The following is a 255,998-nucleotide window of genomic DNA, read 5'->3' as shown; positions in this document are numbered from 1 at the left end:
GAACGCACCCTGCCTTTCTTTCTGTTGCCGCTTCGCCGCAATGCGCCTGGACGCCCTTGCACCTGACACTCGTCACAGGAGGCGTCAAGATGCGAGATGTATGTCAGTGGCTCGTGAGCGCCCAAAAGTCTTGTCGCCTTGATGTCAAGGCTACAAACATTGAATTCCCTTTATATTGTGAGCTCACTTGGCAGGCCCAACGGGAAGTATGTACGCCGGACAGCAGATAACGGTATGGTTGGCACGTTGTGCTGCAGGGCCGTCTGCAGAACTATAGTATGCACGAGAAAAATTGTATGCAATGTGCGTTATTTCTTTCGTTATGTGCATACTAGTTGTGCAGACGACCGTGTGCATTCAGCAGTACGATGACGCCTGTTTCCTTATTTCTTTGTTTTTTGTTGTTTTTTTGCAGATGCCCCACCAACCGAATAATTGCGATTAAATCATTATTTAAAAAATTGGAGAGCTATAATTCCTCTGCACAAAGCACCTGCTGGAAAAAAAAAAAAAAAAAAAAAAACTCCAGGCCGGCGCGGAAAGCGCAGCACAGTCACAGCGAAAGCTGGAAGAGCGGAATATCTAGAGCCCGTTATCCACTCTCTTGATTTAAACGATGGAAACCTTCAAAACCACCTTGGACGCTGCCGCTTCTCAACGTTATCTATGAAATAGATGGAGAAAGCAGACATGGCGCCTCTAGTAGCCGCACAGATGGTACTTCATCATTTTCATATAACGCATAATGACAAAGCGAAGATATATACAGATGGATCATGCAGTGAAGAAGCGTCAGCCTGTGCGGTTCTTATACCCGAAATACAGGAAAAGAGAATGTACAAATTATCGCACAAATCTTCATCGACGACAGCAGAATTGGTGGCTATCTTTGAAGCAGTTAAGCTTATCTGCGAGAATTCTGAGCCACGAAAGTGGGTGATATGCACGGATAGCAAACCTGCCCTTCAGCTAATCAGAAATGCGAGATCACTTTACAAAAATGGTGAAATAGCACAGTGTATTGCAGAAACGGTGGAATATGCCTCAGCGCAGGGCAGGGGCGTAGGCAGAAAATTTTTTCGGGGGGGGCACCTCCTTGATCTGTAGTGGGGACGAGCAGGCAGATGTGGTCGAGTGTCATTTTCTGCTCTGTATGCTATGGCAAAAAAAAATTTCGGGGGGGGGGGGGGGGGGGGGGGGGGCACGGGCCCGGGTGTGCCCTAACGTGGCTACGCCCCTGGCGCAGGGTCACAACATCGTATTCCAATGGATACCCAGTCACATTGGAATAAAGGGAAATGAGGAGGCTGACAGCCTCGCGAAGAAAGCATTGAGCGAAGGACGGGATTGCGCAATCCCTGTGTCTGGGGCGGATATTCGACATTTTATAACGCAAGGAGCTAACCATTGTTCGATGGAGAAGTGGTTTGATAGCCCTAAATCAAAGGAATCAGTACTTTATGAAGTTGATCCACACAGAAAATTTTTCATAGCGACAGATCTCCCACGACACTTAGAGACTTTAATCCACAGACTTCGATTGGAAGTAGCCTACACAAACAGCTTCCTGCACAAGATACATCGATCCAACTCCCCGGAATGCCATTGTGGTCAAGCAGAAGAAAATGTTCGCCATATTCTTTTGGAGTGCGTTAAATACGCGAATGAAAGAGAAAATTAAAGAAAAAATTAGCAAGTTTGGACAGACGGCCCCTCACATTAAAGAAATTACTTGGACCATGGCCTGAGATGCATCTTCAGAAAAAGGCGAACATCTTCCTGACAGATTTTTTAGTGGAGACCGGACTGGATAAGCGCCTGTGATAGACAGCCAGGGATTGATTTATATGAAATGTGTTAGTGCATATACTGTTAGTAGAAAAGGAAGGTGTGCGGGTGAACAGTTTATGACAGTGTGAACTGCTGCAAGCAAACTGTGTATTGGCATGATATTTTTTTTTCGGATTGTTCATGTTTAGGTACCGTTCAGTATTATTCTTTTTTTCTTTTTCGCTGCATAACTTCGTGATATGGAGTAGCCGAGGCAATATGGACCTCAACCTCTCCACAGCAAAACAGTTAGAACAGAACAGAACAGAACAGAACAGAACTCTCTTGGGGCTACTAATACAAGTACACTAGAAAGGTGCCCACTACGCCATAAATCAGTTTTTGTGAAGTTTGGAAGCACCCACCACGACATTATTCGTCATTCTGCGGAGAAGCGATGTGCCATCTGTAAGCTATTATGTGCACTTTGTTGATGCGATGGTTGATGAGGATGAAGAATTATGGCTGAACCCTTTGTAATGGGTTGGAAGCTTTAAACGACCCACTAGTTACGTAATTCGCATTGTGTGACGCCCGGTCGTTATTTCACTGTCCCACCACGCTTTATAATATACATTAACGTGAGATTCGGTGAGAAAGAGAGAGAGAGAGGGAAAGAACTTTACTGAGACCCTGAGGAAATGGATCATGGGGGTCTTATGGGCTTCCTTGGCAAATAATAGGAATGCACTGGCGAGGAACCCACTACGCTATAAATCATCACAACTTTTTGAAGTAGGGAAGCAGCCACTATGCCATTTTCCGTCATTCTGCGGAGAACCGTGGTACCCGCTAAATACCTGTGAGGCATTATGTGCACTTTGTTGATGCTGTGGCTGATGATGATGAAGAATTAAGGCAGAGCCCCTTGTAATGGGTTGGAAGCATTCAACAACCCACTCGGTGCGTAATTCGCATTGTGTGACGCCTGGTTGTCACAAGCACGGGCATAGCTCTGGGGTAGAATACTGGGTTCCGCGCAGAGGACCCAGGTTCGAACCTCGTGCCATCGTGGATATGTTCTCTTTATTCGGTTTTTTTTTTCTTATTTCGCGCGATTGTGGTTATGGACACCGACGGCGGCGGCGGCGGACAACTCCGGCGCCAAAAACGGCCCTTGTGATGTCATAACAGCTTTCGCTGTAAAAAAAAACTCAACTTCAGAGCTTGTCAAATGGGTGAAGGGGGGGGCCGCCCCCCCCCCCCCCCCGCCGGGCGGCCCCCCTGACTTTCAGTCCTGCCTTTTGCAATTCGCCTCCATAGAAATGCGACCGCAGCGGCCAGGATATCGAACCCGCGACATTCGGGTCAGCAGCTCAGCACCGTAACCACTGTATACTACCGCGGCAGTAGCGTAGCCAGAAATGTTTTTCGGGGGGGGGGGGGGGAGGGAGGGTAGGGGGGGATTTAACCATGCTTTGTGTATGTTAGTGCGTGCTTTTGCAAGCCTGCAAGGTGAATAACTAAACAATTGTATCGGTATTGTTCTTACCACGATGGCATACCATTTACATTGAGTCGAAGTAGCAAACAGGCAAGTAATTATCAAAGCTAACTGTTTACTTGACAGTCAGACGATCAGACCTAACTGCGACACTGGCGTAAATCAAAGGAAGGAGGGGGGGGGGTGGCCCTTCTTGTAGTGAGGCTGGGGAGGGCACCCCTTGCAAGTGTCCCCCTCCACCTTCCCCCCCTTCCCCTCCCCTCCTTGAGATTTATCTTTCAAAGATCATATTTGAACTAATTGACAGTTTAGTATAGCGCACTTCCTGTAAAACGAACTCTTCAAATCTGAAGCGCCTCCAAAGTGAAGAAGCGAAGCACAATAGTGAACATTTTTAAAACAGCACAGAAAGGACACGGACAAAAGAAGATAGAAGGATGCACCACAGCGCTGAACTTGCAACTAAATATTATTTGAAAATACGAGCACACTTAAATATTGACAACGTGTCACCCATGTGACTACTTCACACATGACCTCAGAAGGCACTTTTCTGAATCCTAAAATCCAACAACACGCATTAAAAAATCCAATAACTTGTGCGCAGCAACATTTTCCTAGGAAGAATTGATAACCATATTCAAAGTATACAGTCTTAAAGGGCCCCTAAACGACCCAGAGGTCGAACTTTGGTTGAGGCGTTGCAGTTGCGCACGAGTCTACAACGAACACATAGCCGTGAATTTTTCGAAACGGTGCCCTAATAGAGGAGTTACACGCGTTTGATGATCCACAAGAGGGCCTCGCTCGTTTCGCTCTTTCCTACGCTAAGTCGGCTCGTCTCTCCTCCTGGTCGAGTGCTCCTCCTCACCAGGCGAAGGGGAAGAGCGCCGACAGCACGTACAGTCGCGCTCAAGATGACTTGCACTCCCTTGTTGCAAGGTCTCGCGTGGTCTCACGAGATCAAAGATTGCGCATGGCTTAAACGTCACCTGATTTCCAAAAACAAATGATATTTTCTGTAATGGGGATCACCCCCAAGCGCGAGAACGGCGTTTATTTCACGAAACAAGGGCAAGTTGAAGTCATGCGCAGTCTTTGAGTTCGTGAGGCCACGCGCTCCCGCGTCGCAAGTCATACTGAACGCGACTGTGCCTGCTAGCGGACAAGTAGATATTGTGGATGACGAGAAGACGAAAATGTTGACGTCACGGCGAACACTGAGGGGCTGAACACTGCCGAAAGGCCCGGAGAGGAGAAACGATTGTTTCTTGGAACTTGTGGGGCACCCGAGGCTAGCTCGTAGCGCTACCGCGTTTGGCTTTGTTGACCATCACGGCATTCTGAGTTCGATGCGCGCGTTTACTTGAAATGTTAAAAAGTTATCGTAGGTGGTTTAGGGACCCTTTAAAGGTTTGGCCTTTAAAGTAATTAGGTATGTTGATGATTTTCTTACTTTTGTTCAGCCCTCTAATATTCAACAAAACGTGGAAGACATCATTAAGGTTTTCAAGACTTGTGCATTAGGGTTAGGATTTACTCATTAGCTACCAGAAGACAACCAGTTGCAGTTCCTAGATATTCGTTTAGAGGTAAAGCGTGACCACATTTGATTGAAGTATATAGCCACCGGTCAGAGAAACCACTTCTTAACTTTCATTCAGGACACTAAAAAGTCATACAGAACGGCATTGCCTTGTTTACGTTCCGCGCTCTTTAAGTCCTGCGCTGTGCCGTGCCCACTTCTCGTCTTCGTCTGTGTTAATCGCGCTGTTAGCCACGATGAATCTGCGCAAACTCACCCAGTATTCCACCCTGCTTAACTCCTTGTCTGATAAGATGAGCTCCAGCTATTCTGATAAAATGGTGAGGCTAAGACATGCCAGTTTTCCGGATGACGTCATCCAATAAACGGTTCAGAATTTGATTAAGAGGGCACAAATTCTGCCGCCTCATCAAGTACAGCCCGTTAAGGAGCTGTGATTCCATATGTGCACAAAATATCGCGTGGTTTGAAGAATGTTGCAAATCGTTTCGGTGTCAAGGTCGTTTTTTCGACACCTTATAGGTTGCGCACAATTTGTGGCATGGTAGAGAAAGCTAAAACACGTGTCGCGGGTTGTCAAAGAAGGGTGTGAGATAAAGCATGTGTCCCCTTTCGGGCCGTGCAAAAAACAGCAGTTGTCTACCTACTGCCTTTTTCATGTGGCCTTGTGTATGTACGTAGGTTAGACGGGTCGATGCATTAATATTGGATTGCTAGAGCACAAAACTGTTCTTTGCAAGAAAATTCTCGCTCGCATGTGGCACAACACATTTCGCATTGTGTCTGCGTGCCTATATTTTATGAAACTGGGGTGCTATCAGTTCACCAGAATCAGACCACCGAAAAAATAAATGACTGAGGCATTTAAAATTAGAAAGAGGGGTGAGCGGTGAGCTCCCCTCCATTGCCTTGCATGATAGGGAATACTGTTTCTTGGAACGTTCAGGACCGCAGCAGTCTTCTTTGCGGCTGTTCACGTGGAAGTGATTCGAATTTTTTTATGCTTTTTGTTGGTTTTTTAGGATTCAGAATAGTGCTTTCTGACGTCATGTGGGAAGTGGTCACATGGGTGACAGTTGTCAGTATTTAGGTGTGCTTGTATTTTCAAATAAAATTTAGTTGCGAGTTCAGCGCTGTGGTGTGTCCTGCTATCTTCTTCTGTCCGTGTCGTTCTGGCGCTGTTTTCAAGTTGTTCAAGAACAGTGACCAACTATACCAGTTATCAATTCTTCTACAGGGTGTGCTCAGAGAAGAACGTCGATGCACGTCCGCGGATCCCCTTTAATTTCTCTGAAAAAAGTATATTTTGCTGCTCCAGTCCACAGAGCCACGAAACCATTTTTAGTTTTACGAAAAAAAATTTTGCCTTAGTCAAAAGAATTCGCAAGTCTCCACTCAGCAAAACCGCTTTTTGCGAATTGTGCGAAAATCGGATTTTGACGAGGTCCTACAAAATAACTATTGTAGCTGTGAGTCTCAAAATTTTTCTTGGCATACTACGAGTAACATATGTTTACCACATTTGTTACCTTGCGGTATTGCTGCCCGTATATTTTATGAAAAAAAAAACGCAAATACGGCACATTGCTAAAAAATGCTCTAGTTTCAGATTTTCTCGCTTCGCGTCTATAATACTCAGAATTTCCAAAATTTCTCAGACTGTTGCCACACATTAGTTTAACAATTGTGCTAAATATGATTGCCGAGAATGATGGTAAACGTAAACCAAAACTGCTTAAGTGAGGGCATGTCTCTAAAAGAGCAATATTTTGAAATGCAATTAAAAAAAAGCCAGCGTCGATTTTCTTTAAACTCCCCAGAATTAAAGCTCAGTGCGTGCTATAACTTAACCTGTAAAACATGTCGCATTATTTTTGTCAGATCGGAGTTACAAAGCCACCAAGCTGTTCACGCGCAACCACTTAAATGAGCGAGTATGTAGATATAGTTGCCATTGTGATGAATTTTAGGTCTTAAATATGTTCTCTCGTGTTCACGAAACATCAAATTGACAGAAAAAAAGACGAAGAGTTGCTTCAAAGTGCAAATTCGTACATATGCGTGTTTGTACTATCGTAGTATTGTTCCTGGCGAATGCAATTATGGGAAAAAGTTCTTCTAGATGCACACTCGAGTCGGGTTTTCGCATGCAACAGTTTCTTCAGCCCTAATGCACATAAAACGCGAGGCAGGCATTGAAGGAAGACTGGGTACGCGCAGAAACTGAGTGTCCTGGAGACGGCACCCACGATCTCCGCCCGATCTCCGCCTTTTTGCGCCTGGCGTAGAACGTCCGACAATGAAAGTTTCTCTTCACCGCCATCTTCAGAGGAGAAATTTCTGTTAAGTAAATGACTAAGTTTAGCTCCTCATCAGCATTTTGCTCAGGAACAAAATTTTTGACAGACACAGATGCATCTGTTAGGGGTGTGCGAATATTCGAAAACTTCGAATCGAACATTATACTACGCGATTCGATACTCGAATCGAATAGCACATATTCGAAATACCGAATATTTTTCGAATAGTCTTCGAACAATCAGCACCGACTGCACAACCTTAAAGCAACGAAAACTTGGAACAGCTAAAAGTCATTGTTCTTCTTTTAGTCACTAAATTACAAACATGCATGCAGTCCAAGCTTTTACGACACTTAATGATTGCCGGATGAAGGCGGTTTTTCTGAAAACTCTACTCTTACTTAGTTTTTGTTTTGTTGCAGCTGCTTAGCATTAATTAGTTGCTGTCTTCATCTTGTCATAACTGAAGGTGGGGACTACGGCTGCATTCAGCTTCATGAATAACAACGAACGAAAGTGTTGTGTTTGCGTAGATCGTTCTTGCAGATACAGCTTTCAACACTGACGTTTATATGCTCTTGGTGCCAAAATCCATGTTGTGACGACAGGTTTATCTGTTTCATTACATAATTAGCTGTATGCGTGGTCTTCGGTTCAATACTGTATAGATTGTATGTCTCAATTTTATTTAAAAGCTGGCGACAAAGTACCAACTTGATTACTGTAGACACTGATGTATTTCAACCAACAGTTACAAAATATTTCGAAGGCTCTGGCTCTGCTGTATACGAGCTTACCTAAGTTTTCACAATTTGGGTATTCTTTGGTGAAAGTTTGTGAATCTTTGTTTCAAGTAAAATGTGGAATTCTAGGATTGTTTTGAAAACGGTTGCCTTACTATTCGAAAAATATTCGAAAACTAATCGAAGTGTATTCGATTAGTATTCGTATTCAATTCGCTGTCATCACTATTCGATTCGTATTCGATTCGGTTCCGAAATTCCCTATTCGCACACCCCTAGCGTCTGTACGTTTTATGACGATCTGTTTGAAGAGGCTGAAGCAGTTTCCAAGACGGGGAGAGTTTATTCTGGCATAAACTCATGAACAAGGCGTTATCCAAATCTTTTATACTTCGAAAGTGCCGCTTATAGCCAATCTTTTTCTTAATTAACGAGTTTTTGTTAATCAGTGGCGACAGTGTCATTACAGCTGCAGCAAAGTGTTTCCGCCTCGACGTAGAGTCCGTGCGCGGAAACGACAAGAGCCTTACTGTCACAGAATTTTTATAAAAGATCTGTATTGTCTAAAAAAAAACACCCTGTATATTATTCTATGAATGTGCTTATTTGCTTATGTATTGCTGCTATAATACGTAAGCCATGTTACGTTCTCACTTTTTTTTTTACAGCGGTGCTGTTAGGCTTTTCGTTATGCCACGTGGCGTGACCTTAAAACTATCATCATCATGAACCGGCACGCGCTCTGTTCGTCATCATCTTCATATTCGTCGTCTTTTTTTTTATCTTCTGCTTCGCTCCCAGAACACGTGCGCCGGTTTGTCTGGCGCGGGATGCAATAACTCTGATAGACGAGAGAACGAGCACACACAGAGAGAGAAAGAGGTAGAAAGACAGTTTAAGAGAGAAATATGGATAAAGAAAGGGAAGAAAGAGAGGAAACGATAGAAGGCGAGAGAACGAGTACAAAGAGAGAAAAACAGAGAAATAGAGGGAGAGAGAGAGAGAAAAGAAAGAAAGAAAGAAAGAAAGAAAGAAAGAAAGAAAGAAAGAAAGAAAGAAAGAAAGAAAGAAAGAAAGAAAGAAAGAAAGAAAGAGAAAGAAATAGACAGCGAGAGAAAGAGATAGAAATAAATACAGACAAAAAAAGAGATAGAAAAAAAGAGAGAGCAAAAATAGCTATGTATAGCATAGTATGGCAAGGGGTGGGAATGGGAAGTGACGGTGAGGAGAAGGGAAAGGAGGAGGTGAGAGGGCAAATGATATATAGTATAGTCTTGTACAGTATAGCATAGCAAGGGGTGGGAAAGGGAAGTGAAGGTGAGGAGGGAAATGAGGAGTAGAGAGGGCAAAGGATAGTATAGTATTGTATAGTATATCATAGCAAGGGGTAGGAATGGGAAGTGAGGGTGAGGTGGGAAAGGAGGAGGGGAGGGTAAATTATAGTATAGTCTTGTATAGCATAGCATAGCAAAGGGTGGGAAAGGGAAGTGGTGGTGAGGAGGGAAGGAGGAGGGCAACACTACCAGCTCCGCTGCTTCCTCAGTCTTCGCCTCACTAGTGCGTAGCTGCCCCAATTTTTTTTTGCCATTATTAGACTGATATATTCATGTATGATAGCCCCTCCCCTCTGTAATATACTGTGTACAGTGAGGGTAAAATATAAAAAAAAACTCACAGGGTCCCTTATGCATTCCTTTAAGATGACTCGACGGCGAAAGCCATCTTTTTCTTCTAATTCGGTATAAGTAAAACCTCGGCGATACGAATCTCGCGGGGTTAAAAAAATATTCGTATCATCCGAAATCCGTATCACCAGAAAACATGGAAAATTAGTATGCGACAAAAGAAAGCTGGCAATGTTTTGATGTAGTGTTTCTCAGGGCCGCATCGACATCATGAACAGGTCTGAATGATTGCCAGTAAAGTTTCTAGACGTCAACTATTATACTTGTAGCCGTAAATATACGACGCGTGCGCGCGTGTGTAATTTATGAACCACGTGTCTTGCGACCCCTGACCGCTTGTAACCCCTTCCTAATCTAAAGTGCGCTTTTTTGCATGACATAAAACTACTGCGGCAAAGGTGACTTAAGAAGCGCTTTGCACGCGATAGATGAAGGCCAGAACATTTTAAAGTCGCTGTCATTTGTTCCTGTTATTTTCTTATAGTGGTAGTGTTGGGGTGCTTTTAAGGAGATTTACGGCAGTGCTCGCACCATTGGGAGGTTTGCTCAAAATTCGCGAGTCTCCCGTACAAATCGGAGATTTGGCAGGTGTGCGCGTACGTTGCGAGGCCAAGCTCCTTCGCCAAGATCGTCCGCTTCGTCTCTTGCTGTCTTCGTCCACCTTTCATGGGACTTCACGATGGACCCGCAGCCCAAGTTTCAGTCTTGTTTCATAGAAAGTATGAGTGCGAGGACATATGGCTTGCATCGACGTGGTAGGCACGCGTTAACACAGTACAAAGACGCTGCTGCATCGAGCACAGCAGCACGCGTCGACGCGTTGAGCAAAAAAGAAAAAAAAAGAAAATAAACACGACGTCAACGCCATTTGTAATCTAAACGCGAAGGCTCATAAATGTCTTCAAGATTCGCGCGCACAATCTCAGAGGCAACGAAGCACCGATGATGATCGCGGAGCGCGCATGCCCGCGCGTGACTGCCGCGTCTTTTACGACAGCGCGGGCAGCACCTCTTCGTACCTGTGCGCTAGCGTGCGTTCGTATCAAACGTCACGAGGTGAAAATCGGTTCGAAACAACCGTACTCCAATACAGTGCAGATTAATGGGCCTTGTCCGGAACCACAGAAAAATTCGTATCACCCCGAAATTCGTACGAGCCGTGATCGTATCACCGAGGTTTTACTATACTGATCCTCCCCCGCCCCCCTCCGAAAGCTTTCTGCACCTAACGTGGTTTCGCGCAGCCTACAGGATCGGAAGCATTGCAAGCTTTCTGCACCTCACCTAGTTTTGCACTCCATCCGTTATCGTACCACGCCGGACCAGGCGACGATGCTATGTGATGGCGACAAGGCTACCAATTATGGGCTTGTTGGTTCATCGTAGACTGGCTAGTAGCATAGCGCGGGAAGGCACAAGGACAAAGAAGAAGTACGAGACGAACACAAGCGCTAACTTTCAACAACGAAAATTTTATTTTCAGGATCGGTCATATATACACACATGAAATCACGCGACAGTAGTGAGATATTTTCGTTTACAACTGATGGCACATGAAAAAGGGCGTTCAATCTTATCCGTCATACCTGAGGACAGCAGTTTAAACATGTCAAACAACCTTAACTACAGGGCATGCGTAAATATGCTTCAAAAATGCCCTAAAAAAAAGTCGTGCCCTCACCCAATGAAGGCAAGTTTTCATCACGTCTGGAAGACGCCGGCTATCCTAAACATGTGCTAGTGTCAGTAGCGGAAAAGGTGCTAAAGCAGGAACGCTCGAACGGATGCCCCCCGACAAACGGGGAAGGTAACGGGCGTGAACTCAAGAGAACTGCTGTAATACCTTACATACATCAGTTATCTCACAGTTTGAAGCAAATAGGAGGCCGAGAAAACATAAACGTGGTCTTTTCAGCTCCGAACAAGTTGAGCACCCTATGTAGAGCTACTAATCCGGTAATGACTACCCGGTCGGTCTGTGATAAGAAACACAGGGACCAGTTTGTCCCATGCGCTGTTGGCGTTGTTTATCGCATTCCCCTCTCCTGCGGCAGTTGTTAGATAGGCCAGACCGGAAGATGCATTAACGACTGGTTGAGGGAACACCGAAACAAGGTGAAAGGTGTGTCAGGTGACGGTTTTTTAGCACCTCACTGCAAAACGTGTGCATGCCACCCGGTACTAGAGAATACTGCCATTCTTTCAATAAGTAAATCGGAGCCTGTAAGACTGATAATAGAGACAGATCGCATCCTTTCTGCCGGCGACCACTGTATCAGCAAGGTGTCACTGTCATTATCCACCAAAGAAATTGAATATTTACGCATGCCCGGTGGTTAAGGTTGGTTGCCATGTATAAACTGCTGTATGACGGATAAGATTGAACGCCCTTTTCCATGTGCTATCAGTTGTAAACGAAAATATCCCACTACTGTCGCGTGATTTCACGTGTGTATATATGACCGATCCTGAAAATAAAATTTTCGTTGTTGAAAGTTAGCGCTTGTGTTCGTCTCGTACTGCTTCTTTGTCCTTGTGTCTTCCCGCGCTATGCTACTAGCCAATTTATGTGATGGCGTCAACGTGTGACGTCACGATAGGTGACGTCATAGTGACATAGGCATTTCGCCTTAATAAAAAATAAAATAATTATGGTAGCTTCACAGTAGTGGTGCCAAGCCTGAAGGAAGAGCGCAGCTGGGTGGCCTTCCTTGTTTCTCTCTATTTTTTATTTCTTTCTTCTCTTTCTTTCTGTTTCTTGTATCACTTTTTGTATCTCTTTGTTTCTATTTCTTTCTTTCCTTTTTGCCCACTGTTTTTCTATTTCTTTTTTATGCCTGTTTCTATAGCTTTCTATATCTTCCTTTCTCTCTGTTTCTTTCTCTTTCTGTCTCGCTCTCTGTTCTATAGCTTTCGTTCTGTCTTTCTCTCTCTCTCTCTCTATTTTCTCTTACTTTCTCTCTCTCTCTCTCTTTCAAGTGTTTCACGCGCTGCACTTCGCCGAGCAGAGTTTTCGTTTAACACTCGCACCTACTGTACACGGTAGTGGGGCTTGCCCACTTCCTCTGGCGCGTACCCACTTGAGGATGCGAGCTGCTAGAGCTTCGCTGTGCCGAAGGCGAAGTCGGTAAGCGCTCCAGTCGCGCGGATGCGCGGCCGTCCGCCCAGTCCGCCCTCGGTGGGAGGAGCGGCGCAACCACAGCGCCGCCACTCCACGAGGGAGGAGGAGCGGCGAGATGCGCTTCTTCTCAGTCGGCCAGCAGTTGTGTGGAGGAAGCGGCGCACACGGAGGAATGGCTCCAGCGTCGATAGAAGGATTGTCCCAACGTCGTCGTCGCCGGCGCCGGCGCGCCGCGGGGACACCGTGAGCAGCATGCCGGTGTGCGGCCACCAGGGCCTGCTTGTGCTGTGCGCCTCGTTCGTGTGCTGCTGCTGCCTGCTGCTGCCGCCGTCAGCACAGGTGAGATGCGAAACTAAACACTCGGTCGACACGTGCGCGCTCTCAGCCAGCACGTGTTTTCGTCCCGACCCCCCGTGTGACGAGCCTAGCCGCGGTGCTGCGTTCGCGTTCGAAGACGATGTTACCAGTGTGGGCATTGGCATTTTAAGCGAAGCTTCTATGAGTACAGATCCGTATGGCGGCTTAGTTAGCGAAAATAGTTAGCGAAAAATCCCGCGCTGGCAAGTGTACAGAAATGCGGCCCCGTGTGTACACAAACTGGGTTGAGCTCTCGAAGGTGCGCCATTGTCTAATAAGTGATGCTCTGTCGATCGTAGCTTTGCCGGCGATCAGCCGTTTCCGTTATGGAAATCTGATCTTTCATCGAGGTCGCTTGTCATTTCACATTGTCACATTTCGTTGGCGCCTTTCACTGCTGCATTTCATTGTTTCACGCATGGCCGGCGTTGTTGCCTGCAGCAACAGAGCTCTAAGCACGTGGGTGAAGGTCCAATTCCCGGCACATGGAGGAAGGAAAAAGTTTAAAGTTAGCGGGGAGCATTGCGCAATGTGACTGAAAGAAAGAAAGAAAGAAAGAAAGAAAGAAAGAAAGAAAGAAAGAAAGAAAGAAAGAAAGAAAGAAAGAAAGAAAGAAAGAAAGAAAGAAAGAAAGAAAGAAAGAAAGAAAGAAAGAAAGAAAGAAAGAAAGAAAGAAAGAAAGAAAGAAAGAAATGGAAATAGTACGTCAGGCACGCACAGGCGAAGCTTCGCTTGTCCCCAATTTTCCGATAGGGGAAGTGCTAATTTTTCCAACAGCTGAGCTTAAGTGTATCTGTATACACAGGCACGCACACACACGCACCATTCACGGCGGCGTAAGGAATACTTCCCATGCATCGCGAAGTGTGGCGTTGCGCCACTGATGGTGATGTCGTGACAAAGGATAACCTAAAGATTACAGCAAAAATTAAATGGTGCCAGTTACCATTGTCAATGCGAATGGCATAAGGGCCACTCGAATACATTCTGTAGTCGGCAATGTGAAACGCGCCAAGAGCCTCAGCGCGTTGGCTTGCACGCGGAGCATTCTCAACGGCGCTATATTCCTCCTGACAAGGTATGCGCCTGAGTGTATGCCTTACCAGCTATGCCTATGGGCTAGAGCAGTGGTTATTAGCCATGTATGTTTCGGGGTCCCTTTGTCGATCGGTGGAAGTGATGAGGGACCCCTTTCTGTGAAAGAAAAAGGGCAGGCTGGGGTCATAAATCAACACAACATGCCGCGTGCTAAAGTGCCACGTCAATTCAATCTGAACAGCTCGTCAATAAATTTGTGCGGTCTGCAGCCACATTAAACCTGTTTCTAGCTATGTTCGCTTTTCAAATATCCAAGCCTAGAAAAAGTATGCTCGCGTGCATGTGTCGTAAAAAACGGCAACATAAGCTCATGAACAAGGGAAAACATAAATCAGTTCTGCCGCAACGCATGGTTGTTATGCGGTGAAGCCAATCAAAAATCAGAACGGGCCGTTGTCACAAGGCACAGTGCGCCTCCAAAAATTCCGTTATTTCTTGTTTTTGTTTTCGAGGATGGGTTTGTCGGACGCCCATTTGAGAACCACTGGGCTAGAGCATAGGGCGTCGGCACTGTAGGTGGATCGACGTGTTTTTGTAAGTGTAGTAGTTGTGTCCACATCGTGGGCTTACCAGGCACGCCCACTACACTGGCGTTTAAAGGGTAACTCATGGTGTGACGTAACGTCAGCACTCACGTGAGAGCACATACGTCAGTATTATCGAAACGAAGTGCACTTTATGGCACGATGATGTGAATATCATACGTAACTTTCGTTGGCGTATTCATCCGGGGTCGAGCGACGCATGAATATAGCTTGCTGAATCATAGGAATACAAATGTAATGTTTATTAGACTGCTATAAAAGCGTACCCCCACTGGAACCATAGACGTTAACGTGACATGACGCCTGCATCGTAGGAGTACATATGTAGCGCTTATTGCTTTGTTATAAAATTATATAGCCAGCACCACAACCACAATTGACATTACGCTTGCATAGGGGTTTTTTCCAAAGCAGTTTCAGACCTGGCGTGGCTCTGTGGTAGAATACCTGACTGCCACGCAGAATGCTCGGCTTCCATTCCTGCTGGGATCCTGATTTTTATTATTTGAATTCGTCGGGCCAACGCTGCAGGTGTCGCTTTTTACCAATGTCTGTTCACGCCGTTCTTTGGTAGATATAAACTATCAATCACCTGTGGCGCATACCCGTATACCACGGCCCGTGGTAAACGGGTATGTGCCATACCTCTCTGGACGAAAGGGTTTCACGACGTACGCGGCAGGATTTTCACGGTATTCATGTAATGACCAGACAGTCATATTCGTAAAGTCCTCTTACCCTCCCATGCTAATTTTGGTCTACACCAAGTTAAGGAGGCGATCACGAGAGCACCCAGACGTAGGCGGATAGATAGATAGATAGATAGATAGATAGATAGATAGATAGATAGATAGATAGATAGATAGATAGATAGATAGATAGATAGATAGATAGATAGATAGATAGATAGATAGATAGATAGATAGATAGATTAGATAGATAGATAGATAGATAGATAGATAGATAGATAGATAGATAGATAGATAGATAGATAGATAGATAGATAGATAGATAGATAGATAGATAGATAGATAGATAGATAGATAGATAGATAGATAGATAGATAGATAGATAGATAGATAGATAGATAGATAGATAGATAGATAGATAGATAGATAGATAGATAGATAGATAGATAGAAATGCTTCGCATTTAAGAAGTACTTGATCTGCGAGCGGCTCCTACGAGGCTTAATTTCAGAGGTGAAAGCAGGCAAGCGCTGCTTTCACTTGTCAGTAAGAAACTGCAGGAGTTTCGAAAAGCCTCCTTGGCCGTGACATCGAATCTTAATGGCATGTAGCACTTCAACGATGTAATTATAATAATTGTTGGGGTTTTACGTCCCAAAACCACGATGTGATCATGAGGGATGCCTCAGTGAAGGGCTCCGGAAATTTCGACCACCTGGATTTCTTTAACGTGCGCCTAAATCTAAGCACACGGGCCATTAGCATTTTGCTTACATCGAAATGCGGCCGCCGTGGCTGGGATTCGATCCACCGACCTTCGGGTCAGCAGTCGAGCACCATAACCACTAGACCACTGCGGTGGGTCACGTCCACTTTTGTCTCTTAATGAACAATTAGAATATCAGCTTCTGGTATTTGTTCTTTGATCCACTCTGCCCTCTCCCTATCTCCTAAAGTTACGCCTATCATTTTTTGTACCAACGCACGCTGCATAATTCTTAATTAACGTGCGCCCAAACCTGCGTACAATGTTTGTATTTCATGTTTTCAATTCGCCCTCATTTAATTTCATTTCTTTTCAGTAGCGTTCATGCACCCACACCCTCGTGTAACGCCCTAATCGGGACGTCTGATGTGCTGTTACAAATGAATAAATATAGCGAAAAAAAAAGACTTGTGCCCAGAAAAACAACCAACACTAACCATACAAGCGAGTAACAATCACAAGAAAACGATACCGTCGAGAACAGTCGTCTGCCGTCGGTGATCAGATTCACGGTAGCGGAACGCGTTATCGTTTATGCACGAATGATCGAAAATTGCAGAGTTATCGCTGGTGCTCGCGTTAGCTCCACAATAAACTTGACTGTTCGTGTCGTGCGTGCAATCTTGTCAGAATAGTCTAAAACCATCGAGAAGTTTCTCAAACATTGCAGCGCCGAGCGATGGTAACAGTGTTTCGTTGGTGAAATCCGATCTCTCTCTCTCTCTCTCTCTCTCTCTCTCTCTCTCTCACACACACACACACACACACACACACACACACACACGGTCCCTTCTGTATTCGCCTAAGACGACTCGAAGGCGAAAGCTATCTTTTTCTTCTCATTCGATGTACTGATCCTCCTCAGCCCCCCCCCCCCCCTCCGAAAGCTTTCTCTACTTAACGTGGTTTTGCACTGCCTCAAGGATCGGAGGCATTGCAAGCTTTCTGCATGTCACCTGGTTCCGCCCTGCCTCCATGATCGGCCCACCTTTTACCATGTGATGACGTCATGTTCTCATGATGACGTCATGTGAGAACATGACGTCATGATGACGTCGCGAATTTTAGCTATCTGTGACGTCATCGCGTGATTACGATTTTTCGCATCACCCGTGTTGACTCCGCCGACGGTCCATTTTCGCGTTTGATGAGGCATCTAGGGCCTTCGCCTTAATAAAGAACTAAACGCGCGTGGCAGTAGGCAAGTTATCGCGCTCAAAGTATTCCAATACGTTCGAGTATGGCGGCACTGAAGAAGCGAGGACTGACTCGGGACACCAGAGTCGTGAAGGAAAAGGCCTCGGCGCTTTTGTCGACTTGACTCATGCGCATACACCACTGCCGACGTGCCGCTAACATATCTCCACGCGGCGAGTCGCCAAAACAGTGCGACAGGCGCCACGCTCGTGTGGTAATGGGCACGGGCCGGAATTCGCGCCAGACGCGCGACATATAACTCCTGTCACTAACAGGCGTGTTCTCAACAGCTCATTAGCTTTCTTTTCATCTCCTTTGCGTTGTCCTGCATGCGGTGTAGAACGCGCTACACGAAAGGGCGTCGCGCCGTACGCGCCACCCGCAAAACTAATTACAGGCACGGTCTGCAAACAGTCCGCTGAAATATCACTTGCAGATTGCATTGCGACTTTGTTGTAGCGTACACGGTAAAGCTTTCTGTGGAACTAGCATATACAATAGGGCGTACCATGAAATATTAAGACGCATTACGCATGCCATGTTGTACAGCTACTATCACATTGCTTGCTTGCTTGCTTGCTTGCTTGCTTGCTTGCTTGCTTGCTTGCTTGCTTGCTTGCTTGCTTGTTCCTTGCATTTGGCTCACACCCACAACGGGGTATTGGCCAAGAAGCCGGTGGTTAAAGTAAATTGGAATATTAAGCAAAAATACAGAGCGTTGTCGAGGAAGACGTGGTTCTTGGGGTTGGCCCACTCTCGGCCATCTTGTATGCGCTTAGTCATAAGGTGAATCTAATGCTACTGCAAATACGGCTTAACAATCCATGCTTAAGGTCGTAGACTTTAACGTCCCTTCGGTCAATATTGGTCTTTAAATAGTTGCGTCAGCCTTCATATTCTGCTACCTAGTATCGCCCGATACCACTTGTATTCGAGCATGCCCCGTCTGTCGCACCACAATTCGCTACGCCCAGTTTTATTTGCCGTCGTCGTCGTCATCATCATCAACATCATGCGAACACGCAGCAAGCGTGCCGCAGGCGGCATCGCGACATGCTCGAAATGATTTAAACGCCTCGCAATGCAAAACGATGGCGCTCGCAGAGGGTGGCTTCACCCGACAATTACTCCCAATGTAAGGAAGAAAGCTTCGCCGAAATCTTCGTAGTGTGCATACGCGCTCTCTGTACAGCGTTATATATTTTTTCGTTCCTTTCCTATATCTCAACGGTAACGGATATACGATTCTCAAAAGTGTACCGCGATGATATGAACAGTAATAAAAGCGCAAGCTTGTTTAAGTTATATAGCAGGTGCAGTGAGATTAGTTATATATGTTAAAAGGAGCGGTGATCCGTGATGCTAACAATATATTATGTAGCAACTTGTTCTATTTGCTGCAGAATTCAAAACGAAATGAATTAAAACAGTAACCAGTTTTAGAAAAACACAACATTAACTTTGTGTGCACGATCAAGGTGGCGGGATATGAATGACGGAGGAGTTTTCCAACTTCTTGATTAAAAAGCTCAGATATCTTTGATTTTTCTTTTTTTTCTGTCAATAAAAGAAAATGAAATTACGTTAGGAAGTGCTTGCACGCGGTTTAAAAACATACAAAATTACTCTCACAACATTTCACCACCCCAGGCGAGATTTTTTCACCATATTTAAAAAAAGAACAACGTGGAGCGGGGCTTCTAGCACAAAACAATCTCTTCGCGTCCGCGTGTTTTCGCTCCAAACAAACTCAGATTTGGCAGCTAAACCGATATCTCATTTTATGGCATTCTACAAAGCATTCAACATTATAAAGACGGCGATTTCAATTTATGCACTTGAGTGGATACAGCCGCATAGAAGCTCGTTCTTTCCTTTTTTAAGCTTTCGCCCTCCTCGGAAACATTACTTTCAATGCGTTTTTTTTTTTTTCGAAATCAGAAAATGGCGACCCGCCGGCGGCTTGTTACCACGCGGCCATACAATATGTTCAAATTAATATCAGGCTTTCCTGCACGTCTCCTTTGGATCCATAAGTTCACTCTAAAAAGACAGGGCGTGCAAACACGGACACAAGAAAGAAGTCAGGACACCACAAACGCCATAAGTTCACATTCGACATGTCGCGAAATCGCGACAGCAGGGTAGAAGAGCTTAAGCAAGACCCAATCAGTATGTTTGCATACGAGTACGGACAGCGATTGCCGTTTACAAATAACGCGCAGCGTTTGAACCGTCGAACGCTACAATGGATATGGACGCTGCCCAGCAAAACTAAGGACACTTTTTACCACATGTAGTGTGCTGCCATCCCCAAACCGAAGTCACTGGCAGGGCCATTCGGGCGCTCGAAGCACTGGCGTGACAGCCGGGCTGAGCTCAGTGCAAGGGGGGCAAAAGAGCGGAACCCCCCTCACGGCGCTTTTCCCTTGGCGGCGCAAGGACGCACCGCATAGTTCTTCGAAGCGCGCAGATTACGTGGTTCGACGAGTTCCTCTTTCTTCTCCGGCGTTGGTGCGCGCAAGCGGGGCATAGCGCTGTGCGATTCGGCTGCGCACCTTTAATTGCGAGCTCTCATCTCCGGTAATTACGCTCTGCAGCACAGAATCCCTGTGCTCCCTCGTCGTATAATTACAGGTGCGCAGCGCACCGCCGACTGCAGCGGAGGTGTACACGTAAGGCAAACATTGAGCGCTGTTTATGGTCGGCCTGCGCTAATAACAGCGGTGAAAGTCGGCTGTCTTCGAGTACGTCTTTTTTTATACTGCTTTGCGAAGCCGATACCATGCGCCCGCAACCTGCTGATGCTAATGCGCGTACGAGTGCGCACTCATTTTGAGCAGCGCCAGACTTGGCCGCATCCATGGGAGGGCACTATCTTTATCCTCGCCGCTTACGCGCACGTGCGAGCGTAGAACTTCGACCGCTCGATAGAGTGTTCGTTGATGATCTGAATGGATTCGACTGCGTATACCGAGAAAGGTCGGGCGGCTGCGCAGTCTTCGCGCCGTGCCGAAACTGGTATACAATTAAACATCCATGTAACGAACATTAATACGGCGAAAACTCGATTTAACGAAGTGATGACCACGCCCCAATCATTACGCTAAATCGAAAAGTTCGTAAAATCGAGAAATGGATTTTTCGGTCAAGAAAGTTGCGAGAAGACGATTAGTGCCATCTCTCGCATAAACCATTAAATAACGAAAGCAACCATCGTGTTCCTGTGGAATCATTTAAAGGGAAAACAAACCACCACCGCCCCTTGAACCATTTGATATGGAAAGGCAGTACCGAGTGCTAAGTCCGTTGTTCGTTGCATGGGCGCGGCGTGCAGCGTCATCAAAATAAAACTAATGTGACTAGCACAATATAGCACATCCAAAGCACATATAGCGACGTCAATACGAAAAACGGCAGTCGCGCAACACACGGGGCTGACCGAATGGAATGCGCAGCGCATGAAATGTTGGATTAACATAACAATGCTTGCTTATGGGTGAGTTTGTTCACTACGTTAAAGATACAGCATAGCTCGAGGAATGGTACACACGCAAACGCTGTATTCCGAAGATAACGAGAGAATCGCTTGTTCCGACTTCCTCTCCCTGTCTTTGTTGCGAGCTGTTATGTCTTTAAGCATGGAATACACTCACCTGAACTGAGCAGTCCACATGCCAAAACCGCGTCCAATGAAACGTGAGTGTTTCTGAAAACTCAGTGCGTACAAAGCGAACTTAATTGGTACCCCTTCCGTCAACTGAAAGTTCATTTCAGTGGAGCTCATGTGTTTTATTCATACACATTTGAACTGTAATACGAGCGCATTCTCTATTTTTGGTTCTACAAGTGATAGCACATGATTTAGCGAATGTATATTCATGTCACATATGTGCATGCGAAATAACTCATTTATTTGTGTATGGGGTTTTCGAATTCTCTGTTATCAGTTTTGCTGGCACATGTCACGTATCGATCTCCTGAGCCCCGTAAAGCTCTCTCCCTGCCATGCTTTAGCCCAAGAATCCTGTCAGGATATGTTTCGGGAAACAAGGAGGACCGAAAAAAATGCGTTGTGGACGGCTCCATATTAATTTCGATCACTTGGAGTTCTTTAACGCGCACTTGAAGAACACGCGCATAGTAGAAGTGCGTTTTTTTTTTTTCCTGCTCCTTTTGAAATGCGGTCGCCGCATACCGGGCGTCGTGGCGGTGACGTGGTGACATGGCGGGCTCGATGCCCGCCACGTCATTAGCACAACACAGCCATTGAGGCACAGAGCCGGATGAAATCGACACCTTGCAAAATTGTAGCATGCTCATGCGCGAACAGATATATTCTCTGACTTACATACTAGTACAACGAACTATTTTTTTCTTCTATTCAACGCTTCCCTGCCCTTCATTTCTCCCTTTATCCTTGCACACCATAGGTCTTACATAATAGCTGTTGGGGTTTTACGTCCCAACACCACGACATGATTAAGAGAGACGTCGTAGTGGAGGACTTCGGAAATTTCAACCCTCTGGAGTTCTCTAACGTGCACATAAATCTAAGCACACGGGTTTCCAGCATTTTGCCTCCATCCAAATGCGGCCGTCGCGGCCGGGTTTCTATCCAGCGACCTTCGATTCAACAGACGAGCCCCATAACCACAAGACCACCGGGGCGGGTCACAGAGCTTTTCATGAGGCGTGACGTTCACCGAGTAATTTTAGATGCGAAGCAGCTTTTGCTCGGGGCTGTGTCCGGCGGCGGCGGTGGCGGCCGCGCTCCACTGCGCATGCGCCTACTCTCTCTCCCACTCTCCTCCTTTACGTAAGTGTTCGCTCGCCTTCTCTCCTCCCCTGCGCTGCAGCCGCGGCGCAGCCTCTCCTCCCACGTGATGCGGCCGCGCCGCAGCCAAATACAGCCTGTAATCCACTCTCTCCTCTCCCTCCCCCATTTCAGGTGTATATAAGCGCTTGCGCTCGGTCGGCTTCCGTGATTCTCGCCTCGCTCCCGTTCAGATGAGTTGTAACGTCAACGTCGGCGCCACTCGTTCACTCGGCGCTAACGGAAGCAACGCACAAACACAGTGTTAACACAAACACAAAATACAAAGCTCACACACTAACGGAAACGCCGAGTGAACGTAACAGAAACTTGGTGTGCGCCCCCAATGCCGCTTCGCATCCACTCATGGTCCCCTTGAGTGGGAGATGGTGTAATTTTTTGAAAACCCTTTGTGGTGCTCGCGCACCTTCTCTGGAATGTAGATGGGTGAACGCACTTTGAGTGGGAAAAGCATCCTGTGAACGAGAGTTTTCGTCAGGGAAATATTTTTTGCGGGAAAGCCAACCTACAGATTTTCGCAAAAGCGTCAATGCAAAGCGCAGCGAGAAAATTCCGGTAAGCCAATCGTTGAGCGGTCAAACACCGCACGACGGTCGTATAATCACATTTTCGCTTTGCGGAACACCAAGCTCGCGTTTTACTGTTTTAAAGATTGTCTGCTGATAATTTTCATCACTGCTGTATTTCACAGTATTGCGTTATTAATGAACATATCTCATAATCGTGTGATATGTTAATGCGTAGAAAACCATCTGTACAAACTCTATCGCGGTAATCTATGTGGTCACCCTGTATGTATGTATTGGACTCTGCCCTTAGACTTCGCTCATTGTTTATGCGCCTACATATCGTATATGTACATAGTACATCTCATTATCTTTATCCTTTCTTATTCTTTTATCCGTTCTAGCTTTTCTTGTTCTTTTTTTTCACATATAAAAAAGTCTATAAAAGCACCGCACGGTGGTCGCATATAATCACATTTTCTCGTTGCGGAACACCAAGCTCGCGTTTTACTGCTTTTTGAGAATGTTTACAAAAAGCACCACCGCTTGACGACGGTCGTATAATCACACTTCAAAACAACGCTATATGCATTCTCGCCTTCGTTAAAAGTACATGCCGTTCACAAACGCCGCATGCTTTGCAGCATGCCACGCGCACTCCGAAGCCGACCTCAGCCAAGCCAGCGCTCGCGGGGCGCGAAAATTAAATCGATTCCAAGATAGCCACGCTTTAGGGGGGGGGGGGGTGGCACCCCCACGTGTCCTCGCCCTTCACCCACCCTGGCTCGTATTCGCACCGGACGGAATTCGCGTGGCACACGACGAGAGACGTGTTCATCGGATTTTCCCGAAACGGCGTCGCGCGTTCTTGGCTGCCGCGTCAATCGATGTGTATGTCGAGCCGTGTTTTCCCTTAGTTTGTCTTCATTTCAGCTTTCGCGACTGGCTTATAAGAGACAAGCTGACACGAAATAGAATAAAAAATGAACGCTTGGCATCGTAGAGGAGGTAAAACAGTGCGTGTTTATCGGTATTGATAACATCGAGCGCGTCAATAAAGGAGGAGGAGGCCGACGAGTTCAAGCGAGCGAACGGGAAATGAAGCGTAAAAGAGAGACAAGTGTTTGCTTTGTGTTCGGAAAATGTCCGTATGCGAATGGCGCCACGCTCGTGTTAAAATAATAACGGCAATATGTTTTCGCAATGACAGGCATTTTTTTTTCTATTGAGCTATTCACTTAAACGCACTTCCGGGATAATTCTTCTTTATTATGCATTAACGTCCACGCGTCTGCATTTGCGCTTTTGTTGTAATGACTTTTTGTTTGTTTGTATTTTATGTATTGTATCTATACTTCAAGATTGCATTATTTGCCTCTGTCGTTCATTTACCTTTCTTTGTCCCTCTGCGGTGTGCAATTGTACGGTGATTGAATGAATGAATGAATGAATGAATGAATGAATGAATGAATGAACACGGACACCGACAAATATTGCAAGTGTGAGATCTACCGGACTAACGACACGCGCAATGGAACGTACGGGTGCAGCTTGTGCACGTCACCTAAGCAAGGCCGCCGCGGTGCCTAGTGGTTGCAGTGCTTGGCTGCTGAACCGAAGGCCGCAGGTTCAAACGCGGCGGTCGCATTTCGATGGCGGCGAAATGCTAATGGCCCGTGTACTGTGCGATGCTGGTGCACTTTAAAGAACACTAGATAGTCAACACTATCCGGAGCCCTCCACTATGGCGTCTCTCATAGCCTGAGTCGCTTTGGGACGTTAAACGCCACCAGAGGCGTAGCCAAGGGGGGGGGGGGGGTTCAAACCCCCCCCCCCCCCTTGGCAACGTACGCACACACGCACGCACGCACGCACGCACGCACGCACGCACGCACGCACGCACGCGCTATCTACATGCATGCTTGTACTTCCAGCGGCTATCACATTGGCATCGGGTATATAGCATTGCTGCACCCCTCTGTAAGTCCGATGAAAAACAGCGCGAAAACGGGACAGAGGGGAAGAAGGACACAACACAAGCGCTTGTGTTGAGCGTTTCTTCCCATCTGGCCCGTTTTTTCGCGTTGTTTTTCATCCCTCTGCAAGTCCTTCGTTTAGGACTGGGCGATGTTTATGGCACAAAAAGTTCTGTTGACAGTTGCAAGTTCTTCCTGACTGCCGGGAAAACCGAACTCACCAAGGCGGCGTCATGCAGGAGATCTGCAGAGCGGCCGTGCCTCGCAGGCGCACGACGGCAGCTAAGGTGTCGCAGCCACTCAGCTTTGCCCGGGCTTCGTTCTTTCTTTGCCTTCTTTTGACCATCACAGAAGAAGCAGCACGGTTCGCAGGAATGAGTCTATATACCTTTTGTTCCGCTCTCCCTGTGTACACGCACCGACAGACAGGATTCTGAAGTCCCGCCACTTCGTCTTTGAGCGTCAAATAAAGAAATTAAAGGGAAAATGAAGAAATAAAGTGAGGAAGTGAAGGGAAGGGGTTGCACGGAGCACCCCATTGGTGCTCCGTGCAACCCCCGCCACTACTTCACGTTGGAAGCTCGCGCGAGAAGAGCGACAGTGTGCAAGAAACGGTTCGAAAGTGCGCAAGAAAAAAAGTCCTTTTGTCGCTGCTGAGGAAAGGAGGCTCTGGCAGAAGCGGTGGAAGAAGAAGCGCACACTGCTGCGGTGAGGGTGAGGGCGAAGCCGTCCTCCTCTCTTTGATCGGAAATTTAACGAGAACAAGAGCTGCGCAATTTGCCTAAGCTAACAGCTTTGTCGCGTTCTTCTCGCCCGCTGAAAAAGAAAAGAAAAAAAAATCGCGAGCAGGGTGGAGAAAGGCAAACACGGCTCCGTTCTTCCCCTGAGCCTCGCGAGTGGCCGTCTTCCTCTTGCACGGCGCTCCATTCCGAGGAGGGAGGCCATGCGCCGAATATTGGCACCTCTATGGGCGACGTCAGTACGAGCTGGATGCTTCGACGTTCAGTAGTATGGTACATTCGGGTGGTTGTCTCAGAGCACTCCGGAGACTCTGAAAAACTGGTGTAAATGAGCAACTAAAAGCCATACTACTGAAATAAGCGGGCCAATTCATTATCAGGAGGGAGGCACATGACTCGCATATCTGCTTGTTCTCTTCGTAGAGCTTTAAAGCTACTGAATTCACCACTTTCAAACGCGGTCAGAGCGCTCTCAAACGAGCACCCGAATGTGTTATTAGAAAACGTTCGCACTAAACATGCGAAATTTCAGAAAATTCTTCCCGCCCGAAGGCTGTGGTGCTCTTAATTGTCGAATATAAGTTTATTTCTTAATTGTCGAATATAAGTTTATTCGCGTTACTGACTCGTAACTGCAGTTACGTACATTGCAGTACTTAGTGGAAAAGCGGCAGCTGAGCCGGTGTCGAGTCCGCGACCTCAAGCCTATCAGGAGGATGTAAAGCCTTAAGCAGTGAATCACGGGACATATCCATGACGAATACGGACACAGTCGTTGCCGTTTCCCGCCGCAACGTGACAGCGGATTACCTGACTGCGCGAATGAGCCCATTCCGAGCACGCGTTGCACCCAGCGCTTAAGGCCGCGCATGCGTTTCGAGCTCGCGACAGGACGGACCTCTGGTTCAAGCAACAAGCTTTTACAGGGCGGGTCTGTTGCACAGGTTCCGTACAGTGGAACTCGTGGAACGCTGACGGATGGTGCGTCGTGCTGCGCGTCGCAGTCCTAAACTTAGCGCCCTGACGCACCCCTCAGTCGACGACAGGGTGCGCGAATTCCCGGCGGCAAGCACAGCGAGCCCCTCAGAAGCGACAGAGCAGCTGCGGTCGTCAACGCGGCGACGTCCGGCAGTCTTGCGCGCATTGCGTGAAGCGCACCAGCGCAGGCAGCGGCAACCTCTCCATGCGTACTTCTGAGTGCAGTCCGCCACAATATATATATATATATATATATATATATATATATATATATATATATATATATATATATATATATATATATATATATATATATTCGTCATGGACTATGCTTAGACTCTGCGTGTTTTGCAATCGTTAGGGTCTTTTAGCAGGGCTGGTTTATTGTACGGTAAGTACGGAAATACCGTACCGTCGTCGGCGGCATGTAGCTACTTTAATTTGCGCAAGAGGTGTATTAGACACTATAATCATCTAATCATCTCATTATGTTATCGTACTCATGGGCAACTCGAACAGCTAAAACGTATTGGGATCTTGGTGCATTTAACATGGAACGGTACTACCGTCACTGCTAAAACACCCAATTGTGACCTGTGAGCCTATAATGTATCGAAACCAGGCAGATAATCAGAATTATATATTTAGTGAGAACAGCTTGCGTACCATACCGGTCATACATATTTTTCGTCGACTGATTACATAAGCAGTTCTGCGTACAACTCACTGAAAGTTATAAACCCCACAGCGCTGAAGTCTCCACTAGTTAAAATGCAGCTCGCAGAATCCCAAGAACTAAAGGGATAATTGAAAAGAAATAAATTTCCTAGTTAAAGCTTATGAATCATAGAAGGACATCTTAGCTTAACTCGACTATGAGGGCCGAAGCATACACCGAGAATGTCCAGAAGCGTAACAAGGGTTTTATATGAAGGGGGAGGGGGGTCGACACATTTGTGTGTACGTGCATCCGCGCCTTTGCATGTGTACAATTCTGTGTCGCGTGTCGCCTGCATGGCTGTGTCGCGATGCGCCAGTTGTGAAGATCTAGCAGAAAGATTCTTTTATAACGAGGCTGTATATGGCAGTGGTTCAGTGTATTTCTGCTAGGCGTAAAAAAAAGAAAACGTATGTGCCACACAAATTAGGCAAACTCCACCACTCACCGCCAGCACTCTAAAAATGAAGAAGACAACGCACGGGCGGTAGTGCAAGGTGATGTCGTGGTACACGTGAGGAGCACGTCGCGCGTATCCATTTCCGGTGGGGTCGGGCTTGCTCGGTGAGTCGAACAGAGAACTTTAAAGCGGCATAGGTTAAACTGAAAAGGGACTTTCTGGACAGACATTTCGGATTTGGTTGCAGGGTGTGTGATCGGCTGTGGTTCGAAGTTCTGTGTCACCTCTGTGTTGTGTACTAAACAGCTTCGCTGGTCATTCACCTTCACAGAGTGACTCACAGATTTTTCATGCGGCCAAACCAATCGTGCTCTCTTCCCGTGCGCAGGTTCCTCCCTCAAGCGGCGACCTCTCCTTCAAGCACCGGCTGTCGTCTTCGTGCAATTCCGTAAGCTCCCTGACCATGCCACATACTACTTCGGTCACCGAGCGCCGTAGAAAAGGTCGAAGAAGCGAACGCACGCCGGCGCCGCTGACTAGCAACTGAAGTTCTATGACCATTTGCCGAATAAAATTTCAGTTGCTCGTCAGCGCCGTGGCTTGTCGTGTATTCCCTTCTCTGTCGCTTCTTCCGTTGCTTACGACTTTCCGCGGTTAAATCGTATAAATTTCCTACCGGAATTACTAGAGAAATCCATCCCGAGAAAGCACGCATAGTGGAGGAAGATTTATAAATGGAAGCCTTCCACTCGTTCTAGTTCTGCAGCACGAAGGTATACACATGAAACCCATTCGTACTGTTTCGGGATTCGAACACAAAACCAACGCCATACTGGATAAGGAGTAGAGAAAGAGTTAAACTATGTTTTTGAACACGCTGCTTATGCCGGGGGGTGGGCAGCCTCCTCAGTCCAAGTAGCCGTGAGCTTGAGCTTGAGCCGTGAGCTTGAGCTTGAGCTTGGGCCTAGCCCTGCTCATTAGCTGTATCTGGTCTTCGGAACTTCGGCTTGTCAGTCGTGCCTCCCACTGTTCCTCTCTTGGTGGTTGGATGACGCTGGATAAGGAAGAAATTATTTTTCTGAGAAACCTGCCTGAGTTTGTACTGCAGCTTCGTCCTACAGAACGAATCTACGACAGTATTTTTTTCTGTTGAACAGTTACTAGAGGCAAATGTGGAGCTATAGTCTGTACGGGAACTATAGATACGACGGTTTAACCAGCACTGGAATTATTCACAGTATGCACACATACATACGCCAAAGCATATTTGCGACTTCCCGAAATCCGCTACTTTCAGCAACGTATTGCGTTTCAGGTGCAAGAAGAGCTGGCAAAGATCAGGTATTTCCACATGGGTCGCAGTTGCATTGATACGTTTAGGAACATATACGGGCTCTTAGAAACATCCGAAAAAAATTGCAATCAGTACCGCGCGCACGCTGGAACTTTCGAAGCCACAGGCACGAATATTAGACCTAGACGTGTACCAACGATCATTCTGTTCAAGTCACTTCTTTTAGTTCGGACGCTCTTTGAGCATGGTTTCCCGTAAAAGACGCATGTTCACTATGGAGGCGCACAGCAAGTTTGCGAAAAACTTTATCTGCACTGAAAGGCCCCGACATTGATGCGAGCCAATGGGAGACACGCGGGCGTGATAAGACAGAAAAAAATGGCACGGAAACGACGGGAAAATAACATTGACATAGACTATTTTTTTCTTGCCGTTCTCCTCCCCCCTCCTCCCCCCCCCTCCCCTATACACTTCATTATAGGCACGGACGCAACGCTGCTTTATCGGGGATGAACTGTTTTGTCACGGTGAGCTCTGCAGTCATATCCCACCTCCCCGATCTTATTATCATATAATAAGCAACAACGTTCGGGATTATCCAGACAGATGCTGCCCATTGCCTTCGGCTCCGCGTGAAGCGCTCAGCTTAGCAAGCGTGCGCGCACAGCGCGGGCCGAGGGATCCCGGACGGTGCCGTGCCCGAATACAGCTCGCCGGAGATTACGTCGAGGAAGGGTCGCCCTCGATATGCATATATAGGAACGCGCCGACCTTCCAGGAAGGTCCTAACTCAACAGAGGTCAGGTCGCGAAGAGTCTCCCCGCGTGTGATGGATGTGGGTTTGAGAACCGGAGCTTTTTTTTTAAAGGAATAAAAAAAAAGAGTATATCGTAAATGTACTCCGGCAGAGTGCTCATCCATGGCACCAAAACTTGGAGGCTATGGAACAAAAAAAGGCTGACTACCGGCTTTTCTGGCCCCTATGCAAAGCGACGCTTCGGCGATGGCTTGCGCTCGCTTTTCGTTTAACTGCTTGCTCCCTTTATGCTTCGTTCGTTCTTTCCTTTTTTCGGCAGTCGCGGGCTTTATCTCGACGTTTACCGTGGGGCTTAATTTCCGTTCCGTACGTCTACTCTCTCACTCTTTTTTTTTCTTTGCGCTTTGCTTTACAAAGCAACGAAGAGACGATAACGAAAAAAAAGAAGCAGCATCTCGTAGGGGCGGTCTGATGTCGAGATTCTGCGCAAAGAAAGGGTCACTAGCATCACTAGCAAAGCTCCTTTTCACGCCGCACGAACAAAACACACAGACACACGCACGCACACAAATACATAACAAACAAGCAAACAAAGACAAACGACAGAAGACTTGGGCGACATTGCAGAACCTCAGCCTAACTTTCAGCAAAGGGGCATTTTTCGAGGAGGTGCAATATGAACTTTAAGGTCCCCTAAACAACTTCTGAAGATACAAAGAACCAGCGCGTTATTCTCATCTGGCGTTTCCAGTATTTTCGGCACAATTCGTGATACCAGCTAGTTTGTTCACGTGACGTCACGAGGAAATAAGCTCCCGATTGGTCCATATACGAGGGATATCAGTTGTGAATTGTCTCTTACCCTGCTTTGCCATGCAGTCGCACGCCCGTCCTGCCTTGTCTCGCATGACTATCGTGCACGATCAACTGTCTTCACTGCGTTTTGCGCGTTTTCGACTAACCAAGCGGACATAACAGCGTGTAGCCGAAAAGCGCGAAATCCTGATAGGCTCATCACTTAGAGCTGACATTGTCCACGTGTTTTATGAAGAAATAAGGGGCGAGGAGGAGATAGCACCTGTATGAAGGGTAGTGAAGGCGGGAGAGAGACCAATCTCTCTCTCTCTCTTCTTTCTACTCGAAGTGGTTCAGGGAACCTTTAATACTCGACACGAATGGAAATGCTATGGCCCTCACAGCGTAGAAATAAGAGCGGAGCCACGCTCAGGTGGGTCGTATAATCGCCTTAATCGCTTGGTATTAGTCTACTCAAAACTGCTGCAGCATGGGCTAATTTTTATGCCCGCATACGGTTAGCAACACGATGCAAATAACCGAGCAAATAACCGAGCCACTTTCGAAGATGTAGTTGATTACATTTACTAATTGCAGCCCCAAGAAAGTAACTGACGAATTATTGAAAAGTAATCGATTGCTTCTACGTTACTTTCTTCACAACTTATATTTTACATTCTACAAATACAGCAAATTAAATGTCTCGTCTGCCTCTACTTCCATGCGTCCTCCGCATGCCGTTCGCATCTTATTCATTATCGCTGAAAATTGCGTCCACATTTTTTTTGGCGTTTTTCCGTCATATCTTCTTTAACGACATCAGCAGCGAAACTGAAAACTCGATCGATGCTCACGCTGGAGCGAAGGTAGGTGTTGTGACGCTTACGAATAGACCCTGCTTGTGGCGCATGCGAACAGACCTTGCGCGCAAGCCTGTCGTTACATTGCCGCAATATCCCACCTCTGGGACCGTTGCGAAGCAGCGCTACACATTTTCAAAGCACGGCTTGTAGAAGACGCTCCTCGTAGGACCAATAAAAAGGTGACATGGCGATCATTATAGAGGCATAACAACGCCGATTCAGTTAGCCGACGCCAACATAAACACTGAGCGCACTGGCTTGCCCGCCATAGCATGCGCAACCGTGAAGCTGAGAATAGCACACTAGAGGGAACTCTGGCGCTAGTGTCTATGGGAGCTGCAACACATGACGCTTCAGCCAGCATGGGAATGATGGGTAGTACATGAATTTACCTAAGCTTCGTTCTTTCGGCTCCGTGTGGCTCTGCGTGGCCGGCGGCCGCTTTGTCGCAAAAAGAAGTTCAGAAAAAGCTCAGCAGTCCCACCTCACCAGGTCACCATTTGCAATCAGCTAACGAGGTTCACAACTAACCATTCATTTGTCCGAAAGAAAAGTCATAGCACAACAATAAACAAAGCCACAAGTGCGTTCGAAGCCGCAAGCACGAAGAATAGGCAAATCCATGTACTACCAACATTCCCACGGCGGCTGAACGATCGCAGCGCCACAATTCTCTCTAGTGAATAATGTAGGATAATGGATTGCACGACCGCAACGTTTCCGTTATATTTTCCACCAAATCCAAGAGCTCAGAGCTGCGTCGCCTGTTCTGCTTTCTCTTGAATAAAGTGACGGATTGCATGTTGATTACTAAAAAATGCAGTCAATTTAGAGTAAGAAAAAAAATCGATTAAGAAAGGAAATCGATAAATTGCAACATTGCCAAAAGTGTAATTGATTAGATTTAATTACACGGTTTGTTATGTACACGCGTACGTGCAAGTCCGCACTGCAGTCACGTCATGCTCTCATGTGGTCGCCATATTATATTATTCAGCTTCATATCGTTTCTGTTCCGTTCCGATGGAAGCGTTGTATACTTTCTTGTGTTTATCGATTGTATAGACAGAACAGCGTCAACTGGGCCGGTCACAGAGCGCTCTTCCATGTTATCCTGCCCGCGGCAATTGCATTCCAGCGTGAAGGCCACAAAATAGACCCGCCACTGCCGGGTTGCGGGAGTCCTTTGATTTCCTGTCATCGTACACGCACACTCTCAGCATAATAAGCAGCGCAGTTGGGAGATATTGACATTCAAAACAATCCAGCCTGCGTGTATGGCATTCGCCTCACGGCCGAAGCAAACCTCACTGAAAAGCGTCAGCCTTGCGTTCCGCTTCAGCGACACGCAAACACACAAACACACACATTTTCTTTGCAAATGAGTATAGCCTGCGTTAACATTTCCTGAACATCGTAACTTATTTATTATTTATTTATTTGTCAAATACTGTCAGCCTTTCAAAGGCCATTACAGGGAGTGGGTCAAAAGGTACACATAGAAGTACAGTACACAATAAACCAAACAAGACGTTAATAATGACAACCAAAACAACAAACAATGCATAAACCTCGTAATCAGGCGAAGAAAAAATATACAAAAAAAATACCGCTATGCTATAGCGTACAAAAATATTCTTCTACCCTTTCCACAAAGCTGTCTACGCTATGCCAATAATGTCTTGGGGCAACGCGTTCCATATTTAAATGGAAGCCGGAAAGAATGAAAATTTGAGTGTGTCGCAGCGTGTGACGTATTGCCTGATGTGCTTATCATGGCACTTTCTACGGGAGTGACGATGCGGTGGTTTCAAGTGCTCGTGCTTAAAGGGGCCCTGCAACAATTTTCCAAGTAACAATCTAATGGCTTCATTTAAGGAGTGTATTGCCTCACGAATGGACCGCAGGAAAAAATTTTAAATGCGAATGCATTTCTTAGTCGGGCTATGTGAGGCATCCGGCGTTGTCCGCGCGCCGGCAGGTGTTATCTCTCCGCTCTCACTCCCTCTCCCATAGCAACAGCTGCGGGGGCGCGCGCTTATGCGGGGGCTCGCGCTTATCCTCGCCCCTAGCAACCGGAGCATGTGGTGCGAGAGAGTGTAGGAGAGGGTAGGTGCAGTGCTTCGCCACTCCTTCTCTCGCCGTTCGCTCTCTCTCCTCCCTGCGCCACCGCCTCAATGCAGTGCGTTTGAAACGTGTTTGTAGCGTTTGTGCTGCCTTGGCACAGCCTGAAAACAGCGCGTTCTAAACGCGTTTGTGCTGCATTGAAGGCGGTGGCAACATCCCTGAGGTGATTACGAACGCACGTAGGAGGCGTTCGTTGAAAGAGGCGCCCTAAGGGGAGACACTTGAGCGCGTCGATGTGTCCAGATTTACGGCATTAAAATTACTACGCCATGTACTCTCGGCGCAAGAAATGCATTCGCATTTCCTCACGATTCCCTTCGGGGAGGTGGGGGCATTTATTTTTTAGAGTCCGTCAAGTACAAGCGGAGTTACAAAGATTTGTCGCACGCTGTAATTGCTTTCTCACTCCTCTCGTCCTGACTATCAGGGAGGGATAGCACGGGGAAAAGAAGTTATGTCACGCGTGCGTCATGACCTCTGAGCACTTTTTCTTTTTTTCTTCGAAAGCGCGGCTTACTTTCAGTGTGATCGCGAGCGAGCGCGCGGGCACGTGGCGGCCTCCCGCGACGGCCGCAGTAACTATGCAGCTCACGATGCTCAAATCAGCCAATGGCGTGAAATTCGGGTACATGGCGCGGTCATTTGGGTATATGGTATCATTTGTAGAAAGAAGAGAGAACGATTTCTAGCTGACTTTGACAATTAAGTGCAAATTCCGGGCCGCGTGTTGCGCTGTAATGTTTGGCTCGCGTGTTCTCAAGAGCGTCGACTACCAAACGGCAGCGCTTTCTGACCATGTTGAAAAAGCGTTGCAGGACCCCTTAAAAAAAAAAAGGAAAAAAAGACACCAAGGAAAATGATCCTTCCGCTCCGGCTGTCAGTTGTGCTTTATGTAGTTCGACGGAAATGCGGGCGCTGGAGCGCTTGTCTCTAAGTACGTACATACTTCGCCGTTCTGCAACACCGCGGGCTGAAATCTGTCATCGCATGTATGCCGCAATATGGCATGCGTTATTGTTTTCGAATGATCTTGTGCAGCTGCTCCGTCCGCTGTAAGCTTACCAAGGATATTGCAGTGGCCAGGTGTCCACAGGAATAGTAATGCGTGATTATTTTCAACTCCTTTTGAAAGTTCCTTTGTAAGGGCCTTCGGAGTTTTGTCGGCCAAAGCCTTAGCTTTCTATTGATGCCTTATACGGATGACGATAAAGGCCTGCATCATCATGCCAGCGTATAAGAAAATGCAATAGAATTGAAAATGAAAGTGAATACTTCATGAATTTCACAGGTACAACTATATCAGCATTTCGCAAGAAAAAAGAACTGTGCCCATGCTATTCCGCCATATTGACAGATAAATTCTTTGAGAGCTCCAATTGGCTCGCAGTGCCTTCGAGTAGCATTTGGCCTTTAATAAGGCGTGTTATTTTCTGCAGCTTATAAGGAAGCGCGGCTCAGCGCCACCGAGAAAGGAGCAGTACAATAAAAGGATAGAGAGAGGAGTTTTGAACCAACGTGTGGAGCTGGCGGTCGCACTTTTGTGACCTCTGTCGACCAAGCCACGAAGTCCGCGACCACTCGTAACCGGTGCCACGGAGGATCCTCTTAGAGTGCTTGGGTTTAGTACAATATCAGATATGAAAGTCGGGCTAGGCGGTGCAATTTGCAGACTTGAGGTATATGATTAGCGCAAGTGAGACGTCAGACAAGACAATGGAACTTTATAAACGTGCGTATTTGGACTGGTTGGTTCATACTTGCTGGGGAGACAGCGCGAAAAACAGGACATAAGAAGAGCTGCAGTTTGCCCCCTTTCTTCTTATCTTCTGGTGTTCACGCTGTTCTCCCAGAAACAATGAAAGAAACATGGCACAGCAGGTTTAGTACAAAGTACGAATCATCTCCTCATCTTCCAGTCCTCTTTCGCTTTCCCCAGTGCAAAGTAGCCAACCGGGCTCATCCTGGTTCGCCTCCTTGCCTTTCCTCTATATCTGCCAGCATCCTCCCCCGCTCCCTTATTGTAATATCTGGGGTTTGACGTGCCAAAACCACGATAGGATTATGACGCACGCCGTGGTGGAGGACTCCTGATAATTTCGACCATCTGGTGTTCTTAACGTGCACTGACGTCGCAGATCACACGGGCCTCTAGAATTTAGCCTCCATCGAAATGCGACCACCGCGGCCGGGATCGAACACGTGACCTTCGGGTCAGCACCTGAGCACTGTAACCACTGTACCACCAAGGCGGACGCATCCGCCCTGTGCCTCTTCCTCTCTCTCTCTCTCTCTGACTGGCTCGAAACAGCGACCCGTCAAAATTGTGTCACTGTAAAAGCACCCCGTGTGAGCTCCGACACGTCGTTTACGGTTCTCGGACACAGGCTCTGACCGCCCAATTCATTCCTTCCAACAGACTGCGCGCAAGAGCGAGCGCGCACTCGCACAACACGGTCTTCGCGTATAACACACGACGAGAACCACGCGCCGGTTTTCTTCCTCTCCAGATCGAAATAGCGTCGCGGCCCACTTGAAAGGGGCCCGGGATGAAGCGCGTCAATAAACAACCTGCCGCGCCCGAGCCCCGCGAGAAATGCACCAGCAGGCCCGCTCGCCAATCTGGTTTGACTCGCGGCGCCGGTCGTTCGTGGTGCGCGTTAGATTGCCCCCGCTCGAAAGTTTGTGAAGTATGCGCCAAGACGATACCAAAACGTCACTCGTTTTTCAACTTTTGAGAGATAGTCCGCGTCTTACCACGTATCTGCTCTCCATCCATTCGATCATCGGTGTGCGAATTGGTCTTTAAGGCGAAAGCCTTAGATGACTCATCAAACGCGAAAATTGACCGTCGGAGTCCCGCGGCGTAGGAGTCAACATGAGTGAGGCAAAAAAATCATCTCTTGATGACGTCATCATGATGTAAAGTGATGGTGTCATCACATGACACTGTCACTTTATCAAAGGTGGGCCGATCACGGATGCAGTGGAAAACCAAGAGAGGTGCAGAACGCTTGCAATGCCTCCAATCCTGGAGGCAGTGTAAGACCACGTTAGGTGCCGAAAGCTTTCGGAGAGGGGGGGGGGGGTGAGGATCAGTACATCGATTGGGAACAAAAAGAGGACGGCTTTCACCTTCGAGCCGTCTTAGGCGAATGCATAAGGGACACTGAATTTTAGAAATCCCCACCGGCAAATTAACAGAGGTAGCAGCCGAAGTTTCCTTGGAGTGGTACTGGTTTATGCTGGTTAGCAGCAATTCATGGTAAGGTTATTTGCGCTCCGCTTAAGAACAAAGGACAGGAATAAACAGACTAAAGTGCAAAACACTCTTTACAGGAAATGGAGACAAGAGATTTCGAGACACAGTTATTTTCAAGGCTGTCGATCTTTCCGGCTTCTCTAACTTTGCGATTTAACCGACTTTTACTCGTGCCACCAATCCACAGTCTCCGCAATAACTGTTTCGAAACCTTCCATCGCCATTTGCTGTAAATATTTAATGTGTAAAGATGGGTAATGTTTGCAGTACGCGCACTTGTGGTGATCGCTGCTAAAAAGTGTTGCCTATAAATAGTTGGTTCTTCGACTCTAAGTAAACAGCGATGAAAGTTAGTACTCGAGTGTCTGGCGTCTCTCTCTGTCCACGCCATTTGGTGGAGCTAAAAGCTACATCAAAATCTCGCAAGGTCCTTTATGCATTCGCCTGAGACGACTGGAAGGCGAAAGCCATCTGTTTCTCCTTCTTGATTTTCTCCACACCTGAAAGCTTTCTCCACCTCACGCGGTTTTGCGCAGCCTCCGTGATCGGCCCACCCCTGACCAAGCGACGATGTCATGCGGTGACGCCATCGTGTGACGTCATGTTGTGGCGACATCATGATGTCACGAGGTCATGTGACTTTTGGTACGCTGGACTGCACACACACATTCACTTGAGTATCACGTGACTTTAGCCCCACTTTTATTACTTAGTTATTTAACAGCGAAGCTGTTTAAGCTATCGGTAACTTGTGCTCCGTCGTGCAAAACTCCACGGGTGGGTATGCACCACAGGAATCGGGCAAGCCCCACTACCGTGTACAGCAGGTGCGAGCGTTAAACGAAAACTCTGCCCGGCGAAGTGGAGAACGTGAAATGCGTGAAAGGGAGAGAGAGAGAGAGAGAATGAAAGCGATAGAACAAAAAAAGAAAGAGAAAAATAGAGATAAATAAAGGGAATAAAGACAAAAAGATGGGCACAGGGACGACAGATGAGGGGACGAGATAGAAAGACGGCGCGTAATCCGAAGGTCGCAGGTTCGGTTCCTGCCGGCGGCAAGTTGTCTTTTCATCCACTTTACTTTCTTCGCATCTATATCCAAATTATTACAATACACTTAAAACAGTACAATTAACGTCCCTTATACCTTCCTTGACTTCATGCATTATCTGCTGGTTTTCATTAAGGTTGCGTCAAATAAAGAAACGAGCCCTCAAAATTCTCTTCCTTCATAGAAAGAGACAGATACGAAAAAGATATAGAAAAAAAAACAGAGAGCAAGACAGAGAAAGAGAGAGAGGAGGAAAGAACGAAAAAAAATAAAGATATACAAGGAAGGCCACCCAGCTCCGTTCTTCCTTCAGGCTTGGCAACACTAACGCGAAGCTGCCTTAAACTTTTTTTTTTTTTTTTCATCATTCGTGTTGACGCCGGTCGCGCGAAGTATGGTCAGGTCTCGCCAAATGTCGAAAACGTCTTTGATCATGAGACATACAAGGCTTTCGCATTTATATTAAACCAACACGCCCGAAGCGCTGCGTTGCTGCACATAGTCCGCTGTCGCACGTTTGTGTAGCGCGGCGATTACTCGCTTTCGAGAATATCGTGGGTACAGCGCAACATCAGTAGGAAAAAAACGACACACAGGAAAGAGCGCTGACTTTCAACTAGACTTTATTGAAGGTGCTCCGGCCTACTGATGTTGCGCTGTACCCACGATATTCAGCATGAACCAACTCGCCCAAATCAAGCTCTTGTTGTCGCTTTCGAGAGCATGACGCGGCGGGAGAAACGCGTCCCGAGTGTTTCCCAAGAACGGTCTGTTTCTTGCCTTTCAGCGGCTTCGCCGTGGCAAAGCCGGCGAACTCAAACGGCACTCGCTTCTTCGGCGGGGTCGCGCCGAGGCGACGAAAAACGCGGACGATCGGTGGTTTTCAGCGCTTCTTTGCCGGCTCCTTCAAACATCTGCGCCGAGGGCGCCCTTTGAGTTCAAGATGCTCGCAGAAGAAGAAATATCGAAGCAAGCCATGTATACACGCACTTTCAGTAACGAACGCGCAAACGATATCGTATACTTTATTTGCTCCATGCGAGACCAATGTTTTTCCTGCCTCGATACAAACATCCGTGTTGATAGTTCTTCCAGGCGATGCCATCGCCGGCCTCAAACAAAACGGATTTGAGGCCCCGTTTTAACAAACAAGAAACTGCTTTTCTGCTTACGCCGCCTTATTAAATTGCAGACTTTTTCGAGTGGGCGAACTTGCCCTTTTGATTTCGGCTTCTTGCGTCAAGCGGTGTTTCTGGTTGCCATGGGCTACCGAAGATTTCTTACCTGCTCTTTTTTCTTTACCAACACTGAAACATGTAAATTATGTTTTAGAAAGAGGACGCAGCTTTCGTTTCGAGTCGAAACGAAAGCTGAGCCTCGCTTTCTGAAAGTGCAACGTAGTGTTTTATTGATATGTTTCCTTTTTTTTTCTTTTATTCGGTTCAGGCACACTTACGCGTATAACATTGCTTGCTGGCGGCGTCAACAGTCAGTCCTTATGTGTTCAACCCAAAGTCCGCGGTCATTTGCATGCTTACAGGTGTGTGGACACAAGTACACCGGCCGGCGTACCCCGTCTGCGCCGCAGTTCTCGAAAAGCGTGCAGCGTTGCGAAAGCCAGAGCTAGCCGAAAGACTAGTTCTGGCTAGTCGAAAGATCTCCTCACACCCTTCCCTTATTAAGGCGAAAGCCTTAGATGCTTCATCACTAAAAGAATTTGAGCGTCGGCGTCGGCGTCGGCGGCGTCCTGCGACGACACGAGAGATGCAAAAAAACCATCACGTGATCACGTCACAATGTGAACTCATCATGACGTCACGGACCGCCTAAATTTGTGACGTCACTATGGCGCCACATAACGTGACGTCACATGACATCGTCACTTGGTCAAAGGTGGGCGGCCGACCACGGAGGCAGTGTGAAACCAAAAGGACTTCTTTTCGGGCGAGTTGGTGCTTAGATTGCTTATGTATATGCTTGACTATGGCGCAAAATACATATAATTAAAAAGGGGGGGGGGGGCGAGAGACAAGAGAAGAAGATGGTGCGCCGACTATTAACTGTTGAATAGCAGGTAGTGAACGTTCAACAATTGGTAGTCGGCGCTTCACTTTCTTCTCTTCCCATCCCCCCATTTTTAAATGTAATTTGTGCCACAGTCAAGCAAATGTAGGTGCAAAACTAGGTGATGTACACAAAGCTTGCAATGTCTCCGATCCTTGAGGCAGCGCAAAACAACGTTAGGTGAGGAAAGCTTTCGGAAAGGGGAGGGGGAGGATCAATACATTGACTCGGAGGAAAAAGAAGATGACTTTCGCATTCGAGTCGTCTTAGGTGAATATATACATACGGGACCCTGTGACTTTTATGGAGAAACCCATTTGAGAGGCAGTGGGAGGTCTGGCTTGCGAACAAGGATCGGAAGAGCCAAGTTGCTCTGCTCGATCAGGATCAGCGAGCCGTACATGCCAGTGGGGTCTTGGACTAGGGGATCCTCCAGTCCTTGCCTTAATACCGTTATGTAAAAGTTTTACTACTATGTTCATCGGTAGACAAAATTATTGGCGTAAGGGGATCACGAAGCATAATGACATAGCAGTTGACAATTACACAAGAGTCGGGAAGTGTCGAACAGTGCCGCCGTCCTCGATCGCATAACCGACCCGTGCAGCGTCCCGAACGCTGCAGCGCTGTTATCCATAGTGTGAGCAGCGTCCCGAACGCTGCATCGCTGTTATCCGTTGTGTGAGCAGCGTTATGAACGCTGCAGCGCTCTTACGGTAGCGAAGAGAGTGCAAGGGCCGTGCCGTGTCAGTCGCTTTGCACGCTTGAAACGCAAAGGCAGCAGCAGCAACAGCAGTCCAACGTGCACCAACATTAGCATATTCTGGTGCAAACGCAATTCCTCAGATTGATATTTTTTTTCATAACCGACAGTTCGCGTGTGTGTAAGCACACAAACAGCTCTCCGCCTTCGTGGCGTTTCGTTCTTTCTCTCGCGCCTCTGCTCATATCTTTCTGAGCTGGGCCTCACTCCATCATTCACATTTTGGCGTGTTCACAACAGTGTGCGCCTGCACGCGTCCCACTTAATAAACACGGCGGCGAGGACGTCCACGCAACGTGGCGCCACCTCCAATACTTGACCGCTGCCTCTTTCTTTCTTTCTTTCTTTCTTTCTTTCTTTCTTTCTTTCTTTCTTTCTTTCTTTCTTTCTTTCTTTCTTTCTTTCTTTCTTTCTTTCTTTCTTTCTTTCTTTCTTTCTTTCTTTCTTTCCTTCTTTCCTTCTTTCTTTCCTTCTTTCTTATAACCTCTGTCCGCATCCCTCATTTCTTAGTCGCTTCATTTCCTGCCAGGGTTTCGTCGCGTCCAGCGTGTATGGTTAAGCAAAGAAGGGTCGGCCCGCTTCCGCTGCTGCAAGCGGCAGCAGGCTTTGACGTTTGTGTGCTCTTCGGCGACAGTGCGGCGAGGACAGGCCTATATGCCTGCTGCTGGCGACTTAAAGGCACGCTAAAGTGAAACAATGAATAGATTTGGATTGATAAACTGAGCTCCGATAACTCTAATTTCGTGAATTTCACATTCGTAGGTTTATACGAATACAGGAGAAAATAAAGGCCAAGTTTTCATTTATAAGTTTCGCGCCTAAATTTAAGCGCGCGACGTCACGGATTTCAAAGCATATATTTCGTATTCTGACGGCATTGGCTCAGCGAAACTTCCTTAAACTTGGTATGTTAAGTCCATGGCCCCTTCAGAGGACATTGTACTTCATTTTTGCTCACTATGAACTACGTAGAACCTAGCAGACACCGTCAATATCTATGACGTCACGGCGTTTGGTGCGGGACCTTCAAGGTGGCATCACCACCCGCATTTTCTTTCTCGCACGTTTTCTCGCTTGCCAAGCGTCTTCTCGCGGTAAGCGCGGCGATGTTGGAATTGTGAAAGAGTAGTTTACTAACATGAGAAAAACAAATTACGGTAGCTTCGCCCTAGCGGTGCCAAGCCTGAGGAAAAAGCGGAGCTAGGTGGACTTCCTTGTTCCTCTTTATCTCTTTTATTTCTTTTAGATGCGAAGCACCTTATGGCGGAGTTCAATCCGGTGTGTGGGCGTGACCACCCTTACCGCGCATGCGCAAACCCTCTCCACACACCCCTCTTCACACACCTCCTCTCCACTCCCCCTCTGAAACGCGCTACCTCTTTCTTTCTCTCTCTTTTTCACGTGTTCGTTTTCGTTTGACACTCGCACCTGCTGTACACGGTAGTGGGGCTTACCCAATTCCTGTGGCGCATACCCCCTCTGAGGAGTTTTGCACTTCACTGTAAAGAGAATGAAGAGAGCGCGTGCCGGTTAATGGTGATGATAGTTCTTTACGACGGTGCACAAGTTACCGATAGATTGATCAGCTTCGCTGTTAAAATAATTTTTCTCGTTAGTGTTCCTTTAAAAAATAAGTGGCGCGCTCATATCCTCTAGCTCGTCTTTCTCATACCGGGGCACGCACATGCATCAGCGCACAAGCGCTCGGAAAAGAACGCGTGCGAACCAACACGCACCTGTGCGGCGGAAGCACACGAGCGGAAAGAACGCTTTCGCTCGGCGTATCACGTTGAATTTTACGCTTTTGGGCCACCGTTATACGCCCGCGCATAGCTTATGCACCGCAGAACTTTCAAAGTTTCTCGCAAGATGAAAACTCGAAGATGTAAACACTGAAACGTGCCGACACAAGCGGAAATTGAAACGCACCAGCCGTATACATTAGAGATAAATCAATGAACACGCCAGGTCGGTTGGCTATGTGGCTCGCAGAAAGGAGTTTGCCGGCACACCCTGTCAACTTCGACCGCAAATCAGATTTTTTTTTTTTTTTGAAGATGGCTACATCATTTTGCTGCTGTATATATATAAAAGGTGATGCGTTCAAGAGATTGTGTTAAATAAATATTTCGTACCTATTTTTTTTTTTTTTTTGACGCGCGGAGGATGACCAAACGCAATCACTGCATATCGGCTTTGTCAAGAGAGGATAGCGGGAAGGGTGGGCGAGTTAGCGATGTTGAACGCGTTCTGTGCGCGCGTTTTTTTTTTAAAGATCTATATTCGCACCGACAATACAAACACGATCCTCCATAATATGACCATCATCGATTATGTCCCTTGGCCACGTGATATCAGTCGCGCAGACAAAGCTATGCACTTCAGCGCTTTCAAAAGTCTGTATGACTGTGAATGTAACAAAAAAAAGTTCCGAACGTTTACGTTTTTCACAGCAATACGACAGAATGTAGGTATGCCTTCATATTTTGTTTGGGGGCAGGTTCAATCCACGCATTTTGCTTTGTTTGTGGTGTGTCGCGGCAACATATCCCACTAAAAAAATGTGACGTGTCAAGAAGATGCCACATTGCTAAAGCTATATAGTTTGGCTGAGTCAAAACGTACGAATGTTGCTGCTGTTTGTCGGCTCTCTTCCTCCTTCGATTTAGTAAAAAACATACTAAGTCATTCGTATTTCGGCGCACAAATAATTCAACAGTACTGGATGATGTGGTGTAACTTACAATGGTAGAAGGAAAACTTGACCCCTGCCTGCACGGCTAATATAAGAGCCGCACGTGGCGATCAAACGAGTGAAAGTACTGCTGAGAAAGTACCACAGTGCATGGTGAACAACACCGCTAGCAAATTGTGGCACATTGCTGGCATGTTTCGTGGACGCTAGACAATAAGTGAACATGGAAGGTGATCGACCCTTGTTAGCGTTGCTCTCATAATTCGCTCACCACTTTGCAGTGACTTGTGAACAGGACAAACGGCAATCGTCATGTGATGCAGCACTGTTCTCTTTATCTCTCTCTCTACACACACACAAACACACACACACACACACACACACACACACACACACACACACACACACACACACACACACACACACACACACACACACACACACACACACACACGCGCGCGCGTACGCACGCGTACGCACGCACACATCGCAAGCGCATTAAATGAGGTACTGCATCTAGACACTAGAAGCAATAAATAAGCATAAGCTGCGTACGAACTCAGTCATAGCGCGGAGGTACGCACTCCTAACACACTTTCGTGAAACCACCCAATCGACGCCATCTCCACGCAGGGATTTCAATGGCTTTTGATTATATGTATAATGTTTAGTGGCACACGGCACAACATGGCTTTATCCTTGAACAAATGCTACACCCTCTACTCGAAGCGGTCAGCGACGTTGAAGCTCTGTTGTTAAACCACAGTTATGATTTCCTGCCTGTTGTATGAATGGTACGGGGGCAACAACGCGTACACGTCCAAGCGACTGTATTGTGACGTCCTATCACTTGCATTGCACAGTCACTGCTCACGGGTGTAATGCTTGGCTCTTAAAAACACAAAAGGATGTTCGTCGATACGGACGCGCCTTTCGAGAAAATGCGGTTGCAGAGAAATACTACAGAATATAACACGATGCCTTTTCTCGCTCGGTGTCCCAGTTATTTTCGAGATTGCCGTCAGTGCGCATATATGTCTTCTCTGAAAAGCTCGTTATGCGCTATTATTTCTACGGATTCGTATTTTCTTTATTATTTACTTCAGAAAGTACAGAAGCGGAGTGAGTCTTTCTGGTGGTGCAGTGCCAAAGAAAACTCAGCCCCATTCCAGCGACCCGAAAATCAGCAGCAACTAAGCACAAGACGTTTCACATGTAAACGTTTGTCACAAGCTGTTTGTAAGTAGTAGAAGCAAACGATCGCTTATTTCAATGTCTTTCTTTCTTCTGTTTTTTGGGTCGTTGACAAAAACCGCGCAGGGCTTCCGTTGCGAAAGAGTTCTGACAGGACACACAAAAAAAAAGGTGGCAGTTCTCTATCGCGACGACATCAAAAAAAGAAAACAGAAACGGGAGTACACAGGCGTAACAAAGAATAAGATAAAATAAAATGAAAGAATGAAGGCCGTTTGGAGGAAGCAGCACTCAATTTACGCAACTATGCAGGGACTTGCCATCATCAAGAGACAGATGTACCTCAGGAAATGAGACCGCCATTGACGAAACCAGCGGCGCTAGCGCCGACGAGATTGCGTCTATATATGGGTGCTACCACTCGGAGGAGAAAAAAAAAGAAAAGAAAAAGCAGGCGCCGCAAAGTAAGGCCAGTCATTGACATGCGGTTTCGGTGCTGCTGCTCTTTCAGAAATACCGTGCAGAACTAAGAGAACTAAGACTTTGTCGGCTCAAGTGAGAATACAAGCGTTTAAAAACAATAGGCGCAACCAAATTGCTCAAACAGCATGCAAGAGGCTAGTATAAAAATTCGGCAGATACCACGCGTTGTAGGAATCGGTTTCATGCGAAGCAGTCAACGAGTACTTATATGCTGTATTTTACGGCTTTGAGCCAAGCGTTACGAGGTCGATCGACGTGTCTTTGTAAGTGAAGTAGCTGTGATAATGATACACAGCAGTAGATGTGTGCAAATCGTGGGCTTACCAGGCACGTCGACAACACTGGCGTTTCAAGGGTAAGTTATGGTGCGACGTAGCGTCAGCCCTCACTTTAGAGTACATACGTCACTATTTTCGAAACTAAGTGCACCTTATAGTGCAACCATGTGAATATCATACGTAAATTTCGTTCAGTGGAGCCAACACTGGAACCACAGACGTTAATCTGATATGACGCCTGTATCGTAAGAGTACATATGTAGTGTTTATTGCTTTCTTGTAAAATTATATAGCCAGAAGCACAACCACAGTTGACGTTGCACCGACATTACGCCCGCATAGGCTGTCTTTCCAAACCAGTATATAGACCTGGCGTGGCTCTGCGGTTGAATACCTGATTGCCACGCAGAATGCTTGGGTTCGATTTCTGCTGGACTCGCAATTTTTATTCTTCGCATTCGTCGGGTCAACGCTGGCGATGTCACTTTTTCTTAACGCTCTCGCATTTAAATTACCAATGTCTGTTCTCGCCGTTCATAGGTAGGTATAAACTGTCAAGCTCAAGCACCTGTGGCGCATACCCGTACACCGCGGCCCGTGGTAAACGGGTATGTGTCACATGTGTCTGGAGGAAAGGGTTTGACGACGTACGCGACAGGATTTTCATGTTATTCATGTCATGACCCGACAATCATGTTCGTCAAATCCTCTTACCCTCCCATGCGAATATTGGTCTACACCAAGTTAAGGAGGCGATCATGAGAGCACCCAAGCGTAGGCGGATAGATAGATAGATAGATAGATAGATAGATAGATAGATAGATAGATAGATAGATAGATAGATAGATAGATAGATAGATAGATAGATAGATAGATAGATAGATAGATAGATAGATAGATAGATAGATAGATAGATAGATAGATAGATAGATAGATAGATAGATAGATAGATAGATAGATAGATAGATAGGAAAGGCTCGCTAAGAAATGCTTCGCATTCAAAAACTCCAGGCAGAATCTCCTTTGGGAGTTAGCTCCCAATCTGGAGACATCCACAACGACGTGGCTTATGACTATATATCATGGATACGGCACGTAACACCCCAGAATTTATTTCATTTGTTCGAGAAGTATTTGGTACTCGCTTACTGCAAAAATAATCACCGTCTAGCGATGTCATCGGAAGACGTCATCATACGACGTCACGTTATGTGACGTCATAGTGTCGTCGTGATGGCGCCGAAAATTTTGGTGAACTGTAACGTCATGACGTGATGATTTTTACGTCACTCGTGTTGTCGCCGACGCCGACGGTCACTTTTGGCGTTTGATGAGGCATCTAAGGCTTCCGACTTGGTAATTAACTTGATTCCATTCGCTTCAGTCACGATTCGATCCGTGTCGGATTCGGTCTTAAGAATTTCCTATTCGGACGCCCCTACTGAATCTAGTGAGCTACGTATTTAGTGCCCACGTAGGCCCGTATTCTAGCCTCGACAGTACTGCACCGTATTAAAGCGAGCTGAACCGAGAGGCGCGCCGCCGCGCCACCGCCGAGGGCGCGGATTTATGGCGCACTGTCCGGCGGACCGGAAGTAGGAGACAGCCGCAAAAAGTGTCGTGTGTCCCGTACACGGGCGCGCACAGCAGCTCTCTCGTCCATAGAAGCGTCCATGTTCTTCGGACATTTTACGCTTTTCAAACCGCGTGCAGCAGACGACCGAATGAAGACGACGACGCCATCCGTGGCTCCTGCAGGCCTCGGTTCTCCCGCCGCCTCCCTTCTTCTGTAGATAAATACTTACCCTATTCCCTGCATTTTTTCCCTCTCGATCCTCCGTACTATTGGGGAAAGCGTCTTCCTTCAGAACCCCGATAAACAAAGATTAAAAAAACAAACAAAGAAACAAAAAAAGAGAGAAGGCGGCCGTGTGCAAACAAAAACTAAGTGAACTCGGATGCACTTTGTGGCTGGCTTTGAGAGCTGTTCTGGTCAGGGGAAGCTTGTGAAGGAAGGAGGGAGAGATCTAAATAAAAAAAAAAAACGAGGATTTCCTTTCTTACAAGGAATGGGCGTGGAGGTCGCAGCGCGGCCGGCTAAAAGGAGGGTCCCAAAAATAAAGTGCACCCCAACCATATGGACCACGACTCCTTGAGAATCCTTTCCCCGTCTTTTCCCCCTGACAGAAAAAAAATTAAAAGAAAACAAGAAGAAAACTCGGTCAGCACGCGTACCCTTTACTTGTTCACTTTGTTTCAGTTTTCAGGGCTTCCAAGACATCCACAGGCCGCTTCGTTAAAACCGTGCAGCCGGACAGAGAATCCGTGTAGAACGGCATGATGCTTTCTTCGAAATTAGAAGGTGCACTTCCCACTTGAAGTGCGCAACATTGAGCTGTACATACTTGTACACTAGTAATCTTCTATTTTTATTGTATACACTTTTTTATCTTGCACGTGAGAGTTTCTATCTGCCGTAGATATTGTATAGCCTTTATATATTATATGTCCGCGCGTTCGCCGTTGCTCAAAACGACCTTTATGTACCACCCTGCTAAGGCCAGCGAATGGTGATTGCGGCATGTGTAAATAAATACAATAAATGACGATTGCTGGTGTTTTAGGTGACGAAATCACAATATGGTCATGAGGCACGCCGAACTGAGGGGACTGCGGATTCATTTCGGCCACCTGGGGTTCTTTAACGTACACGCCCAAATCTAAGCACATGGGTGTTCCTTGCATTTAGCCCTCCATCGAAATTGGGCCGCCGTGGCCAGGAGTCGAACCCGCGCCTTCGAGCTTCGCAGAGCGAGACCTTACGCGCTAACCTACCACTGCGTGTTTGTAAAAGGGGAGATGAGTTCCCAGTAAACTATATAACTTTTGGGGGTTTTACGTCCCAATACAACGATATGATTATGAGGGACGCCGTAGTGGAGGGCACCGGAAATTTCGACCACCTGGGAATCTTCAACGTGCGCCTAAATCTAAGTACATGGGCCTCTAGCATTTTGCCTCCATCGAAATGCGGCCGCCGCGACCGGGATTCGATCCCGCGACCTACGGTTACGCAGTCAAGCACCATAACCACTAGACCACCGCGGCGGGTAGTTCACAATGGACAGTGCGTCGGCCAGCTTATACGTGGTTGTCGCGAATGATCAAGGCACACTATACGTCGCTGCCAAATTGCAAGGCGCGAACAGCTTCGCGAGCCGAATTCCTTTACAGCTGAGGCTATTCTCTACTGCACGCGCTGTCGCGTGGCGTGTTATTTTAAGGGTGTGCAAATATGCAAATATTCGAATCTTTCTAACATTTCTAACATTGAATCGAGCAAGTGTCCTATTCGATTCGGCCTTAGAATCGAATTGCCGCATTTGTAAATACTAAAAATATGTTTTTAACAGTCTATTAATATTTGAATGTCCCAACTTCACCCTGATAAACTGGCAAGATCGGAGCAAAGTACAATTAAACCACGCGGTTATAGTATATACATAAAATATGAGAGCTTACGTCGAGCAGCGGGCTACAAGTCGCACGGAGAGCCATACTTTATCGCCTACACAAAACGATTATTCGCACTCTCAAAAGTTCCGCGCATGCGAAAATTTCAATTACTTATTCCTAATGCTCGAATAACGCTATTAATGATACAATTATGCATATCATTATGTGAACATAACTATATATTGTTTGTAGAAACGGCTGTTCAGTATGTGAAAACTGTTAAAAAACATGGTGGCACAAGAAACAGGACAGTGAACACACAAAAAACTGTGTGTGTCCTGTGTCCTGCGTGTTCACTGTGCCGTCTTTTGCGCTGTTCTGCCACAATGTTTACGAACCAACTAGCCCACCTAAGGATCATTGTTGAAAAAACTTGGAGGACGCTTGAGCTTCGCCTTCGAGAATAGAACACGACAGCGTAATCTGGTCCCGTTCGCACAGCCTTCTTAATGACTAGCCCATGGTCTCGCTTCTCCGTATACACTTCAGACGTGCCGCAAGGGAACGAACGTCTGTGTGCGTAACAAGGACCGTTTCAAACTATCCTAGAATTCATATTGCAAGTGCATTTGCGAAGTGCCTAATACGCCACATTTCATCCTTTTGCGGATTGGCGTATTCGACTCGTATTTCGAATCGGTCTCAAAGGCCGCTATTCGCATACCCCTACGTGACATTATGGTTAAAGCAATGCGTGCAAGTTTTCTTGTTAAATCAATGCATGCATACTTATGGTACATAATTTACCGTTCGTAGTCCGCGGGTTGCACTTCTCACAGTTCCAGAACGCTGCACGGTTTTGCGTCTGACAGAACTGCGACCGGGCTCTTCGAGCGTTAGCTCCAAACTCGTTCGCTACAATGCGCTTGCGAGGAGAACGAGCCACAGCGATTAGTGTCTCGCTTGGTGGTTTTTCTTTTTTTTTTGTTCCCTTCCTCTATCAACTGTCATCTCAAATTCCAATCTAGAACTTGGAAAAGAAATTCGGGTAGAACTCAGATTGTTGTTCCGTGCGAAAGAATCATTAAATTTCGATTAAACGGACACAACGTTGTTATAATGGCGGATAGGCTACATTAGGCGACATTAGGCGACATTAGCCACATTTAGCCAACATTAGCCGCACTTACTATCAGCCATAACTTAGGGCGTGTTCCCATTCTGGCCAGCACTGTAGTGCAGGCAGTCTGTGCCAGGGGCCTCAAACTCACCTCAGCAAACGGGCCCCAGTCAGGACGCAAGGGCCTGGATAGGGAAGAAGGTTGCAGAGGGGGAAGTGGGAAAGTGGGGAGGAGGGGTGAGGGGTGAGCTCGAGCAAAATGTCAGCTAACGTTGCATTTGAAAGAAGGCCTTTTCCATATCTTATACGTGGGTCATTTCTGAAGCCAATTTGACGTCAGTTTTCGAAAAAACATATACTGATCTCTAGAATGACTCAAACCTGGACGCTGATACTAAAAGAGTTTTCGTTCCATGCTTACGCTTTAACAATCGGTGACCACGTGGGATTACCTAAGAAGAAAATGCTTGAGACCAACAGCGTCTGTGTAGTTCTTGAATATACAAGAAAAAAAAAAATGAGACGAAGATAGTCAAGTATGAGCTGGGGCGCTAGCGAGAGTTCCGCGGGCCGCCTGCTTTAGACACTTCGTCTACACCGACCTATTCTAACACCGTGGTCCTCACTGACGGCTTAGAAGACAGCATCGAACCCAGTATCATCCGAGTAATGGAACTTGTCTGAATGACGTCTGTGCGACGTGACGCCACCTCACGTCGACAAGACAAAGCTAAGAAAAAACAAGAACTGTTATGTATTTAACCTGTTTCGCATTCGAATCTATGAAAAAAAAAATTGAACGCAGCTTGCATTACAGGCGCGAAAGAAAGCGTCCATCTTGCGGGCAAACGACCGTACCGTCGCAGATCTAATAATTCCGCTCAGCCGCCATCTTGTTTGGACAGGTATGCAGCCTGCATCGTATTTGCCTCCTGTGTTATCTTTGCGAAGCTGTATATTTTGACGGCTATGCGAGAATTGTAATGAGACTTAACATGGCTTAACGTAGTCCGCTTAGTTTAATATTTTACCGTTGACGGCGGGTATTGTAACACACCCGTATACACCACACGACAACAGCCAACATTTACGTTTACGAATACCTAATATATTAGTAAACCAACACAAAACAAATATTAACAATAAATTAACCCTAATTTGCCAACGGTAGCCGACATAGCCAACAAATGACATTTTCCAGTAGCATGCCAACATTATCCGAAAATTAGCAATCGTGTAGCCATCCCTAGTCAGTGCTGTAGCCATTGATAGCCGGTACTTCGTAGTATGTAAATAAATGCGGGCCATGTCGCCACCGCTCATTGCTCAACGTAAGGAAATGGCAGCCTGGGGCTGCTTGTGTGCTAGTGCATACATAGGCAATAAAGAAAGAAAAATGCATTTCTTAGCGTTTACCCAAAGAGAAAGACGAAGCAACATTGTTACGTAGTACTCAACACAAAACTACGCTTTCGAGTTCCATAATTAAACTTTTATTTGCATAGAGCTGGTCAGGTTCTTTTCCCCTCCGGGTTCATTTCGTAATAAGGACGAATCAACAGAACACTAATTTTCTTATCATGCAGTCGCTTCCATTTACTCAGAAAAAACCTTCTCAAAGCAGCACTTAATCGAATTAGATTGGACCTCGCTCTACTTCAAATACTCTGTCCTTCGGAGCCTCCTCGCGAGGGCGTTTTCAAAGTGATGTTTGGTCCGCTGTCGGAAAACTTTTTAAACTGACGATTCCTTATGCTGAATTCTTACGTTATCATTATTAATGCGAAAGCCTTAGATGGCTTATCAAACGCGAAAATTTAACGTCGGCGTCAACACGGGCGATGAAAAAAAAAAACATCGTCACGCGATGAGGTCATATGCGACGGTGTCATGTGACGTCGCCATATGACGCCATCACGACGTCACAGATAACCAAAATTTGTGATGTCATCATGACGTCACCGTCACATACCATGGTGTCAAATGATGGAGTCCTCACATGACACCGTCGTTTGGTCGAATGTGGGCCGATCACGGAGCCAGTGCAAAACCAGGAGTGGTGCACAAAGCTTGCAGTGCCTCCGATCCTGAAGGTAGTGCAAAACCACGTTTTAATTTATATCGATTATTCTGAAACTTCTAAAGGGTAATACAATTCATGCGCTACCATTTTCCTTTTAGAACTTATCCATTTCTTGGCCAGTCCCCCGGGGTGGGTGTGGGCCATTGACGTAGGACATCATCATCTACAACAGCGTTAACGCTGCATCGGTCGCAGATCATGCCTCGACCAGAAAAAATTATGTACAAAATCAAACGTCACTCACAGACTTCGACGCTCTTACTTTCGCAAGTATGCTGCGCACATATTTACACTCCTTGAAGGCAGCCGGTACCGGATGGAATTAAATTATTCGTTCTGGCTATAGCCGTCAGGTGGTATGGCGTACTTGACAGAGCTGAGACTGATTAAATCTTTGGCTTGGGAAAGCTATGCGTTTGTTTAGAATCACAAACAACGCTACAAATAACGAGGAAGGCGTCTATTCTAATAAGGAATGGCGACTGAGGGAAAAGCAAGGAAAAAAAAAAACTTCAGAAGCTTCAAAAACTTTATGTGTACGTATTTGTTGCCCTTTTGTGCGCTGCCTATTCGAAAATCATGGCTCACCAACTAGCCCATCAGTACACATTAAGCATATTCAGAAGCACTTGCCCTATCGGGACAATGGGGGCTTGGTGTATGCGTGCCTGACGTACATCTTTCTTTCTTTCTTTCTTTCTTTCTTTCTTTCTTTCTTTCTTTCTTTCTTTCTTTCTTTCTTTCTTTCTTTCTTTCTTTCTTTCTTTCTTTCTTCTTTCTTTCTTTCTTTCTTTCTTTCTTTCTTTCTTTCTTTCTTTCTTTCTTTCTTTCTTTCTTTCTTTCTTTCTTTCTTTCTTTCTTTCTTTCTTTCTTTCTTTCTTTCGCAATGCGCAATGCTCCCTCCTAACTGTTTCCTTTCTCCATGCCGGGAATCCGCCTTTCTCATTTTCCTGTGCTGCCCTCTGCTGTTTTGGTAGGGGGGCCTGGACAAGACGTATCGCCAGAACGAAAGCCTCCGAGATCAAGAGGTGTTTCTCGCGAAAACTGTATTTTCTTAAATACAAATTTAAACATGTCCCAGCCTCTGTTAAACTTCTCGCCTATAAATACTTAATTCGACCGAAGCTCGAGTACGCCTGCATTGCATGGGGCCCCTATACACAATGTAACATAAAAAAAGCTCGAGCGAATTCAAAGACAGGCTATCCGGTTTGTTTATAACAAGTTTTCAACATTCGACTCACCAACTGAACTAATGCAGTCTAACGATATTCCGACACTTGAATCGCGTCGAAAAAAATTGCGGCTCGACTTTCTTTCACAGTTACTTGCTAACAACCTGCACTCGACCCGGCAGTTTATCCAAGTCCACGAGGCCTACTCGCCAACATCACCCAAATGCTCTAACCCCCTATTTTGCCCGAACGAACCTATTCAAATGCTCTTTTTTCCGAGCACCATTAATCATTGGAACAACTTGCCTCTATAAACGCTGTATTATTTTACTATTTTACTTTTTACACTTGCATTGTTCAAAATAGTCTCCTTACAAACGTGTTTTCCTTTTGTTGTTGTTTTTTTTGTGTGTGCTCAAAATTGTATCGTTCAACTTACAAGATTGTTTTACTTATGTTGACCTAATGTGTTCTACCCACCCTGCATGGACTTCGTGTCCGTAGTATGTATTTAAATAAATAAATAAATAAATAAACAAATAAATAAATAAATAAATAAATAAATAAATAAATAAATAAATAAATAAATAAATAAATAAATAAATAAATAAATAAATAAATAAATGAGTTAGCTGAAACACTCTGCGTAGGTTACAGCAAACTTGGACGTCAGGGCCTACGGCGCTGTGAGTGTCAGCCCGACTGTCGTCTTGCTGTCAGCGCCACACTGCAGGCGCACGAGCTCAGGCATAAAAAGAGGCTCAAATAACGCAGCCGACGACAGCAGCTCCGCTCTGCCCAGCGATGTCGAGACAGCTCAGCTTTTGTTATGACAGTGCGAAGGTCAGCACGGATGCAGGGAGCCTGTCACACTTGCTCGAGTCCGACGCTTTAAGGGCCATCAAACAAGCGCAGGGTTATGTGTCGCTCCAGTTGTCTCGGCTGCAGTGTTCCAAGATTATTTCCCCTGACAATAGGCGACAATATACTTGTGACCTGGCATATAGACGCGTGTTTACATATCCTAAAGAGCGCAATGGCGAAATTTCCGGTCGCTCTCACATGCGGGAGAGTCGCGGGAGAGCCAAGATCTACACCACATTCATTCTTTTCGTGTAGGTTTTTCTTTGTCGTCCTCTGTGTTTTTTTGTGTTTTTTTTTGTATAGCACACTTTATTAAGGCGAAAGCCTTAGATGCCTCATCAAACGCGAAAATTTACCATCGGCGGCGTCGACACGAGTGATGCAGAAAAGCATCACACGATGACGTCACTAATCCCAAAAAATTGTGACGGCGTCGTGAGGTCACTATGGCGTCACATTACGTGATGACGCATGGTGACCTCATCACATGACATCGTCGCTTGGTCAAAGGTGGGCCGATCACGGAGGCAGTGCAAAGCTAGGTGAGGCGCAGAAAGCTTGAAACGCCTCCAATCCTAGAGGCAGTGCAAAACCAGGCAGGGTGCAGAAAGCGTTCGGAAGGTGAGGGTAGGAGTATCAAAGAAAAATAAGACGACTTTCGCCTTCCAGTCGTCTTGGGCGAATGCATCAGGGACCCTCCACCTCCTCCGTCTGCAGCGGTAGCAGCAGCAGCTGCTGCATTCTCAGATCACCCCAATGCTCTTTACACACATCACCCCAACGAGATCACACGCGCCTTCATGAACACGTGATAGCCTTCAATACGTCTTGCATTTTCCTTCCGTGTTTCGGTGCAGACCGTGCGAGTTTCCCTGACAATATACGGAAGAAAAAAGAAAAACTTGGGCTACTTCTCGCGTTATCGGCTACGGGTGCCAGGATAAAAAAGTGCTGCTTTGCCTCGGCACAGAAGAGCACTGTGCCCTGCGGTATAAGTACACGCACGACATTGGCAGCGCCGTGACAGGAGCCGCCAATGATGACAGCCGCTTGGCACCCCCTGAATGAGGTGCACATACGTGGGGGCGACGGGCCGGCTAACGAGCCTGTCGGCCGCAATCAGCGCCCATCACGAACCACGTTCCGGTTCCCGGCAGTGACAGCTGCTACGCGGCACTACCGCCTCTCCAGATGCCATCGCCGCACGAGTGATGCCCAGATCGTTTCGTGGTTTCCGGATGACGATCTTTATTTGCATCCTATTTGAAACGGCATGGTAACCAGTGGCCGCGTAGCGTGTTTTTTTTCTTTTTTTATCAATAAGGTGCTGTTTCACTTATGGCACTACAGCATACTGCCTCTTATTGTTTTCTTTCTTGTTACAAGACTCGATTTCTACGGTGTATTGTTATATATGCCTGTAACGATTCCGTTTCTATCAATCGCTCTCTTTCCTGCCTTTTTCCCACCAATATTCTAAACCTCTCTTGCCAATATAAAACGCCGATCGGTGAATACTTCCACCCACTTCGAAACCCAGAACCCCTGAGAGTTAAAGACGGGGTGCCACTTTCCTCGCGACTTTTCTCAGATCTCTAAGGCTAATATCAAACTCTGGATAACTCCACGTAACTGTCTGGGATGTGGCAAGCGAAAAACAGGCGCCCGTATAGAGACCATCTCAAGTCGAATACGTTGGCTTGCTTCAGACCACGTTACTTCCTAGCATTCAGAACTGCAGCACATGTTAATTCAGTGATGGTATCCTGCGGGATATCTTGACGCGTTGTTCATCTCCATTTGCCGATGATAGATGGCTCCGGGAATAGACTGATTTCAGTCGGTCGATGTCGCACCACTGCGGGACAGTGGTATCTAAGCGAGAGCATGCGATCTCTGTAATTTACTGTCCTTGAAAATAAAATTCAGCGACGCTTTCTCCTTCGCCATAAAATATCTCGGAGAACACGGACGTACATTTCATTTAGAAACTATGATTGCCCAAGCGTTCTGTGTGGATTCACGCTGGCCGGTCACACCATAATAGGCTTGCATTGATGACGCTAAAACCATGCAACCCTTATTCGATAAAAACCGTGCGCGCACTTGGATCAACTGCGCTTTTCTAGATATAATGGTTACTTAAGCATAGATTACATTGAAACCACGTAACTATTATCAGAACATGACTTTGAAAGAAAAGCCGGCGTAAGCGGCGTGAAAGAAATGAAGCTAAAATATGACGTGACCATGCGATATGCGCGTTCACTTCGTCCTTGCGACGTTCGCATGACTAAAGAAATAAAAAATCTGCGTTCGCGTGAGTATGCATCGCCAGAGTAGGCTCATCATCATCATCATCATCATCATCATCAGCCTGTCTACGCCCAATGCCGGGCAAAGGCCTCTCCCATGTTCCGCCAATCAATCTGTCCTGTGCTTTCTGTTGCCACGTTATACCTACAAACTTCTTAATCTCATCTACCCACCTAATTTTCTGTCTTCCCCTCACGCGTTTGCCATCTCTTGGAATCCAGTCAGTTACCCTTAATGACCACCGGTTATCCTGCCGACGTGCTACGTGGCCGGCCCATATCCATTTCTTCTTCTTAATTTCAACTATGATATCCTTAACCCCCGTTTGTTCCCTGACCCACTCTGCTCTCTTCCTGTCTCTTAAGGTTACACCTATCATTTTCCTTTCCATCGTTCGCTGCGTCGTCCTCAATTTAAGTTGAACCCTCTTTGCGTGTCTCCAGGTTTCTGCTCCGTAGGTAAGTACCGGTAAGATGCAGCTGTTATATACCTTCCTCTTGAGAGGTAGTGGTAGACTACCATTCATGATTTGATAATGCTTGCCGAATGAGCCCCATCCCATCCTTATTCTTCTAGTTATTTCACTCTCATGGTTCGGCTCCGTGGTTACTACCTGACCTAAGTAGACGTACTCCTTTACAACTTCCATTGTCTCGCCCCCTATCGCAAAGCGCTGTTCTCTGCCAAGATTGTTCCACATTACTTTAGTTTTATGCATATTAATTTTCAGACCTACTCTTCTACTTTCCGTATTCAGTTCAGTAACCATGAGCTGTAATTCGTCTCCCGCGTTACTCATCAATGCAATGTCATCAGCGAATCGCAGGTTACTGAGATACTCTCCATTAACTCTTATCCCTAATTCTTCCCAATCTAGGGCCCTGAAAACCTCCTGTAAACACGCGGTGAATAGCATCGGAGAGATCGTGTCTCCCTGTCGTACGCCCTTCTTTATTGGGATTCTGTCGCTTTCTTTATGAAGGACTATAGTGGATGTGGATGCGCTGTAGATTTCTTCCATTATGTTTATATAGGCTTCGTCGATGCCCTGATTCCGCAGTGCTTGCATGACTGCTGATGTCTCCACCGAATCAAATGCCTTCTCGTAATCTATGAAGGCTATGTATAGGGGTTGGTTGTATTCCGCGCATTTCTCTATCACCTGATTAATAGTATGAATATGGTCTATTGTTGAGAAGCCTCTACGAAATCCTGTCTGGTCCCTTGGTTGATTAAACTCTAATGTCGTATTAATTCTGTTAGCAATTACTTTTGTGAATAGCTTGTAGACAACGGACAGTAAGCTGATGGGCCTGTAATTTTTCAGGTCCTTGACGTCCCCTTTCGTATGGATCAAGATGATGTTGGCACTCCTCCAAGATTCTGCTATCCTCCCTGTCGAGAGACACTTCGTATACAGGGTGGCCAGTTTCTCTAACATAACCTCTCCACCATCTTTCAACAGGTATGATGTTACCTGATCCTCACCAGCGGCTTTGCCTCTTTGCATTCCCTTTAGGGCTTTCTTTACTTCTCCTGTTAATACTGGTGGGATGTCAGATTCCTCTGGGATATTACTGCTTCTTACGTTATCATCCTGACTGTCTCGGCTGCTCTACAGATCTCTGTAGAACTCTTCCGCTACCTCAACTATTCTATCCATATTGGTTGTGACCTTGCCATCCTTGTCCCTTAATGCATACATCTGATTTTTGCCTATGCACAGTTTTGTCTTCGTAGCTTTGAGGCTTCTTCCGTTCTTTAGAGCATGCTCAATTCTCTCCATTTTATACTTTCTTATGTCGGCTACTTTACGCCTATTGATCAGCTTCGAAAGCTCCGCCAGCTCTATTTTGTCTGTTGCATTTGAGGCTTTCATAGCTTGACGTTTCTTAATGAGGTTTTTCGTCTCTTGGGATAGCTTACCAGTGTCCTGTCTAACGACTGTACCCCGACTTCCACTGCACACTCCTTAATGATACTAGTCAGATTATCATTCATTGCGTCAACGCTAAGGTCGGTTTCCTAGGTTAAAGCCGCGTACCTATTCTGAAGTGAAACTCTGAATTCCTGTACTTTCCCTCGCACAGCTAGTTCATTAAACGGCTTCTTGCGTATCCGTTTCTGCCGTTCCTTCCTCACGTCTAGTTGAATTCTAGATCTTACCGTTCTATGGTCACTGCATCGGATCTTGTTAACTACTTCCACATCCTGTATAATGCCCGGGTGGTCGCACATTATGAAGTCTATTTCATTTTTAGTTTCGCCATTAGGACTCCTCCACGTCCACTTACGAGTAGTCCGTTTTCTGTAGAAGGTATTCAAGATCCGTAAATTATTGCGTTCTGCGAACTCTACTAGTAACTCCCCTCTGGCATTTCTAGAGCCGATGCCATATTCCCCAACTGCATGATCTCCAGCCTGCTCCAGGCCTGTATCACCTTCATCCTGTACCTCTTATTAAACTTAATCACGATACATAACACCCTCTAATTAATGCTATAGTATTCCTCTATATTGCCAGCTATATTTTTATGAATAAGGAACCCCACTCCTAGTTCTCTTCTGTCAGCTAAGCCACGATAGCATAGGACGTGTCCGTTCTTCAGCACTGTATAAGCCTCCTGTGGCCTCCTAAACTCACTGAGCCCTATTACATCCCATTTAACACCCTCTAATTCCTCGAATAGTACAGCTAGACTCGCCTCACTAGATAAAGTTCTAGCGTTATATGTAGCCAAGTTCAGATTCCAATGGCGGCCTGTCCGGACCCAGAGATTCTTAGCACCCTCTGCTGCGTCGCAGGTCTGACCGCCGCCTTGGTCAGTTGCTTCGCAGCCGCTGGGGACTGAGGGCCGAGGGTTAATTGGTGTATTCATGTGGGGGGTAGTGGCCAAGTACTACACCAGGGTGGCCAATCCTGCTCTGGTGAGGGAGTGCATTGCTGGCTGTGGTCGCCAGTGAGGCTGCACCCCAGGCCTTTTACACAATTCCATCATCACGCGGATTTTTTTTTTTTTAATCCGGTTGGGAATTGTAACAGTCGGCAAATGCTTCAGATTTACACAACGTTATTGCAAGGAACTTGGTATTACATTTCAAAAAAGAAAATGATGTGATGAGTTGTTTTGTGCAAGTTTCAGTACTTAATAGTAATTAACTTGTAATTAAAGATGCATTTATTTGGCAGTCAGTCATGCTCCATTTTTGCATAACAATAATCAAATCTCAGGCTCAAAATGCACACACAATTTCTTAATGGCTGTATTCATGTTTTGCAAAGAAAAATTATCCTTCCAGCATAGCTCCTGAAAACGTGGTGCATCAAACATTGTAGTGCCTTCACAAAAGTGATCAGCTCTAGTCATGCAACCATTATGTGGGAGGTTCAATCCCTCCAATGCGCACGGTATTTCCATCTTTCTTGGCCACTGGTCGACAGAAATGGCAAGTTGCATCCACATATGTGAATGCAACTTCACCGTATATGTATAAGTATGTATATATATATATATAAAAGTCCCAAAGCAAAATAATTCAGAAATATGCTTCCGAAGCGCGGAATTGAACCAGGGACCTCTCGCTCCGCAGCCCGTGGCGCTAGCCACTACGCCACGAAATGCCGATCCTCTGTGAAGCTAACGGCGAGCGTTATATACACACCCTTTACCGCTGGCTGGACTCAGAGACGGCAGGCGCTTATAAGCGTTTCTTCATTGCTAGCGAGATGGCGCGAGGAGCGCATTCGCTCGCTGCAGCGGCCGCGTTTGCGAAAGGAGCGCGGTGTTCAAACAGAAATAAGTAACAACTGCGACATTTAGTTCGCGCTCGACCTGTGTGTACCTGTTCGTTCGTTTTGTGCGTCCTGCTTTATGTTTCAGCATTGCGCTTCAAGTATCGAGCTGTGACGCATGATAGTTCGCGCTCGTCCTGTGTGCGTACTTTTCGTGCGTCCTTTGGGCTCGATCGACGCGCTGGCAATTTCGAGCTGCTTTCCGTTCTTCGCGTTACATTCCAATTTGTTGCTATCGCATTCATTGCTTCGCCGTTGCGGCGAAACTTACTTTGTTATATCGAGAATAGGCTCAACAAGCACCAAATAATTGTCAGGGTTTTACGTCCAAAAACCACGATATGATTATGAGGAGCGCCGTAGTGGAGGGCTCCGGAAATTTCGACCACCTGGGGTTCCTTAACGAGCACCTATAAATCCAAGTACACGGGCCTATATAGCATTTCGCCTCCATCAAAATGCAAGTGCCGCGGCTGGGATTCGATCCTGCGACCTCTGGATCACCAGTCGAGCACCATAATTCCTAACCATCGCGGCGGGAGATGGTCTTTAACGCATCGGCACACAGGCTTTCGCCTTCGAGTCGTCTTAGCGACAGTGTTAGAGACCCTCAGAATATTTCGATTTAAAATAATGTGGTTTGACGTTAGATGACACAGATGTTAGGACTCGTGGTCTGACTCGTGCTACGACTTCAGCGGTTATTGGGACGCCTTTACAGCCCTTAGTGAAGAGGAAAGACAGACCAGCATCCTAGCGCACGGCTCTGTGGGGGGACGGATCGTGCGTCCGTTTGGGAGGAATAACCCTCGTGCGGAGATACGCGTGATAGATGGCCACTGGCTGCTACAGCGAGCCATGACAAACACTACGAAGACGGAACCCCGGCGTGCGTTGCGTAACCAAGCCGTGGTGAAAGCCGAGTGCCGGTACGAAGACGGAACGACGCATATGCGCGGCCAGCGCTCTCTCGCGCAGCGCACTCTTTCTCAACAAATAGTCGGGATGCGTGCACAAACACGAGCAGTGAATTAGATCGCGTCGAAAGATGCGAAGTGCTCCGGGAACACATTCGTATAGTCGGCTAGCCATCAGAAAAGTGAAGAGGCACGAAAAGCGGAAAAAGAGAAGAAAGAATAAAAGTTCACGAATCGCCAATAGGAGAACGCCAATAATTGTTGCTCTTCCTTATGGGGTCCCTAAACAAACTCCTGAAAACACGAAGAACGAGCTCGTCATTCTCTCCTGGTTGTCCCGTGTTTTCGGAACAATTCGTGACGCTAGCAGACAGTTTACGTGACGTCATCAGGAAATAAGCTCTCGATTGGCCCATATACGAGGGATATCAGTTGCGAATTGCCTCCTACCCTGCTTTGCCATGCGGCCACGCCCGTTCTTCCTTGTCTCGCATGACTATTGTGCGCAAGCAGATGATTTCACTTCGTCTTGTGCATTTTCGACAGCGTCAGCGGAGATAACAGAGTGTAACCAAAAAGCGCGAAATCCCGATAGGCTCAGTGCTTAGTGGTGGCATCGTCCGCGTGTTTTTTGAAGAAGTAAGTGACGAGGAAGAGATAGCGCCTGTCGGAAGGGTAGTGAAGGCGAGAAAAACGGCGCTGTCGTCTTATCTCCGTGTAGTTAAGGGGCCATTTAAATATTACGTTGCTTTCCAGCAGAAACTAAACCCGTATGCTAGAGCGCGCATCGCGTCCGACAGCGCGGTACGTGGACTAAACACGAACGGTGACCCATCCAAAAAAGAGAAACGCGCTCTACCAAGACAAAAGAAAAAAGAAAGAAAAGCAGCTACGACGTTTGTAACACACTGCTGTTTCAGCGGAGGACCGCGACGACGAAGAACAGACCACGGGCGCCGTTAAGTTGTTGGCCGTGCCACCCAGGACGATGCAACGGAGTGTGTAGTAGTACATAGAGAGCTGTACCGACTGTTCAAATGGAAATAGCGGTGGCGGAATCGGCTTGCCGGAAGGAAGAGTACTGTGATTGTGAGAAGCCTGCTCTGTGCGAGGGAAGGGAAAACGGAAGATGGAAAGAAGGCCGAAAGCAGAGCAGTGCAGAGGCGATATTTTTGTTATATTTGTGGCGGTCGCCATCTCGGACTTCTACGTGAAAAATTGTTCAGTTTTGTACGTCGTGATGTCAAATTATTGATAATAATAATGAGGAAACAACGCCACTTCTTCAGACGGGCACGAAACCACAGAGAACGAGACGGACAGTCGCTAGAAACAGCGCTTGTCCGTGTCGTTCTCTTTGGTTTTGTCCCCGTCGGAAGAATTGTTGTTGTTAATATGATAATGAGGTACGTTGTAGGAGTACCTCATTATCAGTAACTCGGAGCCTCAGGGATCCGGGTTATTGCTTAGTACCTTGTATTTTCTTAAAGTGCATGTAAATAGGTGTACACGGGTGCTTTTTCTTGTATACCCATCCAAATGCGTTCGCCGCCGTTGCCTGGCATCGAACCCGCGTCATCGAGCTTAGCAGCGCAACGCGTTAGCTACCCCGACGGTCCCATTGATAGGGGGGATGGTTTAACCACCCTTTATGCACGTTCGTGCGCGCGTTTATATGTGTGCGTGTATGTATATGCGCATGCCAAATTGAAGAAGCCCCCCCCCCCCCCCACTCCGCCCCCGGCTACGCCAATGCCCACTGATGACACGCGCTGCGCGCATCATGGTCACCAGTGGACCAGATAAGCACGGCTACACTTCCTTCCGCAGCAGCAGCGCGAGGACAGTCGAGTGCATTCCTGTCTTCTTCCGAACCCATCGGTACACACTCCATCCGATCCGTGTACGCCGACGCGGGGCAACAAATCACGTTCGCTCCTTGCTGCCTGGTTCGCATCGTACGTCTGGAAGTCTTCTTGACCAAGGGCCGAGATTTCGGCCAAGAAAAACTCTGCTCTTTTTTTTTCTTCTACTTCTAGCTTGCCTGTCTTTCTTCACCTCAAATCAAGACTGCCAGGCGGCTCAGTGAAAATAAATAACAAGACCGAAGGTCTCTTCTTTTTTTCTTACCGCGGCAACTAAACTGCAGCGGGAAGAAAGAAAGTGCCGGAGTACGGGCGGAAAGACGCGGCTAGTTGTCTCAATTGAGCAGGGGAAGATGCGGGAGGGAGGCGAGAGCAGGAATAGCCATGCGGGGGGGGGGGGGGGGCTTTCGGGGGGAGCGGGGGGGGGGGGGGCGATGAGGACGCACGGAAAGCGAAGCCGCCGCCACTACACGGGGCCGCCGATCCGTCTTGGACGACAGAAGCCGGCTCTGGCTGGACTCGGGGAGCGCGGGGCGAGCGGGTCGCGGGGGTTTAAGAGAAGAGTGCGCGTTTCAGCTGTCTGCCTCTCTTCTCTTTTTATTAACGCGCGGCTCTCGGAGGACCACTTAACGAGATGAAGAAGGCGGCATTCCTGGCGCTGTTCGCGTACCCTGCGTCCCGCAGCGGAGGAGAGAGAGGAGGAGAGACCCCCCCCCTCTCTCTACAGGCGGATTCCGCAGTCATCGTTGTGCAGCTGCGAAAACTGCAGCTACAATGTTAAACTGGAGGCTTTCTGCGAAACACTCGGTGCGTGTACTCTCGGGTCTTCGGCATTCTATCAGTTAGATGGAGCGACCTGTGGTGGGCACGCTGATAACGTGCTACACGGGCCTAAAGCTGATCTTTGGGCGTTTATTTCCGGGGGCGAGCTCTGCCCCTATTTATGTTTTATCATATTGCGTTAGAATGCCTTCAGGTAGTATGCGAGGGATTATTGGTCAGCTGCCAGCTCGTAAAAAAGATTGCGCGCTACGTGACATCAGCTGGCAAAAAAGAGTGTGCCACACGCACCGTCATGTCTACGAGCGGCACTGACTTTACACTCCCAGGTTTGCATGCACAGGAATGCTCTGTAGTGTGGACGGAAGGACGACCGCCGCCGTAGCTCAATTCGTAGAGCATCGGACGCGTTATCTGAAGGTTGCAGGCTCAGTTCCTGCCGGTGGCAGGTTGTATTTTCGTCCAGTTTAATTTCTTCGCATTTATATCATAATTAGCACACTACAGTTAGACTACAAATATTTCCCCTATACTTTTCTTGGTTTAATTGTCTGTTCGTTTCATTAGGTTGTACATAACAAAGGAAATGAGTCCTTCATAAATTCCCCTTCCAACGTATAACTCGCATCGCTTAAAAAAAAAAGGGGGGGGGGGGGTGATGTCGACATCTTTACGCATAAGCAAGGAATAACATGAAAATTTGTAGTCTTTTGTGCCAAAACCACGATGCTATTATAAGGTTACGTTCGAAAGGGCGCCCCGGGTTAATTTTGGCCATCTAGGATTAAAATGCACGGACCTTTTCTTACTTTGCGCCCCAATCGCCGTGGCCGGGACTCGGATCTACTAAACAAGAGGTTGCGGGTTCGATTTCCGGCGCCTGTAGATGTATGGATTTAGGGCCATCTTAACGAACTTTAGGCAGTCAACGTTAATTCGCAGTCTACCTTTACGGTGTCCGTCATCGCCCAGACGCTGCTTCGGGTGGTGTTGGTGTTGGTGGTGGTTGTGGTGTTACAGCAGGCGGGGTTAGCCTGACCAACATGGCCGGCAATTGTTCCGTCTGAGCATCTCCTGAATTTTAGGTGTCTGTCACCACATGGTGAGCAGTCCAGTGTCTCGCAAGAAGGCCATAAAAATTCGTTGCACGCTCCTCCTCGTTGCCACGAACCCTTCAGGAAAAACGACATCTTCAAATGCCCGGTGTCTATGGCAACCCCTCTGCGACATTACACTAGGTAAACAAGTTATTCAACCAGGTTGCATTTAGGGAAGTATGCGATACCGCATTCGCATATTCGCACATAGTACTACCGTGTTCGCCGCTACTTCTTCAGACGATGGTATGTGTAACGACATTCTTGATGGGCTATACACACGCGAACCTGCGTTCTCGAAAAGCGTTCTTTAAAGTTAGCTTTTTCACAACAACAGTCATCGTGAGGAGAAGCCCACTTCAGCGATTAGTGTCTTTGAGATACATAATCTGTACTTTAGTCAAAGAGCGAATAATATATCTTATGGTGATGATTAAGGACAAATCCCCCTCTGAAATTAAATAAGAAAATTTCGTTGAAATAGATACAACAGGTATAGACTTATTTTACACATGTTTGTAGTAACCAGTTTAGCCGTAGTACAGGAACCCAAAACGTGCATTAACATTACTGTGTATGTGATCGTCCGCGATGGCTATGTATTTACAGAGGCATATAAACTCCATATATACGTGTTATAATTTTTCAAAAACGAAATTATGACTAAACCGATCACGATCGAGTAACTGACCACAGCTCAAACCATAATTTCATATGCAAACCTCATGTCCTAGTGAGTCATGTGGTGTATACATTACTGATAATCTATCGCTGCCGATAGATATTAGAAAATATTTCCAAAATGACTTTAACAGTTACATTACAGAAGGTAAGAGTGGGATGATTGTAAAACACGAATAAAAACAGTACTGAAATCGAGCAGAGATGACAAACTGAAGGGACGACGACACGGAAACGGAAATGAGCACAGCGCGCCGTAAGTGTGCACTTGAAACATCAGACATGACACCATACATTTGCTCAGTCATATTCGTATAATAATAAAGAATATATATCTCGGTGCTCTGAGTCTGTGGCATTGTGAAAGCATGATCGTGTACGTTGTTTCCAGCATTCTCATTCTTAAAATAAAACGGCTAATAAGCATCTCAAATACAAAGCAGCAACCGAAACACCGTTATCGACTAGTATTATTAGTACTATAACATGCCTCAAATATTCTTATTATTTTTTTCAAGGGCTAAATATTTCCTTGGCACGAACAACGCTCATTAGCGTGATAAAAATGAAGCAACGCAAAGAAGAAAAAAAGACAGCTGACTAAACACCCAAAGTTCTGATCACCTCGGCTGCGCTAACCTTGTTCGTTGATCGGCGAGTGCGTTGTGCGCGTTGTCTGTCAACAACGCTGCAATCAACGCAAGACACGCGTCTAATGCACGGGCTCCCGCGCCGTGAAAATCGAACAAACAAACCGTTACTCAAGCGAGAAAAGCGAGGAACAGGAGGCGACACCGCGACCTCGCCAAATGGATCGCGGTAATCTGATCGCGCGGTGACGAAATTACGCGCGCCAGACGAGGGCGGTGCTCGCTTGTTACGCCCGACGGCCGATTCATTCTGGTGTTCGCCCGCCACGAGCTGAGGCAAGCTGTCGCCACGTGTCGAGAGAAGCGCTTTTCACAGCTCCCCGCGGAGTCGCAACTGGAAAGCTTTGTAGATTTACGTATGCACTTGTAGCACACTGGAGACCAAAATCGGGCACTCGCAGGACGGGCACTCACACGGTTAGCAGCAAGGGTAACCTTGCAGTGTACACACTTGGCTGATCACTTGGCTGATCTGCACTTGGCTGCACTTGGCTGATATGCACTTGGCTGATCACATATGATCATTTGGCCGAAGGAACTACCACGTTCGACGAGTCGTTCGACGTGCCGCTTCCTGAGAGCCACGTGAAAAGTATAATTTTTCTTTGCTCAAAATGGACATGACCAAAAATGAACTTGCACTATATTTCTATCCTGAGATTTCATTCTATTTATGTCAAAACAGAGCATCAATCACTTCAGGATAAGGAGATATTTAATTACAACTTAACTAGGATTAGTTACCATGACACACATAAATTAGCGTATTATGACATTATTTTTGTTGCAATAGACTATTGAGTGCCTTGAAATAACATTGTATAGATTTGACACAGTCACAGACAGTTCTTCACAGGTGACGTCTGAAAGTGTTAAAAGGCCCCTGAACAACCTTTGAAAGTACAAAGAATGATCGCGTTATTCTCTGCTGGTGTTTCCAGTCTTTTCCGCACAACTTCGGCAAAAAGAAACCACTCTATCGTCTTTGAAGTAGTGGCTAAGGGGCCCTTTAAGCTTCGCCTTTACGAGTGGAAAGCGATAACGTTATCGGACCCTGTTCCCATCGCTTTCTCATTCGATTGCCATGCTTCGCTTCTCGGTGGACGCCTCAACAGTGCCATATGATTAAAAAAAAAAAAGAAACGTCTGTACGATCGAGATACTGGCCGTTGTAAACTTTTCTAGGGCGCCTACTGCAAGTAAAGTTGCGAAGTACCCACTACGTACGTCATAATTCACCGTTTCGCGAAGTAGCGGAGTAACCACTACGCGTTTGTAAGAAAATATGCGCACCTACGTATCTGTCCACTTTGATGACGGTGTGACGGATGATGATGATGATTACTATATATTACTGCTGAGCCCTTTGTAATTGGCGGGCAGTTTTAAGCCACCCAATCGTTAAGTAATTCACATGGTGTGACGTCTGGTGCGGAGGGAGAGAGGGAGGGTAAGACAGAGTGCAAGGAGGGGACAGGCAGGCACGTATACCAGAAAAAAGACAAGAGAAAATAATTTAAGAAATTAAATATAAAAGGAACTTTCGCCGGACGACGCGGGCAAAGAAAGAGGGCGCACAGGACACACGAAGCGCTATTTCTCTTTCTTTGTAGTGGCCTAGCGCAAACTCTTTTTCAATATGTATAACGAACTCGTCCAAATTGCCACTTCGATTGACGAAGTCGAAGGCTCGCCGAATATATATAGCCGGCTAAGGAAGGCAGAATGGAATGAATGCGTGAGCAAACTGAACTACTGCCAGAGAAGGCACAGCATTTGCATATGAGCGGCTGTCGAAGTCATTACCGAAGTATCTCGGAGACACTCTCGCAGCTTTCCGGAGCTGCGAGCCGCCAAGAACGGAGTCAAGATCTCCAAGGTTTCCAGATCTCAGCTTCTGCACGAGGTCTTTCGTCTCATCGCTCCTGTATAAGATGTGTGCGGGGTTTTGGACACCGGGGCGCCGCGGGAAGTGGAACATGTCGTGTTCGATGATCCCTGCCCACCCTTATATAGTGACTATGAATAGCCTCTAGGACCCTGCTGACAAGGAGTCGTGTTGAGTTGGGGGGGCAGGGTCGGAATGTTCCCTACGTGAACGAAGACGTATGTACCACGCAGATAGGGTATAGTTCCAGATTTATCGAGGCTGCTCGAGCGCGCGAAGCACCTCACGCGAGAAGGCTCACCCCGACGACTCCGTTTTCGTCTCTCCGGCATTTCCGGAGCTAGACGACCGGGGCTGAAGCGCGAGTCTCGACAGGCCGCGCGAGGGGTCAGTCAACCGAGAAAAGGAAAGAGCGACGTCAGCTGTAAAGTGATAGGAATGAAGGAAGCTGTCATGCACGTCACGACGTGGGTAGGAGAGGAAAGCATGCAGGTAATCGCAGAAGCAGCGGCCGCTGGGTGCCACGATTAGTGAAAGCAATTGCAAATATGTTTGCAAGTACAGTCATGGACAAATGAAATAGGAACAAGTTAAGGTTAACAAAGTCGCGTTCTTTCATTCTCGTTTGCGCCAGTATGCGTAATGTCGGCGTAATTGGGCTTTTATGCTTATTTCGACACCTACACCATCTTTCGCAACCTCGTAATTAGTGGTCTGAGATATAGCGACTGCGAGTTATCGCTTGCGAAACGTGTTCTACTTTGTGATCTCTCGTTTGCATTTCATTTGTCCGCGACTTTACATAGCAGCATTGAAATGCGTACAGCCTGTCAATTCCATTACCTGAAATGCTTCTTTCGGTACTTTGACCGGATCTGTGTCATTCTTTATTTACAGGTATACTGCTACCTCCGAATGGAGACAGCCGTAATGGGCTCAAGTATAAAAAAATGGAGTCACAATTCACGTACTACATGCAATATACACAAACGTCTTGCACGATTTATTTATGTTTTGTTTGTGCATTTTTTAAAGTCGAGCTCTCCTCTGGGCGCGCTCGCGACCATTCACAAAATTTTCTGAGGACAGTTCTGTCGTAAAATTAATGCCGTATTGTGATCGCGAATGAGTAAAACATGAAGGCGAGAACGCGCATAGTTCGCAATATAAATAATCTGTGGTGAAGAGGAATGTCTAGCGCTGCAGCCACATCGCCAGCCCTGCGCGAGGCACGATCTGGAGCTGGCTAGCTCGTGTTTGCTGCAACGCTGCCCGCGTTACTGCTGCTACTGCTCTTGCTGCTGCTGTTCCGACTTGTAGCAGCAAGCGACTTGCTTGTAGCCCTGTGTTTTCATTATATTTTGGTGGAGGTGCCGGGGAAAACCGCAGCAGAATCATTCATTACGCAATGACACATGAGTACTTGAATGTTAGGTTTGATCTGTGTCGCACTTTTTGTGAATACATCGCGCAAGTTTTGTTTAATTTGCAAGAAACGAGGAAACGTTCTTATTCTCTTGAATAGCAGCGTCGACACCCCTCCCCCCCCCCTCTCTAAGAAAACCAATCACGTATTCATGGCCTTTTTTTTTGCAATCCACTCCCCGTGTGGGCATGTGCGAAAGGCTCACAGCCTTCCCATAAAAAAAAGTTCAAATGCATGCCCCGGCCATCAGAGTGACAGGGTCGCCGAGAGTTCGAATTGAAACAAGTATAGTGCATCAGTGCGAAAAAAAAATAAGTTAGGGAAAAAAGGAAGATCGGGCGGCGTACGACGGCTGCGACATTAATGAAGTCGGGAAGGAGGAGGACGAAGAGGCGGCGGAACAAATGGCGTCGAGTTAATGATGCGACGCTAACGAGCACTTTAAAAAGCCGTTTGCGCGACCTCGCGCTCTTCTAATCGACATTTTCTACGGGTAATTCATTAAAGCGGCCGAAAACTAAGTATATTTTTGCCCCCTTCGTGTTGTTTCTTTCTCTGTGCGTGTGTTCGCCTCGAGCTCCCGCTCTTTTTCTTCATCGACGGAGAGGGCGGTCGCCGGTGAAGCGGGAGATGAGTGGACGGTTGCTGAGGAGGGTGAGTGGGCGGTTGCTTGACGGGGGTGAGGGAGGGGGGATAGTTCCTTCTTTGGGGGGAATAGTAGCGATGGGTGAAAAAGAAAGCCGGGTGCGGTGAAATTAGCTGGCCATTTAATTGCGTGACCGCGTTTCTTCTATGCTGCCGATGGGCGACTGTCGCGCTCCCCGGCTCTTCGGTGTTTCTGCTGCTGTTGCTACATTGTGCGGGCGCCGTGTGATCAGTGAAGTGCGGGGGCCGAGACTGTTGGTATGTAGGCGTGTGATGAAGAAAAAGAAAGAAAAGACGTGTCGTTTTATTTCGGTACACGCAAAGAGTTTCGACGATCGTGCTTCTAAGCCCACTCGTGCCAAATGTAGCACGTAACAACGAAATGTTCGCATCTATCTGCCTCGAATGAAACATTAACATGTTGAAGGTTAAAAAGTCACACGGACCCTTGCGCATTTGCCTAGGACGACTCAAAGGTCTTCTTCTTCACAGTCGATTTTATTGATTCATCCCCCTTCTCCCCAAAGCTTTCTGCACCTAACGAAGTTTTGCACTGCTTCCAGGATCGGAGGCATCGCAGCTTTCTGCCCCTCACGTGGTTTCGCAGCGATGCCTTCGAGATCGGCCCACGTTTGACCAAGCGTCTGTGTCGCGTGATGACGTCATAGCGACGTCACGATGACGTTACAAATTTCGGCGACCTGTCACGTCATGATGACGTCACGCATGTTCATGATTTTTTTGCATCACTCGTTTGACGCCGACGCCGCCAACGGTCAGTTTTCGCGTTTGATGAGGATTTCAAAGGTTTCGCCTTAGAGCAAAAATGAAATTTTAGGGAGTCACGCGCCGAAATCGTAATCATCAGGCACGCCACAGTGGACGTCTCCAGATTTAATTTCAACCACGTGCGGTCCGTTAACATGCGCTTTAATCTCAGTAGACCGGCGTTCCCACATTTTGTCCCTGCAGAAATCCAGCGGCCGCGGCCGGGAATCGAACCCACGTCCTAGAGCGATACCGTACCTGCATTTGCAATACCTATCCTTACGGTTCCCTATTATCTGCACTTATCGAACGTGTTCATCGAATATTTGTTCGTTTAGACCACGAATTCAAATTAGAACCGTTATTCGCTCGAAGTAAATTGTTTATATATTCACCTTTAGTCCTTGCTGCTAGTCATTGGAAACAGCTACCAGAAGATATCGTCTGTATAACAAACCACGACGAATTTATTTACTCACAAATTAAAGCTTAATCTTGGGACCGCTGTGTGGGTGTGCGTGTGTCAGATTTGTATACGTGATTATGCTGATTCGTGTAGCACTCTATATCATGTGCATAAATTCACTTGGCTAATTTTTTAAGGTGTGAACTTTCACACTAGCTAGCTTATTCTGTGATGCTTTGATTAGTAAAATATGGTCTTTAATGTAGCTTATGTGACTTTTTTTTTACTTGACTGTTTGTATTTATTTTATGTGTGTTTACTACTCCCCCAACCCCTTGTATTGAATGCTCTCGGACCTTTAGGGCAAACAAACAAACAAACAAACAAACAAACAAACAAACAAACAAACAAACAAACAACAAACAAACAAACAAACAAACAAATAAATAAATAAATACATAAATAAATAAATAAGCAACCACGGCAGGCGGTTGACATTTTTCTTACATTAGCTTCCACTATCCGACATTGTCGATAATGTAGCCAGCGTTAGTTAATGCTAACCAATGCAGGTAGATTGCAAGCAAATACGGTAAGATACTGGTAGTGTGCCGATAAATGTGGTAGTCCAGGACACCACTCTCCACAAATCGCCAAGTGGATACGTTAAGATATGCCATCGCATGGAGAAAAACTATGCGTGGACAATTATAAGACACTGCTAACATTTTTTTTTCTCACGACGCAGACGGGCAGCGGCGTGCGCTCGTTCCTGTGGTCGACGAGCAGCGAGCCGCCGTCGTACTTCTTCGGCACCATCCACGTGCCGTACACCCGTGTCTGGGACCACGTGCCGGAGAACGCGAAGCGGGCGTTCGGCAACGCCGACCGCGTCGTCTTCGAGCTCGACCTGCTCGACCCTGGCACCCTGGAGGCGCTCGCTAGCTGCCAACTACTGCCCGAGGGACGCTCCCTGGCCGACGTCCTGCCGGCCGACCTACTCTCGAGGTTGCGAAGGTATATGCCTGTTCTATCTGATTTTATCTGGCCGATAGCGGCTTGAGGTTAGGAGAGACGTACGTTACCACTTGCAACGACTGGCGTAGCCAGGGGTGGGGGGTTCGAACCCTTTCCGAATTTTTTACCATTTTGCATGTGTGTCTGCCCGCACACATACAAACGCACGCATGAGCGCACATAAAAGGTGGTTGATTACCCCACCCCCACCCCATCCGGAAAAAATTTGGACTACGCCCCTGCTTGCAAATCATGAGAGAGGCTATACTGCGAGTCGGCTTTTTGGCAGTAAGCTCTTGTCCTTCTGTTGCTCTTCGCGCAAATATTGTCACCATGAGAGAGCACGGCGCAGCGTCGTGTGGGTGGGGTGTGTGAAGGATTGAAGTGAGGGGAGAGGAAAAGCCAGGTCTGGGAACCCCTCTCAACTTTACAAGAACCGGTGAGTGGGGTACCGAACCGAGTACCTCCCGTGTAACTCAGAACAGTAAAGCAGAGAATCACCTGGACGGCGTCAGGTAAAAACGGGGCACAGCGCTACTAAAAACTATTGCACGTGATCGCATATATATACACACGACACTGCGTGATGGAAAAAAAGAGGGGAGGGGGGAGGCTGTGTCCCGTCTTTCCGTCTTTACCTGTCGGTCTGATTCTTTGCGCTACTGTTCTGAGTTTACACTACCAACTAGCTCGTCAGTTTGTCCTTTTGTACCTCCCGCACTGGAGGCGAACACTCTGCCATTTTGCACTATGGCTAACAGAACGACCTTTTCTTTCTTGTCATGCAACGCACGTTTTCACGACGAAATAGCATTGTTTCGCAATGTACTCAGGCCTACGTTATATGCCACTGTCGCATTACAAGTCACAACGTCCGCGCCCGTAAAGCCTGGAGCCACAGTAAGTTGATCGATTTCAAGAAATTCATACGCGCTTAGGAAATCGAAAACCGAATGGGTGCTTCGCACAAATGTAGCGAACAGTGTGTAATTGTTGAAGGTGTTTTCAGAAATCAGGTGGGTATAATAAGAACAAGCACGAAGAAGTAATAATTAATCACATGTTCCCATAGCTGCCCAGCGGCCCTGGCTTAGCTGGGCAGCGTATTATCGCTGCATACAATTTATATATCAGCGGGCTATTACGTTCTTTTTTCGCACACATCTTCTCAAAGTGCTCCAAGATGGCGGCCACGAGGACGTTAAAGAATACTATTCACACGGCCTCGCCGCAGGCATTTGGACTACGTTCGTGCCAAAATGTCGTCGTGGATGACTGCCGACCAGCGTGGTCGCGGCCTGTACGCCGACTACCTGTTCCACGCCATCACGGGTGACTGGGAGCGCAAGCGGCCCATCTGGGTGCTCCTCATGGTCGACTCGCTCACCGAGGGAGACGTGCGCGCCCGCGGCGTGCCCGTGCTCGACCTCTTCCTGGCGCAGGAGGCACAGCGCCTGGCCAAGCGCACCGGCGCCGTCGAGCAGGTGCACGAGCAGTGCCTGCCCCTCAACGGACTCAACGGCAGCCAGGTAAGTTTGACAACAGCCGCCACACACAGCTGTAAGTATATGCAGGAGGGCATATGGCTAGATAGCCGTTCGCAGGGCTCTCCATTAGGAGGGATCAAGTTGCACCACGCGACATCCGCTGCCGCTTTCATCGCCTCTGTGTCTTTTCAGCTCGTCGAATGTAACGCGTGTTTAGAGCGTCCAAAGGTGTCCACTGCATAATACCTATACTAATGCTGCATGGCAATAGCGCGAATGGAGCTGCATTACGCGCTTATTAGAGAGTTTTAGTGCCACAGACCCCTAACGGCTTGCGTATCCAAAACTACGGGGGCATTAACACTCTGTATCTGCATATCCAAGGTCGTTCTTTTCTACTCTGCGGGCGACTCGCGAACAGAAGGCGGGGAGAGTACAAAAGAATGTAAGAGCTTGAGGACCCAACGGCTACAGGTTCCCGGCACTAAAGCTCTCTATTGATAGACAAGAGACGCATCACCGAGCCTCTTCAACGCTGTACAACTGCACAAATGGAATGCTATACATCAGCAACATCATCATCAGCCTGACTACACGTTCACTGTAGGGCAAAGGCCTCTCTCATGTCCCGCCATGCAACACGGTCCTGTGCTTGCTGCTGCCACGTTATCCCCGCAAACTTTTTATTCTCATCTGCCCATCTAGCTCTCTGCGTCCTCCTCGCGCGCTTGCCTTCTCTTGGAATCCAGTCTGTTACTCTCAATGACCATCTTCTTCTTGATTTGATTGAATGACTCGTACATTGTTAAAAACATAAGCGCAGACTAAGACAGGGATAGGTAAGGGAACGACACCAGCGCCTACTTTCAACTGAATGCTATACACAAATACGAGATCCATAAACAAAGATGCAATGTAAACAAAAACAAAAGCAACAAATGAACGGGAAGAGGTGGGAAATGTAAGTGAAAGAAACTGGAAAGCCTCTCACAGGGCACGGGGAGTGCGCAAAACAAACCGAGACTGACGGGCTGTCTGGCGAAACCCGGCTAACGAGCGCTCGAAGGTGCTCGCCGCGACTACGTCCGTGCACGGACGTGCGAAAAAAAAAAGCGGTAAAAGCAGCGCTGTTGCGCAAACTGACTGCAAACGACCAGCCAGAAACAGCGCGCGAAAAAACGTAACGAAAGCAAGGTATAGCACCCGGGCTGGGGGGGGGGGGGGGGTAACGTAAGCACGCCCATGCTCTCACTACAACCTCCATCTCGTTCACGTCTCCCGCCGGTGCTGTGCAGCGACGCTCAGAGCATGCCGATGCGAAGCAAGGCATGAAATCTCTGCAGGACGTCAGTTGTTTGCAGTAGTTGGCACCGCGGTGGCTCCCAGACGGAGCGTTCACGATCTCGTCGCGGATTAGCAGAGAGCTTGTGTGCTCTGTTCCCTGAGAGGGCGTGGCAGCCGGCCGGATTAGCGCCCGCCGGCGCGATGGGGCGCTGCACGAGCCTACAGAGACGGCGCTCTTGGCGTCTCCTGTCGCCTTGGTAGTCGCGCCGTCGTCGCTCATCGCCGTTGTGGCGCAGTTCATCGAGGCACGACGCGCGGTAATGAGATTACGTGCCAGCGAGGAAAATATACGCGGCAACCAACGTATAAATGATTACCTTTTTTGACGATGTTGCACACTATGAATGGAGAGCACAATTAGTCCAAACACTTATCGAGGTAATTTGTAAACTGCGGCTACAAATGATTTAGCCGATGGCGCGCCGGAATTCTCGCTGAACAACCCTCGAAGGTATATACGTAATTTCACCCAACGTTATTTCCGGTTTTTACGTAGTTTTCCTACCTTCTTCTATCTTCGAGGAAACCTACCGATTTTTGCATTCGGGGAAACTATAATAAAATTGGAAAGTGAGAGAGAGAACGAGGCAAAGGAAAGCCAGGGAGGTTAACCAGGTTGCACCCGGTTTGCTACCCCACACCCGGGGAGGGGAGGAAAAGAATACAAGAAGGAAATAGACGACAAATATTACGCTCTCACGTATAGCAGCGTTCACCGCGCATATACCCAGCAGGTTTCAAACTGCGTACTGATACAGTGTACGGTTTGACTGCGACTCTCACACATGAAGTAGACTGCAATCTATGATGAAAATAAACATCCAGACGGGTGCTACAAAGTCCACGCCTGTCAAACGGGCAGCAAGTAGTCATTTCTACATCATTATTACGTATGTGCGAACCGCAGTGCCTCTACTACTTGACGTAAAGGTATGCAGTGCACGAGCACATGATTTCTACGAGTGCGAGCTGCAATGAACAAAACTAAGTTCGAATACATTTCAAGCGCATGCTTTCAACACGCCTATATGCCGGAGTCTTGCGTACAAGTGCGTAAAACAAACGAATTTCAAACTTCTAAGGCATTGATCGAGAGTGCTCGCTTTGATGAGACTGGTTTAGATCGCCAGAACTTTCGAAATGAGCAGTAGCCGTATGAGTGGGTATGTTGTCTGTGTTGCTGGCCTCTAGTAGATACTGTGCGTATGGACGGCACATAGTCGAGCCTATAGCAACTATTAGTAGGTGTTTGGAGGAACGTATCATTTCCCGTATACATTGCATGCGCTGAGAAAGAAGCTGGTGGCAGGAACAGATTAGACACTATACTTATCGCACTGCATTTGGCCAGGTTCACTTCGTCCTCATTGGTGTCTGGGGAGGGACGGTTCCGTTCACAATTGATAGTCTGGGTTTTTGAAAATGATGCACGTTAAAGGGAAAGAAAGGTATTGCGGCTTTAACGCAGCTCGGAAGCTCTAGCAACAACTTCAACGTAACCTCAGAAGACAATATGCTGAGACCACGGCTTTGACTAACGTCTGCGCTTTGTGTGGACTTCTTCCCCAAGACAACAGAACTCAGCGACCATCATATTAGTTGTGCTATGAACGCTTCATGGCATAAGTTAAGCCCGGAAGACAAGTCTGAGTTTTACTTAGCGCTAAGTTCACTTTGCGCTCACCACGAACAAGCACACGAACAAAGAAAGCTTGTGCGTCTCTTTTTCGGTCTGTAGCAAACCAGCTGCAACCTGGTCAGCTCACCACCTTTCTCTAAGTGGTGCAGTCCCACACGCGCGTCTTTATTCACCGCACACAACCTTTCCCACTCCCATTATCGCCTGTCTGTTCTCCTTTCTTCATTAGCTCAGCGTAGCGTAGCCATCCAGATGGTTTCGTGGTTAACATCGCTGTCAAGATGGATATATTGACCAGAATGGTTATCAAGCACAAGCATGAAGGTGCGAAGCCTGCCAAGATATACCTTTATGAATATCTATTGTGCATTAGAGATGTCTTACGTGGACTTATAGAGCCACCCGATTGGATGCCCATGATTGAAAAACTGCTGACAGTCAAATATTACTAACTTACCTATACGGGACAAGATGTCGGTTTCGTTTTTCAGAATGTGCATTTAAGTATGTTGTGAAGTGTAGAATTCAAATATATGAATCCTTATGTCACGTTTTTCTTGACAAAAGCAGGAAATAAAGGAAAGAAGAAACCTACCAGTCAAGATCCCCTGCTTTCAGGCTTTGTTTTCTTTCTTTCCTTTCTCTCTCTTAAAGGGGTCATGAACCACTTTTCCAAGTAATGATCTAGTGGCCTCAGTATCGGAGTGTACTGCCTCCCGAATCGATTGCCGCAAAAATTTCTCGAATCCGTCAAGAATCAGCGGAGTTACGGGGGTTTGGCGCACGCTCCCAGCGCTTTCTCTCTTTTCTCGTGCCGGCGAGCGCACTGGAAGCTAGACAGGGAGGGATGGCATGGGGGAAAGAAGTTACGCCAGCGCGCGTCATGAAACGCGATCGCTCTCCCGCTGTGATTCGCTTGCGCGAGTGCGGCTACCGTGTACTGAGGAGTGCGGCGCCGGCAAGTGGCGGCACCCCGCGGCAAGAAGCGCATCTGATCCGAACGCCGCTCTCGATTTACGTCGGCTATCGGCCAATAAGCATGCTATGTCTCTTGCTACGTACAGCGGACAGACGCCCCGCCCACCGACGAGAGTGAGAACCGGCCTCTGTTTGAAAAGAGGGTGCCTGGGGAAACGGCAACTTCGCGCTCCGCTTGTGGCCATTACGCGGCGCGCACGACTGTAATATTTGGCAGAGCAGTTCATAGCCGTGTCAGCTTTCCGCAGGATGTGTTTTTTCAATCAGCCCAAGGGGTGCTTCATGACCCCTTTAACGCAGCCACTGACATTCCTACGCTGTGTTGCTTTCGTATTTAGAGAGGCGACCTCATTTACCACGGACTTTAATTCCCGAGCTTGTTTTCGCAAAGGAGTGGCGCAACCTGCCCCACAAATGAAAGCTTAGAACTCCCGCTGCATAAGGTTGGCGCACCGCTTTCAGGGCTCGTATTGGTCACCTGGGATTCGTCTGGCTTGTCGCAGGCCCGCGACTCGCTATACACGCTCTTTCGGTTTGGTGACGCCCAACGCTATCTCGTGCCGACAGCAGCGTCTGGGAGGGGATGCGTGTCTGGTATGGAGGCAACTGAAGACCCTCGACGCACCCGCTGCTAGGGAAACGACCATTTACTGGTGCCTGTCAACCGATGTGTGAAGCCAGAACGCGATGCGGTCACAGATTCCGCAACGAAAGGAAAGTCCGAATGGGACAGCGAGCCAAGGACTGACGATTTCGATAGCATTCGCTCATTAAATAAAGCAAAGCATTCTTCGCTTGCGTTTGCCAGTTGCGTCATTCGCAACAACTACAGTGTTCTAGCAACAACACACACTCCTATTCCTCCATTTTGTAGTGTAATAAGTGACAACACGACATTATATATATATATATATATTACACACACGTTGTCGCAGATCTAACGAGATATGTTCGAGTCTACACATGCCGAACCTTCTTCGCATCTTGGTGTTTAGCCTCGCCCACACGTGCGACTACAGCACCGGTCGCGCGACCGAGTTAGTCGCAAATGGTCGCCTTGATCGAAAGCGACTGCTTTGGCTCACTCGCTCGCTGCTGGACACAACTCAACAGAAATGTGTGCTTGTGAAAGTTCTAGTGTCAAAGTGAACCTTTGGCGTCGAACTGTTCATTGACACGTTATTTCCTTCGTTTGTTCACGTTTCCTAATTGATTTCCTTACTTTAAAAAATTAATTTAGGGTAGCGATTTTTGTGTATGTGTACGTGTGCTGGAGAACACAGAGAAATTTAGTAGCGGAGCTGCTATATACCTCAATCTGTCCATAGCAAGGAAGTTAGAAAATAACAGTACACAACAAAGCAGGACAGAACAGAGCGATATTTGCTAGATTTGCGATAGCTTATTCGAATGTTAGTATTGTTACTTACAGATCACCACCGGTGGCGAGGGATATTTTGCGGAGACTATGCAATATCGACTGCCCCTTTCGAGGTCTCCTCGCGGCTGTCTGAAAGCCGATTGTCGAAGCCCATATGACAGGCGCCTGTCATGCGAAAAAAAAAGAAAGAAAGAAAAAGAAAAGCTGCTTCCTTGGTTCTATATGACGCGAGGCCCTTTGCTTCACCCGACAGCTATCGGCATCGCTATTCAGGCATCGTTGATGGAAAAAAGAACGAAATAGAAGGTGTACAACCCCCCCCCCCCTCCCCAACCCTCTGCCTCACCCCCCCCCCCCCCCCCATTTTTTTTCCCTCACTGGCGTCGTTCGCGCGGAGTGCGCAGGCAGCGAGAACGGAGCGGTCGCGCGCTAAGCCGCTTTCGTCCCCTAGATTCCGCTCGAAGACTCGGGGGAGCCTCTGCGGCCCCTTCAAGAGCCTCGGAAACAGAAAGGCAAACAAGACCACGCAGAGAGCTGACCGGTGTGGCACGCGTCCACGCGCGAGTACAAATTGGGTCCGAGTGCTTGTCACCCAGTCCCGCGCTCGCACTCCCGGTAACGGCCATGCCCGGAGAGACGGAATTCCCTGCCTATGTGGGACACATTGGCAGATAGAGTGGCGCTTTTTTCCCGCGCAAATCGGTGCATTCCCGACACTCCTCCGCCCCCAAATCCTCTGGGAACGGACTGCCGGGGCTCTCGGCGCTTGAGGCGAGAACGCTTGAAGTAGGGGAGGATTTGTGGGCACGCCGAGCGGACGTATATTGCTGTCGCTGCCCTCCACCGCTGCATCGCTGCTGTGGATACACGCACAAAAACGTGCCGAATGTCAGGTCTCGCAAGCGAGGTGATGGAAACATGCCGCCGGGATTGAGGGCCTTCGGTCATCCACGGTTGGGCCAAAGCGTGAAGTGCGCTGGCGACAATGTTGCAAGCGGCTTTTTGCCACTTGCAGAACCGTTGTCACTATTCGCTCAGCTTCTACAGCCTCATGAAATCAATGAACAATGAAGCTAGTGAAAGTATAGAGCCATTATTTGTAGTTATCAGCAGTAATGCGGTCATTAGGATATAAATGTAAAGAAGTTAAAGTGGACGAAAAGACAACTTTCCGCTGGTAGGGACCGAACCTGAAACCTTCTGATAACGCGGTTCTGAATTGGTAGAGCGTCGGACGCGTTGTCCGAAGGTTGTAGATTCGGTCACTTTACATTTATATCCTAATGTCCAGATTACAGCTAAAAACTACAAATAATGCCCCTTTACTTTCCTTGGCTTGATTAGGTTGTACGTAACAAAGAAAACGAGCCCTTGATCAAGTTCCTTCGCTTGCTCGGCATGAGTCATGCAAGCAAGCCGGAAAGATTCAGCTCTTGGCGAAGATGGAGGTGTGTATACATCTTCCAGAAACGAAACAGAAAAGTATAGGCCCCGTGTTTACCAAAAACCTCTCACGCCACAACTGTTTGTAAGAGCCGTTTACAGTCCCTGCTGATGCCAAACGTGTACAATATGCGAAGGTGGCCTCCCGATGGCAAAGAGCCCTTATGAAAGATAATCTTTCATTGATTTGTGGTGATTTGTGGACTATGGCGTCGGACGCGAAGAACAGGAGAACCGAGGAAGCTTGCTCTTTAATAAGGATCATAAGAAGCCAAAGCAAACATGGGTGAAATGAAATGTTTGTTTATTAACATTCGTAAGCGAAAGGGTTGTCAACCCCGCGTGCACAACAAATTTCGTGTAGATATTGCTTCCGTTTCTTTCTTTCTTTTCTTTTTCTTTCATTTCCTGTGTGTTGATTCGATATTACTTCAATATACCGCGCTCTAACTTAGCCCTCCTTCCCATGTTCTGACACCTAAGTAAAACAAAAAAAAAATTCGTATACATTCATAATATGTTTCGAATTTGAACTTTTTTTTTAAAGGCGAAAGCCTTAAATGCCTCATCAAACGCGAAATTCGACCGCCGGCATCCCGCGGCGTCTGGGATGAGTGATGCAAAACATCGTCATCACAAGATCATACAGTTTCCTAAAATTAACTAGAGGGGACTCTGGCGCTGCGATCGTTCAGCTACCATGGGAATGATGGGTAGTACACAAATTTGCCTAGTCTTCGTGCTTGCGGCTTCAAACGTACTTGTGGCTTTGTTTATTGCTATGTTTTAGTTTTCTTTCGGATAAAAGAATGGATCGTTGTGAACTTCGTGACCAGATTTGAAGCGCTGAGCCTAAAGAAGTTAAAGTGGTGATGTGAAACTGCTGACTTTTGCTGAACTTCGTTTTGCGACAAAGCGGATGCAGCCGACGCGGAGCCAAACGGAGCCGAAAGTACGAAGTTTAGACAAATTTGTGTACTACCCATCATTCCCATGCTGGCTGAAGCGTCATGCGTTGCAGCTCCCATAGACACTAGCGCCAGAGTTCCCTCTAGTAAGTGTTGTAGGAAACTCTATGCACAAGATGACGTGACCATATGACGTCACAAATCGCCATAATTCGTGACGCCAATATTACGTCACTGTGGCTTCACGTGAGTAACGTCGCATGATGACGTCATCCCATGATATCGTAGCTTGGTCAAAGGTGGTCCAATCACGGAGGCAATGCAAAACCAGGTGACGTGCCTCCGATCTTGGAGGCAGTGCAAAACTCGCGTTAGGTATAGAAAGCTTTCGAAGGGTGGCGGGGCAGGATAAATACATCGACTAATTCGACTTAGAAGAAAAAGAATATGGCTCTCGCCTTCGAGTCGTCTTGCGTGAATGCCTAAGGGACCCTGTGAGTTTTGTAAAGAAGAGTTATAGAGGAAACGAACAATATTGTCGCGGGTGGGAGCCAAATCTTCGAGCTTCACATGACATCCTCGATACGCGAGAAGTTAAGCACCGGCGTCTCATTTATTTCATTATCTATTCACGCGTGCTTAGACTCGCGCCCGCGTCTACCCACGTAGTATACCACGCAATGACTGTAAAACAACCTAGCACGCGATGCCGAAGGCTTGATGGGTATTTAACATGGCACTTTATAGCTCACAGTGCTATAGAATAAATAAATCTGCTTAAAGCCTCAAGAGGACGGTTGGTGATGCGGCCATCGCGTTAGATCTATTGCTCAAATATCGGACGCTTCGGTAGGAGGTCATGGAGTTCTCGAGTTAAAAGGGCATTCACAAAATTTTCTGCAGCTACTATGTATGATTCCATTACTGTAGTGAAATCTGAGTCATTTTAAGATATGTAACCCTTTCTTTAATTTAATCGCCAATAAATCGCTTGGTTTCCCGTTTCAGAGGAATTTCTGGAAACCCAATGTGACTGATACGGTTCCCTCCCTCCCCATCCCACTTTTTTTTTTACTTAGGTCTCATACGAACTTCTAACAATGTTTCTGTTACTGATGGCCGGTTCTTGGCCAACCCCTCACGCTGTGCATGGACCAAATGTTCTGATAACGACAGGAACAACATGGCGTAGCGAAGTCTCAACAAATTCGCTGCCCAACATCAAAGCCACAGCACTTCGCAGGGTGCTTCCGGTGTAGCAAGAAAGCGCGCGGTGAATGGCGAGAAGCCGAAGGGGCCATTTCTCTCAGTCGGCCAGATGATGGCCGCAGCCCACTCATATCCGGTCAGAGGCGCCGAATCCGCAGAAGTAGGAGAAAATGAAAAAAAAAAGCTTTCGTTTGTACTTCCATGCATTTATATTTGGCTGCAGGCAGGCGACTACACGGCCAAATCGCATGCGCGCAGCCGGTTCTGCCGGCGTCATGATGAGTGCATAGCCCTCGCAGCCTTCCCCGCTGTACTTAGGTCTTACATGCTGAGAGAATGCGACGTAGGATATTTGAAGGCGAAAGTCTTAGATGCCTCATCAAACGCGAAAAGTCGGCGGCGTCAACACGAGTGATGCAAAAACGATCTACAGCTGATGACGTCACCATACGACGCCATCACGACATCACAGGCGTCGCTTGGTCAAAGGTGGGTCGATCACGGAGGGACTGCAGAACCATGGGAGGTGAAGAAAGCTTTCAATGCCTCCCATCCCGGGCACAGTGCAAAACCACGTTGGACGCAGAAAGCTTTCAAGGGAGGAGGGGGCGGGGAATAATACGATCGACCGAGAAAAGAACCACAATTTTAGGAAGAAGTTTGGAGTGCGAGTCTCCAAGCCCACTGCTACTGTACAATCCTTTGATTAAGTTCGTTTATGCAATGGCATACACATAGTGCGCCCCACCGCACACGGATGTTATTCGCCACGCTAAGTACCACTACTGTCGACGTGTGGCAGCCGTGCCGTAGCGAAACTCATCGTGAATTCTCGCCGATGCCATCAAAAGAGAAGCCCAAGACTCCGCGACAACTCATAGCGTCGTACATACCGCACGACTGCATGATTCAATGGCTAGGAAATGAGCTAGAGAGAGAGACCGGATAGCTGGGAGCTCAGAGTTGATATTGATCGTCTAAGCCTGCATAAAATAGGCGCCGAACCTAGCGCTACAGTTGATAGATATTCCTCTTTTTCTATTTTTCTTCTTGCGTTTCTTCTCGCGCCAGTGCCGAATAAGCCTTCTTTCACAATGCGCCGTCGGGCATACCCCGACCGTCAGTGCAGCTAGTTAGTCATGAACCAGATCAAAGGACATAAGCAACAGTTCCACCAGTATGACGTCCAGTAACGACCTTGCGGCGCTGATAAACTTCGCTGATTGATTCGGTCAGAAATCGTTTTGCGATTTCTGTCGTATCGATCTCAGCCCGTCACGCTTCGGCGAGAGCTATATCGGCCGTAATGAAAATCGAAGTCACGGCGAATAAGAAATGGAGCGGTAGCGAAGAAAGAACGGCACAGCGCCATCGGCGTATTTTATAGTTCCCAAAGCCAACAAAGAAGTCGGAAAGTAAGGTGTTACCGGTGAATGATCAAACAAGACTCTGTGCAAACGCGGAAGGGCCGTTAGCCTATATAGGAAGGCTAAAAAGAGACTCTATTCCAAGCTCAGTCTTTAAAGAGTTAGCAACTTCGTAGTGCCCCGAATTTCGCGCATGCGCGCACACACAAAAAAGGGGCTGCTGCCGTGGGCTCTTTGAAAGCAAACGAAATACATGTACCTCCTTTCGGCAGATGCTGACCGGCGCTCGTGCTGGAGTTCATTCGGCGTGGCCGCGTTCGTTTTTTTTTTTTTCTTCATCCGTTGGCACCTCTCCAACCACCGTGACTGAGCTCAATTTCCTATCCTCGATTTTTTTTTTTTATCCGGTTCTCTTCAACCGCGCACTTGAGAGATTGCACCGCCACCACGAGACAGCCCGACACTGCGGGGGAGACGCGGCGCCGCTTCGTCTTCTCCGTCGCTGCTTACCATATTTTCCGCCCTACTAGTCGCGCTGATTAAAACCGAGTCGCTGCTCGCACGACAGGCAGCTTCCCCGAGTGAATTCTTCAGAAACTTCAAGGTGGCGTAGCCACCTGAATTTTATTTCTGCACGTTTGCTCGCTTACCAAGAGTCTTTTACGCGGCACAATTAAGTGGCAATTCTGGTATTGTGAAAGGGTAGCCTTCTGGGGGTGAAAAAAAGAAAACGTTTTTTCTCTTTGGTGTCTCTTTACGCGTCGCTGGTCGCTATGGTGCTTGAGTGCTGACCGAAAGGTCGCGGGATCGAATCCCGTCCGCTGCAGCCGTATTTCGGTAGAGACAAAAATGCTAGAGGCCCGTGTGGTCAGATTTAGGCGCATGTTAAAGAACTCCATAATTGAAGATACTTAGCGCAACTTGGCATTCACTTGAAAAACACACTCACATTCGCACACGCTTCCACTCAAGAACACACCCCACACACAGCGCTCAGTGTACGAACTGTTTATTGTACGTGACCGATCATCATATATGCCCCAGCAGGTCGTAATTTCAGAAGCCTTCCGCTACGGCGTCCCTCGTAATCATATCTTGGTTTTGGGTCGTAAAGCTCCCCCCCCCCAATTATTATTATTATTTTTACTGCCCCTTTAAACATACACACTATTCAGTACGGAGCGAGCTCGCGAGGAAACACGCAGTTGAATGGAGACAAAAACGGTATACGGATGCGGGCTGGGTCTCGCGTCGCTTGTTGCCCGCCGGAGCCGACGTCACCGTCCATCGTGGCCGGCAGAAGATCGAATGCTCGACACAGTAGAAAAAAAAAAGTTAGAAAAAAAATGCCTGCGCGCGTTTCCCTATACCGGTGCGGCCAGGAGGAATTCACGATCGCGGCTGGATGACGCCTTCATATGTTTTCTTTTTATTATTACTATGCTGAAGGACTCCTCGTCCGCCCGAATGCGCCGCAACTTTCTCCAAATCTTTGGATGCGATGCGATGCGATGCGATGCTGCATTCATTGCGTCGCGAGCCGTGTGACGCATCGCGTCCTTCAGCGGGTGGCGCGAGCCACGGTCTTGAAAAGGGACCCCCGACACCCTATGGGCCGATTTCACTCCCCCGTACGTCTCCTCACTTCGTGGGGGCTAAAGTATTCTTTTCGAAGCCCAATCTTATTCTGCGGAGACGGGCGGGCGCTCGCAAAAGAAGAAATCTAATAATAGGGACACGTCAACGTTCCTATCAACGTCTGACAGCTGTGTTGACGTTTTTTTTTTTTTTTGCACTAGGAACTGTGGTTTATCCGTATAGTTTCTTTTTCCCCACTTTCCGCCCTGTCACTTATCCAATCTTGAGCTTATCGGCTCAGATCATCCTCGTTAGTCTTCTAGCATTTTAAAAGCGAAAGTCCTAGATGCATCATCAAACGCGAAAATTTACCGTCGGCGTCGACCGCCTTCCCGCGGCGCCGGCGTCAACCCGAGTGATGAAAAAAAAAATCACCATCACGTGATGACGTCATCATGACGTCACATAACGGGACGTCGCATTATGACGGCATCACATGGCATCCTCTCTTGGTCAAAGATGGGCCGATCACGGAGGCAGCGCAAAACCAGGTGCGTGCAGAAAGCTTGCGATGCCTCCGATCCTTGAGACAGTGCAAAACCACGTTAGGTGCAGAAATCATGGAGGGGGGGGGGGGATCAATACATCGATTGAGAAAAAAAAAAGACGGCTTGCGCATTCGAGTCGTCTTAGGCAAATTCATAAGGAACTCTGGCTTTTATTTTTATTTTATTTATTTATTTATTTTTTTTTTTGAAGCGCGGAGACGGGCGAGCGCTAGCGGAAGAAGAAACGTAATGATAAAGACGCGTCAACGTTCCTGTCAGCGTCTGACAGTTGTGTTCATTTTTTCCCCCTGGGTACCATGGTTTATCCGCATAGTTTATATGCGGATAAACCACGGAAAGTGAGGGGATAAACCCCCTCACTTTCCGCCCTGTTATTCATCCAATCTTACCGGCTCAGACCATCCTCAGTGGTCTTCTGAAACTTTTTATAGCGTAGTTATAATATGTCTTTCCCGCCTCAGCTTGAATGTTAAATATAAAGATTCACATTTAAAAAAATAGTATTAGGGCCCATGGTGTGCATTACAAAGAGGGGTGTATCATTTGGCAGCGCTTATTGTTTAACAACACTAACCGTTTGGTTGTTTCTAAACCTGGCCTGTAACGACATTTACAAGGGTAGCTTGGGCGTGTTTGTTATTTGTATTTATGTGTAGTATGGATTAACTGTAATGACAGCAGTGAATTTAACACGATGTCCGTGGAATGCGCGAAAAGATGAGCAAAGCTTGAACGACGTCATAGTACCACATTTATGACAAAGTTCGTTAATTATTCGCCGGTTAAGTCAACAGTATTCACTTCCATGCTTTCAATGCGGTTGTTTATCAGTGACAGCGCTTATTTGACCTCTTGTTTGTTAAGTCTATGAATCAGGCGGTACGGCAGAAAAGAAAGAAAGAATCATAAAGCACTCTACCCCTTCTCTATTCTTCCATCGCCAACCCGTCGTTTAATACCGCACTTAATGAGATTTTAAAAATGCACGCTCGTATTGTAAGGAACCGTTTTGTGCAAGTTTTTACAATAACGGCAGCCAATGCGAGACCGCTTCACCAGTACGTACCAGATGCCGACGGGCGCGTAAAGAAGCCCGAGAGAAATTTCTGGCGGTCGATTTCATGCTCCACTGAGCACAAAGGCTCAATACCGCATTAAAGTGCAAAATGATAATCGTTTTCTCTTTTTAAGCGGGAAAATTTCAAGCGCCATTTCGTGTACTGGCGTGAACTGAAGCTCGAACAAATGCAAGGCTAGCGATATACCCTACAACTTGCAGCGACGCGCGCTTTTCATCCTCAACGAATCTCTCAAAGTAGAGCTTGTTGTTCTAAGATAAAAAAAGATACTCTGCTGCTTTTGTAGCGGAGATGCATTGTGGTCGGAAACTACCGTGATCGCTTCCTACCAGTTTTTTTCATTTTTTCAGACGCGTGTTAGATGGGTGATGTATCATGCAGGTGACGTCACACACACGCACCCCCCCCCCCCACACACACACACGTACACACGCGCGCATGCACGCGGTTGACATTAGGACAGCATATATGTGCAATACTCACGGATTGAAAGAGGACAGTTTAGGGCTAAGTAACACGCTAGCGAAAGGGGGGGTGGTTCAAAACCCCCCCGAAAATTTTCGATTTTGCTTGCGTATATACACACGCACGAACATACATAAAGTATGGTTGACCCCCCTCCCCCCCCGAAAAAAATTTCTGGCTGCGCCCCTTGCGTATACTTTTCATTCCACCATCTTCAGTTCGTGTCATACCAACGTAATTTTGACTCGAACGCGTAGATCAGAGCCAGTATTCTTTAGAGACCAGATCAGATGACATGACGTGGTTATCTCGAGAAAGTGCGCATACCAGTCGTTATACTAAAAAAAATGATGTCGCGTTTGAATCTGTGAGTACTGCACAAGAAACATAAAAACGTTTAAAATGTTCCGACGGCTGTATTTGAACAGTAGGACTGCATTACCCAAACACGATGCTCTAGCCACCATACGCCATAGGCACGTGCCTAATCAGGCGGAATATTCCGATTGCAAGCAAGTGCGTTCGCGTTTTCCGCAAAGCTGAGGGAATGGTCGAGTCGCCGTGATGCCATTCGCAGTGGCAATAACAATCTGTGCAAAGGGTCGCGCCTCAGAACTTCTGTAAATAAAAGGTCGCGCGCGCATGTGCACGCGCGCGCACGCACGCACGCACGCACGCACGCACACACACACACACACACACACACACACACACACACGCACGCACACACACACACACACACACACACACACACACACACACACACACACACACACACACACACACACACACACACACACACGTCAAGTGGTTATGGCGCTCGACTGCTGACCCGAAGGTCGCGGGATCGAATCCCGGCCGCGGCGGCTGCATTTTCGATGGAGGCGAAAATGTCTGAGGCCCGTGTACTTAGATTTAAGTGTATGTTAAAGACCCCCAGGTGGTCGTAATTTCCGGCTCCCTCCACTACGGCGTGCCTCATAATCATATGCTGGTTTTGGGACGTTAAACACGAACAATTATTGCACACGCACACCAGTCTATTTCTCTTGCAATTCATTCTAAAAAGACAGGGCGTGCAAACACGGACACAAGAAAGAAGTCCTGACTTCTTTCTTGTGTCCGTGTTTGCACGCCCTGTCTTTTTAGAATGAATACTTACCAACTAGCTCAGCTCTCTGTTATTCTAAGCTTCTCTTGCAATTTTCTTTTTCGCGTTTTTTTGTTTCTTTCTTCGAAAAATGACTTAAGATATGTCAAGTGGTAGGAATCTGGAGAGTTTCCATACCTCCCTTGCAGCTTCTTTTTCTCGTTGCTTTGTGCTCTCTATTATTTCACGACTAACAAGAAGAGGAACGGCCGAGCGAAGCAGTCGGCGCACACGTGTACAGCAAGGACGCACGACAGTCTCCCCCTGGCGGAATGATGCCTGCGCGACCGCTTTCAAAGCACGTGTCGCCTTGACGAGGCGTCGGCCAGACCGCGCCGCGATGTTTGCATGCACAGGGCGGGCGTGCACTTGCGGCCGACAGGAGAGGCTGCTTGACAAATGAGCCACGAGTCACGACGCCAGGCGAGGACGCGACGCCACTGAAACCATTCGCGAAACCGCGCAGTTCGACGCCCGATGACCCGCCTATAGGTCTCCTTTTCGTCGCCTCCTAACATTTGGAAGCACAGCCCCGAGCAAGACCACAACTGTGCCACCAATAAATTGTGCGCTAGGAGCAACATATGATCAACATACACAAAAATCGCGATAAAGATTTGAATTTTGCGTAGATATTCTTGTGTTTTCTCTTTATATATGTGATACATTCGAAATGAATTAATAATAATTAAGTAAGGTAGAAAGGTGGGTCAGTTGGAATCGTTGCACACTTGAAATACCAGAGCGAAAACGCAGGAAACACCCAGAAAAAGAAACGACATGAAATAAAAACGTTTTCGTGACGTTGGCGGAGTTGTGTTTTTTTCTCGCTTGTTTTCATTTGACGTCAGTACGCATTCATATATATGTTACGCTTTGTGCAATGCCATGCCATGCATTGTATTTTTTGATCGCGTTCCAAATTGTATGTTCGCGGTATTTTTATATTGTGCGTAATTTATTATGCAAATTTTCAGTCTGCTATATTTGTATGTTACCCACTCCTGCTTATGGCTTCATTCTGAAGCCAACAGAAACCCTGTAAATAAATTTATTTATTTATTTATTTATTTATTTATTTATTTATTTATTTATTTATTTATTTTTAACAGTAATAAAGAAAAAGAAACGACTAAGAATACGCAGTGGTCCAATAGCGGTGCGATTAGGCCTCCATCATCAACATAACAAACATGTTGCCACAAAATGCAATTCGTAAGCCCCTCACACAGGTCGAGCGGTAATCCTGCGTCCTCGTCCTTTCCCTTGCAGCGCTCGTCCTGTGTCATTTTTCTGTGTGTTTCCGAGAATCGAGAAAGTTTATTTAGTTAAGCTTTCACGGCGGGTAATTTAAGCAATGGTCTACAGAGAGAAGTGCACAAAATTACACTACATAAATGGCCTTCAAGATAAGATATTACAGGGTTATGTGCCATAACAATGTAAATAGTAGTACATATCTCGAAAACCGTGTCCTCGTTTACTACATGCACCGGAAGTTACGTGTTGACGTTGACGACGGATAGCTTTTGCCCTAACAACCGCGTAAATATCAGTCTTGGCTAACACGGCGACTGTCACATAAGTGTGGGATCGACCGAATTGTGCGAAGTTCAATACCCCCCCCCCCCCCCTTCTCCTTCCCGAACGTTGCTCGCAGACCACGGCGCCGCTGTTATCGCGGTGATCAGCCAGTCGAAGTGAAAGGAAGAAAAATAATCTAAAGAACTGGCATAGAACGTTACAAAAGACCACGCTGCAGCTGACCTCTCATCACCCCTCCCCCCCCCACCCCCCCCCCGCCCCCCACACACACACTCTCTTATTTCATATTGGCCGCTGCGCGGAATGGCTGATCTCAGCGATAACGGTGGCGTCTGGGCCGTCCATGGAGATTGAAAAATAATATAAAATCAGATGGATCGCTATTATATTCAACCCCAGATTCGGCAACGTAGCTTGCGGTGCTACACCATGCGACGTTCGACAGAGCAGAAAAGGATAAACGCAGCACGCGACGAAAAAGAAAACGAAAAAAAAAAAAAGGTGTGGATTGAAGATGAAATTCCGGCTTTTCACGCGACCTCACGTTCACTGGAGGACTTTACGTTATGAGGAGAAAAGCTGTAGAGCAGTGGCATAAAATACAGAGTCGGTCCTCTCTCGAAATACCGAGTGCACGTCAAGAAGAAGAAGCAGTTGAGTGGCGGCGGTATAGATTAGATGAGGTCGCTAGAATGGGACGAAGAACGGGCTCGCTTGCCAGACGCCACGATCAATAGATTTGAAAGATCTTCGAGCTGCAGTGGTATTAAAATAACGTGATTATGACAACCACTTGTAGCTTCTTGTGCGTACGCAGGGAGCGGCTATGTGTTCACAGCTTCAAAATTTTACATATCACGGACGGTTCGTGCGTCAAACGCCGTGGTAGCCTACCGGCTTAGGTGCTGCAATGCTAAACTCTAGGACGCAGATTTGATTCAATGCCCCGATTCAAGAGCGGGGGTTCAGTTAGGGCAAAATTTAAAAGAAAACAAACAGACACACACTGGTACTTAGATTTAGGTGCACGTTAAGAACCCCAGCTTATTCCAAAATTCTTCTGGTCAGAATAGATTCCGAGTCCCCACTGTACGGTGCAATTCATAACGATATCGTGGTTTCGACTCGTAAAACACCAGAACTATTTTTTTTTAACTTCACACGTGTTTGGTATGTCGTCATTGTATACAGGCGGTGTCACGATGTTGCACGATTGTATACGAACATCTCATGCCGGTGCGACAGTTTTCTGGATAAGTGATCTCCGTTTTACCTTGTTTTTTGGCGGATTCCTTTCGCGTCCGGTTTCTGGAACGCAATTATCCGTACATCGCTGGCGTACACAGTGGGGGGAGGGGGGGGGAGGTCAAATCTCCCCTAAAATGTTCAAATTAGTATGTGTATATATATACACGCGCTCATACAAACACACGCGCACGAACATACATAAAGTATGTATGTTCGTGCCCCCCCCCCCCCCCCTTCCCCGAAATTTTTTCTGTCTGCACCGCTGCCGTACACCCTAGCCATTCTTTAATAGTATCGCGCGAGCATCGACTCCAGGATACGGTATATACTGCTTAATGCCGCCGAGAAGCAACGAGGTTAGCGATACGACGATCTGCTTCAGAATGGTTTTCTGTGGTCAGTGGTGTCGAGAGCATTGCTCTGGCAAGAGCGACCAGAGCTATGCTTTCGGCACCAGACGGCTCGTCGCTAGACTGCGCAGACGGCAATTTCGCCAAGAGTTTGCGTGGTCCGTATCATTTTGTGGCCCACTGTACACTGACTGACATACGGATTGAGCCCAAGAATGTTTACGCAATAGAAGTTCAATAGCTTCTATAACACACCAGTGCTCGCGTTCGCGGTACCAAAGGCATAGCCCTGTGTTCGAGTCCCACTATATATCATGCAGCCGCACACGCTTTAATTAGTATGATCATTATAAAGGATGTGCTCACCAGTTGCAGCATGGACATTTCGCAAGGGCGACGCACAATCGTAGGTATGCCGTAGGAACGAACATATGCTCACAAAATAATTCGGAACGCCGGACAGGTGGCCACTCACCGGAGGAGCAGTCCGGCGGTGCAGATACAGCCATGTTCTGTGCGTGCGTGGTCTCAAGCAAGCCTCGCTACTATCGTATCAGGAATGGCGTTGTTTGCACCAAAAGGCTTACGTTAAGGGCATCTTAGCGGTGTCACAGATTTGCTGGGCGGATGGGGTCTGTGACAAGCTGCGTACGCGCGCGCGTTGGAACATGCCCGTTCGTCCATTCGAGTTTGAACGCTTGGTCACCTTTTATCTTTTGTTCCGTCTGGCGCCATTTTCTTTGGACGTCACTATCCTGACTTGGCAGTATATATATGTAGCACGCCGGTGAATAGCGCTTGCTTAGCCCTAAAAAGCACGTAACGCTATACTTTTGGCGAAAGGGATGCCGCGCACGCGCAGACCACGGCGCTATTTTTTTTCAGCGGCGCGCTCCGCAGGCCAGCACATGCCTGTCCCGCGTTCCGAATAATTCTGTGAGCATCTGTAAGCGTTAATATTGCTACGTACCAGTGGCATCGCGATCAAGAAGACGAAGAGAAGGACGAGAAAAGATAGACTGGCGCGATCTGTTCGTATCGGCAGCGCTGTTCGCCTAACCATTTGTAAATACATCTATACATATTCAAGTCTGTCTTTCCCGTAACAATATAATTGTTATGAGGGACGCCGTAGTGGAAGGCCCCGGAAATTTCGACCACCTGGGGTTCTTTAACGTGCACCTATGTATACACGGGACTCTATCATTCCGCCTCCATCGAAATGCGGCCGCCGAGGCTGGGATTCTAGCTCGCGACCTTCGTGTCAGCAGTCGAGCACCATAACCACTACACCACCACGGCGGGTCATCGGTACGTGTGACCGCAGCCATGCGAAGAAATTTTCCGGCGGTGAAGAACCGCGGCGCCACGCGAACCTTGTGTAAGCCATGCGATCTAGCCCTCCTCATCTCTCTTCTTAATCTGATAAAGACAGACGGAGTCTATATTGCTATTATCTGGCGATGATCGCCCTTTTTAAGCTTTTCCTTATTCCGTCCGCCGTAGACAAAAAACTGCCCTGCCTTGCTAGATTCGGAGCAGCTAGCTTAATGTAGCCACTCGGCTATCCAGGCACACTAGCAAAGCATATCATAGACTTGTATATAAGAATATAGCAAGGGGCTAGGAAAAGGAATTGAGGGTGAGCAGGTGGAAAAGGAGGAGGGGGAGAGTATAGCACAAAAGGAAATAGAAAGACAGAAATAGAGAGGAAAAAAGGGGAGAAACACAAAGAGAGAGAGAGAAAGAGAAAGATAGAGCGTAAAAGAAAGAAACATAAAGAAACAAAGAGAGAGAGAAAAAAAAGAAAGAGAAAAATGAAAAGAAACAAAGAAGGCCGCCAGGTTCGCACTTCCTTCAGGCTTGACACCCACCAATGCGAAGCTGCTTTAATCTTTTTTCCTTTGGTTATCAGTATAAATAAAATTTTAAATTCGAAAAAAAAAAGATAGCCTTGCGTTCGGTAAGTTGCACTCAAACGTTGTCGTTCTAGTCCGCGCTAAGCCCTAAACGGTGTGAAACGTTCTCAGAGTGTATGTTTCTGTGTTGACGTTTTGGTCCCGCACATTTTACACCGGCATACATTTTTCACGGGGTAAATACGTTGCCGCAAATGGATGAGTTAGGCGTCCAGAGCACGCACGCGGAAGGCCCTCCTTCCATGGCCTTTCACACACACACAGACAAAAAAAAGTTTCGTTTCATCACAATGTAGCACGAACGCGATCAAAGAAACTTCTCCGTCTCTTAACACGTTGGACGTGAACCAATGCAAAGAGAGCTGTTCGCGTGAATAGCGCGCACGCCGGCGCTGTATATAACATAGAAAGTCCTTATCCGATTGAGTAATGGTGCTTTCTTTCAGCATAACCGCTTAGCCACGCAGGGACTACGGCTGAAAGCGCGGCAGTTTTCGGGCGCAAAGTTCGCCACCTCTTTCATCGCTCGGCAAAGTCTGCGCATTTTAGTATGACTATATATTATCCCAAGGGCACGCAGGCAGGTTTCTATTCGCAGCGTGCGAACTTGCTAACGAAGTAAAGTTTTCCCAATTAATTTTGCCCGCTTGAGTGGCAGACAGTGGTTGCTTCAGTTCTTCACTCGATGCTGTACCGGTCCCCTACCTCCTCTTCAGAGCGGAGCATCCTGTGCCGTCGTCGTCTTCGTAGTAGTAGTAGTGTTAGTAGTGGTGGTAGTAGTAATAGTAGTAGTAGTAGTAGCAGTAGTAGTACTAGTGGTGGTGGTAGTGGTAGTAGTAGTAGTAGTAGTAGTAGTAGTAGTAGTAGTACTAGTACTAGTAGTAGTAGTAAGTAGTAGTAGGCGTCACGCAGATCACGTGACCAGAGGGGGAGTGAATAAATGAATAAATAAACGAAATGATGATGATGACGTTTTCTACCGAAACTCATCATCATCATCTTTACAGCTTTGCTGTCCGACGGTTTTTCACAACGTGAAACTGGCCGATTTCTTTCTCTCTTTTTTTTTCCTTTGTCCTTCCCTCTCTGCTTATATAAGCAGCAGCGAAATGTATGTTTCGGCATTAGTTTTCCCGGAACCCTTCTTCCCTGCTTTCTAATTTACTACGTAAACAGATTGCCCCCTTTCGCTCCCACCTTCACCCATTCCGAAAGGCCTGAAAAGGAACCATTCTGAAAGGTTTATGGGAGACGTACAATTCCTTTGCCGTAGCTCGATAAATGGCGACGTTTACGCCCCCTTGACGAACCGCCGACTTCGGAAGTCCGCAATTCGAAAGCGCGCAGGTTCTCTGCATAAACATTCCCTCGCTCCGCGAGCGCTTCCAATAATAATAACCGCCCCGCTTTCCCCAGATATACGACCGAGCAATACTCGCGGACAAGTTCGGAATGTTTATTAAACGGCCGGCGGAGGGCGGCGGGTGATTGCTTCGAATTCGTGACGGCTCGATCGTTTTCAACGAGACGAGGTGGTCGATTATTCCTCGCAAGGCGTTTCTCAGAAAGTTGTTGCGCGTCTAGGCCACTACACACCTTTGCGAATCGATCACGTCAACAAAGTCGGCATTGCGCCGTGCTGTACACAAACATATACCCGTACTCCTTCATTTCACGCATTTCTAAGGACTGTAATGGCCTTCCCGGATCAATAGCCTCCATTCAAGACCCCGTTTGCTTTCGCGCACTAATAGCTAACACTGTACCGTAAACAATCTTATTCCTTCTTGCTCTCACATATATTGCTGCGTTGCTGTAATACCATGCTAGCTATTATTGTGTAATGAAGTACCTTTTTACAGCGGAGATGTTAAGCTTTTCGTTTGTCCGCGTGGATCGTACAGAAAACTCGGGCGGGTATGCGCCACAGGAATTAGGAAAGCCCCACTACCGACTATTAGCATTTATGAGAACCGTATGAATAATCCGGCTTCAAGTATCCAAGTATCCGGCTTCAGATAAATTAATTGTTGAAAGTTTGCGCCTGTGTGTGTCCCCTTCGTCTTGTCCCGTCTTGATAAATCTGCGCTCAACACTTAAGATACGTATGAATGAGTTGCCGGTGGGAAAGGGAAGTGAAGTTGAGCATGAGTTGATGTGAGGATAAGGGAAAGGAGGAGAGGAGAGGGTAAAGCATGGCATAGTCTTGTATCACAGTCGCATGGTCTTGCATAGTATAGTAGCATAGCCTTGTAGTCGCAAGAGGTGAGACAGGGAGGTAAGGCTGAGGAGGGAAACGAGGAGGGGAACGCCACCAGCTCAGCTGTTTCCTCAGTCCTGGCATCACTAGTGCGCAGCTGCCCCAGTTTTCTGTATCGTCTTTTTACTCTGATGTATTTTTATTCTGTTATGTAATCTCTTATGTATAAAAAAAATAATAATAATAAACTCAGTCGTGTGCGAAGTTTGAAGCGAACGACGGTGCCCCCCCCCCCCCCATATATATGGGAGCTATTTATTGACGCGTTATCATTAATATGTCTAGGCCGGATATTAACTGGGGAGCCTGCTCACTCAAAAAAAAAAAAAAGAACCGACCGAAGAATAAGGATGGGAATGGCGCGCACACGGTAGACGTTCTCAACTTATGACAGGTAAATTACCACTGTCACTAAAGCGGAAAGTGTACAACCAGTGTATTTTACCAGTTCTAACAGATGGGGCTGAAACATGGAGAATAACTAGAAAACTAGAGAAGAAGCTCAGGACAACACAGCGTGCGACGTAACGGAAAATGCTAAGCGTAACTATAAGAGACAGGCATACTGCAGAGTGGCATCAGAGAACAAATAGGAGTCGCCGAAATCCTAGTAGATATTGAGAGGAAATAAGTGGACCTGGGTAGATCATGTCATGAGAAGGACAAACGACCGATGGTCAGTTAGAGCGTCGGAATGGATACCAAGATATGGGACGCGCGGTTGTGGATGGCAAAGGCTTTGGTCGAGAGACGAAATTAAAAAATTTGGAGGCATGAAATGAAATAAGCTTGCGCGGGACAGGATGGGCTTTTGATCATTTGGAGAGGCCTTCGTGCTGCAGTGGTGATAAGACAGGTCGATGATGAGGATTAGGAGTGTTAAAGGGGAAAGAGCTGAATGTGTGTGACTGCGGTGAAACCGGTACATTGTGGACGTATGACGCTCATGTATTCTTGGTTGGTTTATTGGGTTTATTGTCTCAAAGCGACTCAGGTTATGAGAGATGCCGTAGTGGAGGGCTACGGATCATTGCGACCAATTGGGGTTCTTTAACGTGCACAGAAAATACATGGTACGCGGGCCTCTAGCATGTCGCATCCATCGAAATTCGACCGCCTTGGCCAGGATCCAAACCTCGACTTTCGAGTCAGCAGCCGAGCATCGTAACCAACTAGGTCACCACCGCGGCTTCAATGTGTAGAAGAGATGTGAAGAGGTAGATGGCAAATGAAGGTAAATGGTGTTTTCAGGGATGTTTTCAGTGACTTGTACATGAGGAAAATCGATACAAGATGGAGGAAGCGAACCAGAAAATTGTCAAGTAAATACTTAGACAACGGCAGGAGACCAGGGGGAAAAGGCTCATCGGTTAAGAAAAAGGTCAAAGAAAAGGACAAGGGCCAGTGGAAGATATGGATGCTTACGAAATTAGCACTGGAAAAATGCAGCCCTTTCAAGCAGGAAATTGCCAAATAAAAACTTGGAGGACGCTTGAGCTTCGCTTTCAAAAGGTAAAACGGGATAGCGTAATCGGACCGTGTTCGTATCGCCCTCCCAATCGCTAGCTTGCTTCGCTTCTTGGCGGACACCTAAACCGTGCCGCAAGAAAAGCCAAAGTGCGGACGCCCTCCGGCTCCTATATATATGCATGCGGCACGACCAAACATAACGGGCGATGCCGTTGAAAGCGCGTCCGTGGGCCCTTTGCGCCATCTCGCGGGTGATAGTCAAACCTCTGCCACGCTCAAGCACCTCCGAGATGTGCGTACCACCAAAGATATATGGTTTATATAAATAGCTAGCCGTTAGTATGCTGAGGATGTATGCGTGGTGGTCGGACGACTAAATGCATCGCGCCACGGAGCGAGGGGTCGCAGGTTCGAATTCCCAGTCCCACTCGAAGCGAAGATTTGTTATTTCTTTATTTGTATCTACCTCGAATTTTCGCTCACCTGCAACGCTGGTTTTTCGTTCACAACCAACTACGCCTAAACCGACACGGGAATTTCTGCGAAACGAGCTCTTTAACGCTACGAGTTAAAAGATCTGATAACTCTCGGGGTAGCTCTCTCCTGTTTGAAAGCCGTGCGGGAGTACTGCGCACTGAGACTTACCGAGCCAAGTACGAAGGGATAGACGCACTTTGCGCGGTGCGTGTGCAGGGTAGGGGGAGACGGCTGAACATCTAATTTTTTTGTAAAGTGCTTCATCCTATAGTCCAAGGCAATGTGGCTGAATTTTTCAAGCATTGGGGTTTAGGGACAGTGAAGGCAACATAGACTTTAAGCGGGTAGAAAAAAATCAAGAGCAGGTGATCTGACTGGCGGCTAAAATCAAGGCAGGAGTAAAATTTAATATTTCACTACATACAGTTAGTACTTCATTACGAGTTACGGCTAGGTGCCGTGAGCCGCCGCTCGATCAGAAGGACACAGTCCCATCCATCCATCCACCCGTAGTTAATTGAAGTAAGGTAGTATAAAGATTACCATAGTAAACGCTAGTAATAAAACGCAATTGGAGGTTAATAAAGCGAGAAACAAAGGAACTATACGTGAGATACGTGTACTTAAAACAAAAGACAAAAAGACATTAAAATTTCAGAGGGCCGTACTGTAAGCATTCAAATAGGCTGCGTTAAAAAGAAAAGCAACAAAGGTTCGGCCGGGACGATGGCGCATTTGTCTGTCCCTATCTTAAACCCTCCGTCTATTTTTTTTCTTTTTTTTTCGGGTCAGTGAAGCCGTGTGCGCGAGCTTTCTTCGTATAGTGCTGCATCAGCCGAGAAATAATTTAGGAGAATAATCGATACGCTTTTAAAGCGAGCGAAGATGAAGGAATTGGTGGGAGGGGGCATGAACTTTCTCTTCGGCGCTTTTCAAGACGTGTCGCGGAGACGGCCCTTGCGTTTTTTTTCACTGATTACGATCGAGAAGGATACTCCGTTTGCACGTGCGCGCGCGACGAAACACGGCCCATCACTTTGCCGGAGCCTTTCAATTCGCCCACATCAATGCAGCCGTCTTCGGAGCCCAGCTGCAGATCATTGTTCCTCATAGAACAGTCCTTTTGTGTAGTCTCAGGCCTTTCACAAAACGCGCGTGCAACTGAAAGTTTAAAGAAAATGAAAACAGAAAGGACAATGCGCTAAAACCATGTGTAATCGGCGCCTCGAAATGTCGGCGAAATGTAAGCCTGCGTCGGGAACCCTAATAAAAAGTGCGGTAGTCCTTAACTGTCCGCAAATCGATTGCCTTTAAACGGTTACATTTTAGATTCTTGGGCAGCGGCATCTTCGGCTATTACGGAAACAATTTTTCAGCTTTGTATTTCATGACGCCAAATTATATAACCAGGTCATGAAGCTCCGAATGCATCCGCGTAAGGCCGTTAATATTAGTACGAGTCTATTGTAGCACTGTTCGTTTAGTTGTTAAAAAAAAATCACAGTTTCGCCGCAAGGGCGAAGCAATGAATGCGATAGCAAGAAACTAATGCTATACGAAGTGAGGCTCGCCAATGGATGCTCTCAATTTGAACAGCGCTACAAAGGCGGCCGAAGCAGCGAAGGAAACTAGCGTGCTTTAAGTGTCGAGCTGTGACACTTGATAGTTCGCGCTCATCTTCTGTTTGTTCGTTTAGCGGCGTCGTTTAGCGGCGCTCCGTAACATGTGCGCGGACATCACGGTTAAAGCTTGAAACATCCCTCTTGCCCTCACCACGAGAAAACCGCGCGAGCGGACAGCGGAAGGCCAAGGTTCTCCTTGCGCAAATATAAGAAGAAGCGAGCGAGCTCGCCGACGACTTTTAAATGCGCTCGTCGCGCTCCTAGCGCCATCTCGCTGGTAATGAAGAAACGCTTATGAGCGCCCGCCATCTCTGAGTCCGTCCAGCGGCAAAGGGTGTGTATATAACGCTCGCCGTTAGCTATGCGGAGGACCTGCGTTCCGTGGCGTAGTGGTTAGCGCCACTCGCTGCGAAGCAAGAGGTCCCTGGTTCGATTCCGCGCTTCGGAAGCATTTTTCTGAATTATTTTTCTTTGGGGCTTTTATATATATATATATATATATATATATATATATATATATATATATACTTACACATATACGGTGCATGACGGCGACGGGGACGGACATTTTCCAGCCGAGACTGTCCATATAATTGCTATCGCAATAATACAAAATTACTACTTGGCGTGAATGAGAATTTAGAAAGCATGCTGTAAAGGCGTCGCCCTGCACATAACATTAAAATTAAGTTTGGAATTTTACGTGCAAACTAAACTACACGATCCGACTATGAGTTACGTTGTTGTGGGAATCTTTGGATTAACTTTGACCACCTAGGGTTGTGAGTGGGCACCCAGAAATTATTAAGGCGAAAGCCTTAGACGTCTCATCAAATGCGAAAATTGACCGTCGGGGTCGTCGGCGTCAACACGAGTGATGCAAAAAAAAATCATGATGTGATGACGTCACAATATGCCACCATGAAGTCACAGATCGCCAAAATTTGTGACGTCACTATGATTTCACATAGCGTGCCGTCACATGATGACTTCATCATACGACATCGTCGCTTCGTAAAAGGTGGGTGGATCACGGAGGCAGTGCTAAACAAGGTGATGTGAAGAAAGCTTGCAATGCCTTCGATCCTGTAGCAGTGCAAAACCACGTTGGACGCAGAAAGCTTCGGAGAGGGGCGAGGGAGGATCACCGTGAAGAAAGAGAAGCTTTTCTTCACAAACGACTGTGAAGAAATAGTAGTTGGCTTTCGCCTTCGATTCGTCTTAGGCGAATACATAAGAGATCTTCGTGAGGTTTCTTTTCTTTTTTTTTTTGCTATGAGTGTGTCAAGTTTCTTTTTTTTTTCCCACTTCACCCCTATCAAAATGCGACCGCCTCTGCCGGGACCGAACTCACGACGGTCAATTCAGCAGCGCAGTGCTATAGCAGTGGCAGACCGTGGCGTGTCATCTGTGAATAATATTCCAAAGAAATGTAAGGAAGACGCTTACCCGCGTCGCAACCGACGTTCGTTCGCCGGCACTTCCGTTGCGCATCGATTTCTGCACAGAACGCAGGTGCGGCAGCTGCGCGTGCCATCCACTCCCCACGTACTTGTTGAATGTGTTAATGTCCTCAGCATCGAAGCCTACGCGGCGCCGTCCGTAATATGCTGGCACATATGGCAGACTACACCGGTACGAAAGAAGGCAAATTTATAAGGGCTCGCTTTTCTTTGTTGGACGCAACCTTTAATAAAAACCAACAGACAATATGAAGCCAAGGAAAGTATAGGGGGCAGTATTTGTAATATTTTTACCTGCATTGTAGTAATTATCACATAAATACGAAGAAATTAAAGCGGACGAGAGGCAACTTGCCACCGTCAAGGACCGCACCTTCATGCGACCTTCGGATAACGCGGCCGGTGTATACCAGTTGAGGTACAGTGGCGGTCATCCTCCCGTCCACTTCATCGCGTATTTCTGTGCATTTAAACCTGAGGGTGATTAGCGTCGATCGCAGCCGTGACGGCGAGTATTGTCTAACGCTTTTTTTTTGCCTGCTTCATTGTATGGTTGGTTCGTTACTGCTCAAGATATAAACATTCACCCTGGGCCGTCTCTATTTCTGCCTTAATTTATCATGTATATTGAGCAGTAAATTACGTATACTCATTTAGCGGCGCAACATTCTTTTTTCTAATGTTTGTTGCGTCGACGAAGAAATTTACTGGTCAAGATAACAAAAGAGTCCGCCGCAGCGGTAAAGTGGTTACGGTGCTCGGCTGCTGACCCGAAGATCGCGGTTTCGATCCCGGCTGCGGAAGTCTTATTTCAATGGAGTCAAAGTGCTAGAGGCCCGTGTACTGTGCGATGTCACTGCACGTTAAAGAAGACGAGACAGTAGAAAGAACTGGATTTCTCCACTACGGCGTGCCTCATAATCATATCGTAGTTTTGGCACGTAAAAACCCGTATATTATCAATTATTATAAGATAGCAGAAGAAAGGCAGAAGGTGAGTGTATCTTGAGTAGTAAGTTACTTCCACGGCGCAATGAAGTTCGACTCTCAGTTGCTGCAGTAACGCGAAGAACAAGAAAACAAACAAAACAAGATACGTAAACAGCGTGGAACGGGACAAAGAATGTCTGCTTCTTCGCTGTAAACCAAAGATCATTAATCGCCAAGTAGCCCAAATCGACCATCCCGTTGAGCATAAAGAAAAAGGAGCACACAACGCAGGCGCGCTGTAAGCGCCTGTGTAGCGAGTCGTCTTGAAACGGAGTAAAAAAAATGGCGGTGAATAGTTCGCCGGAATTCGCCGGAAATGACTCGACGGCCGTTATACGACCACGCAAAATATAATTATGCGCAAATAAATTCTTCGTTCTCACCAACTGCTACGAGTACACAGAGCCATAACCATCGGCGGGCAGCCATCTATTCCGTTCGAAATGGGGCACCATCCAGCTATTCCAAAATAATAATAATAATAATAACAATAATCTAATTGGGTTTTTTCACGGCTTTCGTGGCGTCTGCGACAAACAAGATCAGAGGTCGCGTTCCCGAAAGATTTAGACCAATTACCTTGGCGGAAGCTCAACCGAACAGCAACGGAATATGTTTAAAATATAACGCTTCAACCTCCTCAGCAACACAAAAAAACTTGCAGGGTACTTTGTGCGTTCGCCTGAGACGACTCGAAGGCGAAAGCCATCTTTCTTTTTTCTTTTCAGTCGATTTATTGACCCCCTCCCTCCCTCAGAAAGCTTTCTGCACATAACCTAGTTTTGCACTGCCTCCAGGATCGGAGGCATTGCAGGCTTTTGCACGTCACCTGGTTTTGCTCTGGCTCCGTGATCGGCCCTCCTTTGACCAAGCGAAGATGACATGTGTAGATGTCATCATGTGGCGACACGTTATGTGACGTCATGATGACGTTGCATAACGAAGTTGTCGATCTGTGACATCGTGATGACGTCATACGGTGACGCCATCACGTGATGATGATTTTTTGCATGACTTGCATTGACGCCGCCGACACTGACGGTCAATTTTCGCGTTTGTTGAGGCATCCAAGTCTTTCGCTTGAAAAAAAAAAAATGTTGACCGCCGAATTGAATTTCCCGCGTTTTATCCTCTTATTTCTAGTATCTTAAAACCATAAGACCCAAGCTGCGCGAAATGTTTCTTTTTTCGCCCTTTTTAGCTGTTTCTCAAAGTAGCTTAGCAGATTCAGCACATTTCAAGTTTCTTTCTAGGCAAATACAATTTTAAAAAATTCGGATGAACATGCACACAAACAGTGCAATGCCGATTAAGATCGGTAATGGCGCACACAGCCGTGCGAATGGGCAGTTCTGCGAATGTGATGCGCGGAAGCGTTTGGCGCGGTAATGTGCGTTGTCTTCTCGACTTATTCGAGATACGTACAAATAACATCCCTATCGTGCAAGCAGATCACGCAAGCCAGCCTCGAGAGAGTATCGATTTGATCGCCGGTGCTATCATAGGACCATGTGACCTCTCTCTCTCCCTCTCCTGGCTGCGAAGTGTCGAGTGAAGGTCGTTTAACTTAATCTTCATTAATCTCAAGAGCCATTAGGCTGTCCCAGTGGCTCGAAGGCGAGCTGGGAGCCGGTTTTCAACGCATGTTCCCAGTGCCTGCACATGTTTCCGTGCTGGCAAAGCGTTACCCCCCGGGTGTTTACGAAAGAGATAATGGTAACGCGGATCCGCGATCTGCAGGACTAATGTTAACGCGAGCCCGCACTACGTGCAAGCAATCCTATAGGGCGGCGTCCGGATGTTTTCGTGGTAAAACTCAGAGGTGTGGTTGGTTCCCATTCCCTCGAAATCTGTATACATGTCCGAGACTCTGGGACAGGGGCGGCGCCAGAATCTTTTTACTTAGGGGCGGGGTGCAAAGGGGGCAGGCGAAGATATGAGGGGGGTGCGTCACCCCCCCCCCTGCTGTACCACACCCGGCGTCAGCTGCCCTGCGACTAAAGGAAGGTGCAAGCCGGACAGAAATCATAAAGCCAAAAGCAAGAAGCAACAAAGCCAACCATTAGCGTACGTAGCAGCTAACACTGACATAAAGCTTTTAATTTTGGCCTCGTGTATGTATGTATGTATGTATGTATGTATGTATGTATGTATGTATGTATGTATGTATGTATGTATGTATGTATGTATGTATGTATGTATGTATGTATGTATGTATGTATGTATGTATGTATGTATGTATGTATGCATTCAAAATAACTTTCAGGTAATGGCGTCAGTAAAACAGCGCGCTGATTTTATGGCATCTACGTGAGATATTTCTTAATACGCTCGCGGTCTCTTGATTATGAATAACCTTTAGTTCCACTTCACTCGCTAAGGAAGACCTCTAAGGTTGGTCAGAAATGGCCGCGGAGGCCACGGTGGAAATCATACCTTGCTACAGAAAGTGGCTGCAAAACGCCCTAATCGACACATCGCGCCATGCGTATCTGCAACTACTGCTATAATGACGCGTTTCACGCTAAGAGAGTGTTCTCCGGTTACTGCCTTAGTGCACGCCTATATCGTGTACTTTCGAGCAACGCGTTGACGAGACAGACAGTTGATGGGGAGCTTTGTTGCACGCAGGTTCTGTTCGCGCTGGACCAGACGCTGCGGCAACACGAGCGCATCCGGCGCGGCGCGCAACGCTCGGGTTACGGAGCCGACGATCTTATCCGGCACTACAACTGCGGTGACCTCGATGCTGTGGTCTTCTCCAGGTACGAAAACCATTAGCCTACTTGCACGTCTATCAGGTCACAGGTGTTACAGAGAGGGCGCCCCGATCGACACAACCATGAAAACGTAAACGTATTCCCTAAATTTGCTTCTTTTATTTATTTACACAACACCGGAGGCTCGGACTCGCCGGAGTGGTGTTCACGAGTCCTAATAAAAAGCATTGGTGTGAAATACAACCACCGTTCATCGCAAAACGCGCACAAAATTCCTAATGCTGGTGTACGCGCTGACCCCGTAAAGAGGTGATGTAGCAGGGAGGCCTCTGCCTCTGGCCCGCTCAGCCCTTTTGCCACACATGGCTCGTTATATGGCAGCCGTAGAGAATGAAAATGACTGGCCACCACCTGTTTTAGAAGACGGTGATGCTCTCTGAAAGCCTTACTCGTCGGCCTAAGCTCAAAGACAGAGCAAGTCTGTCAGTCGCCTCATTACTCGCGACATCTTCGTATGATGGAAGCCATTAATACATTGTGTCCCACAGTGCGCATGTCCTTGATGTTTCCACAACGCCATTATGTGTGACTTGGTTTATGTTATACGTATTATTCCTTGGAATGTACCGATCTCCTTGCGGAACGAAGACGTTTGTTTGAGGCATTCCAGCGTTTAGGTTCTGCGCGCGCCAGGGTGACTGAAATGGTGGCTTCGCGTGGACAATTGACAGTAAGAAGAGAGGCGTCCCGACTGCTCCGGAAGCTTCTACACTCTAAGAAAAAAAGTCAAAAGAGGGCCACGGCACCCTGACTCTCTTCGGTTATCCATTTGACCCTTTTTAGAAAATGGAATCAGAAAATGAGACTTTACATTTCTGCAAGAGTCGCTTGACTCTCGTGTTATGCCGCCGGGGCTCACATACGGAGGCGGGCGCCACGGTGGCGCTGCGCCTCCGTTCCCTCTCTCAGTCTCCTCTGTCTCTTGGAATGCGTTGCGTTGGTTGCGCTGGTTGCGTGTTTTGTAGTTATGTGTGCGAGAGAATATGCGCATCTTCGGCTGCGGTCACGCTATATTGTACGCGGAGGCTCCACGCTCGAAGTGACACTTTGAGGGCGCCATATTCATGGAGCTGCGGACACGGACAAAGTGCGCCTGTTAACGGTGAGTGTACTGTTTCGTAAGTACTAATTATACAGCTTAAGCTGGGCGTCTGCAGCAGCTCTGTGGAAGTAGGCTGCCAGCCATTTCCAACGGCAGCCTGTGCCCGCGGGGCTGTTGCGGATGCCCAACTAAAACTTTCAATTAATGAGTTGAGACCGTTATGCGGGTTGTGGTACAAGCTTCTGTAATATGAGCGATGCAGTCAATTATCAAAGACGATTGTTTGCTGATCGCACATTGTGTCTGCACTCCTAAAGGTGCACGATGTCGTTTTGAGATGCGCTTTCGTCTACGTCCTATAACATTCCCATCGATATTCAGAGTGCAGCGTGCATCCGCGCGTGCAAACGTGAAAAAAATAAAAAAATAAAAAGTATGCATGCAGAACACTTAGACGCACTAAATGTAATAGTTTTTGCTGGCTTAAAGACGGTAGTTTGAGGTGCAGATACAGTGCGATGCTTTCAGCGCGTACGCGGCAGTCACTTAAATCGGACACGCCTCGCCGGTAAGGTAAAAAGCTCCAGACTTTTGAAGGCGCGCGTTGTTGGGGCCGCCGCCGTGCACTCTTTCCCCCTCGTTTCTGTTTGCTGTTTTCGGGGTTTGCTTACATCTGCGATGACGTTCGGTGCTATAACAGAAGTGAGTGAGTACACGTGTCTGTCGGAGGTATGTGCGGTAATTCCAGCATATGACATGTCTGATCTCGACGTAGACGGCGTCCGCGAGCGCTGGTTGTCGTTCGAACGCTCGCACTAGCATGTGTTTATATGATTATTTAAGGATGGGTTACGTTTGTAAAACATGCGGTCAGTAACCACTCACGGCGTTCCCCTGACGGCCGGAGGATGCTGCGCTTGGGTGTCGGAATGTGCCAGCGCAAAGCCGGGCTTATTACGGGAGCAAAATTTTGAAGCGATCTCACAGAAAAGAGGTGCTTTCATTCGTGCATAGCCTGTGCCTATTGCGAAACAATGTTCCCGTCTTCTTTTACGTGAAAATTTGTTTTCGTTGCGAAATTATTTAAAACGAAATACTCGTGTCAGATGTGTCTACAATAACTGTGTTCCACCAAGGGTGGTTTTAAATCCAAGTAATCAGTCTGCGTGTGTTGGTTATTCCCAGAAACCGTGATCGCTTCTGTCGCCTCTGCACTCCAGTTGACAGCCGTGCTCGGGGAAACGAAGGTGCCGCTATGATCTGTCGCCTTGCCACTTGTGATGGGAAAGTCATCTTTGCCGTTCGCCCTGTCAACGAGGCACTCGGTCCTACATTCCCTTTGGTTGGGAAAAGACGACGTAGGAAAAGAGGTGAGTGGAGCCTAAACCAATTCCGTTTGTTGTTTAAAAGCGGCTCACGTCATCTTGTGCGGCAAGTTTGTTACCAAGTGACATGTTACAAAAGCTACTATTTGCAAGTTGCGTTTTACACGATAACGGCAGACTCATTGTTCCTTACCATGTCTGCTTGCATTTGTAGTTCTGTTGTCAGCCTTCATTATGTCTATGTAGATCCCTTATTGTGTAGTCTTACTACATTTCCGTTTTTCATCGTAATGTCACGTCCTGTTTTTCAGATACCATTTTTCATGGCTGCTCACGCTGAACAGGAGCGACAGCATAGCAAGTCACAAGTCTGATGCCTCCAGCCATTGCTACTTTTTGATTTATTCATGATCAGAAGGAATAAATATGAAAACATGACGCCGGTTTCTACAGTTTATTTTGCAGCATATGACACTACTCACATCACAGTCACACATTTTAGTTGGCTATACTCACACAAGCATGTAAACGAAGAATACCTCAACTGCTTAATTGGAGATCACGGACCATCTTTTCGCGTTTCCTATATTACTCTGCTGGAAAAGCTCTGTTATTTTGATGAGTTTTATTTAAATAATGCTAAAATTGAACTATTCTTTTTTTTTTGCAGTTTCTGGGCACGAATGCAAGTATTATTCGACATGCTTAAAATGAATACATCATTATTTCCAATGGTAGCCACGCGACACTAGAGCGTAAGTCAATTGACTAACTTAAAATAGTTCTCGAGTACCGTGACGCTTCGGTGTGTCATTTGACCCAGTTAAGAATGTTATCGGCAAGAGTCGTCTGACTCCCTCAGCAGTGCCAATGTGATCCTTCGGATAATAGTCCTCTCACTCTTCCTAATAGGGTCAGGGTATTCTCCTAAAGCGCACCGACTCTCAGCCACCAACAGAGTTCAGGTATCTCTTCAAAGAGAGTCGTATACCTGGCAAGTCAGAACTCTCCGAAAAGAGTCACACATACTCTTTTTTTCTTTTCTTAGAATCTAAATGATACGCATCTAAGGCTGTAGGGCTTGTCGTTCTCAGGGAGAACGAAAGAAGGAAAATTTATCAAGGGTTCGTTTTTATTTGTTAGAAACAACCTTAATAAAAAAACTGACAATGAAGCCCACGAAGGTATAGGAGACGTTACTTGTAGTCTTTTTAACTGCATTGTAGTAATTATCATATATTTGTGAAGAAACTAAAGTGGACGAAAAGAAAACTTGCCGCCTAGGGACCGAACCTGCAACCTTCGGATAACTTCGGGGAGTTGAGTTGGGCGTATGGGAGGCCCAGCGTGCGTCGTTTTTTCGACCTGCGCGCGTCGCTTTTTCTCGTTCGTCTGCGCTGCGCTTTTACAGGATACCCAAGTTTTCCAAGCTTTTTGAAAGGAGCCAACCGGGCGGGGCTATTGCCGGCAAATCTCGCAAGGCTAGATGTGCCCGCAGCCAACAACATCCCCTTTGTTCTCCTCCTTGCACGCGAAGAATGTTATCTTTACACAACAGCGAACGCCTGACTAATAGTGCACGACTCCACACGAAATACTGCGACGCTCGCTGAACTGGCACAACAGTACGAGAAGCAGCATCAATAACGAACGACTGAGCCTGTAAGCAGGAAACGATTTTAGCGACAAGTTCCTAATGTTTCTAGACAATTTTCTAAAGATATACACGCGTATACAGCTCTATTGTAATCGGGATTAGATCAAGTGTTCGAGACTGAGGCTAAGGTTATGCTCTATAAGTACGTGCATGCTCGCACAATCGTGTAATCCTAATTTCATCATGTCTGTGTCCTTTGTACGCGCTGTGATTCCAACATGAATAGCCACCAAATCGCTCCCAACTTTCAGTTCCATTACGGCTGTCATTGTCTTTGCTGTCCCTTCATTAGATCGTCTTCCTGCACTTACTTTTTTTGTGTCCCTTCTTTTAGGAGGTCGTTTGTTTCTGCCTCTGCAAGAAAGAAAGAAAGAAAGAAAGAAAGAAAGAAAGAAAGAAAGAAAGAAAGAAAGAAAGAAAGAAAGAAAGAAAGAAAGAAAGAAAGAAAGAAAGAAAGAAAGAAAGAAAGAAAGAAAGAAAGAAAGAAAGAAAGAAAGAAAGAAAGAAAGAAAGAAAGAAAGAAAGAAAGAAAGAAAGAAAGAAAGAAAGAAAGAAAGAAAGAAAGAAAGAAAGAAAGAAAGAAAGAAAGAAAGAAAGAAAGAAAGAAAGAAAGAAAGAACGATTGTATTCGAGTAATGAAGTTCCTTACCCATTTCTGAGCGTGCTAAATGATTCTTTTTTTTTTTTCTGCGCGTCTGATTTTTTGCGCTAATGAGCACTAAGCCACTTTCGTTCAAAGAGGATCCCTTCGCTGATGGGTGGGAAGCTTCTCCGCGGCACACGTGGCGGCTTTCTAGCGCAGTTGCCGCTTGTGCAGTGAAGCAAGCTTTCCAAAAAGATGAACAAGACAGCCATAACGCAGCAACTTATCCAAAATAACGTATCATTATGGTGGGAAAATGCTTCATTCGTAAATGGAAGCAGATGTAAGCGTCGTCAGTAGCCGCTAACAGCGTTAACACACGGACATCATTTGCCGTCTCTTCATAGATTTTATCGCGGTGTCCGCGGCAAAAGCTTGAGTCACGCTCATCACGATCACCGGCAATGCGAAAACATGATTCCACATGATGAAAAATTTGAAGAGCTTGTTGATATTTACGTCTGACAATGGAGAGCGCACATGGCCAAAATAAGTGTTACTTAAGAAGGCTACGCATTTGGGGTGGTCGGCTCATGATTACGAGTATAAAAACAGCGCTAAAACAGCGCTCCTTTCTTCGCCCCATCTTTTAACGCTCTTGTTCTACTCGCAGTTACTTAAGTCGTGGCTTCATTAATATTGCACAAATAATCATTCGTTGGTTCACCTACACAGCATACATACCAAAAATGCAACTATGAGCATTGCGATTAACCATCTCACGCTTATACCAGCATTTTGCAGCATCATCAAATTCAGTGTAACAAATAGACGCGTTGAGCATTGCAGGATTAACGAAACAAGCCAACGGCGACGTGCTAACCAAGATTTCAGCTATACCTAACTTTCAGCTTTTGATCACGCAACTCGGGCTTGGCCTCAAAATGAATCCGCGCTAAAGGTATTGGCGATGTCACAAATGACAGCAGTACGGTGCGACGATTATCGAAAGTGTTGAAATGGCGCTCGTTCTGCTTCGTTTCGCAGCGGAAGCGTCATGTATCATATCGTTCGCCGTAACGCACACTGTACCAGGCTGCATGATCGTGATTTTCTGAAACTGCCTCTGCGGTATACTGTGACAGGAAGACGTCACAAAGTCACGATATGATGACGTCATGTGATGACTACATATTAAGTCACGTTATGCGACGTCATGATGACGTCACAAATTATTGCGACTTGTGGCGTCATCATGACGTCATCACGTGATTATTTTTTGCATCACTCGTGTCGACACCGACGCCGAGGGACGCCGACGGACAATTTTTGCGTTTGATGAGGCATTTAATAACGTTTCCAAAAGGATACGGAGCGGCACTAGCAATGACACCTCAAAACAGCGGTCAGATGCGTGCACGTGCGACCTAACGACAATAGGTACAGGCGATTATGGTGTCAACTCAAATCAAACTTTATTTTCATCTCAGAAAAGAGACTGTGCATCCTGACTTGTGCGTGGTGTCGCAGGGACACGGCGCAGGTGCCTCCGCTAGCCAACACGTCCCTGCGGCTGTCGGCGCGAGAGCTCCGGCTGGCCAGGGACATCGACCGCTACTTTCGGCACGAGCTCATCTACAAGCGAAACCACCGCATGGGTGACCGCGTGCTACGGCTGCTCAGGGCTAACCCGGGACAGAGCTTCTTCTTCGCCTTCGGAGCAGGTCACTATTTTCTTGTCTTGTTTACATCATTTTGTTGTCTATCGACCTTGTTCTAGGCAGCTCGCCGCTACTTATGACAGCAGCGGGTGTGTTCCAATACTCACCGTAGAAGGCTAAATAGACAGCTAGGCGGACAGCGGCCGTGGCGGCCGTCTTAAGTACCATTCCTATTCTCACGTAGCCGGCTTCGCGAAGACAGCATCGAAGACAAATACGATGCAGGCTACTCTGCTGTCCAAACAAGATGGCGGTTGGAAATAAACTCGCCGAGCAGGTCGCCAGCTCGAGTAAAGACATCGCCAGGGTTTGTTACGCGCTTAATTTGAACTACGTTGAAGTTGTTACAGGTTTGAGCACAAAAGCAGTTAAAGGCATAGCAATTTTATCAGATATTCTTAGCTTTATCTTGTCGACGTGAGGTGGCGTCCCGTCGCGCTGTCATCATCATGGGAAGACGACAAATGAGGCTGTAAATGGCGATATGGGATGGGCAAGTTTTAACTTTTGAGGTGAGGGAAGCTCAGAGCAAAATGAGGTTCGAAGAGAGGCTAACGAATATATGAAGGAGAGCAGATGGGCAGAAAAAGTGTTCCGGTATTTGTATAGGAAGAGCGTTGATACACCGTGGAGAAAAGGAACTAGGAGGCTCACCAGTAAATATACGGCTGGCAGTGTAAGTGATATGGCAACAAAGAGCGTTAAGCGAAAAGCCAGAGAGGCGGAGAGGATTTACTGGATGGCAGCGATGGAAAAAAACCGGCTCTGAGTAACTACCGAAAGGGTGAAACCGAAATAAGGAGGGAGGCATTTTACGATAATTCAAGGGGGAGCGCTGTAATGTTTGAAGCGAGGTCAGGTTGCCTTAGAACGCGTAGTTATAAAGCGAGACTTAGTAAAGAAGAAGTACAGTGCACGTGCTGCGGGGAAGATACGGAAACGGCGGAGCATGTTCTGATTGAATGTGGAGATATCCACCCAGGTGTACGTTTGGGCACGAGCCTACATGAAGCCTTGGGTTTTAGGGACAACGATGGAAAGGTGAACACGCCCGCGACAGAAATAAGTAAGAGACGGTTAGAGTATTGGTGGCAGAAAACTCGAGAGAGACGACAAAAATAAATAAGGGCATTCTACCGTTTAGGGGCAGAGAACTGGGCTGTGAATTTCTATAGTAAGATCGATTTAATCGAAGTAGACAAGGCATTATGCCAACATATAATAAAAAGAGAAAATTTTCTTTTTTTTCTTTTCTTTTCTATATTTTTTCTTTTTTGTCGCGCCTGGTGGAACATATTTCACCGCCCCGTTAGAGAGCGGACGCTCATAGCATCCATTCATCCATCATGCAGACGGTTCTTTTCCTCGGGCCACTCGAGCTTGATTCTGCCTTCAAAGCAGTCAACGTATACCAAGGGTCTCAACTCACCTCAACTAACGGGCCGCAATCACGAAAGTTTACTCCCGCAAGGGCCAGGACAATGACGAACGTAGGAGCGGGGGTCGAACAGGTTGTACAAAATGTCAGCTAACATTGCCATGTGAAAGAAAAAGACCTTTCCCATATCTCACAGGTGAGCCATTACTGAAGGGGATTTGGCGCCATTATTACAACAATATATCGATACCTATCTCCAAAATGACTAAAATATAGACGCCGATTCTCAAATATAGAGTTCGGTTTCACGGTTATGTATCAACACATGGTGACCGCAGGGGGCGCCTCACGACAAAAATGCTTTAGACCAGTCATGCCTATGTAGCTCATGAACATACTTATTAAGAATATACAAAATAGATGGGTCGAACACATTCATTTGCAGGCCGCGAGCCGCTTGTTTGAGACCCCTGACGTAGACTGTCGACGATGCTGCCCAGAATTTGAACACAGCCAACGTTACTGCTCAGAAAGCTCGGAATAGCTGAGATTTCCCGCTTTCGCTGCAGTGTCTTCTTCCAAATTTGTCTAAATGAATAAAAAAAACCAGCAGTGTGAGATGTTGGGATAGTTGGTGTTCGTTGCTTCAACTTCTAGCTCAAGGTTAAAGAAAACGAAAAGGAAGGAGGGAGAGAGAGAGAGAGAGAGAGAGAGAGAGAGAGTGTGTGTGTGTGTGTGTGTGTGTGTGTGTGTGTGTGTGTGTGTGTGTGTGTGTGTGTGTGTGTGTGTGTGTGTGTGTGTGTGTGTGTGTGTGTGTGTGTGTGTGTGTGCCCGCGCGCTTGCGTGCATGCGTGCGTGCGTGTTTTAGCTTGCGCTGTAAACTTACCCTAAAGAACACCACAATACAAGAACCAAACGCGCGCACAAATGTGGCCCATTTATAGAAGAAAACCCTTTGTTTCCAACGCCAACTGGAGCGAAATGCCACGGCATGGTGCAAGAAACCAATGAAAAAAAAAAAAAAAGAAGAAGAATCGCACAAGCGCTGAAGTGGTTGCAGCCACTGTAGTGCCTCGTGGATTTTTTCGACCCGATTTTCACGCTCATTCGTTTGCTCTGTCCTTTCTTTCTTTCTTTTTCGTATCTTACATAAAGGCGCCACATCTTTTCTTCGTCACTTAGCAGAACAGCATCTGCGCGCACCCTACTGGTAAAGAGAGAGAGAGAGAAAAAACCGAGCGCAGCAGAACAGCGGCCTTGCTTTACCGTGTTGCGAAAGCACCGGTCGGTACTATATTTTGCGCGGGGGCAACAGTCAGGAAAATAATATCAATAAGACGGACGAACGACAAGGAAAACGTAGGTAGAAAAAGTTGACGACAAGGACGCAAGAACGTCAGACTGAAGAGACCAGAAAACAACGAAAGTTTAGGAAAGACTGAGAGAAAAAAAGGTGGATGATTTTTCCTTCCGCTCTTGTAACCAACGAACGGCGCGTCCTCGCGCGCAAAAGGTTCGCAAGCAAAAACGCAAACAGCATGCCTAAGCAAACCCGCGAGGTGAGCTTTCGCTACTCTTGTTCGCTGGAGGAAAAAGGTTTTGCAGCGAGGAACGTGAAAATGAAAAAAAAAAGAAACAAAGAAAAATCAAATATATAACGCACATTGTGTGGCGGTGTAGTGATGGCAAAACTTCCTTCCGCGCGTTCGTTTCCTGAATTAGAACGAGGGACATGCTTTCTGCACGGGAGGTCGGGAAGGATAATTTGCGTACCGTCTATCCCGCTCCCGAAACATTCGAGCAGGGAAAGAAGGCTCGAAACAAATCTCAGAGGTAAACGTTGAGAAACACGATTGTGCTCCCAACAAGGGCTGCAGAAATAGTGTCTTTTCCTCACCTTCAACTTCTAACACCACCTCCCCGCCCCTGCCCATTAGAAAAAAACACACACAAAAAACACAAAGGTTGGCGCCATGGTGAACAGACGCAACCATGAAACGTTGCTGGGTAAATAGTTACTCCGTCCAATTCGCTTCTCTTTACAGGAACACAAAGGAGAAAATGAAATTATTTCATCGCATCAGTAAGTCACCTCTACACAATACCATAAAAGAAGCACCGCGCACCGCTCTAGTGACGAGGAGACGCTTGGCAAACCAGAAAACGCGCCAAAGAAAAAAAAAAAAACTGGTGGCGGCGACGCCGCTATTGAGGTTCGCGCACTCTCTCGCCGTGACGTCATAGATTTCGATCACGTGTGCTAGGGCCTACATAATTGCTCACAGGTACAAAACTTGCCCAACTATCAGTGTTACAAATGAATTTGTGTTCTAAACGACTCGTAAAACTTAACACTGCCAGACACATGAGCCGGTGTGGCCCAAATACAAAAAAAGGGAAGAAAATACATCGACATCCACTTCCTATTTTAATAAATGGGCCTATGATGTCAACGTGAACAATAGTTGTTTTTTTTTTCAAATAATCGTTTTATCAGTGTAAACGCACTTATTGTTTTACCCTAGAATATTTAAAAATGTCATTGTTAACTGACATGTCTCGCTTGAAGACAACGACGACGAAGTGCGCGCGCGACTACACTGGCGCTGTGGCACGAGCGTGATTCTGGTGTCGAACGTAGCCATTCGTGTCTCCAACGCCTAAGCTGCGCTTTTTAAAGTGTTCATGTTTCCTTGCATAAAATAAATCGTCGTACAGCCATAAGTGGCTGTACAGACGTAACATTAACCAAGTGGTCTTGCAGCGGCTCATTCGTGTTGTGTGCCACGCGCAGGTCACTTCCTCGGCAACAACACAGTGCTGGACTTCGTGCGCCAGGGTGGATTCGACATCGAGCACATCATGGCCACCAGGAGCATTCCGGAGTGAGCATGCGCATGCACTCACGTCAACCAGTTTGTGAATTCTGAATATGTATCCCCCGCCTTCACGTGGTACACCAAGCAGGAGCCTTTAATGAAATAAATTATGATGCTGAGGATGATTGACTTCTCAGTTCGAGTACTCTAGACAGGATGATGAAAAAAATAATAAATAAGGACTCGCTGTCCAAGCTTAGCGTCGATGTAGTCGTCACACACAAATACACTTTCACTCGGATCTCATCTTTACACGGGTGTAGGAAGTCCGGCGTCTATCTAGAAGCAGCAATCTGGAAGCAGCATCAAGCGATGTACTTCACCGCTTCCCCTAAATATACGACAAGGACGAATGGGCAACATCCGTCATTGGCAGCATCTTTCTTTCTTTCTTTTCTTATTGCGCGACTCAGCACCCGAATTCTATCATTTGCGATTCAGCAAGTGTGCAACGAAGCAATGCAGGGACATTTTTCACTAAGCAAAAAGCGTGCAGTGCCACCGTCCATCTGTAAGGGAATCTTACCGTCGTCCAGAGCACGGATGCGATGACAAAGAGATAAGGAGCTAGCGAGCGAGCGCAGGGCAGCTTTGCAAATGTGGGTAGTGCAGTGCTGTCGACTTCTGTGTAGAGGCGGCCTTCTACGCTCTACGAGGCGACACCTAGCTGTGGCTCCTGGGTCCGAGAACGTGCGTCTTTGGGCATGCGCAGTCATGCACAACTGCTTTTACAGCGAAGCTATTTATGCTGACTCTGTCACGTGACCAGGTCACGTGACCTCCACATCACTTGACCAGCGTGGAGAGAAGGGGTCTGGTGAGTAGAAAAAAGGGAAAGGTGGTCACGTGATGAGGCTTACGTAAGACGGCCGATTCAAACAGCGGACTTAGAGCGGGGTGACGTGATGAAGCGTACGTAAGGGGGGCGATTCAAACAGTGGATTGAGAGGGGAGCTAGCTGTTGCTCCTGGAATGGCAGAAGGAAGACCGGGGGCAACAGGAAAAGATTTAGCAGAAAGAGAGAAGAGTCTAGGGTAACCCACGCCGACCAGAGCCATCGAGTGGAACTAAAGACCCGACTTAGCTTAAATAAAGAAACAACAAAGAAATGACTTGGAAGTAACTAGGCAAAATGAAAGAAGACACTTGAATTTGGCGCTCAAGGTCTCGAAACACCGCGACGCCACGACATAGATTGACGCTTACGATCTGATAACGAAGATCTGACAAGAAATTGCGCTCTTATTCTGCGTACCACACGCGTAACGTCTACTTCATTACCTGAAACCATTGAGATTCGATGCATTTTTCTGATGCCTATAGTGACAAAAGGAGCGCGTTATGAACCCACGTGCCTTTTTCCATGACATGTGGCGCAGGGAGACAGCGCCCTCACGCAATGCGCCCACCAGGCGAAACACCAGGTTCTGGCGCGAAATTCAATAATGAATCTTTGTCCTTCACTTCCTCTTCTAATACTGCACCTATCGTTGCCAATGTAACGATAGTAGTTGTCCTCAACGAATAATTTATCTGTTTAAACTGATTAAGTGTTTCACTTTAGTGTCGCGTTCAATCGCCGAACAGAGACTTCGCTGTGTGTTTGAGGAGAATCGTTTAGCCAGGCTCAGTTGTCCAGAACCGTCCTTGAGCGCTTCGTCGACGCTGTGGTCAGAGTTTCCCAAGTGAAGGCTTCACGCCCCTTTCAGTGTTTACTAAATGTCAACGGGTGCACTTGTTTGGGTCTTCCATGTTGACGGTGCGACATGATGGTATATAGAAAGGCGGTTAAAAATCTAAACGTGTCCGATTTTTATCGTGGCAACGTTGTCACCGCATGTTGGAGTTAAGACGGCCAGTGCATTTGACGTAACAAAAAGTACCAATAAACTGTAAATTAACACACCTGGCCAACGGTAACGGTAAGTATATAGCGTCTGTCTGTCTTTCTTTCCGTCTTAATGTATCCGCGTTCTTTTTTTTTTTTTACTTGAACGACGGTATACTTATAAATTAGCCACCGGCAATATAGCTGAATTCGAATTAATCGATATTTCATGGTTGAAGTTCTCCAACCAGCGTTCCTTTTTTTTCTCTCTATTTATTTCGTTAGAAGGCACAGTATCATTTTTAAGCGCTACGTAACAGTCGAATTAACCGTCGAGGTATCGATGAAAATGAGCTGCACAAGTTCTTAATCCTGGTGCTGATCCGGAGGTCGCGGGATTGAATCCCGGCCGCGGAGGCTGCATTTTCGATGGAGGCGAAAATGTTTGAGGCCCGTGTACCTATATTTAGGTGTACGTTAAAGAACCCCAGGTGGTCGAAATTTCAGGAGCCCTCCACTACGGCGTCCCTCATAATCATATCGTGGTTTTGGGACGTTAAACCCCAGATATTGTTATTGTTATTATATTCTTAATCCAACCAGCGTTCCTTTTTTTTCTCTCTATTTATTTCGTTAGAAGGCACAGTATCATTTTTAAGCGCTACGTAACAGTCGAATTAACCGTCGAGGTATCGATGAAAATGAGCTGCACAAGTTCTTAATCCTGGTGCTGATCCGGAGGTCGCGGGATTGAATCCCGGCCGCGGAGGCTGCATTTTCGATGGAGGCGAAAATGTTTGAGGCCCGTGTACCTATATTTAGGTGTACGTTAAAGAACCCCAGGTGGTCGAAATTTCAGGAGCCCTCCACTACGGCGTCCCTCATAATCATATCGTGGTTTTGGGACGTTAAACCCCAGATATTATTATTGTTATTATATTCTTAATCCTGGTAACACAACTGGTTCGAAAAAATTTTTCGGCCCCTTTCACGGGCACCAGCAATGTCCGCCAGCGACTGGGGCAGCACATCCGTTGAAGGCGTCATTCGTCGACGGAGACGTGCTTAAGATTGGTAAACTCAGTTCAACGCAGGGCACTAAACGCAAACTACCCGGTGCGTGATGTTGATTAGTGAACGATACTGATTATTGATAATGACAAGTAATTTACAAGTGAGAGTGAAACAGTCGAGTATTCTGTGGGAGTCGAGTCGAGCAGGCGTGGCAGTCGAGTATTCTGTGGTAGAATACTCGACTGCCACGCAGAGGACCCGAGTTCAAATCCCATTCGACCCTGAGTATTTTTTCTCATTTATTTTTTTTTTTTCATGTCTATCGGTTGCGCCACCGACGGCGACGGAAACGGCGACGGCGACGCCGCTCAACGCAGGAACGGGCGCCTCAGAGCTTCGCTCTAAAATTCAACCAGCTCCGCTTCGCGGACGACGATGAAACAGCGAGGCTGGTGGCCTTCCCTTCATCAGGCTAACGCATTTCTATGTTTTGCTAGTCTTTCAGATATGTTGTATCACTGCTCTTTATTAAACACTCTTTGTTAGGCTTTGAGGTGGTAGTATAGTCACCACCTTTTATAACCACAAAGTATCATGTGACAGCGGTGTGACAGTGGTAACGCGCACGCCATTTGTTGGGCTAACTGTTGCCTTCTTCCTTTTTAGTGGAAGTTGTGTGCAGTGGGATGTACCCAATTCCTGTGGCCCATGCGCGTTTATGATCATAGTTTTCCGATTGGTCGCACAGATTTATGTGGCACATACCCGTTTGTTGGGCTAACTGTTGCCTTCATTTTTAGTGGATCAGTGGTGAGTAGCGGGATTTACCCAATGTCTGTGGCGCATACCCGTTTATGATGACCACAAACGTTACCACGGATACCGGACATGAAAGGCTCGACCAAGTACAGCTTCGCTGTTAAAACCAGTAGTGCTCTGAGTGGCGGTATTGTAGGCGTAGGTGACGAAGGGCAGAATGGCATCCCTATTGGTGTGGTCGACGACGACGTACATTGAAAGCATGTCGCCGAGCGTACGGTTAAAGCGTTCGCTGAGGCCATTTGTCGGCTGGTAGTAGTTTTGCGGTGAATAACGTGGCACTCTGAGAATGGCTTCGACGATTCCGACAAGACACGGCCTCAATCACAGAGCAATAACTCCTGGGGTGGACCGTGACGCAGCATGAATCGGTGGAGCAGGAAGGAGGCAACATCGGGCACTGTAGCCGCTGGAAAGGCGGCAGTTTCGGCGTATCGCGTGAGATGGTCAACAGCGACGATGGCCCAGCGGTTACCAGCCGACGTCAGAGGAAGTGGCCTATACAAATCAATGCCAACGCGTCCAAACGGCCGGTTAGGGCAAGGTAAAGGTTGCAGACCTTCTGGCGACAGGTGCGTTGAAGTTTTTCGGCGCTGACAATCGAGGCAGCAGCGAACGAACTACTGCACGTAGCGGTACATCCTTCGCCAAAAGTGCCGTTGTCGAATGCGGTGGTAAGCTTTGAATACTCCAGAGCTCCAGAGTGCGCACACTGCGGATCGGAGTGGAGTGACTCGCATATTTCAGAACGCAGACTGCGGAGTATTACTGGTAGCCACTGGCGGACGTCGGCATTGTAATTGCGTCGGTGAAGTAGGTCGTCGCAAATAGCGAAATGGTGAGCTTGACGAAGCAACGCGCGAGTGGTTGATGTTGCCGATGGATCAGTGAGCAAGTCTATCAGCGAGGCGATCCACTGATCCTTGCGCTGTTCGGTAGCGATGGTGAGAATGTCGATGGAGGAAACGGCACGGTGACATAGGCGGCGGTGGGCCCTAATACTTGGGCCCTAGGCTTGACTGGCTGGTGATGGTTGATGCGACTCGAAGCTGCGTGCGATTGCAATAGCGTGCGACGTGACCGGCGCAACCGCACGCAAAGCAGATGGGGCGGTTGTCGGAAGTGCGCCATCGGTTCGCTGGGGTAGGTCCAACCCATGTCGCAGGACGCGATGGACGGGGGGGGCGGCTGATATGACTGCATGGTGGGCTGTGGTCGGGGCCTATAGATGACGTCGGCGTATGTAGGCAGCACAACCGCTTCGAAGGCCTGATGACAGGCGACGGCTGTGGCATAACTAAGTGTGGCAGCCACAGGGATCGCTTGGGACGGCCTGGCTACACTTGCACGCAACTGAGTGGCGCAGGCACCGGAGGGGGCTGGTGGTAGTCGGGCATGACTTCCGCGATTCCCTGCTCAATCACTCGGTGGAGGTGAGGCAGAAGTGTGGTCGACGGCCGTTCAACGTGCTATGGGTGAGCAAAGGCCAGTAGGGAGACCTGGCGGGCGATTTATTCGCGCACGCATGACTTCATTTCGGCGAGCAAGGCGGAGTGGTTAGAAATGGCCGACAAGCCAGCGAGATCGGCTTCACGTGATTGAGGGCGACGGGTCATCAACCGCTGCTAGCGCAGCTCCTCGCAGCTTTGGCACAGCGTGATTACCCCTTCCAAAGTGCGAGGGTTTTTGGCGAGCAGCATGGCGAAGACATCGTCATCGATGCATTTCATAACATTCCTGATCTTGTAAGATTCCGACATGGCCGCGTTGGCTTTCTTGCACAAGTCGAGGATGTATTAGATGGAACCTGTGAAAGATTCACCGGCCTGCTGAGCTCGTTCGCGTAACCGCTGTTCTTCTTGCAGCTTACCAACGACAGGGTTGCCAAACACATCGATAATGGCTGTCTTGAAATCGGACCACGTCGGAAAATCTGATGCGTGGTTGTTGTACCACAGGCTTGCCACACCCGCGAGGTAGAATACCAAATGGCTCAGTTTTCCTGCCTCGTACCATTTATTGGGAACGCTCACGCGCTCGTAAATCGCGAGCCAGTCATCCACGTCGGTGCTATCCGCACCAGTGAAGACAGGTGGGTGGCGGATGTTATATAAGGCGTCGCTACCGACGACGGCGCTGTGAGATGGCACGCGCTTGGCGGCCAAGGGAGATCACTAATGATCTCCCTTGGAATGCCGACGCGGGAGAACATTTCCAGAAGGCCCTCTGCGACTTGTCTTGATTCGATTGATGGTAGCGCAACCGCATCTGGGTATCGCGTCGCAAAGTCTACCATGGTCAGTATATAGCGGTTGCGGTTGTCAGAGGTTGGCGACAATGGTCCAACTATATCAATACCAACTCTGGAGAATGGTGTGTCGACGGTAGGCATGGTGCCCAAGGGAGCGCGTCCCACCAGGTGACGAGGCACTGTGCGTTGACATACGTCACACGACTTCACAAACCGCTTCGTATCAGATTGGACACCCGGCCAGTAGAAGTCCCCAGTAACTCTGCTTACTGTTCTTGTGATGCCCTGATGGCCGGCTAGAATGCCTTCATGCGCTAAATTAAGGACAGTTTCGCGCAGTTGACGAGGCACCACTAGTTGCTCCAATTCCTTTCCACAAGACAACTTGTGTTTGCGGAAGAGAATTCCGTCACGTAGGAAGAACACGGTTTCCCGGTCGTTCAACACAATCCTTTTACCAATTGCCTCAAAACAGGCTCGTAGTGTTTCACCATCGGCCTGATATTGCTGTAGTATTTCGCTTTCTACACGCAAAGACGGCAGAGACATCACGGGTAAAGGCGTGTCTTTCCCCACTTTCGTTCGGCCTGCTCCTACAACAGCTGTTTTTTCTGGGTCGAGACCCCCAATCAATATATTCTCCTGGGCCATGTTCTCAACTTCTTCGACCGCTGTCTTCTCCTGAGAGGCAGCAACGTCACCGGATTCCATCGCTGGCTTCTCCTTGTCGCAGTCGATGGTCGGTTTCTTCTCGGTTTTCCTACGAGTATCAGCGTCAAGTGGGAGTGCGTCTGGCAATACCGCGCCCTTGATGTTCCCTAAAATCACGTCGTACAGTGGGTCCACCATGCACTTTACGAGTACTTCACCCACAAAAAATGGACTGCGCAAAAATACCTTGGCTTCTGGAAGGTACCTCACCGTACGATCAAGTAAATACACTGGACTCGATGTTCCAGTAAATTTCTCTTTCGGTACTAAGGCCTGTCGCACGACAACGGTGTTGCAGCCGGTGTCCCGGAGCACGTCAACTTGTCTCTTCTCCAGGAACCCCTTCATGACAGGCACGTTCACAACGTTGCCGGGCGTAACAGGCCGACTAGATGTCGCAGTGACGATGGGTATCGTCTCACCGTCTTGCAGCGTCACGTATCCATCCTTGAGCTGCTGAGAAGTCGGGTTCTTTCCTTCCTCCGACAGGACACACGACGCCTGGTTCTTATGAAATTGACGGTTACAGTATTCGCTGCTGTGGCCAGTCCTATAGCATTTACCACATCGGCCCGGCGTATTTCCTTTGGTACGTGACCAGCAGTCAGCTGCGCGATGCCCCGTCTTGTCACATAAGAAGCACCGGTTCGCAGGTTTCCCTGCCTTCCTCGCTGCCTCGGACTTCTTTGCAAGCTCAGATGGCCCTGTCTCTTTGTGAGCGTGTTCTTTATTCAAGTTAGAGAGCGCCTGCGCTTCCATAAAGCTGTCAGCGGTCTCACACATTGCACTTAGTGACTGGCACTGTCTTTCCTTCAGAAAAATTCTGAGTGCTGGGGAACAACCTTTCATGAACTGTTCACATATGATCAGTTCCCTTAAGCCAGAATAGCTTCTCTCTGTCTTGCTCATTTCCATCCAATGGTCAAAATATCCCGAGAGTCTTGCAGCATACTGCAGGCCGGACTCATTATCCGCGGGTTTCGCTTTGCGGAATTTCTCCCGATAGCCTTCTGCAGTGTACCGAAACCGCTGCAGTAGCGCCGCTCTTAATTGGTCATAATCTAATGCAGCTGTCGGATCCAACCGGCCTATCACAGTCAGAGCCTCTCCAGTCATGCATAAGCTCAATGACAAAGCCCATTTCTCACGTGGCCACCCTTGACAAGTCGCGACCCGCTCAAACCGCTGTAGGTAGGCGTCGAGATCGTCCCGCGTTTCGTCAAAGGGCGGTATCAGTTTATGCGGGCTATATACTTCCGGTGCACGTGTAGTGCTCGTGGTGACGCTCGAGGTAGCTCCCCCTGGTTCATTAGCCTCAGCTGACTGTCGTCCCGCGCTTTCCTGAAGTTTAAGCTTCAGCTCCAAAATCTTGAGCTCTTGTTCCTGAAGTTGTCGCTGTCGTTCGGCGCTTTCCTTCGCTTCTTCTGTTTCCCGTGCGCGTTCATCGCGGGCTAGGGCGCACTCTTTCTCTACCCATTCTCTAAGCTCAGCCTTCTCAGAGGCTGCCTTACTTTTACGTGAGAGCTGAACTCTCTGTCGTCAGTGATATACTGTGCCGGGGTGACAGGATTGTGGTGCCTGCGACTGTGACACGGCGTCTTGTGGATCTGGCCCACGAGTCACACCCAGGCATTAGTCGTACCAAAGCGCGCCTGAGAGAGTCCTATTGGTGGCCATGCATGGATAGCCACATTGAAGAACTTGTGCGCACGTGTGTGATTTGCCAGTCTTGTGACAAGTCTGCACGTACCTCTGCAGCGCCGATGCAACCCGTTCCTCTTCCTGACAGAGCCTGGGAAAAGATTGCTATCGACATCGTGGGACCTTTCACGCAAGCTTCAGCCGACTGCCGATTTGCCATTACTGTTATTGACTATCACAGCAAGTGGCCCGAAGTGGCTTTCGTACGAGATGCGACCACTTCTACAGTAAAGAAGTTTTTACTTGAACTTTTTGCACGAGAAGGATACCCACGTGGTCTCGTATCCGATCATGGACCACAGTTTTCTTCAGCAAGCTTTGAAGAATTTCTCACAGAACGCGGAATAACGCATTACAACTCTTCGGTGTATTACCCGCAAGCTAACGGCTTGGTGGAAAGGTTTAATAGGGTGCTGAAGTCATATATTCAACTAGCGTTGTTTGAACGCCGTGATATAAGAACAGCCATGCTTGATTACCTGCAAGTATATCGCTGTACGCCTCACGCGACTACTGGTGTGGCACCCGCTGTTCTTCTTCATGGACGCCAACCTCGCACAAGACTCGACATCGTGGGATTGCCTGACAAATGCTTCAGCGCGGACCCGTCAAGGGCGATTGAGCAGTTGCGAGAGCGCGTAAGAAACAAGCAAAGGATGTCGAAGAGCTACACCGATGAAAAACGTGGAGCCAAGGTACCCAGCTTCGTCGTTGGTGATTACGTACGGGTTAAGTTATCCACAGTTCATGGCAAGCTGTCTCCACAATTCTCCGCGCCCAAGAAGATAATTGAAAAACGTGGACCAGCCTCGTATCTGTTGGAAGATGGGCGAGTGTGGAACGCATCGAAGTTAGCCGCTGTTCACCATGGAGCTGTCAACAAGATGAAATCCGGCACCTCTGCTGTCATGAACTGGTCACCGACATCTAATCAGTCATCTAGTGCATCACAACCTGACACATCAGGAGTGGATAGCCGTGAAAATGCAGACCCTGGAGCATATGCGGCAGAGAGCACGCAAGTTTCCCCTAACCTGTCAGGATGTGATGCGTGCGTAAGAAGAAGCGCACGTAAGAAGAAGACTCCGAAGAAGTTGAAGGACTATGTTAGACAGTAAAGGAGAACTGTGTCTTTTTTTTGCAAAAGGGGATATGTTATATAAGGCGTCGCTACCGACGACGGCGCTGTGAGATGGCACGCGCTTGGCGGCCGCCTCAGAGAGAAGGAAGAAGATAGAAGAAACACTGATGTCTTCGCTAATGCTGTCATAATTATTATGCACGATATAACAGCGGACACGAGGGACACCGGGACATGCGGTCGGTGCGGGAGGAGGCGTTTCCTGGCCGGTGTCTCGAGGCCTGGTAGATGGCAAGGTACGTACGGTATCGAAGCTATAGGGGCATTGAATGGGGACCGAAGTTGTTTCGGGGGCGCAGCACTCTCCACCAATTTGTAAAGGTGTTTATGAGACGGCACTCGGCGACAATGCACAATGACGACGGTCAAGGCTCAACACGGGTGTTTTCAGAAAGGAGCCAAAGAGGACGACCCACTAGAAGGCGCTGGAGAGGAAGACCCATTACAGAGTTCCAAGGATTCGCTACAGTTTGTTCATTCGTACCTCTTTTTTTATGTTCTATTCTTTTCAAGTAAATTAATACCTGAGGTTTAACGTCCCAAAACCACGATATGATTATGACCCTATCGGAAAAAACAGCGTTCCCAGTGCCTCCCAGTGTCTTTCAGCGCACTGGGTGGCACTGGAAACGCTGTACAGTGTGTCCCAGTGTACTACAGCGCGCTGGGAGGCACTGAGACAAACTGTACAGCGTGGGCCGCCCAGTGCGCTGGAAGACGCTGGGAATGCTGTACAGTGTGGCCCAGTGTCTTACAGCGCACTGGGAGGCACTGGCCACGCTGTACAGTGTCTGCCCGCGCACTGGGAACACTGGCAGCGCATTGGAAAAAACTGGGCGCGCTGGGTGGAATTCATATAAGATGTGGTATTGGGTCGCGAGAAGCCGAAAGAAAAAATGATCGAATATCTTGAAAATAATATTCTATTCTGTGTCCTACACATCTCCAGCTTTACTTTTAGTTAAGCGACGGACGTACGTATACGCTTTCTCAGAAGTGTGTGATCGAGTGTCGTAAATGTAGTTCATATAACTGCATCGAAAGAACTTATCATTCGCAACACAATATGACATCAGTATCAGTCTGATAATTCCATAAACCTACTCTAGCAGCCAGTCCTTCCATATGGGCGCGTACCGCTGAAAGCCGCACGTCACCGGCAACAGTGAGCCAATGTAACGCCGAATCTCGGCATTTTTAGCTTCTGATTCATATAATCGAAGGTGTAAATATGGCCTCGCATGAGTCAGGTATGATCGAAATTACATTTGAACGGTTATTAGATTCTTCGTAATTGAATATCCACGTTGTTCACAGCGATCGTGGCGCACGGAGTACAGCTCTAAGCCTAACGGTCGGTTCGGCTAGGATAAAGTGCTGCGGATGTATAGTACGCGGAACGTAAACAAAAAGGACAGAAAATATGTTCAAACGGGTGACGAAAACTAAAGTGTTCAGTGTGCAGGTCAGGAGGAGGAGGAGGAGGAATAAACTTTTATTGAGACCAGCAATTTGTTTGGCTGGGCCTAGGCCTCCCACGTGGGGACGTCGAGGTCTTGCCTCTCCGCCGCCTCGCGGGCCTGCTGGGTCGCCCAAAGCTGGTCGTCGAAATGGGAGCTGCGCAGGGCGGCATGCCATCTCGACGAGAGGGTCTCGGTGTTAACGGACGGGTACTGGTGTTTACACTCCCACAGCATATGCGGGAGCGAAGCGACCTGGGTCTTGCATACCTTACAGGTGTGGTTAGGATAAATGTCTGGGTATATCTTGTGGTATCGATGTAGTGACGGGTACGTGTTTGTCTGTAACAGGCGGAGGGTGGTTGCCTGCGCTCTGTTTAGCTGGTGATGAGGGGTGGGGAAGGTTCTTCTTTCAAGGTAAAATGCTTTGGTGATGTCGTTGTAGCTGGTGAGGCGATCGCGTTCCGCGGGTACACCTGCGCTGTCTCCGGCACGGTTGACCAGGCCTCGTGCTACGGAGTGTGCGACCTCGTTAGTTGCACATTGTTTTTTACATAGGTATGGCTAACTGCTTAGCGAGTCAGTGTGATTGCCGCAACACATCTGCGGTTACGCTAATATTTTTTGCGGCAAAACGTGCCAGATAGACGTTCTAAATCTAGGCAGCACATAAAAAACAAATTAAGTACGTTCGCTTAGGTTCTCGCGAGCACGAATAGACTGAAATCTGCGTTTCTAAGCGAGAAAAATGAAAATACTGGCTACCGGACGTAGTTAAAATGTGAGCTAAAAAGACGCCGTCCCTCGTCTTCCAGGTGTGGTGCAGCGGTAACGTGTCAGATTCAGGATACACGGTGCGTCAAGGTGGTGGGCCCCGCTCGCTCTTGTTTTATTTTTTTTAGGGTTTTTTTTTTTTTGTCGCAGTGCGCGCGTATCAGCCCTAATTACGGTCTGGGTATGACCACAGTTTTTAAAAACAATTTAAAAGACCTATTTCGGCCCGTAACGGGTGGCCCAGTGTGCAGCGTGCAGTGCGCCAGCGTCCAGCGTGCCTCGCGCAGCGTGCCAGCGTCCCAGTATCCAGCGCCACACTGGTCCAATGGACACCGTAGTGGAGGGCTCCGGAAATTTCGACCACCTAGGGTTTTTTAAAGTGCATCTAAACCTAAGTACATGGGCCTTAAACATTTTCGCGCCTCCATCGAAAATGCAGCCGCCGCGGCAGGGATTCCAACCCGCGACCTTCGGGTCAGCAGTGAAGCACCATAACCACTAGACCACCGTGGCAGGGCTTTCAAGTGAATTCAAACGCCCCATCTGAAGTACAGCTAGCGCAGTATATAGAGCCTATAGATTGACATCTACAGCTTTCATTACTCTATCTTAACGTGCCGTACCATGCTTAGTGACATCTTTTAGCCGCGAAAGAGCACAACACAAAGGAAAGAAACACACAACGACAGGACGGGCGACCCGTCCTGCCGCCCGTCCTGTCGTTGTGTGTTTCTTTCCTTTGTGTTGTGCTCTTTCGCGGCTAAAAGATGTCACTAAGCAAGTACCAACTAGGCCAACAAACAGTCGTGCCGTACCATGCACACGAATTTTTCTGACGACAACCTCACATGCTGACACGAATGTGGCCTTGAGCGAAAAGTTGGCGTTGACTCGAAATCGTAGAAAAGTCACGTGACCATCCGGGCGTCTCGTGGCTCGAGGCGCGCGAGCTTTGCCTTTGCGGCGTTCGCATGACTCAAAATAAATTAAGGAGCGGTGTTCGCCTATATAAAGAGCGCATTGAAATAGCCACACCGAATGGCTTTCGCCTTTGAGCCGTCTTAGGCGAATGCGTATGGTGCCCTGTGACTTTCTTCTGTATTCAGCCAAGAGGCACACGGACAAAAACAAATAAACTAAGAGACATTAGAGGATGTACTACCTTCCCGTGCAAGCTTTTTTGTCCCCGTTATTTTGAAGAGCGAAATGATATTGTGCCTGTAGGACAGGCGTCAATCGTATATACTATATGTATCCCTTCCATCGGGATTCAAGGGTGAAGAAGGGCAGCGAGCAAGAGAGTTCGTGGCCGGACCCTGCGGAGGTGCTGGGCGACCAGCAGCAGTCGGCCACCGACCAGGCACCGGGATGGCGGCGCAGGAAGGCCAAGAAGAGGCCCTTTCTTTCGTCGCCGCCCATCACCGCCAGGCCGCGGAAGTTCAACGATCTATGGGTGCGCCTGGACTCCACCTGGTGAGCCGACGTCGCTCTCCTAGCCAGCCACATATACACCTTCTCAAGGACGGCTCCCCGAGTGCCGCCATAATCCCCGCCGGGCTGTGGTAAACGCGCGTGACCCCCCAAAAGTGTAGAGTTCTCCGAGTTGTCGCCAGGATGCGACATGAAAACTCTGACCTTCGTTTTATTTGATAACTGAGCCTATCACGGCTAAGTTAACAATACACTTTTTAAGCTGAAAATTTCAGCGCGCACCAGGACAGACCACGAAGAAGCGAGACAAGCACTTCTTTGTGGTTGGCCCTGCCGCTGGTTCTGCGTAGCGCTGAAACCAATTAACTAGGCAACTTTTGAAATGTTGAGGGATTGCTTATCTTTCAGGGATTGCTTATTTCAGGGATTGCTTATCTTTTTATTATTAGAACGTATTGCAAATATCAGTACCCTCGCATAAATACAAAAAACTTATAGCTGTTATAATGATCAATAAGGCATGCCAACTTAGGAAAACTATCATTTCAAAAATAATGAAAATATACGGATTTTTAATGATTACATGCCTCCTGGATTTGTAGTGCAGGATAAAGCCAGTGATGTATTTTTTATGTCGTTTCTATCAAAGCGCGAGCACTCTAAAGTCGAAGTTCATGTTTACGCTTGTCACTGCACGTAAGACATCTCATAATTTTTTTTATGTGTTAGATAATACTTAGGGATCAGAAAAGTACCTTATCTTGTTCCTGACAAAATTTCAGTCTAGAAACCATCTTGTAAGCAGCTATTGGAGAAGCATTTAGGAAATGATAGGTTCGTTACCTCGAAAAGTGAAAACTGAGAAAAAGGAGCTCAAAGGTTTCACAACACGCTACTTATTTGGATGGTCAAAAAAAAAATTAATCAATATGGCCGACGCATAGGTAAGGCCTTCCTCTTCAACATGACGCCCTTCTCTGACAACTACGTGCAATCTTCTCTTTTTCGCAGCTTTCGAGCTGTCCATGTTGGTCACAGCATGCAGAACCCGCTAATCGCAATGAACTCACACGAGAAAGAACAGGTAAAGAGATAAGCCGAGTAGCACACAAAAACAGCAGGAGTAACCCAGAATTGGAGCGAAACCAACGGTGGATGGACACGTTAAATGTTTCCACCAATTCGAGCTCCGGTCTGGTGAAAATTGTTCGGTTTTTTTCTTTTCTGTTGCTCAGCTAACCACCATAATTGGTGAGCACGTTCTTTAATAAATCAGCAATCCAGTACAATTCCAACTTGAAAAGGCATATTTTTTACGAAAATCGGTGTTTTAGCCCAGCATCCTCTCATAAACACAGCTGAGTACTCAAATAACAGTGTTCCAATTCATTGACACTTCAAACAGAAACTTAGCGAACGACACGATTGGTTCTAGTGAAAGCAACTCGCGCTCCTTCTGTGCAGGCGTCCTCGGTCGCTGCCTGCCGAGGCCCTGGGTGCGCGTGCCTCCGCACCGGCAGTATCGCTCAAGCTGTGGCGCGGACACCGGGCGGCCGCGGCCAGCACGGGTCAGACGACCATCCTAGTCGCGCTCACGTCCTACTTCGCCGCGAGCCTCGGAAGCTTCCCGCCATGAGCCGGCAGCCTGCTGTTCCATGCCGGCCACGACGGGGCAGAGAAAGGCACGCAGAATTAACATAGCGGTCGATGACCCTACGTCGGCAAGGCCGCGTGTAGTGCAGATGAAGTGCGCAGTGTATACTGGACCAGCAGTGGAACACAACTTTCTCGTCTTCAATGCCTCCAAGCCTGTGTCAGTTTGGATGTGTGCTCAGGTCTACGGTGGTGCATTCGGTCATCAAGCGCGGACATGATACCTCCCGACTGTGCCGTGCTAGTGCGCTGTCATGGGTGCAGAACGAAGTGACGGTGTGCTGACCGAGAACCAGCGACGCTTTCTGTCTACAATCAAGAGTTCAGCCATCTTCGTCGGTTAAAAAAACCTGCACATAGCCGCGTTGTTCAAAGTGCCGGGATCGCTTACTCGGGAGCCAGTCGAAGGGCTAGCTGACGCCGCCGAATGCAGTCTAAAATGCGCTGTTCTCGAGTGCACTAAGACGTACTTACAAGGTCGTTCGCTATGAACTGGCGTCGTCTTTCATCGGCTGGAGTGCTTATTTGGGCCGGTTGGTACATTTCCATAGATAACGAGATACAGCCCGAACCACAGGACAACAGGAAAGAGACGGACAGAGCTTAGTCCGTCTCTCCTGTGGTTCGTGCGGCTTTTAGTTTTCATCAGACTACGAAGGTGGCCAGCATCCAGCTCATTCTAAACACTGAAGACGCACGGGGGCAGTTGGCGGTAGAGTGTTTACCTCCAACTCTAGCGCAGGAAGTCGCGTGTTTGTCGATATGTGAACAGACGCCGCAGCACTTACCTCAGAGGGAACGTAGCGCCATTTCTGTGGATGCAGCTTCACCTAGCTCCGCTCACTGCGACGCGCTCGCCGGTCACATCTTTCAATAGATAAACTGGCGTTTGCAACAGAATCCAGCGCCGGCTTCTTGCGCTCATCTGCTGTCACAAACAGGAAACTATAGTTCGATAAACTCTTACGCTTTTAAATTCGAATGCAACACGTCCTACCAAGAAATTTATCAGTGACGAGCGTACATGAATCCCAACAACGCAAAAAAAAAAAAAAATCTGCTAAGTCAACTGCAGGTCTTTCTAAGCATCTATTCACAGCAATATTTACAAGCCACAAAGCAAGATGCCTAGGTTTACCGTAGCAGGTTACTTATAACACGTGCAAATATTTGCCATGCTATGTCCTCTTTCCTCCCAGTCAACCACATGAGGAAAAGCATTTCATTATCATTAAATCTCAAGCGTGTTTGCATTCCATTGCACTGCTCAATGTGTCATTATAAAGCGTGGTTTCATTCCACTACGCAGATCTGCCTCCAGGGCCTTCTCTCAGGGGCGCAGGCAGAACTTTCTTTTGGGGGGGGGGGGGGGAGGAGAGGCACCTCCATGATCTGAAGTGGAGGCAGGGCAGGCGGATGTGCTCGAGTTTCATTTTGTGCTGTGTATGCCATGACAAAAAAAAAAAAAATTCGGGGGGGGGGGGGGGCACGGGCCCGGTGTGCACCCACCCTCCCACCCTGGCTACGCCACTGCCTCCTCTGGCCCCGGGTCGCACGCGGCAAGCGCCCGCGTTAAGTATCAAGATTTTCCCACGCGACGTCTGTCGGTGTCATTATCTATGCTGGTCTACTACGAGCATGCGCGAGAAGCTGCACGAGGTTCCACTGGCAGGGACACACAACTTCTGAGGTTTTCCTGGTTTTACGCCCCAGACCACGATATCATTACGACGCACGCCGTAGGCTTCGGTAATTTCGATCAGCTGGGATTACTTAGCAGGCGTGCTCAGGAAGTGGGGGGGGGGGGGGGAGCCCCTCCCCCCATTCACCTAAAGGGGGAGGAGCAAAATCAGCCATGTATCGCTGCTCAATCGAACCTGTCCCGTCACTGTTTAAAGAGCAGGGTTACGGCCACGCAGGTTTTTGACGATAACAGCGGCCGAAATATACATTATGATAAATTCCAAGAACTGTTTACCTACACTCTAAGAAAAGATCGAGTAAAAAGGGCGTCTTTTTGTCCCACAACAATAATCGTCATTTATTTTGCCTTCCTTTCCTTGCACTATCGCCGCGCGCCCGGCACTTTCCGGTCATGAACGACATGCGCGCTATCAGCGTGACATAGCATTCTTGGTAGGAAAGTGGCCAGCGCCGAGTTTTCAAGAAAGGAAACGCAAGCAAGCCAAATGACGATTATTGTTGTGGGACAAAAAGACGCCCTTTTTACTCGATCTTTTCTTAGAGTGTACCATCTTTACTCCCTGGAAAGCCACGGACCAAAGGCAGGCCATTGTGAGAAGCACGTAGGGTTGTCACGCGCCCGGTTTTAGACCGGCCCGGCCGGTTTTTTAGGCCGTGGGTTGGTTGCCGGTCCGCACCTAAGACTGGCCATCATTGGCCGGTTTTTAGGCCGTCGTACCGCGATTTATTTATTTATTTATTTATTTGCATTTTATAAGCTTAAATTCAGCAAATCGAAGATACTATCTTTCGTCACTCACCAAAACTCTCACACAATTTTCAAACAATTTTCAACCAAAAAGACGAAGTAATTGATCCGTCCAGTTACATCGATTATTTAATCAGAGCGAAATATGAACATCGGTGGTTACGTGCTTGCACCATGAGCGTAAATTATTTGCCTTCAAAGCAGCGAAAATTACGTAAATGTTTGTTCCGAAAGGCTGGAGATTTCAACCTGAGAACGAGAGCTGGCTCCTGGCCGTGCTCGACATGTATTAATAATAATTGCTGGGGCTGCAATCCCAAATGGACGGCATATATGTAGATGGCATTTATTTTTACAGCAACAGAATAGTTGGTTAGCGCAGTTTTCTTTTTCTGTAGATGTACATTATGTTGACTTCTGACTAGGCAAATAATGTTACAATACATGAAATTGCGTGTCAAAGAAAGAACATGGCGCCTTTTTTTTTTTTCAGCATAAATTCAACATGTATAAGTACCTCCCCCCCTCCCGAAGAGCCGGTTTTTTCCTAGTGGTAAGGTGGCAACCTGAGAAGAACGTCACCACTTCGTTTTTTCATCTATTGAGGAGCATGTGCTTTGACTCGAACAAAAGGCGGGGGCGGGGGGCCGCAGCGACGATACTTTGGAGGGAAGTACACAATTGTTAATGCAACATTAAGGGTTCTCGGCCGCCACTATCGTCAAAAACCTGCATGACCATAATCCTCCACATTGAAGGGACCCTGCAACATTTCTTCAGCATGGTCAGAAAACGCTGCCGATCGGTAGTCGAGGCTAGTGAGAGCACGCGAGCCAAACATTATAGCGCAGCACGCGGCCTGGAATTTACAATCAATTCTCAGTCAGCTAGAAATCGTTCCCTCTTTCGACAAATGACGCCATAAACCCAAAGTCCACGGCCATTGGCTGATTTGAGCATCGTGAGCTGCGCAGTTACTGCGGAGGCCGCGGGATGTCGCCACGTGCCCGCTCACGATCACACTGAAAGTAAGCCGCGCGTTCGAACGAAAATGTGCTCAAGGTCATGACGCGCGCTGCCGAAAGGACGCATCTCTTGCTCCCTTGTCATGCCTCCCTCCTGCGTAGCTTTCTGCGCGCTCGCCGATACTATAGAGTCACTGCGTGCGCTCAAGATTCGGTGACGTTGAAAGCGGTTTTCAAATTGAGGTCCCGCGCGCGAAGAATGAGATGATGTGGGAACTTCGGTATGAGTTACGCCTGTTAAGCGCGTCCCTCCAGGGAAAAGAAAAGCATTTCTGGCGTGAGCAGCCAACACCGCCTTGAGAAGCTGCCTGACAACAGAGCGAGAGGGCCGAGGTACAATAGCCCTTGTCGGATGCCAGTCGTGGTATTGTGTGCGCCCCGCAAATCTTCTGTGACGTTCACAATGCTCGCTTTACTCGCGGAACGAGTAAAGCAAGCATAGGCCTCGATCTACGTCATACAGGTGGTGATGTTGCGAGGTGCTGCCTACTCAGATGAGCACTGACGTTTCCTTTAAAACCAAATTAAAATATCTTAAAGGCAACGTTTGCCTCTAATAATCGGTCAGAAGTGCTCAGGTAAACAGGACAATCAAACAACACAAACATCTCGAGGTTTCAATTTTGGTGTCAGGGGTCCTTTAAACAATGACGCGACAGGTCTAACTGAGTAAAGCTATGGGGCAGACTCCGATGATTAGAGGAGTTTCTACGGAATATCACGGTGGCGACGAACTTTCGCTCCGAGTGTCCCATAATCGCTATCACAACAAAAAGCATGATAAAAGTGCCATATAAAAGAACTAATACTGAATTTATTTCATCGCTAGACAGTAAATGCAATGCAGTAATCTACAAACTGAGTTCTGACTGAGCACTGGATCGACAAACCTAAAAGTGTGCATAGGCACCTGTTTGGCCTACAGGCACCGCATAATACAGATCATTAAAGGTATACATGGCGAATACACGACATGAATTTCTGAAGTACTTTTAACATAGCATTTTCCTGTGTCAGCAAATACATTTTACGTGGCGTGAAATCATGAAATCAGCGCAACGAAAGCACAACCACAAAAAGCCGTCAGGTAATGCTATATCAAACTGGATGAAGCTGCGCCTGAACCACTTGAGGCACTGCAGCTAACATCTGAATGAGGTAAGTGCAATGGCTTACTTGTTGAACAAGCACATGGACGGTAGATCCAAATATCTTCATAGACGTAGCATCAAAATGTACAACTTCGCTCAGGAGATCTGCTTTTTCCTTCAGCATTCTGCAATTCTCACTGAATTTCATGTTTACTTCTATGCAGTGACACACAAAGCATTTGTCTAGTATATGGAAAGGCTTGCTTATTGGCCAGATTTCAGCTCTTTGGATAGTGCCATCTACTTTAATCCATTTCAATTATACATAATTACTACACTGCCGTTAGAGACAACAAATTATGTCCCTTATGCTTTCTTTGGCTTAATTGTCGGTTGGATTCATTTGGCCGTGTGAATGTATGTGATATGTATACATACAATGTTTCTAAAAAATTTTGAAGACTCCATGTACTTTTTAGAAGTGCACTGAGTCCACTTGACAGTGCACTTTTCCACTTAAGACAACTGCATCAATATTATTCATGAATGATACTTTACTAGAAGCATGCCATGTATTCAAAATGTAACAAACAGTTCTGTTTGCATTGTTATATATACAAATACTACGCAACAAAACAAAAGACCCGATGTAATATGCAAATAAATCGGATATTAAAATACATTTAGGCACACTAAACATGCCATTTAACTGATCAAAAAGTTATACTATGTATATTTTAGCAGTGCAAGTGTAAATGTGTGCTAGGTGCGTATCAACACACATGTTAAAAGCAGACACTGCAGATCAGTCATCATACTCTTCAATGATGACTTCCTCATCTGAGTGGTCAGGGTCATCCAAAACTGCCTCCACATTCCTACACATGTAGTTCACTGAAAGTTCCACTTCGCTGTCATCCACGGTGTCCGGCTCGTGAAGGCTTCTTTGACTGCCATTGTCGCGCAGATTTAGAAATGGCTTAATTAGTACAGATTCCGGCACGGAAAAAGGGTAAACAGCTGTCGGGATAATTACTTACCGAAAGAAGCTCCTATTCGACAGAGTGCCAATTTCTTCAACGAGTGCTCTCCTGGTGTTTGCTAACAAAAGAAAAGGACAGTACAAAAGTTATTGCCAAAATCAGCTTGAGTCAAAGTGCGGGCATTGTCTAGCTTCAGGCAAAGTACAGTATAACCCCGCCTATATGCTCCTCACCGATAGTTTTCTTGCGTATAACGTATCTGAAGTTAGGTCTCAGCACAGAAAGTACAGACGCATACATATCAAAATCCCCTTTTCAAGTGTCGTTCCCTCAATGCTCTTGCCAGATGTTACAAACTGTCACTGCGCTGAATGTGCTGAGAAGATATGTCAATGAGTCTGGTTATGCGGACTGCCAAAAGGCCGTCCAAGTACTCAAAAAGGGTCTGGTTCTGGAAGAGGTGCGAAAGAAATGCCAGATTTCCATCAAGGATGTCCTTAACCCTTTCCCTACTAAAGAGCTCCTCCACACAATTTGTACCGCTCCTACCGAAGATGAGCTGGGCTCAACCACGCTGAAAGAAGCATTTGGGGGCACCGCAATTAAGCTACCCTGATTCGTTTTGCTAAGTTCTCTTTCGCTTGAACAGATGGTGCAGTAAAAAAATTAAAGATTAGCTCAAAGCTATAACTCCACTTGTACTTGACGGATTATAAACATTTTTGTGGCAGTCGATTCATGATGCAATAAAGTCCTTTAATGAAGTCAGTCGGTGATTACACTTGGAAAAGTGTTGCAGGGCCCCTTTAAGCCTTAAATTGATGATTAAATTCCTCTGAGGTGTAATTTTTCAGTGTGCAATGCATCTGTTTTATTATTTAGCAGCACTTTTTCCACATTTTAACTGCATGTTCGCATTAGACGTTCCCTGAATACTGCGCTTATTTATTTTTTTGCAGTTGCGCGAAAAATGTATTACAGGGGCTCTACTGTACACAGCTAGGGTGAGGCTCACATAATTGAAGTCCACTTTTCTGAAGAAGAGCTAGGTACGGCACCCTGTCCAATTGCAGCTCTCGTCCTGTACTATGGAGTCCTGCATGACAAGAAAGAGACAAAAGAAAAAAAAAAAGTGGAAGCTTTAAAGGGGCCCTGCAACACTTATTCAGCATGGTCAGAAAACGCTGCCGACCGGTAGTCGAGGCTCCTGAGAACACGTGAGCCAAGCATTATAGCGCAGCAAGCGGCCTGGAATTTACAATTAATTCTCAAAGTGAGCTAAAAATTGCTCCCTCTTCTCTCTACAAATGATGGCATATACTCAAATGACCACGCCATATACCCCAATTCATGGCCATTGGCTGATTTGCTCCGCTTGTACTTGGCAGATTCTAAAAATTTTTGCGGCAATCAATTTGTCACGCAATAAACTCACTTAATGAAGCCATTCGATGGTTACAAGGAAAAATGTTGCAGGGCCCCTTTAAAGAATAAAAGTGCTTACTCGTGGGCAACAGTTCAAGGGATCACGATATGTGTTAAGCAAATTGTACTTTCTTTTTCTCTGACAGTGTGTGCAACCCCAATGAGCACATTCCTTTTTATGGATTTAATCCTTTTAACACAACGTTGCTACCGAGTTACAGCATGTCCCAATCAGATGTCTTCAGTTTTAATTGTCGATTTGCACGAGCTACTAAAATATAGTTCATTTATATAGTTAAAATACGGTGTGTATCCCGATGTGTTCCTGCAGACATAAACAAAGATTCTATTAAGCTAGTGCTACAAGGACCTAACCATCTTTTCGGGTAAAGGCTGCAGCAAGGTTTTCTTATCAAAGGTTGTCTCTAATGGGTGAGAAGAGAATGCGTTATCTTGCCTTTAAATGCCACTCGCAGGTCATAAAGTTTCTGCCTGATCTGAAAAAAAAAACACAAATAAATTTAAGTACACATGTTGTTTTATTTACATTTAATTAGACAGCTGAACCTTGATATAATGAATACGGTTAAATCTGCATTCCAATTCTTTATATCAAAATTTATTTGTGATGAAATGTGACTTTTCGTGCAAAGTGGAGTCACTGACAGGTTTTTCTTTTACAAAGAGTTGCCCATAAAAATACTTTTTAAATAATTAGACAGTCTGGAAAGACTAATTCAAATAATGAGAAAAATATCAATTCTGTCAAACCAGAGTGCCAGTGACCACATATATGGTTTGATGGCAGACCAATGAACACATTGCATGTGGTAAAACGGAACAATAAATGCATGCCCACTGATTTGTAGTGATAAAGGTAAGTGAAGCGTTTGCATTCATTCACACCAGTGTACGACCAAGCATAACTTTGAGTGTAGCAGTATGACACCGAAAGCCATGTTCACCACACCAAATTGCTGCTCCAAAATAGTCAGAACACAGCACTGACGCAGGTTGGATGGCACAAAAAATAAAAGACCTTTGTTTTAACATTGCGTGAAAGTGAGGCAATGAACTTAATCACTGCAAGTTCGTTGTGAGCCTCCACATTTTGTGCTTTGCAACATACTGCATGCACCATGTCTCTAAGATTGGGCAAGATTTAGAAAGGTGTCAAAAAATGAAACCTTCTTGCTGAAGCAGTCCACAAACAGAAAAACTCTTATTTTTGGTAAACACGTCCATGTGTGTAAATGCCTTCGCTGATCCTCTGTCCTTTTCCTCAGAGAATCAAGGATTGTTTCTTTAGACATCCAGATGGAGGAGGGTGAGCTTTGTTGCATACCGAAACAGGTGGCGAGCTCTTTTTTTTTCGAAAGTTGACATCTCTTGCAAGGTACCAGCTTTATTTCCTAACAGTGAGGAAGCATCGCATGTAGCACTCAAGTGAATGAGTAAGCCAAAATTGCAGGCATGATCAAATAAGACCTTGTAAAAATGCAGCAGATGAAATTTGTTCGCAAAGGCATGCCACAGCCAAAAATCCATTGCTGGTTCCAAACAAATTGTCTTTTTTTTTATTTCATTTAACCCTCTGACGGTTTTTTTGCCGCACATGTACAGTGGGCAGTTTTCCGTCCCGCAAGGTCTTTGCCGTATGAGAACACTTTCGACCCTCCATTTGAAATTTCGCACCATAATGATGATACATGCTCACATGGAGGTGCTGCCACCTCCTAGGATTTACAAGAAGCATTTGAAATTTGATTGTGCTACCTTCTTGAGGAGATAAACAAAACTGATTTCTAGCTTCAGTGCGTCATGCGGTCTGCGGCAACGCTGATGGGCAATGCCCTTTTGTGATTTCAGTTTCGCCGCATGATTGCAACAGAGGTGCGCGAAACATTATTTTTATCTTTATCAGCACTTCCTCGCAGGGGCAGTGGAAGTTGATTTCCATCTTTATTGGCGCTTCTCTTTGTTTGTTTATCACCGGCACTCACCAGGTATTCTCGCTCTCCTGGTTTACTGAGTTTACTCTGCCCAAGGCAGCCGCACACAGAGAAGATGCCGTGTGCGTACCAACACAGCTCATCGCTCCAAGAGGGGAACAGATATGCATTTAATGTGTGCAGACTGCAATAAGGCAGTGTGCGTAGACCCATGCTTCAAGGAATACAACACTCTGAAATACTATAGAACGTATTGCAGTTCTCAGTGAAGCTGACACCCAAATACTGTTCCTGATTTTTTTTTACAATTTTTTCCCCATTTTACACATTTTGTACATTCAAAATCCACAATAAAGTAATTTGACCATCTGGGAAAGTATTTTCAAAATAATTTTACCCTCAAAGGGTTAAATTACAAATCGCAGGAATTTCCAAAGTATACATTGTGTGACTGTGGTTGATCGTAGGCCGTTGTCAATGCGTAACTTTCTTATCCACGACTAGCTTCTCATTCTTCACTGCCGTATAAAGTCTCTGCATTTTCATAATTCCTTTCACACTGCCTATGTATTTTACTTGCCTGTCTTGTGCTGACAAAAGCTTTTAATTATTTTTTGAAATGCTCATACTCTGCTGTAATCCTCTGTATTGTAATAAGAAAATCTCGAGGACGATATAAACGAAAATGAAAAGTTGTGAAACTGGCACTGGCACTTCTCTGTCACAAAATCAACCGAGGAGGTAGTCTCCGGTGCTTACATCTCTGAAGGCAGCCGACCACTGTGGCTTGCTCAGTGGCTTCCATCCAACACCTTTAGTGCCTAGATGCGACAGGCTGGAGATCACTCCTCTTGTAACCACTGACATGGCATGTTTTTCCATCACATTCTCACTCTGTTAGTAATAAGGAGAAAGGATGGTGAACATGTTTACATAAGCACTATGAAAATCTTAGCAGATTACTATGAAGCAACGGCCAACCCTCATCTGCTGCAGCTGACCACACAGCGTAAGCACCAGGTCAATCTTCACACTTGGGATTGACACACGTCTGTTGCCACTTAACACATAATGCATATCCAGTATAAGTGTTGTGCCAAGCAAAAACAGATGAGTGTTGAAATCACTTCAATGTAAACTACGACGGTTATCATTACTAATGAAACCAACAGACCATTAATCCAAGGAAAGCACTGGGAACATTATATGTTGTTGCTTCCAACTGTAGTGTGATAATTTTGACCTAAACTGAAAGGAATTAAAGTGGACGAAAAATCATTAGGGATAGGCGAATATTCGGGCGTTTCGAATATTCGAATGAATATTACAATATTTGAATTCGCTTCGATACGAATTTAGATTATTCGAATTTTCGAAGTATTAGAAATGAACGAGTATATGCAAGCATTTGTCTGCACATAACCCCCTGTAAAGGTTGTTTCACTGCAGCGTGTGATTGCTGTGCCGTGAAACAACCCATCCAGGGAAAATCTGCACTGCCGCGAAGCCACACTTCAAGGTTAAATGTACATATTTTTTTAAGTTTAAAAGCGTGTTATATGGGCTTATATGCGCTAAGTATAGTAATTTTTAAATTGTAACGTCCACTTATAACTTGCACCTACTGCTATTCAAATCTTGATACTATTCAAGGCTGCTTCAACTTCATTTCAAACCAAAAAAATGACATTCACTCATACCTAGTTCCAATCCTTAAAAATATTGTGCCAAGGTCATGACAAAAATGCTCATTTTTCTTAATAATATGCGGTAAATACTATTCAAAATATTCGATTCGCAATTATTTGACCAAATCACTATTCGCTTCGGATTCACTTCGAACCTCAAATTCACTATTCGCCCATCCCTAAAAATCATCCTTTCCATCGGTGAGATCTAAACGCACAACCTTCGAATTGCACAACCGAAGCTCTGCCAATTGAGCTAAGATAGAGGGCTCTCCCTTGTCCACTTTGTGGGGTATTTATGTGCATTTAATCCCTGGGAGTGTTAGCCAGGGCCACTCGTAGCCATGGCAGCAAGTATGGAACACTCTTTTTGCCAGATGGCATCGCGTGGCATGTGATCATCGCACAAGGTGGCAGCTGACCAATAAAACCATGCATGCTACCTAAGGTTGTCATCATCACACACACTTTCACATGTCGCAGAATGTCCTTACTCCCAGTCACATTGACAAATGACACCACAAGGTAGCTAGACAGTCGATAAAGAACGGGCTTTACGATAATTTCATCGAATCACACATCAAAATTGCTCGCAGCTGCGCGCTTGGAGCCAAAAGTCTTTAGAGAGACAAGGTCTGTTAACTTACAGTCCATTCAGAGAGCAAGACGTCGCTGTGGCAGAACCACTCCGAGCACTCGGCCACAGTGTGAATGTCAGCAGCAAAGTCGGGCATGTTGTGGTGGAGAAAGAGGGCAAATGCCTCCCCGGAAATCGCTGCCCGCTCAAACACTTCCTGTACAAAGTAGACAGCAAGGGCAGGCATTTTCACTGTATTTTGTAAGACTGTGAGCGAGCTTTCATTATTAATTGAGGTATATCTTCCAAGTCATGAAAGGTGCCTTGCTGAATTACAGCTGTTTAAACACACGGCCTATGCAATACGTATGCGATGAATTATAGTCAAATTTTACTTAGTATTTAAAAATGTCATTTCTTTTCTTTTTAGTCTCAATTCAACAAATGTTTACGCCTTCACACCTTGTGCTGAACTTGTTCACAAGACGCAGTTTATGAATGCAACAACCTTAAAATCTGTTGGTGAGCTCAAGCACTTACAATTAAACACCCTTAATAAACGTGCACAACTTTTGGCCCAAAAAAAGACATCTAAGATTTTTTCCGTGTCATGATTCAACAGCTTTTTATTTTATCGAGTCTACTTTAGCTACCTCTGGATTGATGTCAGTGCTGGGGGTTTTGTCTGGATCCTTCATCGATGACAGCGAGAGATCACCAGCGGATGCTTCAGTCCCACCATCTGGATTGAAGAAAGGAAGCAACACTCAATGGCACTAAAGGAACGAAATGTATAAGCTGTAGAAGCCGATAATAAACAGTTCAGGTGGATGCTAGCATGCAGGAAATTGTTAGACAACACTTCGAAATCCACCGTTGAGACTCCAATTGAGTGTTGGTCTTGAAAACGTGGAAAAAGCTGGCTAATCATGGCATGCAGGTTTCCACAAAAATTACTCGGCCAAATTGTGAAGCTCCCAATTAAACATGCTCTGTGTTCCAGAGCAAAAGATTTTAACAACTGTGTTTACCTGAATCTAAGCTGTTCTTGTTCATAAGCTTCTCAATTAAGAAGAATAAAGAAAAACAAAACTAAGATCATAGAAGGCAAAAATAACACAGCGAATGATACTTATCACAATGAGCAGCTCCAGTCAGATTTGCCCTTGTTAAATGTATAGGGAAACAGTACAAAGACAGCATGCCCAGTGCTAGCATTTTGCCAAAAGTCAACTTTAAAGAAACAGTATTACTGCGCCCACACTGTACACATTCAGAGAGGCAAAGATGACGCACTGTTACAGTGAGCACTGTACGGCTTTAACATCATTTAGTAACGCCTACCACGTACTGCAGTTTGTTATCGGCATTAGCAGCCTACTATTTTTTTAAAGTTCTTGTGACTCAACGAAATTCTCGAATGCAAGCCACTCAAGCAGTTCCGTGACTCATGCCTTTGTTTTTATAGAAAAGCTAATGGCCTAGATTCAAACATATATGTTAATAACTCTTTCTTTTCCCTCAACAAGCACTGCTAAACAAGCACAACACCACTTCGCTCATATGAATCAGCAGCAACACACACACCTGTTTTGGTGCAGTCTTGTTGTTTACGCTTGCAATGGAGTATTTTCCCCAGCGAATGGAACAAGGTGAGAGGCACGTCTCGGCCAATGCCACAGCTGCGCGCATCAGGTTTTGCTGCCTTCTTTCGCCGCTTCCTGCAGGCGCCACTCCATTGCCGCTTTGCAGCGGGCTTGCTTTTTACAGGGCCAACGCCTGGTACATTGAAAGAGCCCTCGTTAGTGAATGTGGTGGATATTCCGAGGATGTAAACAACAGCCTGAACAACGCTCACACTGTTGAGGAGAACAGAAGAACTCGAGAGCATTGATGGCACTACGAATGTCTCCGTTGCTTGCGGCAACGATGCTGTCGATATCATCAGCGGTAGGTTCATGGGTGATGGCTTGCAATTGCTGCAACACAGTAGAGATGGATCCAAAATATAACAAGAATTATTTATGCAATTAGGCATGTTCATTTCAAGATTTATTGATTACAGCCTAAGTTAGTTGAGCTGTGGTGACACAAATACAGTAAAAATAACCACACTACCCCTGCTCTTGCAGTTTGTCAGCAAATATTGACCAATTTAAGGCTGAAGAAATAAAATAAAAGCTTAACACTGAAACAAACAAGTTATTGTAACTGCTGCTGTCACAGCTATCAACACTATACAATGCTGAAGGAAGTGTTGCTAAGGCACATACGATCACCAGGTATGTATTATGTTCTTTCTCTGCTGTTCTACAGTCTAAAAAGCAGTCGAAAGAGCAGGCAAGGCCTGGCTCTTTCTGCCAAGCTCTTTATGACATACATAGTTACCTAATAAATTAGAAGCCTTAACAGAGCAAAAATTCACAACTCCTGCCTCATAAACTTTTGTCATCAGCTGTACACAATGTTAAAGCTTTTTTCAACTGTCACCTAGGGTGTTACTTTCCTATCCTGCAGTATGGTTTACTTACCACAGCTTTATCGAGCAACGTGCAAAGGGCTTTTGTGACAAAGGTCGTTGCAATAGCATTGAACCTGAAAAGCACGAAATCAAGCAGAAGAATGAGAGAGGATTTTCTTCTCTTTTCTGCAATTAGTGTTTGCAACTTTACCCAAAAAGTTGCCTTACGTGATTTTGGTCACATCTAGTTCCTTGATAAGAGCCTCTGGGAAGAGTCGATGCTCGAGTTTGTCAGACGAATCGCTGATAATAAATACGAGAGGTGCAACAGCAACCCTATCGCACATCCTTTAAAATGAAATGAGAATCCCCATGTAAACAAGTAAAACAAGATAAATACCAATGGCATCAAAAATTTGTTATCTCCACATTGAATGTTGTTCATTCCGTCATCATGCACTCACCTGAGGACACGGTGCAAACTTTCCACGTCCCTGATAAAAATGTTTGGTAGGTCCTGAGATAAGAAATGAGTCTGTACAAAACTGGTGACGCAGAAACTTCAAGGGGCCCCGCAACACCTTTCGAAGTTGTCGTAGAAAGACCTTAGTACTGAACTTTGTTGCCTCACGAATCTCCTCCCGCAAAATTTTCTTCCCATCCGTCAAATATAAGCGGAGTTCTCGCACAAAAACAAGTGATTTCTTTCTCATTTCATTGCCACGAGCACGCTGGAAGCTACACAGAGGGAGGGGGGCACTGCAAGGGGGAAATGCACCACCAAAAGGTGACGTCACAACACTTCATGTCGTGGCCTTAGGCATTTTCTGTTCTTTGGCTGTGCTGGCCGGTTTATCCGGCTTAGATATGCACATCGCCTGCATGTGGCACCATCCTATCGGCAGCCATGGTACCTACATGACATGTGGCTTCCGAGATAGTCGACTGACACGTTCTTTGTAAATCAACCAATATTTATTGTGTCTGTTTGCTTCCGCCTGCTGCATAGTTGATGACAAAATCGCCGAGGAGGGGGAAAGCGATGTTTGGCTGTTTTTGACACAAAATCTAAAGTTCATCAGTTGCATTTTATGCTCATGTATTACCGTTTGCACTGTGTAATGTTTTTATTTGCCATTTCAATCTTGAGAGTTTCTGGATGCACAAGCATGAAATTTATTTATTTTTTATTTTTCTATTGCTTTGATCGCTCTCTGTAAAACAAGAAAAAAATGTACCCAAACCCTCACTCACTGTTCCCACATGGAACCCATGAGGTCTTTGTATAAATTTAAGAAATTTTAAACATTGTAATTTCTCTGCTGTTTGTGATGCACTGATATTCTGCTCACATCTTTACAGCAGACTTGACTACAGATCGGCACTGTATTCTGGTAGTGCTTGAAAAGTGTTGCATGGCCCCTTTAACGCTGCTCAGTCACAAAAAATCACTTGTAGCAAGTTACAAATAGGTTTTAAGTGCCCCACTAGTGACTCTAGTAGTTGACAGTATAATTTATTTTGGACACTTAACTCTTTCAAGCACAACCTATCAAGAACTGTCTGTAAATGCATCAAATTTACACAACATTATTCAAAGCAGCAGAAATCACCAGGACTCTTGCTCGTGCATGGTTTGAAATCTCGTCGCCAATATGTTGTATTTAGAACACAGAGGAGCGATGCATCCGATGCCTGAACATCATCTTCTTTATATCATGTCCCTACACGACCATCCTCATCTTCTTTCATATACAACACCTAATACGACTTTGATTTGTGTACTTCAAAGTGATTAATGTTACTTAATTCGTAATTAAATATCGTTTTATCCTGATGTCGCTCATGTTCTGTTTTTGTATAAATAGAATCAAATCTCAGGACACAAATATAATGCGATTTCGTTTCCGATTATATCCATTCTGGGCAAAGGAAAATTATACTTTTGACATGGCTCACAGAGAGCGGCACGTTGAACATGGTAGTGCCCTCAGCAAAATGATCATATGCAAAAGTACACCGCAAACATAAGCTAAATGAAGACATATTTTTATTACTCAGGAGGTTCAATTCATCTAAACCTCAATGTACTTTGCTCATTCTTAGCGACTAGTCAAGACAACTAGCAGAAACATGTTGTGTATGCAATTGTGTACCAGTGCCCCAAAGGTTTCAGGAGCGTAATAACTTGGCATAGTAACTTAAACCCCTATAGGTGAAAAAAAAATGGTATAACGCAAAGAAGACGGAGATGAAGTGAAGACATGAACTGACAGACACGAGACACGAGCACCCGTGTCTGTCAGTTCATGTCTTCAGTTCATCCCCATCTTCTTTGCGTCATACCATTTTTTTTATCAAGTAATGAACCGACTAGCTCAGCAACAAGCCCTATAGGTGGACTACATCTGGAACAACATGAGTGGAGGTTTTCAGCAAGTGTACAAATGAGGCAAGTCTTGTCATTAGGGGTGTGCGAATATCAATTTTTTCGAGTACGAATCGAATACGAATATCCACCTTTGAATATCGAATCGAATATCGAATATCAAAGGAAAAATGCCTCCACAGTAACAATATTTTATTTAACATGTAGCTATTTGAAAAAAAAAAACATTAACAGCCTGACTGGCAACACAACATACACTGCTATCTCCAAACACAATGTCCAGGCTAGCACAATGCACATCACAACACAAGCAAATAACACGGCACAATGAAAGTAATGACTACATGTTATCATGAAGAAATATGAGTTGCTCCACATGATCAGGTAGCAGGCGCTCCTTTCTAACAGAGACACCCCCCCCCTGCCTCTGAAAAGTCACGCTCGCTTGGAACAGAAGTGGCTGGTATAGGGAGGTACATGGGGCAAAGCTTTGGCAGACTGGGGTATCTGAAGGTGCCTACAGTCCGCCACCAGTCACATGGGTCCCTGTCTTTCTTCAGAAGTGGTCCCGCATAGTGAACGAGTGGTAGTGCGGCACGTTACGGCTGCATAATATTGAAAATGTACGGTTACATGATCGCCAACAGCGCTGCACGTCGGAGATGCACCAGCAATAAATCATACGTATTGGGGCGCTCGTCGAAGGCAGATATCGTGCCTCCGTGTACTTACGATGTTTATCGCTCCTCTCGGCAGCGTTTTTAGCAATATGAACGCAGCAGAAATGTGGAAGACGAGTTATTTTATGCATGATAATCGAATCGCATATTCGAATTTTTCGAATAATCGAAGTTATCGAATATTCGAAACTTTTCGAATACACGATTTTCGAATCGAATACGAATATTTCGAATGTAATATTCGACGATTATTCGAAACTTTCGAATATTCGCACACCCCTACTTGTCATTTAACCATACCATACAAAGATAGTCACGTGCAGCTTATGCAGTTATGAAACTCTTACCTCTACGAGCACAACTCTCTTTGCAGAGTCTCCAGTGAGAAGTGAGGCATAGCGACTTGATTGAAAAATAAAGTCTTCAAACTCCTCAACCTGTCCGCTGCTTCTTCCAAAATCCCAGTTTGGATTAAATTCTAAAGAAATGAAACATCGGTAGCACGAACTCACGACACAGACCTTAATGAAAAGAAAAGTAACTCAGTAAACCTCACTATTATACTAATCATTAGCAATGTTGTTGAATGCAACCGCAGTTCCCAAGATATTGCAATTCTCTGTAGTAATATACAAAAGCACTTTGTAATACAGTAACAATTACCGTATTTACTCGAATCTAAGCCGATGTTTTTTTCAAAAAAACGATGTGCGAAAGTGGGGGGGTCGGCTTAGATTCGAGTACAATGAATAGGTTTTTTTACTTTTCTGGCCTTGCGAATTTCGGGGGTCGGCTTAGAATCAGGGCCGGCCTAGATTCGAGTAAATACGGTAAAATGGTGACAGTCACATGATGACATAGTCACTAAATATCTCTACGTAACTTTACGTGACAATTAGCTAAACTAATAAGACCATAACGAGCTTCACAGGTAGCCTATTCAACACAAATGACTGCAGAGCCAAATGGCTGTGCTTCTAGCATTGTTGTTCTTTGGGGCAGAATTGAAATTGTTTTAAGGGGTTTGTGACAACTTAAGCATGCAGTGGTCACTACAGTTATGTACGCTTTGCCCTTAAATTCGTAGAAAAATGATTTTCAGTTTAATGCCACTCAGTGCTTACTTAAAACCTTTCCGAAAGATTCGAGTTCCTATTTATGGGTAATTTAATGTAACAAGTGGCACTGGCACTGTTATTTATTTGGTTTTTGAGAAAGAAAGAGTGCATAGTTGCCTGTGTCTATAGGAAGCAAACCTAAATCAATGTAAACAAGTGTTTCGCATTTCGCCTCCATATCGATGGAGGCATGACAGGCATCGAATTCTCAACTTTGAAACTTAGTAACACAATGCATAGCATTAAATCGCTATGCCTGGCCCTCTGCATTTTTACAGAACACATCTGTCATTATTTCACATCTGCATCTCTCCAATTCTTTGAAGTGTTAAAAGTGAAAACGGTATCAAGCTTTATTTATCGAAGCTCACAGAAAATAAAAAGAAAAAAAGAAGAACAAAGGCCATGTCTGAATAGTTGGCAGTCGAATGAACCCTTTATTCACGCAATTTTAGGTAAAAGCACTTCACAAATTATACTTAAGAAACTATCTTTTCATTGTTTTGTGGTAACTGGTGAATATTGGAAGAGAAAGTGGAGGTTAATATTGCATTTCTTTAACTTTGCACTGAAACCTTTATACTCGCATGTCAGTGCGATGTCGTGAATTTTAATATACTTTTCTTCATTCGGGCCGTTGTCAGTCTGGAAAAGGTTTTAAACCTGGCTAATGTTCCCCCTTTCACTCTATTAAGTACAATTTATAATCTATATTTATGTATAAAAATTTAATCATAGGTAGTTCTAAGAAGATACAGTCAAAATGAAATATTACCAAATGCAACTAACAAAAGCAACATGATGCACTGTACAGCATATCTCTTCCACAAATATGTCTAATTACTGCAGTTTCATTACAGCATAACGACTCTCAGCCATGTCTGTAGCATTACGCCATCTATATAGCACATGATATAGCTAGGGCTCTGTGTTTTTGGATAAATCCGAAAAAATGCAATAAACACTCACCGATACAATTTTCAACAATTCTGATTTATCTGATAAACTCCGATTTTAACGGCCAATATGACCCTCCTCTGTTCTTCATCGAAAGGGTATGTTCTAAGCGGTCACTGATACATCAGCCGGTTTGGCCGATATAAACTTTACCTCGTGTAAAGAATATGTCGTAGACCACAGCCATCTCAAATTTAACAAAGGGCTTGTCGTGCACGGAACGAGAGATGTCAATGTATGTAGGGCCCTCGGGAGCACGGGGTGACACGGCACTGGGGCGCGCCAGACGACATCGAATATACGAACCTCGTAAAGTATGGCTGCATGTATTACAACAAGCTTTAAGGTTCTAATATGCATAAACATAGGTGTTTTCTTTTCAAGTATTTGTGCTTGTGTGTATATGTGTTTGCGCATTCAAACCTTCCAGACAACTAAAATACGCTTCGTGTGTTCTGATGTTTTCGTGCTCAGATATCATTTCATCTAAGATATTGGAGTATGAGAATAATGCAAAATTAAACTCCGAACTTCGGAGAATTGGGAATTTACGAAAAATAGACTCTGATAAACGCCGAATTTCTGCCAAAAAATAAACACCGAAAAGCACCCTGTGAATTTCAAAAAAAAATAGACTCCAAAAACATGGACCCCTACATATAGGGAGTATGCACTGAAACTGAGCCGCAATGTGGCGCTGCGGTGCCCCGAGCTGGGCGCCATTTTTGCGGTTCTCGTGCAGCAGCCGACCCACGCTTGCTACTGTGTTTGCTGTGTGTACGCGCTAGGTGTTGTGTGGTGTTTCCTTGACTTCCTTGTACTCTTGTGTTTCATTAACGATAGTACGGCGTTGGAATTGTCCCCTACCACTGCGTGTTGCATGGACTTGTAAAAGTGCCCCAGCCGCAGGACGTTGTTGCGCGTCGAGCTGCGTCAATCGGCTATGGTGAACTGCGCTGTTTACGGTTGCTCCAACCGCACAAGAAACAGCCCCAACGACGAGAACTTTCAACGGGTAGGGTTCTATGTCGTGCCGAAAGTTATATCAGGACAGTGTGCGAAGACAACGGAGCTGTCGTCAAAGCGGAGAGCTCTATGCGGTGGCAGCCATGCATTCTGTCCATCCGTGCATGATCGACTATCCCGGCGTGTCACTGCTGCCTCCAAGTAAAAGAGCACTGCTCCAACGTGTGAGCACGCCTCGCCAAGGCCAGCCATGCACGTGCAGTGCGCGCACAGAACTTCACCATCAGGCTTGATTAGTAGCCACGGCAGCAGCGGCTTTTCTTTAAACGCTTGTGAGTGGCGGACCTGCGCAGATAGTAAGATAAATCAGTGTTCAGCGCGCGCGATTAGATTTTTAGAGCACTACTTCAAGCCAGGGGAGCCGCCGGGGGGGAGGGGGGGGGGTGCTAGAGCTGCCCCTAAATTTCTGCCTGCCCCTTCGAGCAAACATGGTCAAAACACAACGCATATGTTCCCTGCCCCCCTGAAGGAACTCGTTTGTCTTCGGTGCCCCCCTCCCTTAGCATCAAAATCCTGGCGCCGCCCTGCATGCAAGCGCTAAAAACACGCGAAACAGCGACAACTTGGCTGCCCATCTAGTGATAGCGGCAAGAAAGTGCGATGGGCTGGACGCCCTATCAGCGACTGATAGCAAGCTTTACCACTTTAGCACCCGATCACTAACTTTACGGATACCTAGAACAAGCCGTTAAGTCGGGAACATGCGGTACAATATGTACAGCCTACCTTTGAAACGACGACGATGTTGCCATCACGAAGAGTTTTCACCCTTGGTGGCTCCACGAGGCCGCTTGTGACATAATTGTGAACCTCCAAGGATTTGTAGCTCTTAAGCTGCTCCCGCGTCACGAAACTTGTCCCGTGAACAAGATAATCGTTGATATCCGCACGGTCTACGCTGGGATAGCAGCCAACATCGTTCGTGAACTGGTCATCGGAAAGCGCCAAGCCGGGTCGTCGCTACCGCATTTTGCGACTTTGATGTGGTATCTCCTGCGCTCGGGATCAGACAGCGACTTGGCGTAGTCGCTGAGCAGCATCTTTTCACTGCAGCAACACGGCGATCGCTTGCACAGCCAGGCAAATGACTAGATCCGTGCAACACGCAGTGGTAAGGGACAGTTCCAACGCCGTACTATCGTTAATGAAACACGCGAGTGCACGGAAGTCAAGGAAACACCACACAACACCTAGCGCGTACACACAGCAAACACAGTAGCAAGCGTGGGTCGGCTGCTGCACGAGAACCGCAAAAATGGCGCCCAGCTCGGGGCACCGCAGCGCCACATTGCGGCTCAGTTTCAGTGCATACTCCCTATAGGGAGTATGCACTGAAACTGAGCCGCAATGTGGCGCTGCGGTGCCCCGAGCTGGGCGCCATTTTTGCGGTTCTCGTGCAGCAGCCGACCCACGCTTGCTACTGTGTTTGCTGCGTGTACGCGCTAGGTGTTGTGTGGTGTTTCCTTGACTTCCGTGTACTCGCGTGTTTCATTAACGATAGTACGGCGTTGGAACTGTCCCCTACCACTGCGTGTTGCGTGGACTTGTAAAAGTGCCCAAGCCGCAGGACGTTGTTGCGCGTCGAGCTGCGTCAATCGGCTATGGTGAACTGCGCTGTTTACGGTTGCTCCAACCGCACAAGAAACAGCCTCAACGACGAGAACTTTCAACGGGTAGGGTTCAATGTCGTGCCGAAAGTTATATCAGGACAGTGTGCGAAGATAACGGAGCTGTCGTCAAAGCGGAGAGCTCTATGGCTGAGCAGAATTCGTCGCGAAGACCTGGACGAATCGGCGACGCACTACCGCGTTTGCGGGGCGCATTTCATCACAGGTGAGCGCGGCAGCAGCATAAAATGCATCTCCTCGGCGTTATAATTTACGTACAGCACTGCAGCGTGCGTTCCATTTCAGGAAGACCAGCTTATTCGATGGACGAGGCCAATCCCGACTGGGCGCCGAGCTTCAATCTCGGCTACAAGTCCACAACGCACGCTAAAAGAAGCGCGAGCAACAGCCTACCTTTGAAACAACGACGATGTTGCCATCACAAAGAGTTTTCACCCTTGGTGGCTCCACGAGGCCGCTTGTGACATAATTGTGAGCCTCCAAGGATTTGTAGCTCTTAAGCTGCTCCCGCGTCACGAAACTTGTCCCGTGAACAAGATAATCGTTGATATCCGCACGGTCTACGCTGGGATAGCAGCCAACATCGTTCGTGAACTGGTCATCGGAAAGCGCGAAGGGGTCGTCGCTACCGCATTTTGCGACTTTGATGTGGTATCTCCTGCGCTCGGGATCAGACAGCGACTTGGCGTAGTCGCTGAGCAGCATCTTTTCACTGTAGCAACACGGCGATCGCTTGCACAGCCAGGCAAATGACTAGATCCGTGCAACACGCAGTGGTAGGGGACAATTCCAACGCTGTACTATCGTTAATGAAACACGCGAGTACACGGAAGTCAAGGAAACACCACTCAACACCTAGCGCGTACACACAGCAAACACAGTAGCAAGCGTGGGTCGGCTGCTGCACGAGAACCGCAAAAATGGCGCCCAGCTCGGGGCACCGCAGCGCCACATTGCGGCTCAGTTTCAGTGCATACTCCCTATAGCATACTATATAGCATACTATACCATCTCAGTAGCATACCATACCAGTTTTCGCAGTCAGGGAAACTGGGTTGATCCACTCGCAGACACTGAAGCCTTCTTCTGCTGCAAGGCAGCGTAGTGTTGCCGTTTTTCCTGAACCAGCAGGTCCGCAAAGGAGAATAATTGCACCTGCATTCTGAAAACAGTGACAGCGGCATGTTTCACTACTCTTATTTCACACCTCTGCTTACCAAGCCTCAATTTGCATACAAAATACCTTTTGCTATGCTTCTTCAAGAAAATATAATACTTTAACCAAATTCAGCCAGTACTGATGTCACATCGCAATGGCTGCCTTTAGCATGGTTCATGTGGACCTTAATGGTGCTCTGAAATTTGCTGTCCAACTTCATACCGCGAACTATCAGAGTCACGTCCATAGCTCCATCATTGATGACCTGTGACATGCTTTCGAAAGCACAGGTAAAGAGTTAAACCAAGATAAAAGATATATTCCTTTTCCATAAATTAATACCATTTCAAACTGTTGATACTGAGCTAATACATACAAGCATACATATTCAGCTGATGTTTACACGATGTTGTACTTTGGTGTACATTTTCTCTAAACTTTTTGTGATGCCTGTACATCATTTCAGAATTTTAGGTAGCCGTGTAATGTTCACATTAGCTTCCGCCAGGCCAACATTCAACTGCTGAGATTTTCTGTCACTTACAACTAAACTGCTGCATGGGAAAGCCTGCTCTACAGTTGACCTTGTACCATGAAGGTAAAAACAAAATGACGGAATAACACAAAAACACTGAAGACACACGAACAACGTCAGATTTTTCGTCTTATTCCATCGTGGCATTTTCATAATAATGCATCCGTACCAACTTGCCCAGTTGCCACTCCTACTTAACCGTGAAAGTGGTAGTGGATCAAAAAATAAGTGAAGCTACTCCATAGTTTACCGTTGCAGAGGCTTTGAGTTTTTCCTTGAGGCAACGAGAGACTTGATCCACTTTATCCCGATTGACAGCTAAATCATCCTGCAACACAAAAATGTTTCATATGGGCAGTAAGAAATTTAAACAGTATACGGCTGTCTTGAGAGCCACATTTGCACCAGACCAGCTGGCTTGAATAAAGAATTGTGTGTACAACAAGACACTACATAATAAATGTGTCAGTGCTGCAAGCTTTTCAACATGGCAATCACATCACTCCCCTTGCCGCATGAAAGCTCACTAGCTTCATAACAAGTCACATTCAGGCTTGTGCTTCAGATATGCAATCCATGTAAGGGTGACGAAGAATTCCCATGTTTATTTATTCTTTATGAAGAGCCTAGTGAGCAGGGGAGACGAAAGACAGGGGATGCACCCACCGCGCAAGTGCCTGTGTTATGTAGAACCTTTGTCTTTCCATTTCCCCCCGTTCCGTACTCTTTGCAAAGAGTGCAATATCACCAGCTCATCCCACTGTACTACCTATTCTCCTAGCTGTATATGTGACACTGCTCCTCTGAACAGCGTTAGAGCTATTTCATGCTTTTTTTCTTCCGATGTTCGTATTCTCTTGAGAGGAAAACTCAATCTATGCAAGACCGTAGATAGTTAGGAGCGAAATAAACGGGATAACGTGGCAAGAACAAACGACACTTTACGTAAGCTTACACGACTCTTCGGAGCGAATTTTTCCACCCACGTGCCTCCACTGGTGCGGGCAAGCGCTTCCACTGGATCCGACGTAGCCGGATCCGCGGAACCTTCGATGTCTTTTGGAGCTGGCCGCTTTCTTGTCACTCGCTTGCGGGCGCTTTGATTCGGTGGCGGCTCCAAAAAAAATCCATCGTCGGGCTTGACCCACTTCGAAATGAAACGTAGCAGGGATATGAAACACACAGAACACCAAATGAGAATCTGTAGCAGAAGCGCACCTCAACAACAGAATTTCTAGGCGTCAGATACACAAGACTTACGCTCATCTTGCGCCACACCTACAGCAGGGCACATGCGCTAAATGCAAGTTATTACATTAGGCTAGATAATACAGTCACACGGTATATTTGATTAATTTCATGATTGTCGCAAAAACGAGCTTCACAGCGGGAATTCAAAACAAAACTGGCTTGCAACTTGGATTGGATTTCGTGCTTGATATGACTTAGTGTCCTAGCCAAAAATAGTGTCTATGACGTCATAAAGTTTGCAAGGTTTGCAATACACTGTAGTTTGCAACTTGCAAGTGCGACAGTAGCGCCGAAAAAGTGGCTCTTTTTGCGATGACAATCTGCTGTGATCATGAAACTCTATGGCTACGCTAGAGCACGATGATGATGATGATGATGAATTGTGGTCCTGCCCTTTGTAACGGGTAGGCAGCTGTCAAGTGCCTTCCCGTTGTGCACACCAGACTACTATGGCGCCATCTGTTGCTGCACCCTTAGGTAAGCGGAGATACAAAACCTCCGAGATACGTAGTTGTAATTGCCGCGCTGGTCGTACGCGTACTCGTTGATTTTGATTGCTTCCTTCTCATGACGCGTTAGCGTGTGCATGGCCGACTCGCGGAAGGCTAATGCATTGTAGTTTTTGCAGACTGATTGTAATTGCGGGCTTATTCACATATGTTATATCTATTCAAGAATTTAGCGCCTCTTTCAGGAGTAAAATGTCCAACAAATGGAGCAGCATTTGTCATTGAGCGTCATATTTTTAACATCGAAGCTGTTCTAGCTCGGTGCAATGTGTCGTGACCCAAACTTATCATCATCATGAACAGGCATGAGCTCATCCTCTTCTTCATCTTCTGCTTCGCTCCCAGAACACGCGCGCCGAGAAGCAGAAAACGGAGAGATGTGAGGGTGATGAGGAGGGCGAACAAAGAGAGAAAGAAACAGAGAGACAGAAAGATAGGAAGATATAAAGAAAGAGAAAACCTTGGCAAAAAGAAATTTCTCATGACGCCGCGGGATTCGAACACGCGCACCCACGATCCGAAGGCGAGCATATTAACCACTCGGCTATCCAGGCTGTTCTTTTATTTATTGAACCACTCGGCTATCCAGGCACGCTGACAGAACATAGCATATATCTATAGCCTAGCAAGGGTGTAGAAAAGGGAAGTGAGCACAGGCGTGCGCTCGGGGGGGGGGGGGGGCATCGGGATAGACCTTCGCCCCCCTCCTGAAGGGGAACCCTGCAGGGTTCCCCTTCAGGAGGGGGGCGAAGTCTGTGGAAGGGGGGCGCACGTCTGTGGAAGTGAGGGTGAGGAGGAGAGATATATGAGAATGAGGAGGAGGGAAAAGGCGAGGGAAGAGAGTAAAGTACAGCATATAAATAATGAGGAATGGAGAAATAGAGAGAAAGAAATGCAAAAAGAGACAGAATCGAAAAAGAGAAAGAAAGAGAGATAAAAAAAAGAAAGAGCAAGCAAGCGAGAAATGGTGAGAGAGTGAGACAAATATAGGAAAGAAACACGAAAGATAGAAAGAGAAAGGAAGAGAGAGAAAGAAAGAAATAGAAATAACAGAGACAAAAAAGACACAGAGAACAGAGAAAAAGAAAACTAAAGAGAAACAAAGAGGGCCGCCCAGCTCTATATATCATCGTCATATCATCAGCCTGCCTACGCCCACTGCAGGGCAAAGGCCTCTCCCATGTTCCGCCAATCAACCCGGTCCTGTGCTATAGAGAAATAGAGCAATAGGTTGCCCAGCGAGCGGCTTTAGGTGTGGACACTCTCCGCCCGCCGCGAAGGAGAGCGCGTCCAGATAATGTTCGTCTTTAATACATGCGCCGGCCGCAGTTTCGTGGGGAGCGCTGCGACATGGGGGCTTAAGAAACCTATTGCGACGAGGCGAACGCGCGTTTTTCTTCATTTTTTTTTCACCTCATTGCATTTATTTTAACCGTGCACGCGGAGGAGGATAGAGCAACTGAACGGCGAGTTTTCATACGGCCAGGGTGTAAACGGCGCACCCGACGCACATAGCGTCCCTAACAGCGTTGCGTACGTAAAAGCGCGGCGTCTTGCTTAGAGCGCGTGAGCAGTCTTTCTGCTCGCTGACTTCTCACGTGCGCAACGCCGTTACGGACGCTACGCACGCAGCTCGTCTTCTATAGTACATGCGCCGGCCGCGGTTGCGTGGGAGGCGCTGCGACATGGGGGCCGAGAGGAGGAAAAGGCGAACATTATGTGGACGCGCCGTCGGGCGGAGAGTCCACACCTAAATTATTTTTCTTACACCGTGCTTCCTGCATTTTTTTTTTGTCGAAAACCTTGCGACCACTCTCCTGGATGATGCAGGTGAGGGCCGGTGGTCGTGGAACTCCCCTGATGATGTTAATCCGTACCAGGGGCGTAGCCAGGAGGGGTGGGGGGTTCAACCCCCCCCCCCGAAATTTTTCAGTTTTGCTTGCGGATATATACACGCGCACATACAAACGCACGCACGAACATAAAGTATGGTTGACCCCCCCCCCCCCCCGAAAAAAATTTCTGGCTACGCCCCTGATCCGTACCTCGTCGAAGTACGGAACGGCACGTAATATATTATTTTTTTAATTTGCGTGGGCCAGAAGTGCAGCACGCAGGTTATATGGTAATTTCATGTTATCTAAATAATTTACTTTTGTTTATTTGTTTTCAGCGGACCAGTGGTACTCGCAGCAAGGTCGACAGTTGGGCTAGTTGGTAAGGTTCAATAATAATTAAGCGCTCGTCTGTGAACTTCTTGTCCTTTGTCCCGTCTTTTGCGCTGCTCTAAAATAATATGGAACAGTGGTACTCCCCTGTTAGGGGTTTTGGAGAAGGTAGAAAGCTGGGCGAGTCGGAAAGGATGCATAGAAGAAAGACACACCTAGGACTGTGTCTTTCTCTTTTAAGTCTTCCGTTGTTTTGTGTTGATCAATCAGTATATATGCATTCTTTAGGAATTCTTTGGTCGGGCGCGATGTGACCTGAATAATCCCGGAGTTGATGTCGTTTTGCAAGAAAAAGACAATGCACACTATAAAAAGCAGGCTTTCGCAAACCCTGCGTATACCATGCCCAGACCGAAATTCGCGAACGCGGCATGGAAAACAGCGAGAAGTTATCAACCACCATCGAGTTCCGCGAGCACACGCGCGCGCTACTGTAAATGCCAATCTCGGAGGCTCTGTATCTCCGGTTACGAAAAATGACTCCAGGTAGCAGCTGCAGATGACGCTGCAGTAGATCGGTGTGCTCAAGCACCACCGGCCGTCATCGCTGTCGGCTCGAACGACACACTATCCTTTTTCAGCAGACCGTATTCAAAAGATAGTTATTTAGTTAGTGCAATTGAATCGTTTAATTGTACTTACTATTTTCTATCTAAAACACTTAAAAAGGCATGTTCAAAATCTGTGAATTACATATTGCTATGTAGAAGACAAGGGGCGTCACCTAGAGTCATATTTGCTCATTGCGCCCTTAGCAACGCGCCCGCAAGGCTGATGTGTATTTTCGCATTTGATGCAATGCCCGGTGTACCAGCGTATGCGATGCACCGTAAGGAGTGCCGATTGTCGCCTGTAGAATGAATTACAACGCTCTCCTGTGGTTGTACATGAAGCTCGAGAGCATGATGATGTCAACGCACCACTGGATTATGTCGATGCTGTTCCAGGATTTGCGATCCCACAAGTACGTGGCAAGTTTCAGCGCATCGTTCATGATCGTCGGCATCCTTGTGCTGCTCGTGAGCCTCGCTTTAGTGTGGACTCCGTCTGTCTGGAATCTGAAGCGGCCGCAGCAAACAGCGTCCAAGTTAGAGCTAACGCCTTACAAGAGCACGGAGATAGCCGACCAGCAGAGTACACGCACGCTGCCAAATTTCCTGCCGGACAGCAACGATCTCGAAGTGACCGAAGAAGAGATCGTCGACGTCTACAACCACCTTCCCACCCGGAAGAGGAAAGATGAGAACGACAGAAACGGTAGTTCGCCTTTGTTAACAGTACATTTGTTATTGCTGCCATCATCAACCTGTCGTAAAGTATTCTCCACAGCTGTTTGCCCCTCTCCCCCATAGTTTCCGCCACCTCGCATGTGGGAAGTTGCGTGCGTGCGGCATTCAGAAATCGGCGCACTTTTTTTTCTTATTCTTTTGACGCACTACTATTCGAGGAGCTGGCATGATTCCCAGGTGTCACGGAACTGCTAGACGAGTGAAAACCCGCTTTGCTAACGCGCTCGCGATGACTGATGTGCAGTGGCGATACAGCGCAATAACTTACCGCATGCCGCGTGCACAAAGAGCTTGAAATTGTGCATGTGCAATCGAAAAAAAAAAAAAAGTTGCGCAGCACGCCGTAACTAAAAGTCGGGCACGTGCCTGGGAAATATGGGTTTCAGCATCACTTCCATTGCCCACCCATTTTAAAAGCTGTAAAACTTTAGAATTTTTTTAATCAGTATCGACCGTACGTTGATTTAACTCCAATTCCGTTCAAGATTTTCCTCTGGAAACATCTGCTTGTGGCCACTGAAAAGCCTGAAAAGCGCTGGCTTTTTCGAGTACAGTGTAACGCGATAATTATAAAAAGCTTAATGATGCTATCCAGCAGTCTTGAGACAAGTATAAGCCATTTGCTAGATAATTTACATAACCTACTGGTTCTGAAGCTGCATGGTTGCGGCTAAAGAACGTATCTCAACACTGCAGTTTCAACAGCCCACGTCAAGAGGATGTTGCATTTCCTTTTTTTTGCAGATGTGGAAGCCCTGACCTCACTCAGGGCAGCAATGCACATGGTTGCACTGGGCAAGTACGAGAAGGCACTCAAGCTGTTTCAGCATGCACTCATCCTGAGTCCCAGCCATCCGGACATACTCACAGAATATGGACAATTCCTCGAGAACCACCAGCAGGACTTCATCAAGGCAGATCATATGTACAGCCGTGCTCTTGTTGCAAAACCAGACCACTCGCAGGTATCCATCTTCCTCTTATCATTGCTTAACAAGAGCCTATGCTATTGCAGTCTTTATGCCTTGAGGTAACATGGTTACAACCTAAGAAAAAGATGTCGGCTCCGCCCTCAGCCATCACTGTCCCTCCCACAGAGAATTTGCATAAGCTCTCCATCCAATAGCATTTACTCATTTTTGTGAGGTCAAGCCCTCCCAGAGTGTTCCAGATAGTTGACTCTCCCAGAGACACATGTTTGTGGCGCTGGTTTTAGGTCAGAAACTTGAATATCCTGGTAAACATTACATTTGGCATCGTTGCTTGGCCAAATGTAATGTTTTAGCAGGTAACGCGAACCTTTAACATTAAATACGCGTGGTGTTTACATTAGCCGAGAAAAAGTACTTGCAGCTCGAGCTAAAGTAAGTTAGCACACAAGTTCACATAGCTCACAAGTTCGTGTACTATGTTCCACCTGCAGTTGAATGTATCACATAAATCACTGTAGTTATCAGCAATTCTTGCTAACAGTACTAATTTTGTACATACATGAATATGCAAGTTGATAGGACAGCCAATAGGTAGCCTATTGGTAAAGCACCATTTCCATGACGTGAAGTTACGTACATCCTCCAGCCAGTTGTCATTTTGTCCACTTTTCTAATTTTCCTTATTTCTACATTTAAATTGAACAAAAGTTAGATTCACTGTGTGCTTTACATGGTTGTAACCATCCTCTAGTGGTTTGTCACACTTGAGATGTCATCGTATGGATATGTGCCTGATACATTCTGTCCATTCACTATAAATATTTGCCTGTAGTGCCTGTGAAAATCAGCCTTACATGTTGCGCTGTCCTGTAGGATGCAGCAGAATGAGAGAACACAGTGTCATCACCTTTCTTATGGTACACAAAAGGAAAATGCCGGCTATACGATAGCTGCTCACTCAAATTTCGCATGTATGTTTGTTGGTGCAGAAAATGCTAGTAGTGGAGAAAAATGAAGGCCAAGACTGCTGTGCCAACGTCCTGTCATTGATTCCACACCATTTATCTGTGTTGTGTTCTTTTGGTGCCTTGAGTTTTCATTCAATTAGAGTGTGACCTTGAAATATTTCACCACTCGGGTGTTGTCATAAGTCTGCAAATTTCTTGGTGGATTACCATGCTTTTGCTGTTGGCCAGTTATTTCACATCAAAGGTGTAATTTACCTGTAAAGCATTAAGTACTGTAAAGTTTAAACATGAGGCTGTTTACCCTTACATGTGTAGTGTTCTCAAACAAAATGGTTACGTTTGCTGTGCAGGCACTGGTGAACCGTCAGCGCACGCTACCCGTGGTTGAAAAGCTGGACGAGAAACAGCTGACTCGGATAGACAAAAAACGGCTGTTCCTCATCCAAATCCCAGAGGGTGACCCCTCCCTGAAGCGCATGAAGAAAGAGGCCTACTTCCAGCACATACACCACACGGTAGCCATTGAGGGCAACACCATGACGCTTGCACAGACCCGTATGGTTGTTGAGACACGCACAGCTGTGCCAGGAAAGAGCATCATGGAGCACAACGAGATCCTGGGCTTGGACGCCGCACTCAAGTTTGTCAACAACACTCTGGTCAACAAGGCGCTGCTCACGGTCTCCGACATCTTGGCCATGCACCGCCGCATCTTGGGTCATGTCGACCCCGTGGATGCCGGAACCTTCCGAAGGACACAGGTGTTTGTGGGTGAACACACGCCGCCGAAGGCTTCATTGGTCCGTGACCTGATGGAGGACTTTGTGGACTGGCTCAACTCCGAGGAAGCGCTCAGGTTACACCCAGTGAAGTACGCTGCCCTCGCTCACTACAAGCTGGTCTTCATTCACCCTTTCGTTGATGGCAACGGGAGGACAGCGCGGTTGCTCATGAACTTGCTCTTGATGCGCGTTGGCTACCCTCCAGTGATTGTGCGCAAGCAGGACCGTGCTCTATACTACGAGTACCTCCAGTTAGGCAATGAGGGTGACGTCAGACCTTTCGTGCGGTTCATTGCGGAGTGCACGGAACGGACATTAGACGTTTACCTCTATGCAACTGAGTATGCCAAGCACCAGAGAGCATTGACAAGCCAAGACAGCAATGAGGGTGAAGTGGCATTTGTCAGCTAACCTGAGTACATACGGACATTGCTAGGAAGCAAGCCAAAGAATGCTGACTGACAAAATCATGGTCAACAATACGAGTGCCCTCCCAGGTCTAGTGTAAATTGTCCGTTGTGTGAAAACCACGAAGGTGCAACTACAGGCGACGCATTCTACCGATTGATAACGAGTTGATAAATTAGCCACAATGCTGAAATAGGTGCGATCAGCAGTGCCTTCCAGCATGAACAAGTGTATATACTGTTAGTTATGCTATTTATGTATTTATGTGCTTGTTATGCAACACCCTTTTTTAAAGGTGTTGATTACACCTTTGTTTGAAGTTGACAGTGGGTAAGAGTTGTTTCGAGATTATGCTCTCAGTATTGTTTTAAGAATAAACGCTTCAATGCACTCGTTAAACAATTTGTGCACGAACATTTCTTTTATTTCGAAACAATGTTCATAACTAGCTTAAGCAATACGGAACGTATAGGATACAGTCCTGTGGTACTCAACAGGAAAAAGATACATCCACTTCCTATCATCTCAAATGTGCAACAGGCATGCTCTAGCACTCTGTATCAAGCATCCAACTATATACCATGTCACAAAAGAGCCTACAAGTTGTATAAAACTACTCTCAGATAGACAGGTTGCACTTATGTTATGCAACTAACCTGTTACTTACAGCCACATAGGCTTAATAAAACGGCTTTTGTTAGGACAAACCTAACTGAAAACGTATCTCTCAAAAACGCTTGTATAAAAGTGTGGCTAGACATAAACATCTCAGTGGAAAATCACTTAAAAACAACCGTCAAAGCCCCTCGTTTCATGACGACATGCTTAACATTCTTTTTCTCACAGGTGCACAACTGATAGCCTTTGACACACACGATTTTTACCATGCATATCCCATTGGTGCGTGTAAAAAAGGAAAAAGCTGCGCGGACATACGGACAACCGTGCTCGCATCTGTGAAAATGGAAAAGATTTGATTTCGAGGACGGCCACAGTGGGCGTCACGCAAATGCGAGGAATCGAGTCTCGAGACATCGGCAGCAAAGGCATTCACACCTCCACCACAAGAGTATGGTCTCTCGATATCGTGTCGCACTGAAAAGCTAGACTGACATGTACAAGGGAGGGGGTAAGAGTTACAAATTCGGAGGTGCACCGGTCGCTGTACCTCGATTTGGACGCTGGCCTGCGCGAATTGCTTTTGCAAGGTGCATCCGATGCTGGCTGGCAAGGGAAGACTGCTGCATTGTAGGCTGCACCACGCGCTACTACTGCGGTGCCGTCATGTACCTGCTTTGAGCTTCTTTCAGGTTCTTTACAATCTGGAAAGAGAACAAGCAGGCACAGATTAACCAGGGATCTAGGAATACCGGTAGTGCTAAACATGAATCAAGTAATCAAATACTTCAAATAATCTTTCACACAAACACGTACACCCATGTACATGAAGTGAAGAAGAAAGCAGGAAAAAGCTAAATCTCAAGCAACTTGACACACCCTGCACGCCCTTGCTGGCAGAACAGTCTGCATGCAACTGAAGAGATTTTTAACACATATGAAATGCATGACTGAAAAAGACTTAATTACCATATATAAAAAGTAAATGCAAAATGTGCTGCGACTCAAATGTTGTAGGTTCGGATCCCACTAAAGGAAAGGGTATTTTTTCGTCCACTGTCATATCAATTTACGCCATAATTACTACTACACTACGGTTAAAGACAATGTCCCCTATGCTTTCTTTGGCTTTGGTTGGATTCATGAGGTTGTGTCTTACAAGGAAACGAGCCCCTAGAAAAAATTTCCCTTCTTTCTTTAATGAAAAGATGACATCACTTTATAACAGCATACGTATTATAAAAATTCCTTTGTTGAATTGTCTTTTGAAAGTCTGTCTCATTCACTTTAACTATATAAGGGAAATAATGCACAAGTTTTTTCTTGCCTTCATATGTTTGCGTCTTGACAAAAAACAGGCCCCTCGATCCTATAACAATAATTGTTGGGGTTTTACGTCCCAAAACCACAATATGATTATGAGGTATGCTGTAGTGGAGGGCTCCTGAAATTTTGACCATCTGGTGTTCTTTAACGTGCACCTAAATTAAATACATGGTCTTCTAGCATTTTTGCCTCCACCGAAAATGTGGCTGCCACGGCCGGGATTCAATCCCACAACCTTCGAATCGGCAGTCGAGCACCACAACCATTAGACCACTGTGGTACTGTGGTGGGTAGGCCCCTCGATCTGTACCCCTTCATTTATTAAAAATGTGCAATACAATATATGGAATCAATTAATTCCCTATTTAAGCAATCTGTATGCATTCCAATATTTCCCTATGTAGTCTGCAAGATTAAAATGGAAATTTAATGGAATTTGGATGGAATCCGCATATAGTACTCCGTAAAATTATACGGAAATCATAAAGACTTACTGGAGTGGCATGCATAACATTTCAACAAGCCCTCGATCCTTGCCATATTTGTAACTCTATGCATTTGCAAATGAGTTCTGCAGAATCCCAAAAGGGGGGAGAAGGGTTAAGAAAGGGAAATGTGGCTTTGTGCTTCAAAAAGGCAGTTGTCGATTTCCCTTCTCGTAGGCATTTGCTGTCAAGTGATAAGCCCAAGAGCACAGGCAACGCTGCAATAGCACATGACAACTATATACAACAGCAGTAACATCTAGGTAAACGAAATTATGGTGTGATGTTCTCTAATATACGATGATGGCAAGTGCTCAGGTGCACTTCCACTATTGCCACATACTGCAGATCGGGGTCCTACGTTTAGACCATGGATTACTGCTATCCAGCTATATTTGGAGCATTTCACATTCATTTAATTACAACAGAAATTTTATGTGCATCCTTCCTTCTGTGAAGGATTTAATTTTGAACAGCTGCACGCAAAAATTAACATGTTCGGAATCAGAAAACTGTAATGCAAGAGGAACAAGGACGAGACTAGTACACGGGATCGGCACATATCCTTTACTACTAAACTTGTCCAATCAAAATGCTTTACCAAAAAAAAAAATGCAATAAAACCTTACAACATCTTGCAAATGGTATTGATATTCTGTGAGGGCAAAAGTTCACAAAAAAAGACATGGAGCTTAAGCATGATAGGGCAGCACAACATCTAATGTGAAGAGCTGATTTGCTACACCAAAAACATTAACAAAAATAGCTGCTATTGCTCTTTTTTTTTGCTAGCAGCATTGCGTCATAACATGACACCGTAGAAATGTATTGCACTCAGATACTCCATACCCGGCTAATTTCCAAATGGTAACTGTCAATCTAGCATTGAAGTTCTACTGGTTCACAATGCTCCAAGCTAGCTTAGTTGCAGAAAGCACACAGTACAACAGAAGATATCCTGCCACACCAAGAACTTGTCGAATTCACAATTCAACTCTGGTACTGAACACAGTGAAGGACCTCGCTTGTGATCTTGTGCATACCTGCAGCACGGCTACACTCTGTTTCATACATCAGGTGCGACGCTGTGGAAGCTATGCAAGAAGCTTGTTCAGCAAAATGTCTAAGTCTGCGCGTCTCGCTCTTGGATTTCGTCATTGTAAATGCGGCCTCTGCGAATGGCTTTGGCTGTGCACTACTAGAACTAACCATGCAGGCCACGATACAAAAATAAAGAGACTAAGCGATCCAGAACAACCCATTGACAACTGTACAAATATGTAACGAGGTTTGTTTATTTCTAAGGCACAAAGCATCTTCATTTGTTACAGAGTCTAAAAAGAAAAGAATAACACTACGGGTGGTAAAATCACTGAACTATCTCTTGGCATGAACGCATCTACCACAAGAAGTCTCGCTAGCTGCCACAGTGTTGCACCTGATGTATGAAACGAAGTATAGTAACGAAGAAAGCAGGACACCACAGCAAAGCTGGTGTTGGACTGGTAGTACGTACCTCTTCGTAGAAGCTGATCTGACCGCCCAGGAAGTCGTGCATGGCGGCATTGAAGTCGTGTACTTTCTGCTTCTGGAAGTGGCTCACTTCGGCCAGCATGGCATACGAGACGACATCCATGCGCTGCCGGATCCCTTCGAGGTCCTCCTGCGACAGCTTCACCTCATCGCGCATCTTCTGATACTCCTTGTGCTTGCTCAGGAACGTCTGCATGCGCAAGCATCAGTTGTTGGTCAGTCCATCACCAGGCACCCTAGTTAGCTTCACAATTATTCAACATTGAACAACTGCAGCTCACAGTGTGCTTGACATTCTGAAACATCTCGCAATATTGCACAGATATAAGGTGAGGTTCCACGTATGAAACAAGCGAGCGAGCGAGCGAGCGAGTGACCTTCAATACTGCAAATCAAATTCTTTCGCAAAAGTTACTTGAACGGAGCTTGTGGTGCAAGCGCACACACACACTGTTATGTGCATTATGACATTCCCTAAGCAGTCTTTATCTTTATTGCTACTCTGTAGGCTTGTGCGAATATTCGAGCACTTCGAATATTCGAACGAATAATACAGTATTTGAATTCGCTTCGATTTGAATTTAAATTATTGAAAATTTTGAAGTATTCGAAAGGAACGAATAGGTGTATATTATTCCGCTTATAACACCCCTGTAAAGGTGGTTTCACTGCAGTGGAGGGGTGCTCTACCGTGATTACACCTTTTCAGGAAAAACCCGTACTGCCGCGAAGCCCCACTTCAAGGTTAAATGAACATATTACCCTCTCATCGATTCATCATTTTTTAAGTTTAAAAACTTGTTATACCAGCTTATATGCTCCAAGTGTAGTAAATTTTAAAACGTAACATACTTTACAGGTTATCACTTGCATTCTACCGAAAGCCAAATCCTGCTACTATTCAAAGTTGCTTCCACTCCCTTTGAACCAAAAAGAATGACATTTGCACATGCCTTGTTACAATAAAAAAAAACGTTTTGCAGGCTGGTTGGTGATGACAAATATGCTCGTTTTTCTTTATAATGTGTGATATGTACTATTCGAATTCGATTCGAAATTATTCAAACAAAATCACTATTTGCTTCGAATTCGCTTCGAACCTAAAATTTACTATTCGCACAAGCCTAGTACTCTGGAAAGCGATGTTGAATGACACCTTCAATCTGGCACACTTACACTGGTAACAAGTTGTATAGCATACACAACAACGAGCAATGAAGATGCACTGAATCGTACCACAATGTCCGCGACTGTTTACAAGTCGCATTAACTTTACGACAACCTTCCACAAGAGTACACCCAGAAGATGCATTCGTGTTTAAAACAAACCAGCACTGCTTCTCATTCCTGGACTGGTGGTGCACACATGTGCAAATACTTTATGGTCACAACAAAAATAAATAAATAAATAAATAAATAAATAAATAAATAAATAAATAAATAAATAAAAAACAACAATTACTCTTAACTCAACATCAAAGCAATCTGTAGCTAAATCACTAGTATTGCCAAATTTTGTTTGTTGCTAGTGAAAGGACAGGAGCCCATAGTAATAAAAATACATTTTTCTTTCTTTGCACTATGCCTTCACTATATACAAAATTACAAGAAAGGAAGCAACAGCCCATGTAGCAGGAGGCACGACGTGGCTGCTGCTTCAACAGACACAGCAAGCAGTCATTCAAGTCTATGTTCTCAAAACACTGTCAGCGAAAGCTTCAAGTGCATAGAGCCCTGTTCATGCATTTTGAAATAGGAAAACAAAAATGTGCAGGAAAAGATTATGCCATCTGGGAAAACATGCAACGTGAAGGTTGCCAAAGTTATCACACATTCGCCTGACTACTGGTAGCGACAGCAAAGTGCTGTATGTACTATTATGCGAAGTAAGGATTGTGTTATCAGCAGCGTAAATGGCAATAAACACCCTGTTCTAAAACAAAACTAGGTGTAATGCACCTAAATCTCATCGTACGATTTCAGTTTATGCATGCACTGAACCTTAGTTCTGAAAAATATTTTCCTGGGAACTGACAGTAAAAATTAGTGTAGTACCTGTATTCTGTCCTTCGATGTTTTTGATGGCAAATGTCGGCCTCACAAAACTGTACAAAATGGGAATGTATCAACAAGGTATTTGTTTTGCTACTTGGATGTTCAAGGGACGTGTCTATCCGGATAGTGAGTTCGCCATTTGTTGGCAGGACACAGACCTTGTGGAAGCTGACAATGTCTGGCCAGACAGCGAGGACACCCTTGTACATAAACAGGACATCACCAAGGGACTCCCAGTAGCGCTGGAGCTGCACAACAGGACACAACAACACATTACTGGTTTGCTACAAAGTTAGAGGCAACATCATCAATGCTAAAACAACTCTATACAATCCAAAATCATTTGCAACCCATTTCAGCAATGTGTTTGAAAACATAGCAAAGGTGGAGAGGGAGCCAGTGCTTGCTATTGCGCCGAACTGCCTGGAAATAGTCAATGTTTGTCCTTACGATTGCAAGAACCAATTTATGTGTCAAAGCAACACAATCTATAAAGGGCACCATGGTGGAGAGTTCGGGGTTTAATTTGACAACATGGCACTCTATATACCACAGAAACAGACACAGCACATCTCTTGTACAGGGGGGATGGAAAGAAACACAAACAGTACGGCGCGCTGTTTTCATCGCGCTCTGACCTTGGTGCCAATAAAAAGACGCTGGAGTGGTTCTTGAATGTATCGTGGATGACTACAGTGGCTTTTCATTACCACCAGGCTACGACCGCTTGAAAAGAAATGCGAAACAGCATAAAATGTAGATGCCGCACTGTTTGTGCTTTCTTCCATCACGATAGTACATAGTAACACAACAGATGTAAATCTGCAGAGGCCAGAAATAGGGCCCATGGCCTCAACAATAACTCAACCACGGTAACATATGCAATACTCGGATACAACTCAAGAAAAAAGCGGCTTTTCGCTGTCAGAGGACCCCCCCTCCAGCCAATGGTGTCGCAGCCTCGTTGTGACACGCTTTGACACACTGCTTTGTGACTCCTCTCGTGAGCGCGGCGTGAAGGCGGTCTGCCACGGGGTCACGATGACATGGCGACGCCACTGGCTGGATGGGGGTCCTTTGACGGCAAAAAGCCACTTTTTTTTTTCTTGACTTGTACCCGAGTGTAGTCAACAATAACGTTGAGCTCAAGAGGATGCTCACTATGTGTGGCAGCATACCATATGCATGGTACACCAAGCCTGCACAAAACGTATTTCATCACCATTAGCCAAGGAAAATGAAAAAGAAAGAAATTGCCACATGATACGTGAAGCCCATACCTTGGACTCGTACATGCACCCAATATGCTTGTAGGTCTCCTCCGTGTGCTTTAGGGCCTCCGTCAGCTGAGCTGCAGCTGAGTGAGTAAACGTGCACTGGTCAGGACCTTGTTGCTGCACACATGCTATACTATCAGATTTGACAGCAAAAAATCCAAGTGAACTTACGCAGTGATTTCTCCAGGTCAAATGCACTTGCCAATTCCTTGAGTGAACTAGCAATTTTCTCGCATTCGTACTTGTAGTCTAAAGCACAAGAACAGAGCAGATGATGTTTAATAATGAGTTCTTGAATTTTACATGCCAAAACAATCACATCATTACAAGGTGCACTGCAGTAGGGGGGGGGTGCTGTGGTTTAGTGGGTGGATAGCAAAACGGCGCGTTGTCTGCTACAGCACTTTCGGTTCTAGGAACAGTCAAGGCTCAGCTCGTCGCTGCTTCAAGTTGTGTGCGGTTCAGTGTAATCGGGGAGGAGGCAAGATAACTGGTAACAACCGCGTCGCAGAAAGTACACGTTTTCTCCCCGATTACACTGAACGGCACACACCTTGAAAGAGCGAAGAGCTAGGCATCGAACCGGAAGACGTCATTTTTAGGGATGGGCGAATATTCGGGCGTTTCGAATATTCGAACGAATATTAAAGTATTCGAATTCGCTTCGATACGAATTTAGATTATTCAAAATTTCGAAGTATTCGAAACGAACGAATATATGTATACATTTGGCCGCACATAACCCCCTGTAAAGGTGGTTTCACTGCAGCGTCTGCTTGCTGTGCCGTGAAACAACCCATCCAGGGGAAATCTGCACTGCCGCGAAGCCACACTTCAAGGTTAAATGTACATATTTTTTAAAGTTTAAAAACGTGTTATATGGGCTTATATGCACTAAGTATAAGTAATTTTTAAATTGTAACATATTGCACCACTTATAACTTGCAACCTACTGCTATTCAAATCTTGATACTATTCAAGGTTTCTTCCACTTCATTTCAAAAGAAAAAAGTGACATTCACTCATACCTAGTTCCAATTCTTAAAAATATTGTGCAAGGGTCATGAAGAAAATGCTCATTTTTCTTAAAAATATGTGGTGAGTACTATTCGAACTATTCAATTTGAAATTATTCGATCAGATCACTATTTGCTTCGAACCTGAAATTCACTACTCGCCCATCCCTAGTCATTTTGCTATCCACCTATTCTGACCACCTGGGGTTCATTAACATGCACAGAAATCTAACTGCACGGGTGTCCTTGCATTTTGCCCCCATCAACATGCAGCAGCTGTGACCAGGAATCAAAACAATGTCCCTGAGCTTAGCAACACGGCACCTAATTTGATAAGCTACCATGGCGGTTATAGGTGACTGTTAAATTTCAAACAGTGGGTGAATAGTTTCTACACACAAAAAAAGCATGCAGCACAAATTGAAAGGTGAGCCGTAGTGAAAATTTGTCAAACTAATAGCCGCGTTCTTACAACAGCTGAGAAGCAAGTTACTCACGTTTTGAGCACTTTTTGATCTGGTCCTGAGAGGTTTTGTACAAGTGATTCACGCCGTCGTCCATCTTCTGCGTGAGTTTGCCAAAGGTGTCTGCCCTTGTTTCACTTGTTTAGAGGAAAATAAAGACAAAATATAAAGTTTACATATGCAGTTTTAAACAAATTCAAATATTGAAGAAGGTGACAAGTATTATACACTTACTGTAATCAATCTACACAACATATCAGCAAGAATAATAATGCATTTCTGTATGTGCGCGTGCACAAAACAAAGAGTTGCAGAAAAATAATCTTGACAAGCTACTCCTAAACTGTTACAGTTTACCTGAAACCTAAGATGCGAATTACCGTATTTACTCGATTGTAATGCAAGGAGTGACTTTTCATTGCGTCCAGGAAGAAAAAACAGTAGTTTTGGTAGGAAGAAAAACAGTAGTTTTGGAACGCGAGGATCGACTTTAGGTAGCAAGAATATGGGAAAAAGCTCGCGTTACATTCCAATAAATATGGTAACCGCCCCAAAAATGGCATCGTGAAGTGCCCACAGATAGGCTTATATAGAGCTTACATAGTGCATTCTTTCGTGTGACCTGTAAAATGATAGTCCCAATTCTGGCGCTGACAGCAGTAAAATGGCAAACGTAACATCGGCATTCGACAATATGAAACATCAAGCAGCACTCACACAGCAAGTGGGTCAAGGCTGATTTGCGGCACCTGGAAGGCTGCGAACAAGTTAGTTCCCATGAGTTCGTCCTTCTCTGCTTTCCGCTTGCCCATTTTCCATCTCTGTTTCAAAGAAAGTTTGGGTGTGGGAAGACGTCAAAGCACAGCAACTTTCCATTCCATGCATACATTGCTTGCATTAAACACTAAAGATGACACCATGACCACCAATAATGTTGTAGCGTACTCGCCCCAAGGAGCAGCGAGAAGCAAACACCTACACTCCTTCAAGTCTGGGCAAGAACTACTTTATTTTCTCAGAAAAACAGGCTTCGAAAGCGACGACACAAAAGGGGCGTGGCTGCGTATCTCCCGCGGCACGCCGGAGATAACGTGAGGCATGTTGACCGCGTATGCGCCGTGCGCCTCTGTGTAAGAATTGGTATGCGCACACAAATAAAAATGATCGCGGCCACCGGCATCAACGCCCGCTGCAATGTCAAACGTAAAATTACTTTTCATATTTGACCTTCTAATGTCATGTTATGTAGCACAATAGCCTGCCAACCATCGCATAGATATTCGTAAAGGTCGCATCCCCAACTTGACAGACAAAATGTGGAAAAAACATCAATGCAACCAAGAACAACATAGAAAGAAATTACGATATTTTCCATGTAATGGTGTATCCCAATTACCGAATTCTGAGCAATTGTTACAAGACAGCAAGACCTCTAATGCCATAGATGACACCGAAGATTACTCAATCACCGAATGTGCTGGCGAACCGAGCGTAAGCAGCAGAGGCAGAACTAGCAAAGATTAGCAGCCAACTGTGCGGCGTCTACATTGGATGCCCATAATATGTCTTGCCAATCTGTGTGTGCACACGGCATGCAGGAAGCCACCTTTAGCACTGCTACTTGTAACACACCACACAACGTAACACCGCTACTACGGCTGTGGTAACTCGGTGAATCAGCTGACATCAAACGCTGTTTTAGACTGCCACTTACCCCAGAAAGCATTCTCACTAAGATTCGAAAATTGCTGAATTGTATGATGTACCTTTGCCACGGCTGAAACTTTAAAGTGAAAGCCTTACATGATCCATAAGTAAAAAACCTGGTGTCTTGCATTGGCAACATGAATTGTTCTAAAAGTCACGTGTGGTGTGTACACACATTGCCCAAGGAAGAATTAAAGGCAAGTCAAATGTTTAAAGTAGCAAATGTATGCCAAGTGATTAGAAGTGATCATTAAAATTAGGTGAATCAAATGTACATAAGCATGAACTAAAGGGAATCAAAGGTGAATTAAATATGAATGTCATGTGAACCAAATGTGAGAGCATAAGCTTTTGCCTGTGCTCTACTCAGTGTTAGCTAAAGGGACGGTCAATCTTTTGTATCTCTTTAGGTTCTGAAAAAAGAATGTTTTTCTTAACGGTCGAAATTTAGTGGCGATGTTGCAGTTATTCACGGGTCTACAACGAACACGTGGCCGCGAGAACTTTTCAAAATGGTGCCGTAATAGTGGAGTTACACACTTCTGATGATCGAAATACAGCCCTCGCTTGTTTCGTTCTCTCCTTCGCTACGCTCCATTCGTTGTCTCTTCTACTGGCCAAGTGTTCCTTCTTGCTATGTGAGGAGGGTAAGCAGAGAGTGCGTGCCTGCAGGCAGACAAACAGGTTCTTTTGCTGCTGATATGACCCGATTCTCCTGGTGATGTCACAACTAACGCTGGGGACACTGAAAGGGCTGGAAACAAGCGTGTGATTGTTTCTTTATTTTGTGGTGCGCCCGCAGCATGTGGCAGTGCTGCGTTTGGAACGTTTGATCGTGACAGCACTCTAAACTTTATGCACGTGCTTACTTGAAATACAGTAGAACCTCGTTGATACGTTTCCGAAAAAAAACAAACGCGGAAAATAAACGTAGGACCCGGGAAAACGTACCATCCGAATCCAGTAAAATTTGAGGCTGACAAGGCCATATTGAGGTGGAAGGGCAAAAAAACATTTATTTCTCAAAAAACATGGAGGGACTCTTCAATTTTCGAACTCCTGGCATCTTGCTGGCAGCCAGAGGTCAGCCAGCTAGTTCTGGTCCTGACCGAAAATAACGTCGTGGCCACGTGTATTGAAATCCCGAGAGAACCCGAATATTGCAAAATCGAACTCTGTGACAACCAGTGTAAACGTAAAGAAACGCTACCGCCGTGTCAGCAGACGAAACTTTGCGCCGCATGAGCATCGATTCTTTCTGCATTGCCGCTTGGAAATATGGGGCTAGGTTGGCCGAAGAGCAGAAGTGATATTCTCAAGCATACGCATTTGGGATACGCGTGACTTGCCCCGTCCGTGAAGAAAAATCCGCCCTGCTAAAGGCTTAATTAACAAGCTCAACTCTTTGCAGTGCACGTAACAATCGTGGTACAACACGATATGCGAAATCTCGCGAAAGTGATGAGCGTCCCCTAAAGCGACAGCTATTCGCGGCAATCGCATACTACGTCGCATACTCGCGCTGATCAGTTTGCGTTCTGTCTTAAGGGGGGACGCGGGGATCAAATCGCGAAAAATGGCAAAAAAATCGATTTTCTGAAAATCACATTTTCAGTTTCTGTAGCCCTTTTTCGATCTAATTCCAAAATATCTTCGCTGAAAACCACGTAAAAGTGCTATTAAAAATTGTTGCGCCCGCTGAGGTGGCGAAAATTATCGCGGAAATCGCAAAAAAGAAAGCGTTTTTCAAAAAATTATAGCTCCCTAACGACACGACCGAGCACCACCATCTAGGGCTCGTCTGAAAGAGCATTTCTCCGTCTTCAAATTCCCCGCCTCAGCTGGCTCCTCCATTTAAAAACAAGCGCACAAAAAGCAAACGTTTAAAGGTCGTTTCGAGGCCCCCGATTGGCCGCGGCCGCCATGATGCTCCAGCGCGCCTCGCCATTGGTCCGATGGTCGCTCCCGATGTGCGTCGTCTGCGGCTTCCGCGTTGCGGGGTCACGGCTGTCGAAAATCACGCTAATTACTGAAGTGTTCGCACTCGTTTTGTGTTCGCTGGACGACGATAATTACGCGTTAGCAGCTGCGCCCGGAAGCTCATTCCTCAGACCGTGCATCAGACTGCGATAGCCCGACGCGCTCTTCGCTAACATCGCAGAAGCACGTCTCGGACCTGTGTTGCATTCACTCGTCGGACCCGCGGTTAGAAGTTCTACCCGTCGGCATCTCGGACCTCGTGACGAAGACCGCCGCGGGACGACTTTTTGTGCTCGTGATCGAACATGACTAACTTTGAAACATCGGGCACCGCGGCAGCGCACACCGCGACCGTGCTTACTGCTCGGAGTCGTGGCTAGGCCTAACTACGTTCACGGCACCGACGAATTCGAACTTTGCGGGGAAGAACATCGTGCTAGCAGACATGCGAAAGCGAACAATCCGCAATGCGCTTTGTTGCAAGCAACTAATGATATCGCCCGCTGGCAGCTCGGAATCGCTGATCGGCATTTGACGCATCGGCAGCTGCGCCGCGGACCCCACGGCCGCTCGATCTCCCCAAGTTCGTCGCACAGCGATCGCTCGAAGCACCGCGACAATTTCGCGCGTCGGCGCCCCAAAATGCGAGGCCAAGCATATTGCACGCCGATGTTTCATCGCTGCGGCTTGGCATATTGCGCATCGCCAGCAAATGCCGCCACCCAGCATATCGGGCACAGACTTGCCGAACCCCGCGGCCGAGCACTTCGCGGGGAAATAAGCACTCAGTGGTGATGTAATTTAGGCGCGCTTCAAGCCGTGCATGGTATCGCAGCAAGCTTTTGTAAATGTACTGAAATAATGAAAGCCTCGCCGACTACCATTACCACGACCGGGTGAATGATGAAGCGTATCAAGGCGGGGGTGACAAATAAACTTGTGTAAAGGAGTGGACGAATTTTTATCTGCCAAATTCGCTTCATTAAAGTACTACTCAGAAATTCCTGTGCCACCAATGTCTTGGCCATAACTGCCACAGCGCACCTAAATTTGCATGCCACAGACTTGTAATATGCAAGTCTGGCCATTAAACCTGAAGGCTCACCCTTCAAAGAGCTGACAAAAGTAACCAATAAAGAAAAAGGAAAGCACATAGTGCAGAAAAATGAAAGATCAAGGACACAAGAAAACCCCTGCAAGCAAAGACACTAAATATTACAGCCCCAGGGCATTTTTATTTACATGTAGTGGCTGTGCAACTTTAGAGCCCGTTTTCTCAGAAGTGTGTTTTGACCAGACTGTCCCGCTTGCAGAACGCGTAGCACGACTATGGCTTGATGGATTTTCATGAGGTCTGTTGCATTGTATTCCCTAATCAATTCTCTATGCTATGACATTCCTATATTTTTGAATTACTCCCTCGTTTTTTTACTCTTTAGCTAATTTGACATGACGATAACGAATGCATTATGCAAGCATGGATGTAATGTTCCGTGTAAAAAAAAATCGGGGTAATAAAAATATTTGGAGAATGTCATAGCATGAACCATTCCTATGGCTAAAATATGAGGGCAACTTTGGGCTTTTACCATGTTTTGTTGTCACGCCAGGCTTTCTGCAAGTTTGGTATAACAATGATGCAAGTAAAAATTTATAATCTCAAAACTGCTGGAGATATCTTAATGAAACTTTGTAAATAGTCATTCAGTGCACTTCCCAATAAGCATGCCAAATTTCATTGTTCTACGACAAAAAATAAAGAATTTCAGCTTCGATCCCCACCTCCCCCCTTAACTTCAGACATGTGCTATGTTCGCCGCCACTCGTAATCGCACCATCTCGCACGGCGGAAGGGGCTTTAAAAGATAACGCCCGGCGTAATAGCAACAGAAGGTGAAGTCCCCGAGCACCTGCACTTTGATCTGTCGAGTCCTGAAAAAGATGGCGGCGAGCGCGCATCGTCTCGCTTTGGCGTCTGATAACCAAAAACTTTCCAGATATCTTCCAGAACAAATCTTTTCTGGCAGCTTCTGACGACCCGCTGGTAGGCATAATTGCCCAGCCAAAGAAATACACCGACTGGAATTGAGCCGGGCGCAGCAACCCAAAAACGAATGCACTCCGGGAGAAAAGTGTGGGGGAAATTATTGGCCATATTCACTGGGCACAACGGCGGCGTTGCTATGGTTACGGGTCGCGGCGTGTTGTGCAGCGGTGGCGATGCGGCGGCGGCATGTGCGTTTTCGCGGCAAGCTGTTTGAAGATTTTGACGGCCAGCGTCGCCGCCTGCCTCCGGGTCGGTGTGTGGTTGACAGAGAGCGGCGATTGAGCAATTCGGAGAAGACACAGAGGGGATGATCGAGCAATTCGGAAGGGACGCGGAGGGGACAATTGTGCAAAGCAGAGAAAGCGCCGCGGAGGGGGGAAAAGGCACTGCGGAGAAGCTGCCGTCACCGCGCGGCGGTCGTCTGCCACTTCGCGCTTCACAAGTACACGAGAGGGCCCGTTTTGCACACCTGAATGAGAGTTTCCGAGTACAAAACGTATTATACGACCACAGTTTTCCGCGGTGCTGAACGTTGCTGCCGGATAATCGTATTTTCCGGGAATGTATTAACAGGAACATATTACACACAACTGTTTTGGGTTATTTTCAATTTTCACGATTTCGAGCGTAGGAGCCGGGAAAACGTACTAAGCGGGAACGTATCAACGAGGTTCTACTGTACTATATATAGTGTTACACTGCAACGGCAACAGGGACGAAGGAAGAGGAGAACAAAGTACGCCTGTCTTTGAAGCAACTCAGTGTCGGCACAGCAACCCTTCTACCCTTTCATCTATTAATTCTTAAATACACCCCTTCGTAACAGTTTTTGGTGGAGGTATTGATCCCCATACCTCTCCATACCAATATAAAAAAATATTGGAGGTGGTTTAGGGGCCCTTTAAAGAGTAGTGCCATTCCCCCGCTTCACAGCTTCTCCGCTTCACAGTTTCTCCCGCTTCACAGTTTCTCTTCAAAGCTCAAAGTCGTAAGAGAAGCAGCAGCACGCACAGTGACGGGGTACCCACCTTCTCGTCGTTGCACGTGAGGAAGTGCATCCAGACCGAGCTCTGTGACATGACAGGGTGCTGACATATTCTATTGACCCACAACTGCAGCTTCGCCATCCGGTGCTCGATGAAGTCATCCTGGTAGCGGCCTGTTTTACCGAAAATAAATAACGAAAATATGCGATTTTCAAGGCCTTCAGCAACTGGGCCCCTCCAGAAAAAATCCCCGGCTATGGGACCGAGTATTACATGACGATGTGAAATATGATGAACAAAGCATTTTTATAAGCCGTAAAACGTTTTCGCAAGTTTTTTCTGTTTTGCACAAGTTACTGAAGCATTTCACATCATAAAGAAATTTGGCAATTTTGTAAAAAATTTTTGTAATTTAATTGGCACTTATGGAGTTAAAGCTCTCAAGAATTGCCTGGAATTTCTAAAAAAATTTGATTAAATGGAGATGTTCCACGTGAATTAGCACAATACGATTATACGAGGCATGCCTTAGTGGTGGAAACTGGATTAATTTTGATAACCTGTGTTGCTTTAAAAACATGCACCCAAAAAGTAAGTGCACGGGTGGTTACTCATTGCACCCGAATCGAAATGGTGCTGCCGTAGCTGGGAATTGAACCCGTGTCCTCGAGCTTTACTGCCAGTAATTCATTAGCTGGACTATACATCGTTCCGTGGAATAGTCTTATTAGAATTCACATTGTTACTTGTCCTCAGTTGGATTTTTTTGTTTCCAAATTCTGGGCTGCCAAGTTGGGGGATGCGGTCCTCTGGAAGTGATAAAGCAATTACTGAAATATTAGAACTATATTAATAAAGAAAACTGTTCCTAGGAGGTTACAATCTGGGTCTCAGAAAGAAAGTGACTGACCTGAGATCTGCTTATCGGGCAGTGGGGGCACTGGAATAAGGGAGAACTTCTCCTGCAACCGCTCATGAAGCCAGTCAAAGTGCTTGTAGCGGCGGCTCACCGGCACGTCGTTGAACTGCACGAACAACACGACGGGCCTCCCAATCAATACAGCAAGCAACATCAACAGGCAAGATTCACCCAGACACAACATATGTTTTTTGCAGGATTACTGCGTTTGCTGCAAGTGGGTTTCACTGCGTTCAACTAAAGTCACTTAGGTGATAAGCAAGGTTTCTTTTTCTTCATCAAGCAACACTTGCTGCATGCTCATTGAATCAGCCATTGCCGGAAGGGCTCCATACATGATGTCTGCAAAAAAATTCCTCAATACCATCTTCATCATGAACAGCGCAGTAGCCGCTATAAAGTGTTCCAGAGAAGTCAACGGTCCCCGTTCCATTTTCTGTTAGTGGGAAGCTTAGAACAATGAAGCGCCGTCGCATTCCCATGCAATCTACCACACAGTTTTCGAATAAAACGCAGAAGTTGGCCTGAGATTTGGTAACAATGCATGGGGGGGAACAGTAGTGAAGCAAGCAATTTTTCCTTGAGCCTGCAAAGTTCTCATGTTTTCGATAACAACAACTCCAATGGGTAAAACTTTCTTTCACTTTTTCATGTTCGATAGCCTCCAGGAAAACAACTGAAGTTCTTCCAAACACTGCTACAACATGATGGCACCCTCTTCCACTGAATCTTTAAGAACAAAGGTGTACCTATATTGGTAGTTAAAGCAGTTTCAAATTCCCACTTTAAAAACTGTGCGCAGCTTCAACTGATTGAACGTCATGAAGGCTGATTAAACAGCGGAGCTGGTGGCATTAGCATGCCTTTCCTCAGTTTTTGCCATCGCTCTGCGCGCCTTTTCCCCTTTCTCACCAGCACCACCTGTGCTCGAGTGTGCGCTACCATTGGTCAACTCTTACCGGCACAGCCAATCACACTCCAGCTCTCTCCTCCTTTCCACACCACATGTTCTGCTCCCACAATCGCTTCACCTTTGCTCTCCTCCTCACCACCCAGCTTCACCTTCTCCAGATCACTACCCTTTCTCTACCAGGCTCAACTCACTAGGCTAGGCTTCCCTCTCACCGACTTGGCTTTACCTATGCTCTCCCTCTCGTCAGGTTTTGCTCTCATAGCTGGGCTAGAAGGTGCAGACAATGGATCCCCAGGGATTTACCTCGGCTTTAAACAGTTCCACTATTCAAGGAAAAAAAACAAACAGCACAGCATTCTGACAGGGCACAAGGCGAAGAAGGCCCGACACAGCGCTGTTCTTGTGCCATCTTCGTCTTGTGTCCTGTCAGAATTTTGCACTATATTTCCCTGTTACAAGCATAAACCAACTAGCCCTAACCTCAAGCCAGCAAGCGTTAATCCACTGTTAAAAAAAACTGCCTAATTCATGCATAATGTCAGTCCAAAATACAACAGCTAGTGCCACAGTGCTAAACAACTTTCCACTGAACATCTTGCTGTATGATGCACTTGCCCTTGAAGTGGGGGATGAACAGGCTCACCGTTGGTTTCAGCTGGTAGGCAATGTAATTCTTGAAACCCTTGAACTTGCTCTCCTTTTTGGGGGAGGACACTTCGCAATAGTACGGGTCCATGGTGCAGGCCCAGCTGATCGTTCCGTCGCACTCCTGCCACATGAAGAGAGCCACAGGGTCTATCACATCCCCCCTATCTGGTATACACTGACTCGCACATCGAAGCTGGCTGGGGTGTTGAATGTAGTACAGGCAAACCTCGTTATAACGAAATAGCATCGGGATCAAAAATTAGTTCGTTATATCCAATATTCGTTGTAAGAGAAGATGATCGGCTCTAACAAAGTGGCACTCTTGCTTGCGCAATAATCCTATATGCAAAAATGCATTATTGCAGTCTTTAAAACCAATATAAAAGAATCAATCCTTACTTCTCACCTTGTGGCATTTCAAACTTCAGTTCGTACAGCAGCGCAACTAGTCAAATGCACCCTTTTTTTTTTGGCTGGATGACCGATATTTCCACAACTTTTACAAGCAATTAATAAAGTCTGGTTGTGAATTGTCTTTCAATATTTACTTTGCTTTTTATGCCACCCTTCGATTCTTGAGACTCACGCGATCGACGTATTTCTTGGTAACGGCCAATGTCGTGGCCGCCCTCGCGTTTTTGGTTTCTTTATAAAAAAGAAAATAAATGTTACTGAAATGAACCGCGACCAACCAAAGTTTGTATTTAGATGGCTATAGTATCAGTGTTCATTATAACGAGGTTCAGCTGGAGTTTATTCTCAGCATTATCTATGCACACAAAGGATTTCTCATAAGAGCAATGTCAATAGAAACTTTCAGAAGACAGCAACTGTGACCTCAAGCTTCCTCCCCTTCAACTGCCATCATTGTGAATGCCCAAGTGACACAATCTGACAAGCCAGTATCGCAGCTAGAAAAAAAAACATTCAATTGCAGCTGAAAAAAACATTCATTTGGTCACAACCCAAGCTGCTTAATGACCCTCTCTCCCTCAAAAACCAAAGTATGATGTGCCTGAGCAGGTGTGACCGCAGCAGACAAGTTACATTTCATCAAAGAATATATGCTGTGTCATGTTAAGTGGCGCGACTAGGTCAAATGACCTAAGACTAGCACAGGGAACCAGACTAAGAAATTGTGTGTTTAAATGTCTGGAACATCCTACATGTTTGTTATGAGGGAAGCAACAGTGGGGTGGGGGGCAAGATTTATTGTGATCCCATGCGGTGCTTTGATCTGCACACTAAGTTTGATGCACAAGTGTTTTTGTATTCAGCCATCATGCATTGAGCTACCTCAATGTAACCAGACTTTAAGGAGGAACAGAAAAACACAGATGGCAATGCCAGTGTTAGCATAAAACATCTTCACAATCAGAACCATTGCATCATGTATTAAAGAGGTCACTAAACCAAATTATACTAGTTCTGCACAAAAGCAAAATGCCATTGCAATATAAAAGCATTGGCACCTAAAATCCCAATAAAAAAATTTATTCTGTTCCATCTTTCCCTTCCATTTTAGAGAACAACAAGTACTTGCCACAATGTGGATCTGCTCGTCACTTGGCACAACAGGCTTGATCAGTCCTAGGAGCCACGATTCCCCACCGGATTTAACAAAATTTGAAAACCTGCAATAAGCGTGAATATCATTTCAGGATGATAAAACAACTAGACCTCTTCAATTCATCTGCCACACAACAAAACATGAAGGCGAAAATCTTCAGAGTAGAGAATGGAAGACAGGCAGTGGGCCACGTTGACAGCCTGTTTGCCAAATGACCATTCCCCGTGTAAGGAGTACCTTAGAAACAAGTACAAAGCCAACCTTAGCTACACAACTTAGGTGTACAGCTAACACTGAGGTATGTTATAAATACTTGGGCACATTTGTCTCAGCTAGGTACTGCTAAGACGTAAAAAAAAAAGAGCACTGCTTTAGAACGAGAACTTACTAGTACTCCCAATAACTGTCTAGATTTAAAACTGAACCAAACTGAAAATGCAGAAGAAGCAACACGAAAGGACTATTACGCATTTTCTCCCCCCACTAAATAATTTTGAATTAGGGACATAAACAGGCACACTGACCGATTAAAACGCTTGACTGTGCCGCCCTTGGATGTGGCGTCTCCTTTGCTGCCAGCCTCTTGTATTGAGGAGCGGTTGGGTGGGAACAAGCCGTAATTGCACGGCCCAGACAGCTGCGGAGGCTGATGCATGTCCTGAAACACAGCAATGTAACAGAGTACCCAATATGTAAATATAATACTCTGGGGCTTTACATGCCAAAAACCTGACACGATTATGAGGCACACTGTAGTGAAAGACTCCAGATTAATTTTAACAACTCCGGTTTGTTTAATGTGCACCTAAATCTAAGTACATGAGTTGCATTGCACATTGCCTCCATTTGAAAAATGGCTGCCATGGTCACGAATCGAAGCGACGTTCTCGAGCTTAACAGCACGACACCTCCTCCACTGAGCTACCATGGCGAATGCAATGTAATACAGCAACATTCTGAAAATTCAAATGGAGGTCCCTGCTTGACGAATGACACAAATGCGGTACCTGTGCTCCCTGATTTGAGTCATCGTCGTCCCAATCGTCATCCCAGTCATCGCCGTTATCGTACTGCACAGACGAAGGCGTCATGGTCGCAGTGGTGGACACGGCTGACTGGCCTGTCTCGTACTTGGGCGGCAGAGGTGGTGGTGGCACTGATGGAGGTGGAGGGCCGGCTGGGAGAATCTGGGAGGCACCGAGATGCAATAATCAATCAAGATTTCTTCGTCAATGGTAACCGAAGCACGCAGCCATGAGACACACAGAGCTACAGTTTCTATGTCTACCTGCCTTTTCATTGTATTTGCACTCAGCCATTTCTTCCTGCAGTCAGATCTTCAAGAACCAGCCAAGCACAACATGAAATATTTGTCGGGTCTTTCGTTATTGTGTTTCCAAACAAGACATGACATTGTTTGGTTCGTGGCAGGTTTCAGAACTGCAGTGGTGTATTGAAGTGCCTCAGGAAGTGCAAATAAGTGTTAAGGCTCGTTCACATCTACAACTAGCACCAGTCGTGCAGCCAAGTTAGTCGCAAAGCAGCTGCTTTGGCTCAGCTGCTTGCTGCTCAAATTTTCAGTCGTGTGCCCGCAATTGCAAGCGCCTAGACCAACCAGATGCGCAGGAACAGGATGCTAGCTTATTTTAAGGGGCAATGGAAATGCAAAGAGACGTGAATTTTGTGTGGCGATGGATATAAAGCACACGCAGGTGTGAACATCAGTCGCCTAGAGTCGCTTTTTTGGTTGCCAGTCGAAAATGGTCACTTGACCGGTACTGGTCGCTGGTATGAATGAGCCTTCATAGACAAAGGATGATGATCTGAAGTACCAGGCGACTTGGCACAGTTTGGCATCCTTGTTGAAGGCCAGCACATTTGATTACACCCTTCTGTTGAACTAGTATGTATGTTGATACTGGTGTAAACTCACTAATGTATGAGCTTAAACAGTATCTCCTAGAATGAAGCCACAAAGGCAGCATTCATGGGCTGGCCTATCGGCAGGATGCCGCCACCCACTTGTCCCAGCTAAAGAACAAAGCAATCGCATGGCTGTGCACGGCAGTCATTGTGAGAGGACATCTCATCTACTAAGGTACATACAAATGGCCAGCAAGTCTAGGACAGACATACAAATGCTCAAAATGGAAATGATACTGTATGTAAACAGCATAAAATAAGAAAAAGAATAACATTTCATGCAAATCATACGAGTGCATGCTACTATTTGTTTACGTCTCCCACATACACAACCCAACTAGATAAGTTATCAAGGTAGAGTAAGGCACAATCTAGTGCTTGAAAGGAAAGGTTATTCAGTTAAGGATTAAAATATATTCAACTTTAAGGGACACTGCACTTGGAGTGTAGCTGTTCCTTTCGGGTAATCTGAAAAATATGCAGTAACTTCCATGATCAAGGTGACAAGCTACCTTGTTATCTTGATTTCAAGGTTAGACAAGAAAGTTGTCAGTTTACTTGCCTCCACATAGTCCTCGGGGAACAACCCAGTCTCGCCTCGGCTGTTAATGCCCTCACACCAGCCTTCTCCAACATTCTGAAAAACCAGAAAAAGTGTTTGCTACCAAACTGCTATTGTTAATCTTTGTGAACACACAGTAAAAAGCAGTCTCCTTGGCTTCCCGAGCTAGGGTAAAAAAAAGGCAAGAGAGGTTAACAGAAGTGAGTGGTAATAACAAAGTCAACAAGTGAAGATTAGACACTGCACACAAGGAAGGCGATAGCATTCAAACGAGCCTGAATAGGAAAGCACAGGCAATGATCAGGATGGCTCAGTGCAGAAACCAGCTTTTTGCATGGCAAGGCATGCTAACAAATTTGCAGAGCACATACTGTCAGCAGCTTTAATGATCTCAAGCATTAGCTGGGTAATTAATCAGTTCTTACGGAAGTGGACTTTCTAAACTCGTAATATCCTTCTTGTTTATAACTTGTTTCTATTCCTACTTCAGCATTTTCACTTTAGAACATCACATAACGTGGATTGTCCTTTAATCTTTTTGTGCATTTTCTGCTCAGTGGATTTGAAAGTGTTGGTATTCATACCATGTGTGAAGTCGAAAAAACACAGTTGTGTGTCCCTTTTGGGCAACTGGGCACTTTTCTTGTTCAATGATGAAGTTTAAGTATCTTCCTTAGCATTTAAAAGTGTGTGGATGTAATACCATAAGATAAAGGTATTGATGGCTTGCCCTGATGACACCGATGCTGCCATCTTGTAGTACCAGCATTGCAGAACTGTGTTCACGACAACATGTGAATGTTGTCAGTGCATCGTGCATGCGTTCTGTCTTTATCCTGCCACTGAAACAGGCTTCCCACAGCAGTGACTAGGCTGTGTTGACATTATCGCAGCCACCATGTTACAGTACCAGTATGTTAAGATGCTGCCTCCGTGTTTCACGTGAAAGCTGTCAATACAATTGAATTCTTATGATTGCCATCCAACATTATGATTGTAAAGAAACGCTGCTCCATCATATTATACAAGCTGTTTCTTCATTTCTGGCAGTTTACTATATATATCACAGTGTTATATTTGCATTTCCTGGTGACCATGCTACAGCTTACATTACACACATACACGCACTGTCAGTGCTGCTTTTGTGCAACTATGATGCTAAACCACATCTTCACATAACACAAAGGGCGAAACAGTGCCTACCACACACAAATGTGAACAAAAATGTACTGACAGCAAAACCTGACTCACCTTGTTAATGACAGTGACTGTTTCATCTGCCCAAATACTAATTTCACCGGGTGCCTGCGCTTCAAAGTCATACAGCGCTTTGGCCTGTGAAGAAAAATATACAACGAAGATGTCACTAATAGTAAATACATAATACGGCGCATCCAATGAAGTAATCTCGTGCGCTGTGCTATGGCGGCTGGCTCAGCTCCAATACTAGAAAAAAACTTGGTCAGGCAACACAAACCGCGTGGTGCGAATGGTCGGAACCGAAATGTTGCGGAGTTGCATGCACGGTGAAACTAAACCAACAGCTAGACAACTATAGTCAGTAACATTATTTCAGTAAGCACAGATTTCGCTGTGCCTGCCTTCCAAACACAAGTGGCAGCATGCTACGCTCGCTCGTGGCGTTATACACGTGATGAGCGTGCTTGCAGCGTCAGCAAATGCTAACTTGACGCGATACTTTTCAGGAGGTGCCTTAACGGTTTATGTTCACTCGGGGCTACAACTTAACTGTAGCATCGAGTACAGGTTTCCATGGAATTTGACTGCCACGATGACTCCAAGATGTTGTATACGAAGTCGCATAACTCGCAACAAACGCGTGATTTAATGCGTTACGTCACCGCGCTTGTGCGCTCAATTACACGACGCCTTGGGCATTGACGTCCAGACGTCACTGTTTATCGACACTCCCTTTCGACCTCGATGAAGTTGGACCGGCCGATTGTAACGCTCGTAGCCACTATTTAGCGTGTGTTGTCCATAGATTAGGTTCGCAGTTCGTCAGGGCTTGAAAGTCTACCAAGACACTCAAAGTCAGTGACAAACAGAGATGTGTACTTTACCTGCCACACTTGCTTGCCGTCCATGTTACGAGGCAAATCAGCTAGCGAAGGGGGTTCCCAGGCGTGTCAGTCGATTTTTGACAGTAGCAATGTCATTCGGATGACGTTTCGCCCATTACCAGCTGTGACTTGTCGACTGCGACGGTTCGGTTAGCTCATAACAGGCCGTTTTTCGCACTTCGCATAACTTCACACCCACCCCCCTGCAGCCTTTGCTAACAGTCACCAGCCGCTCACGACTGCCCCGCACACGTCGGCTTAATAAAAAACTGTTACAGTTGAAAAAATAATAAAATGTGAACGTGGCGAAGAAAACTAAAATATAAGAAATATTTACAAATAAGGTTAAAATAGTTCTGCTTGAGGAAACTGCACTGGCAATTTCCTTGTGCTGTGGTGCTGTCTAGTTCCCGCCAAATGTTTGGGCATCGTCTTCAATGGACGTAGTGCTACGCGGTAAACACAGCTTACGAAAAAGGCTTTCAGTCGCGACCACGTAGGCACTAGTAGCATCATTTTGCACTGCGTAATCCTTGTAGTAGGCATGTACCAGCGCACGAGAGGCGAAGTTGCGTAGATACCCTTGGAGAAGCAAGACCCGAGGCAGTGCGTTCGAAGGTACTGTTGGCAGTGACATCTAGAACGCCTGCTCGTTTAACAGCACAAGCGGTTGCTCAGCAGTTCGTAGCTGTCTGAAACCGATACTCGTGCTGCGTTTCTTCAAGTGCGCTCCTCCGCCGTGCCCGAGCATCTACTTTCGCGATGGCCAAAGTCCACGTTTGCAACGTTGTTGTGCTGGACAACCCGTCCTTGTTCTTCAATCCGTTCCAGTTTGAAATAACCTTCGAGTGCATAGAAGACCTCAAAGAAGGTAAGCACAAGGATAACAGCTACGTTTCGGACCGTCACCGGGGGTCGGTTTCGCTAGCAATTTTCGCTACCAGTAGACGCTTCCGACGCTCCTAGCTTGATCCAGGATGCGTGTGTTGCCTTGTGTTGCGTGCGATGCCTTGTGTGTTGCCTACTCTCCCGCTTGAACTACTTTCGTGAGCTTTGATTGCGTACCTATTTTGTGTGCGGTCTCGCATGTTTTGCACGCTTACTTTCAGATCTGGAGTGGAAAATTATCTACGTCGGGTCAGCTGAGAGTGAAGATTACGACCAGATACTCGACACAGTCTACGTGGGGCCCGTACCGGAGGGCAGACATATGTTCGTGTTTCAGGCAAGTGTGCGCTCTTACGAGCCGTTTTTTTCTTCTTTCTACTGGTATCTAGCCGCATTCAATTGGCTGTACTCCCTAGAGGGTGCGCTGGAGCTAGTTCGTCAGTCCTGCCGTTTATATGGGCACGTCGTTAGGAAACCGTATGCATAGAAAAAGACAAGGTTATGTTAAAAGAACCAAGTTTACCTTTCCAAGAAAACATAGTTGCAGCTGTTGACAAGTAAATGCATTGGCATTAGGCCCGAGTTGCCTAGCCACTATAGCCGGGCGCATACAAATGCTGTCACTGGCTCATTTCACGACACCATTTACGGCGCAACACCTTGCAGGCCACCTTGAACTGGATACGGAAAGTAGAAGAGTAGGTCTGAAAATTAATATGCATAAAACTAAAGTAATGTGGAACAATCTTGGCAGAGAACAGCGCTTTGCGATAGGTGGAGAGACACTGGAAGTTGTAAAGGAGTACGTCTACTTAGGACAGGTAGTAACCGCGGAGCCGAACCATGAGAGTGAAATAACTAGAAGAATAAGGATGGGATGGGGCTCATTTGGCAAGCATTCTCAAATCATGAATGGTAATCTACAACTATCCCTCAAGAGGAAGGTATATAACAGCTGCATCTTACCGGTGCTTCCCTACGGAGCAGAAACCTGGAGACTTACAAAGAGGGTTCAACTTAAATTGAGGACGACGCAGCGAGCGATGGAAAGGGAAATGATAGGTGTAACCTTAAGAGACAGGAAGAGAGCAGAGTGGGTCAGGGAACAAACGGGGTTTAAGGACATCACAATTGAAATCAAGAAGAAGAAATGGATATGGGCCGGGCACGTAGCACGTCGGCAGGATAACCGGTGGTCGTTAAGGGTAACTGACTGGATTCCAAGAGATGGTAAACGCGTGAGGGGGACACAGAAAATTAGGTGGGTAGATGAGATTAAGAAGTTTGTAGGTATAACGTGGCAGCAGAAAGCACAGGACCGGGTTGATTGGCGGAACATGGGAGAGGCCTTTGCCCTGCAGTGGGCGTAGACAGGCTGATGATGATGATGACCTTCCAGGCGGACCCACCAGATCCCAACAAGATCCCGGTGCAAGATGCTGTTGGCGTCACAGTGGTGCTGCTCACATGTTCTTACCGGAGCAAGGAGTTCATCCGCGTTGGCTACTACGTCAACAATGAGTACACAGATCCAGAGCTCAAGGAGAACCCTCCGTCAACTCCCCAGTTCGACAGGGTAAGCCACTCTGCTAACAGGTGTTCTTGTGTCACTCGATGCCATAGTGTAATGTCTGTTAGGAATTTTGCCTTTCTGGTAATTTTTACTTATATGCACGATGCTACAGAAGCATCATTACAGTTTGCCTCCACTCAAACTGCAATCTCTGGAGCCGGATATTATCAATTATCAACTGAGGATATACTAATGGCCCAGGTGCTTGGCTACTTCGGTAATGTTAGGCTGTTAACATTGGTGTGCACAGTGAATAGATCACAAGTTTGCCGTGGCTGAATGACATTGGCTTTCTCTTGGACTGCACTAAGGATGCAGCACAAATAAAAAGTGTCACTATGCTTTTGCAGAAGCCATAGAGTTTCATACTATAAAACCTAGAGGGGACTCTGGTGCTAGTGTCTATGCGTTACTTCAACCACCATGGGAATAATGGGAAGTACAGGCTTCGGATGGATTGCACTCTTGAGATTTGCAGCAATTGTTTAGAGTGTAAAACAAAGTGATATGACATTACTTCAAATTAAACCTTGCTTCATTTTCCGTACGTACAACTTATTGCAGAAAGTTTGTGTGACCGTGAGATTGAAGCAAAACCGATACAAATTCAACCACCAGGGTATTATGCATTGCTCTGCAATTGTGGACAAAGTCCACTTAACTGAAACTGAGAAAAACGCAGTTTTATGCTACTGTCGATACGGTCGAGCCTGCTCCAATAATTTTTTGCCAGTGTGCTCATGTCACAAAAATCTGCTGAGAGTGTGGTACAGTGTGTTAAATGTCATGCTGCCGTATTTGTGCTGCAGCTACAGCGAAACATCTTGGCCACCAACCCACGTGTGACCCGGTTCAAGATCGACTGGGACGACAACCCTGGTGTTGAAAACATCCCTCCCAGCTCTTCCAATGTGGACTCCAATCAGATGCCAACCTCAGTGTCTGAAGACAGCATTGGCCCTCTTCTCAAGGCCCCTGTGCTGTTGAACGACAGCAACCAAAGCATGGAAGTTGTATGATTGTGCCTCTGTTGTGTCAAATGGGCTTACTCAACATCATCACTGTGCCTGCCGTGGACCTTGTGGATTTCAGGCGTGAGAGTGTGTGCTGTTTTAATGTAACTGTATTTACTTTTCATTCATAAAAGTTTATTTCATACTGCCCGCCGCTGCAAAATGTCCTGCTTTCCATTTTCATGTACAGCCACAAAATAACATACCCCTTAGTTTTGCTGGGCAAGTGACGTTAAGCTTGTGTTGGGACAGCACATTGTAGTTATATATGTGCAGCACAGACGATGACACACTATTATCATTAGATTTGTCAAAGAACACACAGATGAGTGAAGCACCGCTGTGTGCTTCTTTTAGTTTTCTGTCCGGTCTCGGTGCGCTGTTTCACGCTCGGTATGTACCAACTGGCCCACCAACAATCAGTGGTGGGAGTGAAGCATTTCACATTCTGTCCGTTCCAACTTCAAGATATGTCAATTAGAAAGACTAATAGCAAATTTTATTCAAAACAAATTGTTGCCACCTTTCCAGTGCCTGTTAACGAACTAAAAGCATTGCCAGGCTTATAAGCCTAAACTAATACAGTTCTCTGTCTGGTCACTGGAGCTACAGTAATTAGAAAAATCACTATTCGCAGGTACTATTTATTTGTGAATGCTGCGCTGATGTGTCTGCAAACCTAGTTGCAATATGTCGCGCTATTTTCCACACGCATCCGATGTACATCAGTCTACACGTGCATAGATGAGTCCCACTCTGCTGGGAATGTATGCCTGCAAAGAGAAGTTGCATGGTTCAGGTCCCTTATCAGCAACAAATAAGCAATGGTTTAGAGCAGTACACGACGTTTATCATACTGTAACAATTAGAAGTCATACCATTGTATCCACAGTTGCTATCCAATGCATATATCAACTCAGCATTTCATTCAGTCGACTACCTACAATGTAGGATGCTACCCATTCAGTCATTTTTCAAATGATCCATGTATGAAGAGGTTTACAGAAATCCCATGCAACAGTGTGTTGGTCAGTGCATACCAACGCTTCTTCAGTTGCACATTTGTAGACAAAGCTCCAGTTGCTTTGGACAGTGAAGCTTCGGTTGTTGTTATGAGAATAGGAGAGAACACCTTAATTATTGTACGTTTGCTGAATGTCGTCGCAAATCTGGCAACTTATTTTGCTCCTTACATTAAATTGCAGATTTTCTTTAGCACTGTTTTTCTCTGTGTGCAGAAATGAAAGTACAGGGTTCTAAAGTATATGTTTGATGTGAATAATTTGGGGATAATAAGAACACAAAAAAATTGGTGCAGCTTGCACTAAATCACAAGGCTGGGTCACAGCAGAGGTGGTGGGCACATAGCTGGTCCCGACTTGGCTAGGGTTTTACCCTCTCACCTCTCTTTCCCACCCCTTGATATGCTATACTACTATACATGGCTATGCTTGCTCTCTTGGCACTGAGCTGTGCCCCCACGACGGGAGGCAGAAAATAGCGCCCCTTTTCATTTCTTCTTTCTCGAACCACTCTCTCTTGCTCTCTTTTCTTGAGTATCTTTCTCTGTCTGCCTGTTTCTCTTTGTCTTTTTTTTTCTGTATTTCCTCTTACTTTCAATGTCTTTCTCTGTAGTCGCTCCCTTGCCTTCTATCTTTTTCAGTCTTTCTTCCCTTTCTATTTCTCCCTTTTTTTCTATCTCTATCTGCGACACACGCAAACCTCGAGCATAACAGCTCTTCTGTAAAACTCCTACAGTGCATGTGTGCCACAGAAATTGGGGAAATCCCATTACTCACCACACTGGTCCACTAAAAATTAACAAGGGAACACATGGGCCGCAAACATCTATTAGGGACCGCACGTTGCAGCTTCTCTTGTTACCCATCTCTACTCAGTGCTTTGGCAGTGATTGAGCGCGCACTGCTTCATGATGATCATTTTCTATCTACGACACGGCAAATCTTGACCATAACTGCTCTGCTGTAAAATAAGTCTAATAGGGGTACAAGTATGTGCCTGGTTAACTCTTGGAGGCATATGGGATGCATATACAATTTGCCACACTCACTTTGCTTTGTTGTGGCACTTGCACAAGTGTGCAGTTCAGACCAAAAGTTTACAGGTCATGGGATTTGCGAAAACATTTCATGAAGCTTGCGCACATAGCCACTAATTTAAAGTTCGTTTTTATAGTAGCTTTTACAACGTACAAAACAGCCTACCAAATGTGCCATTCCTTAACAGTGGAAAGTACACATTTGCTGCAGATACTTTGAACAGCAAACTTATGGGGTCGCCTGCAAATGTTACATGGTGTGCATGGTGAAATCTCTGTAAACATCAAATAGGACAACACCTGATTCGTCATTCAAGAGTCTTGAAATATCTGGTGACCCCTTACAGCTGAAATCATGGCCTTGTGGTATAGCTATCCTTATAATGGCTAGCCTACCTAAGTGTTTTTGTTTCTTCTGTATTTTGGTCAATACACTGAAACCTCGACATAACGAATTATCGGTTATAACAAAATAAAAGGAATAGTCTTGTCATATATACAGTGTTACAAATATACGTTTATAACAAATTTTCGGATATAACAAACTTATTTTCGTGTGAGATGCGACTTTGTTATAATGAGGTTTGAGTGTATTACTTGCCAATGTTACTAAAGTTACTGCCAATAACTACCACGGGTCACTGTGTACATGCAAGCTTCCACATAAACCAACATACTTTGATGGAGTTTCTTCGTCCGGCAAATGGCTTGTTAAATGTGAAGATATCCACTCCCCGATCAATCCGCTTGTGACCTCCAAACTCCTCCGCATCAGAGTCCAGGACAATCTTGTACCTGTGGCCGCTTCGTTAAGGAAGAGCACCAGAGAGAAGCTGGAAGGTGTTTTCCTTTGCCTGTATGACAATTGATGCTGCCCTTTTCATTGATGTCATCTCGCTAGCTACGACGGTTTATCGTCGGAAGAAACCTCCAAGTGCCCATTCTCTCGCCGCTCCATCATTATGGCATGCTCTTACACCAGCCAAGGAACGGTGCACCACAAGGAACGTTTCACAGTGGTCATTAAAGGGACCGACAAGTGGCCAGAACATGTGGTCAGATCTTGATGGATATAAAAAAACCATGAATTATAGTGACAGATTCAGGTATCCCTTTCACGGTCTCAGTAGTACAGTAAAAGCTCATTAATTCGACCTCTGTTGATTAGGCAAATTGGATAATTCAGACGTGTTCTCTGGTGCCAGCAAGCATATGTACTGGTCAATGGCATTAAACTAATTAATTCGGTCATATTTGGCCGCAACCTGCTTAATTCGGACGATCCTTGGAACGCGTCAAGCACGAAGCACCACAAATGTACAACGCAGAGGAGCGAAAACAGCATTTGCGAACAACTAAAACGGCCACGGGCTTTCAGAAGGGCATGGTCGCCATCCATAATTATGCATTAGCGAGCCAGGTTTATTCAACAGCAAATGCCGTGCTCAGCAGTTTTGTTTCGACTCTGGGCGTAGGCCACACGTCTGCCTTCAGAACTGCGTGTATGCTTCAGAACTGCGTGGATGTCTTTAGTGACCATGGTTTCGTCCACAGCAGGTGGGGCACTCAGTAGCTTATTTTGACTTCGGGCAATGCACGCGTAATGTCATGAAATTCAAACAGGGTGGAAGCTGTTGAGGATGAGAGCTTCAGCTTCGGTCTGCATGCTGGCATAAAACTCGCTTGCTACATTGTGATGGACGAATGACCAGCTGCCGGCCATTTTTTCCGGTGGAAAAATCACATGCGCGTTGTGGTGTTGGTGGTGGTGGTACGTAATAGCAGATGGGTTCCGAGCACATTTCGGCTTAAGACACGGTCTTATTGTGACCGTGGTCACATTGCGAGCAATGTTTCAGTCACGTGAAGTTGCGGTCAAGAGCCACGGTCACATTGTGAACGAAGCTGCGAATGACAACAATTGCAGCTTCTACACTGTTCTTATACAAAATAAGTACTCAGTATCATCAAGAAAATGTACTAAATGCATTCAATAATTTGGCATTTGGTTAATTCAGACATTTTTTCCAGTCACGTTAAATCTCAATTACTTCTCAACTTTAATCTACTTTTACTGTATTTATGTGTTTAAATCACGTTTAAAAGTTACGAAACCAGTATGTCGCGCAGCCTGGCAGAAGAGTCTTGAAGCTAGATTATGGAGTCGTTCACTTTGCTGTACATAGTCTTACGTTTTCATGCACACCATAATTGGTACTCGAAATTAGAGCGCATATTATCCTTCCCCGCTCTATACTGTGTTGCTTACGAGGTAAAAGGAGTTGCATGCTGAGAAGGAGCGCTGCCACCATTCACAGCAAACCGATGCGCACAAACATGAACCACTGTTGCACTCACATCCCACTGTATGCAGCATGTGCTGTGTGTATACGACATTATAGTTGTCGCAGATTGAAAAATTTTTGTTATAAATGTTTCACGGATTTTCCATGTTACCATTCCTTGATTAGACACTCTGACCGGTAAGCTTTTCATTGCACTAAAGAAAACAGGTACCATAAAATTGGCTGTCGGTCCCTTTCAACAAAGGTGCACCCGTTTCCGATATTTGCCAAAGGCATCCAAGGCATTTTATGTCCATCGTTTTCGAGATCACGTGATGAAATGAATGCGCGCTATTGTCTGAGCATTCAGTCAGCGAAAAGGATACTTTCCAGGCGTTTCAATGCCGATTTCGTAGTCTGAGAAACTCTTGAAAGGATGAAAGTTGAGCACGAAGAGAACGCCAGCCCTCTCAAAAGCGATCACCTTATCATCTTCGTGCTTCCAGCTTACATAGCCCTATAACAAAACAGCAAATTGGGAACTCTTGAATGCTGACAAAACAAGAAGTACATGGTTCCTAGAAACAATGCCTTGTAAAAGCCAAACGTCTTGATATAAATATAAGTAGGAACAGCTTCCTATTTCAAATATGCATATCCTTGAACATGTAACATTTTTACAAGTGGGAGTAAAGAAAAACGTGCTGTGGGTTAGGATGTGGTTTTAATTTAAAGTACAATGTATTAAAAATAATATTTCAATTTATTTATTTCTCCTCCTGAGTACAACAAACTTCGTTTGAATAAGTCAAGTGGTTGCCTAGCAGAAGCATTTGTTTCGTGCGCATTATTTGAGTAGGGAGATCAGCAGGTGTGTCGAAACAGCAATTTTCAATGTTGAATCGTGCACTGATTGAACAGTTCCAGAGACAAACAGGATATCGAATAGCTATTTTAACTGCACACATTATAATGTGGTGCCTATTGATAGGACAACATGGAATATTACAAGCAAATAAGCAGTTCATATGCATACTCTGGGCTCACTGGCGAGTGTGGGCAATAGTGGCTTAACCAGAAACGCATTTTAGTGCACTAAAGCTGACGGTAGGAAATTTATCACGTGTTTCAATTCACATGTGATATGTGATTTATCACATACGAGCCCTTAAGCACAGACAAAGTGCCAACAGTCCTGGTGGTCTGTGGGTGACAAAGTTGCAGACACTATTGGCTACATACTACCGTATACACCAGTGCAAAGAGTGCTCCCCGAACTTGGCATCCCAAAATTTGGGGAAAAAAAGCACACTGGGCAGAGGGCATCACCACGGCTCAATAGTGTGGGCGTGCTAATACTCAGCCTATTGTGGCATGCTGTGTCGTCCCAAACACTTCTGGAGAGCTCTGAAGTACGAACAGGAATATTCAACGACATAATGGCAGTGGCAGCGATGATCAGAGAAGTGCACAATGTGCAGAAATTAATGAATAATGCTATTATGAAAGGATAACATTTGCTTTTGTGGTGTGGGCAGGCATGCAGTATTACAGCAGATTGCAGATTTCATACTCGTAGTCGGGGAAAAGAATTAGGGCAAAAGGTTCGGTCCCATGTAAGAACTGCACCCAGTCAGACTCGTGAAGGAAGAGTACACAGCCTTTACATGAGCCAATGTGGTATTTGTGTGCAGATGTTCGCAAATGTGAAGTCTGCGCGGTGTTATTTAGCTAAAGCGTCCACTCACTGGTGGTGCAGGTAGCCAGTGGTACTTGTCCTCAGTCTCGTTGAGGGCACGGTCAAAGTTGTTGAGGAACCTGTAGCGCAACAGATTGTCATCCACGAGGTGCCACTGTCTCCGGGCATGGTGGTAGCTCTCGTTGTTGCCTACACGTGGGAAGTCCAGCCACTCTGGATGACCAAACTCGTTCCCTGAAAAGTTCCAGTTTATACAGCTATTAATCGCACAATTAAAATTGCCCCTCCACTGTCAAAAATAGGGGGAGCAGGCAAAATATAGTGTTTGCACCTCTCCCGTTTTTGAAAGTGGGCACTGTTGGCTGCCAAGAGTTCGCCAAAATCTGATCTAGTTGAGACTTTTCAGTGCAGAAAAAAATAAAGATAATACAGAACAAAGTAAAAAAAATTAAATAAATTGATATGCTATGACGCCGCTGGTGTTCTCACTGTTGTTAGTGCGTTTATCTGGAGTCACTTTTTATCTATACAACCGTGAGAAGTTTAAAATTAACTGAAGAAAGTACTATCCTAATCTGTGCACTGTAATTTAGTTCACGTACACACACTATATTCGATGTGATATTCAGGGTTTGTTTTTCTCATATGCATTTGAATTCGATTAGGCAGTTGTACTGTTTAAACGGCCCACTTTCATTATAATTCTCTTATCGGGCACATATGTGAACATATGTGCCCTAATGTGTGCAAAGTATAACAGATATAATTGGTTTAATTTGTGAACGCATTGCTTATGTTTTCTCGCAAATAATGTCCACATGGGCAGATAGGTTATTTGTAGTGATGTCAGTCAAGCAAATTTGAATGTGGGTTAAAGATGTGTTCAAACAAAAGGATATATACGTACACCAAGGATATATACATACATAAACTTCAAAATGGTGGTTAAAAGTGGGCTTGTTGGTACGTACACATAGTTTTTCAAACAGCGAAAAAACGGGACACTGAGAATAGACCAGACAACACAACACTGTTGTGTGGTCTATTCTCGGTGTCCCATTTTTGCGCTGTTCGAAAAACTATGGATATATACATAAATATACCAGCCGCAATGTTAGTAAACAAATTGTTTTGTTTGTTTATAGTGCTTGGGTTCACTTTCACATATTATACATACATGTAGCAGCATGGTTTTTCGGGACGCCAACATACGTTTTCACTTCCTCCACTCGCCAATTAGTTGATATGCTACTGCAGATGGGATTCCCTAACAGGCACTTATGTCTTGGTACACTAGTGTTCGTAATATCCTCCCTAGACAGCACCTTACAACTCACTGCGTGTAACCAAAATTGGCCAAAGGGCTCGACGAAGGGTCCCTCAACAATCCAACTGAAAGTACTGCACAAGTGACATGAAAACAGCGAGAACTAGGCTCTCACCAATGAAGTTGAGCCACGCTTCACCACCGAGGCCATGAGTTATCATGCGGATGATCTTGTGCAGGGCGAGGCCGCGGTCAATGACGGGAGTGAGCTCGGTCAGCACAGACATGTTGGTGTACATCTCCTTGTCCATCAACCAAAAGGCCAACGTCTTGTCCCCGACGAGAGCCTGAAATGAATGCCGCAGGCGGTGTGTAAGAACGGAGCGAAAACAAAAGAAAAACAGTATTTTTGATAGGACCCAGAACGTAGCTGAAATGTCTATTATTTCGTTCTGGAGTGAAACCGAAACATTTTTTATCGGTTTTCAGTTCAAGGGAAATGCTGACAATCTGGAACAACAGAGGTTCCGTGAACATTAATGCATACCTCAGGGGACAGTATTAGCGCGTATCTCAGGCAGGGATTCCAAGGTAAAGATGTGTTGAAATTTTTGTGAAAAACAAAAAGACTCGCAACTGGAGCTGTTCATATTAACGCAAGTAGACCTTGGTGTGTCAGCCACGCAGGCCAGCTTGAAGAGGGCATTGCTGGCACTAAAGTTTGTTTTATCAGAACAGCGGTCTTGCATATCAGAGACTGCAGTTGATGACATGCTGCTTCCGAGATCAGGCTCACTCCCTTGATGCAAAGCGTGCAGCCTGCTCAGAGAGTTCATAATTCACTTAGGAGAAAATTAAATATTACATTTTTATTGTTAATTTAATTTCAAATTTTCGCATACAAATAAAAACAGTTACAGAACATTTTTTTCCTCTTCCAGAACGAAAATGGATTGGAACTTCTTTCGGTGGAACGAAACCCCAAACAAAAAATATTTCATTCCGACACCCTGGCCACAGTGTACTTTTACAGACAGAACAATCCTTCAGATTGTATTTTTTTGTCATTTCTATTCACACTATTAATTCTTGCTGCTCTAATACTTCTATGTATGCTCTAATTATAGCAGGCACCCTGGACAATTTCTTACACTGGGACCTCCTCATCAGCATATAACGCATTAGCCCATTCATGTACAGTGCTTGTAGACTGAAATGCGAGATAAGTTTTGTTAGTTTGACAACCAGTATGTACAGTACCAAAGAATGGGAATTATCCGAGGGGCTCATTTCATTTTTAGACACAACTAATGAAACCAACACACAATTAAGCCAAGGAAAGCGCTATGACCCAAATTGAAAGGAATTAAAGTGGATGAAAAAGCACCTTTTTTGTCGGTGGGATTCAAACCCAAAACTTTCGAATTACACATCCAATACCAATTTGTAGAGTATCGGACACGTAATTCAAAGGTTGTGGGTTCAAATCCCACCGACGAAAAGGGTGCTTTTTCATCCACTTTAATTCCTTTCAATTTAGGTCATAATCATTACACTACAGTTAAACACAACAAATAATGCCCCCTACGCTTTCCTTGCCTTAATTGTCTGTTGGTTTCATCAACGAGTATGCACAATTGCTCGCGATAACTGCACCATGACGCTACCAATCTGGCCACTAAAGGCAATGTTAACGGTGATACAAATGTTAGAGTCTAAATTACACCAATATGACACAAACTGAAGACGGTGGAAACAAGAGTACGTGCATTTACTAGCACTAAATTGAGGCATTTTCAATCCACGAGAGCGCTACATGTAGGATAAGAGTAGTCAACTTGAACTTGACTAGTGAAGCCTGGTGGGAGCAAGCAAGCTCCACGGTGGGCCACGCACCTGGTCGTGAGACTCCGCATAGGCAACCGTCTTCTCCATCCATCGGCGATTGCTCAGCGTGTGCACAATGTTCCCCATGTTCCAGTCCTCATCCTTATGCTCCTTTAGGAGCTGCGCAGAAAACATCAGAAAGCTGCATCAGTAAAGCTTGGTAGTACTTGTTGCTGGGCTAGTAGGTAGTATACCCCTCCTCGGGCACGAATTACGATGGACTGTCTAAAAATGTGTCAAATTCGCGCAACATAATTCTAAGGAATTCGATATTACATCCCAAGAAAGAAAATGAGGCAATACATTGTTTTGTGCAACCTTCAGTAATTAATGGTACTTAGAGTGTAATTAAATATCTAATTGTTCTGCAATCAATCAGGTTCAATTCTTGCATAAAAAGAATTAAATATTAGGCTCAAAATGCATACACAGTTTGTTTTTTGGTTGTATTCATTTCGAGCAAAGAAAAATAACACTCTTGACGTTGGTCCTGGAACGCGGCACGTCAAACGATCGTCGGACATGGTAGCATCTTTAGCTACGTGACCCTCCGCAGCAATACACAGCACAATGAACTTAAATGAGCACTAGTTGTCCAATCAGGAAGCCTGCACAAATGTGCACACTGCGTTTCAAGCCATTTGAAGAAATACGCGGTGCATGACACGCCTCCGTAGTTGATGTGTACAATTGTACACACTGCCACTCAAGGGGATATACTGTTTTACGAACTTCAGGGGGGACACGGCACTTTAAAACTTTTTTAAATTCCTTGATCAATTTTTATGAAACATAGTTTATGTCAGTAATGCAGCTGCATAAATGAATGGGGCAAATCATTGCATAAATGTGATATCTCTTACTGATGCAAAGCTACAGAATTACAGAGGCCTTTATTTTTATACAACGATTGTTTAACAAACATTCATCAATCACTCAACACTTACTGAATTCCAAACGTTAAAAAAAAACTGTGAGCCTAACTAAACATTTTTATTCTTCTCAATGTCAGTAGAATCTCATAGAATAGACATAGGTAATTCAGATGAGAATACAAAGAACTATCACCTCTCTACCCTAGCATTTCTGATCTCTTGGTTACACTTTGTGACATTTTCATGTAAGTGGCTTGCATTTTTAAGTGCAGCAACTAAACTCACAGGGTCCCTTATGCATTCGCCTCAGACAACTCAAAGACAAAAGTAATCTTTTTCTTCTCAGTCGATTGCATAGAACTGCCCCCGGACCCGAAAGCCTTTTGCACCTCACCTGGTTTCGCACCGCCTCCGTGATCAGCCCACCTTTGCCCAAGCAACAATGTCATGTGATGACATTAACATGTGACATCATGTTATATGACGTCACGATGACATCACAAATTTTGGCAATCCGAGATGTCATGGTGACGTCATCACATGACGATTTTTTGCATCAATCGTATTGATGCCACCGATGTGGGACGCCGACAGTGATGGTCCATTTTCGTGTTTGGTGAGGCATCTAAGGCTTTTGCCTTAGTAACCCAATATGAATGCATGTGCGAAGCTGCGCCATACCCAATTCTAAAGCTTCAGAGTGTACTCGCCCACAAAGTGACAAACGTGCCGTCGGAGGAGCTCACCTTAATCCACATATCGGGAATTGCCATTCCTAGGCGGAAATCAAAGCCCCCGCCTCCTTCGTCCACAGGTCGGCACAAAGCTGGCATGCCCGATACATCCTGCAAGTGGCCATTTATTATGCAGGCGAAAAGAATGAACATTAGTGAAGATGAAAGAATAGAAAGAAAAGAGAGATTTTGTTTTGAAAACACCACAGTGGAAAGCCCAGGAATAAGTTTTGACTACATTCTTTATCGTGCAACTATTATATGCGCAAAACGTGTTATTGCATCATGGCCCTATTGAAATGTGACTACTACCTCTTGGAACCAAACCTGCAACGTAGTGCTCAGCAGTGGAACATATCAGCTGTAGCATCATCATCATCAGCAGCCTGACTATGTCAAATGCGGGGCAAAGGCCATTCCCATATTTCTCCAATGAACCTCTTTGTTGCAGCCACATTAACACCTCTCCTAAACTTCTTAATCTGATCTGCCCACCTAACTTCCTGCCTTCCCTCAGTGCCTTTGCCTTCTCTAGGAAGCCATCCTGTTCCTCTTAATTACCAGTAGTTAGCTTGGCTTCTAGCTACATGCCGTACCAATTCCCCTTTCTTCTTCTGGATTTCGATTAAGATTTCATTAACACCCAGAACCACTGCTCTCTTCTTGTCCCTTAATGTTACACCTATAATTTTCCTTTCCATGGCTAGCTGCATCATCCTCAATTTAATCTGAATCCTGTTTGTAAGCCTCCAGGTTCCTGCCCATAGATAAGTACCAGTAAGATGCAACTTTTCCCTTGAGGGATACTGATAAACTGCCATTCATGACCTGAGAATAGCTGCCAAGTGCGCTCAACTCCATTCTTATTCCAGTTACTTCAGTTTCATGATTCAGATCTGCAATCTCTACCTGCACTGTGGCAGGTGTTGCGGAATACCAGATGCAGTTAAAGGTATGCGGATACATAAAAAATTAATATTGCACAATAGTCGAAGGTCGACCTAGATACAATCCAGCACCAGAGGCTGTCCTTTTCCAACCGCATTTTTGTAAACCCTACTTTCTGTGTCAATACATTTTCCGACATCTTAAGTACACAAGAAGCCTTGAAAGTAAGGGCACATTGGTCGATATGCTTTACCTCTGCAATGGTGATGGCATTGAGGAATAACTTGTGGATCATGTAGTTAGCCAACATGAGGTAGACAAGCGATTCCGTGTCTGTGTTGAGGCCAAAGTACTCGTTGTAGTCTCCACTGAAGCCGTGTCCCATGCCGTGCGAATGGTACAGCATCGAAGTAACACCATCAAAGCGGAAGCCATCAAACTGGTACTCCTGTAGGTACCAGTAGCAGTTGGAGAGCAGAAAGCGCAGTGTTTCCATTCTGCAAGGTCAAACATGGCAGTTGGGGCATTTACAGGGTGATACTTGGGAAAAATATTGGCACAGTGGCATTTGCCAAGCAACTGAAGGAACACAGCATTATGAGAACAGGCACAATGGTAAGAAAGAATATGGAGTCTTAGAAAAGTTAGCACATGTAGAGCAAAAAGTAAATGAGTGGTTCTGTGAGTGTTGAGCTCAAGAATTCGTTGCAACAAGTTTCACTATGTGGTGTGCATCACTGTTACCGTGACCTGCATATACTATCAAACTTGCTAAAAACGGGAATTAGTTCGATTTATCATATGATTCGATATAAGGCTTTTAAAGAATTTTCCCTATTTTGTATGCGAATTTTCGGTGAACAAGTTGACCTCACGGAACTGCTTTAGAATAATGCAACAAAGGCGGCTTAGGGCAACACACAGAGGTTCTTTTTTTTTAGTTCTTATTTTTGCACGGTTTATAGTTGGCGGCGGGGGTTAGATGCAGGAGTAAGATGTAGGCGAGAAAATGTGGTATTAATATGGCCCTCTTAATCACACCGCTCACTCTCCCAAATGCATGTGGGAAAGTCCCCTTCCGTGAGAAAAAGCCAACTTCTTGGGGAGTTTCGCACTGCCCGATGTACGATATATCAAGTATTCCGGCTATTTTTGTTCAATGTAGCTGTAAATTTTCCTATGCATTGACATCAAAGCATTGTTGTGTTCAAAAATAGTTCGATATAAAGGATAATTCAATTTAGCCGAGTTCGATGTAGTCGGGTTTGACTGTAGTTGCCGTAAAACTTAACCCCAACAGTGAAGATGCACCTACAGTGATCTATCTTTAATAAACATGGGCTTTAAGATGGAAACATTGAATTATTTCTGAGGAACATGCGTTAACCTAGCACAATCAAAACAGCCCATGTCGGTAATATCTATCACCCTCTGCAAAATGGGTAGAAGAGTGTCTCGGTTTAACAACGAAAATGACTATTCAGTAGACCCATGACATTAGCCGGTAGCCAATGCAACACATATGCGCTCTTGAAGATTAGGCGCAACTTGGCGCACTCCCTCACTCACACACACATTCACACACACATTTACTCATGATCAGACCCCCACAAACAGGCTTGTTAATTGTGCGTAAAGGATCCCATATACACAAACGATGATGCGCATGAGCAAAGACCACCAATGAAACATAAGTGCAAAAAAACTCACAGGGTTCCTTATGCATTCACTTAAAGCAACTCGAAGACGAAAGCCATCTTCTTTATCTTCTCAGTCGATGTACTGAGCCTGCCCTGCCACCCTTCGAAAGCTTTCTGCACTTAAAGGGACACTAAAGGCAAATATTAAGACGACGCTGATTGTTGAAATAGCGGTCCAGACACCTCGTAGTGCTACTTTTATGCCAAGGAAGTGCTTATTTTGAAATAAAATCACGTTTTAGTGGTCTGCATCGCGTTAACACACTTCAAATCACCCGCCTGAAATCCGACTTTCATACGTCACTGCTGCCGTGCCCAACGTTGCCCGCCTTTACTGCGCGGCCGCCAACACTAGTACCAGTAGAGCGAAAGTAGCGGGACCCACAGCAGCAACAACGGCCATCGAAGCCATCGAAGCTCACCGCAATGGATGTGGACGGAGAACTTGACAACGAGACATCGGCTCGCGACGCTGGGCTTCAATTCAGCAACTTGAGCCCCGATGAACGCGGTATGCTGCTGAGGGCTCGTAGTGCCGGTGTTGTTGCATGCGGCATTTTGTCGAACTTTCTGTCAAAGCGACTTTCACGAGCGCGCAAAACACACGCGGCAGTACGCGATCCCGAAACTACCACTGAGACGCGACCGCGTGAGCGAAACAGGGCACCGGGCGAAGCGCAGTTCGGCGAAAACGGAACCTTTGAACCACGCGCGCCGTTCCCCATGGCAACACCACAGAGGTTCTTTTTTCCATGAATCAAACGGAAACGAACAAACAGCATTTTATTACGTCTTTTGATGCACGGAAGGTTGTTTTTTTATTGCTGCTAGTTTGATTACTAGTGATTTATTGTAGGCAGACTCTCATACATCATCGGGATCACTTCGAAAATGTCCCACTCGTGGCGCTCATCATGTGATACATTTAGCTTAATTTCTCTGTAAGTAAGGCACTGCTGTTGATAGTATTGCCGTTTTAGAAGTTGTCATACATTGAGCTTCCACTCTGACATAAATTGTTATTTGCCTTTAGTGTCCCTTTAATGTGGCTTTGCACTGCCTAAAAGATCGAAAGCATCTCATCTGGTTTTGCATTTGCCACCATGATCAGACCACCTTTGACCAAGCTACAATGCCATGTGATGATGTCATCATGTGATATTACGTCACGTGACGTCACAGCGACTTCACACATTCTGGCGATCTGCGATGCCATCACGTGACGATTTTTTGCATCACTGATCCCCAACACCGTGGGATGCCGCCGCCGCTAACACAGGACGCCGATGGTCAACTTTCGCCTTTCATGAGGCATCTAAGGCTTTTGCCTTAATTTTCAAGATGACTTAGTATTACCAACTAGCCCCACAGGAAGTTCTAACAACATATGCACTCACTGTGTGTAGTCGAAGAGCCGACTGTCCCACAGCGGGTGCGTTCCACGGCCTCCGTCATGAAAGAAGCAGTTGTTGGTGCCATCAAACTGGTTCAGGCCATCCAGGACATTCTTGGATGCATGGCTGTGCACCACGTCCAGCAGCACGTAGATGCCCAACTCGTGCGCACGATCCACAAGCGCTTTCAGCTCTTCCGGAGTGCCGTATCGACTGCAACAGCCCTTGCCACTATTTTCATTTTGCCTCTGGGGTTGCAGAGAGCAAACTGGCTCAAAAACTAGTGTCAACAAACTGATTCCTGTAAAAGGAACACACAACCGCTCAGAACTCGAATTTAGATAACCCTACTAATGGGAAAATTGTATACTGTATTGGCTAAAAAGAGCCCTGTTTTTCTCATTAGACGTGGATTTATATTTTTATTTCTTCACTGAAGTCACATTTGGTGCCTCATGCGGCAAAAAAGTGAAGATGCATATGATGGTGATCACGTGACCTTTTACTTACAACAACAGAGAGCTAAGGTAGTTGGTAAGTATTCGTGTTAAAGAGACAGGGCATGTAATTACGGACACAAGAGAAAGCAATAGGAAAAAGCATGTCGGTATTCCTTACATTCAGTGTGTATCTCACAGGCTAAAGAAAGTGAGGTGTAGATAAGGTGTTAATGTTGTTTTTACGGGCCAATAAGCTAGGTAAGATATGTGCTGCCGTACAGAAAAAGAATGAGCGGGTGATAGACAAAAAGTGGACTTACATTTGTTTCTTGAAACATACCAACAAATTTACTAGTTGCCATACATGTGTGGTGTAGTATGAGATTCCGTTTAGTTGCGGCCACTTTTACGTAGGGCAAACAGGTCGCTGTCTCAACCAGAGATTAATTAAACATAAGAGATTGCTAACCGGAGGCTCACCATCTAATCTATCTTTACATTGTCGAGAGTCTAAATGCACGCCAAAATTCTGTGAATGTGCTCAGTAAAGTTGCAAATTGGGCGAGTTGGTGATAGTTCATGTTTACGTGGGAAGCAGCGCAAATTAGACAAGGCACGAAAAGGAACGAAGAAAGCGGTCGTCCTGTCTTTCTTCGTTCCTTTTCGTGCCTTGTCTAATTTGCGCTGCTTCCCACGTAAACTGTGAATGTGCGATTGTGTACCGGCACAGGAATGAAGAAACGTGTTCAATGGTTGAGGCCTGGCATATCGATAACAGTGGTAACGCATGCTTGAGCCAACCATCAATTAACCTGCATAAAGAAGAAATCAAGTGTCTGAATAGTTATCTCTCACGTAGACCACCACGCGTGCTGGATTGATAAGTTTGCCTATTATTGCATGAGCATGCACAGATAAGTTTTCGTGCCTGCTTTCTTTTCCGCCACTGTGCGCCTTTTCAGTTGTTAGTCGGCGTTTGTGGTGTCTCTCTTGTGTCCGTGTTTGCACACCCTGCCTCTTTGAAATGACCTTTTACTGGTGCACGCATTTAATGGTCTCTATATCAGTGTTGAAATACAATACACTTTTTTAGTATAACCTTTGCTAACCTAAAATGTGTCGATACACCTTAGTTTGTAGTGAGCAGAACAGCGGCACTGCCTTCGCTTGACGTATGATCCGATGTTCATGAACGGCAGCACGTGGCCTCTGCGATTAGCTCCAGCAATGCACCGTTGCCGGAGCTAATCGTGGAGGCCATGGGCAGCATGAAAGTTAGCTGAGGGACTAGTGGCCCCTATAGACAAGTTGGAAAAAGTACCACTAGCACATGGCCCGCGAGGTGGTAAAGGGATTTCACACGACGACGAGGGTTCGGAAAACTTATTTTACTGGCTTTTTATATTTAAAAAAAAAAAAACTGTTTAAATTGGCAAAATGAAGGTAGCTAACCACAAGTTGCACTCACTCCTGTGAAAGTAGAACGCTGTGCGTAATGAACAGTTTGCAAGGAGGGCTACCGGAATTGCTATCAATTTTCGATGAAGCTGGAGAAGTCACTCGTACTTTTTTAGTAGCTTCTCAGATCGAAAAATTCTTACAAAATATCCATGCGCTTTTATAATCAACCCCTGAAGGTTTACCCACTACTCAGGGGGAGCTTTTCATTGCACCGTAAAAAACTGTGTCGAGAAAAATCGGTTGTCAGTCCCTTTAAAGGGGCCCTGCAACACTTCTTCAGCATTGTTAGAAAACACTGCCGATTGGTAGTCAAAGCACCTGAGAACATGTGAGCCAAACATCACAGCACAGCACGTGGCCTGGGATTTACTTTTCAAAGTCGGCTAGAAATCGCTCGCTCTTCTCTCGATAAATCATGCCATAATCCAAAATGACCGCGTCATAAACGCGAAGTCCATGGCTATTGGCCAATTTAAGCCTGGTCAGCTGCATAGTTACCACGGCCGCCACAAGATGCCGTGACATGCCCGCGCTGCACACGTTATAGAATTAAACCAGCGCACCCGTGATCACCTTGAATCTAAGCCATGCATTTGAAGAAAAAATAAAAATAAAAATGCTCAGGGTCACGATGCATGGTGATGAATGGACATAGTATCTTGCCCCCTTGTCACCTCCCTCCCCCCCCCCCCCCCCCACATAGCTTTCAGCACTGTCAATGGTACGAAAGGAGAGAGAGAGAGCACTTAAAGCGTGCGACAAATTCCTGTAACTCCGCTTGCACTTAACAGATTCTAAAAGTTTTTGCGGCAGCCGATTCGTGAGGCAATAAACTCCTTTAATGAAGTCGTTTAATGATTACTTGGAAAAGTTGCAGGTTCCTTTTACTTCTGCAGCATATGAGTGTAATTGTTCGCAATATACCCACTGGGAAGTGTGAAGTATGTACAAAATCAGCAAATCAATTTTTCCGATTAGCCTTTGTAGGAAAATTTGCAGAAGGGTAACTCTGAAGGCAAGTTGTGATTACTTAGAAAATGCTCTTGTTCTGCAGATTACACTCTACAAAGTATTTTCTTGCAGACCATTTCCTCAGTAAGCAAACATTTTTGTCAAATACTAAAAAATGCTTGCCTTACTAACATCATCACGGTTTTACAAAACAAAAACAGCTTTTTAGCATTAGCGGCAGGGAATGGCTTACGATAAATTTCACTTCAACTCCAGATAAAGCAATTTATTTATGGCATGAACTTAGCATTTTTGGTTACAAGTATAGTAATGGCAAATTATGAAACAATACCACCGCAAATGTTCTTATCCAAGTAATCACATGCATGGTTACAACTCGTAGAAACTAGCAGCTATTACACTTACTAAGAATAATGGCCAAGGTCAATTTTACCTGGAAACTGCAAAAAATGATGTTACTTGATAGCCGAAACTTGCGTAATATGCGTGTTCCATGATAGCCATGATCTGGATTGCGTTGTAACCTACGAACAAGAGAATACATCAGCATACAATGTGACAAAGCACCAAGTTTGTTGTGCACACCAGTTTCGTGTGCACACCTTTAGCACATGGTGAACAAGAGCTGTAAATTCTTCAGGAATAAACCCTCGCCTTCGGTTAACAGCAAATAGCATTCTGCCAAGACAAAACTGATGCTGCCCGCACAGCAGTTGCACAAGGAAGATGCACAGGAAAAGGGGAACAAGGTGCGTCAATTAGAGGAAAGCACATGAGCAGGTTGTTTTGCAGGAAAGCAGCCAAATCAGGTAAAGTGACATTATCATGGTGGCCAGACAGCGACACCAAATTCAGCCAAGCTTAAATGTAGATATGAGTGATGTAGAGTACAGCCGGCCAAATCTTTAACTATCGTGCGCAAGCGTCAACTTTTTTGTGCGTTAGCACCATACGACACAGCCAAGTTGCCAGGAAGGCGAGAGTAAGCGCCCCTCTTACAAGGAAAAAAAAAATGCATTTGCATCGCCAGATAACAAATGAACGATCCACATTTGTCAGCTTATCTCATGAGCGTGGGCCTGTGACCCCGTCTCCGGATTTCATTTTCTCGGTCGCCTGCTGATCTTCGGAATATAAGATACGAGCAAGACGCGCTGCCTGTTCGTCTGAGGTGAGCTAATGCAGCGTGACGTTCTCACGAAGGAACAACCAAGCGGACGATGGGCCCAGCTGAGCGCACTTCGTGGGTATGCGCTTACTCTCACCCTGTTTGCAACTTGGCTCCGTTGTACGGCACTGATGCACAAAAAAGTCGGCTGTACATAACGTTTGGACAGGGTGGATAGCTGAGTTACCGTATTTATTTGAATGTAACGCAATATTTTTCCAGATTTTTGCTACCTGAATTCGGCCCTGAATTACAATCGAATACCGAAATTACCGAAATTCAAGTTGTCTAAAAAAGTGCAATGATGCAAAGAATTATTTTTTGTTTTATTTTTTCTTCCTGGACGCAATGAAAAGTTACCCCTGGCGTTGCAATCGAGTAAATATGGTAGCATAAAAAAAGAGCACAGGAGAAACATCCAGGTCTTTGCATCTTCCAAGTTTGTCCCCATGAACAAATATCTGGACATGCTTGCCTAGTGATACTCTGAGTTGACAATGTGTGTGTTTTGTGTGTGTTTCACAAGGGCTGTTGCAGGGATCTCTTCATTTCACCAGTGACATACCTTGATGCTTGATTCGAGGAAGAACATTGTCCTTGAAATTTGCATAATTAGCAACCCAGTAGTCCTCAGATGCAATGCCGATGTGGCATTCATAAATGCGAAGGCTCTTGGGCAGCGGTACCTTGGGATGCTTGAATTTGTAACGCTGTCAAGTAAGGGATAGGGTGTAACCAGTCTCATCAGACAAACACCTTGAAAGTAATGAATGCTCTAAGAGTTACTGAGGGTTACAACTAAGCAATTGCGTAATACTGACAGATAAATCAATCACGCACTCTCGCAATATCTTGCATGAAAATGTCTAGTAATGTCAAATATGTGTTTGGTTGCTGCTCTGCTCACAAGACTGCAACTGGTCTTCTGTTCACCCAAACCCCAATTACCTTTCATGCATCAGGCTTGCACCTCCGCAAATCTTATGCAATATCACTATTCTATAATTTACATGTACAAGTAGAGATATGTGTTGCTATATATTACACGACTAGTTATTTAATAACACCTCTTCAAAACTCTTTCAAACAAACAATTTCACTTATCAATCGCGTCTGTCTACTATTTTAAAAGAACATAATCCAACAGATAAAATGCATAAAGTAGTGACATACCGTATTTACTCGAATCTAACGCGCACCTTTTTTCCGGTAAAACGAGTCCAAAAATCGCATGCGCGTTAGAATCGAGTACCGAAAAAAAAAAAAGAAACTCGGTTATCGTATTGCCATCGCCATTTCAAAATGGCCGCCTCCTACGCGCCTTGGCCATTTCTGCCATTATTGTTTCAGTTCGTACGTGTGCTGAGAAGATTGTCACCCCGTTCTGCATTCGCATCGACGGCATGGAAGTGCCGACTCCAAATACTCGATGAGTGCACCACGACGCAGCATTTAAAAGAATAGTTATTACATGTGCTGAGACGGGCGGAAATCGGGCCGCATCACGGTCGTTCGGAGTTCCCGCAACGTGCGTGCAAGACTGGCGCAAATAGAAGCAGAAGATTTTTTACAGCAAAGCTTCACGAAAAGGTTTCAGTGGACCAAGGCAGGGCCGGTTTCCCGAAATCGAAGAGCGTTGAAAGCGACAAGGAGTTGTCCGACAGCGACGAGGACTGATCCATTACGCAACTCGTATCGCCGCCGTAGTGGTGACAGTTTTAGCGGCAAGGCCCGCTTTTTACTTTGTGTTGTACTTTTTTGAAACTTTAGTTCTTTAAAACCCAAATACTTGTTCTTATGAATGCGCGAAGTTTGACTCCTACGGACTTTTTTGTTCTTTTCTCTCACGAGAAAATGGGTGCGCGTTACAATCGATGGATTACTTTTTTTTTTTTTTTGGTGCGCGGAAAACGGGTGCGCGTTACAATCGAGGGCGCGGTAGAATCGAGTAAATACGGTACCTGCACAATGCCGTTGTCGATGATGCCTTACCTTGAGAAGAGTAGAAGAGTAGCCTTGCCTTTATTTACCGATTTCTCCCGCTTTTTTAGGTATGAACCACCAAGTCAAAATTGTTTCCAAAAGCCAGTACAACTAAGTGTTCATCTTAGATCAGTTAGCGGAAAAATCAAAGTTGCTGCCAAGATGCTGCCAAACTAATTCTTTCTTTTAATCGTGCCACATATTTCTCAATGTATTGCTTCTTTTAATTCATGTATTTATACTGTAGTATCAATTCATAAATTATTAATTCTTTGATTGCAACCCTTACCTCATCCTCTGGAGGATCCCAGAAGCGCTGCCCATACTGGGGGACATTCTGATCCCGGACAACGTACGTCGCCCAAGGGCTGTTCCTGTCCGCAAGCTCCCCTGTGCCTTTGACGAGGACGACAATCTGCAAATAAACCAAATCTTGAGCAAAAAAATACCCTGCCTTAAGATGTTATATCTGTCACCAGGCTTTTTTTTTTTTTTTTTTGCTGCTAGTTATAAAGCATGAGTGTACACAAACACACACACTCTCTCTTCCAAGTCTACTTGCAACTGCTGCAACTTCTACAAATATTTCATCAAACCAGTCAGCAGACATTTTTTATCCATTTGTTCATTCCATACCATTCGTTACGATTCCTCTCTTGAACCATTTTTGTGCGCAACATGGTAATACTTCTTGCAGATAACGAAAATTACGGTCACTGACCAAGTAAAAAAAAAAGGAACAGTTTTTGACATAACTGGCCAGTGGTGCTATGTTCGCTGCATTGCGAACAAGGAATCTGTACAGGTTCCGAAACGTCAAAAACTCTTCCTTTTTTTGACTGAGTCAGTGACCGTGATTTTCGTTATGTGCAACATGCTACCTGATCAGACGAGCTTTCGTCCAAGATATTTGTAGTAAAAGACGGCCTGATTCCCTATCATTGTTCTGTTTTTGTTGTTGTCGTTGTTTGAGTGCAGTGACATGCACCCATATGTCGTTGCAATATTTCAATGTCTTTCACAGAGTCATTTTTACTTATCCAGACATGCCTGTATATACACGTTTGCAGCTATTTCAAAATTTATAGTCATTTTAACAGTCCAAACTCAGAGGCATATAAAGCCCTTTTCCAAAAACTCAAACCAAAGGTCAGTTACAACGTATTAAAGGGGTCATGAACCACTTTTCCAAGTAATGATCTAATGGCCTCAGTATCGGAGTGTACTGCCTCCCGAATCGATTGCCGCAAAAATTTCTCGAATCCGTCAAGAATCAGCGGAGTTACGGGGGTTTGGCGCACGCTCCCAGCGCTTTCTCTCTTTTCTCGTGCCGACGAGCGCACTGGAAGCTAGACAGGGAGGGATGGCATGGGGGAAAGAAGTTACGCCAGCGCGCGTCATGAAACGCGATCGCTCTCCCGCTGTGATTCGCTTGCGCGAGTGCGGCTACCGTGTACTGAGGAGTGCGGCGCCGGCAAGTGGCGGCACCCCGCGGCAAGAAGCGCATCTGATCCGAACGCCGCTCTCGATTTACGTCGGCTATCGGCCAATAAGCATGCTATGTCTCTTGCGACGTACAGCGGACAGACGCCCCGCCCACCGACGAGAGTGAGAACCGGCCTCTGTTTGAAAAGAGGGTGCCTGGGGAAACGGCAACTTCGCGCTCCGCTTGTGGCCATTACGCGGCGCGCACGACTGTAATATTTGGCAGAGCAGTTCATAGCCGTGTCAGCTTTCCGCAGGATGTGTTTTTTCAATCAGCCCAAGGGGTGCTTCATGACCCCTTTAACAACATGATGTAAACCGCTGAGGGAAGTATTCCTGTCTATAATGTGTTCTAAGCTATCACAATATGCTTTTAAATTATTTGATGCTTTAATGGCTCAAGGTGAGATCTGTTACAGCACATATTTCTTTGCTATGACCAAAACTTGCTCACTCTAAACAAACTCCTGTTTGACATGGGAACAAGTTCTACTAAACAACCAGTGCAACCAAATGGTGATTCGGCTGTCAAATTTTGCCACATAATTGGCCATAGATAACAGTGGTTGTTGTGCTAATTGAACCAATTTGCTTGAGCCCAGAGACTTTCAGGTGTACATTCATGAGTAGGGGTGTGCAAATATTGGAAAATTTCAAACAAGGAAACAAATAGTGCATATTCCAAATATCAAATATTTTTCTAATGCTTTTACGATAATCAGCACACACAGGAAAATCATGGAGGAACAATACGCAGCAACAGGAAGGGATCATTTTTCTTGCTTGTTTAATTTCCAAGGTGAATGCAGTGGAAGCAGTTATGGTATTATCGACACTCTATTTAAAATACAGAGGATGAAGGTGTTGTTCGTGGCAATTTCTTCCAGATCACTTACTGCTACATTTACATGTCGCCATTATCACAAGTGAAGCTGTCTACAGTCAAACTTTGATATAATAAATTGTTGGTTATAACAAATTATCTGTTATAACTAAGTGAACGAAAAATCGGAGGATGCTTGAGCTTTGCCTCCAGAGTGGAAAAAGCGATAGCGTAATCGGGACCCATGTGCATCGCTTTCAGCTGTGCCACAAGGAAAGGGACATTTGTGCATTTAACAATGGCCGTTTCATACTATCCTAGAATTCCTACTCCAAGTACAGTTGCGAAATGCCCACTAAACCATAATTCTTCCTTTTGCTAATTGTCAAAGTCCCCACTACGAGTCTCCAAGGTGCCACGCGCACCCATGCATCTGTGCACTTTGTAATGGGTAGGCAGCTTTAAACCGCCCACTCATTGCACAATTCGAATGTTTTGACACCCCTGGTGAGATTGTACAATTCTGCCATGCAATATTACATGCATTAAAAGGGTCATGAAGCACCCCTTGGGCTTGTTGAAAAAACACATCCTGCAGAAAGCTGACGCAGCTATGAACTGCTCTGCCAAATATTACAGTCGTGCGCGCCACGTAAAGGCCACTAGCGGAGCGCGAAGTTGCCGTTTCCTTAGGTGCCCTCTTTTCAAACAGAGGCCGGTTCTCACTCTCGTCGGTAGGCGGGGCGTCTGCACGTTGACGTCGTGGATCTGCCAGTTTACGTCGCAAGAGACATAGCATGCTTATTGGCCGATAGCCGACGTAAATCGAGAGCGGCGTTCGGATCAGATGCGCTTCTTGCCACGGGGTGCCGCCACTTGCCGGCGCCACACTCCTCAGTACACGGTAGCCGCACTCGCGCAAGCGAATCACAGCGGGAGAGCGTTCGCGTTTCATGACGCGCGCTGACGTAACTTCTTTCCCCCCGTGCCATCCCTCCCTGTCTAGCTTCCAGTGCGCTCATTGGCATGAGAAAAGAGAGAACGCGCTGGGAGCGTGCGCCAAACCCCCGTAACTCCGCTGATTCTTGACGGATTCGAGAAATTTTTGCGGCAATCGATTCGGGAGGCAGTAAACTCCGATACTGAGGTCATTAGATCATTACTTGGAAAAGTGGTTCATGACCCCTTTAAGGAGACTTCTTCCACTACATGACATTCTTATAGTTTTTTTACGAAGCAGTTTCAAGCACGGGCATGGCTCGGTGGTAGACCACCTGCTTGCCACGCAGAAGGCCTGGGTTACCTTCTCACTTCAACCAAAGATTTTTTTATTATTTATTTGCATCTATCTAGAATTTTCGCTCACGGACAACACTGATTTTCTGCTCACAACCAAAGGCGCCGACACCGACATAGACACCGGAATTTCAGCGAAACAAGCTCTTTAATGCTATCACGTTAAAAACAGTCATGCCATTAATACAGTGTTGCAAACACTTGTTCATAACAAATCTTCACATACAACGAAACTACTTTCGTGTCAGACGGAACTTTGTAACAACAAGGTTTTACTGCAGATGTTGTGAACCCAGATTGTACAAGAAGGTGTTAAAAACATTTAAAGGTTGCTTGAAGTATCCCTGCATATACAAATTTAGTATTCCATGCTAATACTGCAAGTTGCATACTTTGTCTTGCATTAAGATCAATACAGTGCTCAACATCTGAGATGTTTCATGATTAGAACATCTTTTTTTGTGTTCAGGAACTTTTAGTTTTTAATGGGTGCAATAAGAGATTGAGAAAGACAAAGCTGATCTTAGCTAACCTAACAAAGCAACAGATTATCAATAACGCAGTATGCCCAGGAATAAAACAAGAAAACATGAACATGGAGCGCAAATGCAAGAATGGTTGCCTGCCTTGATTCTGTCAAGGTGGGCGATTTGGCAGGAGCCATCGGGCTTTGGGGGCAAGGTCAGTTCCCACTTGCCATAGGGAAGCTTCTTGAAGGGATGCGTCAACCTCTCCCATGAATCTAGACAACACACAAAATACCAGGATGTTAACGTATGAGTTGATGCGGCACCGTAAGATTGCAGGATTAGATCTCAGTTGCGGTCGCTCCATTCATCATATGCAATGAAATGCAAGAGCAGCTGATGTGCAAACCGCACTAATCAACATTCATTTACAACCTACCCAGTGGCATCAGTCATATCCTGCTATGCAGCTTTCAGCTCTATTACAATTATACTAACGTACGAGTTTTGCATTGCATGGAGTCCCATACTCTGCTGGAGAACATTAAAGCAAAGCAGTGCAATTTGCATAAATTTTGTCAAAAGCAAATGCCATTACGTCACTTTTATTTGTGCGATCAAACCTTTAAAATGAGAGCATTAACATAACAGTAAATCTAGGAAGCTTCTCAGTGATATCAGCAGGTGTTTTGGCAAATATATGGCTATAGCAAGCATACAGCATCTAATGAAGGTATTTTTTGGGTTGAATGTGACTGTTTTATTGATGTTCAACTGTGTACTTGTCGTACCAAACAATCCCACAGAAACTAAAACGGACAACCGTCCATGCAAGTTACATTTTCACCCGGTGAGCACATGCAAGAAAACAGTGACAATGATTTATAACTGTGTGTATGAAGCGATCATAAAATACTCTTGTATGGAGCAAGTATACAAATTACATGCGCTCTGTGCAACATTTACAGAGCTTTTGCAGGGTAATATGCAGCAATGTAGTGTCTACACTGTACAACCTTCATGAAAACCAGCAGATAATGAAGCTCAAGGAAGGTATGGGGGACTTTAATTGTACTCTTTTAAGCATAGTGTAGTAATTGTGATAAAGATATGAAGAAAAAGTAAAGTGGATGAAACGGCAACATGCCGCCGGTAGGGACCGAACCTGCAACCTTCGGATTACGTGCCCGATGCTTTTACCAACTGAGCTACAGCGGCGGTCGTCCACTTATCAGGTATTTATGTGCATGCAAACCTTGGGAGTGCTAGTCAGCGCCGCTCTTAGCCATGACGGCGAGTGTTCCCTTCCTTCGTTTACACTTTACAACAAGAAATATAGAGCTAGTATTTACTTATTCACTTATTTAATGAATACCTTATACCAGTGTAATTGTATCAGGAGGCACTCTGAACCAGGACATCCAATTCTTTTGCAAAAATTTATCTCAATTTTACATATTCACTTGTACAATGAATTTACCAGTGAATTGAAGAAATTTAGGCAGCTTTGATCTTTTAATTTGGATGTGCTTTCAGTTAAAAATTGTTGATAACGGATGTAAGTATCACTTGACGCACTGCAAATGAAAAATGTAAGATTCAGAATGTATCCGGCACATAAACCAAAACAGCAAGTGCAATGTCTTAAGATCAAGCTGGATGCACGATATAATGTATCACTAAGTAATGTCTATAACAAAACATTGTGACAACGTTTACATTCTTTGTCATGTTAAACATTTTTTAATTTAAGTAATTTATTTAACAAAGAATTTAGTCATTGTCATTTTATGGCCCCCCCCCCCCCAAAAAAAAAATTTCTTAACACAAGGAAGAATACTGTGTATTGAACAAGGATTAAACATCCACAAATTGCAAGCACTTAACCCACAAAGTTTGTAGCTGCTATTCACGGCACTTCACTGCTTATCTTTGCCACTCGCAGTAACAATAGAATGCCTCAATCATATCTCTTTGCTTTGTATATAGTTCACGTGCTAGAGTACGTCACACCACTTACTGAAGTCTCCACGCAGGAACACCGCTTCGGCACCTGGTGCCCACTCGAGAAAATGTATCGAGTTGTCCGGCAGGCGGTGCATTCCATACCTCTCGTAACTTTTGCAAAACTGCAGCAGCCCTTCACTGTTCTCGATCTCCAGCAACTGGTCTTGAAAGCACTTATATCTAGAACAAATGTAACAACAATACGCACCATTATGTACGGAAACACACAAACAAAAGTTCAAACTGGGTGATGCACATATGTAGCAACATATACGTTTTCTAATGGTCACACAGAAATGCTTTTGGAAAACAAATGGTAATTAAACATATGAACCCCATATGTTCCCCATGAGTTCATTCTAGTTAATGTTATGTAGCAACAAATAAATAAATAAATAGGACATTAACTTCGGGTAATGAGAAACACCATGCCTCAACAGGTACGCTTCCCAAGCGTACATAGACTTCATTGCTCAGCTGCATGAAAACAGTACTTGTGAATCAATTTTTGCAGTACAAAAAAATAAATAAAAGAAAACACAAAACACCCCACATTGGTATATTACATATCATGCTTGGGCAAAACATTCCAACACATTCGATCCTAAATGTGGCATGTCTAAGTCTTAAATGTAAACGCACACTTTGATTAAGCAGTTCTGGATAAGTTTTCAGATAATGATGCACACAAACATGCTTCGCATGTACTGCCAGGTGACTCCATGAGAGATCGAGGTCCGAAAATTGATATTTTAGATTTGACTGAGTATTTTGTATGTTGTGCGCATACCACCCAGAAGCTTGAAAGTGAACTTAGTTTTTTTATTAACTTCATAATTTGCGAGGGAAAACATGTCTAACTTATTCAATACGGAGGGACCAATTTTATCACCTGTCCTCGAAAGTTTATGATGATAAAAAGACACAAATATTACCATTACAATAAAAACATTTTTGCATCAAATGTATGCCTAATGAAGAGCAAAGTGGCATTGTTTGAAGCTTGTAGACAAAAGGAAACAATTTTTGAAAAATGTCTAAGTATGTGAAATTTTATATAAGTTGCCAAGCCGCTGCAAACAAAATAATGCAACATGTTTCTTTATATTCTTTTTCCATTGTCTGCGAGGGTCTGTGTACGGGATTTTAATGGTACATTCGACTGGTCGTTTGAGAGCGCTCTGACTGTGTTTGAAACTGTTGAATTCAACAGCTTTAAACCTTTTTAACACGAGAACAAGCAGGTATGCAAGTCATCTTTCTCCTTCCTGATCATGTTTTGACCCGATAATGTTAGTAGCAATGGTTAGTTGCTATTTTACACAATTTTTTCAGCGCCTGCGGAGCGCTCCAAAACGACCAGTCGAATGTACCGTAAGAAAAATCGAAGATGGGGTTTTTTAAATATTAATTTTTCAATGCAGTTAACTTTTGCCCAAATTGGAAGTTTGAGGCCAGTTATAAAAATATGTATTTGCGATACAGCAAAAAAAACTTTAACGAAAACACATTATGCTCTCACAGATCATCAGATTTCGAAACGCTAGCTCAATTGGCTTAGGAGAAAAAAAAAAAAATTGGCAAATATAGCAACTTATATATGAAATGTCTCATATATTTAGACATTTTTCAAAAATTGTTTTTTTCCGCCTACAAGCTTCAAACAATGCTACCTTTGCTCTTCATTACGCATACATTTTATACAAAAAAAAATGTTTTCATTGTAACGGCATTGTTTGTGTTTTTATATCGTGGTGAACTTTTTGAGAACGACATGTGAAGAAATTGGTCCTTCCGTATTGAATAAGTTCGACATTTTTTTCCTCGCAAATTATGCAGTTAATAAAAAAAACTAAGTTTACTTTCGGGCTACTGGGTAGCGTGCGCACAACATATAACATACTCAGACAGATCTAAAATATAAATTTTCGGACCCGTGTCGATCTCTCGATCGCGGAATCACCTTGCCGGGACATGAACATTCTCAGTTTCCAAGATGCTTCGAAAAATTGTGTGCATTAATTCCCTCGGCGATGACTCTCACGCACTGAGAAGCGAGTGTTCGATGACAGCAGCCCGTGAATGCCAGAGAACATAATTATGGTTCAGGCACATAACGAAACCAGTATATGATATATCAAACAACCGCGCGCCGCACAGCATTCGTCCGTCGACGACGTCAATGTCAATCACAAGGTCGTTCACTTACCTTCGCCTGATCTCGTTCTCGTGATTCTTAAGGTAAGGATCGTGTTTCAGTAATTCCTCAATGTGTGGAACGTCAACGTCCATGTAGGATGCCATGGTTGACAAACAGGTAACAGGAGGGGGGCGTGGGCGTTTGTCTGCACACCGGCCGGCTGACACAGCCGCCTGAAGGACACTTCAAGCTTGGCGGGGAACGAGGCCTCAGGGAAGCGCTGTCCACGCAAAACTACTGCCAAGAGATTACGATGACCCAGGCATGGCGATCGCTGGGTCTACTCGTGGCAACGAGAGATACCACGGTAAACCACAGACAAGTGCTCTTGAATCAGGCGAGGAGAACCGGCAACCACCAGGTGTCCTTGCCACCGAAACGCGAACTGTCTTTTGTTTGTTATCAGCAGCTATACAGTTATGAACAGTTGCCCGCAAATATGGTGTACAAGGCAGATATAATTAAAGAAAAGCTAGATGCAAGTGCTCCGGGGACAGGTGGCACGCGGGGGTCCCATCGGTTGATGGGGGAATGATTCCGCGCGATGGGGCAGAGAGCACAGTCGCATAGTGCGATAACGGTCATTGACTCCACCTGAGGCCTTTAGCCAGTCACGTGTGAAATTATAGATGCGCTAAATGAATGGTTAAAGGGACCTAAAGCGTTTGTGAAAGCATATGAGTTTGAATAAAAACGACAACAGCTGTTGAAAACGAAGCAATGAATTCGCACGAATGAAACGAGGCGACTTCTATCTATCCAGTTGTTTATTTTAATTTTATAAGAGATGGTTTTATCTCTTCACGTACTCACAATGGCGTAACGTGGGCGTAACAAGCTTTCAGTAAATACTGGTTAATTGTTTTACATTTAAAATTTTAAGTAAGATAGGTAGATAAATCGAAATCCTCAAACCACTGCTAAACACAGGGGGCGCGCTGGTTGCTCGTCACTTATCAGAAAGCGAAAGTGGAACTCTATAGTTCTCTATCGTCATCAAAGTGACGTCATTGGCTGAATCTTTTGTTTTCGTATCGCCTCTATCGCCTCCGTTATCTCGAAATCCCCCCACGCTCATCTCGCTTCTCGGGTTTCGTTTCTGCTGGAGCGAGGCGCTAGCCGCGCGGGAGGCGTATGAATCAACCCGTCTCTCCGTGGCACGCTATGTCGTCGCACCGTCGGTGCGGATCGTTGTGCGTCGACTACGTGAACTTGTGACGAGCGTCTACGGTGCACAATGGAGCCGAGTGAAAAGTCACCGCTACTGTCGAGTGCGATCAACAGGAATGAAAGTGAAACGGGTTGCAGTTCGGCCGGCGTGAGCGAGAGCTTCTCCAGTCATTCCTCTAGGTCAGCCTTATACTCCCAAGTGTTTGTGATTCGCATGCGTTGTGATTTCCAGAACTGTGGTTCGTTGGGCTAGTTGGTCACACTTGTAAAATGTGAAAAACAGCGCGAAAGGAGACGTAGCACAGGCCAAGGAGCACGCAGGACGAGCGCTAAGTCTCCTTTCGAGCCGTTTTCCCCATTTACAAATGTTTGTGATTTGTTTGTTCATGTTGGCGCATGCAAGGTTTGGGTACTACGCAAGTGCCAGCAGCAGCGATCGCGGATCGAGTGCCAGAACATCTTTGTCATCACATCGTCGTCGCTTACGAGGCGAACGAAAAAAGCCCTTTGTGCGCTGGATATATAGTTAAGTTTGGACGAAAGCGCCAAATCGTGTGTTCTACTGCCGCACGCGCTGCATCCCAGATGATTTTGCTTCAGATAAACTCCTTTGTCCGAGGCTGGAAAATAACTGAGCGAGTGTCCATGTGGCCAAACATGCCTTATCGTATACGTCAGTGTGTGCCAGATCTCTAACATCGTGTCAAGTGTCCCTCACAATGATCTGGTATGCGCACACTGCCATGTACCACGAACTCGTTGAAAGTCAGTGTTATTATAGTCGGGCATGAAAAAGGAAGCATTGACAAGGCGCTATATATGTCATCAGTCACATAAATATTAAAAAAAAAAGCACTAAGTGACGTGCTGTATGAACAAAGAGAAATGCTAGGTTTTGGAAACTGAATTACCACAAATGTAGCTCAAGTTCCTCTCATTAGGTGATATGAAAAATTATTGAACACGAGGTGTCGCTGGAGCCAACGTTTTCACAAGCAGTTTCGTCTTCAAGGCTGCAGCCTCGAAGAAGACAAGATCACTTGTTGAGACATCGGCTCCAGTGACGTCCCGTGTTCAAGAATTTTTCATCTCTTAAAGCTTCCATCTTCCCCAGAACTTCTCATTAGGAGAGTCTGACATGACAGCACGTTGGTCATATAAATCATCGGGAATTTTTCTTAATCCGAAATAAGTATGATCGAGCCATTTCTTTACTGGCTACTGCACTAAAACCTCCCATCTAGTTGAAACTTACCCTTGTAAATAGACCTTACGCATCTGAAGTCAATGTGTATCACAAAAAAAAAATTGCAAAAAAATTACATGTTTTGTTTCTGTATTTATGTGGCTCTGAATTTCTGTGCGACTTTCACTTAATCTGGACCCATGATCCTGGATGTCTGAAACGTCAGAGAGGGCCCTGCAGTGATTAAAAAGATCACTAGATGTTTTATTGCCATCCTAAGGCAGCACATGCGTTTTGTGCAATCTGTGGCTTTGCTGCCGCTTAGAATATGTGAGATTGTAGCATACTGCACAGTTGTTCACTCGAGTGAGGAGCATGTTTTTTACTATGCAGTTCAATGAGCACCTCTCTTTTGCTGCTGCTTTCTCTTTCAGGAAACCATTCCACTACCCCGTAGGCGAACATGGTCACATAGTACATGACTCGGATGCAAACGTGGCAGCAACTTACAGCCGATACCGCTATTACAACAAGCTGGTCGATCCGTCACTGCAGATGCTGGTAATACACATTGCTAATACTGTTATTACACTTAGGATTAATTGTATCCGAAGCAAAACATATAAGCAGAAGACATTTCAAGCAAGCAGAGCCAGCTGCCAAGTCCCACCTGTAGCTTATTGCACAAATATGAAGGTTTACACTATCAGATAAGGTGATATCTCACTGCGACAAGACAAACAATATAGATGGCGCAAAACTTGTTCTTTATCAATTTATAACCACATGGCTGGCGATAGCTTGGCTGCTCTTTCGCTACTGAACCAACTAAACCCTACATAACTACCTTTATCATGTGTTTCACAATAGTACATTCTTTTGTCAGGCAGATAAGCGCTCATTAGCTAATGCAGGTTTCATCACATTTTCATATTATACGCTGCTGTAATATGGCACAAAAGCAGACATTCTAGTGGCTGAAATATAAAGAATATACGTTAGTATAGTTAAAACATGACTTTGTGCTACATGGTAGCAACCATAACCAAGTTGGGAAATGTGTGTGTAAATACTTGCGAACAAGTGCCTCTAATCTGCCCATTGTCTCCATCAACTCGTGTCTGCAGTTTCATTGTTTCAATGTATTCTTTTTGCTGCACTTTATGCCTTGCATTGCTCTTCAGTCATGAACCACCATATCTCCTGCCTTCGTTAGCATATCTGCTTAGAACCTTGTGACTATTGCTTTGCGTTTCTGAGAATATGAAGTCGTGAGATTGATTCCTTCTCAGAGCGGCCACATGCTGATGGACAGATTGTTAAACACCTGTGTGAACTGCATGCCCGTAAACCCCAAGGAGCCACACTCAATTTTCCTGCTGCAGCATCTGTCATAACTCCAGCGTTTCTTTCAAGTATTAAACACCACTGACCAATCAGTCCATGACCCTCCCTAGTGCGTTGAAGCTGCTTATGTCCCATGCTATATATTACTCTTTACGTGTATGGAGGTGCTGACACGTAGTATATTGCAACAGCTCTAGCATTGGCGCCCATTGTTCAACCACTTGTGGTAACAGTGTGCATTTGACAAAAAGTGCACGCAGTAGTACTTGCTAGGTTTTAATACTGTGCATGCCAGTACAGCATACTGGATGGTGGATTACACAACAATGGGTGTATTTCTCCCTCATTTGTCGTCAATGCTCCGAAGTCCACGATCCAGTGTGTGGTGCTTGTGCACATTCAGGGCATACTATAAATGTAATGCAGATTTTTTAAATATTGCACGTTTAATGCTTCTGATAGTTGATGATCTTGCCGCTTCCTTTCGGCGCAGTGCATACCCGACCATGTAGTTCCAGCGTACCTGTCATTACCTTTCTTCAAGCCATCTGCAGAGGGTGAACAGAGCAGCTTCGTGACAATGTCAGTGCTACCAATCTGTGCAAATGGGTAGTGTGCTGACACAGTGCTTTCATTACAGCTTTGCCATATGGAACACCATGATGGGTACTTCACTGCTCAGCATGCCATGGGCTATGTCGCAGGTACACCTTCCTTCTTGCACCTAGCTGGGCTGAGCCCTTGACTCGATCACCTGCCGTGATAGCTGGTAGTTGCGATACCTGCCCTAAAGGTTTGCCGAGATTGCTTGAATAGAATACACAGTATGTGCCACACATTTATTAGGTAAAGTGAAATTTCCGTGCAGTCAACATTTAAGTCATCTTCTAGTCTAGCCCTATGCTGATTGGCTGCCGCGGTGGCCATGTAATTATGATGCTTGGCTGCCGACCTGAAAGACGCGGGTTCGATCTGGGCCACGGCGGTTGCACTTTGATGGAGGCCAAATGCTTGAAGTTCGTATACTGTGCAATGTCAGTGTACGTTACAGAACCCCAACCAAGGTGGTCAAAATTACCTGGAACCCTCCACTACGGCATGCCTCATAATCATATTGTGGTGTTGGCTCAGAAAACCCCAGAAATTGTTATTATTATAAGCCCTATGCAAATCATTTACTGCTATGCACTCGTATGAAAGCTTACTGGACTTGCATTCTGTCAATTAGTTGGGTTCATATTATCAAACATAATCAAACATCATCAGAGAATTGGGCTATTATATGAACTCCAAGAAGTAATAAAGTCACAGTGTTTCACATTAAGACTTACAATACTAGTTGCTATTGCAGTACACGGAGTTCTTCTTTTGTGCAGGCTGGCTTTGCTGGTGGCATAATGCTCGTCCTAGCCATAGGACTCCTCTGTTTGTACACTGCATACAGGGTACTCAGCAGCCCTAGCCTCACAGGTGAGACTCCATTTTGCATTCTTCTGACTACAGTGTTAAGCATAGGTAACCTGCAAGATAAAGATATCCCGTTGATGCTCTCCACTTATTCTATTGCGTTGTTGCGTGCCAGCCATATCTGCCCTATGTGTGCCACTTTTCATATCTTATCACTCTACCTGGTACTCCACTGTTGCCAACTATTCATCCTCCTCCTCATGTCTGTTTTGTGTCTGTATAACACACTTGGTTCACACTATTTGTTTATCTTCACTTGTTCCTACTTGTACATCTCATTGCACTATTTGTTCTGCTTAGATCATTTTGATATCAACCAAAGTATCAAGTTATCTGTTTTCTCACACAGTCTGCAATTTTAAAAATTAAGCTATCAGAGTCGCACCTGGTTATTACGATGTTACATCTTACATGAGGAAGTTATGATTATATCTTTTGTGTGTTATAAGATTAGACTCATTACGCACTGACATTAGCAGGAGAATCTTTATGCTTACTTTTGTGCACCCATGTTCCTTGTATCGAAATTTGACTGTGTAGGTTTTTGTTAAACATTAACCATGTTGTTTAATTTCTATAGACCAGAACTTTTTCATTTACGCACCTGTATTTAGAGTCTCTTAGCGTAGCCCATCCAGACTTTGCAGTTGTGACAACGCAACAAACAAACAAACAACGGTGATAATCATGTGAGAGAAACGAGCTCTGTGCCATATCTGCCATTTGTTCCACCAGTTGCCCTGCGGTCCCCAGAGAAAAATGGCTGTCACCTACATGCACTGCAAATTCTGGTCTGTACCAATGGACTAAGTTCAGCCATGAATTTCAAAGCCCAGGGCTCACCTTTGTTTGAGTTTACTCTATTTAAAATGAGCACTACTAGATCAGCTATTCAAGAAGACTGTGTCATACAGATGAACACCCGCAAGCACAGCCCCTGACTGTGTCTGGTGTGCTGCGTCGTTTTCTTTTGCAGGCCTCAAAGGTGAACCGCTCGAGTTCTCGGACGTGTGCCGTCACTTTTTGGGTGAATGGGGCGAGAGGCTGGCCATCGTGTTCTCCATGATGCCTCTCCTTGGGGCCACTGTGGTCTTCTGGGTGCTCATGTCCACTTTCCTGTCCAACACAAGCGTGTTCGTTTATGGTCAGTGCTCACTTGTAAACATTGAAGGGAGCGAGCACTTGAGGCACAAGTGAACTGCTTTTAATGTGTGGTACAATTGAGAAAGGCTGATTTGCACAGAGCTGAAAAGGCTGGGGAAATGAGAGAAAGAAGCGGTAGCTATAACAGTGCTGTCTTTTTTTTTTCTTTTTTTCAGATCACATTGCTGGGATTATTGGACCTGATGACCAAAGTGGTAGGTCTCAGCTGTTTGTTTCTGTTATTTATTTGTTGCACATTGAGGAGAATCAGCATACCTATAGTATTCTGATATGAAATGCCTTTCTTGCACATATTGGTTGTAACATTAGGTCAGGCTATGTTATGAGTATTTTGTTATAAATTCATTGTAGTGGATCCAGTTGGTAAAGCCAGAACCTAGGTGAGCACAGTTCATCCTAGCTTTTATGACATTTTGATGTGTTCACAAGTGTAGTGCAATTAACACCTCACAGGAATTTCACTTGAATGTTCCATATTCACTTCTGTATGGCTGCATTCTTTTACTGTATACTTACATGCTGTATGCTTTTACAGTGTACACATACTCACCTTGTATCATTTTATATGTGTACCCAGTGCCATTGCTTAAGCCACTGGTGATGTTTATTATGTCATCAGTACAGGTTGTGTAGCATGTAAGAAACAGGGGTAAAAAAGAACTATCCATACAATATTTGTCTGTATAAATCACAACAGTCATTATTTAGCACCATGTTTGTTTAATTTGTTACTTTCTGTTGTCTGCAAGGCGCTGTTTAATTTGTTCTAATGGCACAGCAGCAACATGGCAGCTATGGTCAAATTTATTTGCCAACTTCGTAAAATAACTTTTTCTTGTCCTGCCTGCTGATCATCTGCCATTTTGTTGAACTCTGTTTCCTGATCCAATTCCAGTGTAGCTGCAAACATTGAATTACGCTCGCTCGCTCCCTTTGCCTGTTGTGCAGTTCCTTTCAAGACAAATAGATGTTAATTAGTATAAAACAATACGCTAGATTTTAATTACAATGTACTTCTCTTGTTTTTTCCTGGCAATCGATGAAGCAAGTCTACTGTGTGCCAAAAGCTTTAGTGACTCTTATGAATCTGACGTCTTCATGTTCTCAAATGCAACAAACACTACAAACGACATGATCCTCGACGTTCTGGAGAGCAAGTACACAATGCCCATTGTCCTCGTGTTCCTGATGTTTCCAGTCATCAACCTGAAGTCTCCATCTTTCTTCTTCAAGTTTACCTCTCTTGGTGAGTGCTCATAGGCTAACAGGGCAATCTCCTGATCAGCTATAGAAATCAGAGTGGCTGAGGAATACTAGTAGTACAGCGCATGAAAATATAAGGATGTATTCAGGAGCTTCCAGGTGGCAGTCATAGGGAAACTGGATTGACTACACTGTGTGAAAGAAGCTGTGGTATGTTCATGTTGTGGCTTCGTTACCATTGCCATGGCTCTTCAAGCCACTCACGAGGAGACTCAACCTAAGAATGTTACCTTCGTGTGTGCTTGGCTTTCACTCATAACTTGTTGTATCTGGTTATTGATGGCATCCTCTCTACAGGAACTATATCTGTATTCTACTTACTGATCTACATTTTCATCAAGGCTGGCCAATGGGGAATCAACATAAATTTTGTGGACAAGACAAACCTCTTCTACACTCCGTGTAAGTCGTTAAAAACACTTTGGTCTCGCATCGTTTGTATAAACCTTTAGAAACAACACTAAGCAAATTATCTCTGTTTTTCTTCTCTAGTGTTTAAAACTACATTTCCAGCACTGACTGGAGTCTTGTGCCTTTCCTTTTTTATACACAACTGCATCATCTCAATGATGCGCAACCAGAGGAGGCCAGAAAACAATGTGAGAATTTTGCTACTATTTGTTGCATGTGCACGTAATGTATGTGCTATCTGTTTTAACACGTCACCATTTTTGTACAAGCTCATCTACATTACGCACAGCTTTAGCAAATTGTCCACACTAAACAATGTTGCAAATGAGGTATCCTTGACAGAGCCGTAGCTTTCTCATTTTCCTGGTCAGGAATGCATTACAAGTCGAAGTAGCTGGGAATTGAGGAAGGTGCACAAAATAAATTGTTTCTATGATCAAAATTTGAAGTTCACTTATGCAGAGTTCATAGTAACAACCATAGACTCATAGTGAATAGGTGCTCTTGTTTAACAACCATTAGATCAATTTGCATGATTGAAATGTAAAACATCCATGGCTAGCAAGTATAGCTCTGACTCATGTCCTTGGAATTTGTTACAGTAGTGTCAAAAGTGGGCAAAAATCAGTAACATGCTAAAACATTACAGTACTAATTAATGCTAACCATGCTCAAAAAAGGCAATATAAATGATAATGAGGTCTTTGAAAGCTATTAAAGTGGTTCTTGAACAGCTTTATTCGAACTACAGTTTCACAACAAAAATACAACACGTGATGATGTTGACATTAATCATATGTGTAAATCATCACAGCACTTAGATATTATTTTAAATGCAAAGTTACTTTGCTATATGCTTCAAAAATGTCAGCTTTCTTTGGTGGATGGAAGCGCACATTGGAAGCCAAAATTTAACGGAATAATTTTTTGCCTACTGCTTGTTTTCAATGCAACAAGCTTCAATGAGGTCAGCAGAAGAGTTGTATCATGGAAGCATCTTTGTGCACTATGTGTGCATATGTGAAGAAATCTGAAATAAGCCAATAGCAGAGCCTACTCCTATAAACAAGTCTTTTGTGTATGTGCATTCTACAGAAAAGGGACCTGTCAATTGCCTTTGGCCTCGTCATAACTACGTACCTGCTTGTGGCCATTCCATTCTACATCAGCTTTCCAATGGCAAAAAGCTGCATCGAAGATGTAAGTGTGTTGCATATTTGTGCCTTAGAATGGTGCATAAAGTTCACTGAACCTGTTTCTCTTTCTCTGCACAGAACTTGCTCAATAACTTTGCCAACCATGACGTGATGGCGTTCGTGACGCGTATTTTTCTCCTGGTGCAATACATAACATTGTTCCCCATGATTACATATCTCCTGAGAGTGCAGTTTATGCACTGGGTCTACCGTACTGTTTATCCAGGGTATGTATGATTATCATGTTTTGCATAAATTTTGCATGTTTCCATTTGGATACAAGAGATGAGAAATTATTGAACACATGTTAACGCCGGAGCCTTCTGCCACAAGCATGCAACTTTTGCCTGAATTTCTGCCTCATTTGCATACAAGTTATTTACTACCACACCCATTCTGCAATATTGTTGTTATGTTTGTTATGTTCACCTTGTGGCTGGTTTATTTTGTCTTTTTCTATCACTTATGTAGTCAGACTGTGGGTGATCTAAGGAAATAAAAATTAAACGAAATTATGATGGATTATGGGTAAACGAAACTTGCTTGAACAGAAATGGCGGATAAATGGCAAAAGTGTATCAATTTTGGTTGATCACCTATTGGCACAACTTGAGCTAACTTGGGTTAAAGGGAACCAGAGTTCCTTGATATTCGGAACTGAAACTTCCACCTAGCTCGTAGGCATATAGTACAAGTCAAGTTTGACAAAGAAGTCAAGTGGTGATGTTATAAATACTGAAATAAAATCCATCAGGCAGCTGGGGGGTGGAGTTAATGTAAATTAAAGATGTCAAAGATTTAACTGTGTTTATATCATCATTATGACCTTATTAGACAGGTATTGATCCAAAAGGGAGCAGAGAGAGCTAGAAAGGTGGCAGGATATTGCAGTCAAGGGATCATTACTACTTCGCTCACGCTCTTAGGAATAAGAGACCCCAAACGACATCCTTCTCACTTGTTTCAAACTTGCAGTCAAAAATGTAGGAAAAGTTCATGTCAAAGACATATACAGGGTGTTTCTTTTTAGACAATACAGATTTTTTATAAATGTTCTATCGCAGTCAAGCTCTTGTCGTTTTCACACATGAACTCTTTGTCGAGGCAGGAATACTTTTCTGCATCTAAAGTGACGTTGATGCGACTAATTAACAAAATAATTTTTAATTAACTTTTTTATTATTGACTTGAGTGCAGTTGTTTATATTAGAAAGTTGTAGTGCATGATAATTTATGGCATACCCAGTTTTTGGAAATCACACAAGGTACACGTAGTTCGACATATTCGCCATCGAATTGCAAGGACGAAATCGAAACTGATCGCGCCTGGTGCACACTAAGCGCAACCAATCTGTTACCTCAGACCGGAACTACCCGTGACACGGAAGTGACGAATTTTGAATCAAGGCACGCCAAAGCAGAATCTGGTCAGAAAAATCAGCAAGCGTTCTGAAATACACAAGTAGACAGCTTATTGTTTGCATGCGATATGTAGTGCTTGTCTGTTTCTTTCTTAAACTATAAAGAGGCGCAAAAAACTATGTCGATTGTCTGCGAGAAGAAGCACCACAGTGGCTGCCCCTAAGTTTTATGCTTCCCAGACAAACAAAAGGTTGATATTGCGGTCTTCTTGTGCACAGTTCGAAAGAAACAGATAAGCACCAAATACTACCTGCAAAAGTAAGGAGATGCACTGACACAAGTGAGATGATTGGCAGCTTTTCACGAAAAGATACGGCCGCGGCATGTCTTCATTCAAATTTTGTCACTTCTTTGTCACTGGTAGTTCTGGTCTGACGTAACAGTACGGGCGTGCTTCGTGCGCACCGGGTGCGATCAGTTTCGACGTTGCCCTTGAAATTCGATGAAGAATATCTTGAACTACGTGCAACTTTCGTGATTTCTAAAAAATTATTATACCATAAATTTCCACGCACTACAGCTTTGTAATATTAACACCTGCCCTAAAGTCGATAAGTCAAAAGTTAATTAACAAGTTTTTGTTAATTAGTCACGTCAGTGTCATTTTAGCTGAGGAAAAGTATTTCCACCTTGACATAGTGTTCATGTGAGAAAACAACAAGAGCCTTACTGTAATTGGATTTTTATTAAACATCTGTATTGTCTAAAAAAAAAAGACCCTGTATATTGCACTTACAGTATACATTACTGTTTTGGATAAGATGACAAAACATGCAGTTGAAAATCTGCACTGCCACTTCGAATGCAAGAATGGCACAAGAGTATTGGGAATCCTATCATCCATGAACAAGGCCTTGCACAAAAGAAGCTACAATGTTATAAGCACAGCACAGTAAAGTCTTTATTTTTATCATTGCAAAAATCAAAGCACTCAAATGCTTTATAGATAAATTGACCACACACAGTTGTTTTTGTTCTTCGGTTAAATTAAGCTTCGGATAAACAGAACACGTTTACCATCTTTCAAAGTTCCATTACAACAGAGTCTACTGTGTATTTGTACTGCACTCGTTGTTCGATGTGCTTTAAGGGATTGCTGCACTGCTTGTGAATGATGTTTTAAGGTTACTGGGCATCGTTTTCAAGCAGATACACAAAGAAATTACATACAAAACAGTGCATCCACAGTATTACACTGTGACAGAAAACTATCTGGCCAAATCACAAGCTTTATAAATGATTTTTTAAAATTCTGCGATAGCATCAATTCAAAAGCTGGTATATTACGAACTATGCCTCCACTGACTGTCGCAGCAGGCTGCATCCATGTTGTTCTGCAGTGTCTTTGTAATGCATTTTCTGCATGTGTTCTTACCACAGCATTGTTGGCCATTGTGCCTATGTGACAATAGCTAACATACTGACGACTTTCATTTCAGGTTAAAGCAGGTGGTAACTGTCAATGCAGTGGTGCTGACAATGTGCGTTCTTTTCGCCATATTTTTGCCTCAAATCGGCACCATTTTAAGGCAAGTCACTTGACCTTCTACTTAATTATTCAATGATATCATGCAAAGATATGTTACAATCGCTGGTGCACAAGTACATAGGGATATTTTCTAATCGCATATAGAGCGTGACATTTACTCATTACAAAATAGATTGCTGTCAAATTGGCATTGGCAGTAGCGGCTGGCTAACAGGTTAAAGGGACACTAAAGGCGAATATTAAGTCGACGTTGATTGTTGAAATAGCGATCCAGAAACCTCGTAGTGCTGCTTTTGTGCCAAGGAAGTGCTTATTTTGAAATAAAATCACGTTTTTAGTGGTCCGCATCGCGTTAGCGCGCTTGAAATCTCCCGCCTGAAAATACGACTTTCATACGTCACTGCTGCCGTGCCCAACGTTGCCCGCTTTTACTGCGCGGCCGCCGACACTAGTAGCAGCCGAGCGGAAGCAGCGGGACCCACAGTAGCAACAACGGCGCTGCATGCGGCAAAGACTTGCTCGGATGGGCACATTCAAAGCCTTCACCAAGTTGCGGTTGGTCTCGTAATCCTCAGTTCGAAAGTGCAGCGAGCACACACGCAGAGGTTTTGACTGTTTAGCACACTGGCATAATGGCATGACACTAAGCCACTTCGAGCGTAAGGGTTCATTCCGCGGCACCCAGTGAAAAGACACACCGGTTTCCTTGCTGCAGCACTGGCGTTGTGCACCATTCGGGCATCCGGCAATATCACACGCATGCGGCATTTTGTCGAACTTTCTGTCAGAGCGACTTTCACGAGCGCGCAAAACACGCACGGCAGTACGCGATCCCGAAACTACCACTGAGACGGGCAAGGCGCAGTTCGGCGAAAACGGAACCTTTGAACCACGCGCGCCGTTCCCCATGGCAACGCCACGGAGGTTTTTGTTTTCCATGAATCAAGCGGAAACGAACAAACAGCATTTTATTACGTCTTTTGATGCTCGGAATGTTCTTTTTTTACTGCTGCTAGTTTCATTACTGGTGATTTATTGTAGGCCGACTTCCATACGTCATCGGGATCACTTCGAAAATGTCCCACTCGTGGCGCTCATCATGTGATACATTTAGCTTAATTTCTCGGTAAGTAGGGCACTGCTGTTGATAATATTGCCGTTTTAGAAGTTGTCATACATTGGGCTTTCACTCTGACATAAATTGTTATTTGCCTTTTAGTGTCCCTTTAAGCTTGTGTTATTGAGCGTAATGTGAAGGGGTGACGAGGGTGTAATGGCTGAAGAGTTCTGGGTCATGACGTTGCAGTACAGCATAGCCATTAGAAATGTAACCAAAACTGGGTGTAGAAAAGCTGTTATAATTATTCAGGCAGCTCTGAGGCTCAGCACTATCCTTTTTTTTTATAGTTTAAGGAATAGGATCTTCATTTAACAATGAAATTTGACATCGAAGAAAGAGTAATCATGTCGCTATCCTAACTAGTACTACCTCCTCATTTCAAAATCACATTAATATTTTTGTTGTGCTGCCTTCCTCGGAATACTCTAAGCAGGACACTGTTTATGTTTCAGGTACTGTGGTGCCCTGTCCGGACTAGTGTACATATTCTCTCTGCCCTGTATTATCTACATGGTTGCACTGCGGTGGCGTTACAAGCTGACTGCCAGCACAGTCGTGGTGCATGGGTTCATTATTATGTTGGGTGTAGCCAACTTTATCTCCCAGTTCTTGATACAGTACTTTGAATAGGCTGCCAGCCAGAGTAATGCACAGGTACCCTTTATGTCTTGTGCTATATGCACGTTTGGTGATCTATCTCAGATGAGTACAATGTCGAACCTGTTTGTGAATAGCTAATTTATGAAACAATACGGAGGGACGAGCACCAACTCACAGGCAAGCTTACCTGCAGAGAAGCTCTGGCCATATTGCCTGAGGCAGCAAGTATGCACTGAAAGTAAGCAGGACGTGTAAGCTCTCAAACAGAAAGCCAATACGGAGAGACGAGCACCAGCTCACAGTTGAGCTTACCTGCAGAGAAGCTCATGCCATGTCGCCTGAGGTAGCATGTATGCACTGAAAATAAGCGCTGTGTGTAGAAAAGCCGTAGAACACATTTACTGTTCTATAGTCTCAGGCAATGCAGAAAATGTATGCATATTTATAAGCCATGTGCATGCAATCAGAGCTGTTGCTATCACTTTCTTCAGTTTTGCGCCTACTTGCACTACCCTTTCTGTGCTGCTGGACTGGTATTTTTGTAGTGATGCCTTGGGGGAGGGGAGGAGGTATGATTCCAACACTTTCGCGCTTTAACAGTGGTCAGAGCGATGGTCTGCCTACATTACCAATGACATCAGCCAGCCACGAGTGGTGGATCATAAGACTAGTATAGGCTAGTATAGAATTGGGCATAATGCATCGCTATGGTATAAAAGTGCCCTGGTTTCATACAGGCCTGTTACCAAGTAGCGACATACCAATGCACCCTCTTGTGTGATGCAGTTGCACCACAGAGCAATGTGAGGTCATAATCACATTATTATGCAGGAATTTTTGCCATTTAGGCCACAGTTAAACTGAACATTTATGAACACACTACTTTTACAAGATGAGATAAAAACCCACAAACAGGCTCCTAGTGGCTACGTTGTATGCCTAAAAACAATTGCTCTGTTTCGCATGTCCTAAATATTTATTTATTGCGACTTTCCTGGCCATTTTAAAGCACATAAATTACAGGCCCATAAAAAGTACTATTACTACAAGTTTGAAAATTAACTGCACAAATAGCTCCTAAATTGTTTTACACATTGGTTGTGGGTAAAGAATATGCTTATGAGGATTCCTTCAACAATGATCAGATACTGGGGCCTCATTTAATTTGCATCAACCATGGGAGATTATAAAAGTTGTTGCTTTTAAGCTTAAGTGTTGTTAGATTTCTTTTAGCATTACGTCACTAAAGTCTTTTACCCTGTTGTGCTCTGAATGTCTTACAGAATATGTATTCAGTGTCAAGAAGTAATCTAAATGTTTCTGTGAAGTTCTTTTTTTCTTTTTTTGTAGTTTAATGTTCTAGTTTGATGAGTAAGTTGAAAAGTTTAAAAAGTTAAAAAAAGGTTTTTAGTCCGATGACTAAGTTAAAAAAAAAAAGCCACATGTTGCAAGAATGCCATAAAATGCCACACTCATTCACTTACACCTTGTTTTTTCAAAGAAAAAAGAAACTCATATGCAATATGAATTGAGCATGGCCATTCAAGCATGTCAGTACTTACTGTAATTGTGACAGTATTAACCCTACAACAAGCCGAGCCAGCAGCCATCTTGTTCTTTTCATTGCACATGGCTCTAGTCAGTATGTCATATATACTGGTTATGCACATGGCAGCCATTTGGCAGCATTCCAGCCTTGTGTAAGTTTACACAAGTCATTAACTAGGGCCAATACTCCTATAGATCCTGCAACCACAATACTGAGGAATGTGCAACACTTGAGGCGTTTTATTACGTTTAATAGTTTTACTTTTAAAATTTTAATGATTTTAAATTTAGTAATTTAACAGTTTTACTCATGTTACCTTTTGTGTGTTATAGCATGCTAAATACTCTTTCCCGTTTTTAAGCAGAGATGCACTTTACATATTGTTATCTATCTTAAGTCTATTGATGTACAGTTTGCATCAAATTTTCGATTTTTATAAGAGCATGCAAGGCTCTGCAAGACGTTTCTGCATGTTGAATCTTACCCACTTGTGCCTTGAGCCTGTTATGTTGGCAACGTGACATCACACTATGGGATGAGAATGCAACGTTGACAGTGTATGTGACAGCCCGTATGACACATGTTCTTTCATATTCCATGAGACTGTGCTGCTGTGTGCACACATTCAAGCTGCGGGTACCATACAGAACCTTTGCTGTATAATTGCTTGAAGCTTTAGAGTTTGCCATGACGGGCCCCTAAACCACCCAGAGGCCGAAATTTAGTTGTGGGATTGCAGTTGTGCACGAGTCTACAGCGAACACATAGCTGTGAGAATGTTTTGAAACGGTGCTGTAATAGCGGAGTTACATGTGTTTGATGATCCAAAAGAGGCCCTCACTCGTTTCGCTCTTTCCTTTGCTACGCTCCATTCATTGGCTCATCTTTCCTCCTGGCCGAGTGCTCCTGGAAGAGTGGAGAGTGCATGTACCTGCGAGTAGACAAACCGGTTCTTTTTGTGGATGACGAGCAGACGTGGATGTTGACGTCACTTTGAACGCTGAGGTTTACTAAAAAGGCCCAGAGAGGAGAAGAGATTGTTTCTTGGAATTTGTGGGGTGTCCGTGGCTCGTAGCCCTGCCGCGTTTGGCATTGTTGATCGTTACGGCATTCTGAACTCGATGCGCGTGTTTACTTGAAATGTAAAAAAATGATCAGAGGTGGTTTAGGGGCCCTTTAAGGAGTTTTACTTCAGCACGGTTTAAGAAATTGTAATATTTATTAAGCAAAGCACACAATTTCTTCTGACATCTGGGAAAGTATATATATATATATTTTTTTTGCTATTTTATGCACTAGTGTTGTACAAAGAGAAATGAGTTGCACTGACCTTCCCTCCTAGTCGTGCTGTGCAAAGTGAATGGAGACTCTTGGAGCACATTTATTGCTCATATGCAAATTTGTTGTGTCAACTGCAAAGACTTGTTTATTGGAATTTGCTCTAGAGTGTCCCAAATATTGGGTTTACGTATGAGATTCCATGTGGTGGATGGTTTATCTAGGAAATTCTTTCAGAAATTATAGAGTTTATATGAACTGTATTTTGCAGACAATTGAAATAAAAATATTCCAGAACACTGATTTGCAGTATTATTTTTTTCATTATGTAAACAAGAATATTTACGAGTACATGACATCTATGATTTGCTGTGCGTTTTAGTCAAATGCACTAAAAAAGTGACTTTCCGCTGTAACTGCATCCAATAGATGAACGAAAGCAATATGAATGTGTCAACCTGTGGTACGATTTGAAGAGATGCCTTGATGTACCACAATGAAGCACACCTTTAGAGTATGGTTAAGAATTTCAATGACTTCATAGTGACATTTCTAAACTTGAAATATATTTTGGAATATGTAGAATTTCAATCTTAGTTTGGTCTCAGCTTGCCGGCTTATTGGTGAATGCCCAGTTTATGCAGTGAAACCAAATGATCCCAGATGTCCATCTGGCTTATTGCTTGGTACACCACTTGCCACAGGCTGTAGTTCTTTCGTTATGGAAACTACAGTACTAGTTGGATTGAAATTTCAGTGCTCTCAAACTGCCTTAAGTGGGCCCTGCAACATTTTTTTCAGCATGGTCAGAAAACGCTGCCAATCGGTAGTCGAGTTTCCTCAGAACACGCGAGCCAAACATTATAGCGCAGCACGCCGCCTGGAATTTACAATTAATTCTCAAAGTCGGCTAGAAATTGCTCCCTCTTCTCTCTACAAATGATGCCATATACCACATTACTGCGCCATATGCCCAAACTCCACGACCGTTGGCCGATTTGAGTGTCGTGCGCTGCATAGTTACCGTGGCCGCCGCGGGATGCCGCCACGTGCCGCGCGCTCGCTCGTGATCACACTGACGGTAAGCCGCGCATTCGAAGAAAAGATAAGGGCTCAAGGTCCCGACGCGCGCTGACGAAGGGACGCATCTTCTTGGACCCTTGTCATCCCCCTCACTGCGTAGCTTTCAGCGCGCATTCTGTCACGAAAGGAGAGAGAAAGCGCTTCAAGCGTGCGGCAAAACCCTGTAACTCGGCTCGTACTTGACGGATTCCAAAAAAAAAAAAATTGGCGGCAGTCGATTCGCGAGGCAATAAGCTCTTTTAATGAAGCCATTACACGATTACTTGGAAAAAGTGTTGCAGCAACTTCTTTATCTGCTTCCTTAACTGACAACACATCAAATACAGGTTAAAGCGCACGTACTGTAGTTCAAAAGGTTCTCGCACATATCTTACGCGCTGTGGCAATCAATGTTATGCGAGACAGCCTGCGTGAAGCTGACTATGCCACATTGCTTGACGTTGAGACGAGCTTTACGATGCAGAATAACGTCTTTAAATTGAATATTTGTGTGCGTGACGCGAGGGTACCGGGCACGCGGATTACGCCGTGACGCTTCTAAAGGAGTCCTGCAACACTTTTCCAAGTAATCATCGGATGGCCTCACTATCAAAATTTATCCCCCCCCCCCCCGGATCTACTGCCGCAAGAAAAAGAAAAGACATATAGAAGCCCTTGGTCGCACGCACCAAGGGCTTCTTTAACGCAATAGCGTTAAAGAGCTGGTTTCGCTGAAAATCCGGTGACGGCGTCGGCGGCGTCTTTGGTTGTGAGCGGAGAAACAGCGTTGTCCGTGATGCGAAAATTTGAGGCAGATGCAAATAGAGATAGGAGCCGGATGGCGTCCGCACTTTGGCTTTTTTTTGCGGCACGGTTTTGGTCTCCACCAAGAAGCGAAGGCAGGCTAGCGATTGGGAAGGTGATACGAACACGGTCCGATTACGCTATCGCGTTCTATTAGAGGCGCTAGCTTCTAGTAGTAGTAGTCATAGAGTTTCCTAAAATGACCTAGAGGGAACTCTGGCGCTGCGATCGTTCAGCCACCATGGGAATGATGGGTAGTACACGGATTTGCCTAGTCTTCGTGCTTGTGGGCTTCGAACGCCCTTGTGGCTTTGTTTATTGCTATGTTTTGGTTTTCTTTCGGATAAAAGAATAGATTGTTGTGAACTTCGTGACCAGATTTGAATCGGTGAGCCTCAAGAAGTTAAAGTTATGAAGCGAAACAGCTGATTTTCGCTGAACTTCGTTTTGCGGCAAAGCGGATGCGGGCGACGCGGAGCCAAACGGAGCCGAAAGAACGAAGTTTAGACAAATCCGTGTACTACCCATGATTCCCATGCTGGCTGAAGCGCGATGCATTGCAGCTCCCATAGACACTAGCGCCAGAGTTCCCTCTAGTAAGTATTGTAGGAAACTCTATGGTAGTAGTAGTAGTAGTAGTAGTGTCCTCTACTGCATGGCTCATACCCACTCAGGGGGATTGGCCAAGAAGTTGTCTTACAAAAATTTTTTTAAAAAATATTTTGAGTATAGGGAGTATGCACTGAAACTGAGCCGCAATGTGGCGCTGCGGTGCCCCGAGCTGGGCGCCATTTTTGCGGTTCTCGTGCAGCAGCCGACCCACGCTTGCTACTGTGTTTGCTGTGTGTACGCGCTAGGTGTTGCGTGGTGTTTCCTTGCCTTCCGTGTACTCGCGTGTTTCATTAACGATAGTACGGCGTTGGAACTGTCCCCTACCACTGCGTGATGCACGGATCTAGTCATTTGCCTGGCTGTGCAAGCGATCGCCGTGTTGCTGCAGCGAAAAGATGCTGCTCAGCGACTACGCCAAGTCGCTGTCTGATCCCGAGCGCAGGAGATCAAAGTCGCAAAATGCGGTAGCGACGACTCCTTGGCGATTTCCGATGACCAGTTCACGAACGATGTTGGCTGCTATCCCAGCGTAGACCGTGTTGGATATCAACGATTATCTTGTTCACGGGACAAGTTTCGTGACGCGGGAGCAGCTTAAGAGCTACAAATCCTTGGAGGCTCACAATTATGTCACAAGCGGCCTCGTGGAGCCACCAAGGGTGAAAACTCTTCGTGATGGCAACATCGTCGTCGTTTCAAAGGTAGGCTGTTGCTCGCGCTTCTTTTAGCGTGCGTTGTGGACTTGTAGCCGAGATTGAGGCTCGGCGCGCAGTCTAGATTGGCCTCGTCCATCGAATAAGCTGGTCTTCCTGAAATGGAACGTACGCTGCAGTGCTGTACGTAAAATATAACGCCGAGGAGATGCATTTTATGCTGCTGCCGCGCTCACCTGTGATGAAATGCGCCCCGCAAACGCGGTAGTGCGTCGCCGATTCGTTCAGGTCTTCGCGACGAATTCTGCTCAGCCAAAGAGCTCTCCGCTTTGACGACAGCTCCGTTGTCTTCGCACACTGTCCTGATATAACTTTCGGCACGATATAGAACCCTACCCGTTTAAAGTTCTCGTCGTTGGGGCTGTTTCTTGTGCGGTTGGAGCAATCGTAAACAGCGCAGTTCACCATAGCCGATTGACGCAGCTCGACGCGCAACAACGTCCTGCGGCTTGGGCACATTTACAAGTCCATGCAACACGCAGTGGTAGGGGACAGTTCCAACGCCGTACTATCGTTAATGATACACGCGAGTACATGGAATGCAGGGAAACACCACACAACACCTAGCGCGTGCACACAGCAAGCACAGTAGCAAGCGTGGGTCGGCTGCTGCACGAGAACCGCAAAAATGGCGCCCTGCTCGGAGCACCGCAGCGCCACATTGCGGCTCAGTTTCAGTGCATACTCCCTATTGAATGCTGATGCCAATAAAAAGAATAAATAAATAAATAATAGCAATGAATATACAAAAAAAAACACGTACGCATCAATGAAAGAGTGCAATAATAGTTTTTTAAACATACAGATCAGACACTTTAATCATTGTTCCGAATAGGAATTAGAATAAAAATAATAAGAAGAAGCAGCACAATAATAATGAAAATAATATCAGAACTTTCTTTTTTTGTTATAATAATACTTATACAAGCGGAAATTTAAAGCCGTATTCGTTTTGTTTCTTGAAGGTAGCTAGACACGGCATCAAACGCATTTCTGTGGCTGAAGCCCAGAGTTGAAGCACCGAAGGTAAGCACATTGTCAATTGTGAATTGCAGCCCCAGGTTAGCGAATGGGATATCAAGAAGTCTTTTTCTGAGTAATCTGTATCTGCGACATGATAAAAAGTAGTGCTCTATTGATTCTATTTCTAAACAAAAGTGACATAGGGGCGATACCGCCAGACCAGCCCTGTGTGAATATAGATTTAACGGGGGCACACGACATCGTAGTCTAGTTACTAATACTTCCAATTGTCTAGTAGGACACCATTGGATCTTCCACGGAAATTTTAAATGACTAAATTCTGTCCTAGCTGTTATTGATTCTATGGCGTCTGCACGAAGTGAAAATTTTCTGTATCTAATCGCAGTTATACTGGCCACTACAGGAAGGACAGGAACAACTGGACCATTCAAAGCAGCTCGCGCTAGTGAGTCGGCCATTTCATTTAATTCTAATCAAGAGTGGCCAGGCACCCATAATAATTTTAAGAGCTTCAGCTGTGGAGGAATTAGCGTCAGGAACGTCTTTAGGGCAGTTGATTTTGATGAAGCTGTAAGGGACGTGCATACTGACATGGAGTCTGTTATTATTATTGCGCTATGGGCGTTCAAATCTAATTTACGCAGGGCTAGAATAATTGCCAAGAGTTCAGCTTCAAAAATGGGGGTGAAGTCCGGTAGTCTTAATGAATATGACCAACCAAGCGAAGGGGAGTAAATGCCTACTCCTGCCTTTTCGTCTATTACTGAAGCGTCTGTGGCTACTACATTATTTGTTTCCACGTGTGCAAGGTAATCTTGTAGCCGGCTATTTAATACCCTGTATGGTTGAAATTTAGGTTTAGGGGGGAAAATCTCATCATATTCTATCTTTAGATTCTGATAGGACACATTTGCTGCAGGCACATCTCGAATTTTCACGTTTATCCGGTCTAGCTGCTTCTGAACAAAAATAATCTGTGGTGTATGAAAACGTGGCCAATGAGCAAGAAAAAAGGAGTCTTGGTTTTTTATAAAAGCATATTCAGATCGTCTTAACGGATAGCTATAAAATTTTAAAAATGCCTGCACCGTTAGGATGCGGAATCGACAAGGCGATGTTGGCAATCTAGCTTCCTGGTACATAACATTGTTAGCTACAAACCTAGGGAGCCCTAGACATAATCTTCTAGGTTGTCGAACTTTCTCCTCTTTCGTCCCGACAAGCACGCTGGAAGCTGCACAGCGAGGTTTGACAAAGGGGCAAGAAGCTACGTCAGCATCATCATCAGCAGCAGCAGCCTGTCCACGCCCACTGCAGGGCAAAGGCCTCTCCCATGTTCCGCCAATCAACCCGGTCCTGTGCTTTCTGCTGCCACGTAATACCTGCAAACTTCTTAATCTCATCTACCCACCTAATTTTCTGTCTCCCCCTCACGCGTTTGCCATCTCTTGGAATCCAGTCAGCTACCCTTAATGACCACCGGTTATCCTGTCGACGTGCTACGTGCCCGGCCCATATCCATTTCTTCTTCTTGATTTCAACTATGATATCCTTAACCCCCGTTTGTTCCCTGACCCACTCTGCTCTCTTCCTGTCTCTTAAGGTTACACCTATCATTTTCCTTTCCATCGCTCGCTGCGTCGTCCTCAATTTAAGTTGAACCCTCTTTGTAAGTCTCCAGGTTTCTGCTCCGTAGGTAAGTACGCTACGTCAGCGTGCGTCACCAAATGAGCCAATGGCCCAGGCACGTAGGCAAGGGGGGGGCCCGGGGGGCCCGGGCCCCCCCCGAAATTCGTCCGGCCTTTTATATTCCCGGGCAACTTTTGTTTTATTTTTGCCATGGAAATACCTTCTTTCGAACAATTAGGCCTTGGGCCCCCCCCGAAAAAAAATCCTGGCTACGTGCCTGCAATGGCCGTATCCTTCTTTCCGCAGGTGTAGTCGAGCCCACCGATGACGTAATTACAGAGAGAAAAGCGGGCGACTTCTAGCTGTATTTGAAACGTAATTGTAAATTTCTCGCCGCAAGCAGCGTTACTTGGCTCGCACAATCACAGGAGTCTCGAATACCGATCGGCAGCGTTTTCCAACCATGTTCAAAAAGTGTTGCAGGGCCCCTTGTTTATATTTACTCTAACACCTGCACTTGATCGCGTGCGATCCTATACTTAAGTGACATCGGTGTAGAGATCAGCACTTCGGCTCTGTGACAATTCGTCGGTGCATACCAGTGGTGTCCAACGACGCTAGGCTGCATGTGGTGTACGCAGGAGGGGGGGGGGGGGGAGGGATGAGGCAGGAGAGGCGCCTCCCACCCATTATGACGCTTACTCGTCGCCTACTTCTCGTAACGAACGCGGCTGCGCATGGACGCGGATACCTACTGCCCAGTGGGCAAGTCATCGCCTATGAAACAAAATCGCTTCTGCACACAATAAGTCATACTGCAGTGAAGCCAGCTTCGAGAACACTGGGGGAACGCAGTCATTGACGTCAGGTGGCTGGTATAGACCGGTCGTCAGTGTCATCAAAGCAAAAACCTTGGCAAGTTCGTACGTTGGTACGGTTTGACCTTCGAAAAAAGAACGTGAAACGTAATCTCTTTCCAATCTCTGCTCAATATGTCTCCGTTTCACGCTCCTTTTTGAAGACGTCGTGGTCAGCATATATTTTATCCAAAATGTTCCAGATAAAATGCGTAGTTTATATTCTACACGAAATACATACACAAGTATAGGCTACATACGTATATGCACTACATACGTTATTTATGGCGACGTTTCAGACGCCCTATGTCGGTAGGCATCATTTAACACAAAGTATAAAGATGCACGCGAGTGCAATGGTACATAACCTTAAGCGCCCATTTCGGAGGGACCCGCTGTAGGAATTTCGCACACACAACTTAATCACAACTGAAAAAATATCACTCGGGCGATAGTTGAATAAGAGGCAACTACCAGAACCACAATCTGCAACCGCCGTTATCTGGACCCCTTGTCTGCGACGCCATGGCTTCCAGTGGTCCGGAGCGTTTGTAGATACGAATCGCTTCGCCCAACTTGAACGCGCGAATAATACAAAAAAAGGCGGCCATTTCGCGTCGTTTATGCGACGTTTTTCCAAACGAAGCGCGTCGCTAGAAGGTCTCGCAGCGCACGCGAGGGTTCATGACGGTGCCCTGCTCGCAGTTGAAGTGCTCGGCGAACTCGGGCATGTTCATGAGCGGCACATTGCAGCGCATGTGCATGGGCGAGTAGAACTTGATCGCCTCGGACTCGTCGGTCGGGGAACGGCCGCGCATGGCGCCCTCCACGGTGCACCACTTGTAGCAGCTGCTGATGAAGAACAGCTGGTCGGCCGTGTAGCTCGTGTGGCCCAGACGCTGAGAGGGCTGCGGACCGAGCGACTTGAACGACCTGCACACGCCCGGCAAACAACCAAACCGCCGTGTCTAAACAGCGCGGTTAACACTTATGTTCTTCGTCAGAGGCGGCTAGCAGATTAACCTGTTCCCTTGATGCACTGCCGCGAATCCTGCTGGGTACATGATTGATTGGACAGGAACAATATGGGTTCCATAGTAATTAAGCGATCTAGGGAAAACATACGACTCTCCGAATGCTCTTACACCATGTCACAAGAAAAATGAACTTCACTCATTACTACAGCCTCCTCCTAAACGCGGATAGTACGGACGACGGCGTGAGTTCATTCATGCGACACCTCGGTAGCGTGGGTCAGCTACTATCCTGTAGAAACACACCGACGGCGTTGACAAGCGACCCCTCATTCGACGCCAGGCTCCCCGAGACCAGAATTTCCATATACCAAGAACCTATATAGCGCACGTGACATCGTGTCTACGGTTGCAAATCTAATTTAAGGCAGGCGAATGTTTACATCGTTAAAACTACGGGCATTATTCCATGTGCTACTTCTCAAGCACATTGCTATCGCCACCAACGCAATGGGCAGTCGGCCACAGACGCGCAGCCATTGCTTTCTTTCGCGTCAATAGCACATTGTCCGTGCGCGTCGCCATTGCTATGAGAACTTTACATGCGATGAACGCTTCGTCACCGCACTACAAAAGCAACAGGCGGACGCGGGACGGCGTATGCGTATGACACGGAAAACCAAATAACTTGCCATAGATGTGGCGGGAACGCTACGCTAGTTGCATATATGTGTATGCTTGCACTGACGTCACTGAAGCCGCCATGTTGGAGTACCAGCATGACGGGACGCGCATTTTGCGACGTCACGTTTAATGCTAAGCAGTACATTGCGTGCACGTTCTTTCGTTATAGATGCATATAGGTCTAAAGACCAGCGGCGTCGTTATCGCATTGAAGCATTGTTAACAGCAGCGCTATTATCTGCCCTGACGTCATCCAAGCCGCCATGTTGTAGTATACAGTACGTTAAGAAGCTGCGTCCATGACTTCACGTGCGGGCTGTCAATAGGGATGCGCGCCAGCTCACCTGTAGACCTTGTCGAGGCCCCCGCAGTCGGCGAAGTTCTCGGAGAGCGCCGTGTCCCCGTAGTTGACGCCGCGCGACCAGGGGGCCTCGTTGTAGAGGCGGCGCAGGCACTTGACGCGCTGGTCAAAGTTCGCGCGCGAGCGCGTCGTCCACCAGTCCTCGCGCAGACCGGACTCGTTGTACAGGCTCAGCTCGGGGTCGAAGCCGTGAGTGATCTCGTGACCCACGACGTGGCCGAGCGAGCCGTAGTTGAGCGCGGCGGGCAGCGCGCGTCTATAGAAGGGCGCAAACATGATGGCCGGCGGGATGACCATCACGTGATAGATGGGCAGGTAGAACGCGTTCACCAGGATCATGGGAAGCTCGACGTCCACGGCCGGGAAGAAGGGGTCGCTGGCGCGCAGCCTCCGGAGCAGGCGACGGGCGTCCGCGTCCCGGCTCGCGGTCAGCATCTGCGCGTAGCTGCCCCGCATGGCTGGCAGGAACGCGTAGTGCCGGTTCAGCTGATCCATCCTACGAGAAGGATGACGTTGAAGTAAAGCCCAAATATGGAAAAGGCGCTACTTATAGAAACGGAAATTAGTTAGCGGTCAAGGTGATGTTGGGCGAACTCCTTTGAGGAGTTCACAGAGATCCGTGACGTCATCCTGACCTGCCGGCCAGATGCGTAATCAAGGGGGGGTTCTCACCCCCTCGGAAATTTTTCAGTTTTGCTTGCGTATATACACACGCACACATACAAACGCACGCACGAACATACGGTTGAACCCTTCCCCTAAAAAAATTTCTGGCTACGCCCCTGCTGCCGGCGCTGCCATACCGAGCCGCAAGTTTTTCTTTCCACAGCGAAGCTGTTCTTAGTCGACCCTTCGCCGTTGTCGTTACGCAGCTCGGCGAAAGGAATGTGCCGATGGCGAGAGGAGTCGAGCAATGAGAGGCCGCGCTACTTCTACGTGCTGCGCTCTCAACGCGAAGACACTGTGCGGAAAGAGCATCTCTCCCTGGAGCAGCCGCATTCTCTTAGACCAGCGTTTTTTAAAGTTACGCGAGATCAGATCCAAAAGAGTTTGCTGTCAGCCTCACTTCGTATAACATTACAATTTGTTGCTATCGCATTCATTGCTTCGCCCTTGCGGTGAAGTACGTGATAATAAGAAGCATATCACTACAACATTAGCAAAAGTTGAGCTTTTCTAAACGGGTTTATCAACCGATTACCTCGACACGTTGTCGGGGTGTCCGACGAGCGAGGCCAGGTTGTCGATGCGCCGCAGGGCTCCACGGCGCGTCTCTTCGTCGATCCAACGCAGCGCCAGGAAGCCAGAGCGCGTGGCGTTGCGCACCCGACTGACAATGTCCCGGGCGCCGTCCAACTCGTTCTCGTCCAGGTGCCAGCGCACGAACAGGTCGCCCATCACGTACGGCACCAGCTGCATGGCGTCGGCCACGCAGTGGGCCAGCCGGAACAGCGCCGCGTTCAGCGCGTTCCCTTCCATCGGCAGCTGGCTGCTCACCAGGCGAGTCGACGTCGACGGTGCCAGGTAGCGTATCTGGGCAACGCCTTTTCCATTACCTTTTCACGCAGTACAAGAATCCACGTACTTCCCTTGGCGCCACCATGTTGCCCTCTGAACTGCTTAAAGGGGGTCATGAACCACTTTACCAAGTAATCGCCGAATGACATCAGCATCGGAGCTTATTTCCTCACGAACCGATTGCCGCAAAAGTTTCACGAATCCGTCAAGAACGATCGGAGTTACAGAGATTTTTCGCGCGCTGTAATTGCTTTCTCTCTTCTCTCGTCCCGACGAGCGCGATGGAAGCTAAGCAGGGAGGGATGGCACGGAGGAAAGAAGTAGGTAATGTCAGCGCGCGTCATGACCTCGAGAGCGCGTGATGAAACGCGATCGTTCTCTCCCCTTGTTATTTTTGTGCACGAGTGTGGCCCAGTGTATAATGTCAGAAGACTATGAAGCGCTGCGCCGGCACGTTCCGGCACCCCGTGGCAAGAAACGCATCTGATCCGAACGCCGCTCTTTATTTATGCCGGCTATTGGCCAATAGCATGCTACCTGCTGTTCGACGTCAAACAGCGGGCGCCGGCAGCTCCGAAGCGAGTGAGGACGGGCCTCTGTATGGAAACAGGGCGCCTGAGAAAATGGCAACTTCGCGCTCCGCTTGTAAACTCCTTGCCGCGCACGACTTCAAGATTTGGCTGAGATGTTCATAGCAGTGTCTGCTATCCGCAGGATTTGTTTTTTTCACTTAGCCCGAGTTCATAGTTCATGACCCCTTTAAGTATGGACATGCTCCCCGAAAAAGCGTTGCAGAGGCCGCCGCGCATGCCTTTGTACCTCCGCTTAAGGTACCGAAAAGAGATCTGCTCTCTTTCCCTCAGAAACGCGTGCAGCTACGAATCTCTGGGACCCCTCACCAGCATAAGGCTGACGTATGAGCGCAGCGTCTCGGAGGCAGGGCTGGGCCCCAGCAACTGTCCGACGACGCGCAGGTAAGGGCCGTTGGTGACCACCAGCTCGTCGTCCTCCGTCAGACGCCGGCTCGGCGGCAGCACGTTGTTGACGGCGTCCAACAGCATGTGTCCGGGAAACGACGGACTCGTCAGGTTGCTGAGGTCGCTGAAGCGCACGTAGGACGTGGTCATGTTGGGCCGGTCGCCCATCGGTGGGAGCGCCGCCGTCAGCAGCATGTTGTCCAGCGCCATCAGACGTTCCACCAGCTGAGGATGGGGACGCCTGCATTTTACAACGGAGCTAGTTAAATCCGAGCGCCAGCGGGATGAGTATCGTCCGTAACTCAGCGAATGAGAGTGAGGAGGAGGGAAGAGAGTGAAGCATAGCATAGCCATGTGTAGTACAGCAAGGGGGTGGGAAAGGGAAGTGACGGTGAGGAAAAGTGAAGTGAAGTTGAGGATGAGTGAAAAGAGGAGGGAAGGTAAAGCATAGTACAGCGGAGGCGAGTGTGGAAGGGAGGCGAGTTGGAGGTTGGAGACATGCAGGTGGTCAAGCGGAGAGTAGGTTACTTCAGTGCTAAACCGTGTCCATGTTCGCCTAGCTTTGCATCACTTTGCATTTCATCTCTGAGGCTTCTCCTCAGCTCCGCTGTACATTGACCTTTACGAAGTTAAGTCTGTTAAAGTCACGCATAGTCGGGATATCACGGCGGTGTCATAAGCAATACGCCTGCAGAGGTTTTTAATGCGAACAATTAAGCGTTGCCATTCGAACGTCAAGGCAGATGATTGTGTCGGTTTCTTTCGTAGCATTGGGGCAGAGCAAGCTAGAGACTTTTCCTTTCATCGGATTCTTCCTAACTTGGATGATTTAGGATTAACAAAAGTAGACTATACCCCCTTATTATAAATTACATCGATTTACTACGTGCTATTGTTTACAGTTTTCACGGGAAGCGAATACTATCAAGCCTGCTAGTTCTGTTGACGCACAAGCAAGGCCGATCAGACTGATTGATTCTAATCTTATCGATGCTGTGCTTCATACACGGCAAGGCTGCCTATTTCGATGAGGTTTCGGCACAGTCGTACGCGTTTTCGAATGCCGCTAGACGCATTTTATCATTCGGCCTATGTACGAAAAAAGGCTGGCTAAGGTCATGTCAACCCTAGGGTGATTGTTCGGCGTTGTCTGTGAAATGTACTGACGACCCGAAGGCTTCCAAAATTCCAGGACAAGCGAATGTCCTGGTGTATGTAGTAGAGCTTTAGAACATATAGGAAATGCGCTCTTGAATGTGTCACCAACTCTCGCCACCTTATAAGCCAGGTGAGCATCGACATGAAATCTCGATGCCTTTTCTTTTTTTTATAAGCCGCTAAAGCTGTGGCAGCTCGTGTGCGGGCCGTCAAGGTTATGCGGTCACAACGAATGCGTTGAAAACTGCGAGACTGTGGTACGCGTCTACGTCTCCGCGGAAGACATCTCCGCCAGAGGCGAAGTAGCTTCTCCGCATAATGGGTCTTAAAGCAGTGAAGCACCCTTTACAGGCAAACAGCACCGTAAAGTGCCGCTCACCACTGCCAAAGCAAATTTGTTAGCATCACGACCGCTGTATCTTTTGTCCTACGTAAAAAAATTGCAACACGTTTTGACGTGAACCCCAAGCGATAGCTGCAGACGTTGAAATGAGCGGTTAACATTTATTAAGCAGGTGGAGGCGTCTCCGGAAACTTTGTCAACCTGGGGTTCTTTGACGTGCACCTAAATCTAAGTACACGGGCCTCGAAAATTTTCGCCTCCATCGAAAATGCAGCCGCCGCGGCCGGGATTCGATTACAGCCAACAATGACACTGTTAAGCGCCGCTCGCCTACAGAACGTAGGTTAGCACAGCGTGCGCATACGATAGCCGTGGCAAACACACATTCCCCCACGATCACGAAAAGCGTAACGGGACGGGACATCAAAAGGGACGCAAAACAGCGCTTACGTCCTGTTCCTGTGCGTTGTTTCTACTCGGGCCATGAACCGATCAGCCCAAAATGCGGCCATTTCCTCATTCGAGCTCACGGTGATTTCGTGACATAAGTGAAAAAGCCATAGCCACAGTTGACGGCGTTACCGACTCCTTGGCGTGTCACCGTCAACCGGCGAGGGCCTATATCTATTTCTTAACTGAATTTTAATCCACGCTTCAACGTCCATCGGCTACCCTTACTCCCTTCCCTCTTTCATCACGTGACGATAAAAATCACAATCAGTGACAAGTCGCGTGATTACGTTTTTCGCGACTAGAGGCTACCTAACTTAGAAGAATGAATTGTTGGGCGAGTTCGTACGTCGTAATGAAAAAGCAAAAAAAAAAAAGCGCAAGGGTTGCTACTCTGGACATTGTCAAATTCCGCCATGTTGACGAATTCCGCCATTGGTAAAGTCTGATTGACCCGGAGGGCTTCTACCGCCTCTCCGATTGGCTTAACATGTCGCCATTACGAAATTTGACGAGATGGCGGAATTTGACTGTCCAAGATAGCACCCAAGGACACCGAGAGGAAGGCGACAACAGCGCTTTCTTTTACTTACAAGTGAACGTTTATTGCAGACTAAACAAAATATGTAGGAAAGTTAAGTGACCACTTGCAAGAAACCAACAGGCTCAATGACATAGTTATCTAAGGTGGCCCTCTAGATAATCTATTTCGCCCTTTTACTGTGTTACCGGCGGTTGCACAATACATGTTGCTCGTGTTGTCGCCTTCCTTTATTTTTTCACTAGGCTGCCTAAGCCTCGCCGCCACGAACGGCACTACCGGAGCCTCCTCCGAGGGGAAAACGTTTGAGCGCGCACCTTCCGGAGAGGAGCAGGGCGGTGATGTCGAAGAAAGCGCCGAGCCGACCGGAGGCAAGCAGCAGCTTGCGCACGGCGGCCCACTCGTACATGAAGGCCAGGTTAAACTCGACGTGGAGCGAGTAGTAGCCGCGTCGCTTGAAGTACACGTCGGGCACGATGCGCAGCAGCGGGTGCACGCCGCGCACAAGGCTGAGCTCGACCAGCAGGTCGACCACAGAGCGCTCCACTTGCGCCGAACGCGCGGCGGGATCCTGGGGCGGGGGCCACGACAGGTTGTACTGCGCCAGGAAGTTGGACACGAAGCCTGCGCGGGAACACGCACGCACGCTGCTGATGATGACCACATGGTGGATTAAGACTGGATAAGGGTTAAGGCCGTTAAGGCGCATTCACACCGGCGACCAAGCTGCAGCGTCATGTGTTCTAATACGTGTCAACGAAAGAGGCGATTGATCGAGGGCTTGTTTCTTTTGTTAGACGCAACCTCATTAAACCAATAGACAATTAAGATAGGGAAAGTATAAGGGACATTACTTACCCGTATGTTTTACCTCTAGTGCAGTAATTATAACGTAAACGCAAAGGAATTAAAGTGGATGAAAAATCAACTTGCCGTGGGTAGGGACTGAACCTACAACCTTCGGATAACAAAAGAAACGAGCCCTCAATCAAATGCCATCTTTCATTCATTCGTAGCGAGGATCTCGTTCCGGTATACTTGATGCCTTAGGCAGTATATGAGGGTTTATTGGTCAGCTCCCAGCTCATATTAATATCACGCGCTACTGACGGCGGCTAGCACCAAATGAGTGTTCCACACTCGCCGTCATGGCTGCGAGCGGCGCTGGCTAACATTCACAGGATTACGGAAACAAAATACCCAATAAAGTGGACGGGAAAACGACCGCCGCTGTAGCTCAATTGGTAGAGAATCGAATGCGTTATTCGAAGGGTGTAGGTTCGGTCCCTAACTGCGGCAAGCTGATTTTTCATCCACTTTAATTCCTTTCCGTATATGTTATATTTACTATAAGCTACAGCTAAAACATACGAGCAATGTCCCCTAAACCCTCCTTAGCTTTAGCTTCATTGCCTGTTGGTGTCATTAGGTTGTGTCTAATATGTGTCAGTGACAAAGGGCTGCACCTGATGGTGAATGCAAACATGCGATCTCCGGTATAAGTTTTAAAAATTTAGTGGGTCCTGTGGGAGTACACTGCGAATCGCGCGCCACTTCCAGCTGCTCTGTGCCATAGTTTCATACTAGTTCACTAGACGGAAATCTGGCGCTATTGTCTGTGGGGGCTGCCCCAACGCGTGACGCTTCAGACACTTGGGAATCGTGGGCAGTATATGGATTTGCCTGCATACGCTTCGTTCTTTCGGCTCCGTGTGGCCTGTAACCACTTAGCCGCAAGACGAAGTTCAGCAAAATTTAAGCAGTCCCACTTCGCCATCTTGACCTTTTCAGGTTGAACAATTCAAATCAGATCTCACGAGGTTCACAAATAGCCCTTCTTTTATCCAAAACAAAAGCCAAAACACAACAATAAACCAAGCCACAAGTGCGTTCGAAGCCGCAAGCACGACTAGGCAAATCCACGTACCACCTTCCCACTGTGGCTGAATGATCGCAGCGCCACAGTTCCCTCTAGTAAATATTGTAGAAAACTCTATGCGGCGTAGACGTGCTCACGTATATCGTCGCCGGCATTGATGGCCTCTTGCATGCAGCGTTGCATGAAACGCGCCGTCTTCACGTGCGCGCTGACGAGGTTGGCATCCGGCAGGTCTGTATCAAGAAGCAGCAGCTGCTTGAAGAACGACAGCGCCACGCGGATCTGCAGCTTCAGGAACGCGTTCACGGTGGCACCCTGCGTGGTGGAGTTATGCGTAACTGTAATCGCAGTTAGCGTATTGTAGGGCTGTTGCCACAGTGAATACCTTTCAAAACTTATTGTACGAGGCTACCCCCCTACATGTGCTTTGGAGGTCTATGGAGTACTGTGCTGAGCGTAGTTTCAAAGTTACCAGGCTTTCGATACGTAAGCATCCTGCGGCTACGTCCCTCGGGAAACAGTGCGTCCGTCCGTCCGTAAGGGAACGGCCCATAGAAATACACGGTATATATATGACGATACCATATTACTGAAGATAGAAGGCAGAACTGTATAGTTGCCGCGACGAGTAGCCATATGCCATACAGTCAGCGTAAATGTGAGGACGGCGCAGTTGCCGCAGCAAGTAACCATACCATACAGTGGGTATCGAAAGAAAGTAGGCCATTACAGTTGACGCAAACAGAAACCATACCATGCAGTACTCTTGGCTATGTTGGCTAAGTGATGGCTAAAGTCAGCGAGCGTTGAATAACGTTGGCCAGTGCTGCCATATTTTGGTTAAATAATGAGATTCTAAATAATGCTTACGTGCTATCTGAACTCCCCTGTGGGAAGCTTATTTCTTTTTTTTAGATATCAGTCAAGTGATATGAGTAACGTTTTGCAGACATTTAAATGTTACACGTGCTAGAGGGCTCCGTAAAAAACACACGCCGGCATGCTGACTGAATATTTCGATCAACGAGCCCTCTTACTCCAGTCGCGATTATCCTACTCGTGCACGTACACATCAAAAAAAAATTTTTTTTTTTAACCGTAGCGTGTGCGTCGGAACGCGTTTGTATAGTGCACGCTATAGCGTACCTGCGTGGTGTTCCTGTTTGCACAGACGAACTCGTAGAAGTCGTCACAAGGCTTGCGCCGCGGGCTGATGGACATAGACAGGTCCTCGAACCAGTCGCCGCACTGGGGGGACTGGCAGCCAATCACGTACCTGCACAAACACACATGCACCCGCAGACGTGAAGCCGCCGCCGCCAGACATTACCCGAGGATTGAAGAGCCATTTAAGTATACCTGTAAACGAAGGGCAAGACGCATTAAAAAGTGGGCATATTCATGGCACTCTAACCATGCAATACCCAGCGTCTGTCGCAGCAGACGCACAAATAGTAACTTAAGGCATGTCCTCTTTAAGTATGACGGCAACTGTATACCGGAGGCTACACTAACGCGGTCGACAGTAACTCTGCATCAACTGCCCGCATCAAGATGTCATGTGGTCGCCAGTGCAAAGTAAATCGTCCTTTAACTGAAGCCTTATTTCGAAAAAAGTTAAGGCAGCTTTGCAGTAGTGGTGCCAAGCCTGAAGGAAGTGAGGAGCCTTTATTTTTTTTCTGTTTCTTTTTCTACCATCCCTGTTTCTTCAATGTATTTTTGTCTCTGTCCATTTCTAGTTGCTTCTTTCTCTTTCACGCTCTTTCTATCTTTATTTCTCTTTATTGCCTTTCTTTCTCTCTATTTCTAGCTTCCTATCTCTTTATATCACTCTCTTTGATTCTCTCTATTTCTGTCTCTTTCTTCCGTTTCTCTCAATTTATCGCGTTCTCTTTTCTTTGATTTCCTCTCTTTCTCTCTATTTATCACTTTCTTGTTCTTTCTATGCTATGCTTCTTCCTTTGATTTTCTATCTTTCTGTTTCTGTCTCTTCACTTTCCTTCTCTCTATTTCACCATTTCCCTTTCTATATGCTTTACTCTCTCCTCTCCTCCTTTCCCTCCTCCTCAACATCACTCCCCTTTCCCACCGCCTCGCTATACCATACTGTACAAGGCTATGCTATACTCTGCTAGCATGCCTGAACAGCCAAGTTGTTACGACGCTCGCCTTCGGATCGTGGGTACGCGGGTTCGAATCCCGCCTTGCCAAGAATGTGTCTCGCCAAGAATTTCTCTCTCTTTTTTTTGTCTCACTCTGTACTCGTTCCCACGCCCATCAGTTCAGCTAAAGAGTTAAGTGCGCGACATATACTGCAGGTTATTTCACGTACTGCAGCCATATACGGTAGTCCTATGTTACAGCCACTCCAAAGAGTGCAAGAAAGTTGCACTCCTCTTGTACTCCCACATAGTGAGGAGAACATGCATGAACTATGCTTGCCTGCTGGGGACAACGCAGCACAACGAGAGCAGCGCGATAAAATGAAGTTACTACGTTTACATTCGTATACGCCAAAAAATCCTGTGACGTGTTTCACAGGGAAGCTGTGTTAGTCTAGCCTGTGCCGCCGCCGCCGTCGTCGTAGTGGTAGGCGTCACGCAGGTCACGTGACCTGAGGAGCGATAGTGAGGCTCGGCGGAAAGGGCTGCGTCTCGCCGAGATTGGCAAGGCGGATGTCACGCGACTTGAGGGACGAGTGAGGCTCGGAGGGAAGGGGAAAAGGGCAGCGCCTCGGCATTCCATGCGAGGCGCAGTAATGCAGGACGAAAGGGGAACTGACTGATGCAGGACGAAAGGGAAACGTGTAGGCGCTGGCCGATACTACTAGGGCGCTAAGGTAGCTTCCTACAATCGCGTTGTCCACCTTTCAGTGCTTGTAGAAAATTTTCTGCAAACACGCTTAGTATCTTCGCACACCGGCAGCCCGCTAAGTTATACAAATTGTGTGCGTACCGGAGTCCGGCGGGCGCCAGGAATGTTCCCGAGATGGCGAGCATTGCCCCGACCACGGCCACGACCAGGTACAAGTTCCAACGTGGCTCTGCGTAGCCCAATGTCGCGATCGCGATGGGCGGCATGCCGTGCTGCAGTTCTTTGGGTACACCCTCCACGATCATGGTGGTCGATGACTGTGCTGAAGCAGTGCTTGCACCAGTAGTTCTGTTTGCAAATTGAAGCTGTCTTTAGAAAAGTGCGCACATCAACAAACATTTTGAGTGAAATGTTGCTAAATCGCGAGACCTTCTTATTACGGAAACAAGAATTGAGGATTCACAATATATTGGTCTCCGGGGAGCGCAAACGCAGCACGATTGAAGCGAACGCAGAGCGAAGTCGTATCAAAAGGGGCAGAAGGTCTTAACATATCTATCCGTTAGCAAAAAAACAACAAAAAAACAAATACTCTGCTACTGCGTGCATGACCACAGCCACTAAAAGAAGCTCACGTTTCTGAAAGATTCCAGTTGAGGCTTCCGTTATGGCCGGCCGGCCGAGAAGCGCAGAAATCGCAGTTGCCAGCTGCATTTATTGAGGCGAAATCCTATAGATGCCTCATCAAACACTCAAAGTGACCGTCGGCGTCGGCGCCGTCAATACGAGTGATGCAAGAAAGTCATGTGATGACGTCACCCTATTAAGTCATGACGCCAGAGGTCGCAAAAATTCGTGGCGTCACATGATGACGTCATCGCACGACATCGTCGCTTGGTCAAAGGTGGACCGATGGCAGAAGCAGTGCAAAACAACGTCCGGTGCGGAAAGCTTTCAGGCGGGATCAATACTATCGACTGGGAAAGATGGCTTTCGCCTTCTAGTCGTCTTAGGCAAATGCATAAGGGACAGTGTGACTTAAGGCTGGGCGCTAGCTGGGCTGCCTTACCCCGTTTCACGTGTGTGCGAAGCATTTCTGCAGGCGTCGTTTCTGGCTGCGCGCACTCACCTTTCAAAGGCCTCTGAGGGCAAGCAGTCGTCTCTAGAGATCGCAGCGGAAGGTCACGGCGGACGGTTGCGAACTGACGTTCTCGGATGCTTGGCGCGTGCAACGCTCGCTCGCACGCACGCGCTCCTTGACACTTTTTTCTCCTCGGCCTCGGCAAAGGTGCCGACGCGGACTCGTTTGGACAGCGTCATCATTAAGCCTAAGCCATGTCATACGCACAGGGCACCTTCACGAGACAAAGAAAAAGAAGAAAGAAAAGGACGGCTACGCACTAGAGGTCGTGCGAAGGCTCAGGAAACTAAAATTTTTCAGGGACTTTACAGGAAACAGCGGGGTTGGCGGTCTTTCCCTCCCCCTTTTCCTCTTTCTCAGACTCACTTCCCTTGCGTTACCCTCTCACCTCCTGCTTTCCCTCCTCCTCATCATCATCACTTCCTTTTCCCAACCCTTGTTATACTATACTATACATGGCTTGTTCTCTCTTTTCTCTATCTCTTTTATTGTGTCTATTTTTTTCTATCTCTTTCTCTCGCTGTCTATTTTTCTCTGTCTATCTATCCTTTTCTCCCTTTCTTTCTCTCTTTTTCTGACTCTCTCGTCCATCAGAGCTACTGCTTCCCACGCCAGACAAATCGGTACACGTGTTGTATGTGGGAGCGAAGTAGAAGGTGAAGAGGAGGACGAAAAAAGCGCGTGCCGGTTCATGATGATGATAATTTTTGTTCGCACTGCCCGGAGCTATGAAAAGCTTAAACAGATCCGCCATTAAAAACTCGCAGGTCCCTAATGCATTTGCCGAATACGACTCGAAGGCGAAAGCCATCTTTTTCTTCTTTTTCTCAGTCGATGTATTGACTTAATTTTAATTGACCTTCGTACTTAACCAAGTGGAATTTGTATAACTGAACCCAGGTTGCAATCTTAAATCTTCTATTTTTATTGTTGTCCTTTTTAATTACGTCTTACTTTTCATTGTCAAGCTTACTTTTAGTATATGCATTATTTGTCGTCATATATGGTTGAATCACGTGTATTAAGTAAATAAATAAAGCGATAACCTGACGTGTTCCGCATGCGACCACATCCAACTTGGGGCCGACCAAGTGCCCTCGTGTCGGAAGGCATTAGTTTCGTTGAAAGAAAAAAAAAAAAGATTATATTAATATATACATGCCATCCTCGCCCCAAGTGGGCACAGTGCTTTCAAGTTTCAAGGCCGTACGCAACACAAACAGTACTGTAGTCACAATTATTTATTCAAAGAGCGACAACAGAGCCTTATAAGTGCATGGATAAAATAGCTAATCACTGAAATTCTGCGGCACACAACCTTGCCCAAAGCATTCGCGGTCGCGCATGCGCTCTGTATGGGCGTCCACGTTGGATAGAAGCCACACTAAGCCACCCTAGCCACACTACAGAACCACATCTGCGAAGCCAAGTGTCTTCGACATACGACGTCGAGTGGTATGTATCCGGTGATTATTAATATAAACACATCAAGATTAAACACCGGGACAGA

The 255,998-nt window shown here is 46.0% G+C and overlaps 8 protein-coding genes across 8 annotated transcripts; 4 read left to right on the top strand and 4 right to left on the bottom strand.

Moving 5' to 3' along the window:
• The first annotated feature begins 12,533 nt into the window (after window positions 1-12,533).
• LOC119404564 (metalloprotease TIKI1) lies at window positions 12,534-131,371 on the top strand. The gene is made up of 9 exons (XM_037671110.2): window positions 12,534-13,008; window positions 27,865-27,924; window positions 71,778-72,046; window positions 73,281-73,575; window positions 104,619-104,752; window positions 110,905-111,098; window positions 115,268-115,358; window positions 128,327-128,524; window positions 129,947-131,371. Exons 1-9 carry the CDS (start codon window positions 12,697-12,699, stop codon window positions 130,116-130,118), a joined length of 1,725 nt encoding a protein of 574 aa, XP_037527038.1. The 5' UTR covers window positions 12,534-12,696; the 3' UTR covers window positions 130,119-131,371.
• A 3,661-nt stretch (window positions 131,372-135,032) lies between these two features.
• Window positions 135,033-154,744, bottom strand: LOC119404562 (cell cycle checkpoint protein RAD17). The gene is made up of 18 exons (XM_049419352.1): window positions 154,542-154,744; window positions 154,237-154,428; window positions 153,532-153,609; window positions 152,617-152,749; window positions 147,206-147,336; window positions 144,254-144,306; window positions 144,018-144,137; window positions 143,860-143,923; window positions 143,187-143,307; window positions 142,916-143,107; window positions 141,982-142,070; window positions 141,399-141,545; window positions 139,823-139,957; window positions 137,542-137,608; window positions 137,416-137,436; window positions 136,702-136,782; window positions 135,744-135,804; window positions 135,033-135,653 (listed from the first exon to the last, which is right to left on the bottom strand). Exons 1-18 carry the CDS (start codon window positions 154,545-154,547, stop codon window positions 135,509-135,511), a joined length of 1,836 nt encoding a protein of 611 aa, XP_049275309.1. The 5' UTR covers window positions 154,548-154,744; the 3' UTR covers window positions 135,033-135,508.
• Window positions 154,745-158,025: 3,281 nt separating this feature from the next.
• Window positions 158,026-162,382, top strand: LOC119404559 (protein adenylyltransferase Fic). Its single transcript, XM_037671104.2, has 3 exons — window positions 158,026-158,526; window positions 159,303-159,523; window positions 160,809-162,382. Exons 1-3 carry the CDS (start codon window positions 158,127-158,129, stop codon window positions 161,649-161,651), a joined length of 1,464 nt encoding a protein of 487 aa, XP_037527032.1. The 5' UTR covers window positions 158,026-158,126; the 3' UTR covers window positions 161,652-162,382.
• LOC119404558 (sorting nexin lst-4) lies at window positions 162,053-186,017 on the bottom strand. The gene is made up of 16 exons (XM_037671102.2): window positions 185,762-186,017; window positions 184,929-185,012; window positions 183,678-183,752; window positions 182,200-182,379; window positions 181,717-181,850; window positions 181,166-181,256; window positions 179,618-179,743; window positions 178,053-178,167; window positions 177,185-177,315; window positions 171,140-171,243; window positions 170,456-170,559; window positions 169,114-169,191; window positions 168,946-169,022; window positions 167,824-167,913; window positions 165,594-165,800; window positions 162,053-162,970 (listed from the first exon to the last, which is right to left on the bottom strand). Exons 1-16 carry the CDS (start codon window positions 185,783-185,785, stop codon window positions 162,917-162,919), a joined length of 1,674 nt encoding a protein of 557 aa, XP_037527030.1. The 5' UTR covers window positions 185,786-186,017; the 3' UTR covers window positions 162,053-162,916.
• A 160-nt stretch (window positions 186,018-186,177) lies between these two features.
• Window positions 186,178-189,385, top strand: LOC119404560 (histone chaperone asf1). The gene is made up of 4 exons (XM_037671105.2): window positions 186,178-186,632; window positions 186,871-186,986; window positions 188,049-188,225; window positions 189,032-189,385. Exons 1-4 carry the CDS (start codon window positions 186,524-186,526, stop codon window positions 189,239-189,241), a joined length of 612 nt encoding a protein of 203 aa, XP_037527033.1. The 5' UTR covers window positions 186,178-186,523; the 3' UTR covers window positions 189,242-189,385.
• Window positions 189,386-189,706: 321 nt separating this feature from the next.
• LOC119404557 (1,4-alpha-glucan-branching enzyme) lies at window positions 189,707-218,770 on the bottom strand. The gene is made up of 15 exons (XM_037671101.2): window positions 218,335-218,770; window positions 216,139-216,305; window positions 214,278-214,393; window positions 210,337-210,462; window positions 208,630-208,774; window positions 207,330-207,420; window positions 204,027-204,236; window positions 201,183-201,426; window positions 200,054-200,152; window positions 198,442-198,552; window positions 196,721-196,892; window positions 195,328-195,512; window positions 193,966-194,096; window positions 191,972-192,089; window positions 189,707-190,008 (listed from the first exon to the last, which is right to left on the bottom strand). Exons 1-15 carry the CDS (start codon window positions 218,427-218,429, stop codon window positions 189,961-189,963), a joined length of 2,058 nt encoding a protein of 685 aa, XP_037527029.1. The 5' UTR covers window positions 218,430-218,770; the 3' UTR covers window positions 189,707-189,960.
• A 546-nt stretch (window positions 218,771-219,316) lies between these two features.
• On the top strand, window positions 219,317-235,290 carry LOC119404556 (sodium-coupled neutral amino acid transporter 9). Its single transcript, XM_037671100.2, has 14 exons — window positions 219,317-219,675; window positions 221,116-221,242; window positions 222,522-222,610; window positions 222,669-222,732; window positions 223,405-223,498; window positions 224,472-224,639; window positions 224,815-224,853; window positions 225,705-225,905; window positions 226,220-226,324; window positions 226,415-226,521; window positions 227,429-227,533; window positions 227,608-227,756; window positions 230,391-230,480; window positions 232,013-235,290. The coding sequence occupies exons 1-14, from the start codon at window positions 219,563-219,565 to the stop codon at window positions 232,188-232,190; spliced, it is 1,629 nt and encodes a 542-aa protein (XP_037527028.1). The 5' UTR covers window positions 219,317-219,562; the 3' UTR covers window positions 232,191-235,290.
• A 6,218-nt stretch (window positions 235,291-241,508) lies between these two features.
• Window positions 241,509-253,691, bottom strand: LOC119404555 (neprilysin-2). Its single transcript, XM_037671099.2, has 8 exons — window positions 253,489-253,691; window positions 251,680-251,809; window positions 250,671-250,848; window positions 248,972-249,278; window positions 246,085-246,403; window positions 244,869-245,200; window positions 243,651-244,163; window positions 241,509-242,581 (listed from the first exon to the last, which is right to left on the bottom strand). Exons 1-8 carry the CDS (start codon window positions 253,650-253,652, stop codon window positions 242,302-242,304), a joined length of 2,223 nt encoding a protein of 740 aa, XP_037527027.1. The 5' UTR covers window positions 253,653-253,691; the 3' UTR covers window positions 241,509-242,301.
• Between the last annotated feature and the right edge of the window lie 2,307 nt (window positions 253,692-255,998).

This window comes from Rhipicephalus sanguineus, chromosome 9, assembly GCF_013339695.2.
Source record: "Rhipicephalus sanguineus isolate Rsan-2018 chromosome 9, BIME_Rsan_1.4, whole genome shotgun sequence".
Lineage (NCBI taxonomy): Eukaryota > Metazoa > Arthropoda > Arachnida > Ixodida > Ixodidae > Rhipicephalus > Rhipicephalus sanguineus.
Note: the sequence above shows the minus strand (reverse complement) of the source record. Positions and strands in the feature narration are given on the sequence as shown.

What these genes read in the sequence shown, in the direction of transcription:
- LOC119404564 (XM_037671110.2), top strand. Translation starts at nt 12,697, where the DNA reads ATGCGCGGCCGTCCGCCCAGTCCGCCCTCGGTGGGAGGAGCGGCGCAA. An exon ending in CTACTCTCGAGGTTGCGAAG is followed by an intron (nt 72,047 to 73,280) that starts GTATATGCCTGT and finishes GCCTCGCCGCAG; the next exon opens with GCATTTGGACTACGTTCGTG. An exon ending in GATGCTGTGGTCTTCTCCAG is followed by an intron (nt 104,753 to 110,904) that starts GTACGAAAACCA and finishes GTGGTGTCGCAG; the next exon opens with GGACACGGCGCAGGTGCCTC.
- LOC119404562 (XM_049419352.1), bottom strand. An exon ending in AACTCAAAGCCTCTGCAACG is followed by an intron (nt 152,750 to 153,531) that starts GTAAACTATGGA and finishes CACTGTTTTCAG; the next exon opens with AATGCAGGTGCAATTATTCT. An exon ending in TCGAATAGGAGCTTCTTTCG is followed by an intron (nt 135,654 to 135,743) that starts GTAAGTAATTAT and finishes CGACAATGGCAG; the next exon opens with TCAAAGAAGCCTTCACGAGC.
- LOC119404559 (XM_037671104.2), top strand. Translation starts at nt 158,127, where the DNA reads ATGAATTACAACGCTCTCCTGTGGTTGTACATGAAGCTCGAGAGCATG. An exon ending in AGATGAGAACGACAGAAACG is followed by an intron (nt 158,527 to 159,302) that starts GTAGTTCGCCTT and finishes TTTTTTTTGCAG; the next exon opens with ATGTGGAAGCCCTGACCTCA. An exon ending in CAAAACCAGACCACTCGCAG is followed by an intron (nt 159,524 to 160,808) that starts GTATCCATCTTC and finishes TTTGCTGTGCAG; the next exon opens with GCACTGGTGAACCGTCAGCG.
- LOC119404558 (XM_037671102.2), bottom strand. Translation starts at nt 185,785, where the DNA reads ATGGACGGCAAGCAAGTGTGGCAG. An exon ending in ACGGCAAGCAAGTGTGGCAG is followed by an intron (nt 185,013 to 185,761) that starts GTAAAGTACACA and finishes TTTTCTTCACAG; the next exon opens with GCCAAAGCGCTGTATGACTT. An exon ending in TCCCCGAGGACTATGTGGAG is followed by an intron (nt 182,380 to 183,677) that starts GCAAGTAAACTG and finishes GGTGCCTCCCAG; the next exon opens with ATTCTCCCAGCCGGCCCTCC.
- LOC119404560 (XM_037671105.2), top strand. Translation starts at nt 186,524, where the DNA reads ATGGCCAAAGTCCACGTTTGCAACGTTGTTGTGCTGGACAACCCGTCC. An exon ending in GACATATGTTCGTGTTTCAG is followed by an intron (nt 186,987 to 188,048) that starts GCAAGTGTGCGC and finishes ATGACCTTCCAG; the next exon opens with GCGGACCCACCAGATCCCAA. An exon ending in CAACTCCCCAGTTCGACAGG is followed by an intron (nt 188,226 to 189,031) that starts GTAAGCCACTCT and finishes TTTGTGCTGCAG; the next exon opens with CTACAGCGAAACATCTTGGC.
- LOC119404557 (XM_037671101.2), bottom strand. Translation starts at nt 218,429, where the DNA reads ATGGCATCCTACATGGACGTTGACGTTCCACACATTGAGGAATTACTG. An exon ending in GAGAACGAGATCAGGCGAAG is followed by an intron (nt 216,306 to 218,334) that starts GTAAGTGAACGA and finishes CATTTGTTCTAG; the next exon opens with ATATAAGTGCTTTCAAGACC. An exon ending in GACGAAGAAACTCCATCAAA is followed by an intron (nt 190,009 to 191,971) that starts GTATGTTGGTTT and finishes TTCTCTTTGCAG; the next exon opens with GCATACATTCCCAGCAGAGT.
- LOC119404556 (XM_037671100.2), top strand. Translation starts at nt 219,563, where the DNA reads ATGGAGCCGAGTGAAAAGTCACCGCTACTGTCGAGTGCGATCAACAGG. An exon ending in CTTCAAGTTTACCTCTCTTG is followed by an intron (nt 225,906 to 226,219) that starts GTGAGTGCTCAT and finishes TCCTCTCTACAG; the next exon opens with GAACTATATCTGTATTCTAC. An exon ending in TACCGTACTGTTTATCCAGG is followed by an intron (nt 227,757 to 230,390) that starts GTATGTATGATT and finishes CTTTCATTTCAG; the next exon opens with GTTAAAGCAGGTGGTAACTG.
- LOC119404555 (XM_037671099.2), bottom strand. Translation starts at nt 253,652, where the DNA reads ATGATCGTGGAGGGTGTACCCAAAGAACTGCAGCACGGCATGCCGCCC. An exon ending in CAAACAGGAACACCACGCAG is followed by an intron (nt 250,849 to 251,679) that starts GTACGCTATAGC and finishes TCCACCACGCAG; the next exon opens with GGTGCCACCGTGAACGCGTT. An exon ending in CAATGCCGGCGACGATATAC is followed by an intron (nt 249,279 to 250,670) that starts GTGAGCACGTCT and finishes GTTCCCGCGCAG; the next exon opens with GCTTCGTGTCCAACTTCCTG.